This window comes from Nicrophorus vespilloides, unplaced genomic scaffold (genome assembly GCF_001412225.1).
Source record: "Nicrophorus vespilloides isolate i.1.1-1 unplaced genomic scaffold, Nicve_v1.0, whole genome shotgun sequence".
Classification (NCBI taxonomy): Eukaryota; Metazoa; Arthropoda; class Insecta; order Coleoptera; family Silphidae; genus Nicrophorus; species Nicrophorus vespilloides.
In genome coordinates, this window is record NW_017100085.1 from 17,451 (window position 1) to 263,255 (window position 245,805).

General features: G+C 30.8%; 21 protein-coding genes across 37 annotated transcripts; 13 read left to right on the forward strand and 8 right to left on the reverse strand.

Annotated features, from left to right (window-relative positions):
* Nucleotides 1-911: 911 nt before the first annotated feature.
* On the reverse strand, nucleotides 912-2,330 carry LOC108567118. Its single transcript, XM_017927390.1, has one exon. It carries the CDS (start codon nucleotides 2,181-2,183, stop codon nucleotides 957-959), a length of 1,227 nt encoding a protein of 408 aa, XP_017782879.1. The 5' UTR covers nucleotides 2,184-2,330; the 3' UTR covers nucleotides 912-956.
* Nucleotides 2,331-14,962: 12,632 nt separating this feature from the next.
* On the reverse strand, nucleotides 14,963-18,804 carry LOC108567157 (glucosamine-6-phosphate isomerase). Of its 4 annotated transcripts, none has more exons than XM_017927466.1 (6): nucleotides 18,711-18,804; nucleotides 17,958-18,222; nucleotides 16,143-16,612; nucleotides 15,918-16,091; nucleotides 15,570-15,643; nucleotides 14,963-15,236 (listed from the first exon to the last, which is right to left on the reverse strand). In XM_017927466.1, exons 2-5 carry the CDS (start codon nucleotides 18,079-18,081, stop codon nucleotides 15,572-15,574), a joined length of 840 nt encoding a protein of 279 aa, XP_017782955.1. In that variant the 5' UTR covers nucleotides 18,082-18,222; nucleotides 18,711-18,804; the 3' UTR covers nucleotides 14,963-15,236; nucleotides 15,570-15,571. The 4 variants fall into 4 exon arrangements, with proteins under 4 accessions (XP_017782955.1, XP_017782954.1, XP_017782953.1 ...); XM_017927465.1 differs by having other exon boundaries at nucleotides 18,498-18,804; XM_017927464.1 differs by having other exon boundaries at nucleotides 17,958-18,804.
* A 570-nt stretch (nucleotides 18,805-19,374) lies between these two features.
* On the forward strand, nucleotides 19,375-22,675 carry LOC108567156 (T-complex protein 11-like protein 1). The gene is made up of 7 exons (XM_017927461.1): nucleotides 19,375-19,763; nucleotides 19,905-20,098; nucleotides 20,163-20,427; nucleotides 21,012-21,399; nucleotides 21,457-21,623; nucleotides 21,753-21,937; nucleotides 21,998-22,675. The coding sequence occupies exons 2-7, from the start codon at nucleotides 19,986-19,988 to the stop codon at nucleotides 22,365-22,367; spliced, it is 1,488 nt and encodes a 495-aa protein (XP_017782950.1). The 5' UTR covers nucleotides 19,375-19,763; nucleotides 19,905-19,985; the 3' UTR covers nucleotides 22,368-22,675.
* Nucleotides 22,676-23,143: 468 nt separating this feature from the next.
* LOC108567173 (apoptosis-inducing factor 1, mitochondrial) lies at nucleotides 23,144-26,347 on the forward strand. 2 transcript variants are annotated; one of them, XM_017927494.1, is made up of 6 exons: nucleotides 23,144-23,240; nucleotides 23,418-23,725; nucleotides 24,044-24,180; nucleotides 24,239-24,714; nucleotides 24,773-25,742; nucleotides 25,801-26,347. In XM_017927494.1, exons 2-6 carry the CDS (start codon nucleotides 23,644-23,646, stop codon nucleotides 26,083-26,085), a joined length of 1,950 nt encoding a protein of 649 aa, XP_017782983.1. In that variant the 5' UTR covers nucleotides 23,144-23,240; nucleotides 23,418-23,643; the 3' UTR covers nucleotides 26,086-26,347. The 2 variants fall into 2 exon arrangements, with proteins under 2 accessions (XP_017782983.1, XP_017782981.1); XM_017927492.1 differs by having other exon boundaries at nucleotides 23,145-23,240; nucleotides 23,305-23,725.
* A 1,388-nt stretch (nucleotides 26,348-27,735) lies between these two features.
* LOC108567172 (caprin homolog) lies at nucleotides 27,736-32,420 on the forward strand. Its single transcript, XM_017927491.1, has 5 exons — nucleotides 27,736-28,185; nucleotides 29,817-30,035; nucleotides 30,102-30,217; nucleotides 30,277-30,808; nucleotides 30,900-32,420. The coding sequence occupies exons 1-5, from the start codon at nucleotides 27,961-27,963 to the stop codon at nucleotides 31,434-31,436; spliced, it is 1,629 nt and encodes a 542-aa protein (XP_017782980.1). The 5' UTR covers nucleotides 27,736-27,960; the 3' UTR covers nucleotides 31,437-32,420.
* Nucleotides 32,421-34,363: 1,943 nt separating this feature from the next.
* Nucleotides 34,364-35,443, forward strand: LOC108567124 (metal homeostasis factor ATX1). Its single transcript, XM_017927397.1, has 3 exons — nucleotides 34,364-34,534; nucleotides 34,774-34,855; nucleotides 35,201-35,443. Exons 1-3 carry the CDS (start codon nucleotides 34,526-34,528, stop codon nucleotides 35,332-35,334), a joined length of 225 nt encoding a protein of 74 aa, XP_017782886.1. The 5' UTR covers nucleotides 34,364-34,525; the 3' UTR covers nucleotides 35,335-35,443.
* Nucleotides 35,444-36,881: 1,438 nt separating this feature from the next.
* LOC108567109 (bestrophin-2-like) lies at nucleotides 36,882-39,708 on the reverse strand. The gene is made up of 10 exons (XM_017927380.1): nucleotides 39,635-39,708; nucleotides 39,441-39,551; nucleotides 38,549-38,720; nucleotides 38,291-38,493; nucleotides 38,071-38,239; nucleotides 37,793-38,005; nucleotides 37,547-37,744; nucleotides 37,373-37,406; nucleotides 37,222-37,307; nucleotides 36,882-37,163 (listed from the first exon to the last, which is right to left on the reverse strand). Exons 1-10 carry the CDS (start codon nucleotides 39,706-39,708, stop codon nucleotides 36,942-36,944), a joined length of 1,482 nt encoding a protein of 493 aa, XP_017782869.1. The 3' UTR covers nucleotides 36,882-36,941.
* Nucleotides 39,709-39,975: 267 nt separating this feature from the next.
* Nucleotides 39,976-52,665, reverse strand: LOC108567176 (bestrophin-4). Of its 4 annotated transcripts, none has more exons than XM_017927503.1 (10): nucleotides 52,231-52,665; nucleotides 44,522-44,632; nucleotides 44,290-44,461; nucleotides 43,849-44,051; nucleotides 43,054-43,222; nucleotides 42,740-42,961; nucleotides 42,386-42,680; nucleotides 41,724-42,012; nucleotides 41,485-41,661; nucleotides 39,976-40,642 (listed from the first exon to the last, which is right to left on the reverse strand). In XM_017927503.1, the coding sequence occupies exons 1-10, from the start codon at nucleotides 52,299-52,301 to the stop codon at nucleotides 40,414-40,416; spliced, it is 1,938 nt and encodes a 645-aa protein (XP_017782992.1). In that variant the 5' UTR covers nucleotides 52,302-52,665; the 3' UTR covers nucleotides 39,976-40,413. The 4 variants fall into 4 exon arrangements, with proteins under 4 accessions (XP_017782992.1, XP_017782991.1, XP_017782994.1 ...); XM_017927502.1 differs by having other exon boundaries at nucleotides 42,371-42,680; XM_017927504.1 differs by lacking the exon at nucleotides 39,976-40,642 and adding an exon at nucleotides 40,652-40,768 and having other exon boundaries at nucleotides 42,371-42,680.
* Nucleotides 52,666-56,017: 3,352 nt separating this feature from the next.
* On the forward strand, nucleotides 56,018-61,722 carry LOC108567175 (integrator complex subunit 6-A). 2 transcript variants are annotated; one of them, XM_017927500.1, is made up of 13 exons: nucleotides 56,018-56,262; nucleotides 56,440-56,588; nucleotides 58,185-58,400; nucleotides 58,455-58,574; nucleotides 58,645-58,790; nucleotides 58,924-59,164; nucleotides 59,350-59,555; nucleotides 59,620-59,766; nucleotides 59,821-60,093; nucleotides 60,176-60,607; nucleotides 60,671-60,894; nucleotides 60,960-61,290; nucleotides 61,350-61,722. In XM_017927500.1, exons 1-13 carry the CDS (start codon nucleotides 56,213-56,215, stop codon nucleotides 61,602-61,604), a joined length of 2,790 nt encoding a protein of 929 aa, XP_017782989.1. In that variant the 5' UTR covers nucleotides 56,018-56,212; the 3' UTR covers nucleotides 61,605-61,722. The 2 variants fall into 2 exon arrangements, with proteins under 2 accessions (XP_017782989.1, XP_017782990.1); XM_017927501.1 differs by having other exon boundaries at nucleotides 56,019-56,262; nucleotides 59,821-60,081.
* A 734-nt stretch (nucleotides 61,723-62,456) lies between these two features.
* Nucleotides 62,457-65,674, reverse strand: LOC108567155 (neuronal membrane glycoprotein M6-b). Of its 2 annotated transcripts, none has more exons than XM_017927460.1 (6): nucleotides 65,380-65,674; nucleotides 64,753-64,909; nucleotides 64,452-64,611; nucleotides 64,211-64,361; nucleotides 64,008-64,156; nucleotides 62,457-63,751 (listed from the first exon to the last, which is right to left on the reverse strand). In XM_017927460.1, exons 1-6 carry the CDS (start codon nucleotides 65,381-65,383, stop codon nucleotides 63,629-63,631), a joined length of 744 nt encoding a protein of 247 aa, XP_017782949.1. In that variant the 5' UTR covers nucleotides 65,384-65,674; the 3' UTR covers nucleotides 62,457-63,628. The 2 variants fall into 2 exon arrangements, with proteins under 2 accessions (XP_017782949.1, XP_017782948.1); XM_017927459.1 differs by lacking the exon at nucleotides 65,380-65,674 and adding an exon at nucleotides 65,049-65,241.
* Nucleotides 65,675-65,966: 292 nt separating this feature from the next.
* On the forward strand, nucleotides 65,967-69,733 carry LOC108567154 (ADP-ribosylation factor GTPase-activating protein 3). 4 transcript variants are annotated; one of them, XM_017927456.1, is made up of 11 exons: nucleotides 65,967-66,074; nucleotides 66,254-66,468; nucleotides 66,771-66,962; nucleotides 67,017-67,145; nucleotides 67,269-67,307; nucleotides 67,973-68,083; nucleotides 68,205-68,342; nucleotides 68,408-68,715; nucleotides 68,774-69,216; nucleotides 69,273-69,400; nucleotides 69,461-69,733. In XM_017927456.1, the coding sequence occupies exons 2-11, from the start codon at nucleotides 66,397-66,399 to the stop codon at nucleotides 69,476-69,478; spliced, it is 1,578 nt and encodes a 525-aa protein (XP_017782945.1). In that variant the 5' UTR covers nucleotides 65,967-66,074; nucleotides 66,254-66,396; the 3' UTR covers nucleotides 69,479-69,733. The 4 variants fall into 4 exon arrangements, with proteins under 4 accessions (XP_017782945.1, XP_017782944.1, XP_017782947.1 ...); XM_017927455.1 differs by having other exon boundaries at nucleotides 65,967-66,468; XM_017927458.1 differs by lacking the exon at nucleotides 67,973-68,083 and having other exon boundaries at nucleotides 65,968-66,468.
* Nucleotides 69,734-78,757: 9,024 nt separating this feature from the next.
* Nucleotides 78,758-84,959, reverse strand: LOC108567126 (cytochrome b5-like). Its single transcript, XM_017927399.1, has 4 exons — nucleotides 84,744-84,959; nucleotides 84,339-84,467; nucleotides 79,231-79,289; nucleotides 78,758-78,857 (listed from the first exon to the last, which is right to left on the reverse strand). Exons 1-4 carry the CDS (start codon nucleotides 84,864-84,866, stop codon nucleotides 78,815-78,817), a joined length of 354 nt encoding a protein of 117 aa, XP_017782888.1. The 5' UTR covers nucleotides 84,867-84,959; the 3' UTR covers nucleotides 78,758-78,814.
* Nucleotides 79,368-81,295, reverse strand: LOC108567128 (radial spoke head protein 4 homolog A). The gene is made up of 4 exons (XM_017927400.1): nucleotides 80,738-81,295; nucleotides 80,280-80,673; nucleotides 79,930-80,223; nucleotides 79,368-79,872 (listed from the first exon to the last, which is right to left on the reverse strand). The coding sequence occupies exons 1-4, from the start codon at nucleotides 81,206-81,208 to the stop codon at nucleotides 79,433-79,435; spliced, it is 1,599 nt and encodes a 532-aa protein (XP_017782889.1). The 5' UTR covers nucleotides 81,209-81,295; the 3' UTR covers nucleotides 79,368-79,432.
* A 15,295-nt stretch (nucleotides 84,960-100,254) lies between the features above and the next one.
* Nucleotides 100,255-144,678, forward strand: LOC108567149 (allatostatins MIP). Its single transcript, XM_017927449.1, has 5 exons — nucleotides 100,255-100,544; nucleotides 136,650-136,786; nucleotides 142,677-142,829; nucleotides 143,279-143,495; nucleotides 144,557-144,678. Exons 2-5 carry the CDS (start codon nucleotides 136,655-136,657, stop codon nucleotides 144,640-144,642), a joined length of 588 nt encoding a protein of 195 aa, XP_017782938.1. The 5' UTR covers nucleotides 100,255-100,544; nucleotides 136,650-136,654; the 3' UTR covers nucleotides 144,643-144,678.
* A 5,800-nt stretch (nucleotides 144,679-150,478) lies between these two features.
* On the forward strand, nucleotides 150,479-191,568 carry LOC108567148 (calpain-D). The gene is made up of 11 exons (XM_017927448.1): nucleotides 150,479-151,224; nucleotides 165,703-166,336; nucleotides 176,439-176,662; nucleotides 176,849-177,037; nucleotides 179,428-179,619; nucleotides 187,613-187,698; nucleotides 187,768-188,768; nucleotides 189,399-189,601; nucleotides 189,664-190,120; nucleotides 190,206-190,441; nucleotides 190,501-191,568. The coding sequence occupies exons 1-11, from the start codon at nucleotides 150,962-150,964 to the stop codon at nucleotides 190,976-190,978; spliced, it is 3,963 nt and encodes a 1,320-aa protein (XP_017782937.1). The 5' UTR covers nucleotides 150,479-150,961; the 3' UTR covers nucleotides 190,979-191,568.
* A 1,464-nt stretch (nucleotides 191,569-193,032) lies between these two features.
* LOC108567166 lies at nucleotides 193,033-203,593 on the reverse strand. Its single transcript, XM_017927480.1, has 22 exons — nucleotides 203,171-203,593; nucleotides 202,773-202,935; nucleotides 202,564-202,709; nucleotides 202,346-202,509; nucleotides 202,163-202,293; nucleotides 201,789-202,109; nucleotides 201,492-201,737; nucleotides 201,327-201,437; nucleotides 201,074-201,274; nucleotides 200,749-201,019; nucleotides 200,465-200,690; nucleotides 200,024-200,409; nucleotides 199,595-199,976; nucleotides 199,119-199,305; nucleotides 195,968-196,156; nucleotides 195,651-195,911; nucleotides 195,280-195,597; nucleotides 195,011-195,230; nucleotides 193,987-194,945; nucleotides 193,729-193,931; nucleotides 193,422-193,668; nucleotides 193,033-193,361 (listed from the first exon to the last, which is right to left on the reverse strand). The coding sequence occupies exons 1-22, from the start codon at nucleotides 203,365-203,367 to the stop codon at nucleotides 193,050-193,052; spliced, it is 5,841 nt and encodes a 1,946-aa protein (XP_017782969.1). The 5' UTR covers nucleotides 203,368-203,593; the 3' UTR covers nucleotides 193,033-193,049.
* Nucleotides 196,481-197,450, forward strand: LOC108567168 (proteasome inhibitor PI31 subunit-like). Its single transcript, XM_017927482.1, has one exon. The coding sequence runs from the start codon at nucleotides 196,794-196,796 to the stop codon at nucleotides 197,427-197,429; it is 636 nt and encodes a 211-aa protein (XP_017782971.1). The 5' UTR covers nucleotides 196,481-196,793; the 3' UTR covers nucleotides 197,430-197,450.
* On the forward strand, nucleotides 197,998-199,049 carry LOC108567167 (proteasome inhibitor PI31 subunit-like). The gene has a single exon (XM_017927481.1). It carries the CDS (start codon nucleotides 198,109-198,111, stop codon nucleotides 198,943-198,945), a length of 837 nt encoding a protein of 278 aa, XP_017782970.1. The 5' UTR covers nucleotides 197,998-198,108; the 3' UTR covers nucleotides 198,946-199,049.
* A 6,141-nt stretch (nucleotides 203,594-209,734) lies between the features above and the next one.
* Nucleotides 209,735-226,384, forward strand: LOC108567174 (G-protein coupled receptor moody-like). Of its 5 annotated transcripts, XM_017927497.1 has the most exons (5): nucleotides 216,012-216,524; nucleotides 216,589-216,741; nucleotides 221,630-221,770; nucleotides 223,064-223,180; nucleotides 225,171-226,384. In XM_017927497.1, exons 2-5 carry the CDS (start codon nucleotides 216,710-216,712, stop codon nucleotides 225,886-225,888), a joined length of 1,008 nt encoding a protein of 335 aa, XP_017782986.1. In that variant the 5' UTR covers nucleotides 216,012-216,524; nucleotides 216,589-216,709; the 3' UTR covers nucleotides 225,889-226,384. The 5 variants fall into 5 exon arrangements, with proteins under 5 accessions (XP_017782987.1, XP_017782984.1, XP_017782986.1 ...); XM_017927498.1 differs by lacking the exons at nucleotides 216,012-216,524; nucleotides 216,589-216,741 and adding an exon at nucleotides 209,735-209,838 and having other exon boundaries at nucleotides 225,171-226,383; XM_017927495.1 differs by lacking the exons at nucleotides 216,012-216,524; nucleotides 216,589-216,741 and adding an exon at nucleotides 209,886-210,567 and having other exon boundaries at nucleotides 225,171-226,382.
* A 3,487-nt stretch (nucleotides 226,385-229,871) lies between these two features.
* LOC108567171 (probable methylmalonate-semialdehyde dehydrogenase [acylating], mitochondrial) lies at nucleotides 229,872-234,772 on the forward strand. The gene is made up of 4 exons (XM_017927490.1): nucleotides 229,872-229,967; nucleotides 232,896-233,259; nucleotides 233,324-233,604; nucleotides 233,815-234,772. The coding sequence occupies exons 1-4, from the start codon at nucleotides 229,944-229,946 to the stop codon at nucleotides 234,706-234,708; spliced, it is 1,563 nt and encodes a 520-aa protein (XP_017782979.1). The 5' UTR covers nucleotides 229,872-229,943; the 3' UTR covers nucleotides 234,709-234,772.
* Nucleotides 234,773-237,443: 2,671 nt separating this feature from the next.
* Nucleotides 237,444-238,983, forward strand: LOC108567110. Its single transcript, XM_017927381.1, has 2 exons — nucleotides 237,444-238,377; nucleotides 238,498-238,983. Exons 1-2 carry the CDS (start codon nucleotides 237,444-237,446, stop codon nucleotides 238,917-238,919), a joined length of 1,356 nt encoding a protein of 451 aa, XP_017782870.1. The 3' UTR covers nucleotides 238,920-238,983.
* The last annotated feature ends 6,822 nt before the right edge of the window (nucleotides 238,984-245,805 follow it).

Consider the following 245,805-nt stretch of genomic DNA (forward strand, 5'->3'; position numbering starts at 1 on the left):
CAGGGACGGATTTTCAATATTCATAAACATAATAAATAAAATAATTCAAATCACAACGCCTCAATATTAACAACAATAAAAAATCTTAACTAAAAAAAATAACGATCTCATCACCATAATCTTTAGGCAAGATGCAAAAATATTTCGAAGGTGAATTACGTAAAGATGACAAAACCGATTCAATACAATTGTCTAATTTTATTCCAACAATATCATCATTATCCGATGAAAGCAACGACACATATTATCATTTTGTACAGGAAAAGAATGAATTTGCTTCGACGGAGAAGAACAAAGCGGTTTTCTTTTCCAATAGCCGTTTTCTGTTCTGCCGCTGACGATTCGTTGACCCCAATTGCGGAAAAGCTAGGATTCGTTCGAAGCCGTTGCTTTCATAAGCATAGACAAGTTTTTTTTTACCTACAAGAGAAAAACAGCTCAAACTGTTATAAATTACGGAGACACTAAAATTGCATTAATAATTTATTAATTATAAAATATTAGACCTTGATCGATAGCTTTTTTTTAGATAAACAAAAATGCATATTACGTAATAAATATGTTATTAATATTTAAAATATCGAATTATAAAGATTACTTTATTCAAATTGTTTAAAGCAACTGTTATAATTTTTATTTGGCAATGGATTTAATCTTTACATACAATTAATTTATATGTGTTTAATTAAGTATGAAATATTTTATATGTTAATCATTCGAATTATGTGTCTTTTATGTAAAAGAAAAATGTGAATTAATAAAATTTGAATATTGTGTTCTATGGATTTGTCTAATATCAAGGTTTAATGGTTGATTTATTTAATATAATTTATTTATTTTTTTCTTATAAGAGAATTACATAATGTACATATAATAATACTAAATTAAAACTAGCTAAAAATAAACATTTCAATAGATATAAATAGATTTTTTGTGTTTGTAAATAATTTAAAATTTTATATCCAGTTTCTCTTGGCGAAATCTAGGATTGTGCTCCACAGTTTCGGATAGTACATCTCGGAGATGTCGTCGGTGTTGGACATTTCGTTCTCGTTTATATCGCTCAGCTGTTTGACTTTCTTTTTGTCGGTGAAGATTGGTTTCAGCATGAACATAATGTGGTAGAATTGAAGTTCGGTGGCTGCGAACTCGATCTGCTTCAGGAAAACATCGTAACCGAACGGCGTGGTGTCGACCTTGAGATCTTCCAGCACTCGGATGAAGGTGTCGTAGTAGAGGTCGACGAGCCTCTGGTAGTTCTCGTCGATGATGTGGTTGTTCAAGCTGGAGTAGATGAAGAACAGTAAATCGTGCGCCGGATTACCGTAAACGATCAGCTGGAAGTCGACGATGGCGTTAGCGATCGGCCTGCCATTCTCGAACTTCAGCATCGTGTTGTTGACCCAATAATCGCTGTGGACGATCGTCGCGAATGGCTCCTGGACCGTGATCGTCTGATTGACGAAGTTCTCGGAGTTCCTCTTCATCGCAGCCAAAACGCGCGACTTGTATTTGGCGCATTCGTTGTTCTTTTCAGTGCCTTCGATGATGGACTTCATCATGCTCTGATTCATTTCCTCGCTGATGGTGTCCGCCTCCATGTGCTTACCTAGATACGGCAATACTTTCTTCGCAAAGACGTCCGGTTTGATCATCTTCAAAGCGATGGGAACCGCATGGAACGTTGCCAGATCTTTGATAATGTACTCGGCGCTTTGGATGTCGAAGCCCTGGAGCCTGTCCACAATATCGAATCCCTTGACTTTGATGTTCTCGAGGAGAAGGCAAGCGTCGTCGTCGACTTCGGAGAATCCGTTCAAATTGATCCTCGACCCAAAGTATTTCGGGAAGAAGTCGATCGGTTTCTTGATTCCCCTTTCGATTTGGAATTGCTGCAACGTAGGGATTACCGTGCTATAGAAGCCCACTTCCTTCTTGTACGTAATCGGAATGTTGAACATCTTCTTAATAAACTCCGTTGGTGGACAGAGTTTTGCTACCAAATTCACGGTTTCATCCTCGTTCTCATCTTGATTATCTTTCCTTATCTTAACGTCGACAGCCAACATGATGCTTCCATAATTCTCACCAGCGGCGATCAAATTCCTCGTGGTGTACGAGGATATTTTCTTGGAGCCCAGGCATGGCTTCAGCAGAACATCCAAATCTTTGATCTCTTGCATTTTAGCGTTTCGTGTTAATCAATAGTTTCGTACTGGGGCTCAAAACTTGATCTCTATGCACATAGTTAGTTCACAATTCAGAAACGCGTCCGAATCATTCGAAGCACTTTTGGTAAATGATGTTTCGGAATTTGCAGTGCACGACTACGAGGAGCGCAATAATAATCGCTGGTCGGGGGAAGTGGTGGAAGCTCTAACAAACCATATATCTGCTTATCCACCAAATAGATGCAGGCTGACCTCTCTCTCACTCATTCACTCACCATCTATTCCCTCTATTCTCCGCAGGACGCGGTATATATTTTTTTGTCGCTGCGCCTCTTTTTCACCCGGTCGTCCTTTGCCGGTAAAACTTCCAAAATTTTTGTTTAGATTCCGCTCCCAAAGGCCGACTCTATTTAAGATCAGGGTCAATCGGCGAATCAGCCATGAGATATCTGATATAACTCGGATGTATACATAAAATACAATCGGAACACGATCCAATGTCGCAGTGGAAAAATTTCACGACGCTTCTTCCGCTTCATCCAAATCAAATACATTCAAAAACTCGAATAGCAAGAAGAAAAAGCATTAAAGCAAACTGTTGTAATCCGTGAAATTATGCAATTCTTAAAGAAAACCGCAAATTGTGTTATTGCCGTCGAGCTATTTCGACGTTGTTTTCATATTATTTTTTTTTTGTAATGTTATTTTATGTTTTTTTCGGTGCGTCGTTACACAACGAAAGCGGAACAGCGAATTTCACTGCGAAACGAGAAAAGAAAATGTCATGGAAAATATATCTAATAGTTCTTAAAAATAGTTGTTATTAAACCGTGTTCAGAACGTATACGAATCGACCTTATCGAAATGGTCCATAATATTTAATTACCATTCGGAGGAAAGCCTTGGCCATTATGTAATTGAACTTGAGAGTTTTACGGCGAGAACGAGTCTCACTTGGGGCGAGCGAAATCGATTAGAAAATCATAAATAATTATAACGAGTTTCTTAATATATATATATGTGTGTGCATGTACACGCATTCATTCTGTTTTTTTTTTTTTACTTCTTTACTAGTATTCTTTCTTCTCGCGTTCATTTTCTCTTTTCTCTACTAATTGCGCTGATCCCAAGAAATCGCGATCTTGAAACGGCTCTTGAATGTCGAGACCGTTCGTCGGCAATTAACCTACGCTCTCGATTCAATTAAATACTGAAAGATAGAGAGAAAAAAATAAATAAATATAATACGAAATTTGATATGCGTTAAAAAAGTCATTATCATTTTGACCATGGATTTTGATAATACGAAGAAAAAAAAAGTAGTGTCAATGCCACAATGCAAAATATTAAAGAGTACACCGATCTCTTCGAGATCAATTTACAAAGAAGAAAAAAATCGTTCCGAGAACGCCTTGAAGTCTATTTCCAAAATGAACCGAATTACTTAAAAATCTTGTGTTCTACATTCAAATTATTTGTTATTTCTTCTGTTGATCCATATGGAGTCTCAAGGTTGGGAAATTTGAACTAAATCCAGTTGATTTTAAATAACTTTATTCTTAACTTGCCGATTATTCTTCCTTTAACTTTATAATTAATAATATGTGGTTGTTGTTCGTTTAAATGATGAGCATTCACTTAAGATTCTTACTGAGACTAACTTAAACTACATAATTTACATTTGAACTTATCTATTGTTAATGGAAGTTGTGATTTGGTTGTGCGATTATCATTTTCCGAGTCCGTTCGCTATTCTCAATAAGATTTGTCCACTCTGCTGATAACTTGTATTAATTCATATATACAAAGGTATTGCAAAAAGGTCATGTCTCCTGCCAGCATGTATTTCTAATGGCTGGACAGAACATATTATTGAATCATGTTTTATATGCAATTGAAAACATGCAAATATTTGAATAAAAATAATCTTCGTTCATGAAAATGCATTTGTATTTACGATAACCACAAGAACAAGTTGGATTTGCTCAAAAGAAAACGTACCAAGAACGTCTTGAAGTGTATTTCTAAAATGAACCAAATTACTTAAAGTCTTGTAGCAATGAATCATGTTTCTTATGCAATTGGAATTACGCATAATGGAACGTTATTACAATAACTGCACGAACAAGTTTAATTTGCTCGAAAACAAAAAAAAATTGAAACCTATTTCCAAAATGAACCAAATTACTTAAAGTCTTTTCTATATTCAAATTATCATTGAATCATGCTTCAATTGGAATCACGCAACAATTTGAATGAAAATAATCCTAGTTTATGGAAATTTGTTTAAAATTTATTTGTTTGCAAGAACAGTTTTTATTTGATAAAAAAAAAAGAAACGTTACAAGAACGCCTTAAAGTCTATTTCCAAAATTAACTAAATTACTAAAATTATTATGTATTACTTAAAGCTTATGGAAATTAATTTGTAATTACGATAACTGCAAGAACAAGTTGGATTTGCTCAAAAAAACGTTGAACGCCTTGAAGTCTATTTCTAAAATGAACCAAATTGCTTAAAATGTTGTGTTATTTATTCACATTATTATTGAACCATTTATATGGAAATATATATGGAAATCATTAAAGTATTTGAATAAAAATAATCCTCGTTTAAGGAAATGTATATGCAATAGGATAATAATTGACATCCGTAATCAAGTAATACAATGAATCGTGAAGACATTGCAATGTAAAACAATTTATACTTATTACATATTTGTAATTAAAAATGTGAATGATGAAAATTTATTAATAAATATAACAAAACTATTATGTCTCAAAGCAAATGAAGACAATTTATTTGTGTATGCAAAATGTTCAATGAAATATTTATGAATCGTCTGAAAAAAACTGAAGCAAAAGAAATAAACGTTGCTAACTTTTTCATCGCCTTTCAAAATTCGTTCACCGTGCGTTTCTAAAATTCACGTTCACTATATGTTGTGTTTGTAAATGACAAGTACAAGTTGGATTTGCTTGATAAAAAAAAAACGATTCAAGAACGATTGAAGTCTACTTCCTAAAATGAACCAAATTAGTTATAGTATTGTGTTCTATATTGAAATTATTATGAAATCATGGTTGTTATGCAACAATTTTAATAAAAACAATTCTACTTTATGGTAATTTTTGTATGAATATATAGTGTTATGTTTATTTTGAAGGACATCTGTCAATGTTATGATATTATCATTTTGTCACTTGAAACTAATTGTGCGTAATTTTGTGTAGTTTATAGTCAATTTTAACAGAAATAAAAAACCGAACATATTTTACTTTTATATTTCCATAGAAGCAAGAAAGCTGAGGCTCACAAAGAGATATGTTTAGTGTATGATGTTGATAGTTTAATAGAATGCAAGTGTCAGAATTAGACGAAAAGAAAAACTATTGAAGAAAGTCTTAAAATCTTGTGTTCTATATTGAAATTATTATGGAATCATGTTTAATATGCAATTGGAATCATGCAACTATTTGTATAAATAATTAATCCTAGTTTATGGAAATGTATTTGTAAATACGATAACTGCAAGAACAGGTTGCTTTTACTCGAATCCGATCGTACGGATTGGATTACCAAATGAGCTCTGCAATCATCCGCATGTGCGCAACGATCGTAACTTATATAATCGCTACCCAATATATAGATTGCATCAAGCATCCAAAGAGAAATGTGTTCAGGAGTGCGTAACGGTATCGAAAATTTAGCAAGAAGCTAGAAGTTTTAATGAGCGTTACCCATAAACAAAAAAAAAACATTGATATTATTGTAGGTTTTCGATACTTGCACAAGATCACGTATTTCAGCTTAATATTTTGTTTTTACTTCTTTTTGGAACGGCCTAGATCTGTGTTCTAAGAAAAATGTGTCGAATTCGAATGGGAAAGTTGGTAGGAAGTTTTTTTTTTGTAATGGCGAAAATTGCGCTCAATTATTTAAATTGATGCTGGGAAATGGCCTTCGTGATCAATTTGGTGGAGCGTTTATCTAATTGCGCGAAATTGCAATGCGTCGTCTAATTGATTCAGATTTGGGTAAGCAAGTAGGAAGTTTACGATCAAGCACTTGTACAGTTTCCTTTCAATTTTGATGCATTTACAAAACTATGTTATTCTCTCAATATTGCATGAACGTATTTGAAGTTTAGTTTATTAAAATCTATATCAAAATCTGAAATAATTAAAGTGATTGATCTATAAGATATTAATGTAGATATTTAGAGAGAAACAAATGTATGAAAATTAGCCTTACAAAATAAAAGGCAATACGTGCAATGTGACTTAAGTTTAGCGATTCGTTACATTCAACAAACTAAAAAAAAGTAATCTATTCATTTGCAAATTCCTCAGAAACAGAACAAGTTTATTGACTTTTTGTGAAAATTGTAGGTATTAATTTAGTTATTGGCCATGAAGATATTTTTCTTCTTCTATTATTAACTTTAATTTTAAACACGCATATTTTATCTGATTGTTATTCTAATTAAATTGAAATTGTTTAAAAACTTAATATTTTACATATTTAATACGAACTAATTTGGATTTTACAACTTTTCAAATAAATGTGGAAGGTGTACCAACATTGATTGAATACGATAATCAAAATTAGTAGCATTGATATTTATCATATTAAATGACAGCAGTAGCAGTTAAAACATTTGCGTTTGAATGTGTACCAACTCAAATGATATATGTCATTCATATTTTGATCATTGAGGTTTGTATTTGCAAATATCCAATGTTTGTAAATACAAATTTCCAACTATCACCTTACATAATGTTTGTTTACATAATTTATGAATTTCATAACAAAATTGTTACAACAAAAATTATTTAATTTAATTCACAACAATCTCATTTTTATGAATCAAATTTATATTGGTCTTATAGTTTCGTTTTATTATTAACACTTTGTTGAATACAAAAGAATACATGTTTAGGGAGTTGTTTTTAATCAGATTTATATATTTGTGTGCCTATTTAAATTGAGAAAAAATGTGTATACAAATGAAGTACAAATTAACTTTGGTCAATACCCTGCATAATAATGGAAAACTCGTGTTGTAGGTGAAACATGAGTTAAATTTTCTAATTAAGCAAATCGTTATGCTGAGTTAGAAATTGTATGAAGTGTTAAGTTATAACTTAACATAAATTTAAAAAAAGCATAATTCATCAGATTTTTATTGTTATGAAACTGAAATCATTTATATTTACTAGAAGAATTCTACGAAAGTTGACAAAAACTTATGGAAGGTGCACCAACATAAATATTATAAAATAATTATCTTTTGACATTAATCATGACATATGTCATTTTTTATTTTGTCTTTTGAGGTTAGTATAATTTAAAGCTAATTTATTGGGAATATCGATCATGTTTGGACACAAATGTACATCAAAAATTTTCTATAAGAAAATATTAAGTAAATTATCAATATTATTCATTCAAGTTGCAATTATTAAATTAAAATATAAGTATCTATTTCTTATTTATTTATAAGACTCAAATATTACATAACAAAAAAACAAACAATATTGCATAATTTATTCAATAGAAAGTTTAATTGAATGCTTAATTAAATATAATATAAATAATTGGACATGGAACATTGAACAATATACGTTTACAACAAAAAAAAAAAAAATTTAATAAAATATTTCAAAGATTTTGTTAATTTACTAAGAAATGTAATATGTAAATTATGCTTCATACAAATATTATTATTACATATTGTATAATAAGGTGTTTTGTTATAATCTACAAAAAAAAAACAACAGTAATAGTATTCAAGACTTCTGCTATTTCTATAACTGCGTGCATTGTATAATCTGAACGCAATTATTATTATCGTTTCGCTCTTAACAAATAGTTTACGACAATTACAACAAAACTGCGTTCAAAGTAAATATATTTTATAAAATATAGCTTGTATTTCTTATTTGCGTTCTTACAGGAGATTTAATCGAGAAGGGCGACTATCCACGATTTCCTGGACGCCGGTTCGTACCCTGGTCAAGCCAGGCCCTTTGTGGGAGAACTATTGGTGCTTGCAGCAGTAGGACCATCATTCATCACAGATGGACAGTCAAATGAATGAGGTTCAACATATGATCTTCTTCAGCCAAGTCGATGGACAATGACAGTGTTAAGGATAGCAGCAGATTCACAGTCAAAGGAAATAGTGGAATCGCAAAGCATTAATATACTAGTAAAGTTAATACAGCCAACTAATAAATTAAAAAATGAAATCATCAGTGATGTAAACTGATATCATCTTACATAATGTTAGCGGAAATCTTTGACTTTTTACTTAAATTCACAGCAATATTCATTTTATTAACTAAACTTTTAATAGTTACAGTTTTCTTATAATTACGATGTACCATTAAGATTTTGTTTAATTCAAAGAAATAAATGTTTGCTTTATGCAATGATATTAATGAATATGTTAAATAGATCATTTATCTGATGAATAATCAATTGCATAGTTAACCTTTCTTCAAGCATCTCGTGTTTACTAGAATCAGCATCATATTTTATCAGTTTTATTGTAAGTAGTAAATACACCATTAAAAACGTTCGTATTATTTCTTGGAATCTGCCGTCAACACTCCTATTACATTGACATTAATTGAGGAAGAGAAAATTGCAATAAAAAAATAATTGATAGAAACAGCTACGCATCAAAAACAAATTAGCAAAATTGTTGCACTAAAATCTTAGTAGCAAAAAGTCTTCCTCCTTACTATCCTTTATTATATAATACAATAATAACTTATTTCCTGAAAATACAAACGAAATAGAGATAAACGTCAGAAGAATTCATATAACTGTTTATATAATTCGTTCAAATTATTTACCTAGCGATGAATAATTAATAAATATAATTAATAATTTTTCAAATTATAATAAAATTTCCATTATTAATTGTTACATCATCAAATATTATTTAAAAGAAACTTGATTATATCAATGGATTAATAAATAATACTTAAAGTTTACTTTTAAATGTATTGCGAAATGAATTTGGTAAAAGCAAAGGAAGTATTCGAACTAGTTTTTAATTATTGCTCGTTTACATATGCACATGTGTAAAGAATTAACGCAATGTTCGTTATTGCATGCTTGTATTTTACTACTTTTTTATCTTCATTTTTTTTTGTATAATATGCTAATGCCTACATACATATCGTTCATTAAAAATCCTATATTTACGGCAAACTATCATTTGTTGTTTACTCTTATTTCATTAGAACGTGCAAAATTAATCAATGTTAACTGGTAAAATACACAATTTTGTTTTGATCGTATTCTACAACAAGTAGAAAACATGATGTTATAAAATACTGTAGCAGCGTTTCTCAACCTTTTTGCCGTACGGCTCAATGTATTTGTTTGTAGTTGTAATTGCGTTTAACATCATTTTTTTGACGTTTTAACACAAAGTGACAGCTGTCATTTCGTGATCCATAAGTTGAGAAACGCTGAATTCCTTCATTTAAATCTATTCTTCTTTCACTTTTAACTAAAACAGAACATATTCACATTTTCAGAAAAGTTACGTAATGTTTGAAATATTAAATTGAAATTATTAAATTAATAACTATTTTTCATATTCACTTAGTTACGAACTTATTTGTATTTTACATATTATTAAATACTTCTGGTGTAGCAAAGCATATATTATACAAAAAATATCAAAATTAAAACTATTGACATTTAAAGTATCAAGTGACAGTAGTAGTAGTTAAAGCAGATGCCTTTGAATGTGTATCAACATTTAGTTAGTTGTCGTGTCCCACTGTGGGATATCTTCTTCTGTTGTCGTTGGTTTTTCATAACTTCATTTGTAATTCTTATAAAACTATGTTCATTTTTAAAGGTTTTATTGAGACTATATCAGTCTTTGCAGGTTTTACTGAGACTCCACAACGACAACAGAAGAAGATATTCCACAGTGTCCAGAAAACCCTGGGACACGATATATTTTTGGTGGCAGCGGTTAAAATACGAAGAACGCTGCAAACGGTCATTGTCTTCCGTGAGATTTGTATATTCTGCATATTGATTCTGTTAATGACTTATAATAGTCCTCAGTGGTACCCAAACTTTAGTGATTGGACACAACATAGTTGACATATGTCATTTAAACATATGTCAAATAAAATTCTCTTCATCCGAGTCAAATAAATCAACAAATCGAATGAACAATTTACTTTTCTCGAAGTTCATTAAAATGTATTCCTCATTTCCCTTTAAAGCAGCGTTTTCCAAACTGTGAGGCGTGGACTAGTCTAATTTGAGACGCGATATTAGTCACAGTAAACAATTTTCCAAATGACTGCTAAAGTTTTATCTATTTTATGAAATGGAGGGGATAAAATATGAATAATATTATTAAGAGAGGCGTAATAACATTAAGTTTGGAAACCACTGCTTTAAAGTAACACAGAACATGTGTTTTCTGTTATGTTATTTAAATTAAACTGAAATCGTTTAATTAATAAATATGTTTCATGTTCAATTAAAAAATATACGCACAATATACGAACTAATTTACATTTTACAAAATGTCAAATCATTCTAGAAAGTGTACTAATATAAATATTTTACAATAATTATCAAAATTCTTAACAAAAAGATGCGTTTGACTGTGTACCAAATTAAATGACATATGTCATTTTTTTTTGTTCCTTGAGCTCACTTTTTAAAACTCGGTGGCAATCGCAATCCCGACAACCGAAATACAATCAATCGAAATTAATAACAATTTAAAAGTGATTACGCTCCGAAATAATTAAAAAATGTTATTGTAGAAATTTTCGATATAGTCGGGATTTTGATACAGTCGGGATTTTGATACTGTCGGGATTTTGATATAGTCGGGATTATGGTTGTCGAGATTCTGATATAGTCGGGATTATGGTTGTGGAGATTTTGATATAGTCGGGATTTTAGTAGACGGTCTTTCGGTTGTCGGGCTTGCTATATAGACCCTGTTGATACATGTTATTTGGAATATAGATCATTTAGAAATACAGAGTTACATCTAAATTTATCTAAAAGAAAATATTAACAAATTTATCAAATACTTCTGTAAGATGTACCGACATAAATTTATACGATATTTATAAAAATTAGTAGCATTGACAGTTATGAATTCAGATGATAATAGTGACAGTTAAAACAAATGCATAAGATTATGTACCAATTTAAATGACATACGTCATTTATATTTTGATAACTATTATTCAAAGTTATTTTATTGGGTATATTGATTGTTTGTGCACGAACATTTACATCTAAATTTGTCTAAAAGAAAATATTAACAAAATTATTTACATCCGAGTCAAATTATTCATTAAAAATGGGAAACAAGATGTTTTTTTTAAATTCAGATGGACATTTCACTTTTCCTCGAACTTCATTGAAATTTATTCCTCCTTTACTTTAAACAAGCACAAAACATATTCAAATTAGAAACTCGAGTTCCTGACTATTCGTACTATTTCCTACAATCGTTTATTTGTATTCATTGTAGTATTTGTATATGAATGTATTTTACCTTCAGGAATTTTAACGAGACTTGCCAACATTTCCTGATCGTCTCACGATGAATCTGCTTGTTTACCTGTGATTCTTCTTCGGGGCCACGCATCTTGACCCTGTATAGTTTACTTTTTCGGCTTCAACAATGAGCCACATGTCAAAATTTTACTATCTATTTATTTTAATCTTTTAAAAATACGCTTCAAAAAACGTACATCTATTACATAACAAATCAACAACAAATGTAATGTGACAGCTCGTACTTACAGAACTTTTAAAGAAAAAAAATAAACAAAATTAAAATGTTTAAAAACCATGATTTTCCAAAAAAATCATCAATTTCATATACAAATAATTAACAAACAATGGAATACAATTAAATATATTTGTTATTTTTGCTTGTGAAATGAAAGTTTGCAATTTTTCATTGAACATTTTTACCTTTTTTCGAATTTCTCGAATACTACAGAAAAAGTTAATTTTCTCATGTATAAAAGTCAATTCTATACATTTTATATTACGTGACTTCATCTGATTATGTAGGAATATAACCACAAATAAAATAAGGATTTAATGTCATACCATAAAATCATAAAAATCCATAAAAACAAATTACTTAAATAGACAGATTAATTGAAAATATATAGTCACAAATCCAAATATTTATTGTTGCTATTGTAAATAATTATCAAGTATTAACTTTATCTCGAAATAAATATGAAATATCAAAAAAAAACAATCATTTAGTATAGATTTTCACACATTTATATAATTGAAATTGTTCCAATTTGATATAAGTTTTTATGAAATTGAACCTGAAACAACAAATTACATTACAAATTAAATCTCAAATTACTAACACGAATGATGAAATTTGATTCTCAGTCATTACATAACTTTTTTTGTTGTCTTACTAATATCTAAATGTATTGAAAATTATATTTCTTTCTCAGTGTATGAAAATAAAAATTTATAAATATACAATTTCTTGGGATAATCACAATATATTATTATTATTTATATAATCATCAATTATTTCAAAAACATAGATTTAACTCTTTCCTATGGAAATTACATTGAATTTCAAAGTATTTATAATTGTTCAAGAGTGTTTGAAGTCCACATGCGGTTAATTAATGAATATTTAATATGTTGTTGCTAATGTGCATTATTAAATATCAAAATTGAGAGGTTTAGCAATTGCTTCTAATAATTTCATTTTAATAAATACATATTATTTTCTTCTTTTCTTCAATTTAGATGTGAAAACATGCAAATTGCGAATGCAATTTGCAACACGTGCATTACATTTCTAAACTTAACGACATGTTTGCTTCAAATGCATGTATTTAGCTCTAAATGATGAATAACGAGAACAACACAAAAGCACCCAAATTTCTAAGCAATTAAGTTAGTTTTCAATGTAAAACTCTGCTCCGGTTTTCTTTATTTCTATCGTTTCCCATTCGCGATTCTTTAAATATCTCTAATGCATCAAACTTTCCACTTTTTTTTTTCGGTTTCAGAAACCGCACACAGTTTCGTTTCTGATCGATGTTGCGGATTTGTAAGCGATTTACATATAACACAAAGATGATGCGGTTTCATTTGCTTTATGCGCTATTATTATATGATATCTGATTATGCGGATGAGAATCACCGCAAGAACGAGACCTTGGGACCTTGGGGAAGGACCAAACATTGAACATAATGGTAAAATAATTACTGAAAAAAATTAGAAGTAAGCGCGTTCATGCGAAGGACGCTAATCCCTAAAAGGCGCGAATAATTTCACGACTTTTCTACTTGAGACAATAATAACACATTAAAGAAATAAAACTTAAATATTAATTCCGTTGCATTTCGTTTTTGAAACGGAAGTAATAATTACAGCGATTTTCAAGGCGTTCGAAATTATAGTTTAAGGTATATTAACGTTGCAAATCCGGTTGTTTTATTACTTTCCGGAATTACTTTAACAAAACATCAAATAAATAAATTATTACGTTGATTCATGATTTAAGCGTAAAGAGAAACGCGTCATTTGTAAAGATTTCTCATAATTACAAAGTAAATATTTTCAAGTTGGAGGAAATTTACAATAAACTATAATTGTGTATCAAAGTATGTAATCCTTGAAATTTTTATTAAGTACATTTATAGTTTATATAAAAGTCTAAGTATTAGTGTCAAGTATACGAAAATTCAGGTTAATTGTGTTATATTTATGTAAGTTTACTTACAAGAAATTATGGAGAATTAATATGAATTAATAAACTAAATTTTTGTTTAAATTGATCATACTGTCCAAAAGCATCAAAAGTATCAAAATTCTTATTAACAGTTAAATTATAACGTGTTTAAATTTAACTTTTGTTAAAAACATACATAAAATTAAATTTTATACATTGTTAAACTATTTTTTTTATATAATATACGAGTGTTAAGATAAAGTAAAGTTTTCCTAAACAAATTTTGACAATACAGTGGAACCTCGCTTAACGAATCCGTTCCAAAATGTCCAGTTTTTCACTCGTATAGTGAAGCATATTCAAAATTGCACACAATATGTGTTCACAGGTTTTAAAAATAATGTAGCAGGCACGCAATCCGGGTCTTCTCTTCTCATCGTCACTCGTTATGCGAAACGTCGTTCGTTAAGCGAGTCATTTTGCGAGGTACTCGTTAAGCGAGGTTCCACTGTATTTGAAATAATTAAGATATCGAGTTAAATAGTAGTCACGTATTGTGTAAATAGCAACAACTTACCTATTAGTTAACTAGTGGTTCAACAAAGTATTTTTTTTTAAATAAATTTTAAGCATATTTTGTAGTATTATTCAAATTTTAATGTTAAGTAAAAAAATGATACATCATTCGAGAAGTGAACAATTCTCTGGATTTATTATAATCTTAATTTAAAAATATAATATATTTATATCACACCCTGCATAATTACATTTTTTATATAATTTAACAATTCAATATAAAAAAAAACATTATTTATAAAACTAAGAGCAAATTCCATCAATTGATTAAGCAAAATTATCCAATGAAGTATATAAAGTTGCCTACGTCGCAATTGTAAAATTTTAATATATTTAAACAATTTTTACATGAATAGCATAAAACAAAGAAATCCACGGAACTAGATGTTAAAACTAATCCCTGATGAATGAATTAATTAGAATAGTTTTTTTTTTAATTAATTATTATAAAATTTTGTCTGAACGATTGTTGAAAAGTGCAAGAGGATTCGATTACAGTATATAATACAAATATCTGAATCTATAAAAAATATAGCCTGTATACGTTTATTTATAATATCAATGTTGTATATAAAATAATTGCTGCGGTTACATATCAGTTATATTGGATAAATGGACAAGTATAAAAACGAAACCGATAGGAACCTTATTTTTTGTTTTGTTATTTTGTCTTGAAGCAAAGCAGTATAAAATAGAAATTGTTCACTCTCCGAGCAGATCGCAGTGTTCATCGTTGATGCTCTGAAAATAATTACGACTTTAGTAAGAACAGGTGAAGGGTTATTGTTTTGGAACAGGATTAGTAAAGAGAATATATTTGTAATTGGTGTTAGTAGAGATCGGCATCGACTACAATTGATCACTTCTCGTCTTCAAAAATAATTACTAACAGCATACATCAGTCCTTAAAAAAGAAGTAAACTTTAAAAAGAACTACATATAAAATATAGGATTTAGTAAACATGTTAAGACAAATGAACAGTTCAACAGATGTGCCGGCTTTAGACGACAGAAATATAATATAATTATTGCAATAAACCACAACCGAATAATAATAAGTGTGTATACAATTACCATTAATGTATTGTACGAAATTGTTCGAGACTTGTGTTTTCTTCAATCAATGTATGATGAACCGTACTGAGTGCCTGTTTATGGTTTAAATATGCATTAATAAATGGGAACTATGTGAGCATTCTCATAGCGCCGCGAGCAAAGTTTTCAAAATCAATTGGTTCTATTAATAAATAATTTAATTAATCGCGTATCGACTTCCAATTGTGCGAAAACGTCGCTCACATTTGCTGCGCAATGTTAATGCTACATTATACACAAACTTAGTTACAGAAAACGTCACACAAAAAAAACAACAAACAAAAAAAGAACACGCTGATTACTGTAAAGCAAAATGTATGTTCGTACCTTAAAGTATTTAACCGTCTTCACTCTCAGTTCAAGAGTGGCGTCTTCGTCGCAAATCATGAGCGTGTGCGGATGCTGTTGGAATGCAGAAACTGTCCACATGTGATTGACGCCTTCTTCGATGGCTTTGTATAAAGCGAAAGCCTTATGCGTTCCAGTTATCAAAACCATCACCTAAAATTATTATTATTTGATTAATTTTATAGCTGTTCGCTTGCTGCTCACCTCTTTCGCGTCCATAACAGTTCCAACTCCAACCGTCAGCGCTTGCTTGGGGACCTTCGCGATGTCGTTTCCGAAGAATCTGGCGTTGGCTTCCAGAGTGTCCTGCGCCAGAGTCTTGACCCTGGTCCTTGATACCAAAGACGAACCAGGTTCGTTGAAGGCTATGTGTCCATCGGGACCAATGCCGCCTATGAATAAATCTATGCCGCCGGCCGCGTTTATCTTCTTCTCGTAACTGTTGCACTCGGCCACCAAATCTTCCGCGTTTCCATCCAAAATGTGCACGTTCTCCGGCACGATGTCTATGTGCTTGAAGAATGTGTTCCACATGTAAAAGTGGTAGCTTTCCGGATGTTCCCTCGGCAAGTTCACATACTCGTCCATGTTGAACGTCTTCACATATTTGAAAGACACTTTTCCTGCCTTGTAGAATTCGATCAGTTTTACGTACATTCCATGAGGAGTGCTACCTATAAAAGTAAAAAAAATATACTCAATAATTATAAAACAAATATATCTAATAATAAAACTAGTAATTTAAAAAAAAACTTGATTAATAATGTAGCGTTGTTGATGATGCAAACAAATCTCATGACCAAAGTTGCTAGACAACAGCAAGATATAAAAACGGAAATAAACAAATCGCGTTGTTAAACACAACCGTCTGCGATTTGCGAGTATTTATTTTATTTTCAATCTGAATCACTAAAATAACTTGCAATTGCACAAATACATAAACTTATAAAAAAAAATATAATAATAATATATATTCTATGCAGTATTTACGCTCTAATATTATAATATTTTACAGTAAAAGTCAACGGCTTTTATATGGAACAATTTATCAAGAAAACAAACTGATGCATTATCATGCAAAGCATAAAAATGTTATTACATGTATATAAATAAACAAATTAAGCATTGTTATACAAGGACATAAAAAAGAGAATAAACGGCGTAATCAATTAGGTCAATATGTTAATGGTGGAAGGACATCATTATTGCACATGACCATACCTCAACGTACTTTTTGTTTAAATTATAAAAGTATATATTGTTTTATTGATATAATATTAATCTAATAAGAGTTTTAAACTCAAGGTTAGTTGATATAATAAAATAATATTTTCCAAATGACGTTGATAACAAAAAAAATAGACAAATTAATATTTCTCTGATAAGGCTGTACTGTTAATACGTTAAGGCGACTCTAATTGGATTATAATGGCATTAATAACATTTAGTGTGACATGGATTAAGTAGGTATCACGAAGCTAGATAAATAAGATTTATGGAATTGATTGTATCTAGAAACATCTATTTTCCATGATGATTCATCATTATTTCCTGCAGAAAATTAGTTGCTTGTACATTTATTTTAATTATAGAATATTTTATTTTCAGGTATATTAGCGGTAAACAGACAGACAAGATAGTTAAATACACAAAACAAGTTTCGGTTTGGCGATAAATAAACAGAGATTGGGTTGCACTTCAAATACTGGTTATTATTGATTTAATTGAAGCAAAGTTTACTTAATATTCGTGTCCTTCGTACGTTCCGAACTTATAATTTCCAAACAGATTATCAGAACTGCGGTTTTTGAGTGTGCATGTTTAGATTAGATCACAACAAAATCGGCAGGAACGAAAATAGAATGAGTACGTTAAATAGAAATAATATAGCGTTATATAAGTGGAAAGAAATAAAAAAAAAAATAGGATGCAAAACTTGAAAATCCGGCTTCGATGGAAAATGACTTTGCTGTTGTTCTCGCTGATGGATAATAATGATAATTTGTAATGAAAATGTACCTGTTGGTAGACCGAGGACGAAGTATCTGTCTGGACCAGGCTTGAAATCGTTGATCCTCTTGGCAACATATTTTGCGGCCCATTCCGTGACGACGGAGGAGGTTTCCAGGATCACCAGACGCATCTTCTGTTACGAATGCACGGACAGTGAGCCGATTGGTTAGGAATCGGTTGCACGAATGCACGGTAATGATGGAAACCAAGCGTATTAAACTGCTATCCTCCCCCAGATCGAGACTGCCAGTCTAGGTTTATTGACCTCCGTCTAAATAAATACAATGGATATGATAAGAGACACACACACCATGGGTCTGTAGAGGAACTTTCTGGTATCGTCGTCGTGTACTTAAGGGGGTAATAATCTATGGTCGCAGCGCAACAAACGAGGCCGAGAAATATAGTTAAACAAATAAATAAACGGACGGGCAAGGATCGTGATTGAAGTATCGAAGGTTACATTCGCTTTCACAATGAAAATAATTATTTATGGATGCCCTACCACCGTATTACGTGCATTACTTGTATACACTTGGTGCTTACAACTTAACTCGATGCCGACAACAATTTTCGGGATGCACAGCGGAGTTCCAAGTTCAGAACACGCTCAACAATTAAAAATTGAGCATGAAGTTGCATAGCTTATTTCGAACGGTTCGTTGAGTCTTTCCGAGTCTCATTTGCGAGGACTGCTCGATTAATAATCATCACCATTCGTGAACTCGTTTATATTAGTAAAATACATTATTCAGTTACATTTTGAGGTTGATTTATTGGTGACTGTCGCACTGGTCGCTCGCCAATTATTTGTAGAGACAGCAGGAGAATACTTTGCCAATTCTCATTGAACTTGCACTTTGTGACTCCTTATCCTAAAATGAAATAATTTGATTAAAATATGTAAACAAAACTAATTAATACTTGTTTATAATTTATTGTTGGCTTCAAGGATATCTTGTGTAAAGTTTAAGCAATTATTGAAATCGTCTAAAGGGTGAATTGATTGTTGATTGATTGGGAATTTGTGATTGAAATATTATACTGTCATGTCCATCCAAGTAGTATCCATGATAGGTGTTGTTTAACTTTAGAAAAGAATCCAACTGCTTCTACTGGATATAAATAACTGTTTTTAAGAACATTTCAATATGTTTTATTGCATATATTTATGAGAAAGTATTAAACTTTGTAATCATGAATAAAATGAAGATGCGTCTTGGATGATTTCACATATTTGGAATAAGAACAAGAAAACAAGTTGTTCTGAGTAAAGTTTTCAATTATGTTTACCTGGAATAAGAACAATTAAAGGTAGAAGAACTGTGGTTGATTAAATTTTAAAAAAATTGAAATTAAAAACCTACGCTCAAAGGAAAAATTGCTAATAAGTAGGCAGCAGTAGACAGATCAACATTCATAAACAAGAGTTCAATAATTGCTGATTCAAAGACGTAGAGGACAAAGCAATGTTTGCCAAAACATAAACAAGCCCCTCTTCAAATTAGTGTATCACAACAATGCATCATTTCCTGTTTGAGAGAAATTGCGACGAACAAAGACAAACAAAGTTAACAAAGTATCCTTTGTAAAGGACAGGATAATATAAAAAAAAATTAAATAAAGTGTGTACCAAATTTGGAAACTAGAATTCCCCCAGAAGCGACCACCGACTCGCCGGAATCAAGGTTATGTTGGTAAATAAAGGAATCAGCTGTTCGATTTGACATTCGGTTTTCATATGCGGACTGAACAAAAATCAAAGTGAAATTCTCGTTGCACAAAACATTTTCCAATCACTGAATCCGAAAGGTACGTACACTTGGGGCAAGCCGCAATTCGCGTGCCTCGTATCCAGCCAGTGTCACTGACGCAATTCCGCGCCGTGACTCATTGCACCACCATGAAGAGAGAGAGATCTTGCTTCCTGATTGCACAATGTTCTTATTATAGTTTCGACCTGTTTTCCATCCGAAATCCAGCACGCCGGACTCATTTCGCCACTGAACAGCAAAAGCAGTGCACAGTCTCAAGATGAGTGACAACATCCCAAACCGTATTTCTGATCCAAAGAATGTTGAGGGGGCCAGGATCCGGTCGCAGAGTGAATGCTCTGCTGCTAGTGATGATGAGAATTTTTCCAGAAGGTATGTGTGGTCACTGTCACTGCAATTGATTTAAGTAATTATTGGATGACTTATATGTTTGCAGGCAGAAGGCTACATTCATGGTGTCTTCTGGGTTGACCTCAGCATCACCACCTAAATTTGTCTCTCTGGAGGAGATTATGCAGGCAGCTAACAGCATGCAGGATATGGCACTGGTTCATCAAATTGTAGTTGACAAGGAGTTCAGATTGGAGAGGCATGAACCTGAACCAGATAGTGTTCACAAAGTGATTAAGGATACTATGCATAGAGCCTACTGGGATCTGCTAAGGAGAGACATCAGTCAGGATCCTCCAAATTATGATCATGTAATTATTGATTACTTTTAGTTACATTTTAATCTATGTTTAAAAAAAAATCTACTGAATCTAATAAGAATATCTAAACTAGATATTATCAAGTCCTAATGGAATTATGGAAAATTTCTAAATTGACAATACGGGGAGATTTTTATTAACAATATTAAAAATGGTTATTTGAGCTTTAACAAATTATATTATAAAAAATATATAATGTTTATTGTATACAGAAAAACGTATAGGATTATTGACCGCTCTGTATTGTGTTGTTGTTTTCGAGTACAGTGTGGGATTTATTGAAATGTTCGTAAACAATTGTATTATAGCAAATGTTCCCAGAGTAAAAAGACACGTCAGACTAGTGCATAATTTATTCAACCAAGACTAATCATTGTTCGTTAATTATTATTTCCGATGTTTCGTTCATTGTTAACAATAAATAATTGTCGATAATTATTGAAATCGTTGTATATAGTGAGGAATAAAAAAAAAATAAGATTAATAAATTAATATATCAATGAATTAGACTTTCGTGGATGCTCCAAAGTATCGTTCAAAGCATGTGAAAATTTGAACGTAGGCTGATGTTTCAGGCTCTGGTTCTGCTCAACGACATCAGACAGGGTTTGTTTGATCTGCTGTTGCCGCAGCACACGAAACTACGGCAACAGATTACCGAAGTTCTGGATCAGGATCTGATCAAGCAGCAAGCGGAGAAAGGCATACTGGATTTCCAGTATTTTGCCAATTACGTGGTAACCGTGATGGGTAAGCTTTGCGCTCCGGTGAGAGATGAGAAGATCGTTGAGCTGACCAAAATTGAGGACGTGGTGGAAACGTTCAAAGGAATATTGGAGACTCTGAACTTGATGGCCCTGGATATGGCGAACTTCGCTATAGAAATGGCCAAACCAGATATCATCGCGCACAGCGTGGAACTGGAAAGGAAGAAGTTTGCCGATTTTTTGGCAATACAACCTGGTATAATTACTTTGGATAGTTGAATTGTCGATTGTGGTTAACACATTTTCTGTTTAGATGGTCTTGAATTCACAAGGAAATGGATTTTGAAGCATTTAGATACTTCGATTCAGAAACCAAGTAGCATTGATCATACTACGTACGTGAGGAATTTGACTAAGGAGACGGTTATCAGGGCTGCAATAGATCTCATCGAGTGGGAGCTAAACGCGCCGTATCCGGAGGTAAATGTTTAACTAATTAATTAGTTTCAACATTAATGGCTTAATTTATTAATACTAATATATGTGTGTGGAGTCATTGAATGTTGTTTATTATTGGAATTTATTTATGATTTTTTATCATTTTTTTAGACGTTTATGCTGGATGTAACCAGATTGGAAGATTTGCGGCTTAGAACGGAGCGCTTGGTTATTACCGGCACCGTCTTGCTAGTCACCATGAGTTTAGTAGGTCAGAATCTGAACACCTTGGCATCGTTTAAGGAATCGCTAAAGGAGCATTGCTGCATCATAATGCAATCGTATGCTGAACCAGAGTAAGAGCTCAAAAACAGCGTTATATTTATAACTACGATTAACCGAGATATCGTTTTCAGTAATTTGAAGGAGCTTCTACCGAATATTGCAGTGCAGGCGATCAAAGACGCGAAGGAGAATATAGAGCAGCACAAGTTCTCGCCGATGAGCGAATCCGATGAGAAAACACTTACGGATTCCATCGCGGACATCGGGAACGACAGCAACAAGATCAAGCAGTTGGTCAGACAAAGAATCAAAGAGTTTTATGAACAAATAATTGCGTCCTCGACGGCGGCCCCTCAGAAGGTCCCGGCCGGTCTGAATGCCCTTCAGAAGGAACTGACCGCCATCGCCGGACAATTCCTGAGAATCATTTCTCACAACAGCAGCGTGTTTTGCATTTACTATTACGATATTGTAGAAGGTGCACTGCCTAAGCCAGCTTAAATATATTTTACACACATAATCCGCTAACGTGTATATTTATTTTAGAGAAATTTTGTTATGTACTATTATTTTTTTGTTTTGTTAATTCGATTTTGAAATTGTTTTAGCTGGATCTAAAATCGTTATATCTCTCGGTGTAGACTAATGATGTGATTATATTTTCTTATTAAGTGAACTTATTATATGCAAGTTTATATAACCCAGTAATAATCTAGGGTGTAATGTACTTTATCGCTGATTCCAACAACTTTTTAATATGTATTGTTTATGTTATTAATTATTAATAGTTCGTTGCATTTTTATGTTCAATTGCTACAATTTTTATATGTATTCTCAAGCTGTAATTTAATGGTTATTAATTATAACTGGTATATTGGATAAAAATACATATAATTGTGAACAAAACAAATACTTTTAATTGAAAATTTCATTGAAACTATTTTTAGTATAAAACCAGTAGACGAATTATGCAAATTATTACATTTATCTATTTTCTAATATAGAAAATTAACATTAAAGAACAGAGAAAAAATAAAAATTGTAATGTAATCTTATGTAAAACAAATGTTGAAACTTATCAAATTCTCTAAATTTAAATATTAATTGTTTTATAGAATTCAATTTCTTAATGACAATGTACAAATATGGTTTTTTTTAAGTATTTGTATTCAACCAAACTAATATAATACAAAATAAAATAGAAAGTTCTAAGAGTAAATGTTAGAGGTCTAAAGTTTAGACCCTAAACGGCAGATTAAAATTCTAGTTGATAAATGTGTTGTTTGGGAAGTATAGGTTAAGGAAGTACATAGTTTATGTTAAGATAATAGAGTGATAACGAAAATTTCAACGAACAGGAGTCCATGAGAAAAGGTAATATTATATCTAGGTTCGAATCGATTTTGACACAAATTTTGTGTTTTGGTTATAATTGAAGATACACTACTGATTATCATAGTTAACGTGTTTCGAGAAACAAAATTTATTGTTTACGATGACGGCATGAAAATAACAAAAAATATCAAAAATTAACATCAAAATTGACCATAGTTCGAGTGCCAGAAAACAAGAGAAACGACATCTGAGAGGATGATAGACCGACGGGCTTTCCAGCATTGGTCGCGTCAATAGATTTCGAGCTTTTATTCTTCCCCCTTTTTGCCCCCACAACCGAATCCGTTACGTAACCGAGGAACAGTCGCTGAGGAAAGGAGAAGTGCCACCGAAAAGACCGGACAGGAGAAATTATATATAAATAAAGCATTTGCCGCGCGACATGTACAGGATCAACCGAATCGTGGGTCTGGTCTCAAGGAATTTACGTCCGGCCGTTTATTTCCCACAATCGCAAATCCTTGGTAAGATAACTCTTAAATGTCTTTAACTGATCTCGTATATTTTTAATGACATAAACAATCTCCCTCGAGCATTTTACTATTCGTAATCCATACTGCTGTAACATAACCTACAATCACCCATCACATGCTCCATGCACATAGATATGCACTATCTGAAAGGCAATAGAATAACATTTTTTCAGACAAATTTCCATAATTCCTTAACTTTTGACAGGTGTCAAATATTTTCCAATTTATGACTTTATGACTCAATTCCGTTCTTTAATATTCACTTTAGCAAATACTATTCAAATGGATCTGATGTAATTTTCCTTGCAGTTTACAGACCCACAAATGACATTGTAAATTTACGTACATATTGCAATAAGAAAGGTGATGGTAAGAAGTATGTATGTACAGTGAAGCCACCAGAACCGTGCAAACCAACAAATAAATCAGACAAATGCAAGCAGAGGGTAAAATTTCCATGATTTTCTTTGTGAACTGGACATATTTAAATAATATTTTTTTCAGCCATTGCCATATCTGCAAGAATGTCAGAGACCAAACCTTATGAGCGAGTGCCCCAAACCCGACTGCCCATATGACCCTAACTGTAAGAAGAAAAGTCGGTCGCTCCTTATATTGGCGCTTTTAGTGGCTGCAGCGACAATGGGCGCACTGTATATGTACATCTTGCAGAAGAAGCAGAAGCATCCGCAAGTAGTGACAAAGAAAATTAAGAAGGAAAGGGTGTTCTTGAAAATCCCCAAGGATTCCAAGGACATTCCGGTGGATGTGCCATACCTCCTCATCGGAGGCGGTACCGCCGCTTTTGCTGCATTTAGGGCGATCAAATCCAACGATCCCACTGCCAAAGTACTTGTTATTACCAACGAGGAGTTCTACCCATACATGAGACCGCCCCTATCCAAAGAACTGTGGTTCTCTGATGACCAAGAAGCAGTCAAGAAATTAAACTTTAAACAATGGAATGGTACTGAGAGAAGGTAATTCTTTACATTTATTAGGAGTTATTTTGAATTTAATATTTTTTATTTATTTTAGTCTATTTTATGAACCTGACGATTTCTATATTAACTGTGAAGATCTAACTATTACGGAACATGGTGGTGTCGCTGTTGCAAGGGGTTGGGACGTTTCACATATTGACGTAATAAACAGAGTTGCCCATTTGGAAGGAGGACATCAAATCAAATACGGAAAATGTCTTATCGCCACCGGATCAAGTCCGAAAAATTTGGACATTTTCGAGAATGCCGATAAGAAAGTACTGGAAAGGACGGTCTTGTACAGAAATGTGTATGACTTCCAATGTCTTCACGAGAGATTGAAGGATGCCAAGACTGTTGCAGTTATTGGCGGAGGATTTCTTGGTAGCGAATTAGCCTGCGCTTTCGGCAGGAGAACTAAGGATGATCCTGGCTTCAAGGTATATCAGGTGTTTAAGGAGAGCGGACATATGGGGGCTATTCTACCAGAGTATTTAAGCTTCTGGACTACCGAGAAGGTTAAGAAGGAAGGCGTAACAGTCATTCCGAATGCTGAAATCACTGGAGTTTGTTCAACGAACGACATGGTCCATATGAACCTGAATAACGGTCACACGATTTCGGCAGATTTGGTAATTGTCGCCGTTGGCGCAGCGCCGAACACATCAATGGCAACTAAGTCTGATTTGGAAATCGACGAGGAATTTGGAGGATACCTGGTGAACACCGAACTGCAGGCCAGATCGCATTTGTTCGTGGCAGGTGACGCAGCCTGCTTCTACGATACCAAATTGGGCAGAAGGAGGATCGAACATCACGACAATGCCGTGATATCCGGTCGATTGGCAGGAGAGAATATGACTGGCGCCGGAAAACCGTACCTTCACCAAAGTATGTTCTGGTCCGATTTAGGTCCTGATATCGGTTACGAAGCCATCGGCATTGTGGATTCTTGTTTACCCACCGTTGGAGTTTTCGCAAAGGCCACCGACGAATCAGCAGCTACGAATAAGGATGAAGAAGACGTAATATATGCATATTTTTCGATTATTTCATTTATTCATAATTATGGTAAAATTTTAGGAATGTGCCGGCAAAGGACAAGGAGCTGAACCGACGACCAAGCATCAATCTGACTCCCAGATAAGGAAGATGGCCGAAAGGAGACGCCAGCAGGCCGCTTCTCGACCCGGCGAAGACTTCTCGAAGGGTGTCATCTTCTACTTACGCGATGATATCATTGTAGGTATTGTGTTGTGGAACGTTTTCAATCGCATGTCAACTGCCCGCCAAGTGCTTAAAGATCAGTGCAAGTATGAAGATCTAAACGAAGTCGCGAAGCTGTTCAACATTCACGAGGAAGAGTAAAATAAGAATTCACAAAAAATAAACAAAGGACATTCCGGTGCGCCGAACAATTTGCACTTGTAACAGAATAAACGAAAAAGAGACAAAGAAATCGCCGTTTTATATGTAATTCTATTAGCTTATGTCTTAATATCATTATTAATGTCATCGTCATTAGCGCAGATTCACTGAGATATCGATTGATTGCGTATTAAATAATTATATATCAGTTCATCTTGTTACTGTAATTTTTATAGCAGAGAATAAATAAACGAAAAACTTGCTACCTCCTTACATACCTATAAATAAGCTGCATGTACACCTGAAAACAGAGTGTGTATTCCCAAATCACAAATAATAATAATATTATAATTATATAATAAATAGAGTCAATAATAATCATGTGTGCGTCTGTGTTGTGTATATGTATATATGTATTTGTTTAATTTATGAAAGTTCCTTTATTTCCTTGCAAATCCATAAACACAATTGTGTTGAAGATTTTGTTTTACAGATAACGAAGTCAATAAAATTTATTATAATAAACACATGACTACCACATTATCATTATTTATATTTTAATGATTATGGTTAATCAAATATTATTGTAGGCAATACTAGTCGACATCAAAACAAGTGTTAATTATTCCTATATATTTAACTAATTTATTGGTCCAATAAAAATATTGAAATGTCAGTAATAATCGAGAGTAAGTGTACTAATAAAAGAAATATAAACAAACACAAAGAAATTTTTAATATTTTGAGATACAACGCACAAGAAATATGGTTTAACTGATTGGAATATACGAATATAAAAGCAAATTGGAAAATGTTAAAAAAAGAAGTGTAACCGTTCATGGAATTATAGAATACAATAAAACCCATGCAGATATGAAGATTGAAATGATCTAAGAGATTCAACTTTTGTCGAACCGTTTTTGTAAATTTTGTTTACCTACGGTTCGATCATTTTGCGAAATACACTTAATAATACGAAATGAATAACGTACAGTTATAATAAATAGAAATCAACATAGAAATACAAAAAATATAATATTTTAATCAGTATTAAACAAAATATATCGTACAAGTAGGTAACAAAATAGTATGATCAGTTATTTAGTTTTTAATAAAAATCGTAAGATGTAAGAAACTATATGAAGAATTGAAAAATAAAACTACGTTCATAAAATTCCCATATATAACAAACATTACCTGCTTACACTACCTGAGCTAAGGACGTTCAAAAGGGTCTGTAGTAGTAAAGAAGACATATTTTTTTCAAATATGATGTACTCTGTAGATTGATTGATGCAATTTATTATTAGGGACAGTAAATTTTATTAATTATAAATAAATTGTTATGATACAGATATCTGAATTTCATGAGTACGGTTGAAGTGTCTAAGGGTAGTTATTTTTATTTGTCTTAATTGAAAACGAGTTTGATAATGTTTATAGACTTCAAATTTAAAGAGTAATGTAAATAATTATTGATGTAATGTAATGATTAAATAAATGATGTTATACAATGGAAAAGAATATGTTTATATTTAACTGGAAGATAAGATTGGTAGAGGAATGTTGTAAAATACTATGATTCTATTGGTTGGATGTGATTCGAACGGTAGAGGTCTCTGGTATCGTCGATATTCCGCTAACGGTCGGCAATAGTTTGACGTTTCCGTGTGGTGTCGGCGTTTTTTCTCATTGCCAGAAGTGAGTGTGTGAGTGTGCGAACAGAGGCGAGAGGGGTAAATGAGTTTTGTACTCTTGTGCGGCGAATTTAATTCCAAGCACGATACCGCATTTCGCAATTGACTGGAAGCGATCCTAGCTCGAAGTGCAGGGTGTTTAGTGTCCGAGGAACCAAATACAGAGACTGCTATAACAATGCCATCAGCGGCAAACGTCAAAATTGAAAAGGCACCGGAGAACATGGGGGTGGCGGTGACGGCGACTCCCGTTGCCGATGGAAATACCGCCGCCGTCACCGTGGCCAACAACAACCCCCAGCAGCAACCGCCGGCGCAGGCCACCAACAACACGCCGATGCCGCCGATCCGGCAGGCGATCACCGTGATAGAGCACAAAATAAGGAACATGGAAAAGCGAAAGGTAAGCAGGGCAAACGGAAAAAGGGAAACGATGAATACGATGCGAAGGGGCAGAGAAAAAGTAATCTGGACGATTGCTTGCTTAGGTTAAAACAAACATGGCCGGTTTTTGTTGTATACAAGAGGCTGCAACGCATACACAGCCTTCCGCCATTTCCAGGAAGGAGCCGCTGGCATTTTTTTTTGCAACATCCTCCTTCGCCTCCTGTGATATAAAATCATGAATCCCGAAACATTATGTTTGTATTCCTGCAATCTTATCTGCACACCGAAAACAAACACATCTCGCACGCATATAAATTGCGGCTATGCGCGGATGTGCATCCACTAGCTTGATGCAAACATTAATCATCTTTCAGTTTTTGTATATATGTTTCAGGTGAGAAACTCATTACTTTGCAAATTAGTATATTTCCAATAAGATGAAATAAATCATATTCGTTAAAAACGCAAGAACAATCAACATTGGGAAACTTTTGCATAGTTGAAATGAATTCAGACATATACATTATAGAAAATTTGGCTGGTAGACATAATAAAAATGTTTGCTGTTATTAAGCAAATGTAATCGTATATCATATATTAGGGGTAGACGTTAAAATGCTGAAGAAAACAACGCCTCTGAGCAAATTATATTTCTTCGAACGCCAGGTGGCGTCCATCGGCTGCGAAAGTTAAGCAACGTATTAGAACTGCGATGAGATACCTATTTTTATCAACTCTGCATTGTAATCCGCAAAGACGTTTTGCAACTGTAATAAGTCTTACGCTATACACGTTCACATAATATACAAGGCTGAAGAATTTGTTAGGTAGATAAACAAATGTAGTTACACGCTGTCTTAATTTATTTTGCTTTTGTGTTTATGAATACTATTTCCTGTTAATTTCATTAATATTGGATGATTACATTTAAAATTCGTATTATGCGATTTTGTTTTAGTATTGTATTCTAATCTTGTTGAATATTATTCGTTTTGTAATTTAGTATTATACAATACATAAAGCATGTTTTTCCCATTCAGTGAAACTTAAGCTTGTCCTTCGTGGTGCACCAGGTTCAAATATATTAAATTTTAAATCTAATCTCATTCATCAAAATATTTGTGTTATGGTCGTTGTTGCAATTATAGGTAACTTGCATAGTAAAATGAAAAAATAACGTAGTTTGAATGAGAGTCCATGGTGCAAACTTTATTTTGAAAATACTTGTACAAGTACAATGTGTGATTAAAAGTTACTTTAAAAAAAAGTGAACACATCAAAACGTTAATTACTAATTAAATAATAATCAATTTGATAAGTATTAAGTTATTTTTGCTGTCAGATAATTATATTACGTGATTAAGAGCGGAGAATATGAGATTATTGACACAATGATGTATCGTGTAAAATGCAATCCCTTGTATACCGTTACTTTGTAAATTGCTTGATTATATTTGTTTCTCATGAGGAGACGTCCTTGGGCTACTTGTGCGGTTCTTTACGACCAAGTGGGATGCCATTGATGTCAATCAATTTGCAATGTAAATAAAAAAGTTCGTTAACCTTAGTGTGCTCTCTCGGGGAAATCGCACAGGGCTTGCTACTCGTGAACATCTTCTAATTTTTGTTATTTTCTTTTCTGTCCAGAGTAAATTGGAGTCGTATCGAGAGGTACAGCGATCCGGAAAAGATCTGAACGCGGATCAAAAGTCTGCGGTGGCCAAGTATGATGAGGTCGTCCAAACATTAGAATTCGCACGTGACTTATGTAAACAGTTCCTAGGTATTGCTGTGGTCTCCGACAAGGATGACAAGAAACGGCTTAGGAAAGAGGCCTTAGCGCGTAGTCAAGGAGAATTAACGAAGGTAATTTCTGATGCGAAGATGTCCGATTAAACGTTGTTATATAATGTTTTTTTTTTTTTTTTGTAGATTCGTGAAGTCTTACTGGTACAAGATGCACTGTCAAATATGGTGTCTGAAACGGCCCGAGAAGATTTTCTTCAGGGAAAGAATGGCGCTGCTTTGTTAACACAGACTGATCTCAAGTATGTCTTTTTTCTATTATACGTTAATTGGATTCGGTAATAATGATCAATGTTTATAGGTTATTGGACGATTTATATTCGGTGGCTACGCCCAAGCATGCGAGCGGGAATCCAAGCCAGTTCATGCCCCAAGTGCAGGCGGCAGCGGAGCATCTACAAGCTGTTGTCGATGGTAAACAGAAAGAAGCTTTTGGATCAACGTATAGTCAGATCAAGGAAGTTATCGGCAAGATTCATGAGAGCGGGTACTTCGATCAAGCCGTGGAAACGTTCACCGAGGAATGTGTTGTGTCCATTGAATGTCCCGAGATTGTTATGGTTTCAACGCAGATTGCACCCATCGAACCCATTCCGGTTCAGCAATTGGAAAACATGACGATGGAAGTCAGGCCGCCTCCGCCAATGCAGCAGCCGATCATGGAACAGCCTCCACCTCAGCAACAACCTCCGCAGATGGAGCAACAACAACCACCACCTGTGCAGATGCAACCTCCGGTACCGGAAGCCATGTATTACCAACAACCGCCGCCGCCACCAGCACCTAGACCAATCACCGAAGTCCTAGGCAACGGAAGCTTTTTCTTCTTGCAGGTATATTACTAAAAAAATTCATTTAGTCTTTTTATTATATTCCTATTTAATCATGTTTTTTTTAAAATAATACTACTTGTAATGTTTTTAGGATTCCGAATTGGATACTCCTCCAGAACAAATACCAACGCAAACGTTCACGAACCAGACGTACGTTTCTGCGTTACCACCTCCAATTCCGATGCCACCTCATTTCCACCAATACCCGAATGCTCCGCCTCAGCAACCACCACAAAACGTTGTTGCATCGCAACCAATGCAACAAGTTCCACCGCCGCAACAACTACAACAACAGCAGCAGCAGCAACAACAACAACCCCCGCAACCTCAGCAAGTGCCGCCTGTTCAACAACAACAGCAACAAATTCATCAACAACAGCAACAACCGCCGATGGTGATGCCGCAGCACGTTGTACCGCCAGCACAAACAAACAACGGCATCGGCGAACGCCATCCAGAGGTGCACGAAGATATGAACAGACAGCGCAGGCAGCAGCGCGGTCCGCCAACCAACAACCACCACCAACCGTTCTTCCCAAACAACAACGGCTACAACAATAGACCGAGGAATAACAATAGGAACAACGGGCCCAGACCAAATAATAACAGACATAACCAGCCACTTTAAAGTTGCATTTTTTTGGATATCTCCTGAATCGGACACTGTAAAACTGAACACGAGACATGCTTATAATTAATATTGATAAATGTAACTTATATTTGATAGCTACATCACGTTTGCGCGCTGGTCGCATTATTATTCTTTTCGGCAAAATTGATCATTTTTCATCGCATAAAACGTGCACATTCTGTTTCTTTTCCTTATGTAAGTTGTAACGTAAAAATGATGGTTTAGCTTGAACCTGATGTAGCTATCTGGTGATACAACATTTAATTAAAAAAAAAACATTGGAAACATAATATGATCAGCTTTTGTGAGCTGAAATAAGAAGCATTTCAAATATTCCAACATACACAAAAAAAACAATTATATAATAAACAAAATGTAAAGTCAATTTTAGTGTCGGATTTAAATTTTTTTACATTTGAGATTCTTTTGTTGTCGCCTTTTTGTCCGCCCTTAGAGATTTATTTTTCTTTTTACAATTTAGCACAAACAATTATATTACGAGACGAAGGGGAGGGAGGACCCGAAAGCGTATAAAAATAATAATAAAGTAATCTTGTATATAAGACTTAAATCTTAAATGAATAGCATTTGGTATTTTTATGAAATTTTCTAATATTATAACCCTGAGAAAAGTTGATGAAACGGTGAGAAGAAAATGACGAACGGAAAAATGGAAACACCTTGTCAGCGTACATTTTGTTTCCTTTGATAAGAATGTAGTCTTTTGTATTTTTTTGAATTTATTATTGTTATTTGTTTTGGAATTGTCACGTACATATACAACGGTGTCATGTAGCTCTCTTCCTCGATCATTTTTGTTTCTTTCGTTTTTATTTTTTCACTTTATTTGTAGAAGATTAGTTTTGTTTCAATTATTCTTTTATTACATATTATTATTATTTGTGTAAAATTTAGGGGCTACAGAAATAGTCATGAAAAAGATGATAGCAACAAGAATACAATAAAAAGAATATCCAATTATCCGATTTTTACTTATTTTTATTACAACGTTCAACATTGTACAAGCTCTTCCTTTTTTTTAATTTATTTAAAATAAAACAGTTTCCATTTATCTCTACCTTCATTTGTGCAGAAACGAATTGCTGAAGTAGTCAATGTTGGAATTGCTTACTGAAAACCCCATCACTGTATTCCATATGACTATACTGATGTATAAGAATGCCTTTGTATATCAATAGTTTGTTATATAATGATAAATCTAAAATTAACCATACAATAAAATGCATTTTATTGAAATTTCCTTTATCCTTGCAGTAGATGTGATTTAATAATGTATTATATTTTTTCTTCTTTAAAAGATTGCACATTCTCTGTCATCATACCAAATATAATTATTATTTACAGAATTAAGAGTGACAAAAGTCTAAACGCACTTCATTAAAACCAAATTTAAAACTCAATAGAAATGCAATTGTTAGATCAATTTTGCGAAATCTCAGTTATCGTTTCGTTTTTACTTTGTTTTCGATTGGATTCAGCGACAAATATCTTTACATTTTTGTTTAATGTACGCATATTTATATTTTTGTGCGAAGTCGAAACGGTGCATTTTAGACTTTGAAGTACGGTTGAAACAAGTGCGTAAACAGACATTTAAAAATATAGGAAGCCTAATGCACCTTTTATCGCACGATATCGTCTAGGATACACACGTCTATAAATAAATACAAGATTGTTGTTTCCAAGACAAAATCCGTATTTATTTATGCATTAAAATAAAATAAAAATCAATACAATGTAGATAAACAAAGCAAATAATATTATTTATTTACTCTTTTCTAAGTTTTTTTACAGATTGATTTATTGCAGTCAATAAAATATATTAATATAGTAATAATGTGTACATTTCTTTATTTACTTTTTGTTATTGATTGAAAGCAGTAAAACATAAATATTTTGATAGTTATATTTTCATAATAATATAATCTAAGATACATATTGATAATAAGTAAATATTATATAGGTTTTACATAATTCGTATCTATAATAATACAACTGATATATTACGTATAAATACGCAATTTTCATAAAATTAAACACATTTTTATGGTTTAAAATATTTATTGGTTTGTTATTAAGTTCTGGTTGAACACTTGAATAAATGAAACGATTATAGCAATAACTCGCATAAGTAATACATCTAATCGGTTCCGTCAGTATCCCGGACTAATTGAAGACTTTAAAACCGTATAAAATAAACCGCACAAAAAGAGACTTGCAAAAACTATATGTTAAATAATTTTACTCAATTAAAATTTAGTTTGTTTTAAAATATTCAAACAGGACTGTAGTGAATTTGGACTGATCGAAGCCGGACTATGCGAGGTCTATCAACGTTAGTTTTTATGTTGCTTTTAACTTAATTCTTAGTATTAAAGAGTAATACAGAAAGTAATAATAAAACTACTGAATATACATAATTAGAATATGTTTCAAATTGTTGAGAGCAGATAAACGCATTCCAAAAAAGTTGCGAAGGTGTTATCAGAATTGACCGAAAAATGAAGTAGTTTGTAGATATTTTCAAGCTCACTGCAAAATCGACCTGGAACTTTGATAAAACAACACGTCTCTATTTCTCACTATCTCCCTATGTGTTCATTATTTTGAAATTGTTTCGATAAAGTTACAATTTCTGCGTCACGTTGCATTGTTATCGTATATTTCTGTTGTTTAATTGCAGAATAAACAAGCCTTATTGACATATCGAAGACCAATTAACCGCACGAATTGAGTCACCACTGCATTGTGATGACGATGATGATGAAAAATATTAAAACAAAACAAAAAACTAGTACGAATAAATGGAAATGTTGTTGGAAGAGGTTCGAAAATGTGGTGGAGGAAGTAATAAAGGCAAGTGTGGGTCGAGCGTAGTCAGCGACCCGTTCGAAATCTTATCTGACAGTAGTCGTTGTAGAGTTGATCATCTGGTAGTAGGACGTTGTCTCACTGACTTCTACGTCAATCGCAGATCTGTGGTGCCAGCAGGTTCATCGTACTGCTACTTCCAACATCCGGCTTTTCTGAATTAAACCAGACCCAAATTCCAAGTGATCCCAGCCATGGCCGCTGTAAGTCCTCATTTAAAGATATCTCAGGTTAAGGTTATGTGAAGAGCACTTCTTCCAATTGGAATAATTGCATCGAAGAAAGAGCGTGGCCATTCTTGTCCATTTCTTCTTCAAACTGTCAATGTTTCTAACAACATTCCTCAAAAACTATTGTCCTCTACAGATATCTTTATTATTAAAAATTACCGAAAACTAAGATAAATCAATTTCCTGACTATATTCGATATTTCTATTCGCAGATTCAAACGCACGAATTCAAAGTGACGATGACCTGCGAAGGGTGTTCCGGCGCCGTCGAAAGGGTCCTCAGCAAATACAAAGGTATTATTACATAAAAAAAAAATAATTTTCTAATTCACCAAACAATATAATTGGAATGGCGTGGGTTTGCGTTAAAGGATAATTCGAGCGTGACAGGAAATAATTTTGAGCGCGATAAAGAGAGAAATAAATCGTTGCACGCTGAAAATTGAGAGCGACAGGAAAAGAATGGCACTTAAACAATGTTCCTGATAACGTTGATTTAAGTTGAGCTAATTGTATTTTACATTGAGTGCTCAAGATAATACCAGATTGTATCTTGCCGTGATAAATGTTATCAGAAGCAACTATTTTTTAATTATTGTAGAAGTTGTGCTATCTATCGTTATTCTTTGGGTTTAACAGGGAAAGGAGTCGAGGAAGTTCTGATTAGCATTCCCGAGCAGAAAGTCAACGTGAAGACTACGCTGACGGCCAACGAAATCCTGGAGGTTATCAAGAAGACCGGCAAGGAGTGCGAGTATCTCGCAACCAACTAACTAAATTTTTGAAAACCCGAATTCTCCGATTACTTTATTTATATTCTCATTTATCAACGGCAGCTGAACGAAATGCGACTGTGAAAATAAACAAGCATACAAAAAGAAAGGAAGAAAAGATGCAAAACATGATTTATATGCATCATGTTTCTTTTTTTTTAATTTTATTTATATGAGTATCCAAGTTTATATTATGTTTATGATTAATAAATTTTATAATTAATCTGTGTTTCGTAATTTGTTAAATAAACAACGGAATACATTTGCAAATATGTGTTCCAGCTTTTGAATTGGCGCGTCTATTTTGCGCACATCACAAATATACAGTAGTGTTTACTTAGCTTTACAGAGTTTAGAATTTCGACACTTATTTAGTAACAGTAATGAACACATTTTTAAGATTAAACTGAATTGAAAATGTTCAAATAAATTTTAGAGAAGAAATAATTAATTGCTTATCGACCCATATACAGTAGAACCTTGCTTAACAAGCACCTCGCATAACGAGCAAAATAAATTGTAACAAAAAATGACTCGATTAACGATGTTTCGTATAACGATTGACGAGAAGATAAGTCTCATATTTTGTTTGTGCAAGATTTAAAAACCGTTGCAAAAATATCTTCGAAGATATAGCCGCGATAGAGGAAAATATGAAGATGATTCAAGCTACTTAACAATGTACAGTGAAACCTCGCTTAACGAATAACGAGCAAAATGAAGTGTAAGAAAAATGACTCGCTTAACGAGCGACGTTTCGCATAACGGATTACGCGCCTACTACATCATTTTTAAAACTTGTGTACTAATATGTGTATTTTTGAATATTTTTCACTATACGAGTAAATATCCAGAAATTTTGGAATAAAAGTCGTTAAGCGAGGTTCCACTGTATATATAATTTTCTTTGTAAGACATAATTTGAGTTGAGTTTTTTTTTTCGTCATGGATAGAACTATTGTATTTTACATTAATTTATATGACAAAAAACGAGTGTTTTAAGCTATATTGACTTGCTTGTATCAACAAATGCTATTGAGAAAATACAATATTACATAGGCAACTTATATATCATGTTTTCATTCAAACAACTTTATTTGTGTATCAATTGAAATTGTTAGTCGCCTGTATCACGAAAATGCAATACGAAAGGTCGTTGGTTCAATTCCCAAAAACCAACTAAGTTTGTGGGGCAGAAATTGGGCCAAAGAGATTTATAAATTGAAATAAATCTCTTAAAAAAAATGTGTATAAGTGGACTAAAAATATAAGCTACGATAAACTAGAGCAGCGTTTCTCAACCTTTTTGCTGAGCGACCCAACATATTTGTTTGTAGTTGAACTACCAAAAAAATTAAGTAATAGCTGTCATTTCAAGACTCATTAAATATTTTAACTCATAGGTTGAGAAACGCTGAACCAGCGAAGACTAATTCGTTAGGCTTATCCTCATTTAAATTCTTAAAATGTTTTATAACGTTTTTCGATTGATCATTTTATGAATGGAGAATAATGTGTAATTAGTAAAAGTATAATGTTTGGCCAGAAATTAACTTATTGACAACTTAATACTTGTCATTTATTATTAATGTAACAGAAACTATTAATCAATTATTTATAATTTCTTCAATTAAAGAATCATCTTCATCCACTTTACCATCGCCCTGATATTTCATGAGGGTGACGTATTTCTTTATCTTCGAGCGCAATTGATTTTGCCTTATAGCTTTCAGACGTTCGAACGAATCATCATCACAAGAAGCGGAAGCATCTTGACCATCAATATTTTCAGGCGCTTTCGCTGAAGTTTCCTGTGCAATACCATCCATCTACAAGAAAAAAAATAGTGAATAAGAAATTAATTGGTGTAACTGATGTAATAATTACGTTTTGTATGATGTAATCTGATTGGTTAATTGGCCTGTGCTTCAATCTTTCAGATCGCTTCTTAAATAATCTACGTATCCATGACTCTGTTGTTAAATTACAATTTTATTACGTTAATTTTTTACTTATTTTTTTAAGTGATTGTACTTACTTTTCTTTTTCTTTCCATCATTATCTTGAAGATTCTATAAGAAATGTTATATTATAGTACAATTTTCTTTAGATGTTTATGTTCTAGAAGTAATGCTATAAATATTCTAGTAGTTTTAGCTTACAAACATTATAAATGAAACTGTTGTAAAATAAATAAAAAAAGTTTGATTACCTCCGTCGAATCAATGATGATCTCTTCTTCGGCTGATTTTAGTATGATTTTGTCGGTGGATGCGATAGGCATGTTGTCGCTATATTGTTCAGAGGCTACGGTATATGGAAGATGCTGCGGAACCATCGAGTCCCAATACAAATCCTTGCCGAGTGTCGGATGTTGATGATGCATTTTATCAACTAGAAGATAAGAAACCTACGCGAATAAAACGCCAACGCTCGTTTGCTCCGCGAAGAACCATACATTTACGTGTCTGTCTATAAGCCAGTTGACTTCGAAGTCATCGTCATCATCGCCGAATGGATTTATCAGAGCTTCGGCGACCTTCAACCAACCCATGTAAAAGAAAAACTCGAGAATGGTGATGTACGGAAAGTGCAGATCCGTATCCGCATCGACGAATTGATGCGCAACAATTGTCGTTAGAAAATACCAGTAAACAGCTAAAGTTACCACCTGAACATATTTTCAAACTTTATAGATAACTTTTTAAATGAAATTCCAATAAAACTCAAACGTACTTGAGTGTAAACAAGAGGTATTGATATCCAATCAAAATCCAACAATTCGCCGCATTTGTTGCGGATCTTCGCAATTTCTTCGGTCACAGTGCGAACGTGGATATCGGAAGTGATTAACCCTTCATCCCGAGACTTAATCACGAGATTTGCGGCCCAGGCGATCGGAATCCTGAGTAATATATCCTTAAATACGACGAGAACGTAATTTAAATCTACTTACAAATAACTATTGATTGAAGCCGATTGGGCTTCGAGTTCTTCGTAAATCTTCTTTTCATCTTGCAACATCAATCCGGCTTCCACGAAGTGATCGGTTTTCGGAAAACGCTTCTTAGCTTTTGGTGAAATCATGGACATCGTTATGGCAAAACTCAAGCAAATGTAGCGCATTATACTTCTTCTCGCTAAACGACTTCGTTCACTCTTTAATTCAACAATTGCTTATATACTTCTTTTAGAGAAATTCTTTAATGCTTACTTGCTGCTGCATACTAGCGCTCAATATGATAGCTAAAGTGTCTGGATATGGAATGGACTGGTACTGATCCCAAAACCTGTTCATCACCAAATCCACGTAAAATCCCAGTACAAATGATAAAGGAATCAACGAGTAATACTGGCGGCAATAAATCACAATCTTTTGAAACCATCTAAATTGAAGAATATAAATTTTGATAGACAGTAAGCAAATTAAAAGAACTTAACATATAGACACTATATAGAAATGTAGATATTTTAATACTTCATTCATAATTAATATTAGAAACACAAAAGATAAAGGGATCTACAAGTAATATTAGAGGCAATAAAATAAAATGCATCTAAAATGAAGAATGAAAATGTTGATAAGCAAACCTTAATTGCCCGAGAACCGAAGACAATACAAACAAATTTATATATTTAATATAATATTTCATAGAAACTAAATAGAAATGTTGATATTCGAATACCTCATTCGTAATTAATATTAGATAATCATAAAAGCAAACGTTTTTTTATTATATTATAATATAGAGTACATTTTTAAATCGTCAATAATATTATGCAACATTTGGAATCATCTAAAATTGCTCAATGTTCTTTTTTTATGGCTATATTTAGCAAGTGAAGCAATAAACTTTTAACAAATATATCGTAAATAAATTGAAAGGGTATGCAAAGAAATTTAGATTTAATTAGCATGTAAATGTAATTTTGGTTAACGTTAAAGTGAAAATTAAATAATCATTCGATAACCAAGATAATTTAAAATCAATGAAGATTACAAGTAAATAAATTAGAACAGTTTAAAAACAATATTCCTTTTTCCAAAAATAATTGAATGATATAGAATTTATGAATTAAGAAAAATATAGTATGATTAGACTTACTTTTTAGCGTCTTCGTTAAAGCCGTAAATGTGTAAAAAGTAAACCGCATAATACAAAGCTAAAAAAACAATTAAATCTCTCCATATTAACTTGTAAATGCTTGCTTTCCATCTGTAATAGAATTTTTTTTAAATAATGAAATTTGTCTAAAATTTTGAAATTGAAATAATTTAGTATTAGTATTTAGTACTTACCTGAATAGAAGTTTCACGAATATGCTGAACCTACTATTCGTGGAACTCACTTGACTTGTGTAAGTCACAGTCATCGTCGAGTACTATGAAATGCATGTTGTCTACACGCTTTTATTATCATTTATTTATCAATCTCGAAACACATCTCGTCAATTAAAACGATTGATATTGAATATTGGCCAATTTACACATATAGATAGTATTAAATGAATTAGTTTTCTCGAGAATTCCAAAATCTGAGCGATTTATTGTTTATAGCAAATTTGCAGAAGTAAAATTAAATAGATTTGTTTATGTATATATTTACAACGTTTTTCTTACTTAATTTTATACACATTGGCGTTACAACCAAATTTTACAAGTACAATTTAATAAATAATACTGAGTGAATTAATTGTATGTTTGATTCGCTGATATAAAGAAACAAGCATTAAAAATAATTATAATCGAAGGCACTTTCTATTAGCAATTCCAAGTAAATCCAATGAATGTAGTAAGTAAGATGCAGGACAGACGACGAATCTCCAACAACGATTAATATATGTATGTAACAGTTGTATAAATAGTTTCTTTACCTGATTAAAATCACAAAACTTTCATTAGTAGTATAATATATAGCACGTCCTAATTAATATCTAGTACAAAAAAGGAAAAAAACGAACAAAAAATAATTGACTTAAAAAAAACGTATCCTATTTAATAATTGCGCTGCGTTCACATCGTTGAATAGGTTCGGATCGAGAGGAGAACTTGCGTTCAGCTCAATGCAGTATTGTTTTTTATAGTTGATCATTTCTTGGTTCATCCGTCGAGTCCTGTGATTTCCTCCTCTCTTCATCCAGAAGAATGTCCATGTGGCATTGGCCACCGCTCAGCGATCGCGCCAATCTGCTGTCCATCCTCGAAATGATTGGCGGACTTTGTCCGGAAAGGGCTTTGCCCATCAGCAGTTCGCCTTCTCCTTCCCCTGGATTATTACTCATTGACCTAGCCAAGTTTAACACCAACCTGAATAGACATAAATGGTTTAATACAAGATGTTCGGAAGTGAACGAAGTGCAAGGATAAAGAACTAATAAACTGGCCTAAGAAGAAGTTCATATAGAGTTTGCTGGTAAGATGACCAATTTCTCTCTACAAAAAAGAAAAGAAGAAAAGATTGAATAGAATAGAGTTTTGATGCAGATTGTGTTATTTTACTTATTACAATCTAAATTATACAAACGTACTATACGGAAAAGGAAGAAATATACTACACAAAGAAAGCAACAATCAACAATCTTGTGGTGTAACCAATAGTTGTTTCCTAATTCACGATACATTTTCTTAGAGGATTTGAGCTTACTATAAGACAGACAATACGAGTCTCGTGCATAAAACACTTACGGTAAGCTCGAAGTTTTGTAGAGTCCTAAATCTTCATATTGTAATTTAATATGAAGATTTCTGTTCACATGTAAAATTAATTTGATTGTTATAAACGTCAGCCGAAAGAAAAACAAAATTATATAGAATTTACAAATTTTCAACTTCCGAAAAATATATAGTAATAAAACACGTTGAAATAGGATTTAGATGAATATATCTATCTGAAAATATTTAGTGGAAAATTCAATAATTTAAGTACACAGAAGTAAAATCATGCATTGGATAGATGGAATTTAGAAATCAATTCGAAAGTTAATGAAGATTTTAATTGGTTACGTTGAAAACGATTTTGAGTTTGAAAATATATTTGAAACATTTAGAATTTTAGCAGATACAATTGTATTAGAGTAATTTTAAACTTAGTCTTCAATTTGTCTCAATTATATTTTCAATTAAGTAAATTACGTAAATGCAATACAGACCTGCTCTTTCTCTCGTCCAATCTGCGTTTTTTCAATTTATTAAATTCATCGCAATCTTCAACGTCCGAACCATCTATAGTTTCCGAACCTATACTAATATTGTCCATTTCGCTCAGCGGAGCAGAGCCTTTCGAGTATGCAGAGGTATGAGATTCCTGGCGAGATGCGAATGCAGATCTGGAAAATAGAAAAAATGAAATATTTCAAAATCGGTGGATGGATTAATATAACAATAATACCTTGTCGGTACTTGGACTGGTTGAGACGGGGGTGGAGGTCCAAATATTCCGAAGACGCTCGGTTTCTGCTCCTGAGCCTCTCGCATTGATGTCAAGGTTTGCTGCTCGTCCAGCTCCTCGATGATCTGATCAGTGATCTTCATAGCGGTAGGAGTTTTTGGAGGCACCAGGTTGTTCAGCTCGACCGTCGATCCTCTTCGACTTCCAGTCCTTGAATCCATTCGACTATCTTCTCGATTGAAGAACTTCTTAATCATGCTTGTTACAGATGCAACTCGTTGTATGGAATCTAATTTGAAGATAATCAGTGGTTATTTGTTTGTTTTCGATTAATTTCGAGGATTAATTGGATTAGTTACATTAAGTTTTATGGTCAAGTATAATTATCCCAAATGCTGAATTTGAAATAGTGATTTAAAAAGGGCCTAGTTGTGAAATTATTAATAGAATTACAATAACATAGATTGAAATTATGGGAACACAGATTGAAAATAAGCTTGGACAATGTGACAAGTACAGAAGCAAACCACCAACAAATAAATAATATTTGCAAAAACTCTACCTTACAAATTGCAAAATCATAATAATGAAATAAGATCCAAATGTGGTTTTCAGGTTTGGGTTAATAATGAACAGATTTTCCTTACCAGGTACGCTGTTACCTAAGTTGCTGGCCTGCGAGTTGCCGCCGCGTTTCATGCCACCATCCGTCTTCACGCTGAACATGATTCCGCTCTGCATGTCGTCGTCGATCTTCACCGAAGTCGGTGGACCGCTGATCTCGTGTCCTGTTGGAGAACAAGCGATATTTGCCGTCGAAGGAAGAGGATGCTGCTCCTTGAACGGCTCAGAGGCCAAAGTGTGCGGAAGATCAGGAGGAAACACCTCGTCCCAATACTGATCCCTCACCAGCTCGGGATGCTCATGGTGCATATCATCAACAATAAGATAAGAAACCTACAAAAAAAAAATACAATCATCCACTGATAAATACTTATGCCATTTGTATGATTTACCTGCAGGTTTCGATCAATCATCCAATTGATTTCGAAATCATCGTCGTCATCCCCGAAGGGGTTTATCAGCGACTCCGCCACTTTTAGCCAGCCCATATAGAAAAAGAATTGGAGCAGAGTGAAGACTGGAAAATAGAGGTCAAATTTGTATTCACTATGTTCCACCCATTGATGACCCATTAGAGTCGTTAGAAAGTAACTGTACACGGCTAAAGTCACTGTCTAAAAACCCGGAAACAAAAAGAGAAAAACAAAAATGAAATTCCTAAATTGCAATCAACGATAAACTGGGCTACTTTGTATATACGACATACCTGAGTGTACACCAAAGGGATGCTGATCGTGTCGAAGTTCAGCAGAAGACCGCACTGACCACGGAACTTGTTCAGTTCGTCGATCATTGTCTTCACAGCGAAATCATCCCGGATTCTTCCTTCCTTTCGTGCTCTTGTTATTATACTTGATGCCCAAACTATCGGCAACCTAAAACAATAATTAATGCATATTAGAATTCGTCTGGATTAAAATCTAATATCAAAATCATATTAAGATTAGACACATATAGATTCTTATGAAGAAACTTCATTACGTCAAGAATTATTACTAAATCATGGACAAATATTGTTTTCTACTCGAATACGTAAATACCCGACGAGTACTAATTAATTACAGTCTACACATTCTAAAGTCCAAAAGAAATAATATGAAAATTGCAACAATATTTAAAAAAAAAATTATTTCGTAATTTAGAGAGGCAAAAATAGGATATGAATCTTGCTGAAAACGTAGTTTAGAGATTAAGCATTTTCTTTTATCAAGGTATTTGTACTGATAAATAACATTCCTTTACAGGTAAAAGGTAAGTAAACCTTATCATTCAACGTATAATGTAGTAAATATTCTGGAAGATTATAATCAATTTATCTAATAAAGTTAACTATGAATATCAGAAATTTATATTAAATAATTTTGAAGTAATATTGACTGCAAAAAAAAGTAGGTTACGATTTCGATGAAATAATACGTTTATACAAATGTGTTTTCGTATGTGCAGGCAATCAAAGCAAATATTGACTCGAATGACGCGATTCGTTTGCCGTTCAACTTACCAATGCTTCGAGTATTTCGGAAACTTTTGATTCAAATCCGCGATGATGTGTTTCTCGCTCTGCTGGAGAAGACCAGCCTCCACGAAATGATCTAACGTTGGGAAACGCTTCTTCACTCGCGGACTTATCATAGTGAACATCATCGTCACACAGAGGCACACATACCTCATTATTGTGCGTCGCATCACCCTTCCCCGTTCATCCTACAAACAAAAGGCTTTTAGTACATACTCGTTTCTTCTCACAATTTCACATACTAAAATAGTATTGATTTACACAGAAACAGCATTGATTTTAACGATATTTAATCCCATCAAACAGATATACTGTGCAAATACTCTTACTATAATCAAAAATCAATCATTGAGATTATAAGCTGATGGGAATTATCGCATTAAATCATATTTAAATATCGTTTTTTTTGTTGGTATATATACTCACATTACCATGAATTGTAGCGCTTACGAATACAGCCAGAGGGTCTGGAAATGGGATTGTCGTATATTGGTTCCACCATCTGGTCATCACTATTGAGACATAGAAGCCCAAAACGAATGAAAGCGGGATGAGATCACTGTAGTTTTTGCAATACTGAACGACGTTCTCAAAAATACTAAAATAATAATTTTACAAATTACGATCAAGAAACACCAATTGACAAAAGAAAACTTACACTTTTTGGTTTTCATTCAGTATAAATCTGTACATTAAATTTAAGCTGTAATAAAGTATTAGGAACAACAGCAGGTCCAGCCATACAAGTTTGTATATACTTCCTCTCCACCTGAAACAAATGAGATCATAGTTTATTTTTTATAAAAACGCTTCACAATGTAACTAGAACTTTAATTGATTATGTTATAATTGGAAAGGTCGTTGCGTTTCGCATTTACAAAGTGACCTTTTTCATTAGCAGTTTTAAAAAAAATATACATAATGTTTATAGCGTAGGATAGGAATTCAATTATAAATAAGTTATGTTGCTAAGAAACTATGTCAAGTATGGTTCCGATTGAAAAAGAGATTCTTTCATAAACTCGATAAATTATTTTTTTTTAATAGCATCATATAAATCATTGGTAGCATATCGTGTTCTAGTTAGTTGAAACTTGAGTTTTCCATGCCAAAGGAACGGTCGCTGACATTTAAGAAATATTTAGAGCTTCGGGATGCAATGCCAACGTGAAATGCAATTCGATTTTTGCTAATGATATTAGGATAAGATTCAAATTCGCATGTATATTATAAGGCAGAATATTAATATTATAATAAAGTTAAAAAAATATCTTGTAACATCAGTCAGTTTTTTTGGAAATCAATTATAAATAATGTTTAAATCTCCATAGAAACAATATACTTTAATAGTAGCCATTATGAAACAAAAACAAACAAAAAAAGAAAAATGTCAATTTGACAATTAATTCTTATTCAGATTCATGTCTACTTGTCTAATTTTACTTAGTTTAAAAACTAGTGTTAGAAACTACTAATTATAAACAAATATTTGGGGTAAGTATTATGTAATGCATACTATGTATACTATCTATTAAAATAGTCTAGTTATTTACTATTTCCTTAGTAACAAATAACAAAAATTGTCTTAAAAAGAGAGAATAATAATGCCACTGACCGAAAAGTTACACAACAATAACGTTTAGAATGAGCACGTGTTTTTTGTTTATATGTGTGATCTCTGTAGCGCATTAAAATTGTAAATTATTTAATACCAAAAAGGTCAATGGCAAATTTCTAATAATATCCTATTGCTATTATGTAAGATATTAACATATTTTTCTATACACATACAGCAGCAAACGGTGACATAATATAGTATAAGATTTACATAAATATAATGTGTCCACTCTTCTTTGTTTGTTTGTTGACGGATACACAACAATATCAGAAACAAAAATAAACTTTGGTACATTTTATACGTACACTTGATGTTTGATAATTTGGTTTAGAGTACATTTTTATCGATGCGTGTAAACGAGCGATGAGTAAATAAAAAAAATCCAATCTGTAAATCAAGCGGAAATCAACGCGTGGGCAATTTTGAGTGCTAACGTTTCGCAATAACCGAAAACCTGAGTTTCTGTGTGATAATGAAACATGTCGTTTCGTCATACTAATTGCCATAAAAATAGATTGTGAGACATCGCAGACAGAACTTGTTTTTTTTACACCAAACATATCGATTGCGTAGCAAACAAATATATGCATATGAAAGAGGATATAACAGTTTCGTGCAGGTGAATAGCCTGGATTACATCTGTAAACTTCATTCGGCGATAATTGCTCAATAAATGCGTGTTAAGTTATTCCCTGAAACGTGAATACTCTTGAGTAATTACATAATTTATTAGCAAATTCATTTCATTGTTTGTATCAAAATTCAGTTCAATTAGTTGTGTTTAGTCATACAAACAAGCAATTTAATTAGGATTACTAGTTTCACAGAACATATACATTATTCACTTTAATTAAACCAAAAGTACAAATTTGGCAGGTAAAAACGGTGGCATTACTCCACGACCTACAGATGTTCAGCCAACTGCAATTGACTTGTAGATCATTTCATTTCAAGTGCAATTACTTATATTATTTTTATCTTTGTAACTTCTTTCATTGTTATTTTGAATTTTATATATCTACTTATTAAAAGCAATAATTTAAATAAGACAATATATAATAACTATATTAGTTCATGTGAAATTACATTTTTTTCGCATTTTTTGTTTGGCATAAATGAATCATTATGTAAATTTGCATACTGGAAACGCTTAAAACATAATTTGCTTTAATTAGTGATTTTAAAGCTTATAATCAATTTCTCATCTTCATATTAAATCGGAATAGTAGTTACTACTGTTTTGTAGATGACAGAGCATCACCGATTTAAACCATGTGGAAAAGTGATTCAGGAAATGACGTACTACATGTATCGAAATCAAATCGCATGAGTACATTTACGATGAGGAAAAAAAGTGGACGACGATTACATAACAATGAATTAACAATATTTAAATAATGCAAATATTTGAATCGCAATCGAATATAATTTTACAAAAACAACTTCAGTCATATCCAACTAAAGATTTAAAAAAAATGATTTATTGCTATTACAGTTTAGAATACAAAATTTAATATTCATATTTATTAATACTTGTACCCAAAAGTGTATAGAAAGATGTTTCATATATCAGACAACAATTTCTATTAATCAATTTACTTTATGTCCTTTCAGTGATTGATATTAAATGGACTCAGATCAAATATTATAGGGTCAATATACTCAAACCATTTTTATGTTTCAATCTATTTATAGAATTACGTAATAATATAGTAAACAAGTTTTTGTGCTAAAGCAATAAAATAGCAAACTATCATTGCTAGTTTATAAACGTGCCAATTAATTCCTACTAATTAATGAAATCTGAAATATACAACTTGTTGCTTTTATCACTGCAGTTGATGTATTGAAAGATATAAGCAAATGTACAGGGTGCAACGCTGTATTTTTTTTTATTTGAAATTGAATTTTATTGAACCACAAGCAAAAAATGTTGGAAAACAATTAAATTTTTTGAATTCACTTCAAATTTTCCATATGGCTACCATAAACGCGAATAGTTCTGAGTTGGTCGACAAGCGAATTCTTCGTGATTGAAGGAAGATTCCGCAGGTTCACTCTTCCTTCAATCACGAAGAATTCTAATGGCAATTCAATGTCTAAATTTTCGATTAATCTCTCTTCTATGTAAATTCAATCATTTTGTTTGTTTACGAATTTCTCAATTGGGAAATTTTTCTCATCAGACAAGACGATATTTTGTAATCGGCTGTGTTCGTGCAAGCGCAACAGCTCCTTCGCTATATCGAGACTAGTTTTCTTTTTAACATCGGTGAGATCTTGTCCTTTTTGGAACTTGTAAGGCTTCACTTTGAGTTCGATTTTGAGTATTTGTTGCATGGTTATTATGGATATGTTCAGCTGAGTAGACATTTGTCTTCCACTGTGCCTTAAGTTTCCGAACCACTTCTACCACAGATGTAGTTTTTTCCGACCTCCAAAATAGCATTTTGTTGGATTACTAGCTTCGTTATAACGTGTTATGGTTAGAGACACGAAAGATTTATTCACATTGAGGTGTTCGAGTGCTCTAACAATAGCCACATTTGGTTTTTCGCTCAAATATTGGGCTATCTCACTATTAGCTATATCTCACTATTAGCTATAGACTATCTCACTATTACGTTTCAATTTCATCGCTGATAACTTTTGATGCAAATGCAAAATTGAGATGCAAATGCTTCCACAGGCTTGTAAATAATCAAATCAGCTATCATTAGGCGAAATATCCATTTAAATAAAATTATGCAAATATTTAATTTCCTTCCAAGATTATCTTTACAATAATATTTGATTATATGACAAGGCATTTTGATTAGAGCTAGGCTAGCCTTACATTCAGTACAACTTCATCAACAAATTGGCCTTTGAACCCTGCAAATCATATGTAATTTCCATTAATTTGTATTCCAACGTAAGTAACACTTTCTACATACGAAAATACAATTTCGAGATAAATCTAAAAATATTTACTTATTTCCATCATTCGTGTCATAAAACTAACAAAACATTTGAATGAAAGTCTCGATCCATTGAGAAATATAAATAAGTGTGCAGTTAAATGTTTCATAAATAATCTGACGAAGCTGTAAACACGCTTTCATTTCAATTCATAACATCTCGAAACATTTATTTGAAATGTAGTGTGTGTTTTTTACTACATTTCAAATAAATGTTCAAATTGTATTTACATATTTTTAATATGTATTTAAATTAGCTTTAGTAATGAAACAAAACTCACAATTATAAAACGAGTTCAGGTAATTTTATATTCGTCAGTTGCCAAACATCCTGTCTGGATGGACATTTGCCAGGTGTAACAAATGTAATTGAAAGTTCTCGATTTAATTCAATTAAAAGTGTTTTAAAATAGAGAAACGAACAGTTTTAATTACAATTACGTAAATTTCACACTTTTCGTCATGCGTCAGTTTTTACAGTAATATACACGGATTTAAAAACGTTATACCAAAAATCACAAAACATCTGTGGCTCTCAATCAAGGTTATTCTATTAACAATTTCTCTTCATCTTCTCTTCAATGAAAGAAAACATGTAATTTTTGTAATTTACGAATTGAACAGTAAATTAACAAGGTCATTTTCGTTCAGAATTGTTGCGAGTTAATGATTGTAGCATGCAAACGTTTTTTTGGAGAAAATCATAAACAACGAGCGAATCGATTCTGTTCTGTTTTCGTTCCAAACATTTTCCAACTAAAATTATATAAAAATATACTAGAAACATGAATTTCTATACATTGTTTTCATAGAAATGATTGTTGTTCTTGTTACAATTTCCATAGACCGGACAAGGATGAAAAAAAAACCAGACAGTCATGCGAGTTTGCAATTTGTAATCAGCTGATAATGAGCGTGTTTCCATCCAAACAATAAAACTTAATTGGAACATAAACATGAGTAAATATAAAAAAGCAACTAAAATAAATGGCTTGGTTATTTCTTGGAATACACTTGTTATTAATCAATTAGCATTAAACTATCTTTAGAAGAATAACTTTACAGTAAATCTACCTTACTAGTAGTTCTACGAAAAGTGACGTTAATATTGATGCTTGAAAGTCATATATTCATAAGACTTTTTTTTGCATATCTTTTTAGGAAACTATTATAGTCTGCGTCAAGTATATTAATAGAAATTGTAGGAAATGTGTTGTAAATAGACGCGTTTTGGTAAATATTACTTATTCACGTCAGAGTATACAATTTAATTAAGTAGTTCATTGCCATTTCGGTATATTTTCGAAGCAAATTAAACACGACTTATAGGATTTCACCAAGGATGAGATTTTATCCAAATGATATTCGACTTTAGAAATCTAGTACAAAAAAACATCACAAATGTTTGAAACTTACAAAAATGCAAATAATTACAACATTGATTACCAAAATCCAAAGCGTAATTCTTCATAAATTAATAGTTCCATAAATAAATAATGCAGTTTAATTAAAAATTGATATAAAACACGTTTTGTTTTACCTATTAATATATTCAGGTACTTGACATTGCATTGAGAAGTCTGAAGAAGCAAATCTATTTCTATAAATATACTTGCAACTATTTAAAGAAAACTCTGTTGGAAGTAAAGTTCATTGTTTAATTACGCTTTGTTTTCCTATAAAAGTTTTAATTTCCAATACTTATTAAATTATTAATACAAACTTTACAGCCACGACTTCCGAAAATAAACGAATGTTTTTGTTCGAATTCATAAAACGTCCTATAATTTATCGATTCTACACTGTAAAAACGTGTAAAGTGTTTCATTTTATAGTTATATTTCCTATTTATTTTACTGTTAGAGTCAATAATAATAAAGTTAAACACATATTTATTTAGTTCATAAAAAATGTACTTAAGAATCTCGGTACATTCTTTATGCAATAATGAAAGTTTTCAATTTACATAATTATTATTCATTCATTGCATGTAGAAATTACATCAGTTCCATGCGTTTTATAAATATAATCACATAATTCACTGAATAATTGTTTTGACTCTATAATAAAATGAGTTTAATCCAAAATTACGTTTTTTGTATCAAGTTATACAGTGAATTTCCATTATAACAATACATTTGTTCCATCGAAAATTCATTTGGCTCTTGTCCAATGTTGTGCCTACAGACAGACATACAATTATTTTCTAAAAATATTACATGATTGTTTGTTTTAAATGCTTAATTTGCGAGAATATTTATAAAACAAACTAATGTCATATCAATTACGATATTATTTCTTTCGTAGCGCGATGATTACTATGTTTACTTTACTAGAAAACGTTTCAATTTTTAAGTTGTTTTCCTTTTTTTTAATTACATTTTATCAGATTTAGGTAATACCTCCCTCATCTAATCAATTTTAAGGGCTTTCATTGTTCCATATCGTTATCGTCCCTATTATCTAAGAAAATAACTCGATAAGTTACTTTACAGAGAAAATCTTGATTTAAAGAATTTCAAGAAAAAAATCGTTTCTTTTGGTAGATTTCGAAATTTTATATTGATTCTAATTTACGAAAACATTACATAACAAAATTTGTTAAACGTAAAAAAATGCATTGATAAAAAAAATCTCAAGGTCTAAAATATACTTATAGAGTTAAGCATAATCTTTATAATTAGACAAAACTAAAGTAGATGATTCATGGATTTTAGCAAAGAAGAATGAACAAGCACAGATAGACGTTTACTTTAATTTAATCTCATTCTAATGAGTTTAAAATTACTAAAATCCAAACTAATTTTTGTATCTATAATGTTTTAAAGTATATAAAAATAAATTGTTTTTCAATCAACAAATTCTAGATTAATGTAATTAAAATGATGTTTTAGTTCAAACTGCACTTTTACTTAAGCAAGTGGTAATCTTATCTTAGTTGTGCGTACAAAGGAAGCATTGAAAATTCATTTTTTTATATAGATAATTGCAATATTTAATATTTTACATGTACGAACATTTCAGTAAGTGAAAGTGTATATTGGTAAGTTTGTTGGAGGTCGAAGACCCCAATTGGCTATCGACCAACAGTTTTAATTTGTTCCAAGTATAAAATTAAAGTCATTAGAAATTCCAACTCGTCGAAATAACAATGACTGAATCAAAGGTAATTTACAAAATTTGCAAATTTCCTGATACTATTATATTAGTTTAAATTAAACTTTGAAAAATTAAAATTTCTTAAATACAACAAATGTATAAACACTTAAGAACCAATTAGAGTTTAAATTAAACGAATCATCTAATGTACTACCAATGCAGGTAACAAACAGATGTATTCAATTTGTTGTAAATTAATGAGAAAGGTATCAATTTTAAGAACACTGAAGATGTAAGTTTGTAGAACTAACTTTTATCACTTTGATACGAAAACCCACTTAGTGGATGATGACTCATAGACTGTTATATTACTAGAACTAACAAGAGTGATTTCCCAGATTATGTCACATCTTTTTTTGTATTCGTCTGCAGACAAATTGTTACCTGAATAAGAACATGACAAATCTGAAGTAACTATATAAAAATCCACGTTAAATTTAGTCGTGACCACAGTTATCAAAGTGGTGTGTTATTTTTTATTTGGTCGAGCATGTTCTGTTACGCTATGCAATCAATTAAAGTCAAATTATACGGTTCAATGTAACGACCCACACTTTTCCTTTCTTCGAATCACGCTAACCTTCGGAATAATTTGCATGGTGATGGTTTGTTTGTGTTGTGACTTCTTACCTTCTGAGCAGCTTCAAGAAGCAGCCCAATCCACGGCATGTGGCTACTTCCGCGGTGTACGTGACAGTCATAGCTAGTGGATGTCTTCGGGATGATGCTGATGATGGTCAACGATGAAACCCTCAAAGGATCTCGACTATCTGGTACATCTAGGTACACTAAAATGCATGTAGGTACGAGCCCGAGTTTTTATATGTGCCTCGACTCTGTACTATCTATAGAAGAGAATTCGCTTTGAAGTCATTGTCGAATCTCTGCATCACTCGAACCGCCACTGTCAGGATGAATCACGGTGGTAATTTATAATGTCGATCAGAAATAAACGCGATCGGGAGAACTACTTGGAAGAGGCCGTCGTCTCTCGATGAGGTTAGGTTAGATTCGGAGAGGCAGTCGATGCGAATCGCACGCCTACATCCACCTGACTGCTGTTTGGATTAGAAGAACCTCGTGCGTTTCCGTATGACAAACTCCCACCAACGACACCTCCGTAACTGCCCCTCCTAAAAACATAGTTACCTCATGCAACAATTTCTATTTGTTTCCTTGGGAATAACAACAAATAAATGAATATCGCACAGTTCTTTATCTACAGTAGTATTGGTGAAACTCGAGGCGTTGCGACACACTTGATAAAAGCAATAACCATTAATTCCCATTAACTTAATTAACTAATCACTCCAAGAAATTTTGTTCACCTCTGGGAATCTCGAATCGTGTTCAATTAACTGCCACGAATTAAGAAAAAGCTTTAAAAAGTTTTCATCATCATATCAATTCACAATGTAAAACAACAATCATCTAACTAAAGAAGTTTTTAGATACATTGACTAGTGTCTCGTAACCTTTACCTTGAGCACGCAATTTCACAATTAATATTTAATTAGGAGATTTCATTAATAACATATAGTTGTTGTTTCAGCATTTCATAACTACTGCATTAAACAAGATTACGTCTGCGTCGATTACATAGTACACGTATTATTATGATAACATTCCTCTCGATCTGTCAACTTGATTTCGTTAAACGCTAAATCTAATTATCTTGTTTATGGAATTTATCTCGCAATTGTATAATCCACGTACTCATTTATTTCATTTCATTGACAATTCGTTATTTACTTATGTAGCTTCAATGAACTAAAGGAAATATTAATTAATTTTTTTAATTAGTTTTGATAGCAACTTGAAAATAACAAATTTATCGTAATTAAAGACACAAATAAACAACATGTACGAAAGAAGTTGAAATAAAGGTTTTTCAACTACATACCAAGATTAAATTTAAGAAATATTGTACTCTGGATTTTCCGATTCTATTGTTAACTTGAATTACAAGAATGATTGAATAAACTAGATGAGTTACTACTCAACAAAACCTTGGAAAATTATATAATAATAAAACGTTTTTATATATGAAGTATTAATACAACTTTTTGTATATATGAACTAGAAATTAGATGATTTTCAAAAGACTTAAAAAGATGATAATTGAAAGAATTACAATTTCATATTCTAACAATTGTTTAATCTCTAAACTTGAGAAATTTACTTTGCTTGAATATTCACTGTAGCAGCCTACGTCCAGAATTTTCTAGAACATAAGTATCCAGTGAAATAGGAGTAAACTTGAAATCAATAAATTGCTTTGCGAATTGGGAACATTCAAAAAGAACATCTACATAATATAATGCTCAATGCAGAAAATAATATAAAATCTTTCTTAAGTGCACATAATTATTGTCCATTCAATAATAGTTAATTATTTCTTTCTGTATAAAGTAGGAAATTATCTCATACATTTAATTATTTTTTTTATAAACACTAAATTTCGGACATGAAAAAGCAACACAAATAATTAATATTATCTTCAATCTATTGACTAACATTTATGCCTAATTAATATGTATCTTTAAGTTTTGTACCAGCATTTCCACTAATTTATTCATTTCTTATCAATTATTTTATGTATTGTATGTTTGAAGTAAAAACATTATATTGAAATTTTACACAAACACACAAAGTAATCGAATTAATTAAGAATATCTTAGTTACAACATAATTCATATGACTGAAGAAAACCCACGCTACGGTTTTGGTTCAATAATATATTAGTTAGTTATACAACAAAGAGAGTAAACTGGTAATTAACATTCAGCAATTCCATATTTAAACGTCGCTGCCTCGGGTGACGAATTATAAAGCTATTTTACATGTTTCTATGTTTTGTTAAAACACATTATATCGATTCCCGCAACAAATTATAACATATTAATTATTCAGGTAAATGATACGAATCGTCGATTTCTTTTAAATATTAATGAATGTTATTACTGGCACGATTGCAACAAACATTCGAAACGAATCTATTAACAATAGTAAATAGGATTTATTACATAGTATGTACTGCATACATACAGAATAACCTATTTATGCGTTAATTTAAATAAATTTAATACTAATGAAATAATTAAATTCAGTCAAATTTATCATTAAATAACTCAACTTAATTATTAACATAATTATTATATTACGTTTATCGAAAATTGACTTTATAAGTTTTTACTTTGAAGTTTTTTTTAATTATTAATATGTTAATATTAATAATAATATTTAGTAGCTGTTATTTTTAAACTTAACTTCATTAAATATTGTTTACGTCATTATATATACGTTGTAATGACGAAGTTTATAGTATTTGTGCATGATGAAGCAAATAGTATAATTTCGAAATTGATTAGTATGTCTTGTTGCATAATTACATTTCAGTGATTACCATTGTTTCATACATAAATATTAGGAAGCGGGTATACTACTAATGACAAACGCATGTACATATGATTGTATATGTGCAGTTATGCTCTAGCAATTATTACTAATACATATTGCGATAATTTTAACCCTAATTTCGAATGAAATGAAACAACTACAAAAATTGTTATTTAACAAACTTCCATATAATTGTGAAGAATATTTTTGAATATTTTTAATATATTATAGCGTTTTCTTATAGAATTTTGTTATTTAGATTTTATAATAATATTAATGAAGAATTAGATTTGTAATTATATTTAATTAAAAGGTTTAATTTTGTTCTTTTATAATTCAATGAATAATTAAATGCTTTATACGATTTCGTTTCATTTTATAAATTCTGCTATAAGTGGAACGTAACTTTGTTTATCTATGTTTATTTTTGATTAAGTGTGCATTGTAATGATTTTAACTGTACTTTACTAAAGCGTAATAGTATGTTAGTAGTAATATATGCATTTTTATTTGTGATTGCCATTGTAATTCCAATGATGACCAATATAATTATTTATTTTTGTATAAAGAAGTAATATTATACACACACAATCATGTTTGATTGCAATTTGATTAATAGTAGATTTATAATTATAAATGCACTTATAATTGAATTGTTTGTTTCCTTCTGTAGATTATATATTTTGTTGCAGGTGTGCTGTGAAAGAATGATAGTAGGTGAATCGTTGTGTTCGAATCGATTAAAGAGTAAATGAAATTGAAGTTTCCTGATATAATCTAAAGCAAGTTGTGTTTACATGTGAAGGTCATGAGACAGTCGTCGAAGGAGGCAGTGACCAGGGAGAGTAGTTCAAATGAACCTCAGATGTAGGGCTAAACCCAGTATCGTAGTAGAGGGACGGGAGGTAGCGAGCTTGTAAAACAAGCGATGACGAAGGTGGGGGGAGGGAAAAAGAAGGAGAGGAAACGATAGGAGAGTTAAGATGGCTGCCTAGCTTTTGCAGCATTTGCGCCGCTGCTGTCAATATCGGCTCGGCCGTCGTCGAATGCAGACATATACAGGCAGACACAGAGAGAAAAAGAAAGAGATAGAGATAGAGAGAGTAGCTCTACTGATCAGACCTCAAATGTTTACTGCCCTGCAGCCGACATTTATTTATACGCAGCTCCTATAAATAAATGAGCGTTCCTTCGCATGAATTTCCGATGAAAGATGACGATCATAGTGTTTTTAATTGATACGTCCGCGTCTATGTTCCAGAGGTTTGCAATTATTATATTTTTTTTTCTTTCCTTCTTCTATTATACATATTTTCTATCCCTCCATCATCATCATCATCCGCTCTTCCCCCGAGCTCGACAACCCCCCCACACGACAGATTCTGTTCGTATTGCGTAGAGGTTAGGTCACACATAATATGAGTGTTCGTTGTGTTCTAGGACGTACGTGGGCGGACGTACCTCGTTGCTAGATGTCGCCAAATCAGCTGTTGAGACTTTCGTGAAGATCCGTCAGCGGAGCCCCGAGAGTCGCATAGACAGGTACATGCTGCTGACCTTCGAGGAGCCCCCCAACAACATAAAAGCAGGTAAGTTCCTACTGCCAACCATTTAAAACCTTCGAGTAGGCAATGCCCAACGACGAGACGAAACAACGACTCTCTTTTGTAAACATCCGAATCAAAAACATTGAGTGTGTGTGTGAGAGAGAGAGAGAGAAGCAAAACAATAATAAGCGAAATGTAAACAAACTACATTCGGGATTCAAACAAAAATTCGAGGTAGTTTTAAAACTTTACCATTCTTCTTTTGTTTACACGCGTTCGCAACAAGTAAATGCACATCCGATTTTATCATTTAATTTCCCAAACATCTTATTTTTTTATGTTCCATTGCTTTTCTCATCTTATTTTAAGTGCATCCAAACGAGATCGCATAACAATTGAATGCAATTGTGGAAAACATTTATATTTTAACACATTATATTTTATGTTCTTATGAAATTCAAGCTGCAATTTGGTTTTTAATTATAATCAATTAATACTTATATTGATTTTGTTATCTTAATTACTCATAACAATTGAATGTAATTGAAATTGATTCACTTAGTAACTATTGTTATAATTAATTGTAGTTCATATAATTAACTGATTAATTTAATGAATTTCACTCTATAAACATTTCAATTTTTATCTAAATTTATATCTTAAGTATTTAAGTTTGTTAGAAGTTTTCAAATTTAGTTTTGTACAATTATCAATTTACTTGATTTTCAAAATAATATAAATATAATTAATAAATGAGATCAATTTTAATTACAATTCACTAATCGCTTTAAGAAAATTATTTTTTCATTCTTATCGTTTGTTACTACGTTCTTAATAATATACATTCTGTAGTAAATATAATCGTATTTTATTAATGTAAACATGATCACTGCTTATACCAATTCTTTTAATCACAAAACAATTTACCATTAATTTTTAAAATATTTCTTTTCAATTTTAGCTATTTTCTGTGTTTGTAGTATGAATCTGTGCCATGTTAAGACTTGGTTCTCTAATCTACGTTGAACTGTATTCTGTGTTGGCAAAACCGGTACACATTCAAATCTTATACGCGTCAAATATAGTGTAACTACTACTGTAAGCGTTCAAAAATGAAATTGGATTTATATAATATTATTTTTAACTGTGTTATTATTACTCGTAACATTTTGTACGCGTATTCATTAGCAAATAATGTTTGTGATTCATTTAAGTAATTTCACTGCACATGAATTAATTAATAACGGATATTTGGACCTAAAATGTTATCGTAATGTGAACAGGCCATTTCGCTGACTTAATTATTGATTTCAATTCCGTGAATCTTGCGTCACATTTTTTGTTTATAACATTTAATGTAAAAAGGTATACAAGATGTAGAATAAAAACGCAATATTTACGCTCGCTTTTGTTATCATTGCTTACTTATTGCGTATAGCGAATACCGGATTTATCTTTTAAAATGTCGCCTACTGTTTTAAAATTAGCAAACATAAGTTTTCTTTTGTTTTTGACAATTTACAATATACGTATATTAATTTAGATAATTAAAAAAAAAAATAAGAATTCAGAAAGATTTAAATAAATTTATAAATCGTGGTCCATAGGTTTTTATAACTTGTAATTTTTTTTTAACAGGATGGAAGGAGAATTTGGCAACGTTCATGAACGAACTGAAGAATTTACAATGTTATTCTATGACTACGATGGGTGTTGCTGTGAAACAAGCATTCGATATTTTAAATATGAACAGGATGACCTCTGGTATCGATACTTACGGTCAGGGCAGATGCCCTTTTTTCTTGGAGACCGCAGTCATAGTTCTAATCACGGACGGTGGAAAACTTTCAAGCGGTATGGACCAGCTTAATCAGCTATCAATAATCATTAAGTAATTATCTTCCGCAGTGAACGGTGTCCATGAAGATTTCAATTTACCCATGAATTCACCCATACCCGGTTCCGAGATGACCCGGGAACCTTTTCGCTGGGATCAAAGACTGTTCGCATTGGTTCTAAGACTGACTGGTAATTGAATTTATAAACAAACGATGTTAGTACAAAGTAAATATTTTTTTTTAATATTGTCTAAATGTAGGTACACCAGCTGTAGAGAGAGACACAGGTATTGTTCCAAGTGATAATAGCCCAATCGATGCGATGTGCGAAGTCACCGGTGGCAGGTCCTACTGTATAACATCGCATAGGATGTTAAACCAGTGCATAGACAGTTTAGTGCAGAAGGTAATTCACGGTTCATTAGATTTTTTGTTTCATATAAAGTGCGTTTAGTTTAAATACTATTATTAAGGACTTTATATAAGTGATTTTATTCATCCCCGTATTGATCTAATGGTAAAAAAAAATGTTCGTTCAGGTCCAAAACGGCGTTGTGATTAACTTCGAGAAGATCGGACCTGATCCGCCTTTGGCAATTGTGGATGAGAATACGGTGAAGGATGAGAACATCGGCGGCGATGTCAAAGATCCAGAGTACAATGAGATGAACAATGTTAACGAAGTGGCAGCGATGAATCAGGTTGCAAACACTTCATGGTACATCTGCAGGAAGATGATCTACGTTCCTAGAGCTTCTACACAGAAAGGATATCCTATCGGTAAATCATAAAAAATAATTTTAGTTTCAAATTTTCCTGTTTTAATTCAACCTACTTTCTTTTCGAATTGTGGTTTACAAGTTTGTGCGTTAACTCGTTCGTAAGAAATTCTAGGATAGATAACTGTACAAATCTTTATTATTTTATCGTTTCTTGAATTAAGACGTAACGTTTTTTTTTTTCAGGTTTTTGGCCGATTCCTGAATCTTTTTGGCCAGAGGTTACAGCTACGGTGCTTCCGCCACGATCGGCGCATCCCAATGTGAAATTCAGTTGCCTGAGCAAAGATCCAATGGTGATTGAGAATCTACCTTTCGATAAATACGAGTTGGAGCCATCGCCTTTAACACAATACATCTTAGCCAGAAAACAACCAACGATATGTTGGCAGGTAATACTTTCTTTCTATTTTAACGTAGCAAATATGTTTAACTTACGTTTCTTATGCTTAATAGGTGTTCGTTGCCAATAGTTACAAGAACTCTGAAGTTGGTCATCCCTTTGGGTACCTCAAGGCCAGCACCAATTTGAACTGCGTAAACTTATTCGTGATGCCGTACAATTATCCAGTGATACTTCCTCTTTTGGATGATTTATTTAAAGTAAGTATTTGTTATTTTCTGCGTGGCAATTGTATTAAACGAAATGTATTGAAGGTTCACAGGTGGAAACCTTCGCCTGAATGGAGAGCCCAATTTCAAAACTATATGCGCACACTTCCTGCATATTACGCGAATCCAATGCGAAGGGCTTTGACCCGTATGGGAACTCCTTTAGCTTTGGCCCAGACGCTGATACCGGAAAACGCCGAAAACTGTTTCAGTTACACGGTGATGAACTACCTGAAGAAACTGAAAAACGTTGCCAAGGTCGAGTACGACAGGCTGTGCAATGAAATTATCCAGCGGCAACAGGGGGTAAGGATTTTTGTATGTTCGTTCTTCATTTTGAAGAACCGCCACCAGTGACGAGCGTTCGATTGAACTGATTCGTGTTATTTTTTTGTTGCAGCTATCAGCATTGAAGAATCAATTCAACGCCCCGGAGCAAATTCGAGTAACGAACCGTGTTCTAATCAAAAAGGAATTAGTAAGTCACCCGTTACTGGTTGACATGTTCAATTCCCAAAAAGATATGATTATTGAAACGCAATCTTCGTATATAGGGACAATGGACAAAGAACGGAACACGGTCAGTTTCCGGAATTCGTTCGACATTCCGAGGCACCGCCTCATGCAGCAGGTCGCCAGAATGCGTAACAACTTCCTGCAATCCGACTGGGTCGCCCAGGATCAAGACAGTGCACACGCATTGCCCATCTCCCAGATGGGCAACTACCAGGAGTATCTGAAGAAGCAGACGCCGCAGTTGCGCGAAATCGAATCGCAGCCGGTGCGACAACACATGTTCGGAAATCCGTTTAAGATAGATAAGAGGATGATGGTAAGTGGTGCAAAGTTATAAATGATCAGATGTGTCGTGACGCTGTATTTGAAATGTATGTAGGTGGACGAAGCCGATATTGATATGATCGGTTCCGGGTCCGGTTCTGGGAATAATCGGAATAACAAGAGACCTAACGCTACTGCCACTGATGCCATGACCAAGATTCCTGCGAAGAGGAAACCGGGACCATTGCCCAGGGATTTGGTGATCCGAAGACCAAGTATGGACTACAACACACCGCCTGCCAGCCCGGTTCATTCGCCGCAACCCTCACCCATACCTTGGTAAATATCACGAAACATGACTTCAATCCATCCATCAATTATTGTTATATCTTTATTCCTAATAGGTTGAATTACGCCGATAAAGTATTCGAGGAAGCCACGCCTGTGAACAATCTAGCCGTCAACGGCATCGATACTTTGGTCATTGAACGATCGCGATCTCCATCTCCCACCCTCGAAATGGCATGCTACAACCCCACGGACTCGAATGTCGGCACCCACCAAAGGACATACTCAACATCAGAGAATTCCACCGAAAACTTCTACAACTATTCAACCGATGACAAGCAAATCTCTCAGATCCTCAAAGAGGCCAACAGCATGGGCAACAATAACTCTGTACAAATTAGTAATAATAACGGCATCATTCCACCGGACAACAAAAAGGACATAAAGGTAGTAATACATTCCGTGAATTCTAAATCGTCAAAGCTAATTGTTATTTTTTTTAACAGGTCGTGATGGAGAATCTGCAGGAGATAGAGAGCCAGAACTTGGAGATACGGAAGACGTTGAACAAGTTGGTCAGGAAGCCAGGAAAGAACTTCACCGAGCTCTTCAATCACCTGAAAACGCTTAAAGGGGCACCGGAAGTGCAAGTGAATGTAGTTCAGTTGATCATTAAGGAGTGTTTGCGTTTCAAGAGACAAACGCTCGCGCATTTGCTCGAGGAACACATACTGACAATCAAGAGCACGGAGAACAAGTGAATCGTTTCCAAAACCCTCCCTCCCCATTTACTTAGAAGAAAAAAACAACAATTTGTTTCATTCTGTTTTCGAATAATGTAATGTTAAATTTTGTCTTCATCGAGTTATTTTTGTTTCCTTTGTACAAAGCATTTAAGTATTTCTCATTACTTGTGTATATTTACTTATATGAAATAAGATAATTTAATTTTTTTTTCTATAAATAAAAAAGAAACTATTGTATTAATATTTTTAATCGAATTCCTTGATGCGCTCTTTTCGTGATATTATGCGAACGATTTTGTTCATTAAGAAAATTTTATTGCACCAAGTGCGAATATTGTAAATATATTTTATGCAACGAGGTGCACGTCAAGGATATCGTCTTATTATATATATTTAATTGTATCATGAAAGAACTGACGATTACAATTAATATTGCTAGGAAAGAAAGCAAATCATATCATTATATGTATTTTAAACGACCAATATTATTTTCCATACGACACTTTTATCTCCCTGCCGTTTGGTAGGCACGTACGTACGTCCCTTGCGTTCGCATCTTTATAAATGTAATGTAGGGATTGATGTAATGTGGAAATATTGTATGTAAATGTTATTGAATGTAAGTGAAAGAGAGGAAAGAAAATGTGTAAAGTCGACATTCACTTCACTGATGTAACAATACGAGATGCATCATAAAATAGTGAACGTCGACTAGATCATTATTAAATTATTTTAAATGTGGAAATTTTTTATGGAAAAGAAGACTTTTCTGAAATTTTATATAATTTTTGATAATGTTAAAATATATAAATAAAATGAATTTGTTACGAAAAAGTGAAAATATCTTTATTTTTAAATTATAGTCGATTCGATGTCCAGTTTTTTTTTGCTTGCGCACAATTTATAACAAAACCTGCATAGCTAACGTTGAGAACAGAATTTACAAATCCTTGTAACATTAACAATATTTCACTAAAGAAAACAGTAATAATAGTTGTTCGTAACGATAAAATAAGCTAAAGTTTTTAGTACGTATTTTTAGTTCTTTCCCAGATTAAATATAATATTAGCATGGGTGTCTTAAATTACTTATTGTCAATCAATTGTGTTGTCAGATGAGAACATTCAATGTTCTTCCAACAGTGAATTATACTAATTATTTACAAATATATATTAAATTCAATTTAAATATAGCCTAACGCATCCTAAACGAAATATAGAATATATATATAAATGTTAATTAAAACAATAATTAAACGAACCAATTAAATTGCGTAAATTTTGCTTATACGTAACTAATAAAAAAAATATATAAATGGAATGCAATTTCAAAAAGTGAAAACCGGAAGGAAACTCTTGGAGACTTCCGATTGTTAAAGGTATTTGGTAAATAAATAAGGACGGATGAAACGCAACGAATCGAATGTTTTAAAGCCTAACGAAAAAAAAAAATCTGCGTTTGTGCATTTTTCTGATCGATTGCATCTTGTGCAATTGAGCGAAAAGCGAGTCCAAGTCCCCAGGAAATACACGAATTAGATCAATGATCATTTTCCAATATCCGATAGTTAACATTTGCCAATCAGACAATGGATTTTCGAATGTTCGTAAGATTGAAAGAAGCGAACATTCGAAATTCCATTGATAATTTTTCAACAGAAAACATAAAAAAAATCTCTTACGTAAAAGGCAGGCACTTTTCTGGTTAAAGTTTCGTACAAAAATCTGTTTGTAAATAGTTTTTCTTTTCATCTTCTTCTACTTCTAAAAGTTGTTTACAAAAATCTCATCGAATGCGATGATGAGTTGTACTTCGTAGGTGTGAGCACATCAATTGAAGCGTGTTACGTTAAAAACTAAGGCCTCTAGTAATTGACACCAATTGACCCGGTTTGTTTGTCTTCTTCAGAATTGCCTATTTTTTTTTATGTTTCCATGTTCGAAGTCCGTCGAGAAAAATAGATTTTCATTTATATTTACTGGAAGCTCTCTCTCCATCTGGCAGACATTCGTGGCGTGTGTATTTCCTGGGCCGTATCCTAGAATCTATCCTTGTGACCCAAATCAGGGTCGGTCAGGTAATGAAGATCCTGCAATTCGAGCATCTTCTCGTGGTCTCTAATATGAGCATAGTTTGCAGCCAAACACATCAGGTAGTGAATCTAACAGAAAAATATTCGCAATTTAAAAAAAACGACGATTTTCATAAATATTTTCATATTTACGGGACACAAGAAAGGATTAATCTCTTCAAAAGAAGTATTTGTTCATGAGTTGAAATCAATCTACTTATTTTCTGCTGTATCAGGTATTGCAGATCAAAGTTGAAATATGAGGAATTAATAATTAAAGGAACATTCAGCTGGAATAGGTTTTGAGTTAGGTTGAAACTTTTTAGTTTAGATTTCTTTGACTTACCAAACTCATGATAATTAAAATGCATGAGACTGTAGCCAAGATGAACATGATTTCAGCCTTTTCCACGTAATCCTTGCAAAACAATTTGACATCCTGATCTCCGCACACTTTCATGTGTTCCTGATGATGTCCGCTTGGAAAGAAAAAGTCTGAAATTGATTTATATGTAAAGAATGTACGCAACTATTTCATAATAAACTCACTGAATTGTGTAAAGTCGATGCAATCCTGTTTACTGGCGACGCGAGGATTAGCGCACATCCACCAGAATGTCGTGAAGATAAACGTCACAATCACAAGGAAGATGAACATCAAGACCCACGCGATTTGCAGAATATAAGTGATTACCATGAACTGAAATAGCGATTAAGGAAATCCCAATTAAACGACAATTAAGTGTAATTGTTAAATGCATTTAAAATGGTATTAAAACGGGATCTTTACCACAGCGCAGCTTATTCGACCCCCGACTCTGGAGCCCCATTGTCTGTAGACTTTGTAACGAGTGGCACCGGTCGTCAGGAAACCCACAGTCAAAATCATGAAACCCAAAGCGCCCATACAGGCTCCAATAACAACGAAAGCCATTTGCACCGCTTCAATCCTGCAATAGAATGAGGAAAGAGATGCAACAAAATAATAATAACAAACGGAGTTTCACATTCTTAGAAATTAAACATTCTTGAATCAATTTGATGATGCTTCAATGATTTCCTTTGCATAACTTAGAAAGCAGAGTACTCACCAAAATAATCTCAGCTTGAAAACCTGCTCAAACATGAGTAAAGCCAGTGTTGAGCCCCTGTACATTGTGCCGCAGAACACAACCACCCCAAGCACACACATGATGGTGGCTATCAGGGTGGCATATGGGATTCGACTGATACATGAGTCGCAACCACCTGAAAAATAATTATAAAAATATAATAGTTTTCATTAAAGAAATCAAAAATGCGAATAAATTTGTGTTAATATGGGAATTCCAATTGGTGTCACAATTAACCTATGACTAAGATGATAATTATTTTCCTTAAATTTAACCTTTTTTGGTAACAACTTCTTCCTCCAAATCATCAAAGTAGTCTTCGGAATCAGCCAAACTGTACTGGGATCTGCTGCAGAAACGAGTCTCTAAGACTTGATTCCTAGTATCCATGTTATTAATAGTAAATCACCTCTGACTCACTGAATTCAATGAGCAAATAATAGAGGAGAAAAAAACACTCATACAGTATTGTTATTTATCAAGGCTTCCCATTCAAGCTATGTGTACTAACTAATCTTTAGTATAAAATATGCAAACCGTTATCTTATCTGACGCAGGTAATTTTCGTTTACTTTTTCGTATTATACACACAGATAACGAACTCACCCATGTTGGATAAAACGAATCCTTTTCTTTTCTCGAATTCCAATCAATCCTAGATCATCCAATTCGAACTACGTGATGTTGAAAACAAAAGGTGAATGACATAAAAAAAAACGTAGCTTCTTCCCATTCAACAACTGTTTGCTGTCTGCAAGGTGGTTGCATCCAATAACAACAGCGTATCGAGAATGTGGGGGAATTTAAACCTTCTAAGATTGGTGATCTTTAAGAAAGGTTACCAAGAATGCGAGGTGATTAACACTGAACGAGCCTCGTGCAAGTCGAAAGTGAAGCCTTTTTAATTATAAACTAAATGCTTTTAATTAAGGAAATTGAAGGGAAAAGAAGGCAATAAAAAAAAGATGTTTATAACAATTGTTGTTATGAATAAATTTCAAATATTGAGCGCCATCTGCGTTGATCTCATAGTAGGTTATCAAGAATGCGTCAATTAAAATAATTACTATTTTTGCAATGCTTCCATTTAACAGTAATTAACTTCTTAAGGTAAATGAAAAAAAAAACAAATTAAAGAAAGGTTATGTGAGATTAGCGCCCTCTTTTGTTTTAAACGCGAATTTAGTGACAATCGTTAATTGTGGTTTGTAGATATGGCTTTTGTAGTACACGTAATCCATTTATGTAGTGCTACTTTATTTGTTTTTGGTACATAGTTTTTTTTTGCTAAGATCAAATACGTAAGTCTGCTGTTGCGGTAGTTCAAATGGTTCTGCAACTTTGAACTACTTTGTTTCCATAATTCGGTATTGCAAGCGCACAGATAACAGGACCTTTTAAAGTGTCCAATTATTGTTTCAAATTAAAGTACGATAATAAGCGCCGTATCTAGGAAAAAAAGCGCTGTGTTTTATTGCAGTGACATCGTTTGAGGAAACCCAGTGACGTTGGACAACGTGTCGCTTTGCGTTGTTGGGAAGTTGTCGTTCTTCGTTGTAAATCTGTCAGGTAGGACGGGAAACGTCAAATCGGGGTGGAAAAAACAGGCAAAAAGGGCCGAAAATGGAATCGAAACCGTCGAAACCCGACATTGATGCTGTTTTCCATCGTCTGCGTTCAATTCCAGCGAACAAAGTAAGTGGGTCACTCCAATGGTTCCCTCAATAATTGGGTTATTTGGACAAATTTGATCTAACTAGATTTGCTTAAAACTTACTCCTCCTTAACACACAAATTCCTTTCAAAATCTCAATATTAGAAACCTCCAAATACAGTTAACAAGTTGTTAAAACATATATATTTAATTACTAATCCATATGTTATTTGTCCAGTTAATTGCTTTGCATGCAGCACATCTGATACATCAAATTATCTCCCAGATATTTTATTATTACTTGTGTCTTAAATTCTTTCTACTAATTTGTATTTTGTTTTAGACATGCTTTGATTGTAGTGCAAAATACCCAACATGGTCCTCAGTGACCTATGGTGTTTTCATCTGCATAGATTGCTCAGCTGTGCACAGGAATCTCGGAGTGCATCTGACCTTTGTCAGGTCCACCCAATTGGATACAAACTGGACTTGGGTGCAGTTAAGGCAGATGCAACTAGGAGGCAATTCCAATGCTGTAAGTTTTTGTTTTATTTTCTATACAAATTTATTTATATATATAAAATTGCAGCAACAATTCTTCTCACAACATAATTGTATAACAACAGATGCCCCAAAGAAGTACAATTCCAGGGCTGCCCAATTGTATAGGGAGAAGCTGAACAATTTGGCTTTGAATGCTGTGAGAAACAATTTGGAGGTGAGATTGGATCTTATTTAAACTATGTAAGATAAAAAAAAAAGAAACAATTTAATAGCCAATGGATTAATTAGTTTATTGTTTAATTTACTTATTGACTATTAGTTCATTTATTAATTCTAGTTGAGCTGTATTGATACTACTATACCTCACACGAATAAGGTAGGCTTGACGTTTGCCTGCGTTTTCACATCCATTTCTGTTTTCTTGTATTTTGATTGCTGCTTATCCATTTGTCCAGTATCGACGAATTGGTATATCAAATGAAAGAAATTGGCATTCATTAATTTGGTTCTAAATTTTAAAATATATGGGTTCTTGAAATTTTTGTTTTGTCTTTAAAATTTTAAAAAATTCTACGTAATTAGTTTGTTTTCTACTAAATTGGAAATTAATTCTATCAATTTTGCTTGATTGCCATTGAAAGCAAAGAGAAATCTTTGGAATTGGAGTGATCTTGCAACAACTTTCTGCTTACGGCGGTGCTTTAATTGATTGCATGTCTGTGAAATATGTTGCAATCAATTGGTGCGAAATTTTAATGATACTGTTGCATTTATTACATATGTATCATTTAAATTATGATTTTTCAGTAATAATATATTGGTTATCTTATGAAAGTTTTCAATATTATATATTACCAAGATTGTATAAGACTATAATTTATTTAATAGAAAACAAACTAATTTCGCAACCTTAATATAAAATCAAGAATTTATGATATACCTGAAAAAACAACTAAACATTTTTACTAATTGCTTTTTTTGTTTTCTACCCTTCTTTATTACCGTTTTATTTTGTTAATACCCCATTAACATTGTAAACAGCTTCACATAAATTCCCATGTTGAAGAAAAACAGGAAGAAAAGGAAGTTGACTTTTTCACAGAGCAAGAAAACTTTACTTGCCCCGACGTTGCGCCAGCAGTTGAAAGAAAAGTATGTTTTTTATTTTTATTTATTTTTTTGAAATTTTAGTTTTTTTTTTGATTGCATCTTCAGTAATTACGTAATAGTTTTAATTTTTGATTGTTTAATGTTCACTTTAAAATATTCTCAGCCGGTGAGTATACCGAAGCAAGATGTCCTTGACAAATCTGCGCAGTTGGAGGATGGACCAACCGTGGATTTCTCGGCACCGATCGAGGAAAGGAAGTCCACGATTGGAGTGAGAAAGATTCAGTCCAAGAGAACTGGCGTAATTATATTATTTATTGATTTGTGATTGTTTTTTTTTAATGTGAAATTTTGTATTTGCTTTAGTTGGGTGTAAAGAAATTGGGTGGTTTGGGAGCGACGAAGGTGAAAACGAACTTTGCCGATTTGGAGAGGGAGGCGGCCATGGCCGAAGAATCACGATTGAGGGCGCACGAGGAGACTGTAAAGCAGGCCAGGGCCGCCTGCTTTACAGACTCTGAACAGGAGCAGGTGGAGAAGGAAGCGGCGATGCGATTGGCTTACAAAGATCTAAGCGCGCAGCAGCATAAAAAGGAGGAGCAATTGAGGAAAATGGATCCTAAGAAGGCGGATCAAATGGAGCGTCTGGGAATGGGCGTCAACAACACCAAAACGTAAATTATACTGATTACATTCTTGAGGTTATTATAAGTAAATGATTATGAATTACAGCGGAATCAGTCACTCGATGTTCAGCGATATGCAAACCATCGAGCAAGAGAATTTGCAAACTACTCCAAGTGCACTCAGCGGTTTGGGCAAGCTGCGGATAACCGAAATCAATGATAACTTCTTGGACGATTTATCTTCGTTCTCCTCGTTCAGTATGAACAGGAACGTGAACAATTCCAAAGATCAATGGGTTGTAGTAGACGATCCTCCTAGCACCAGATCCAATAGCAGTGGCAGCAGCAAACACACCGAACGTAGCGCTCCGAAGAATTACGAGGTGTCCACGACCGACGTTGCCCAGAAGAAATTTGGAAACGCGAAAGGAATTTCGTCTGATCAGTATTTCGATGACGGTAAGAAGGACTACGAAACTCAGGCGGCTTTGAACCGATTCCAAGGATCATCCAGTATTTCTTCGTCAGATTTCTTCGGCACCGGCCAAAGTAAGTTTACTGATCTTACCTTCCATTATCTATGTATTAATTGTTATCTATTTCAGACAACCAACAAGCTAACTCTTTCCAAACACCCGATCTTGAGGATGTGAGAGAAAGCGTTCGCCAGGGAGTGACTAAAGTTGCCGGTAAACTGAGCTCGTTAGCCAATGGAGTCATGTCTTCGTTACAAGTACGTTTCACAACCTTTTATAATGCAATATAGAAATTCTTACATTTGTTTTTTTTTCAGGAGAAATATGGCTACTAGCATTTAGTGGAATTAGAGTTATTTTAAAATTATATTCATATTTAAAATTTGAGAATTCATGGGACAAAGTGTATGGATAGCGAATTTCGTTTTCGTGTGCAATGTATAAAAATGTAAAAATAATAACTGATGAACGTCGCTAAGTAAGTGCAAAAATGTGATATGTTGAACACGGAAAATAAGTTTGGAAATGAGATCGTAACAATCTCTGGATGCACTCTTTTTTTACAGCAAATGAACTTGTCCTTCCCCCCCCAAAAAAAAGCTACTTATATATACATATATACAATTAACAACAACAGCAACAACAACAACAAAAAATGAAAATAAATTAAACTACTTTGTGCCTAAATATTTTAAGATTTGCAAGGAACGTAGATTATAAATAATTAAACTGAACGTTTAAACTTTTTACAATGTATTTCCTATGTTCATCTTTTTTACACCAGGTGTTTCTTGTGTTTCTCTTTTATACATTAAAATATTTCGGTGCATTGAAGTTTATTATTTTATTTTTAGTTCCATTTTATTTACCGGTCATGTTTATTTTTTAACGATGTTTTACTTTGCTCTTTGTATAAAAAAACATATGATTAGTGGTCTATTTGAAATAAATTTACCGAATGAAAAAAGATCTTTGTTATTATTTACATATTGCATTTACTAATTACTTAATTGTCCATTTTTTAAACCATTATTATGGGTGATTTATAAGGGCATGATTATATATTTAATCGTCAGTTATAGGTTTCGTTATTGATGGAAATACCGACATGTACTAAATAATTGTTTCATAAAATTTTAACTAGATGGCCAGACATTGAAAATCTATACTGCGATAGAGCAGTAATTCTCAAACTTTTTGCTCTTTAATTTAATTTCTGTATAATTTAGATCAACATTCATGTTCAACATTCTTTTAGAAGCGAGTGCTTACAAAACTACCGGACATTTTCGAAAACGTTGATTCCAAATTGTATAATATAAAAGTTTGATAATTAATTGTGACTGAGCTATGGTAGCTAAAAGCCTGTATTTACACTCATTTTAATCTTTGTATATTTAAGATCAAGATTAATGTTCAACATTCTTATGAGAGTTAGTGTGAAATACCAAAGTTTGTTAATCAATTAGGAACACAACATTCCAGCTACAAACTAATCTTTACGCTAATTTTAATCTGTGTATATTCAAGATCAACATCCATGTATAACATTCTTCTGGGAGATTATGTTTACGAAAATACAAGCCATTATCTAAGACATTGTTTTCCTATTTGATCATCAAAGTGTATATGAATGTTTGGTTGCCTGCACTTTAAGCGCAAAATAAATATTCAAACATGAAAAACTAATGCTTGAACAAATGTAATGTTATTACTTTAGTCTAAAAATTAAAATACTAATTAGATTTCGAGTTATATGCATTTTCATTATGACAATTAGAGACATCTGTCGGAATTTGCACTAAATAGTCTGTAACAGGCATACGTATGTGTGGTTGCAGACTGTTTCTTTATTATTCCCAGAGATTTATTTGATTCGCGATAACCGTCAACTCATTAAAGCTTAATAACTTGCTTATTAATTGACCAAAACTAATATATTTTATAGCAAACGAAAGAATTATTATTAAAAACAGTAAATTCAAAGTTTAAAATATAAATGAATAAAACCATTTATTTAACTATTTTTTAAAATTTGTAATACATTCACGTTTTTTTAAATTAATCGATTTATAAATTTTAACAAGATATTTTCTAAGAATAACTTTAAAAATGAATTATTTTTACACTCATAATCTTCATATTTAATGACCAAATTTATATTTAATTAAGAATATTTGAAAAATTCTCGAGGGTCGAAATATCAATGGTACTAAAACTTACTAAATGTTATTTATAATTATTGTTTTATTTTGGTTGTATAATGAAATAAGAAAACCTTTAAACTTTCTATTTTAACTGAAAATATCAAACAAGCACAAAATAAAATAATGACAGTATAAAACTTTATGCTTTTTGTATTTTTATAATAAACTTCGAGGAAAATGATGACTTTACCACAAAATGAGTACGTTGTTTACTTTATCAAAAACGAGTCTAGTTCTGTTTAATCATATCATTGTACGATATGCAAAAGTTTTGTTTTACAACCCTGTTTTTCTGGAACTTAATTCTGTCGTAAAACGGGTTTTACCTGTAATCAATTGATTTCGCCTCTTTTAGTTTTCATATTTTCATAAATTTAACGTAGTCATATTATATATGTAATAATAAGAATGAATGTCTTGGCAATTTTGATGTTTTTTTAGATTAATTTCAGACAAATAAATAAAAATGAGGCATAAATAATATTTGGCTGTATTGTGAGAATTTTTTTTTCTTTTTTAATAAAATTTTTCGACATATTAATTAATTTCTAGAGTAAGTTTAGAAATGAGACACAAATAATTGTTGGTTTTAATTATTAGTTATTTATTTAAAGAACAGAAAAAGTGTACAAATAATTATTAATAGAGAATAAAAGTAGCATACATCAATAAATGTATGCAAAATGTTTAGTAAATTAGATGGCGAAATTAAAGAAAGAAATGCATTTCTCCAAAAACTGCAAAAGCTGTGCGAAAGATGGCGATCTTCCGGAACACGAATTCCACTCCTTTCTGCTATCAGTATCCATTTTGCAGCAAGCTAAATGTATCAAAACTGTATCCCAATCTGGCGTCCACTTTTCAGTTTTCCTCAATTCCTGCATCACCTCGCAAATTGCATCCACCAAAGCCTGAAGACCATCTTCAGAAGCTTCCTGCAATTTCTTCAAATCGATCACATTCTGAACTAAATTTCTCACTTGAATGCTTTTCGCCTGTGCCAAACTCTTCCTGATCAATGTAAAATCCATATATTTTCCGCAAAACAATCCATTTCCATTTGATGTTGATGGAGTCGATTTTAAAGTAATGGAATTTTCCAAAAACTGTAAAAGATGGAGAAACGTTGGTGTTTGACTGCAATTCCACTTTCTTCTGCTAGCGGTATCCATTTTACAGCAAGCTAAATGTATCAAAACTGTGTCCCAATCTGGCGTCCACTTTTCAGTTTTCCTCAACTCCTGCATCACCTCGCAAATTGCATCCACCAAAGCCTGAAGACCATCTTCAGAAGCTTCTTGCAATTTCTTCAAATCGATCACATTCTGAACTAAATTTCTTACTTGTACGCTTTTCGCCTGCGCCAAACACTTCTTGATCAATGTAAAATCCATATATTTTCCGGAAAATATTCCATTTTCACTAGATGTTGATGGAGTGTATAAATTCAAAGATTCCATCATGGAAATCGGTGTGTTGCTTTCGAAAGACATGTTGATTTCTTAGTTGTTTGCACGACTGTGTGTGAAATGTAACTGATTTGAGATTTGCCAAAGCATGGTATTTATAGGCCTCTTTAAGACCAAATTTCATAATTCCAAGATTTAGAGTAATAAAAGTTTTATGACTGTTTAGGGTTTTTTTTTACCTGATCTTTAATTTTTCGTAAAATTTTCATTTTAGTTTAAAAATGATAATTAAACTATCTACTACGCAAATTAAAGAGAAAACTATAACCTTTCCAATGAGCTAACTGCCGTCATTGTGGTTTCGTCAGCACATCTACTATAAGTAGATCAAAATTTTGCATTTTAATTTAATTCTCAATTCAATTTGGCGACATAATTACATCATCGACCATATAATTTAAAACTGAATACCTCACCTTTCCAACGAAACTATTTGCATCTTCGTGCTGTCGTGGAGTCGTCTGCTACGAGGTGCAGAAATTGGAAAAAAGTGAATGAGATTGTCTTAAAAATAGCAGTTTTGTTGAGATCCGACGAGTTTTCACGTTTATTACACGAAAATTACGTAACTTTTGTTGCATTTCATGATTGCATAAGATGAGCGCCCTTACGCATCTTTTTACGAAACGATTTTTTTCAGATTTTCATGAATTTTTCGACAACCCTTCAAGATAATCATCGACCATTCAATTATAGTAAGCTTTTGATTGTACATAATTGAAATGAAACAATAATTCTAGAAATTGCATAATTTACATGCATGACTTTTGTTCCTGAATTTAAAGTTACATAACGTCAAAATTTAAGTGCAGATCAACATGCATGCATAATCTGAAATGAGTTTACAGAAATAAATAAAATGCGGGGTTTTAATTAAATTAAAGCGTGGCCCAAACGTATTTATGTTTCTTTTAATCAAAAAATCAGATAAACCATACAAAAGCAGACAGTCTTCATAAATTGCCCGAACGTGTCTCAGATATTCGCATCAGATTTTTAAATTACAAAAATATTTTCTGCGACTCCAGACTTATCAGAAGAGTACACGTATTTATTTATTTTTTTGCACTGTTTATTTATTTTGCTGACCCTGAAACAACATATTTGCAAAATGTGTTCATTCACAAAATCGAGCAGATTAATTTAGAACCATTTGTTTCATACAGATTTATTGCACATCGAAGTACATACAATAAAGGACATTGGTGGGTCATTAATTTGGGATTTTATCGTCGGATGCAGCCAAAAACGATGCGCTATCAATTTGTAACGTATAAAGTTCGAACGTTGCGTCGCAAGTTGGAGAAGAGTACTACGCTTTTGTGGAATTGAAAAAAAAAATAAAAGGTTAAGGGTTTTCAGAATGGATGGATTCTCTTGAGTTGATGCACGCTGGATCCGTACAATACAACTCAATTTTCATTCAGACAATGCCAACCCGATCTATTTATTGAAAACGTTTAAACTGTACGGCAAACTGTTTACACGAATTTGTAGCCGACGGATTTTATTTGCAGGAAGGACTAAACTGTTTCTTCGTCGATTCGAGACACTGCAAATAGAATTAAGCAAAAAAGTTCAATAGTGTTGTTGGGTTTTATTTCTCTTTGCTTAATTTAATACTTACAATATATAATTATTTGAACAACATTTGTAAATATTCGTCTAAATGAGACAACTTATTGCAAAATGAACGCTCAATATATTTAAAAAAGCAAAGATTTTGATCTACTTTTAGATTAATTGTTATAAGTTCTGTGCAAAATTGATTAATACATTTATAGGTAAGTAGTAAAAGTATAAATAACGATTTAAATAACATGTATATTGAATAAAAATTATGCTTGGAGACGAAAAAAACAATTTCACTTGAAAATAAAACTTTTATTTAAATTACAAATTGTCATAAAAGAAGCGTTACTATTTTCATTTATTGTCATTTTATTTTGGGATTTGTTATATCCGATTTTATTTGACAGACATACAGTGAGATTCTTCCAATTATATTACTTTAACTTTGTTTCATTGTGATAAAAACATATTATGAATGTTTTTAAACTTGACTATCAGACGTACAATATTTGTTAAACATTTGGTCAATTGCAAAGAAATATATTTTAACACGATTACGATTTTCATTTGCATTACTAAAAAATTAATTAATTTAAATTAAAATTATTATAATTAATCATAATTAATTAATTATAAAATATAAAGCAACGAAATAAGTTTTTTTTACAATAGAAACACATAAGAATTGTAAATTGTTATTCAATTTTTGTTCAAAAACGATAACGATCAAATTATTGTAATTAAGAAATTTAACTTATTGCGTTTAGATAGCTTATAATTAATTATGAATATGGACATTAAATATGAAGACTTATGTATTTTGTGTGTGAAAATAATTAATTATTAAATTTATTCTTAGAAAAATCTTGCAACAATTTATTGTCTTATTAAAGTGATAATAATTTACAGAATTTTATATAATTAAAAAAATATTTTAGAAAATAAACAGTTTTTTTATTACATATAAAATTATAAGAAATGTATTAGAGGAAATATAAAGTTAAAACTATTTTCTTCATTATCTTTACAGGTAGAGGACACCTTTTTCCGTTTTTCTTTTGTTTCCGGGAAACTAGAAATTTAATATTAATAATTTCCAGAGAATTCGGGTATACTTAAAAAGTTAATAATGATCTTTAAACAAAAATTGCTGCACACCTAAAAACTTGCATTGAATAAAAATTGGTAATTTTTAATAAAAATACCCACAATTAATATGGAAACATTACGTTATAAATAAATAAAACTTCTACTGCATTAAATTTGTTTATTTTAAAAGGAAATAATTTGAACATTTCATAGAAAATTTACAGTTTCTGGCTATAACTGACATTTCTAAATACATAATTTATATAAGTAATTTTAAAAAGCTATATACACTAAATTTTTACTTTTATAACTTGATAATTTAAAAGTTGTATATTTTTAAACTAGAAACAAAATTTGACGAAAAATTAAAAATCAGGTAAAAAAAACCCTTACCTGTCATAAAACTTTTATTACTCTAAATCTTGGAATTATGAAATTTGGTCTTAAAGAGGCCTATAAATACCGTGCTTTGAACAACTAAGAAATCAACATGTCTTTCGAAAACAACACACCAATTTCCATGTTGGAGTCTTTGAATTTATATACTCCATCTACCTCTAGTGAAAATGGAATATTTTCCGGAAAATATATGGATTTTACATTGATCAAGAAGTGTTTGGCGCAGGCGAAAAGCGTACAAGTACGAAATTTAGTACAGAATGTGATCGATTTGAAGAAATTGCAGGAAGCTTCTGAAGATGGTCTTCAGGCTTTGGTGGATGCTATTTGCGAGGTGATGCAGGAATTGAGGAAAACTGAAAAGTGGACGCCAGATTGGGATACAGTTTTGATACATTTAGCTTGCTGCAAAATGGATACTGATAGCAGAAAGGAGTGGAATTTGTGTTCTGGAAAATCACCATCTTTTGCACAGCTTTTGCAGTTTTTGGAGAAATGATTATCTTTCTTTAATTTACTAAACATTTTGCATACATTTATTGATCTGTGCTACTTTTATACTCTACTAATAATAATTTGTATACTTTTTTCTGTTCTTTAAATAAATAACTAATAATTAAAACCAATAATTATGCGTGTCTCATTTATAATGAATTACCATAAATTAGTGTGGAAAATACATATATTTCCAAGACTTTCTTTAAAAGAAAATTAAAAATTTGGATTTTATATCAATTTTAAATAATTTGATATTATTACAACCAATTATTATTTATGCCTTATGAATTATTTATAAGAAAAAGACGTTAATTTTATTGGAATTGTATATCCAGTCGAACTTTCAACTTTATCAATTTTCATCAAGTGAAATCATATATATATATAAAATTAATTTCTTTTCAATATTTTTTTTAGAGAATAAAGCCAAAGATAAAAAATGCAAGAAACTATTTAATAGAAAGTTACTTAGTTTCTAAATGTATAATATATTAAAGGTAAATTCAATTGTTTGAAACGTTTCAGTACGTTGCTAACTAGATTTATTGCTTTATTTTCTAACATAAATTGAATTTGCTATTACTTCTGGTTTAATAGCTCTTGCAATGTTTCCAATTGGAATTTATCTTATATACTTTTTATTTCTCATTACCATAAATAAAAATATATTTTTAAATTAGAATCTTTAGATAATTTATAAATTACATGTGTTTAATTACAGTTATATTTGAACAGAAGTTTTGATTGTCAAATTTACAATTTTTTATTACATAGTTCATTTACTTTCTATATTGACTTTTTCGAGCAGAATAGCAACTTTTAGAAAGTAAGAAAATATTCAGTTCATCTTGTTTAAATATTATTAAAAAAATATATCATTTTTTAAATATGATTAAATGAAAACTTTAGATTTTAAATTTGATTGCCTATTATTATTATACATTTTTCTTGTTTCTATTCTTATCAAATTTGAAAGAGAAAAATCTGTCAGGAAAATTAATTGAAATAAATTATAAACATTTGAAATCAATTTCAATTAACGTTGTGACTTTCAAATGATTATTTACGTAGAAAACAAACCGAAATGTAATAAATACTGTAGCTGTAGGGTTTCTAAACTGTGCGCCGCGGCGCCCCGGGCGGGTACACAGGGGCGCCGCGAAAATTCTGATATATTAACATAAAGTTCGTCCTAAGATAGACCAACGTTTTGACTTCTGATACATTAAGAGCGTCGCAAACCGAAAAAGTTTGGGTACCCCTGCTGTAGCTAACTGCGACACCAAAAATAAAAGTTATCCTTGGGTTAAAGCAGTTTCGCAGCGGAAAAGCGATGAAAAGTTCAATGAATCCTTGCCAACGCACGGACCTTCATTTTTATATATTTATTTTTTTCGATCGTTGTGTCGTTGCCTGCATTATCCTTGGGATCTCAGCGGGCCGTCGACAAATGAAATAAATATGTGATGGGATTTTTGTGTAGCCGTTGGAACAATGCAAACGTCGCATTAGAAATTGTTAAATCGCATTTGTATCAAACTGCGGGACAGATATAATAATAATATTAAACGTCATCGCGTCAGACTTTTTCCGTCCGTCCTCGATCTGCGGATGAACGAGTGACGAGTTCATTCCATTTTTCTGGTTTCAATGATGTACCGTGTTCATCTGACAGGAGACATCATTGCAATAGTCATTACGTCTGCACAATGTGATCATTTCTCCCCTTTTTTTGTGTGTTTGTATATTTATTCATTTCGACGTGTCTGGTAAAGCGATTTAAAAACGCAACAACTGTGTAAATTACATTTCAACTGCAATTAGTTGCGATTCATGTTCGTCCGTTTATTTATTTCGCTTTAGCCTAAAGTTTGTTTTTCTTTTCCAATTTGCAAATCAAACGAAAATAACTGTTGTTATTATGAGATTATTAAGAGATAATCCAGGAGCCTAAATTGAGGAGTTATTTAATTATTCAAAACGGATGTTATGCTTTGTACATCATCAATCCAGACAATAATAAATTATTGAAAGCTTTAATAATTTTCTTCTCAAAATACATGTTTCTTTTACTAATTAACATACATAATTTAATAGTTTTTTTAACGACTTTTGATTAAGTGATTAATTGGAATTTTCTTGTATTTTGTGAGCTTATGAATTTTATTACTACTAAATTATGGTGTATCTTTTACTAAGTGAGATATGAAACATAAATGACGTAAGCATATGTCAATAAATTGACAAGTAGTGACATATTTGTATTTGCTCTAGAATTATGTAATACTACTCTATTATTGTTGCTATAAATGATTTGAGACATTCGAGGAAGAAATTTTATAAATTAAAAATAAACATTTTATTAAAACTATATACACAGTACAAATATATATACAATTAAATTATTTACATAATTAAAATGGTTTATCCGTTAGCATCATCTGCAGAAGCCGCATGTCAGTAATCTGATGAAGCAACATCTGGAAAAAAAATAAATCAGTAACTTATACAAAATACAAATAAACTTTAGTATACTATTTTTATTACGAAAAATGTCAAAAATGTGGCAACTTAATCAATATTTGCTTAATTATTAAAGTATACCAGTTAGTTTTGTTTTTTTTTCTCTATCATATCATCTTTTCTATCTTTATAACAAAAGACTAATAAATATTTGTTACTTGTCAATTATCTCCATGACATATTTGTTTAAATTCATCAAAAATATTTAAAGTTATGATAACATTCTAAAGATGAGACATAATTGTTGGTTTCATAATTAACCCAATCTTAATTATTTGTTTCAAAAATGAGAGTATTCAATATTAAAGTAATCAGTAAAATTGTACGTACGGTCCATTTGAAGATCCTGATTCCAACCCAACAGGTTCATCCTTTAATCCTCGTTCATTCTGTAAAAAAATAAAAAAAATCATTATTCAACTGCTTCTATATTATTATATAATGATTGTTAAATAACAGACATGAAGTGATAATTCTTCCTTTATTTATTTGTGCATGTATGAATGAAATGACATAACAGAGGAAATTAAGATTAATCATCGTCGTCATCATCATCATCATCGTCTTCATCATCCTCATCTTCCTCCTCTTCCTCTTCGGCCATTTCGTCAGCTGGCGGTTTCTCTTTGGGCAAATGCGCAATCCTCCAAGCCTCCTCTTCAGCTCCAGTAGGATCATCAATTTCCATGATCTCCGGTCCGATTGGATAGTCCTGCTGTACAGGCGGCAACGGTTTCGGCGAGAAAGTCTGCGCCAGTTGCTTCAAACCATCACCCAAGTAAATATTTTGAAAAATCTTCCCTTGATTCGAGAAGCAAAATGCGCCTGGCCAAATGTTCGAACGAACTATAGCAATCGCGTAATTCTGCATGATATTCGAAGAGGAACGCACGGACCAAGGCCTGATGGTCTCCAGTGCAGAATCTTCGGAGAGCGGAGTCAACAGCGGTGGTCCGGTTTCAGGTTCAGGACCTTTAATTTAGTGATGTAAATGGATTGATTGTTTGAATATTGATTTGAATTGCATACCAATTTTCCTTTCCTTCTCTTCCTCCTCCTCACCCATCTCTTCATCCATCTCCTGCGGATACGGATTCCACCAGGTGGTTCTTCCTTGTGGTAAAATATTAAGAGCGTGGTGCACCCAAAACGACATGCTACTATCAATCAAATCCCTAATCGCAACCCCTTCGAATCTCATGTTCTCGCGATACGTGGTCTTCGAACCACCACCACCTTCCTCTTCTTCAGCCTCTTCCTCCTCCTCTTCTTCTCCACCTTCACCACCAAAGGTGTAAAAGCCGAGAGGAGATATATGCGTACCTGAATGGTGGCCAAAAAAAAAATATGGTGGATTTGTTGCGACTAATTTCACTTACCTGCGGAAATGCGACCGATTTGAGCGCGAAGCAAATTCATTTCGTTTCCGGGAAATTCCGGGTACACGTCGACCTTTTGTTCTAGGCTTCCGGTGAAAGATTTCCGGATTAAACGAGAGACCCTAATCTGCTTTGCAGTGACCTCGGGCAATTGAATCCAGTCATCGCCCACCTCGTGACAGACGTAATAGACTTTCTTGTTAACGCCGACGCCGGCCGGTTCATCCGGAGCCTCCGGTTCTTCCTCGTACAGATTGACAGGTTCCGGAGGTAATGGTCGAGGAATACCGGTGGTATTCTCTTCGCCTTTAATCTCCTGCGTTGCCAACTCGAGCTTTGCCGCTTCTTCTAAAGCTTTAGCCTCTTCCTTCAGCTTCAATTCCTCTAAGAAATTGTTAGTTGTTTTGCTTTATGATATTGGTTTTGGAGAATTTACCTTCTTTGGCTTTCTCCACTATTTCGTTCTTTTTCATGTACTCTTCCTCCTTCAAATCCGTTTCTACCACTAAATAATTCCTGTACAAACCGTAGATTTTCCCCCAAAATCTTATAGAAACTACCGGCTCTTTCTTGATTAACCTCATCATCGATAAGAGGATTGCGAACATCTCGGTGCGCGGAAGCCCGAAAGCTGCCATCTCGAAGTAATACTGCAGCTGCAGCATATCGTTCCTAGTCATATCCGCAATTTCCTGATCCTCTGGGTCCATCGTCGAAGGTTCATCAACTGGTAACGGCCTGAGAAGAGGCTGCCACTTCCTGGCCAACTCGTAACGCAGCGGGGAAACGTAAATATCTTCCAAATGATCGGTCAGAGGTTTGAACCGTTTCTCCTTAACTTTCCTGCTGTACTCCTCGAAGAAGTCGATCACGTTCTCGGGTCTCTCAGCCAAGATCTTGTTGAGGACGTCGGTGAGGTGATCGTACATATTCTCCCCAGTCACCGTGCTTCCAGTTTGCAGGAAAGTCTTCGCCCGGACGAATTCGTTCTCGAAATCGGGAACTTCGACGATCCTCGCATCCGTTCCATCCTCCGCGTCCAGCGGAAGATTATCGAAATCCTGGATCATGATCTCGCACAATTTCACGCACTGACAGCAGCAGCAGCACGTAAATAATCGTTGCCACGATACAGATAATCTTCTGAGGTGTCGGTGAAAATCAATCAGGGCAAGAACATCGGAGGTGTAAAATTTAATTAGCTGTACACAACTATTCGGCAAAGTTGAAAAATTTAATTAACTATTTTCCGAGCTGCATAAATACCACCTCGAGGAATTAATTAAAATACTTAAAATTATAATTGCATTATTCGCGATCCGCGGACAAGTTTTCGATGTTAATGACTCGCCTACGCGATAATAATAATAATATTTAGACGAACGCAATTGGAAAAGAAGAATCCTTTAAGTAAGTCCTTCATTCTAGTACGTTCCAATTAGTGCAAATTAATTAAGCATTGAATATCGGATGGTTCAGTAAACTCGAAAAAAAAATCCTTTTACACGTACACTTTTTTATCCTTTTTTTTTGTTTTAAATACTCACATTAAGATCGAGCAATTTGAGACATGAAAAAAAAGAACATTTGACTTTTCTTTGAAAATATTTTCAATGTAAATCAAATGAAATTAATATATTTTACATAATATTGCTTTAGTGAACAAGCCGATATTTTGGCCATAATACAAATATATAAAGTAAAACTATTTTACTAATTAATTAAGATAATACACGCAAAAACTCGGCAAAATCCACAAAAGTTAGCAAAGTTGGAACATATACCAATGATAACAAATAAACAAACAAACAAAAGATTAAGTAAATAACTTGATGTTAAATAAGATGAATCTTATTTTAAATAGTTTATTTAGTTGCTTATAAATTAGTTTAAAATCAAATATTTTGCATGCATTTTCGTTTAGATAGACTCTTTTGTCTGGTTTTATATACAGTTTTTACACTTGCTAGAAGTAATTGTTCAAGTTATCAACTAAAAAAAACTTTATGTGTCAAACGTCATATGTTAATCATAATGTCAAAGTGTCACACATGATTGTAGAAATAGAAATTTTAATTGTTATTAATTATAGTAGAAAATGGTAATAAAAATCTGAAATAGAAATTTATTAGACAAAAAGAGTCAAAGAAAATAAAAGTTATGAAAATACATCATTAAAAATATAAAATTAACTGACTTACGCACATTTATAAAGTTATTCAAATACACTTGGTTCTCTTTCTATGCGGTAGATACGTTCCACAGGAAAACGCATAAAAATAAATCGCACAAAAAAGGACCAGACACACGTATAAAAATAAAGGATACGTTCCATAATTTTTTAAAACCGCATAAAACTAAATCAATGAGTATCAATATACCGTAAATCGCATTATTAAATTTCAGAAAAAATATTAGTCTTTCTGAAATGTTTATTCATAACAATCATAGACAAGTTTATTAAATTTCAGAAAAATATAATTTTAACATATTCCTTCTAATTTTATACGGAAAAATTTTACAAAAAAAAATACAGAAATTTTTTATGAAAGTTAATCTTTCTTCACATTTTTTTCATAAGCTTATTTAATAAGCTAAACAACAAAATTGTCTCTGCAAATCTGCCGTTTAGTTAATAATATTACAAGGAAAACAGGCAAAAAGTACAGATTATATTTTAAAATGATTAAAAATGTATTTTTGTCTATCAATACTTTATTCAAATATTCGTGAATTAACGTTCCCGAATTATCAAGGATAATCAACGTTTTATTAAATTGTTAATCATTTGAAAAATGCAATAATTACAAGAAGTATTTAAAAAAAATCATAATTAAAACTTATTTTGTGATTCTTATTATTACCATAAAACAAAAGGTTTTAGTACAAATGATACATTTTACAATTGATAAGAATCCACGGATTATCATCACACGTTTAGAATTAATAGTTTCAAAATGATAATCTAGTGTATACTTTATTTTTTTTTATTATTGGAGTGGATCGACGTCTGGCATATTCCACTCGAGAAATCCACTCGAAACGTATTGTAATTAATAAAACAATACAAAAGGTACGCTATCTATTCACGTAAATTTTATCTCGATCGCTGCGATTTCTCACATAATTGCATACAATGTTTCTAATTGATTTCGTTTCAAGAAATACCGTTTTACAATCGTGTCAAGGACAAAATCATTATAATATTCAGTTAACATACAAAATATTTTAGTTATAAATGTTAAGTTTACTATTTGCTTAAATTATAAGTTGACTTATAATTATATAATTCAGAAGAAAAATAATAATTTATTTGACAATTTAAGAAAGTTGAGTGATTAATAATAACTAGGATTTTCAATTTAGACGATTTGATTCTAATGTATTAATAATTAAGTAATACTAATTATCATTGTTCATTGTTCTAAAACCGGATTAATCGAGGACTTTAAAACCGCATAAAAATAGGCAGCTCGAAGTATAAAAAATGATTTTGTACACTATTTTTTTTTAGTATTTATTTTGTTGAATTAAGTTATATAATTTTCAAACCATATTATAGTAAATCCGTATTGATCGAAGCCGCACTATACGATGTATTACTGTATTAAGTTATTAATATCTTGCAGTTAATTTATCTATTAGTAAATCTTGTATCAATATACACCGTCTCTTGATTAAACTCTCTTAAATATTCAGTAATGTTTTTTTTTAATATTGGAATATAAAGATTGAGATCCATCATATTTCAATGAATATTGATGCAAGATAAAGTACATGAGATATCCCTCAGGAATACTTCAGAATCTAAAGTGTTCCTTAAGATTATTTATTGCCAAATTTTTTTTTACAAAAATCGTTAAAATGTTGTATAAAAGTAATTTCATAGTTTTAGTTTTTGATACAAATATACTTGTATTTGTAACAAGAATATAAACACTTTAAATTTCTTAAAAATCTATTTTTTATGAACTTTTCTATTGCAACTTTGAGCAATTAAAAATCACATAATTTATTATGTAAAACACACTTAAAAAGTATAATATTTAATGTACTTACTGGATGTAATTCGCCTATTTTGTATTTAACTAATATACTTTTCGCATATGAAGAATGTCCGCCTTCTTCGAAAGGTTTTGTGGCTTCTTTTCCACCCCAATCCGTTATTAATTCCGATCCACCTGGATGCTGCAACGACACGAAATTAGTACAAAAAAAATCTACACTAAAACATTCATCGAAATATTGAAATTCATCTAATGTTAATCGCAGTTTGATAATGAATGAAGACTTTGATCTATTACTCGTTTATATTTTTTATCAGAGCAAACTACATTATAATTGATTTAAAAACAAACATGTTTTGTACTAAAAAATTGATAAATCAATTATAAATTAATCAATAATTTTATTACTAATTAAACAAACAATGATATCACAGTTTATTAAAAAAAACTAATTTACCTCAAGTAAATATGGTGTCACATCATACACGATGTCTTTAACAACAATCCAAGTCTTATTCCCGTTTTTCCCGTTTCTTTTGGAGATCTCTTCGAACTTGAAATATTTAACGTTAATTTCCATTCTTATTTTGTGTTGTATTATTTCAGGTTATTTAAGTATACAAATTTTCTCGGTAATCACAGCCAGACTGCTTCCAAGCCATCACGATGTTCGCTATTTAAACGCTCATTTGAGATATGACGAATAATATCGCATTATCCATATCTGTTTACAGATATTATTACTCAAACTTCCTAATGTTGTTACACTGCGCTCAATTCTGTTTTTATTTGCTCTGTTTTCTCTAGTTAAATATATGAATGAATATGTAATTAATGATTAGTTATTAAATAAAATTAAACAAATTTAAATAAATGTTACTAATCTATTTATTGTTTTATTTTCTTAGTTAAATAAATGTTATTATAAGAATAAATTTAATCAGAGTGTGTTGACATCAGATGAATTTGTTTTTAACCAAATTGTAATTAATGTTCGGTTTTAGACATTTGAAAATTGAAATTACAATTATATCATTGTTTTATCTGATCTTTATTTTAATTAAATTTATTAATCAATTATGAGTATATGATTATTAAACGACATTAAATTAGAGTGTTTTGACGTACAATTAATTTGTTATAAGAAATTAGAAAATATATTTATAATAATGCAAAGAAAGAAATAAGTAAACTCTGCGTTAATTATCAATAATATTTTTTATTTTGTTTTAATTGTAACCAGTCCAGTTCATTGTCTCATGTGGGATAGATGGCCGGAAAATAAAGAAAAGAAAATGAATAATGCAACAAAAAATAATATATGAGAATTACAGGTTGAAAATAAACGAATTTTTGCGCTCAAATGCAGACTGGTAACTTTTGATTTTCCGAATCGATGTATTATTAATAAAATATAATGGGTTGTCAAGAAAGGAATGCTGGTTTTCACAAATACTGTTATGTTTGATTTGAAGGATTTCTATCAATGTTACGATTTTTTACATGTCTTAATACAACGTATCAATATTTGCAAACAAACGATCAATTTACATGTTTACTATCAACATCTAACGGAACTGGAGAAAGCAATCAAATAATTGGCAAATTCTGTTTCACCAAAATAATGCAAATCCTCACATATATTTTGTAACTCGTGGAAAATTATTGGAGTTTGTTTGGGAAGTAATGCCACATCGCCAAATAGCCATGATTTTCTCCATTAGATTACTATTTATTTCGAAGTTTTCATAACCACTTGAATGGTAAAACTTTCACTAATTATGATAACCTGAAATCGTACTTGGCTCAGTTTTTTTTTATTGATAAAAACCATAAGTTTTATGATCGCAAAATCATGAAGTTGAAAGAAAGATGGCAAAAGGTCATTGGACATTTTTTTATTGTCATTCTTATTCCTATTTATTCTATAATAAAATCATTCAGTAAAAGATCTAACGGCTGACAAGATTTTAATTGTACATCGCCCATTGGCGATTATCCTTTACTTATTGGTTATTTGTTGAATCTCAAGTAGTGTAGATCCAGTGGCTTGTGTTGCTTCAGTCGCTGTGTTGTTAGGCTATTGTCCAGAAGATTGACAGCTGGTACGTTTGGATGCATGTCTAGTCTATTTTGGTATTGGCTACTATTTTTTCTCATGAATTCTCCTGTTCGTAATATACCATAGAATACCAATGATCCTTCTTAGGCTCTTCGACTGGAATCTTTGGTTGCAATATTAAATCTGCTACTATCTCTCCATAGTATTATTGAACTTACTGGAAAATATATAATTGATTAAAATTCCTTCTTTGTATACAAAAAAGAATTTTATTTCACACTAAAAAATGGAGTTTTTTCTTACTTAAATATTATATTAAAATAATAATAAAATAATAATAATATAGAAGTATGTAATTATGCAATAAATTAAAACAAAACGTTTGAACATAATTTTTTTTTACAAAATTAAAACTGAAATTAATGATTTTAGAAATTTCAACAATTTGTTGCAATTTCAGCTTTTGTGGTTATTAAAACTTTGTAAAATATATAATTAATTACGATTGTTTAATGATTAAAATTGTAAGTAGATCGTGTTGTAAGATAACAAAAAGTCGTAGAATCGCACGTACAGATGTAATCAGGATAACGAATCGTTCATTCACGTATTTCGAATTGTCTAATTATTTTTACGATTTACGATCTAATAGTATAGAATTAGTCGTTATGTTTTTTTTTCAATAGTTACTTTACTCAATCTATTTAAAATTATTCTTTAAAATAATCTATTTTACACTATATGAATTTAGATGTAAATCCATATAGTTTATAAAAACTAAACTTTTTCTATTTTGTTATTTGTGTAGTCATGGAGATTATTATACTTATTTTGTCTACTCTGATTGAGGCATTTACCTATAATTTTCATTAGATTTTGTGGAAAATACTTTATTTCATTAATAAATTGTTGTAAATTACATAAAACATTTTCCATGACAACTTAAATAATAGTAAGCAAAATGGTTATTTCAAATACGAATTTTTTTTGTTAGTCTTGTCAAGTTGATTGTTTGATGATTGTTCATGGCTGTATACATTTTCATAATGTTAGCTTTCTTTTTTGATTCATTTTAAAACTGCTTTTATTAAATTAATGTAACTCTGATTGAGGCATTTATCTTTATTTTTTCTTAGATTTTGTGGAATATACATTTTCCATGACAACTTAAATAATAGTAAACAAAATGGTTCTTTCAAATACAATATTTTTGTTAGTGTTGTCAAGGAGATTATTTGATGATTGATCATATATAGTCATATCTAAAGCTTTATTTTTTTATTAAATCTGAAAGTCTGTGATACTGTTATAAGAAACTTGATATGTTACAATTTTATTAAGCAGTTATAAGTATGTGAGTTTTAATAAATTATTTGAATAAGTTTTGCATATATTTTGTAATAAATATTTTCTTTTTTGCTCTTTTCGCCTACATTCGCCAATACGAAATTGTAAATAAATAATGATTAATTAATTAATTATACGAAATAATCTCTACGACAACCAAAATAATAAAAACAAAATTTGATTCAATCAAACACATTTATTTTTATTATTTGTGTCTCTATGGAGATTGTTTGATAATCGACGATGACTACGTGCGAGACCGCTCAAAATACTCTTCGACTTGTCTGATATTACATTAATATTGCAACTTGCACGTTGATTGTAATTGATTTACTCGAGAAACGTTCGGATCCATTAAAATCTCGGTTTCAGATCATTGAGATTGTCGACTACAGATTATTACCAAAAAAAAATACAATCAATAACTACAACAAAGCACATATAGCAATGATACAATTATTTTTGTTTATATATCGATTCGTACTTATTTTGCATTTAATCTTATTAGGATAATTCCATGCTTTTCTCTTGAAAATTCACGACATAAGCTCTTTATTTTTTGAATGGAGATTTTCGTGTGGGAGATTTGACACATATACTGAATATGTGTACTATATAGATAGATATATATATATTCGTCAGATACAGAGAACGGTTCAAACACTTCGAGATTTGTTTGCCGAAGTGAGTATAAAAATACACTCTATTAATAAAATCCATCGATAAAACGTGTTTGTCGGCAAAAGAAAAAACCGTGCGGAAATATAAAATATTAAAACTGTCCGTCCCCTTTTGTCGATCCTCCGGATCTCTGATCCAATCATCATCACCAACATTTCTATATCAACATTCGTTTTTCGCATATTCAATTCCACTTACATCTTCTTTTTTAACGAATCGTTCGATGCGATAATAATTACCGATTGATGTGTGTTTAAGGTAATCCAAGAGATTTGGATTTTATACCAGTTCCGTGCAAAATGTGACAATGAATTAATTTGCAGATAGATGTAATTTTCGTCATGATGAAAAACATTCGGATTTTTATACAAATAAAGCTTTGAAATTTGCAGGTGTTCGTTTTCCATTGCAATGAAAACTCGTATCAAATCCAAATTGTGCACAAATAATCACGAATCGACCTTCGTGCATATTTGCATTCTTTCATGTTTTTACGTCGTTTCTATTAGAAATAGGAAGGAATGAATGATGTTTCTTGTCGTAATTCAATTTGAATTCATTAAAAGAAAACATAATTTTGTCCTTGAAATTTTGCATATTATAAAAATACTATGAATTGTACTTTAATAGATGAGTGACATTAGTTCTTTCATGCAATACATTTTAAAATTATTTATAAGTTATAAATTAATAGATTATAAGCAATTAATGTCATAATAATTTCATTCAAATTGTAGTGTTTTCACGTTCTTTCATATTACTCAACAACCACACATGGTAATTATAAGTGTAGGCATTCTCACTAAAGCCAAATGATCAAGATTCAATTTGGTGAGACTACCAGATGCAATGTCTTCACGTTTTATGGTATTACTCAACAACCTCTAATGGTAATTTAAAGTATTAGCACTCTTATTAAAAACAAATATACAAGATTTAATTAGGAAATACTACCAGATTTGCATCGGTTACCATTGTCTTGTAATAAGTTAACAACTGTGAAAACAATATTTTTTAGCGCTTGGAAAATGCAATGTCTTTACGTTTTATGGTATTACTCAACAACCACTAACGGTAATTTAAAGTATTAGCACTCTTATTAAAGACAAATATTTAAGATTTAATTAGGAAATACTACCAGATTTGCATCGGTTACCATTGTCTTGTAACAAGGTATCAACTTTGAAAACAATAATTTTTATCGCTTCGAAAATGGAATGTCTTCATGTTTTATGGTACATTACTAATAGTAATTTGAAGAATTAGCACTGTAATTAAACCCAAATATTCAAGATTTAATTAATCTACCAGATTTGCATTATTTTCTTGTAATAAACTTTCAACTATGATTTTTTTTTGTTTAAAGTTCAAAAATGTAGAGTTTTCACTTTTTTATGTTACTCAAAAACCACAAATGCACATTATAAGTGTAATTAAGCACTTTCGTAAGTCTAAATAACTTCGACGAAAAACGACAAATACATTATTATTATTACGATTTTTGGTCCATTTTTTTTATAAATATTTTTTTTGAAGTCTTTCGATTTAATTTATTATTTGTTATAAACGAATTGCGTAATGTGTATGAACAAGTAACTTGTCAGGTAATGCTCGGCGTTTTCAACTCGGCTGTTGCTTAAATTCAATCTGTTTTTGGTAAGTGTTTGTAACCGATATGTTACGAGTATTTCTACAAAGTAAATATACTTGACAAGTAAATAAATTATTGTTAGAAACTTTACATTACTTACCCTTTTTAAGGATTGGTTTAGCGTCTGCAATTGATTGATTTAACTCGCAATTATTTAGTATTAACTATTTGCTATATTTATTTTAAATTACTTTCATATTTATTGAAATAAACATTGTCGAAAAGTATCAAAGAATTATTAAATTATTTGACTATTTGAAATGTATGATTTCTTTCTTCCAATTGATACTAAGTCTTGTGCTTTGTGTATATCGATCCGTAACTGACCTAACACAACTTAATGTAACACAATCTAACCCAAAGCTAAACTAACTTAAATCTTAGAAATTCACAACTTCCTAACTTAGTAAATATGCTGGGTTCTTGTCATTGCAGAATAACATTGGGAGTTTTCATTCGTATTTCATACTTTAGTAAATATTTTAACGTTTTGAAATACCCATGACATTCTAATAACATTCTGTATTTCATTAATTTAATATTTATTAAACTTACAAAAATAAATCTCTATTTTTTTTAAAGTATAATAAACCAACCTTCTATTTCATAGTAATACAAAAATTCACCTGATTCGATTAGTCCGGATTCATAATAGATAGGTCAACTCTCTTGTTGTGCGTTTTTAAAGATGGACCCCCGCCCTATGCGAGGTATTATTGTGCATTTAATTTCAAATACTGTAAATAAAGAATGAATTTTGTAATTAGTAAATAATATATAATAATATTATGTATTTTAATTAAAAAGAAAATAAATAAAATTACAATTTTTAATGCCCTAAATTTAATTTTCTTTCACCTTGCTAACAGAGGAGGTAAAAATACACAAAAAGTTTTCCTCAAAGGAAAAAAAACTCATTTCAATCACATTTTTACATAATATTTATATATTTAATTAACGTTTCGAGTGTTATCTGCGGATGTAGAGTGTTGTTTTGTAAATTAAATAAAAAAAAATAAATTAAAAGTGAGCACATAGAATGCATGAAATTTTCGGAATAGTGCGAGTCCGGCAGAGTTGAAAACCCTCGAGTTGAATGCAAATGAAAATGTTGTACAATGAGAGCGTGAGGCGCGTGAAATTCGATTGTTTTAGACAAAAAGCCCAAAAGGGGACTTTCCTAATAAAAGAAAATAAGCACAATGAAAGTGATGAAGACCACACAAAACAACAATTAAAAAAAAATGCGTGCGTTTTCACGTTTTGCATATTTGAAAACACGATGAGTCTTTACGTAATTTGCCGTACTTTAAATTCAAAATGAGAAAAAAAAGAAATATGATCAAATAGTAATTAAATTCGTTGCAGGCGTTTAGTTCATTTTGAGCAATAATTTTAATAAATAAAGTGATTACGTTTTGTGCTCATTAGAAGGAGTGAAAAATCTCGCTTATGGTTGCTGCAACAGCTGCAAAGCTCTTTAAACATTTTCCAAAAGGTCTTATTCACTCGAACTCTTGATAATATCCAAGAGAACGTTACGAAACGAAACTTTACATTTTGTCCGCCATGCGGATTCCGTTTTTGTTTTATTTTTCTCTTTATATTCTTCCTGCGAAACGTAAATAAAGCGGAAATTGAAATTATGCGAAATATTTCTCAATCCGAGGAAAGGGATTTGCTAAATCTGACAGGCATCAAAGAATATTAGGCAAGACGACTAAAACATATTGCCACAACATCAAAAACAAAAAAAAAAACAAAATAAAAAAAAGTATCTAAAAACGAATGAATATAAAACAAGGAGAGAATAAAACTAAATTAGATATTCATCACGTTCTATCGCTCTGCATTAGCTTCGGATTTACTGTATGTGGGTGTTCGCTCTAATGAATGTGGATTTGAATTTAGCGCCAATATAAAGAACATTGGCAAACGTAAATGGAAATGACGATTGTCACTCGTTTGCGCAAATCTGTCGATCGCGATTTTCCATAATTCCCGTCCAAACCCTCTAATCGGAACGCAATTAAAACGCAATTTATTAATTACGCGACGCGCTTTTGCAATTTGGGATTTGAAAGGTCCCGCGCGCATCTAATTACCGATTCCAAAACTCATTTGCATATGGAGTTTATTAAGCTCTTTAGCAAATCCACGCGTAGAACGCAAAGTGTAATCATCGCAAAAATACGCAATACCTCTCAACCGATAAATCCTATAATTTTAGTAGATTATGATGTTCAAGATGCTTCTCATCATTACTTAGATATAGAGCATTACTTCATATAGTGCGGCTTCTATCAGTGCGGATTTATTGAGCAAAATCAAAATAAATTCTGAAAAAATATAATCCTTTTTTTACTCTCTTTTTATGCGTTATTGGAAAAACCGGACTATGCGAGGTATTATTGTAAAATGATACCTTGGTTCTCCTAAATGTTTGTAAAGTGAATTATTCGAAATTTTGAATCTAATAATTAATGTAAAATGGATATATAATAATTCGTTTTCACATATACCTTCTTATTTAAATCTTTGTCATAATAATTTTTGCATAAAACTGAAAGTAAAATAGAATCAAAATTTTAAAAGCAATGACAATAATTCGTTTGCTAGTAAACATACAATTGAATAAATTAAACAAAATATAGAAAACAGATAAAATATAGAAGTTTATGTAGTTTAAAATTTTATGTGTATGGAGGAATGTAATAAAACACGAAAATCTGGAAAATTTATTAATATTTATAAATTAATAAGTTGAATATTTTACATTTTATATTGAACCAAATATTTACTTGTACGTTAAGAAACTAATTGAAAATGTGAAAATGATAAAAAAAACAAAAAATCACAGTTGTTTCAAACGTTAAACTTATCTTTCTAAGGACACAAATAGAGTGCATTTTGCATAATTGATAAAAAAGGTTAGAAATGATTATTGAAAAATTCTTTTATTTCAAAAACGCGACTTGTTTACATCAGCATAAATCAGCTGCAGTTGAAAACGTTGAAATAATCCTTATAAGTACAAAAAAAATAAATAATAAGATCATATTATTATTTTATTTCAACATATTTCAGTCTAAAATCATATTATTTGAGAACAATTTAAAATAATTGAATTTTTTTAAATTACTTCATTTTATATAATAATAAATAAAATCACGTAACTTATGGTAAATAGACATTTTGTTATGGTGAAAATGTTTAATTTTGTTTTTGACTATTGCAAAAAAGATTTTTATTTAATTTCTAAAAAAAATAATTATTATTTTGAAACTTTTTTTTATAAATTTATATTATTCATTCAATATAAGATTCATGCAATATTATTTTTTGTTAACAATAATATTCGGAAATTTATATCAATAAGTAATATTTCAAATAATATATGTTATCACTAAAAATGTTATTTTTTTAAAAATTTAACAAGGAAACATAATTCATAATAAGAACCGAAACCATTTTCTCTGTGAATTATTGTAAAATGAAATTTTCTATTTTTAGTTTTTGATCAGAATCTGAGTTGTTTGAGAACAGAGACTAATTAAAAATATTTAGAATAATTGTGAACATAATTTGATGTATATAGAGCAAAAATTTGCACAGAGCGACTTCGATCAGTGCGGATTTACTTTAGTACGGTTTTTAGTTTAGTTGAATTTAAATGATCGTTTCTTTTCCCTTTACCATATGTAGTAAAGTTTCTTTTTGTGCTATTTGAAAGTCCTCGATGAGTCCGGTTTCAAACAGAAGCTGTAGTTCGTAACAGAAAAAGGAAAAAAAAGTCTAAAAATTGAAGAGAAAACTTGTTTTTTTTTTATATTTTTTCACATGAAGTTTTGTTTGAAGAAACAAATTATCATTAACAATAATTATTATATTGATTTTTTGTTAATAAATTTATCTTAAAACCGCAATAATTATAGTGTTAAAAGACATATTCTTTTAAATATCGATACAAATAGACTAATAATTGTAAAACTACTATTTGTAAATATGTGGCTGAACGTATAAAACACAAATATTTAAAAATGATGATACTAAAAATTTATGAAACTGAACTTAACAAATATGAATTGTAAACATTTGTAAATCAAACTGTAATTGAATAATTGTCAATATAGAATTAACCCTCAGTTCAGCAAATAACTATACAAAAAGGGCAAATATATGAGACTCCGATAAATCCTTCAACAATCGCAGCGAAGATGTAGGTTGTGTACGAAGGACCTATAATATTTGTATCGAATGGCATTGAATGTGCAAACAGGATGTGCACATTTCAGCGAATGCACGTATTTATATTTGCGTCCGGATCGATTCGTTGTATATTTCGTAATTAACTTATTTGTCGGAGAGGTGGCGGCGGATCGCATCGAAAATTTTCCGTCAATATTTACGCATTTACACATACACCGCACTGCGATGATGAACAATTTACACAGGCCTTTCTGTAATGAAGTTTTCAATATACAACAACCAAAAAATAAAAAAAAAATATGAATGTGTTCATGTGTTTGGGTTTTGGCGATAATAAAGTTTTCAAGTTCGAATGCACACATCAAAAGCAACTTCATTATGCCGTGTATTTCATTTTGTCATACGTGTATGTTTGTGTGTATTTGGCGGCATCGAAAAATCTAAATTGCATGTATATATTAGTACGTACACCTGGATGAGTTGGTATGAGATAATCGATCGATTTACCTGTGAGAAAGATTGAAGAGCGGAGAGAAAGATAATTAATCATTGCGGTTAGAGATCAGCTGTTGCTCATGTGTCAACTTTGCTTTCATTGTTGATAGGTGTCAAATATTTTTATTTTTGTTGCAAACAAACAATTGAATTTTACGAAAACAATATAATCCAATAACTTTGTTTTGTATATCAATACATTTCGTATAAACGTAAAAATATAATCAAAAATCGAAATTGATTTTGCGAATTAATTAGTGTCTTCACATTTTAGATATAATAGATAGAATCGACCCAAAAGATGCATATCAAACTTCGATATTTTGGGAATGTAAAGTGTATTCATTTTATTGTTTATGAACGTAAATAATTTGTTATTTTTTATTATTATATATATATATATACTTTTATTATATTATTGACTTAATTTATTTATCAATAATAAATTGTTGATTTTCTAATTGCTGTTAATACAAATTGGCTAAATTCATCTTAAAAAATACATAAAAATCAATTTATTGATGATAAATATAAATCAACATATTTTCGATCCTTTACTAAATGTTGTTTATTTGTAATATTTACTCTTTTTTTTACAATTTGCAATTACTTATTTACGTGACAACAATAAGATTTGTTTTGTTTTTCAATTGATATTTGATTTATACCGTCTTAATACCTTAATTGTTCAAGATATTATTACTAATTTATATTACTATTATATTATTATATTACTATTATATCAAGTGGTTAATTATCTAATAATTGGATGTAATAAGAAAAAAAAACTGTTTTTGTTCCATTTGAGTATGTAATGTATGAAATATTGTTATAAAATCATAAAAAAATCTTTCAAAACATAATAAAGAAAGCAAAACAGAAATGATTCATATTTAAGAAAATTTCCAAAACTAAATTATAATATTTGCTCTATCTATATTTTATTATTAATGGACTATTAATAATAATAATATCATTTGATTCTGATTTTATGTTAGAGTAGAGTTAAATTAGGTTAATCATTATTTGTAATTAAAAATAAACACATAAATTATTGAAGTTGGTACTAATTATACAAAAGCTGTTTTTTTTTTGAAGACAGAACAATTATTTGCATAAATCCATGTGTATTGTGACTAAAATATTTTCAATCACATAAATAGATAAAGTTGATTCAAAAGATGCATATGAAAGCTGAATGTTTGGGGAATGCAGCGAATATTCATACATTGCTGTGGTCTTATCCATTTCGGTGTCATTCGCGTTAAAAGTTGAAAAAATGAAAAAAACAACTCTTGGAAAAAAGCAGTGTTTTCACATTTTAGAGATTTTCTCAGAAACTATAATAGATATAATGGGTCTATATCGTAAACCCGACAACCGTCTATTGAAATCCTGACTGTATCGAAATCCCGACGTTCGAAACCCCGACTATAATAAAATCTCGACAACCATAATCCCGACAAACATAATCCCGACTATATCAAAATCCGATTTTGATACAGTCGGCATTTGACGGAATTTGATTGACTGTATTTCGGTAGTCGAGCTTGCGATTGCCACCGAGATATAATATATGCAGAAGATACATATGAATGTTCGATATTTGTGAAATGTAACGTATTTTCAATTATTTATGTGAATTCATCCATTTGGCTGTAGTTTGCGGTCAAAAATATAGCAATGAACAAATTAACGCTCAAAAAAAGCAGTAACTTCGCATTTTAGTGATTTTCTCAGAAACTGAATTAGATATAATATATGCAAAAGATGCATATGATAATTTGATATTTGGAAAATGTAACGAGTTTTCAATTATTGATGTGATTTTATCTATTTGGCTGTAATTCACGGTAAAAAATGTAGTAATGAAAAATTAACAGTGTCTTTACTTATTAATGATAGTGATTAGAGAATGGATATAAAAGATGCTTATGATAGTTTTATATTTGGGTAATGCAACTTTGAACTGCAATCTGTGTTCAAATAGAAAGCAACGAATAAACATTATCTTTATATCATCATTTATTTACTGATTTATGCAATTTGAATTCTTCAAAATTGAATTGCGCCTGTGAGTTCTCAAATACTAAATCCCCACTGTTTGTATAAATTCTAATGTTAAATTTCTTTAAGTTTTTGATTTGTTCATTTAATAAAAATAAATTAACAGTACTTAATGTATTTATTATGAATATACGTAGACGCAATAACATTATGAAATAATACATTGGATACTAGGAGTGTATAGATGTCGAGTGTATAGGTATAGAAAGAATACGATAAAAGCTGCAAAGTTTTCGGTTCTCGTTCGTTTACATTTATGCAAAGCGATAAAGCCGTTCCGGAATGTTGACAGAATAGAAATAAAAGCAGTGAGTGAGTGTGTGTGAATGTGTCTCTCTGCAAAAAAAAAGGATAAAAGGTGGCTCGAGAATTGACGTTCTGGTCATTCGGTGTACGAAACCAACGCCATCCACGAAATGAGATCAGGATCAGTTTTATCTGCCCCAAACACTATTCTCATTTCTTCCACCAAATATACCAATAGATCTTGATATATTGCGCAAGAGAGAACAAAAAAAACCCGACGAAGAGAAAATCCAGATTCAGGGAGTGAAAAAACGAAAATAATATCAACAAAGCCATAAAAGTTGTCCCCAAAATTTAAGGAATCGAATTTTTGAAGTGTAATCTATTTTGTTATAGATTTAGATTAGTCGCTTAGCATCGTTGGGTTGTAAATCTTCGCGTTAATCGCGCGCGGTGTTCGGCCGGGCAGAACAATCGCGATTTGCAGTGCATATGTCTGGGATTAAGTAATATACATATAAACGATGCTAAAGCTCGAAATAATTCGACGACAATAAAAAATGTTGTTTGTTGAATAACAACAATAAACAAAAAAAACGCTATAATTTTATTGCCCTTTATATCTGCAATTGATTCCACGGCATGCAAATACTCTTAATGTCTAAACAAATCCTCTAATTGACTGTAAACAAAAAAAAAACATAATTGAAGATAAACAGTTGTTTTGTTATTGTTACCTGTTTAATATTATAATTAGGACTGAATTAGGACTAAATATTGATTTTCTTTGTGAAATTTTGTGAAGTTTTGTACGAGTTGAAAATTCTTCTTAATGAAATTATTTATATTATATAAATACAGATTATTACAACAAATATGAATATATAATATGAAAAACTTAGAAAAAAAAGAACAATAATTTGGACGGAAAGTCGTATGAGATCTAAAATGAGTTTCATTTTATTTAACATTTATTTCTGTGTATAAATTTGTAAGATTGTTACAATGCTCGTAATTTGTCAGATGTTGAGTCAATTATCTTACTTATATGCTTGTACTTACTTATATGCTTAAAATGAGATAAGTTACAAATTGGAAAGTTACAAAGTCTGTCGAAAATTGAAGCTGATTTAGAAAAAATGTTCAATTTAAAATGATTATAATACTCAAAATATAAAATTATTAGTATTTTGTTTTCTTAAATTTATTTTAAATTAATGGAAACATAGCAATTTTCACTAATCAAATTACGAAAAAGTATAAAGCAATGCCTTGCATAGTGCGGCTTCGATCAGTCCGGTTTTGAAAACTTCAACAGAAACTTAAATGTTAATTAAGCAAAATAAAAAAATAAGTTCTAAAAAGATATAATCTTCCTCTTTTTGCGCGGTTTTAAAGTCCTCGATTAGTCCGGTTTCAAACAATCTGAGATAAAGAAGGAACCGAATACCTGAACTATAAGAGATATTGCTACAATTGAAATTACATAGGTACAAAACCGCACAAAAAGAAAATCGAGAAAAGAACGTGATAATTTTTAGAATTTATTTATATTTTGTTGAATTAAAACTAAATGTGTTTTGAAATTTTTTAACCGGATTGATCAAGGCCGCACTATACGAGTGTATTGGACACTTTTTGACTATTAAAGTTCGTTATCTGAAACTATAATGCTTTTTTTTAACATATCCATATTGCATTTCCTTTTTCGATAAAATAATAAGATTACGTTAGAATCTATGTAAAATTATGTTATAATGTTAATACTAATTTCATGATTTATAAGAATGTTTATTTTTTCTTAATATTGATCAAATTTTCACTGATTGTAATATAAAACTTTTGTTTTGTGTTGATTTAGAAAAAAATAAATAAATTAGAAAACATTTATTTACTACATTTTTAGTATAATGGTCACATGTATTGTATTCTGAATATTTATCATAAACAAATATTTATTAGAAGTTATTAATTAATGCTTGTTTCCTTTTTTATTACTTATTATTTGCATATTTTGAAAATCTCTTTTTATTCAATATTATAGATTTGCGTAAGAAGTTTAAAATTAGTATCCAAACTATACAAATTAATTAATGAGTTATTCGTATATAAATTCGAAGAAGTTTACAGTAATGCTTTGCATAGTCCGGCTTCTATCAGTCCGGTTTTGAAAACTTCAACAGAAACTAAATGTTAATTAAGCAAAATAAAAAATAAGTTCTAAAAAGATATAATTTTTCTCTTTTTGCGTGCTTTTAAAGTCCTCGATTAGTCCGGTTTCAAACAATCTGAGATAAAGATAGAACCGATTACCTTAACTATAAGAGATGTTGCTATAATTGAAATCACAAAACTGGTTACAATTAAAAATTAATTTCGTGTTATTTTTTTTTATTCTGAAATATGTTTTTACGATTTGTTTTATTATTTAAACATCAGTTTAGTTAAACTTTTAATTAAATTTCTACGACTGCCACCAAATGCACGCAACTAAATAATGAATTCACCTCAAAATTGCAATTTTATTTCAATTAATTTATCTTCATCGCAAAGTTTGAAACATCAAAATAAACATTAGTTTTAGGAAAACTTCAGTGAATTTCAACGAATATTAACTAATTATTAATTAATATATAATACAGTGAATTATTCAGTGTTTAAAATGAAATAAATTATTTATAATTTTTGATTATATAAAGTTTATTTATTATTTTTTTTTAATTTTTTGATGAAAATCTATTTATAAATAAAAATATTATTATTGTATTTGTTTTTAATATATTATGAAAATTGTTAATTAATTGATTATTAATTAGTTTAGTTTGGAAAGTAATGTTGTTACAGATTTATTTCTGATTTATTTGAAGTTAAACCATATTTATTACAATAATTTATAATTGTTAAATGTTAAATGTCAAATGGAAAATAAATAACGTTATGTGGAAAATGTTGAGCGGAAACTGTACGTTGTGTATGTGGAAGAGGAAAACCCTGAACTCACTCTATTTTTTTTTGCAGCATACATGTACATTTTTTTTTGTTTGGTTCAGATTTAGTAATTCCATTTCCATGTCGTCCGTTAAATGGTTAATAATCGGTGGGTGTCTTCTGGGCCCACGCAATATGTGTATGACGGTGGTGCAGATGGTCGGGGGTAGGTTAGATCCACCAAGTGGGAGGTCCAAAGTTTGGTATAAAACCCGTCCCTCGACGGTGCTGTGCGCACTCCACGTCCTCCTTCCTCTAGTCATACAGACTACCATAGTCAACCACACACATCCACTCGAATATATTCTCTCTCGCCCTGCGAAGAGGAGGGAAGTCTTCATCGGTTCCTGCGACTTCGTGTGATCCGCATACCCGGCGCCTCCGCCACCGCTGCTACTTCCACTCGAAGAGTTCAAGAGCCGATCAGACCACCGCTCTCGTCAGTCAGTACCACTCGACGCTCCAGAAGCAACAGATTACACAGATCAACAGAGAGCTGCAGAGAAACACCGGTAAGTCCAAATTTTACGTCTATTTTTCAAACATAAAATTCATTAACAAAATACAACTTCCATAAATTTACAAAACTGATCTTAATAATTCAACGTTTTACTATTTATTAACAAAAACAATCTGAAATAACTTGATAAAACTGCTTTTTATAATTTGAGTTTTCTTTCAAACAGTAAATTTTATTAAAAAATTCAGATTATTATTTGATATTTTGCATAGATTTAATACAATTTTTTAATATTTTAATTATAAGTCTTGATTTTCATATTTTTTATTCAACAATCATCAAAATTCTTAAAAACTATCGATTTTTCTTCAATATTCAATAAATTCATTTAATTTATAGAACATTTAAAACGTATTTTTGATAATACAAGTATTATTTAAAAGTGTAAATATAATTTATCAATTTGTTGTTTTTTATTAACTTGTTACTATTTATTAACAAAATCAATCTGAAATAACTTTATAAAACTGCTATTAATAATTTAAGTCTTGCTTCAACTAATAAATCTTATTAAAAAAAGAATTAACTTTATGTTCAGATTATTATTGATACATTTCCTAGATTTAATCCATTTTTTTAATGTTATTATATGTGTTCATTTTCATTTAATGTAGACAAAATTTTGAACGTATTTTTGACAATAGAAGAGTAAATCTTATATCAAAGAAAAAATAAGTTATTTTATTTCAATATTTTTTTTTTGCAATAATTGTTGATACAAATTTTCTAATATATATTTTTTTCAACTGTCTTCAAAATTATAAGTTTTTTTTTCAATTTTTAATAACTTCATTTAATTTGAACAAAAATTTAAATCTGTTTCTGATAATACAAGTATTATTTATAAGAGACAAATTTTATTTAAAAAAAATAAATTATTTTATTTACACATTATTATTTCATGTAAGAATTGATACATTTCCTAGATTTAATTTTATATTTAACAGTAAAAATTCGTAAAAAAAATGCAATTTTTTCTTCAATAATTTATAATTGCAAATGTAGAAATATTATTCTTAATTACATTTTACAGTATTTTTTAATGAATTTTCATAATTTCATTGTATTCATAGTAAAATATACATTTCATTTACCAAAAAATATATTTTTCTTCAGTTTGCAAGTGCAGTGAAATTTAATATTCAAACGTAATAACAGATCTAGTTTGTTATTTCGTCCAATTTTATTTCAATATCATTTCAACTGAAGTCAACTCCAAGTCATTTTATCAAAATTCTTGGACTATTTATACATATTTTTTCTTTATATAACTAAACTATTTATAAAAAAAACATATTATATGTTATCACTGAAGTAATTATAAATTATACGAATTTGATAAATTTCCACTTAGTAGAAAACCTAAAAATTATGATTTATTACTAAATATGAAAATAAACATTTGTTTGTTGATAATAATTGATGTATGTGATATTTGTTGTTAACAATTTACTAAATTATGAGAAATAGACTTCATCTTAAGAAAAATCTTAATTTTTTTCTACCAAATAATTTACGAATTTATAAATTTATTAATTTTTGGTAACAAAAAACGTATGTAGTTTATTCAGTAAGAATTTAGAATTTGTTCACGAATAAAATAATAAGATTATAATGATTAAATTATTTCAACAACATGAAAATTCTCTAAACAAACCGAAAGACATAACATTGTAAGCTGAAAAAAAAAATCTAATTTAATTAAATGTAATAACATTGTAATAACATTGAAAGTAATGAAATAATGTTATTAAGCTCGAATGTAGACAATTTCATTTGGTTTGATGCAAATAAAAGTGTATAAAAAATCGTAAAATAAGTAAAGGCAAGAATATTGTGATTGAATTAATTGTTGAGAAGTGAAAACACTAGATTAAACAGTAGATATAATAATAGAATATTCTGAGAGTTTATAAATTGAATTATTTACATAATAACACAAAAATAATCGATTTTAATGATACCTTTATAAAGAGTTTCATATCTGGTAACATGCAAATATATAAAATAATACTGGTAGAACATTAATAATTGTTTCGTATACGCAATGATAGTAATAGTTTTTTTTGATTGTATATATATATATAAAATAATTATTCCATGTAACATTGTGCATGATTTTGATTATGATTTCTTATCAAATTGCGGCCTTTATCGATGCTTCATTAATGCTCAGCACGATAATGCTCGGGCTTTTGATAACGGGAAAATAACAAGGAATTAATTGCATCGAAATCATTTGGTTCAATTGGAAAAACAGAAAATTGAGTTGATCCGCAAAAGAGAAAAAGAACAAAGAATACCTATCTATATTATTTCCACACTTCCAACAATGATAACTTCTCCCTAAGGGGTTTTGCAGAACAACCCTAAAGACCCTTAAGAAAGAGCAAACGTTGAATTATGCATTATCCTGTTTAAATATTGAAGATAACATTTTGATATTTTGACGTTGATTGATGTTTAATACAAATTTATCAAAAAAAATATAGCCCAATTTATGAATTTCAAAAAAATGATGACTGATTCTTGATTTTTTTTTTAAATATAAACTAAAATACATAACATAAGTGGTGTGCTTCAAGTCTAGTTAATGTAAACTTTGCGAGCAGAACAAATTCTTTAACAAGTTTGCTGTTTTTGATGGTCTTTCATGTAGTAAACTGCAGACATTCATAAATTCCGGTGATATTCGCTACGTGAATCGAAATACCTTACCTAATTCTACAACTGCACGAAATTTGTTAAAACTATAACAATGTTGTTTATTTTTTTGGAAATAACTAAAAAAAAAGTGAAATTTACCAACTTTTTCGTTATACCGAAATAGTACGTTTTCAACAATATCCCGGACTGTTTAAAACCGAACTAATGGAAGAATTAAATTAAATAAAAAGTGACTTGATTATATAAAAGGAAAAAAACGATCATGTATAAATAACATATTTTTTTGAAAATTTCGTTTGTTTTTTTAAACCGGACTATATTGAATCCGGACTGATAGAAGCGGCACTATTTGAAGTATTTCTATACATTGAAGTAACAGTTCAAAAGTTTCCAAGGAAGAACTAAACAACAGTAAAATTTTATTTTTTAGTTGTATTTTGTAGTAAAAAGTTAAAAATGTCTTCTTACCAAATTACTTACATTTGATGATGTTTAAATATAATGCGAAAATAATAAATTTTAAGATTATTTTTAATAAATTATTAATTGTATATTTGCTCTGGTAATGGAAAGAATGAGTAAAGTTGAAAATAAAGGGGGAGAGGAAAAAAAATGTACACGAACTGGAATCCGGTAAATGCGTGCTGCATACTAATACTTAAATTAAGCGGAAATTATTCTGCTGCGTGAACCTGGAAAACAATTTATCTTATGTGGATCAATTTGCGGATTTAACGAGAATCGGATTGAGAAACTGATTCGCATAATATTATCTCCCCAAAAAAAAATAAATTGTCTATTCAAAAAATTTCAATTCTCTTTTGATACTTTGTACAATAATAATATTTGACATAATCTTTGTTTATGGTTTAATAAAATTCCATTTAATAATTGGAAATATTACTGGCAACTGAACTGAAACCACACTAATCGATTACTACAAAACTTCAACAAAAATTTATAGTTCAAAAAGAGACTTGACTGTATTCATAAATGGTCATTTGTTCATTTTTTTTTAGAATTTATTTTCATTTTTTTTGTTTTGATGTTTTAAAACCGTACTATAGTAAATCCGCACTGATAAAAAACGCTCTATTCGAGGAATTACTGTACATAGAAAATATTATTATCGTTTTACAGAAATAATTTTGATTATAAAATATAACTGAAATTGTAAACTTAATTAAATTGTTTACTGATTCAGTAAGTAAATACATGCGGTTTATATTTGTTTAACATTGATTTAATAAGTTAGCTTTCTACGAGTTCTGTATTTGTAATAGAACCAATCAATCAAAGTAATCTCATTTTCGAGTAAACCTACTTCCTCGAAATGTAACATACGTCGAAGAAAACTGGATCAAATATTAGAAAAACTTAATTTTAAAAGTTTTTCTGTGCACAATTTCTTATTTGTTTCAATGTATAAGGAAGAAATAACAATATTACTTCAGTAAAATATAATCAATTATTATACTCAGAATATAATAATAATTGGGACAACAAAAAATTTGCTATCAAATCAATTCGTGTATAATTTTAATAACTTTATAATAGTCCAGTATATTAGTATCTCACATAGTGAGGCTTCGATTAGTTCGGATTCACTATAGCAATTAGCAAAATAAAAATAAATTCTCAAAAATAAGTCAACAAAATTATTTTTTTATATAGAAATTAACGTTTTATTTTCTTGTATTCAAGTCTCATTTTGTTCGGTTTATTTCTATTTTATTTAGTTCAGTTTCAAACAATCTGAGATTATTGTGATGTTTTTAAAATTAGGTTAAAATATTAAAAATTTTGATGTGATAAAACTACTTTTATAATATGACAGATATTTGACATTTGTGACATTCAGTTGGTTATCATGTTGACAGTTTATTTTACTGAGCTATAATGTGTGTAGAAAAGTTAGTACATCTGTCAATGTTGTGTTTGTCATTGACAAGTGACATCTATGTCAAACAGAATATTGCATCAAATTCAAATGGTGATATAGGATTTAGAGATTGATAAGAATAAATAGTTTAAACAAAAAATTGAAATTAATACCTTTTTTCCTGTATAATTCAGTCTCATTTTCTTCGGTTTATTTCTATTTTATTTAGTTTCAAACAATCTGAGATTATTGTTATATTTTGAAAATTACATTAAAATAATAAAATAAATGAAGTAATAAAACTACTTTTATAATATAACAGATATTTGACATTTATGGTTATCATGTTGACAGATGACAGTTTGTTGTACTGAGCTGTCATGTGTGTAGAAAATATGGTACATCTGTCAATGTTGTGTTTGACAAGTGACATCAATGTCAAACACAATATTGCATCAAATTAACAAGCTGATATAGTATTTAGGGATTGATAAGAACTATACATTTTGGTGAAATCATTTAAGATTAAATATTTTAAACTAAATGAAGTTATTATGTATTTAAAACATTATAATTGAAATGATAAATTTCTGAGAAAATACGTAAGCTTCATTAACTCTCCTTGATTGTTGTGCTGTGTTGTGTGAAAGTTAGGTCTTCCATCAAGTGCAACTGCATTCGGCTGCAAAGGGATTCCCCACCCCATAGATAATTGGTTAAATGAAATGCAAACCCATTGTATCTCTCAGATAAATATAATTTGTTGACGCCCGTCGAGTTCACGAGCGCGTAACAATTGTTTTGCACGTAATTCTCTCCTCTCTGGTGTTTGCTGGTTGTTGGTATCAAAGCCGCCGCCGCCGCCGTTGAAAGTTGTTGTTCGTTTGTTGATAATTGAATGCGGGCGGGCGAGATTCGCGTATCTCCAGGAAATAAATTCTGTTGATTTGTAAAAGCTAGGACTCGGATAGTCTCTTCCTCTTTATCCTTCAACACAAATTCACGTTCACGTTGCATTCCGGTCTTCGAATTAACTCGCCAGTTCATGCCACGACTCGGTGGAAATTCAACAGTTGTACAACAAACATGAATGGAAGTTAATAAACACGGAAGGAGTGCAAAATACAACGAAGAAAAGAAAACAAGTCCTCTTTGTTTCTTTTCATTTCGCCAAGCGAAAAATCCGCTCCGATATTTATCAAATAACTCCTGGAATATTTTTCAATTAAATTGTATTCTATATCATGGAAAATATTCAATAGTTTTATTTTTCAATAAGTTTATTGTAATCTCACATTTATCTCTTAAAAGTTTTTTCTCTCCTTACATTTATTATTTTATTAATTGAATTTTTATTAAAATTCCACTGCTTTACAATTTCTTAACAAATAATGAAATATTCAACTAAGAATTCTTCAATTGTTCTATTGTAGTTTCACACATGGAATTTCTATTGATATAATTACTTTAATATCTTCACATTTATCTTTAAACGAAATTTATTTCTATTTTATTTAGTTCCTCGTTTAGTCCGGTTTCAAACAGACAGTTTCAACCCGAAATTCTGTACTCAATTATTGATATATTTCTAAAATTTGATGAAAATATTAATATAATGACATATATGAGACATTTACGTTTTCAATTCAATTATTAGTGGTTGTCATATTGTCAGTTTTATTTGATACGTCTGTCATTTATGTCACCTGTGAATGTGAAATATATAGGATATAGGACTTATGAATCGATATGGTTTAAAATAAAATTATCTCTAATTTATTTGATTAAATTGATATGTCTTTAATTTTATTTATATAATTTTGTCTTATTTTCAACATATTGCGTGAAATGTTTAATGTTTGCGAAATGACAGCTGTCACCTTACGTCAAATTCAAATTTATCCATACATTATTATTATCATCATTTCTCAACATATTGCGTGAAATGTTTAATGTTTACAAAATGACAGCTGTCACCTTACGTCAAATTCAAGTGTATTCATACATTATTATTACCAACTTTTTTCAACATATTGCATGAAATGTTTAATGGATTGCATAATAACAGCTGTCACCTTACGTCAAATTCAAATTTATTCATACAATATTATTACCAGCGTTTCTCAACATATTGCGTGAAATGTTTAATGTTTACGAAATTACAGCTGTCATCTTACGTCAAATTCAATTTTTTTCATACACTAATGGCAGCTGTCACCTTACGTCAATGTGACAAAACAAAAATGTTAGGAATGGCAGCAAAAGGGCTGAAGTTATTTATTAACTATCATAGTTATGATTTTTTTTTTCAATTTTCAGTTTGCAGAATTTACATATTCCTTCTGTTTTTCATTAAAATGATTTTTTTTTGTATAATTAAAAACATGTATAAATATATAAGTAACTGAAACTCTAAGTTACATTAAAACTATTAGTATGATTAAAAAGTGTTGTAATCTCAATAAATAATAATAATATAAATCAGTCACGGATAAAGCTCATCCTCATGTCAAAGTGATATTTATTTGTGTCGTTTATGGAATGAGCAATAAAATCCGAATACGCGTGAAACATTTCCGTACTTTCGGAGTAATTATAATCCCACGATTATCCCGAAACCGGAGCCCGACACTAAATCATTCCGCACACAACTTTAATTAGGTCAGTTGTTAAGGTAATCAATGGCCTGAAAGTTTTGCATGCATTCATCCCACACATCCAGGCACTAAATGACTAATCCAGTTTAGGAATAATAAAACGGACCACGTAAATATGCATTATCGAGACTTGCATTTTGATTGGCGATTTATGGGATTTTGCTTATTCTGGAAACTGTTTAAGAAAATTTAGCGTTTCGGAATACAAACATAATATATGCATTTACCACAACCTTAATAAGTATGTTTACACCAAACTTGTGATAGTATCCGTGCTCATGCTTGCAGAAAACGGATCTAAACATAACATATTCCATATTGTTGTAACTAAATCATATAAAATACAACAACACCTCGCATAGTGCGGGATTGAAACCGCACTAATAAAAAACTTTAAAACCACATAAAAGTAAACTACGTTTATAGAATTTATTTTTATTTTGCTCAATTAAAATTTAATTTCTTTTGAAATTTTCAAACCGCACTATGCGAGGTATTGCTGTGTATTTCCAACGGTACTAATAATTTGTAGAAGTTTGCTATAAAATATCTAAATTTATAACAAAAAATAACATAATTATCATAATTTAGAATCAAATTGAAATTGGTAAACTTGATAGAACGTTAATTAGAAACAGTGTGGATGCAGTTATATAATATAAAAACATTATTCATACTCTTCAATTCTAAGTAATATATTAAAGAAAAGTCTATATAGTTTGTATATAGATATTTCTTATAAAACTTGGATATTTATGATGAAAATTGTATAGAACTAAGTAAAAATTGGGCTATGGAGTTGCGTTACGTAAAGATGCCATTGACAGTTCGTTATAAGAAGCTGCGCTTTCTTCGTCAACAATACGATATTTCGCGAACGTTTGCAATAGACGTGACAACAATGCAAATCCTCACTCATAACTAATGATTCTGTATAGGGATAATATTTCAGTTTCTTTCATTATGCATTATTTCATAATTAATTAATATTCAATATTTATAATTGAACTTTTAAATTATTTACATAAGCAAAATTAATTAACATTAATTATAGTAAATTACAGTTTTTAATGATCAAAAATACATTAAACACAGTTTATTAATTTTTAGATTTTTCATGAAAAATTGAATAAATTTAAATATGGATAATGAAAATGTAGCATTTTTTAAAGTGTTTACTTTTTAGAGACGAGAAAAAGAAAAATAATAATTTATTAAAATCTGTGTTTTCAACGAATCTAATCTATGACAGATGGCAAATGTCAAAAACAAAATGACAAGTATAATTATAGGTTGTGTTCGTACGTAATTGCACTCACTATGTTATTGATGTTTTGTTTGAATTACTCAAAATCTACTTCAACAAATTTTATAATTGATGCTCGGTAAATATCAAATTATAATTGAGTTAAATCGAAAGTATCAAATTGGAAAGTATAATTATAAGTTATGTGCGTAATAACTACATTATTGATGCTTTGTTAGAATTACTCAAAATATTCGAATTTAATAATTGAAGGACGGTAAATGTCAAAATAAAAAATGACATAAACCGAAAGTGTCAAAGTGACAAGTATAATTATAGGTTGTTTGAGTGCTGATAGGGCAATTACTGTGTTATTGATGATTTGTTTGAATTACTCAAAATCTAATTGCATCGATACCACTACTATTCAGCTTCGCCATAAATTAATCCGAGATGTCCGAAACGTTCTGTACGTGAATCATTAAAATCACTCAATAAATTACAACACGTGTTGTGTGACATCTAATTCAATATGACCAATACTAGGAATTTTCAAAATACTGATATCTCTCGGAAATACTTCAATTTAAATAAAATATTTTTTTTTAATTGTATTTGCGAAATAATCAATAATAATGTATATTTAAGTGAAATTTTATAGCAGAAAATTTATTAGAACAAAAATATTGTTTTTTTGCAATTTATTTTAGAAGCAATTGTATTAATTTTTAAATGATAAATTTGGTTTAAAAAATAATTTAACAGATTTTCTTTAATTAAAATTAAAACAGTTTTTTTAGTTATTAATAAATAGATAATAATGTAAATTTTATAGAAATGTAGATAGTTGAAATACAAATTATTTTATAAAAAGTAATATTAATTACTTAAAGATTATTATAATTGGAATAATACGTATAATATTGATAATTTGCAAGTAAATCTAATTAATCCTTTTTTTTTCTTTATAAAATAAATGTATTACATGTATAAATGTATTACATTACATAATTTAACATAATGAAATGTCAGTATTATAATTGATGAAGGAGTAATAAATTAACAATCCAATTAATTTCAACATAACGACAAACATAATAGCAATTACAGAATGTCATTGAATCAAAGAGCAAAACAGAAAAAAATATGTTTGTAAAATGATATAATGAAATTCACCTGATAAAAGCGTTTTAATTAAATTCATATTAAGCGTATTAATTAATTGACATTTTAGCTTCCCCCTTTGTTTTAATTTACATAATTATAAATATAATTAAAAATTAACATAATTTTAATTTTCTTAATTATTAAATTAATTTCGCTATTTTTGTTTTAAATATTTTGCAAAATCAAGATTTTTGAATTCAATTAAATTTAGAATTAATTAATTGTAATTACAAACTATAAAATTATTAAAATAATTTCAATATTTTGTTTGTAGAAAAAAAAATTAATTAGAATTTTGAATTAACTTTGAAGTGGAATTACGTGAATTAATAGGAAATTGGAAATTAATATTTAAACAAAATGTAAGTTTTAAAACTATAATTATAATATCGTAAAAATTTCAGTAAAATTTCATATCCACATTAGAAACTAATAATTAACTTTTCTTAAAGTTATTATTATAGTTTCAATCAATTTGTTCTTTTGAATATTCAATCAATCTCATCGTGTAATAAATTTGTATCTCCTTTGCCCCTTTTTTTTTTCTATAAAGATTTCTGCGGTAGAAACTAATTATGAAGACACAAAGGTAACTTCCTTTATATTAGTGGAAGTTTTCGTAATTGAGTTAAATCGAATGAAAAACTTTGCTTGAAAGAAATTTTTAATCATATTTTTTCTCGCTATGTATTATTGATTTCATCGTTCTTGCATACGTCTCAAATTTATATATTCTACTTTATTTTTGATAATTAATTAGTAATTTAATTATGAATAGAGAATGATATTGTCACAATAGAAATAATGAAAATTTAATTAATTTGTTGGTTTATAATTTGAATTTTCATTTTTAGCAAAAAATGTGTTTGCATAAATAAAAAAAACTAGCAAATTGCGGTTTCAATTAGTGCGGATTCACAATAATAAGGTTTGTTTTATTTTACTTTGAGCAGTTAAGTTTCTTTTTGTGTTGTTTATTTATTTATAAAGTTTTAAAATCGTCGATTAGTCCGGTTTCAACAGACATAGGAAAGCTATGTCACTGGAATATTGTTTATAATTTATATAATGATAGTAATAAATCGAAATCGTTCTTTCAATTACTTTATACATTAAGGCTATGTTTTCTTTCAATACTTCAAAATTAACAATACTTTGTTTCTGAAAGTATTTAAAGTACGTTTATTTTTATATATAAATAATTGATTGAAGTCAATAATGTTGTTAGTAGGCTTCGAAACATGCGTTTTGTTTCACAAAATTTACGATTCATTCGTTTTGCATGAGCTCTCTTTTGTTTCTCGTTTTTTCGCCTGTTTTCTTTTTGAAGGTAGTAAATTCAATTTGCTGCAAAACACGGCCGACACCACCGCTGCATGCACGGAATAAACGGATTTGCTTAAAACACGTATTGAATTCGACGAATTTGTTTTATGCATTGTCGGTTTTATCCAATTCAATATATAAATAAAATGTTGTTCGGAAACGACAATACTAAAATAATCTATTTTGGAATTTCAATTTCAAGTTGGCAATTTTGAATAATTTAAAAAAAATTTAAAACATTGATTATTTGAATGAGAATCTTGTTTCGATGATATTTAAGAAAGATAATATAAAAATAAATATGAAAATATTCTAAAAGGCATTGAAAATGTAAGATGATAAACTTCTTGACATTTTTTAAAAATATTTACGTATTAATTATTTCATATTCCATAGGTTTAGAAATTTGAGTCATAGTTGGTCGATTCTTAAGAGAACAAAATTTATAAATAAATATAAATTTGAGTGTATTGAAAAAATAGGCATTCCAAATGCAAGGTGGCAATCCTGCAGATATTTTGACAGTTTTAAAAAATATTAACATATTTTATAGATTTAAGTTTAGGAACGTGATCCTAAGAGAGAAATCTTCAAGTAAATAGAAAAAAAGTGTATTCAAAATAGTCAAAAACTAATGAGATAAATGATATAATTAACTATAAAATCGTATTATAGGCAACCCACTATTTGCCTTTTGTTATCATTTTCAACCTAAAATTGTATACTGTTTTCATATTGAATCTAAATTACATATGATATTATACTATTAGTTCGTCTTTTTCTTGCTTAACCATCACTTTCATCACTTAGCCAGTATTTTGTCAGTTTCTGTCGTGTGCTCAAAAGGAATTTATGGTATAATTAACACAGGGCTACAACAAAATATAAATAATATTTAAACCGGGACTCTTCTTCTTTTATATACCTCCACACCATTTACTTCGCTTGTGTCAAACACAATTTCACCAGCTACCGCCTAATGGTCATATGTAGATGTGTATGAAACATAGGGTTAAAACATAGAAAAGAATGTTGAAAAACTATAGAATTGAAAAAAGGGATTTTCTGGCTTAGTACAATTGGGATGGGGTGTGTCTCGGAAAAGATGTTGGTAGTCAAATGACAGTTGGTACAACTGACTGTCATTTATGTTTTATGTTTCAAATAGAAAATTGCTATAGTCGCCTGTATCAAGAAAATCTGATACGAAAGGACGTTGGTTCGATTCCCAAAAACCAACAAAAAAATTGTGGAGGCCGATAAACCCGAAAAGTGGTAAAAGTAGGGCCAAAGAGATTTATGTCAATAATAAATCGAATGAATAAAAATGAATAAAAAAAAATAGAAAATTGTTCATATTAAATTTTTGTTTTGTTTTGTTTTAAAGAAAATATATTTTCTAAGATGAGACAAGATAATAAAAGATGGGAACGTGAATCGGTTAATTGAAAATGATCATTAAAATTGTCCTTGGTTAAAAGGACGGCGTCGATCAAAGGAAGTCGAAACCCTTTAATGTGGCCGCCTCTATTAAGTCTACATCCATCGGTATTGTATCCGCCAGGAGTTTTAATAATTAATTAACCATTTATTTCCTAAAAGATACCAAAAAAAAAATCACCGAACAGAAGCTGCCTATGTACAGCGCAGAGAAAGGGCTTCGAACTAAATCCCCGCTCTTTATTACCCCTTTCAAGAATGAAAGAAGAAAAAAAAAAGAGTATGTACAACCATGTTATTAATTGCGACAATAATTTATCGGTCTAGCAATTGCGAAACAACGAGCGCCTAATTGACGCAATACTCATTATCGACGATTTATGACTAATTGGAACAACGCTTTTTCTTGTACTTTTCTTTTACTTTTTGGCAGAAAAACGAAACGAAAGACACAGAGAGAGAGAGAGGGAAAAAAAGATACGATTACTTAATTTGTAAATCCTCGAAGCAATTACGCGAAAATTGACGCCGGTGGAAGTTTCTTGGGATGCAAATTTAGATTACACCGTAATTTACGACGTAAGCAAATACATCTCGTTCGCGTTTCCGCATAATTGAAATCCACTCTTCTCGCCTCGTTACGCAAATTTTATAAGCACTTATTACATACATTATATATATTTTTCAACTGCCCAACTTCACCAACGTATAATTGACTAATAACCGTTTAATATTTAAATAATAAAAAAGAAATTATACAGCATAGTGCGTTAAAATCGAGGAACTAAATACAATATAAGTAAATCGCACTAAAAGAAACTTAATTGTATGATGAACTATAATTTATGTAAAAGAAAAATGTGCACTAATTTTATAGAATTTGTTTTCAATTTGAAATTTAGTTTCTTTGGAAATGAATCCGGGCTGATTGAAGCCGCACTATGTGAGGTATTTATTCCATTTTACTTGTGTTTTGTACTATTTACTTCAGTTTTAACTACTAAAACGGATATTTAAATATAACCACATAATTTGAAATTCAAATCATTTTTCATTTCATTTTTGATAACTAACAAATTTTATTTATTCCAAATTTATTGAACTTTGACCAAAGACTTTCTGCTTATTTATTCTATTTTATTTAAATTTTATTATGTAGTTCCAAATATTAATATGAATCTTTAGACTTTTTTCAAAACTTATTTTATTGTTCAATTTATTTCGGAGTTACATAATTTTAAGAATAAAACTATTTTCGAGTTAATTTTCTTTAATTTGTTAAGTTTACAATTATTTTTTTTCATTTTATGTGCATTTTGTGATTTATTTTTAAATGGAAATGTTATTTAACGTATTTACAGAATGAACAGATATAATTTATATTTTATTTACATTTTCTTCAATTTACATGTGCTTTCTTATTTAGTTCCAAATATCAATGATTCTTTAGAAGGAATTACATAATTTTAAGAATAAAACTATTTTGGAGTTAATTTTCTCTCATTTGTTAAGTTTTTGTCATATCAACAGTTCTGCAATCAATTATATTTTTCGTTTTATTTTGTGATTTATTTTAAAATGGAAATGTTATTATTTATCGTAATTACATAATGAACAGACATAATTTTCATTTTATTTACATTTTCTTCAATTTACATGTGCTTTCTTAGTTAGTTCCAAATATCAATAATTCATTAGACGGAATTGCATAATTTTAAGTTCAAAGCTTAATTCTCAATCTCAATTTTGATTAATTCAGGAATATTATTTAATTCATTTTTTACATATTTTATAATATTTACTTTATGTTAATGGAATTTTTAACTAATTAAATTTCGTGAATTAGTTTCATATGTCAATATGATTCTTAAGATGTAATAGAAGATTTTGTATTAAAAATTTATTTTAGAACAATTTATATTAAAATATGAAAAAAGGTATTTTTTTGTCACAGCAAAATTTTTGCAAACTATTGAATTATTCTTTTAATGATATTCCTATAAATTTTTTGTATAGAATTTATAAGATCTTAAAGGACAATTTAAAATCCTTGTATCAACTTTTTAGGAGTAAAATATTTCACTTCGCACTTATTGTTAATTTTTCATTACTAAATATAACCTAATTTCTAAGTGATCAAATTCTAGTTTAATTTATCTTTTTTTTTCATAAATAATATGAATTAATATCAAAATATATATTTACATTAATTCCTTTAATTTTATTAAAGTTATGAAAAAAATGTAATAATTATTAAAATGAAATAAGTAATGTATATTTAAATATGTTTACATCATTATTATGTTAGATTTGATACAATAACTGAAAAGAAATCGTAAACTTTTCTCCCTCATTCATTCAAAATTACTTTAGAGCAAAAATAAGTTTCGTGCTGCAAATAAGATGTATATGCACGTGGAAGATATATTTGCAGAGTTGGATGTTCGTTACTTTACTTTTTATTAAAATAGGTCCCGGATATATTCCCTATACTCACTCGGTCGAGACGTGGAAGGTCAACGCTACCAGCTCTCAAACTCGACATATTTTCTGCTCCATCCCAGCAAACATTTCAAACGAAATATAAAAGTAAATGGCATCAATGATATACTTTTTATATATATATATATAAATGTATTTGAAACTGCAAATTGAACGAGAAATTTTACGATTAATTTTTTTTATCCCAAAAATAATAGTTCTCTTAGCGCTAAAAGTAGAATGAACGTTGAACACGAAAACCGATTTTAAAATCAACTTACCGTAACATTGCTTTCAAGAAATACAACTTTATTTAACAATATTTATCTATGTTTATAGCAAATTTCATCATTCATAAAAAAACATATTTGCAAATAAAAGATTCAATCAAATTTGTTGAAATTTTTAACAATATTACAAGTCTATGAAATTTAATTACAAAAAACTGAACAAATTTGTTAAAAATTAAAAAAAAATCAACTTTATTTAACGATATTTATGTGTGCTTATAGCAAATTTCTTCATGTAAAAAAATCAAATTTCTCATTAATTACCGTAACATTGCTTTCAAAACATACAACTTTATTTAACGATATTTGTCTATGTTTATAGCAAATTTCTTCATTCATAAAAAAAACTATTTACAAATAAAATCTTTAATCAAATTTGTTGGAATTTTTAACAATATTACAAGTCTATGGAATCTAATAACAAAAATAAACTAAACAAATTTGAAAAAAAATTGAGAAAAATCAACTTTATTTAACGATATTTATGTGTGTTTATAGCATATTTCTTCATGTAAAAAAAATTATTTACTAAACAAATTTGTTGAACATTTTAATAATATTTTTCTTAAGATATACTTTTTTATGAGGTTTTTATATAAGTTTGTTTCTCATTAATTACCGTAACATTGCTTTAAAGAAATACAACTTTCTTTAACGCATTTGTAGATGTTTATACCAAATTTATTTCTTAATAAAAAAAACCTATTTACAAAAAGTAAAACTTTAAACTAATTTGTTGAAAATTTTAAATATATTTCAACTTTATTTAACGATATTTATTTATGTTTATAACAAATTTTTTCATTATAAAAAAAATCTATTTACAAAAAAAAAACTAAACAAATTTGTTAAATATTATAATAACATTTTTTTATGAGGTTCTAATATAAGTTTGTTTCTCATTAATTACCAATAATTTAATTTATTATTTCAAATATTCTAAAACCGCATTTAATAAATCAAAAAATAATTTTGTGTACTAATTTTTAGATTTTATTTTGCTCAATTAAAATTTAGTTTGTTTTTAAATTTTCAATAGTAAATCCGGACTGATGGAAGCCGCACTGTGCGAGTTATTCCAGTATTTAGTTTTCAGAATCCCATAATCCTAGATGTTTAGAAGAGAATGCAATTTTGTGGATATCGAATTTTTCGTACGTTTTATGGTAGATTTTCATAGAGAATTATTAAAATTTATTCGCCGAAGCTGATTGAACGCGTTACGATATATAAAGCAGCTTTCGAACTCAAACAGCATATTATAAACAGCAATAATGGTCGATAAAACCGAAGAATAAATATCCTCTACGTAAGTCAACCCTCCGCTCCTTCCTCATAGAACACACGAACCGTAAAATAAATATATTTCCCGCGACGATTTTTCCAATTTCGATGCGCATTATATGTGTCTTTTTGTGTGTGCGTATATATTTTAAACGCAAATGGATGCAATAAAACTGTAAATGCAACCAAATCAAATATGTTTCACGTTATTATTTTTCAGTCAACCCGCAATCAAACCTGTATTTAATACTTTTTTTTTTAGTTTTTCATTCAGAATTAAATTAACTATATTACTTATTAGCAATCCACATTTTGATTGTTTATTGATTCATAATTAAATTAATATTCATATTTTTTATATTCATACAGCAACGTCTCGCATAGTACGCCCGTACTGTTTGAATACTGACTAATCGCAAAATGGGAAAACCTATAATTTTTGTATAAAAATTAGTATTTTTGGTATAGATTTCTATTTTGTTTTGATGTTTTAAAGCCCTACAATAATGAATCCGCACTGTACGAAGTACTTATATTTTGTGTGAAAATACAGCAATATTGTTACTTTACTCTGGAAGTGGAAATTGATGATATTACAAATCGATTTAAATAAGTTTATTTCCCTCCCAAATATAATATGAAATAAATGCGACCAAAAGGGGAGATGAAACATGTCAGTTAAGGGAGAATTCATTGAATATTACATTAGTTATTTAGATATGTCAGTATTAAAGACAAACTTTTTGTATATGCCTAAATCTAATATCTCTTTTTACATGAAAAAGGATATTTGAAAACAATATATTTTATAAGACAGGCTATGAATATGACATTGACAAGTTGTAGGTAATTCCTTGTTCTTGAAGTCTTCATGGCGTTTAGTTATGCATTCTTATTTTAATGCATTAATTTATTATAATATAATGTATTTATATTAATTATGTTTATAAATATTCAAAGCAAATGAATTTTGAATATAAATAATCAACTGAAATTATCAATTATTTCTCTTTGCTCATTATATTATAAAATAACTCAAATACAGTAAATAAAATATTATTTGTGAAGTATAGTAATTTAAAGCTATATGTATGTAAATTTAATTAAATTTTCTTAATAAAAGATAAAATTTTATGCTTGTACTCAAATATATGTTTATGATATTTTATATAAAATATACGTACATATTTTTTGGTACTTGCCTGTAGCAGTCCCATTGGTATCGTTAAAGCTATCTCAAGAAGTTTTATTTTTATGCGTTGGCAAACATTTGATTTTAAACTTTTCTTTAGTGAATTCTTGTTTTTACTTCTTAAATGTAACTTTATTGTCTTCCAAAACACTTTTATTTCATTTTATTACAAAATTTGTATTGACCATAATTTGTAACAAAGGTGTTATTATTTTTTTAATAGAATTAACTTATTTCACAATTTATTCTTTTAATAAGTTGAATAATTTCAATTCAATTTTATATACAGAAAAATCGTAATCTCCATGACTACTGTAACTTGATTAACAATTATTTGTACAAGTTACTTGGCAATTATAAAGAAGTTAATAATAAATCGTAATGTAAATATTTATAATTAAAAGATTTAAATTGTTTGATATTAAAATACTTTTAATTTTTCTGCAACGGTGAATAATTTAACAAGACAAGTTTCCAAGTATATAGTCTAAATCTACGAGACTTTCAAATTCTATACAAAAAAATCGTAATCTCCATGACAACTGTAACTTGAATAACAATTATTTATAAGTTACTTGGCAATTATTATGTAAATAATAAATCTGCTTGTAATTTTCAATTTAGGTACATATTTACTTTTTATTTGAATTTATTGATTATTAATTATCTCGTCATTAATAATTATTGATGAAAATTTTACAACAATTTTGTATTTATTAAATTAATTAAAAACATTTGTTACAGTTTCAAATAACTTCTATACAAAACAATTGTAATATCCATGACAACTATAATTTGTTTAACAAATATTGTATACAAGTTACTTGGATATTTTTAAGTATTGGTTTATTTATTACTTTTTCAAATAGATTCTTCCACTGTTTCATTTAAAAAAAAAATTATAACGTATTTTTATACTTTTATTTCTTAGTTTTTACGTAAAAGTTTCAGAAATTGAATGAAAAGTTTAGAGTATTAAATAGAAATGAAATATAATAGAAACTGAAACTTTAAAATAAAAACGTATTAATCTTGAACTGTGATATGAAAATCGATAATTCGGTAATTGGAATTGCGGCAGTGTCCATCGGGGACGGAATTATCCGACTCGATGAAACTATGTCCAAACCATCCACTTTCTAAGCGAAACTATTCCAATTCCTCGGAGCCTTTTAAGCCTTTACACACAAAAAATATATTAATTTCGTACCGTTATCCTCAGGTTAAATGAACTTTGCCCTGAACTTAGCTGCGACATTTAATAATTGAATAAGAGGATTAAAAATAAGAAATAATTAACATTTTAATAAGAATATATATTTTTTATATATTTTTAAAGAAAATTTACAATTATTCGCATCTATTCAAAATTCACTCTTATTATCTTTATTAATTATTATAATAATTTTTATATTTTAATGAATAATTATAAAAAATTATAAGTTTTTAAATGATTAATTTGTATCCAAACTTCTTTTGAATCGAAACGATTTCATTCCCTCGTAGTCTTTAGACACAAAAAAAACATATATTAATATCGTAATTATTATGTCAAGTTTTTATATTTCAATGAATAATCACAAAAAATGATAAATTTTTAAACATAATCTTATAATGAGAAAATGTTAAATGATTCACTTCTATTCAAAATTCACATTTGAAGCAAAGCTATTTCCTTTCCTCGTAGTCTTTTATGTTTTTAGACACAAAACAATATGTATTCATTTTGTAATTATTATATGAAATTTTTATATTTCAATGAACATTCATCAAAAAATGATAAATTTTTAAACATAAACCTATATTAAGAAAATTTTAAATGATTCACTTCAATAGAAAATTCACATTCCAAGCAAAACTATTCCAATTCCTCGTAATCTTTTAAGCCTTTACACAAAAAACATATTAATTTCGTTAGTTATCTTCCGTTTAAATGAACTTCGCCTGTCCTTTCCCTTAACTTAACTTCATAGCTGCGATGTGAATAAGCTTCTTAAAAAAGGGGACAAATTGCTTTTGACGATGTCCTCAACATTATTTTTCAGTTCTATACAACATAAAAATAATAATTTCTTAATGTATCTGCTTCGTACAGACACGAGGTTCCACTCTCCGTTATTTTCATTATTGCCGTTGCGTAATCTCTCACCACTTTGGTAATCCCGTTAAGAGGATGCCTTATTTTTCTTGTGTAATTTAGTACTTGTCATTTCAGCCGTGCTCTTATTTAACCAATCCGGTATAACAAGCAATAAAAAAAAACAGTAATTTATTTGATTCCGTATCAAAATCAATTGATATTCGTGATTTTCACGCCTGTTCAAGTTGCTCGGGGACGGCAAACATAGAGTAAAAAAAATAAAGAGAAATGTGCGCTTGGGGATGCTGTGTTGATGCTGCTGATGCTGATGATGATGATGAAAAAAGGGGTGGATTTGAGCACGGAAGAGGATGAGTGTTTTGCAATTCCTGGATTTAGATGAATTCACATTTACATAGCGATTTTTTTTTGTCAGTTGCTTCCGGCTGTTTCCTGCTTTGCATTCGAATTTAGGAACAGTTTCGAAACTTTTTTAATTAAACGTATTCAACATATTTCAAATTATATGTTACATGCAGTGAAAAGAACTAATTATTTTAAGCATTAAATTTATAATATTACAGCAGTACCTCGCATAGTCCGGGTAATCGGTTTCGTCAATATCCGGGACTGTTTGAAACAGGACAGAAAGAGATTTGATTGTGTTATTAAAAATCCGGATTGATTGATACCGGACTATCTTATATTGATTATAGAAAAATTGACAAATTTTAAGGTGATTTACAAATTGGAAAATTATTTGTACTTTCACAAGTTAATTTGGTCAAATATGTAAAGGAAATTATTTGCATTATCGTGCTTGTCAAACTTAACAGATTACTTGTCAAGTAAAGCGTGTTATGGTTCATTACTTTTACCAACTTCATCATTTACTTACTTACGATTTTCTACTATTTTAAGTATTAATTAAAAATTTGTTGATAAATTAAAAAAAATCCTTATTGATAAAAAAATCATTAATGAGACAAGTATTTAGTAATTACTTTCATTAACTAACTAATTGTAATATAACCATTTTTTTATTTCATACAAAATTAGAGAATATGTGAATTTTAAAGTGTTTAAAAAATAATTATTTCTACTTAATTTTTTTTGTCGAATGAATTAATGTTTCCACAATCAATAAATGATTATCAACTTTCGATAAAGAACACAACAATACCCCGCATAGTGCGGTTTCTATAAATCTGAATTCGTTATAGTCCGGTTTTAGAATCTCAAAATTACAATTATATTTTAATAAAACAAAATTAAAATAAAATCTCAAATGTGCACAAAATTATTATGTTTTAGAAAGTTCTCGAGTAGTCAAGAATAGTTAAAAAAAATATTTACTTGTATCCAAAATTTTGTCTAATTATATTTGATAATTAAATGTGCAATCCAAACTTACGTTATTTTTTTTTCAAATATCAAAATTTCTAAATATTTCTAATTAAGTTGTGTATTTTAAACTAAAATTAATAATTTGCTTGCTAAAATAAGTTACTTTTCTATGCGCAATTGCTAGGATTAAACATAATTTCGTTGAAATGCAGATCATTCTGAATATAGTAATTTGTTCACTCTACAAACTAATAATTATGAGATAAAACTGCTGCAGATAGAGAAACGCATGGGCTTACAAAATTTTCCGACAAGTTAAATCTGCAAATATCGCAATCCAGAATTTTAAATGTCTCTTCGAAATAAATATTACACTCATCCCCAGTGGAAAAATAGCTTTATTCGGTCGATACACCTGAATTATTACCCGATTTGCGTGCATTATGTGTTCCATACTAATCTGAATTCAATTGGAAAACTTACATCCAGATGGCAATTTCACATGGACATGAGATAGTCAATAATCAAGCGAATCCAATAGAATTATTAAAACTTTCACAATTTCAGGACGTCTCTTGTGCATAATTTAATCGGCTATAAAAATATCAGAGTTTCATACGCATAATTTTTCTACTTGAACCCCAGATGTTTCTCATTTTCTGCAAATGTGTTCGTTGCCCGAACGCCGCATACTTCTGTATCTCTGCCGACGGTCATTTATACTGTACTTTACATTTCATTGCCCCCCTTTTTCGTCTGTTTTTCTCTCTCTCTGCACATTCCACTTTACAAGAAAAAAATGTGAAAAATACGAAATAAGGAAAACACTGACGTTTATTGTTGCAGTAAAAGCAGCGTTGTTTAAAGTGTACAAGCATAAATATTTAATACGTACATTTCGCATAAAAATGATATGTACAATCTGCAAACGTAATGTAGTACCACACTGAAAGATTTCAGTTAATGGAATTTTTGATAATCACCTATCTTTTACTTTCATTATTATAATTTTATAATTTTTCAGTAAAAATCTCTGAAATATTCAAATTATTATTCAGTATAAACTTAAAGCTTTTTTTAAAGTTAGTCCTTTTCCTTAAAAACTAATTAATTTAATTTTTTTTTTTATAACAAAGTCAATATTTTTTCTATTTTAATTGATGCTTATTTTTATTTATAAAAACAACTTCAATTAACACAATTATTTGTAATTTAACAATTTCTTGTTAATCGCTTAACATTTCTATCTAAATCAGGATAATTTTGACTCAAAAAAATTAAAACTGTTGAAAGTATTCTTTTAAATCTTTGATTTTTAACATTTTCTTAGCAGAAACTTCTTTAAATTTGTCTTCATTTTCTTTTTATTACTTAATAACAAATTTTCTAAATCTTCCACTAAAAAACCATCATCTTTTGTATTAAATAAATTTCTTCTTTGTCATGTTCGAAACCTATTGAATCAACTCGATAACTTCAATTCTAATTTCTAGAACAACTTGTGGTCTTAATTATAAATCTATAAGAATTAATTAAAAAATTCAATTCAATTTTCAGCATAAGAAATGAAATATAATTATATTATTTAAAAAAAAAATGATTGGTCGTCCATTATGATAAATATATTTTCTTTTATACTGCAAGGCTTCGATCAGTGCGGATTCGCTATAGTCCTATTTGATAATTTCTATTTTAGTAAATTTTAAAAAATACTACACTGTATAAAATTGTGTCAATTTTTTTCTCTATACAGTCGAGTTAATTGGCGAAAACGTTTACCCGTACTGTGCGAGGTACATCAATTTTTAAAATTAATCTACGAAAAAATTAAATTAATCTATTATTTTAATATAAATTAAATGGAATTATTCAAGCAGTTTTTTTATTATAAAACGTTTGAAAAAATTGCTGTGTTTTTATCACCTACACGCATACTGCACACTTTAGTTGAATAAATAATGGGTTACAAAAGCAAATTGCTCCTCTCAAGTAGAGAAGAATAACAACAGCGACAAATGCAACGAACAAAGTTGTATTTTTGTGTTCGTGTGCAAACGCGACACATGGCGGATGCGCCGCGTCGTATCCATATTACATAACATCAATCCTAGTTACAACATTCGTTTGTTTCTCCTCCTCGCACATAATGATACCTTTACTAATAAATAGTTAAATTACAAAGTTAAACCGAGAAATACTAGGAATTTGAATTCCAGAGAAAAAAACGACTGTTATAAATTCGACACGTATCGACGGACAGTAAAAAAAAAACATTTATATAATGCATTCACGTAATAGTTTATTCATACAACAAAAAAGCGATGGAAAAAAAAAACTAAAAATATATAGTGCAAAATATTACCTCGTGACATTTCGCTGCACACAAATTACAGTAAAATGGGCAATTTATACATAACTTTTTTTTTGGTATTGTTTTGTTTCGTTTCTCATATTCTACCTATGATATTTATTTGGCCCATTGGCATTCAGAATTGCAGATTTATGCCGCGCATTATTTAGTATTTTATACCCGTTCACGTTTTTTTTTTCGTTTCGTTTCGGTTTGTTTTACAGCGGTTAGTTTTGATGGAAAATTAATTACCACGTCAGGTTTATGAAAACGAGAGAGAGAGAGAAAAAAAAATGGACTATTTATTCGCTGTATTTGTTCTAAAATCGCCTTCGGACAAATTTAACGCATAATTATTTCAGGTGGAAGAAAAACTGTTTTACGGAATATTTAAATTATCTGAATGAATAATAGAATGGGATGAACGGAATTACCATTAATTAATAGTATAATAATAATCATTTATTCTTTGCGTATTATCAGATTTGCAAATCCTTAACAGTAGGGTTTGTTAATCCTCACTTTATGAACAGAAATGAAAATTGTTTTCGTACAAATTATATTCAGAACAATCTCACATAGTCCGGCTTCGATCAGTCCGGATTTATTGTAGACCGGTTTGAAAATTTCATAACAAAATTTTACAGAAATACATTTTATATATATAAAAGTTTAGTTTTTTTCTTTCAAATCAAATCTCAATTTGAGCGGTTATAAAGATCTCAATTAATCCGGTTTCAAACAGTCCAGGATATTGACGTAACCGCATATTACCAGTAATCGATTTTAATCCTGAAGACTACATTAATCACAATCTCTCTTAATTAGCAAACTAATAGTTTTTTTTTCAAATTTATAAATCGCAAATATTATTTAAGTATTAATTACTTTTACGGAAAATTAATTCTCACTCTTTGAAAAACAATACTTTATGTACAAATTATGCAAACAATTGTCACTATAATCATAATCTTCCTGAATTCTCAAGTTAAGAATCCTTGTTGTGACAGAAAAAATGTTATTAGTTGGGATTAATAAGAAAAAAAAACTTATCTTTGTAACAAAATATCTGTTTTCACGCACATCTTGACGTTTTTATTAATAATAATTACGTGATTATTATCTCTAGTTGCTAAGCATTGTTTCAATTGTTAAGGTAGTTTGTGTGTGAAAACTGACAAAATTGTCAATTTATGAAAAACAAAACTTTCTGTACAATTTTACAAACAATTGTCACTACAATCACAATCTCTCTGAATTCTCAAGTTAACAATCCTTGTTGCAACAGAAAAAACGTTATTAATTGGGATTACTTCCTGTTCATTTTAGATGCAATTAAATTTACGATCCAAATACTTATTACCCAGAGCGTCCGGATTAAGTCGCAACGATTTGCATAAAACAGATTAAACACGTTTTGGGTTGGAAATGCGTAAAACCAATTCTCAGTATTTATCTGCATACATATTCGTTCACAAATTTAACTACACATTCGAAATCACATCCTAACTAATGAATAATAATAATAGTTACTAATAACAAACAAAAACTTACCTTTCTAACAAAATGTCTAATTTTCACTCACATCTTGATGTTTAAGTCATTTTTTTTATAATAATCACGTGATTATTATCTCCCGTTGCTAAGCATTGTTTCAATTGTTGCGGTAGTTTGTGTGTGTGGCAAAAAAAAAATATGACAACGCTTGTCACGGTCTTGACAATCTTCAATATTGTAGTGTTTTACGCGAATATGATTATGGTTATTGAGCTCGTGCTGCAAATAAGTCACGACTTCTGCAAATCCGATGAACGAGTCTTTTTCGGATCGCTTTGATTCAAAGGTAGGAAAATTGCATTTGTACTGTATTGAAACCATCCGCAAACGGTGAGCATACAAAAGCAGTTTTACCAACGGATTTAACAGATTTAGAGGCTATTGAAATTGCGTAGTATGTAATGAAAGTTAAACCGGAACATTGAAAATTAATTAGTTTTTGTGAAATGTTCTAATATGTATGATAACTTCACAAAAGAATTTCATTATAATTTAAATTTTTTAATAATTTAATACTCTAGCAAATGGAAAGTTCAAATTATAGAATTTTGTATTAATTTAAATGAATATTAATTTCCTTTGTTTTTACATAGAAAGACATGTATTTCAATTTGATTTGTAATTTATTTAAAAATTTCAATGAAAAATAATCAGGAAATTTGTATTAAATATTTTTTTTTTCATTTTATATTCATTATATTATTATAGTCGTAATTACTCTCCTTTTATGATACATTTTGTAAAAGTTAAATATTTCACGAATTCACAGGCTATTGACCATTTCTATTTCCTCAACAGTTTGAAAACTAATGAGTAAATGAATTTTAGAATTTTGCTCTTATGATAAATTCTTTATGTATTTCATTGATTTTCCTGAATGTACAGATTAGTATTAAATTAAGATGTTTTAATTTATTTTATAATATCTTAATTAAGTTTTTATACATTTTCTTTAAGAGTGAATTTATTTTAGGAATTAAAATGTACAATAAATAAATTCATAATTAAATTATCAAATTATAAATTTAGTGTCTATTAATGTAACAAAACTAAGTTTTATTTTGTATGCTCAATACAGAACTTTAATTTAGTATATAAATTAATATTCATTTTAACAAATTGTTTAAGTTTATTAACTGTATAAAACAGCGGTTTCCAAATTGGGAATAATAACATATGGACAATTGTTGAAGATCATAAAATATGAAAAATATGTAAACAAAGGGATACACATAATGCTTAGAATCCACTGGTGTACAAGATAAAATTAACAATTTACTGTGCATTAATGCATGCAAACTAAGTTTTCATTATGTTGCCTCAATGGAAACTTCAATTCAACATTTGACTGACGATAGTGATGTGCATTCGCGCAATGGAATGGAAAAGGCCCTTTCGGTCATTGTAGTCGGCAGTTGCGTATCATCGTGATCATGGGCTATGTTCATGGTTGGGGGACGGACGGTTTCTAATCCTCGGGCATTTGTGTTGCATTAATTCCGCTCAAGGGTAAATTGTACTACGAAGCGGCAGATTATTTGCCGGAAACTTATCGTAGTTTCCGCAAAACCGATTACTGAACTTCCTTTACATGTCTACCTAATATACACGAAAATAATGTTTTATAAACATACAAAAATATCACATATTTAACATTTAATTACATTTTTTTTTTAATTACTTATGTATTCATTGATCAAGACAAAAGTCTTGCCATGAAGTTTTAGTGTATGTTTTAGTTAATATTGATTAGGCATTAATGAGTAATATAAACCATTATTATATAATTATTTAAATAATAATAAATTTGAAGTATTTATATGCAATTTTCTAACAAAAAATAATGATAAATTTCATTATATAACATCAAAATTAATTAAAATAATTAGTAAGTCTTGTTGCTTTTCAAATTATATAATCGTAATAATGCCATTAAGATTATTAAAATGCAAAATTATTAACGTTTAATGTAAATTTAAAGTGTTTAACGACGTAAATATATATGTACAATAAATTGCATTTGCATAACAATCGTGAAAGTCATTAAGGAGAGAAAAAATCATGTTTTTGTTTGGCGTTTAAACACATTTACGTCCATGCAGACAGGGTTATCTATCAACGGGGAGAAAACTGTTGATGGTGAAATGAAAAGCGAGTACGCTAATGACCAGCACCAACAGAGTGGATGCCATTTGCAACACTTTACACATTTTTAACCACCCGGAAAGCGGAAACCACGGGGTTTCCATTGATATATAAGAGCGAAATAATAAAAAAAATATATGAAACACAACAGGACTTTTACGTTTCACTCTGAATATATCAACATCGACCGCGGCGCGTACAACTGTTTTAAAGGACAATGAACTTGTGTCTGTATTTCAGTTAGTTATTGTTGGTTCTCTTAAATCCTTCGCATCATTGTTGTCTTGTCTTAGATTCCTTCACAGTTGTCTTTTCTTAACTATTGTCTGTTTTACTTTTGGATCTTTTTCCAAAATCATCAGACTTTTTCCGAGAAAGCGTCTCCTTCTGTAAATTGGCAACTGATTTCTTCCTACACATGGATGACTGATATTTTCATCCTTATTTTCATTTTCAAAATTAGTAACAACTTTTTTGAAGCTGTTATTAATTTTCTTCCTTTTATCAACGCTGAATTTTGGTACATTTTTCACTGATTTCCAATTTGAATATTTTTCACTTGTTGTTTTACTGATAGCTGCTGAAGAACTATATAAAATCTATTCAAGACTTTAATTATGATTGGTATTATAATGAAGTTAAAGAAAACCAAATTTTCGATCAACAGTTATAAGATTTTGCTAATTTATTAAATAATTTCATTTTAGCTATATAAAACAGCGGTTTACAAACTGACTAGTTCAAAGGGAAGCATAAAAAAGTTATTAGAAACATAGTTTTAAAAAAATATTGGATTTTATGCTAATCACATATGAAAAATTGTTGAAGCTCGTCACGTATAAAACACTTATAAATTGATACAAGGGAAACCATTGCATTAATTCATGCAAACTAACTTTTGATTATGATGGCTTAATAGAAACCTCAATTCAATATTTGATGGTCAAGTATTCTGCTACAATATATTAATTAATTGTTGTTTAATTTAAATATTTTTTTAGCTTAAAATATATTCAAATATTTAGATAAGTTTTTTCAAATTTTGATTTTTTTTTAATTCTTCTAAAAATCAGAATGTAGGTGTGGATTTGCTCTTATCTTGTGAACGGCAAACATTGGAAAATCGCTTCAGGATATACGTCGGATTTTGGCATTCAACAGGTGCGTTCCGCGTTGTAATTTTGCCTCGATGAGTGGAGGCCATTCCACATTACATCGCCGCGTCCCGCAATTGCGTTTCATTGTCTGGAATTTAATTGAATTGCGCTCACACTTTCATAATTGCACCATTACACCACAACCGTTACATAAATGCGGCTCCGATTCCCTGCCGGCCAATTTACGCATCCACCTTTCCATTTTCAATAAACTAATATTGTGTTTATCGTCGTTTTTCCCGTTTCCACCGTTCGTTTTCGTGTTGTGTAAATATTTGCACTCGAATTTCTTCGTGTAGAAAACCGTTTGTGTTTATGTTATTACAATAGATTAATATAAGAAAGTAAACTAACAAATTTTATATACAGGCTTCACTCACTGTACTTGAGTTACACTAAGTATTGAATAACACGATTAAAATTTGCAATAACCCTCGTATAACACGGTTTATTTAAAGTATATGTTTTCACAATTTATAATCCATTAATCAAAATATTTTATAGTCAACAAATCTGTTAATTCCGTTTATGTAATTACAATAGATTTGTCTAAGAAAGTAAACTATCAAATTTTATGGACACCCTACAAATGATAAGATACTTGAGTTACACGAAGTCTTAAATAACACGATTACAATTTGCGATAACCCTTGTATAACACGATTTCTTTAAAGCATATGTTTTCAACATTCTTAATCTTTTAGCCATTAAACAAAATCTTGTACAGTCAATAAATCAATCTTTGAATTACGTTTATGTAATTACAATAGATTTGTCTAAGAAAGTAAACTATCAAATTTTATGGACACTCTACAAATGACAAGATACTTGAGTTACACGGATTCCCGAATTACACGGTTAAAGTATATGTTTCCACAATTTCACAATTTTTAACAATGAAATTAACAAAATTAAACTATAAAAAGTTAATTAAGAAAGCATCTCTAACGAAAATCTGTTCTATAATAATGAAATTAGACACATTTTCCAGCATATAATCTTTTTATACTAGAATTTTTTTTAAAGAAATCAAAAATTGAAGTGTACTAACAGTTTTGATTTCTTTAAAAGTTATATAAGAAATAATATGCAAAGAATATTTCTTCATAGCACAAATATTACTATAATTCACATTTCATTCAATACAGCAATATCTCACATAGCGTGGCTTCAACCAGTCCGTATTCACTATATTCCATTTTTTTTAATAAATTATTCTTTTTTTCCTTTATTCAGTTAAATAGATAATCCTCGATTAATCCGGATTCAAAGAGTCCGATATGACCAATTACACAGACTATTATTACTGTAATCATTTTATTCAATAATTTTTATTCAAAATATCTGTATTATATAATAGAATATAGAGAGAGAAACCGGTTAAGATTCCGCAATCCGTTTTGCGTATTTTGCATATCCTCCCATGTAAATGTGATGTAAATTCTCTTCGATTTCAAATTTATAATTGAGAATTTTGTATTTCGTCGCTTCCCCACCTCAAAAAGTTTTATTAATTTCGCACATACACATCGCGCGCAAAATCCATCTGCACAAACCCACCCCAAAAAACAACGCAATTAACGCGGATTGAAATTAAATTGGATTTACCTCTCATAATCTAATACTACCTGTGTCATTCGATGTCACCTAGTTTTACAACATTTTTTGTTGTTTACGCTTGAAAATGTTCACTCGAAATTACATTAAAAATGGAATCACAATTTAAACTTTATTTCGAGTGGAATTAAATACTGCTGTTATATGCTTCGGTTTCCGATCGACAATTTAAATACCTCACATAGTCCGTTTAATCCTCAATATTCCGGACTAATCGAGGAGTTTTCAAAAGGAACTGTAGTAAATCCACAGTTTAAAATTTTATTGCGTGGAAATCATCATCTTTCTAAAATTGGGACAGACAAATGAGATTTTGTCAAAATTTTATTGTCTGTGAAAACATTACTGCTTCCATGGCTGTAAATCTTATAGTATCAAAGAGGCTCTGAAGAATTCTGGTTGGGTCATCATGATAATAATCAGAATTTGTATCTCTCGTAAACATGAGTAATTTAGCGTAACCTCAATTAACCCCAAAAGCCCAAATTGTGGGCCCCCGCAAACCCACATTTCTTTTCCATCCCTAAATCCCATCGACACTTGCGATTTCATCAGACCCCAGGGCTCACGTTTCGAGATCCACACACCCAACATTGATGAGGCATTGATTACATTTAAACCTTTCATTACACAAATCACATATATCTAGTCTTGCATCTAAATTGTTGTGTCAAACAGTAACATTCTCATGATTGAATGTAATATGTATTACAAAAAATGTATTTAAAATTTCTAGTTGCAATCATTTATATGGTTTCTTATTTCATATATTTTTGTCTGTTATTAAATTAAAACAAATTAACACAAAGTAAACATACTAAAAATGTTTTAGATTGTGATAATTTTAAGATTTTTTTTACCCTTAATAGAATGTATTTTATACTTAACTTAACAAAACTTATTTTATAGAATTTTATTTCAAACAAACTATAGAAAAATTAGTAAATGTAAGTGAATGAATATAATTTCACTATTTTACTGAAATTTTCTTATATATGAAATTTTGTATAGTAATTTATAAATATATATTCAGAGCTAAATATGGCTTTCAATAGTACGTAAATATTTAATTAATTGATAGATTTTTAATTGAAATGTGTACTTAAATTTATATTGAAAATTAGGTTAGAAACAAATACAAAATTTGATTAAACAATTATTGTATTTTAAATAAGTAAGAGATTAGAAAAAAAACTTTCAAACAAAGAAAACATTTGATAAAATAAGATATTTATTGTATTCTGAGCAGATTTTTTATTTGAATAATCTTTCAATAATCCTTTGGATCTTAATGAATAGAATTGAATATTTATAATATTACTATAATAAAGAGAATTTATTTAAATTCAAAAATAAACTTACAAAGACAAAATTTGATTAAATAAGATACGTAACTATTGTAGTACGTAACTAAGCAGATCATTTAATTTAACAATCCATTGTATCTATATTTTAAATTAGTAATTGTATACTAAATGAATGAAATAAAAAAGTTAAGAATTTTACTATAACAAATAAATGTATGATATTTAGACTAGTTTTACCAATGCAATAAACTTAGCAATTATTACGTATAATGTTCATAATTTTAATAAAATCTAATATTAGAAAGTCTCATTGTCTTAATTGTACTTTGAAGATAAGGTGAAAACATATTTTATTATAATATAATTAATAATGTATTTTTTCTTATATTAAATTACAATTTATTATTGTTAAAATACGTTAAAATGCCCGGCGCATTCACCACTTCTCATTATTCTTTGCGTTTTCCAACAGATTTTTTTCCAGCATGATTTACAGCTAAGATTGTTTTCTATTTAACAAGCAATAAAACGCAGGACGGTGCCCAATAAATAATAAGTGTTTGCGTCCGCAAATGAAGAGATTCACGTATATAAATATGAAGAGAAAGACGGAGATGAAAATATAGTCATTCTGCAGAGTGTAAAGACGAGCGGTCCTGCGTCGTCCTGTTATGATAAATGTGTTTCAGAGCGGCAATAAATATCGCCTCGCCAGGATGTACTCATCATCCCCAATATTCTCCACCGAATCCCCTTCATACTTACGCCGGATTTCTGACTCGTTGCAAAATCCTGACAACCCTTATATATATATATATATAAATTTTCACCCTTACGTCTTCCTCGGAAAACATATAGAAAGAAGAAAAAAGTAGTAGACACAGAAGGAAAAGTGTGCGTCCAAAATCATCTATAAATCCACTTAAATGTCATCCTAATCAAGCGAATAAGGCGGAATTGATAAGAAACACTTTTTTTTCATTTTTTTCCCTCTTCCTTATTCTACGGTCACGTTCCTTCTTTTGGTGGAGGAAGAAAAAGGATGGAAAGTTGTTCTGAAACTTGGCTACGAATGCGAAACTTTTAAATATTTACACAATCCTGTAGCAAATTGCATTCGGATTTACGTTAAAACTTGTCCGAAATCTAATTCTCTGTCTCTCCTGAACCCTCGATGCTCGGTCGCCTCCGCCCAATTACGGCCAATAAAGAAATTCTGTTTGCACATCTCGAAGACGAGATTTCGTTGCGCCCTTTCTAATTCCGTAATTGGCGTCGGCTCAATTGGATTAAATTTAATAGGTTTCGGTTTAGTCGAAATGGTAATACGCATTAATCGTCCTCGTATGATATTCTATTTTTTTTTTGCTCTTAGTATAAGATTCAAATCGTCCTTTCAGAAACGCACACAGTTATTATTCTTTGGATAAGATGATTCGGTATTGATCTGGAAGTTCCGGCGTTGAAGAGGTTTTCGATTCGAGTACAATCAATTAAGTTCTATAGGGGAGAAAGGCTTGTGATTAGGGCACAGTGTATTAGGGAATTGATGACTTCGAGATGTCGACGCGTGGCTTCGATGAGAGTCTCTCTCATCCTTTCCGCCGTACAAACAAAACCTTTATTGGATCCGGTAATTGCATCCGGTCTGTGGAACCCAATCACAACATCATAATTCCGCAAAACGAGAACATCTAAAGGTTTACACTAATAATCCTCTTCGAACCGTCACAGCTTCATGATAATACATCAATTTTTGTCTCTTAAAGCAATTCCATTTATAATAATTGCAAATAAGACTTTGTTCATTATATATTAAACAAATATTTGGAGAAAAATTACTTTATTTAATATGTATATGAACTAAATAGAAATTACATTTTTAATCTCAGCTGTAAATCATGCACAAAAATCGAAATTAATGAGACGTAGTGGATGCTACAATGTGAAGACGTTTTATACAATTATTTAATTACTGAATTGTTTTTTTATATATCAACATCTTTCTGTTTTTAGAAGAAGTCAATGAAATATTGATCATTAAATATTATAAAAGATTTAGTACGAAATTACATATTTTTATATGCACATCAACTATAAGAGATTTTTTTTTTAATTTAAGTACAAATATGTAAAAACAATCTTCTGGTGTCTTTTTTTTCTATTTCATTACAATAATTTTAACAACTTAACTAAATTTTTAAAATAATGAAACAAAAAATGTTGTAAAACTACTTTATTTGTTATAATAATTCTTTTTCTGTATTATGTTTTTATATTTTTACTATTTTTACTATATAACAAAATAAACAAATTGTAAGTTTACTTATATATCAAGTTGTTGGGAAATATATCGGAATTTTTAAAAACAATTGACTTGTTTATATGTATTTTAGACTTTGATACTTTTCTAAAGCAATAACTATGAAATATACTGTTTACATTTTAGTTAAAAGAAGTATATAAAAGTTTTGATTTTGAATTTTATGAATATATAAAGTAAATAAACATATGTTAAATAAAAATAAGAAAAAACAATGGAATTTAAAAATTCAATATATATTTGTATATAATCTTTAAAATACTCGTACTTAATTTGGATTATGATAAGATTCTTGGTATTCACTGTCTAAGGATTATTAAAATAAATCATTTTATCTAAGCACAAACAACTTTTCATTACTTTATTTTGTACAAGTATAAATTACAATAATAAACCAAAAAATTATATTGAAAACATTTCAACATTGTTGAATTTTGATAATTTGTGGATGTTGAAATTGTACATTCTTAGAATATTTATATTTTATTTCTAACTTTTATTTATAAGTATTCTCTAAACTAATTTCAAATAATAATACACATATTAGTAGACTCTTTTAAGACTAATATTAAAACTAAGACTCAGATAATTTTGTGGCGAACATTGAAGATTGAAGGATTTTTGATGAACCAAATTATATAGTATTAATATAAAGTTTTTTTTTTAATAATTATAATAATATTGATTGCAACAGTCATGTGATTACATATATAATTATAAACAAAGAAAAGTATGAAGCACACTAAATCATAAATCGTTATAAAGAATACATTGTTAATTGATTTTCATTGAAATAAGTTCAATATTAAAATATTAATAAATTAAAATGATTTAAGGTCAGGATATGGGCAAACATACTAAGAAATTGTGTTAGAAATAAAACATAAATAGTAACAAGTTTTAATAATTAATTAAACTAATACCAATCAATTGTTCTTAATCTGCATTAATTTACAAGAGGGACGTAGATTACACTGATTGGAGATTTCCATTATTGAGCGTGTAAATTAATTACTGTATTATTTTCTCATAGATGGAAATCTCTATTTCTCTTACACCTTTCTCTGTGAATGCTCGCAGATGGATGAGATTAGTTCAATTCAACCCGTCGTCGCTTGCCATTAGCAAACAGTTACATTAATGTTGCAAGATTGCGACGTGATTGCGAATTATCCCATTCGCAAAGAATGATATATTTGACGGGTCAATTAATCCCCGCATTAGTTTCTGGCTTCAAAGGTATTGCTAAGAGCTTTCCACCAATACAATAATTTATCGAAAAAAAAATTTTTATTTCTTATATACGATTAAATATAATTTAATTTTAATTTGTAATTTAATAGACAAATAGAAGAAACATTCAATCCTTTGATCCACATGAATCAAAATAATCTTTAATTTTTATATTATTAGAGAAAATATGTATATGCTAACAAATATACTGCTTATTTATGTATTTAGAAGATAATCAGTTTGCATTTTGAAATTGCAAATTAGTTTACAAACAATTCGGAAATATATCCATTTATAATCAAGTGTTCTATGTAGATACGTGAGTTCTAGACAATATTCAGATTAACGCTTACTAGATTATAGCAGAAAAAAAAACAAATTTGAATCATTTTATTAAAACTATTGCCCAATTAATAGAAACGCACTAATTAATTACAAGTTTTTAGTGCTTACGCATTTAGATCGAATTAAATGATATTTGTAAGCTTTTTTAGTTTTTTTTTTTCTGGTAATACAATTAAAATTGTTATGAACAATAGAAACTATTAAAAATGATGAATTGTATCGTGTTTACTGGCAATTACATCAAAATTGTTCTATAAAATTGAAAAAAATGAAACTGGTGAAAATTCGGAAATATTTATTAGTAATTCTCATTTTTATTATTATAATTCAAAGAAATTCCACAAAATAGATTGAAATAGGTGAAAATTTGGAAATATTTGAAATCATCTAATTTTTATTGGTAATTCTAAGAAATTCTATAAAATCGATAGAAACTGGTGAAAATACAATTGATAATTTATCAATTTTTCGAAATTGTTTATAACATAGGAAAATTAAACCTTGTGTTCTAGGAAATATAACACGTTGAAATACTTATATAAATGTAAATAATGATATATAATACAAGACTTTTTGAGGGATTAACTTTTATTTCTTAATAATCATTTTTTTATTATTTATTTACATTTTTTTTAACTAATTTTGAAACATTTTATTAAAACTATTGCCCAATTAATACAAACGCACTAATTAATTGCAAGTTTTTAGTACTTACGCATTTAGATTTAATTAGATGATATTTGTTAGCTTCTATTTTGAAATACAATTGATAATTTATCAATTTTTCGAAATTTATCATAGTAACACATTGAAATACTTATATAAATGATAATATTTAATACAAGACTTTTTGAAGGAGAAACTTTATTTCTTAATAATCAAATTTTTATTTTTATTTACACATTAGTTTGGACCTAATTTGGATTATAAATTACAAATTTACTATCAAAAGTTTAAAATTGTTATTTATTTATAATATGTGTTTTTTTTATGTTTGTTTGCAGGAAAGATGCGTTCTGCGGTGTTGGTCATTGTGGGAGCGATAGTCTGCATTTCTATGTTGCCATTTTCCATGCAGGCTGCTATAGACGTTGGTTCTGATCCGGACATCGGGATTCCTAAGGAATCTGACGAAATGCAGGTCAGTGCACTGAAACAAATTAAACATAAATTGAAAAGTAAAGAAAGTAAATTTACTTATAATTCAGTGATAAAACAAAACATTTACTTTTTTAAATTACAAAAATTGAGTGACAAAAATTTATTGTTTTTATTTATTAAGTATATAAAATTGTATCAATTGATTAAAAAATCTTACAAATAATTATTAATTACAGAAATGAGTAGATCTTACATAAAATTTAAAAAATACTTTTTTTTAATTTTCCATTATTTCTATACAAAACAATAAAATATGAATAAAAATTTAACAATTCGGTCAATATTAATATAGTTATTATTACTTAAACAAAAATTGTATTAAATAATAATTATTAATATTGAACTACAGAAATGTTAGTAAAAAAAATATCTTAAAATTTATATTATTAAAATTTAATTATAGAAATTACTAAGAAAGTCTGTTGTAAAATCACGTCAACAAACGCATAAGAATCGTATTTATATTCTATACTTATACATTGCATGTATAATATTTGTTGTGAATTGTCAAAGAGAACCCAAGGAATGGCTTAGGCAAAGTCCCAGAAATAATTTGCAAACTTGGAGAATTTCAACGGAATTCCTGCGGAATTATTTAACGCGCCCTTTTGAACATTAAATTGCACAGAATGCAACCGTTCGCAACGTTACACATCTTTCTCTCACTCTTTCATTCTCAGCCTTAAATTCATTTTAAGTTCAAGGCGAAATGTTCAAGAAAAAAAGAGTAGTTTCAATTTTTACTTATATATTTAAAAAAAAAACTATTATCATTACAATTTTTATTTTATTCAATATTTTAGTAAAAAATATGTGCACTTAATTAGTATAAGTTTTCTCACTTAATTTCTTGCAGATTTCATACATTTTTATAATAATATTGTTTGTTGTAGTATTGATACATTCAAATTTTATCTCTAATGAACATTGCTTAACTATTAAACCTCAGTTACTCACGTGGCGTCTGAGAAACTCCGTTAAATATAACGTCAGTAATCAATTTATTTATATACTCTGCTAAGAATTTTGTTAATCCTTCAACGCATTACTCTAAAATGCTAAAATGTGCATTTACAAATCGGAAGTCACTATGAGAAAGTACATAGATCGGGGGGTTGGTTTGTACCCACTGGTGTCCCACAGACGCCGCGTGTGTAACGATGGGTTAAATATGTGAAAATTATTGTATACATTTTCATAATTCTATACATATAATATGTATAATAATCAGTGCATTAATAAATGTAATTCGTTCATTAATTTCGGTTATTTCAGATATTAATTTTCAATCAATGTGTCAATGAGAATTAATGTATTTATTTTTTGTTATTGATTTTCGAACAATCGCATTAGACTAAATGGGAAATCAATTTGCGCGGTAAAACATTTTGTCGGTGCATTAAAATGTTAACGATAATCGTCCGTTGCGAAGGTTAACTAATATAATGATGCAAACTGTCGCAAATTAATCCGCGCGAAATTGCAATTACATCGCCGAATCCATTTCGATTTCATTTTAAAAGGATTCGCACGCACTTTTCCATCGCAATTGGATTTGCCAAATCGAGAAATAATGAATTTAAATGGTTTTGCTCCAGTTACATTTATTACAATATGTTTATCATTAAAATGAAATTAATTGCTTCCACATAATGGAAACAATTATTTTGTGTTTTTTTTTTTTTGTAAACACCGCAATTTGTTTATGTTGATTCAATTTGTATACAATTTAATTAAACTTAATTCTATTTTATTTGCTTTAAATAAGTTGAATTTATACGCATTTAAGCTTTTTTCCTGAACGTATAGGATAAGCCGATAATTTAGAAGTTTAAAAATATTGTTACCCGGCTCCTCTACCATTTTCGCAAAGCTTGCGATTTACAATAATTTCGTTTAATGTTATAGAATTTTCTTTTCTTCTATATTAATGTCATGAAAAAAAAAAGAAACCGAACTATATAGAATCCGCACTAATTGAAGCTGTACTATACGAGGTATCCTGTAAATTGCTTAACTATTAAATAAGCTTGCGATTTGCAATAATTCCTTTTAATGTTATAGAATTTTCTTTTCTTCTATATTACTGTAATGAAAAAAATTAAACCGAACTATATATAATCCGCACTAATAGAAGCCGTACTATGCGTGGTATTTCTGTGAATTGCTTAACTATTAAATAAGCCTGCGATTTGCAATCATTTCTTTTAATGTTACAGGATTTTCTTTTCTTATATATTAATGTCATGAAACAAATTAAACCGGACTATATAGAATCCGCACTAATTAAAGCCGTACTATGCGAGGTATTTCTGTAAATTGCTTAACTATTAAATAAGCCTGCGATTTGCAATAATTCCCTTTAATGTTGTAGGATTTTCTTTTCTTCTATATTAATATCATGAAAAAAATAATAAACCGGAATATATAGAATCCGCACTAATCAAAGCCGTACTCTCAGAGGTATTTCTGTAAATTGCTAAACTATTAAATAAGCTTGCGATTTGCAATAATTCTTTTAATGTTATAGGATTTTCTTTTCTTCTATATTAATGTCATGACAAAAAAGAAACGGAACTTTATAGAATCCGCACTAATTGAAGCTGTACTATGCGAGGTATTTCTGTAAATTGCATAATTATTAAATAAGTTTGCGATTTGCAATAATTCCTTTCATGTTATAGGATTTTCTTTTCTTCTATATTAATCTCATGAAAAATATAAACCGGACTATATAGAATCCGTACTAATCGAAGCCGTACTATGAGTGGTATTTCTGTCAATTGCTTAACTATTAAATAAGCTTGCGATTTGCATTAATTCCTTTTAATGTTATAGAATTTTCTTTACTTCTATATTAATTTAATGAAATGATAAAAAAAAATTCTCATAAGATAAAAATAAAATAAAAATTAATAAAATTTTTACATATATATTCAACAATTTTCCTTTTTTTTATAATGAATAATATTTTTACACCTATCCCCGGATTTACACGGTAAGTACATAAGAAAAACGTGTAAATCGAAATTGTATACGGTTTTAAATGTAAAACTTTCCACATTTATTTTTAATTAATTTATTATTAAAGGGAAAACGTGTATAGAAAGTACCGTAAATCGAAGCATAGATGTACCAAAATATAATTGAAAACTCAACGTATTTTACTAAATAAATATAAAAGTTTCATGTTTTCCATTGCTCCAATAATTAATTATTTGACTTCATATAAAGTATTATACAAAATCACATATATTTTTTTATAATATTTATTTATATTCTTTGAATTCTGTCTTTTTCATAATAATAATGTGCAAAATGTGATGTGAATATATTAATACATTTTTTTGTTTGTAATTAAGAAGATGACTTTGTTAATGATATAGAGAGAGACATTAAATGAGAAAAAAGTATTAGGTGAGACGAGGACGATAACAAAGAGATGTTTCGCAGTTTGCGGAGCGTTCGCGGAATTCTTTAGAAAAATTCCGTACGTTTTTTTTATACCTCTTCCTTTTGTCTGTGGGAAAACCTCTCCCCTGTTTTTTGCTCCTGCGAAAATTCTGTAATATTACTCAAAGAGATACGCCTTCTCCTCATAGATTCTTATCCGCCGCTTACATTTACATAATCAAAATGAATCGATATACCTTTAACAAAAAAAAACAATTTGGTTTACGAAGATGGACCAAATTTTGAGGATCAATCAAATTTGTAATTGTAATGACTATGGGATTACTATTTGAAATCGATATGAGTTTAAAATATATCAAAGAAGTTAATGTATTTTTTGTCTTCTTATAATTTAAATATTATTTCAGTATAGAAATACCTCACATTGTGCGGGTAATCAGTTATCAAAAGTAAACCGCAAAAGAAGAGTATTGACTGAATAAAGTGTAAAAAACGGTTTTGTATATTTAAAAAAAATAATTTTCTACACAATTTGTTTTGACATCTTCAAACCGGACTATATAGAATCCGTACTATGCGAGGTATTTCTGTATACAGCTTAAATATTAAGTAAGGCAATATAACAGTACTTTTACTTATTAATTCTTTACAAATAATTATGATAAAAATTATTAATAGTAATCTGCTTACAATAATATTCAAAGTTTTATAGGATACAAAATATGTGTATGTTTCTTTCGTTTAAAAAAAAATAGGTTTCTGTATATTTCCTACAAGAAAATCCTTAAAATTGTCACACTTTTAATAATTCACAGTTTTCTAATTAACAAAGTTATTATTATAACTATTAAAGCCAATCAAATATATCAAAACATGGTATAAAAAATAATAATTATTTATCCTAATAACACTAATGATTAGTGATAAATTTCTTATGATAATACCAAATAAACAATTTTTGCTTTATATTTATTTATATTTTCTTTTCAAAGGTTTTTATCAAATGAATCTCATTTTTGGTAAAATCCGTTTTTTCCCCCTTTTTCAGCTTCAATATTTATTATTATCTTTTTCTTTCACGTCAAGATTTTACATTCGGATTTTATGGCTCGTAAAATTCTACGGGAAATTTCTCACGGTTTCTAAACAGAAAGTTCCGGATGAGAAGCGCGACATCAAACATTACGTTCGTTGTGGTCCAGATTAAAGTTGTGTGCATAAAATGTACAGACAGCATAAGTTCATACTTTTTTTTTATATCAGCTACAAATATACTTTATATATGAATTTATACTTTATGTATGTAACACTTTACATTGAAATTATCATTCCAATGCTAAGTTAAGGAACTTTAAGAATATTATTTAATAATTATATTTCAAATATAATTACATCCATATTACATAAACCGCACGATGCTTGATATTAAGATTGCGAATATCGAAAACCTGGGAAAGTTATGTAACTAGTTTTCATTATAATATATAGTTGGATAGATGATTTTATTCTAAATATAAATGAATTCATATAAAACTGAAAAAAATTGCTAGATATTAAGTTTGAAAATGCGATTTTGTAAGCAATTTTTGAAAAATTTGTATATAATAAAGAAACGTGAAACAGAACTAAATAATTGTTGGTACTTTAATATAATCTTTATATTGTATTCAAAAAGTATTTTTTTTTTCGTAATTGGAATAACGAAAAGAAAATTGTATAGTAGAATACGATGAAATAAGTTTATAAAATAATATTGTTACTAAATATGAAAATTGATGCGTTTTTTTGTAATCTAAATCACTATAATTCACTTATACGCTTAAAATTACCAAAAAGTACCACATATTTTTTTTCATTGAATAAAAATATTGCTGAAATTTAATAAAAATTTAAATATAAGCAACTTAATTTTAATCTGTTTTAATAGAAATCCAAAGAAAAAGTTTAATTTCTTTATTTTAATTGTGGTCAGGTAATAAAGGGTTAACGTAAATAAATTGCATTAATTGATTAATTTGATTTACCAGATTTTGAAGGAAATGTAGGTGAAAAAAAGTTAATTAATATTTAACTTCAGACTAATGTGTATTATTGGATATTGAAATTTTCGGACGGTTTTAATTGGGAATCGTATTCGTGAAGTGGGTACTGTAATTGATCCATTTTGCAAAATATCCATTTACCAATTGAACTTTTGCACTTTGACCCTCGAAATTCTGAAAAATAAACTAGTACATACATATAGATAGATAAATGAATGTGGAATGGGAAGGACAAACGGGAAATGGAGCATTGGATGTGTAAATGCTCTTAATGCAAACCGAATTACGAGCGAATATGTTGATGGTTATTTGCAGCCGTGCGGATCGCAGGTTTAATTGGCCGTGTTCGTTGTGCAATTTGCATGCAAATGTCGTTGCAATTTCATTTGTGTTTCTTTGCTGTTGTCCGTGCAGATGGAGAAGAGGGACTGGAACAGGAACTTGCACAGCTGGGGAAAGCGCGCCTGGCAGAACCTGCAGGGCGGATGGGGAAAGAGAGACCTTTGGGGACCCAGCAGCAGCTTCCCGCTCTACGTTACCGAGAAACGAGCATGGCAAAATTTACAGGTGAGATTTACACTGTTTACGAGACAATTTACAATTTTTTTCTCTCTCCATCTTTATATGTCCCTTCATACTCTCATCCCGACCATTCAATCTTGTTTATTATGATCTTGGTGGAACTGCGACTGCGGAAAAATCGATCTATTTGCGGTGTAATTCGTTAAAAGATAAACAGTTTCGGTGGGCAAACAGAAATAAATTGTTTGCAAACAGTTCCGAGTGAAGAGCCGATATATGGAAATCACGATTAAAGCCACGACTCCTTTCAATTTGTTTATTCTGTTTTTTTTTTGTTAGAAGAGAAGCCGAATCATTTAAAATTCGATTCCCGGAAAATGTCTTTTGGGCTTGTTTGTATGTTGCGTGCGTTTTCACAAACAAAATATTTGCATAATTTTCTATATTTCTGCGGATTGAAACTCGTTTTTTTTTCTTCTCTCGGTTGATTTCAGGGAGGATGGGGCAAGCGCTTCGCTCCTGAAGATGAGTATGCTATGAAACAATTGGCTACTTTGTTGGAGCAGGAAGATCAAGGAATCCAAGGCGATGCTCCTTACGCCGATTACGCTCAGATCACCGAGATGGATGCCAACGATGACGAGAAGAGGGCTTGGAAGAACCTCAACAACGCCGGTTGGGGTAAAAGATCCGAATGGGGAAACTTCAGAGGTACGAAAACTAATTTCTATCACTCAGTATTTCCGCTTCAAGAACCGCGTTAAGATATTATATTTCGTGACTAAATCTTCTGACACGAATAATCGGTTATTTGATGTTACACAGTTTAAGAAACTTTAGCAATTTACTAACATGGTCAGATTAGTTAAACTTCCTTAGGAGATCAAAATTTAACACTATTCTTGTTAATTTTACTTTTATAGATTTTATATTTCATGCAAATACTACATGAATATAACTTGATAAGACTTTAAAAATATTGCAATCAATGTATTAACTAAATGTATATAACATCAAATGCAAAACAGCCGATGAAATACTTTACAAATTATTACAAATAGAAATATTATCCAACCCCAAATACATAGTACATTCATTTAACATTTTTTTAATACATATTTCATCAAAGTTATTAAAAATATTAGATTATTTGAATATTTTATTCAGACATATTTATATAAATAACATAATTAGATATTTTTTAATATTTCTACAATTGCATTACAAAAGCAATATCTCCTATAGTACGGATTCAATCAGTGCGGATTTAGTTTAAAAGAATAGTACGCAAAATTATATTCTCTATTCACAAATGAGCGTTTTTTCATCTATTAACTGTATAGACTCTATTTGTGCTGTTTATTTTATGCAGTTTCCGGTTTGCAATAGTTCGGCATATTACCCGCACTGTGCGAGGTATTATTGTATATTATTAAGAAAAAAATAAAGATTATGTTTGTTTTCAATAGATTCAATTATTTAATTCATTTGTTTAGTTTTCAGTAAATTTTCTTATAACGTGGTAACGCGTCTTCAAATGAGGATTTTCTTATAACGTATGGTAACGCGCCTTCAAATGAGTCCTAACTGTATATTATATATTATTTTATAGTTTAGTAAATAATATGTGAAATATAAAATCTGATAATTATTAAATTGATGTGCATTAGTTAAGATTTCTGACAATACATTTGACAAGAAGAAATTAGTTAGTTGCAATATTAATAGATGGAACTCCAGACTACTAAGAGTAATGTATTATATGTACTTAGGATCCTGGGGCAAACGCGACCCGGCCTGGACTAACCTCAAGGGAATCTGGGGAAAGAGGAGTCCCTCAGAACGACGATCTCAGTAGATGAAAATTTATGCCAAACCAGATTACAAGAAATAGGTAAGATTGCAAACGATAAACAGTCGACAAAACAAATTCAACCAATGAATTAACGTCTGTTTAACTTTAGTTTTTTGTTAGTAACTATTTAAGTTTACTTGTTATATAATTCATTTCAAACTTTATATTAGACAACAATGCACATTACAAAGATTTATTGCTACATAATCAACAAAAGAAATATCCAAAATTAATACGCATACAATTTATATGAATAGAACGGAAATAATTCTATCGAAATTGGAGATTAGATAAAGATTTACATGTGATTTAATCTAACTAATTCCAAAGTGATTAATAATAATTAAATGTTAATTAAGTTGTTTAACTGAAGATCATCTAAGAGTAATTGACAGTTATAGATTGATTTCGATGTGACATTGATTGATCTTTCAATTTAAATACTAATTTACGGAGATTCGCCTACTAACATGTTAATTTCATATGGAATTATGCAACAATAATTTGAGTATAGAAAAGTGAAATACAATAAAAAATCTTCATACATTTTATAAATTTTCTATGTAAGATTTTATTTTTTTTGATAATATTTCAATAATATGTGACCAAATTAGTAATTACGTGTAGCAAATTTATGAGATTTATTTCCAAAATCAACATAATTTTTAATGAAAATAAAACTACAAGTAAAAAAATCATTCAGGAATAAAATTTATATTAATTCACTTCAATTTTGTGTTCATAAAATAAGTAATAATTTTCAAAAAAAAATCAGTTTTCTATGAATGAATGTATTTCTTATATATTGTTTGTAAAGACTTTTCTAATTTTTATAAGCTTATAATTACGAAAATAATTAGAATCACTTATTAAGGTGGGTGCACACTACGCACTAATATCCAAGTAATTTGAAAAGTATTACGTAGTGTGTACGAATGTGTATAAAAATGACGCTATAAAACTTTAGTTCGATTTTCACCTAGTCATCACCTATTGATTTTCGTATGTTGATTTCGTTTGAAGTGAGTGTATTTGTTGATTTGAGCGTATATCCAGGAAATGGAATTGAATTGATATAAGATAAAAAGATGATCGTGGTGGAAAGGATGGTACCGGAAATGGTACAAATAAAAAAAACGAGAGGAATGCGAATGGGAATTGCGTCGCTGTGCAAACGAGACGTCATCTAAAAACCCATCTATTACGATTGGCAAATATTGAAGCTGTCCGTCCGGATAAAAATAATAATATACGGCCGCTTCGGAATTAAATTAAACCCGTCCGAATCTGAATTCGTCGCGTTCTATTTTCACGTGCAGAAATGCATGCATGCATTTAAGTACGTTTCGATGTTAAGCGTTTTTCATGTGGGTGAAATTTCCAATTTAGTGGACGACCGGTGTCGCTGCTGCTTCAAAAGCCATACTTTAATAAAGTTAACCATTGTTAACTTGATGTTATTAAAATGCGGACCGGAGCGGCGATAGTTGTTTGCGTTAGATGGATCCCATTGATGCACATGGCCCAGGATTAACATTAATGAAACATCCTGATTAAGCCGAGCGTTGAATGAACGTCGCCTAAAAACAAAAGGTGGCGCGCGGAGTTCCGTTCCATAAGCCATGTTGATCGCACTGGATATGGCTTTTGAATAAACGCATCCAAACTGTTTTTTATTTTTGTATTATTGTACAATTCATTCTCTCTTCAATCGGCGCAAGTCCATTACATTCATCTATCTACGCTTTTCTGTTTCGCTTTTCAATGATTGAATTAACACACTAATTTGAATTGGACACTTTGCGAATTGGATTTTCCGAAAATTAACCGAAGAATTAATAAATTCCAATTCATTCTGTCAACTACAGAATTTTAACAATATTGTAATACAATTTAACATATTAAAGCTAAATAATGTGTAAACTAAAGCATTTAAATTGTTAATAAACTTCAACAATTTGTTCAGTTAAATTTATATTAAATTAGTTTTTTTTATTTATTTTTAAAATGGAAGGATAATTAATTGATCAAATTGTACAGATTTTATAATAATTTGTTCATTCAAATAAATTAAGAAAAGTTTGTTTAATTGATGACAGCAATGATAATAAAACATTGTACTGTTTTTATATCAATTTGTTTATATAAATTAAATTGGAAAGGTGTCTCCAACTTGCGACATGAACATTTTTATGACATTTGACAGCAGTTGCAAGAAATATGACATTTGGCGACAAGATGATGTAACGATTATATAATAATTTATTTATTCAAATAAAATAAGAAAAGATTTTCTAAAATTTTTTTTTGATATTTGACAGGAGAATCAATCAATATGACAGTTAGTGACAATTGATGACAGTAATGATAATAAAACATTGTACTGTTTTTATATCAATTTGTTTATATAAATTAAATTGGAAAGGTGTCTCCAACATGCGACATGAACATTTTATGACAGCAGTTGCAAGAAATATGACATTTGATGACAAGATGATGTAACGATTATATAATAATTTATTTATTCAAATAAAATAAGAAAAGGTTTTCTAAAATTTTTTTTTGATATTTGACAGGAGAATCAATCAATATGACAGTTAGTGACAATTGATGACAGCAATGATAATAAAACATTGTACTGTTGTTTATATAAATTAAATTGGAAAGGTGTCTCCAACATGCGACATGAACATTTTTATGACATTTGACAGCAGTTGCAAGAAATATGACATTTGGTGACAAGATGATGTACTGATTATATAATAATTTATTTATTCAAATAAAATAAGAAAAGTTTGTCTAAAAGTTTTTTTGACATTTGACAGGATAATCAATCAATCTGACAGTTGGTGACATCAATTGTCACTGCAATGATAATAAAATTATACTGATTTTATATCAATTTGTTTATATAAAAAAAATAGAAAGATGCCTCCAAGATGCAACATACAAAGTTTTATGACATTTTAAATCAATTGGTAACAAGTAATGACAACAAATATAATAAAATTGTACTGCTTTCAGATGCGACTTGCGAATATTTTTGACAGAAGTTGCAATAAATGTGACAGTTGGTGACAATTGGTACCAGCAGTGATAATAAAAATGATATTGAATTTATGGGTCTATATCACAAACCCGACAACCGAAAGACCGTCTATTGAAATCCCGACGTTCGAAATCCCGGCTGTATTAAAATCCCGACAATCAAAATCCCGAGTATATCGAAATTCCGACAACCATAAAAATGTTATTGTAGAAATTTATAATAAAAGACACTGTAGGGATTTCGATATAGTCGGGATTTTGATTGTCGGGATTTTGGTAGACAGGATTTTGACATAGTTGGGATTTCAAGCGTCGGGATTTTAATACAGCCGGGATTTCGATACACTCGGGATTTCGGTTGTCGGGCTTGCGATTGCCACCGGCATTTATGTATTTTAATATAAAACTGGAATATCATAAAGAAAATTGACTTAAAAATATTATAAAACTTGAATTATTTCATGTGTAAATTTAGTATAAATATTTGTGTTTTATCATATTCATATTAAATTATGTATACTAACATATGTATTTTTTTTTGTTCTTTCTGTTTCAGATAGTTTGTAGAATATATAAAACGATATATATTTCAAGATAAATCTATATATATATATATACAACACATATACATAATATATTTTTATTTCGACTATTCTATTAATTATTTATAGTAACGATAGTATTTAAATAAAGTATGTATTTTTGTGTGGAGAATCCGAGAGAGGGAAAAAAAAATCTAAGCGAATGGAGGAAGACGACTTGCTGGAAAATCTCCATGGAGGGTCGAGGCAGATGTATTTCTTATTTCGTGTCGAATTAATAGACTGTATTTAATGTTATGTTCCTTATTTCTTCTGTAAGTTCAATAATATTATAATGTATTAATAAATATATATATATACGAGCTATTGATTTATGGCAAATTAATATCGGACTTATCATTTTTTACCTCAACTTTTCCTTCCAATATCACACACGTAAATCCTCTATTAATTACCTTTTATTGCTAAATTAATCAATTTATATTTAATGAGTGATTAAATTTAATGAAGCAATAAACAGTTTTATTGCTTATTACGTGATAAAAATATAATACAATTTATTTGATTAAATTTTCTAAATAATCCTGTAATTAAAACATTTTTTTATTAAAATTAACTATTTTTCGTATGATGAAGGTGTTGAAAATGAAATAAAGGTAAGTTTTTCTTACAATTGAATTTTAATCTGACAGTTAACTGAATGATCTTTTGTGGGGAAGGCTTGATAACGGTTGAACGAGTTTCATCTAAAGAAGCGGTATTAAACGGTTTCTTGGATCGTATAAAAGCTGAAGAACTATGAGATGAAGTTATCTGTAGGGCGAATGAAATTCTATGGATTTCTCAACCGGATAAATAAACGAATAGAGCAGCGACAAGCAGTGTTAATAATGATATTTTTTAGAATTTAATACAAATTAATTGATTAAATATTGCGTTTTTCTTAATTGTAAATTAGTGTAATTCTATTGTTTTTTAAATGAATACATTGCAAGAGTTATTGATTATACATATTAAAATTACTTATACATTAAACAAATTTAGGTATTAGGTAATATTATTGTTTTCTTTTAAGATTCTTCTCATCATTGTTAATCACTTATAATTAGATTGTTTTTAATAAATAAAGGATTACATGATTACTTTACTTAATGTTAATTATTTAGTACTATATATTTTTTTGATTGGTAAACAAATCAATGTTGAAATTAACTTTAATGCATTCTAGTCTAGACCAGTGGTTGTCAACCTATGGTTAAATGTTTAAAGAGTTGCGAAATGACAGCTGTCACATTGCGTCAAAAGTAAACAATTGGATTACTGTACGACTTTGTTTATTTCGGTCTCATAGCAACAAAGTTGTTGTATTTATTATATTCATATCTAAAGCATGGTTTAACAATGTAAAAATTATTCCAAATACAATCAACACCAACAAATCGGGTCTATATCGCAAGCTCGACAACCGAAAGACCGTCTATTGAAATCCCGACGTTCGAAATCCCGACTATATCAAAATCTCGACAATCATAATCCCGACTGTATCAGAATCTCGACAAACATAATCCCGACTATATCAAAATAGGGATTGCCACCGCAACAAATCCCATATTGAGATTTTTAATAATAGAAGATGTTTAGAGATAATTATAATATGTACATATTCATAGAAGATTATTATTAAATAATGTTATGTAATTCTAAAAAATAAAAATTGAAAATACCCATTAAGAATGTTGATGTGCATTTTGATCTTTACACCTGAATAATGTATCTAATTGTTTCGTTTTTAATATTGTAACAATTCTTTTTCTAACAACATTTTTTTCGTTTGAATTTCAAACTAATTACTTTTGTATCAGATTTTTACAGGTAACCATAAAAAATAAATATTAGTAAATTATAATTAATATGATATAAACGAAATATACTGTCTTAAATGTATGCAAATTAATATTTTAAAATAAAGTGATTTGTAAAGTTATTATATTTCATTTAAATCTATATCTTAGTATTCAACTATATTAAATAAAAACAATTGTAATAAAGTGATTAGTTTTCAAAGAAGTTTGTGACTTAGGTGTATCAGGAAACAAAAATAAAGATTGAAGAACACTGTTTTATACAAATATAAAACTTTTATTGGTGTTTTACAAATGGTTATAGTTTTGTTGCTTTATGTGCATTGAAGAGATTAACAGTCTTCTATTGTATATATTGTTGCCTAACATTGATTGTTAACATTTCCTTCATGTTGAGGGTGTTGCATAGGGTGCGCTTGTCTTCGTAGTTCCGACAGTTGCCTAGAATGGAACGCTTGAATCTCTGGTTGCAGGGGGTAGTTTCCATGGTGTTGCATAACGCTAGGGGTGTTTTTTTTTTGTTCGTTCGCGCCGTGGAGGAATGGAATTTTGGTTCGATGACACTCGGACGTCCAGACAGGCGCCGTGGGTCGCGTCAATATGGCGAGGAGATGTTTTGAAAAATTCGAGTGGCGGCAGGAGAAAGAGAGGAAGCGTCAGCTGATTAGCGTTGACTGTTGATTGGGTCGTCCGAGGGGGGTGCCGGAAGTACCGGAAGATCGTGGCGGGCCGTGGGTACGTGCGTGCGTGCTTTGTTTTGATTGTTTTCTTTTACTTCCATGAACCGACGACCATCATCAACATCATCATCAACCACCACCCGTCCATCCAGGATAACAGAAAGCCGTTAAATATGTGTACGGCATTGCCATGGGTTCCATCGCTTCGGTACTCCAGTGGCAGTGTAAGGAGTGTAACATAATCAACCCGACAGAATCAATCAATTGCATCAGATGTGGCGGCCGCCGTTCATCGCAGCAGGTAAACAAAAATCTGCTGCCATCCTTCGCCGCCGCCACCAACAACGAAGGAGACGACACCTCTGCTGATGCTAGGACTCCGGATTATATTGGTGCCAGTGACAACTGTACGGTCATCAGGAGGATAAGATCTAATCTTCAGACAACTAACAGGTAAGAAACATTCAATTGTTTGTTTCCTTTCAACTTTTGTTTTCATTCTTGGATTGTCTTCTGTTCTGTTTGGGAAACCCATACCTCTAAGATCGATACAACATTCGCAAAACTTTCGTATAGCAACAAATTCGGACTCAGCTTCGAACAAATCCATTCATTAATCCCGCTTTCGTCGTATTGATTTTCCCCCTTTTTTCTTCATGTTCGCACCGTTACATAAATCCCAATGTTTACAAACAAATAATGTTGACATCCGCAAAATTTAACATCTCTGATTGTTACTTACATTCAACATAGAAAATTATATTGATTTTGTGAACATTAATGGCAAAGACCAAAGTTTTAGACATTTGCAATTCGCAACATAAATAAATTAAACACTGAGGAAAAGTATTGATCTTTAATTCGGAATGAGGTAAGAATAATTCATAATTGCTTATTTTCTTTATATTAGATTTCCAAATAAGTTTGTCCAAGAACAATATTTACTCTTAAATAATATTACCTAGTTGGGGTAATTACTTATGTATACACGTAATTAGGTTTAAGCATACATACAAAATTATGTTTCTATAGAAACATCATTTTTATTAAAACAATATTTATCATAACAAATATTATAATTTATTTTGCAATAATTATCAATAATTTAATCGTTACTTTTGAAAAATCACGACCTAATTTGTGTAGTCAATAGTAATAATATTAATCACGATCTATTTCTATTTTTGTCCAAAAACGAAAACTGAAACTAACATTTAAACTGCTTGCAATTTCTTTTCCTTATTTAATGAATCAATTGATTATTATATAAATATTAGTATAAAACTGTTTTTTTTACTTGATTTTAAATGGATTTGAAAATAGGAAAGCAATTTCAGAAATTAAAATTGTTGTTCTTACAAGTTCTTACGTGGGTGAAAATTGATGTTTCTTTTATTGCGTGTTAAATTAGCTCTTCCCGTTAAAGAGGACATAGGGATCGGTCACGAAAAAGAGGAAATATGGACACTTAAGCTATTAAAATAAACGATAGTTGAGATCGTAAAAAGTACAGAAAGCTGATGACATGCTTCTGCGATGTTTCACTACAAGATGAAGTTAAGAAACTATTCGTAGCAGGTAGTTTTAAAACTATATATAAATTTTATACGTTCAATATATCTTTTTATTGCCATGGCTTCTATATACGGATTTTTCATTTACAAATTGGATAAAATTTATAATATTCGAAAATTATATATTTATTAATTTTAATGCGTATTGATTATATATATATTCCAGGTTACTACAGGTTCATTAATTTTGCTTTAATAGTTTAAACTATGATCAATGGCCCTTTGTAATAGTTAATCTTTTGTTTTACTATTATTATTGTTGTGAATGAAAATGTATAATTTTGTTTTTGACTGTTACAGTAAAAATTATTATTAGTTTAAACTATTTAAAATTATTCAAGTTTTCATTTCCACGTTATGAAATTCGAAGACAAAAGAAAATCCAATAGCTGTAAAAATAATTTAAAAATATATTATTTATGTCATCAGTCCTTCTTTCTAAGGTACAATTGCCATGACTAATGACTAATTGTGAGAACATCTTAACAAAAGCTATTTTATATAGTATACAAATTACACGAATATTAGTCATCAATTTTCTTGTACGGAAAATTCTTTGAATTTACAGTTATTGAAATAGTAGTTGAAGTTAATGTCTATTCTTTCTCTGGTTCAACGAATTCGTTCCTTTCATTATAGATCGTTGATAATTTGATTGCCTTCTTAATTTAGAATTCCTTTGTTCCACTCCTTTTATATTCTTCGAAGATGAAATAGCACCCTTTGATAATTGTGCTCTGAATAATTGAAGTGACGCATAATTAATTTACCTTTATTCTTCGCATTCAACTTTACAATACGGATTTCTTTAAAAAATATATTTACTACAAAGAGTATAAGTATTTTCCATCGGAATTAACTAATGACCAAAGTCATTCAGTCGTCTTTATTGTAAATGCATCGTTTGTTTCGAGTTCGAAAAAGATCACCAATTCTTAACTAAGACTATTTTAAGAATTACTATAATATATTTGAAAAACTTTCAAATAATTTAGATAATTTAAATTAAGTTGTTTGCAATTATAAGTGCGTCACGTATGATTGTTAAAGAATGTCTTAACGTGTTTACATCTACATATGACCCTGACTAGGACCGAGCAACCTCTCAGCTCTTCACCAATTGGTATAATCAATTCAGTAGTATTAATGCTGACGCTTGTCTTCAATTGGTATCATTAATTCAATACTACTGTCTCCACTTGCGAAATGGCTTCAATTAACCTAAACGGATATTTTAATTTGCGCTAATGGAAAAACTAAATACAGTCGCCAACTTTAGCAATTTGATTCCATCCAATTTACATAGTTCGTAGTAAAAATAAAGAATTACAACAATACCTCCTATAGTGCGGCTTCGGATTCACTATAGTCCGGTTTTGACAATTTCAAAATAAAGTAAATTTTAAGTGAGCAAAATAAAAAATTAAATTCTAAAAAAATAGTTTCTCGATTAGTCCAGTTTCAAACAGTCCGTGCCTATATTGTTTATTACAAAACGCAACTGCTTCAAAATACATTTATTATATTAGGTTAAACTTTATTTTCATTTATAAGATTGTGACTTTTTTTTTTCATATGGGACAACATCAAAATCCGGGTTAATTTGTAATTCATGTATGTAATCTCCATTACTGCCTTCTAGGCTCGTTTCGCATACGCTTATTTTATTCAGTTGGCAAAATAAATAACTCTAAATAAATAAACAACACGAAAATAAACAACAAAAAAAGTAGAAGTGTGCCATACAAAATGTAATCTATTGATGGAAAAGTAAATTTAGTAGTCAAATCCTAAAATATTCTGCGCCCCTTTGGGGAACGAACTCCATATATCACGGCTAATAGGAAAGACCCTCATAGAACTTTCCATTCCTTATAGCTTATTTATTTTAAGTACGAAAACATCCTATTCTCTTTTTATATTTTGCTGTTATTTTTTTAAAATTACATAAATATTGGCAAAATTTTCCTGTTTTCAAAAACTTATATTACAAGAAAAGTGTAATTGGTTCATATTTCCTTAAGATTTTTTACTATTACGTTCATCTTCCTTCATTGCATCTTATTAGTGTCTACTGTTTCATTCTGCTATTACTATTTCCTTATGTTGTTTTCTTCTTATTTTCTTTAGTGTATTACTAGAAATATATTAACATAAATTGTATTATAAAAGGTGAACGAATATCTTTATGTTTTCATAATACAATTCATATTTGGATTGATGGATATTTCAGGTACGGTTGTTCGTGAAATTAGGACATGTAATGATTGCATTTTCGACGTGTTTTCCACGGAGGGGGGGAAAACCTGATCGAACATAATATAAATATAAAATCGAGCGCACATCGTTCGGTGCGAAATATTGCCATCACTTTAATGCAGTATTCGATTTCAATGTTTGCGAAGCGACTACCAAACATTAAATTGGATTCCATTCGATCGATGTAAAATAGTATCAGATTTCAACTAGATTTTCCTTAAAGACCATAAAAATAACCACCACCATCATCTGATATCGTCAGTACACGTTCTGTCATTAATCTCAGCCAATTTTCAAGTAAAATACTTATTTCTCATTGATTATGTATATCTTCGAAACTCTTCCAAATTGAGTATCCAGTTCAGACAGAAGCTTTATTGACATCATCAATCAAGAATCCTGAATAAAGTGCTCAATTGCCTGTATTAGATGCTTATTAAGACACATTTATGTTTATTTGTAAATAATTAAGATCAATTAGTTTTTTTTGTAGGCATTTTCTATTTGGTGATAACCTGATTATTGAAGCACCGATTGTTTCAATGTTAAATAAGTTGTTTGTTTTATTCCAACTCGAGTTTCTATACAAACATTGACAGCCTTTCATGGATTATATTCCACGGTTCGATTGAGTCTACTATTTAATACAAGTTAATAGGATTTGCACTATCTCATTTCCCCTTTGATAATGTCTAAATAAATATGGTGGTCATGTTAGATAAATGAATGACTTTTTGATATGTATTTAAACTACATTTTTTTTATTATGTCACAGTATATTTAATTTACAATCTTATTCATGCGAACATTACTTAAATGTAATGGCTGTAGACATTTTTGTTTTTTGGTAAACTTCCCAATGGAAGTTTTTATCATTATATTCTTCTGTAATTTGTTGATTGACTGGCGTCTTGTAGGTTAACTTCAGTATATTGATTCCCTTTGTCTGTGTATCTGCTGCTATCCTTAACACTGTCATTGTCCATCGACTTGGCTGAAAGTCCATATGCTGAACCTCTTTCATTTCACTGTCCATTCATGATGAACGATGGGCCCTATTGCTGCAAGCACTGACAGGGTTCATAAAGGGCCTAGCTTAACCATTCGGTTATTAGTTGTCCTCAAACTACATTTAAATACAATTTGTAATCATCCAATATTTATATGCAAGGAATTTTTATTGTAAATTTTTGGACAAGTAACTTGCAAATATGGACATTTCAAAGGCTTTTCCTGAAATATAATGAGACCCTGTGGGATACCTTATGAAATTTTCTCAATATATTATTTTTCTAGTTTTAATAAAAAGTTATAATTTTGATATAATTAGGCAGATCAAAATCAGACTAAGAAAATATTTTAACTAGTAGGGAATTACTTCTATATTCTATATAATTCTTGATTTTTAACAATATAATAATATTTTAACAATATAAATGAAAATCGACCTAAAACTAATTCGAAAGCAATAAAGTGTTCTTTCACAATAAATTATTTTGTATACTACCATTACAGCACGTTATGAAATTGGAAGAATTTTTTTATAAAATTTATATCATAAAGAAGGATTTTTCTACAATTGACATGACTAATTGTGAGAATATCTTAACAAAAGCAATTGTATCAAGTAAATATATAATATACATTAAGAAAAATAAGTTACAGCAAATTACATATACAATTCTTGATATTTTTATTTTAACAATATAAACGAAAATCGACCTAAAACTATTCTAATATATAAATAATTCGAAAGAAATAAAGTGTACGTTTCCAATAAATTATTATTGAATGTATAAAACCATTACAGCTTTTTATTATTAAAGTACGTATCAATATTATATTCTCTTCCAACTAGTTTTTGTATTCTTCTTCTCTTCCTCCAAATAATGTCTGTTAATAAATAAACGTTTAGTAATGTCTTGGTCTCTTAGTCATTACATATTTACGCCAATTAATTTTGGATGGTTCTAAGTGAGTGGACGACTTGAAGTTGTATTTTAAATAATTAAGTTGATAACTTTACAAAGGGTTCCTAAAATATATACGCTCATTGCTCTTTCTTTGTTTCATTCAAATGAAGCAAAAATATTTCAGTTTATTTGTTTCATTGTTTTTTTAAATTTTATTTTGTTGTTGTTCATTTTGCGGAATGATAAATAAATACGTAATTAGCAGGTATTTATTTACATTTTATGATAACGAAACGAACCCACATATTTACAAGTATATTTATTATGTTATCATCAAAACACAAATCGACTACATGCGTTTACTTATCAAGACCCTTATGTGACTTGTTATTAGTGCTTATCGAAACCGGTGAATCCTAAATGATTCACTTTATAAATTTTAAATTTAGTTGTAGCAAAAACAAAATTAATATTGATATTTTATAGATTTCATTTTGATTTTATACAATTTGTTTATATAATATAAGTAAATTTGAAAATTATATCGTTTTTGTTATTTGATTAGATTATAAAGCAAACCTTTCTTCCAAGGGACTGCCCTTTTTCTTTTTTGTTATATATTAAGTCAATTTAGTTCTATCAAAAAAAAATCTATAAAACAACAAGCAAATTTGTCCATTTAAATATTAGTGTAATTTGTAAATTTTCCATAAATCACCATCAATGAACCTAACGAAATTAGAAGATATAAAAAATCGGTGCTTCTTCAAAGCTAGAATTAACAAAGATGTTAAAAGATGTAAAGAATATTACAGATTTACTATATTTCTATGTTAAAGTTTGTTAAATTTTGAATTTCGAATTATAAACGCAACAATTGAATATTCCATTTAGTGGTAAAACTTTATGGAATCAAATAGATATCATTAGAGATTTGCAGTATTGTATAATTAGAAACATCATAAATTTTATGCAAGTTACAATTACCACCAAGAAAAATTAAATACTCGAATTACAGCTAAAACTTTCTGGAATATTTGTAGTTTTTACGTAATTCACTATCAAAGTTGAACTAATGAAATTTTAAACATTGATAAGGTAGTGTCTTCACATTTTGTTTAGTTTCTGTCAAACTGAAAATACCACAGAGATAATTGAGTATTCCAATTATAGCCTAAACTTTATGTAATATCTAAATCTAATTAAAGATATGTGGTATTTATAGTTTTTTACGTAATTTACTATCAAAGTTCTACGAAAGAAATTTAAAAAATTAAGAAGTAACAGTGTCTTTACATTTCATTTTGTTTCTTGTAAACAGGAAAAACCATAAAATAACATTGAATTAAAGCAAATTAAAGCTAAAACTGTAGTTAGTATTATTAGAGATATGTGTTTTGGGTAGATTTCTCGTAATTCATGATTAAATTTGAACAAATGATTGTTTTCTTCAAATTTGATGTATTTCTTACAAACTGGAAATACCACAAAGAAGATTGAATATGCAAATTGAAGCTAAAACTGTAGGGAATGAAATAAATATAATTAGAGATATGTGGTTTTTGTATATTTTGTGATTTATGATTACAGTTTCACTAATGAAATTGAAAACCACGAAAAAGCAATAACTTCATATTATACTTTGTTTTTCGTAATTTCGAATTATTCAAGTTAATTATTTATTTCGTTTTGAAGTAAAAATATCTAAATTTAACAGCTCTAAATAAGTAGAAACATTTTAAATGAGAATAAAGCAATATCGAATTATATCCAATACAATGTACGATGTGCACCAACAATGTATATAATCTATTTATAGCTGAAAAAAGCTGTACAATTTCATGTTTCGTCAACGTATATATATTTTTTTTATATTGGAACAAACGCCGCTGTCCCACATTATTGCATGTGAATTAATTTCAGTTTAACGAGTTTCAAGAAACGCAACCCGTCCATAAACCGAATTAGGTGCATAACAAACTCGCAGCAATTTGCTAAGGCCAAAAAAGAGGAAAGCAGAAACAAAGAAAATCCAAGTGAATATTTCATGTCGGAGACCGCAAGTAATTGAGCTGTTGTTTTTGCACCAAAGAAAATCCATCCGTAAATATATACAGACTAAATTGCAGTGTAACAACCATCCAGTTTAATCAAAAAAAAAAACTTGCAAAGTGAACTCAAAAGCTCTGATTAAAACGTATTATACCAAAAATAAATAATGTCGCTGGGATCAGCTAATTCCGGTGATATCGTCGAAAACAGCGAGTGAATATTTGATATGGTAAACTTTTCGAAAATTTAATATTCCATGTGTGCGCTTTTGTGTCCGGAGCCTCGGAAAACTGCCGTTTTATACTGTAAATATTTTAAGCCTCGTCAGTCTGGGTAAGGGCATAAACAATGTTATTAATCCCGAATACATTATGTGTACGCTCTTTCTCTCTCATTGTTTTTATTTTCCATTTGCCTCTACCGACAAATCACATTGCGAGTCGCATCAATTATACAATTAAAATTGAAGCGAAAAGAACGTGATATTTAAACATAAACAGAAAAAAAGAACCCCTCGCTCGCGCGAATAAAAGCGAAATTCTGTTTTGCGTTGAAGTATTCATGGACTTCTTGTTTAGGTGGAGAGGGAGTGATATTATTCGAACTATTTGCGGATGGTAATTCAAAATATTTATTTTGGCCGACGAATTCTACACGCATTTCCAAGTGGAACGAAACACTTTTTTTTATTCTCTTCGTTTATTACCGTTTATAAATAGAGTTTACTCGTTTATTCGGTCATGTAATTGTCGTCGTCCGCATCGATTTCTTCCTGATATCAATCATCACTTAACATATTTTCAATTAGAAAAAATAAAATGTTTATGAAACGCTCCCTGATCGACGGACAGACACGACATTGACATTCCATGTGATATGAATATTATATTTTTCGCTTTCGTTCGATCAATAGACTTCTGCAAGAAGAGGATAAAAAGTGTGTGTAAATATCGTATGCGTAGACGTCAGATATTCTGATTAATGGAGCGAATCCGTTGCGTCATCAGCAATTTTTTTTGCTTCAATTTATTTAATGGATCTTTCAGTATGTCACAATCAATATTGACATTTTTATAAATTTGGTGTCGATGTTGACGAAAAGAGCATCAGAAAATCTGTTAGGAAATGGCCAAATACATTACTTTCATAATTTAAAAGAAAAATCATTAATAATAATTGGGACGTTAATTCAGTGATTGATTAAGGAAATTCATTAAAAATATTGACATATACAGGACTTTTTTGTTTTACGAATTCTACGTTGACGTTGACGTTTTACGCATTGCTATTTCATAGATCTGCTTATGTAACAATAATTGTTAGTATTTTTATAAATTTGATATGATGAATGAAAATAGTCACAAAATACGTTCAAATTATTACATACATTATAAAATAATGTAATTGATTAAAAATATGATTAAGATAATGTAAATTAATTTACTAATATAGACGATGGTTGAAATTATTATTATATAAATTGCGTTGAAATTCTCTCTTTTAAATATGATTTTAAGTTTTTATATTTAATGTATCTTTTGTTTAGATGACAATATTTATTAATATTTTTTATAATTTCGATAATGTTGGTAAAAAACTTATCAAAAATATACACAAAATCATTAATTTTATATTGAGATTTTTTAAATTCGTTTATTACAATTATAAAGTTAATTTAGTTACTGATTTAGTATTGATTAAGCTTCATAAATTTGATCACAAATTCTTCTGTCATTACTTTTTTTTATCAATTTATTCAAAATTATTGGATATTCTGAGTAGAAATCAATAATATCATAAAATTCATGCATTACAATTATATAGTTCATCTAGTGACTGATTTTGTATCGACTAAGCATAATAAATATACGTGAAATAAAGTTAACGTATTAAAATTGTTCATAAATTTGATCACGAGTTCTGTCATTACTTTCTTACTAATTCATTCAAAATTATTGACAATTAATCATTTTTCTATACTTTTAGCGAGAATAGTAGAAATAAAAACTTTAATTGCTTTTACAGAGTTAATCTAATACTTGATTAAGAAATGTTACGTAAAAATAAAGATTTAGACTTTGTTTTTATTGATAATAAATTCCCATTTAACAAATTTATTCGTAAAGACTGTTTGTCTTTGTTGATTTAAAATGCAATCATTCTTGTTTATGAAGCGGATTTTGTAAATTCCCCAAAAAAACAGTTTTAAGTATTCTGACTGTTACTTGCAGGAATCCAGAGTCCAGACTGATTCATTCATTGTACAAATACACAAATTCCTGGACGAACCATAAACAAACATATTACAAACGTCTCTCGACTGTATGTGGTAACATTCCTAAGCACACGAATAAATCCTGTTAATAAGAATTAAAAATAATCCAATTAATCATCATTTTAGCAACTGTTTTGCCCTGAAGTGGTTTGTTGAGTAGGCCAGGTGGTGTAGCGTAACATATATCGTATTTTCAACTTTCTCAAAATACAGTGGAACCTCGCATAACGAGCATTGTTAAGCAAAATAAATTGTAAGAAAAATTACTCCAATATAGAAGGCATTGTTGTATAATACATTAATTTATATGTGGAAAATTGTTTCAATTTACGAGTAAAAATCCGTACATTAAAAAAAAAATTAATACAGATTAAATCAATCAAAAATTTATATGATTATCAATTTCGAGATATTTAATACATTTTGTAATACTTATTAAGTTATCTTTAAGAGATGCTATCTAATATTGTATATTCTATTTGTAGGTATTTGTAAAAATCGAGTAATAAATTAAAGAAATAATTACTTTAAAGAAATCAATTTAAGTATAATTAATTAATAAAATTAGGTCAAATTTTGAAAATGAAAACTTGGAAGACTCGTGCTTCACATAGTGCGGACATTCCACTATAGTACGTTTTTAAGATATGAAAATAAACTAAATTTTACAAAATAAGTACACAATTATTTTTTTGTATACATAAATGATCCTTTTGTTTCTCTTTACAGTTTAGTATCTCGATTAGTCCGGTTTCAAACAGTCCTATGAAAGTCATCAAATTTGTCCTATGGAAACTATCAAAAAATTACATGAAAAATAAGACTATGCAGATTTCGTAAAAGAATCTATTGAAGTTTATATAAATTTACTTCTCAACTATTTGACAATTCAATAAATAAATCTTTTCAAGCTGAAATATTTCTCTTTAAACATCAGTAAATATTAATGTTTTAATAATTTTTAAAGGAAAATCCCGCACTATCATTAAGTAATGAATTGGCGTTTTTCCACAATTATCAAACGTGAGATAATTTACTAATTTTTCTTTAACAATCTATTATAACTATATTTAAAAGAATCAAAATGATAGTACAATTCTTTACTAAAATTAAATTCATTGTATTTCGGTCGATAGCCTTTTGTTCGTTATCCAACAATTAATATTTCCTCTCTCTCTCTCTTTCACACTCTCTATCCAGAAATGATAAACTTTGCGATAAAAGTGATGTGTATTATCCTTAAAACACTGATTTTCGTCGAAACAATGAAGTGGTTAATAGATAAAAAATAAATTGAAAATTCTGATTAGAAAAATTAAAATACAAAGATAACGAATCCGAGAAACGTTCGAGTTTTATGTTTTCTTCAAAAAATTCATAAAATTGATAAAAAAAAATATTGCAATAATTGAGTAATAATTATAGAATTAGATAATCGCGTTGTTTTTATTAATAAATCGTAGTAAATTGTTATCAAGTATAATTATAATTTTTTGATTGTCAACGTTTAAAAATACGTGGAAAAATTGTTTATAAATAGTAAAATTTCGATTCATTAAAAAAATATGTTGAGTAGCTCATATTTATATGGTATTGTGGTCTAAATATACCAATTCGAGTAATATCCGCATAATACTAGTATTTTGAACTTTGAATTACACAATGTGTGTTTGTCAAAATAAAAAAATTTTTGTTTTAGATATTTTTAACAAATATATTTATTCTATCTAAACCAGCGTGTCTCAACCTATGGGACACTAATCTAATGGTTGACAGCTGTCATTTATTTATTCATTAAAATTAATTGAAACGCATTGAATATTGTTTTTAAATGATTTTTACTCGTTTCATTGATTAATTTATATATTAACGTTATCGTTGTTCTTTCTATATCATTTTCAGTATAAAGAAAAGCGTTTTGTTGAAAAAAAACTTATGTTTTAGCTGCAGCCCTTATTAAATCAGGATTAATGAAACAATTTGTCAAAACATTACAGGAGCTCGAGGAAAGTTTATAGTGTCTTCGTACGAAAGTTCTAAATTTATCGCAGGTTAAACTGTATGTTAAGCAAGAGCATTAATAAAACATAAAGAGTTTGATACCAAATGTGGCGCGGAATATGTATAATAACCGAGTTAAAATGAAGGATGAAAAAAACATTTTTCATCGATATTTGCTTTACTGAATTGCGGATGGATTTCGTAACAAAAGGAAAATATTTTAGGTAGAACGGACAATGGAGAAATCATCGACGGGAACAAAAGTCTCGAAATAGTGGAACAAAGCGTTTTTGTTTGTTGCCGGCAATTAAAAGTGTCTAGACTTCGGATGAAGGGTGAAATATTGGACGTAATAAAGCGGCAGGACAATCGGACTTCAAACATACAGTGAGCATATTTAAATATGAAATGCGTGTGAATATATGTGATAGGGAAGAACTGCGATAATCAGATGCAATAAAAGAAAGAATTGGAACGACAGTGTTTACTAAAGTTAGGGACTTCCCATCCAACGGGAAACAGTTTTATGGGAAGCGAAAGTGTTGAATTTACGGTTTAGACTTCCTCCACTTTTTTTTGTTGTTGTTGTCTTTGACGATCTTCACACACCATTAGCTTCAGTCGTTTTATAACAATCGATTCGCGCTGTATCGTTGTGGACGAATCTGCTTCGTTCCTTTATTTTTGTCCACAAATATTTGAAGTTGTTCCTAATGCGGTTTAGATTAGCGTATGAAGTAATCACCTAATGACACTAGATTTTTGTTTTGTTTTTAAGTGTATTTAGTGCGTCAGACTCGAAGACCTATAAATACTGTAATGGAATTAGAGGCAACATCAATCATATTCGTAATAACGGAATCGTCCTTCGTTAAGTTAGTCTTCGTGAGGCCTCAATCGATAGTTACACTTGTAGTTCCCGTCGTCGTGGATCCGTTTGTTTAGTCCGCTTCGAATTGGTGAACGGAAACGAGTCCGTCCATCCGTCCCTCAAACTCCTCCACTTATTTTGCAAGGGAGAGCGCGTTTTAAATTTTAATAAACCTTAAAAACGTTCGCGTGTCCTGATTCCCATTGTCTGGCAACAGCGACTCTCGCTACAAACATCCATTATTTGCCATTAAACCACACTATATACCGGGTGCACACACTCACCACTTCTTCACAAAGAACCATATGCTGTTGGTATTGTCAGTTTTTTCTTCTTCCTCTTCTTATTGCTCTTTCAGCAGCTCCTTCCTTTTTTTTATATATATACAATAATAGTTTTCGTATAAGAATGCTTCCAGGATCATAAAGTCTGGAAGAGCGCGCGAATATTTCGTTTTCCGTGGCTTTTCGGAAGCCTCAAAAATGTAGGTTAACACGATTTCGTTTTTGTTTTTCTCTCTTCCTCTCCTTCTTCTTTGTTGGTTGTTTATTACCGGAAGTGTGTCTAACTTTGCTGGGGGATGCGAGCGAAATTCGCAGCGAGGCCCGAAGGAGATTGAGTAAGTGGAAAAACGAAGTGCGGATCTTTCATAATGCAAGGAATACGAACAATCGACCCACATCCTCGAAATTGTATTGTTATTAATTCGATCAAATAACGTACGTTTATTTATATCTTCCAATTCGCCAAGGCAATATTTAATATTAGAGAAGTTTAGTGCTTCTATTTTTAGGATCGTTCCAGTTCATACCGATATTATCAATTTAATGAAAACCTTTTTTTTTTATTTTGTAAATAGAATCAGCCGAAAAGATTAAATATAAAAACTTTTAATAATATTATTGATTTACGAACTATTATGTAAATAATTAAAGTTTTTCGTGATGATAAAGCCGAGAATAGATTCTTGGAGAACTCCCGATTTGGTAAAATATCAATTGTTGTCGAGTTTCAATAACGAAAAGATTTATGAAAATATATTATATTTAATTTGTAACGATTTTAATCTTTGACTATACTTAATACTTATATAAGACTAGCTATGACTGTTACGAACCACCGTGCAGACTAATGAAGACTTTTAAGGAGGTAATGCAAATAACAATTAGTTAAAGAGTACATATAATTCAGCCACATATGACAATAACACCGATTAAATGAAACTATTAAGTGAAAAGATGTGTATACAATTTTTGAATATACAGTAAAACTCCGATTATCCGGGTTTCAATTTACCATTGACGCGGCCGACTTACTGTTTACTTATTATATAAACAATCAACAATTTTAGATTATCTATTAAAATGATTAAAAAATGTGTTTTTATATACAAATACATAGATATTATATAGCAAACAAATATGATTAACAGTGTTTTTCAATTGTCTCTAATTGCCTTTCTCTAATTACCACGGATAAATGGCGTTTTACTGTACATATATCAATGAAAAATAGTTTATTTTTATCTCTCAAAAAGTGTAACTCATTATAGTCGATAACAGCCAAGTTTTTTTTTCTCTCAGCTACAGTTTCTCTCACTTGTATTACGATTTGTCCCAATATAAATAGAAACAAATTTAAGTATGTTTATTTTAAGTCAAACTACAATAACATGTACATAATTAATATTAATTAATGAACGGTAATGGTTTTAAGTAACTTGTAGCTTTAATTGAGCTGTGAAAAAATGTAATAGAAAATAAGCAATTATTCGCACCTGGAATTACACGATTTAAAGCATGTATTTATTTCGTTTCTTTTAAAGTAAATTCGTGTATTTAGTGAGTTTATTGTATATATGTGAATAGACAAGATGACGTTTGTTGTGATCACACTGTATATGTGGGCCTCGTGTACAATGTTCCTTTGGCAGACGAAACGCGTTCTATTTCCATGTCCCTCATTTTATTTATTTTTGTGTTACAGTGTGCATTCCTGTTCGATTCTGATAAAGAACTCGATATACAGTTCACTTTTACTGCTGGATCCTTCGGAAGGTTTCATCTCCAGGTGCAGAAAGTCGGCGTTGCGAAGATCGTGTAGTGAACCGACGTTGAACGCGCTCAGGAACTGCCCCAGGTGCGAGATCGTTCTGAGGACGGCGTCGATAAGATGCGCCGCATGTGACGGCCTCACGAGGACCATGAACACGGTGTGCAAGCTGTGCGCATCCCTGACCCTGACCCCAGTCGAGCAGCCACTCTTCAACAAGTACTTCAACTGCGAGGAGCAGAGGAGGATCTGCAGCTGCCAAACCACTGGCAAGGAGAAGTTCATCTCGCTGTCGAACATCAAGAGTTATAGCTGTTCGGTGGCGCAGAAAGGCGGCGGCATGCTGGACGTTCCCGGAAGCAATGTGAGGACGACGGCCAGCGGGATCAACCATCATCCGCGGGTCGGTAATGGTCTGTGGAAGGTGAAACCGAGCGTTCCGACCACCACCTGGACATGCCGTCGGTGCACCCTCCTCAATAATCCCGATTCGGTGATTTGCGAGGCTTGCGAGACTCCGTTTTCCCCGGACTACAACAGCAACATCAGCCGGAGCGTTATTATCAAGGTAAGAGATTTACCGCTCTCCTTACCTACCTTGGAAAACTCATAACTTAGTTTCTAATGTCTTCCATCCACGCACCTTCGGTGGATTACATTTTGATCAATATATTGAGCTAGTACGACCATAAACATATTTTTCTTTCATGATATACATCTAATCAAATATAACGAATAAATCCGAAATAGACTTATTCCATTAAAATGCAATAAATACACATCATTATAATAGATGCGTTAAATATTTATACTTTACGTCCAAATAAATCATTTCTAACACTCAGTTACCAGCGTTGCATATTCCTCGAAATTATTGACTTACTTTCGCTACTTAATCTGTGTTATTCAATCATATATCAACACATATACTCCACATATACATTTAATATGTTAAATATATACATTTTGTGATCTTAACAAAATACTATACAATTACAAATTTTATTAATGATTTAGTAATAAATAGTGATTTATTAAATATTTCCTTCAATCAGACTAATGCTATTCAAATTTCAATATTGGGTTAATATTAAGGAATATATTAATAACAAGCAAATACTAAATTACGAATTAAGAACGATTTTCTAAAAAATTACTTATATTTTTTTAGTAAAAAGACAATAAGAATATATCTACTATAAGCATTTCTTCTAAACTTTATAATATCCTGCTTCTACGTTTCAGTATTTACTATATCACAATATTCATTATATACAGCGAAAAGTATAAATATCTTAATAATTGCTTTGTTATGATTAAGAAAATAAGCATAAATATATAGTTCATATTATTACTTAACACTACATTTACTTCGAAGGTCTTAGGAAACGATATTTAACAAATTCCCATTTCCACTAACTGTCACCAAACTCAAGTTTCCGCGAAATTATCCTGCCATTACTTCCCTTCTGTTTTGCCTCTCCTTTTTTTTCAACTCCTCCTTTTTCCGCCCCCCACCGTTCGAATCTTTTATTTCTCGCTTCCCGCCAATTTCGTTCCGCAAATGAGAAAGTTTTCCGCGCGATATTAAAATGATGGAAAGTTCTGTTTTCTTGCGAGTCGCCCGAAGACGTTTCAAACTACACAATTAAAATTTGCAATCCAAGTGTTTGCTTTTTTTAGGTTTCATCCGGTCTAAATTAATCGAAACGCCGCTGTATTTTGATGCGAATATTGCGATGTAGTTTCTTCCTTGAATAAGATTTTACTACTAGATTTTTTTTACCGTTTTCTTTGTGACATAAAAAAAAAACTGGTATATATTTCTCACGAACAAAGCCCTTGGATTTTAGAAGTAGATTACGCAAAAATAAAATGGGAACCACCCAAGTGAAATATACGTTAATGTTTAAAAGTCCTCGCTGACCTTAATTACGGACTTCTGTCGTCTTAAATACTGCTTTTTTTAATAGAACGTTTTAATGAACTATAAATTGAGTTTATTTATTTAGTTTAATAGTATGAAATTTAAAACACACAGTTAATTAATTGATTGATTGATATAATCATTAATATTACATAAAGAAAACAAACTATAGTGGATTACAATATTTATTAATTATAAAGAATAGAAATTTGTTTGTTTGTATATAAACTTTATAAATGTATGATTTACAAAGTATTCGTCTTGTTGTTGTTATGCGCCGGATCGTGTGTTATTTTTCTGCAAAGTTTTGCGCGTGGAAATTGTCCGGCGGCCCCAAATATTTAGATTCGGACGGAAGTGAGGCTCAATTTTGAGCAGGAAGTGAAAACGCGCAGGAAAATTACAGAAATAGACAGCCCCGAGCGGCGGCGAGCTAAATTTAGTTTTCCCCTCGAAATTAGGCTATTATTCACGGCGGATTTTTCTTATTGTGATATCACCAATTTTCCGGACGACAAATATTTCCTATTGCCCCAGTTCCTACTTCCAATTATCCGTCCACGGCCAACATGTTTTGTGTCGGACCGAATGCTCATACGTAACGAACATCCATTAACATGCCCATTTTTTCATCCATTAATCCACCTACCAATGTAAAAAACAAAAGAAACAAATATTGTTATATTAATCATTCCAGTTATCGACTTTCATATGAAGGTTGGAAAATCCAATCCAAATTTTCCTAAATTTATCTTTACTAAAGAGTGCTCAACATAATTATATTTGTTTGTAGTATATCGCCAGTTCCTTGCTTTGACACAAGGTGACAGCTTGACATTTCACGACTAATTAAAAATTTAACGCGATCCATAGAATTCGTAGTAGAAAACAAGTTATGTTTTTACAATTTAAAAACTTAAGAATATAAATTCAAATGGTGAATTGGGAATTATTTTAATAATTCAATAATAGTAATATTTTATTAGTTCATTATTCTACAATTCAAATATAATTTAGTTGTAAACATGAGGATTAAGAAGTATTGAATTTTATTGACAATTAAAAATAATAATAATAAATAAAGTTATGTTGATGTTATAGGCAAATATATACCAATAATGTGGATGTCAAAATCCCAGTCATCCCCAAAGCACGTCATTAACGTGACATTCTTGTCCTCGAAGAGTTTACAACCTCTTCGGAATAATTAGAAACTTCTAATGGATTCTAAAAGTTTATGCATAATTTTTCAACTCTCCCCGAACTTACACTAGTTAGTTTGATATTTTACATTTACCGTCTACTCAGGTGCTGCTGCTGCTGCTTTCGCTACACAGCTTCTTCATATTTTCCTTAAACCTTCGCGCATTGCATTACGTAATTCCATCGAAACATCGTCGAACGGTTATCGCGATTATCATCCGCATTCAAATAACAATAATGTGTGCGGAGTTTCTGCACCGCAATGTTCTGTCTCGTACCATCCGACCCACTTTGCTTCGAACAAGCCCCCCAGCATCTGGGATGGAATAGTAAATACTCGAGACCGCATCGAATTGCTCAATTCAATATACGTAACACGTTGCCATGGAGCCTAACGACTTAACAAGTGAATGCCATCGCGCCAAGAATTTAACAAATACAAAATGGGTGGGTTTTTTTCCCTCTCTTACAACACGTAACTGATTTTTCTACCCTCGCATAAAAAAGGGAGTGGGAAATCAATAGATATTTATATAGAGAGACACAGCAAAAAAATAAATAGAATGTATAAGCTTATTTATTATTTACAAAAGAGTATTATAAAATAGTTGAATCAAATCATTAGTTTTTGTGGCACTCTTATAAGAAACGCGAAGAAATACGTGTAAAGAAAATCAATTTCGTTCTTACGTTTTTTTTATTAGAATTTCAATAAGTTTAAAAAAAAATTGATTATGTATTAATTTATTTAAAAAAAACATCTTATTTTTATTCTATGTTTACATAGTAACTCATTAACATTAATGAAATAGTTAGAATTGTTATGGATTTGTTAATGTTTTTCCTGCCATCTCTTGATTATTATGAAAAATCATTAATTGCACCAACTATTTCAAGTTGGTTGAACTGATATAAATGATAGCTCCATCTATACTATTTATTATAAACAACTATTTATTATGTCTAACGTTATGTAATACGCATATATAAAGTTCCAATTAATTTATTAACTAATAAAGTAAAATTGGTAGCATTTCTCTCGCTCCGCATTTTTTTATATTATAAAAAAAGTATATAAAAGAGCAGTGTTTTTACGAGATACTAGCACAAGACTACAGCTTGCAGCAAGGATATAAAAATAGATACACCAATAAAAAAAGTAGCGCATTTTGTTTCTGGTGATTTCGTGAAATCGTTTCAAACAAGATTTATTCTTTAATTTACTACATTTTTTTTAATTAACGCCCTTCAATTCTCTCAAGTTTATTCTCATGTCGTTTACCGTTTTATTTATCCTCTGGTTAATTTATGATTGATTTCGTCTAGGGTCAAGGTGTTATAATTTCTTTCCTCGGGAGTTCTTTATGTAAAGTCCACATGCTACAGCAATTAATTAGATATGAATTGTTAAAATATTAAAAAAAAATCATTTCTATTGCTTTGTTTTGGAAATTCATGCAACAATAGATATGGACAAAAGTATTCCACTCGAGCAATTCTAGTGAATATTTGAATCATGCACTTCATTATCTTTTTCATGTTTGATGTACATAAATATTGATATAAAAAGGTTAAAAAAATGACTGTTCAAATGCACGCAGATGCGAATGCAAAAATAGTAAAGTTAAATATTTATTCGCTAACTGATATAAATATATTTTTTTAACTTTACATCCGTCTGGCAATTAATCAAGTCTGAAGGAAGTTCTAATTTGTTTGCTGACTGAGCAGGAGAGACTTGTTGAAATTATTAATTAACTGTGCGTTGCATTTGCATCTTTGATATTCATTCCTGACTGTCAATTACATTTGAAGTTTATCTATTCCGTTTGTCTTTTGCGTCTTACGTGTGTTTGCGAAACGTTCGTTAGTGGAAGGTAAATTAATTTTACAAATATTTTATTATAAAAAAAAACTTGTAGAATGTGAGATTTTTGTGACAGTTTATAAGCAATTAAAAAATGTCGTTTCATTTGGATTGGTAAACCTGCAACAATACTTGTCAACTACTTGTCAAGTAGTGTGTAAGCATGTCTGATATAGTGCACATAATTTGTTTTCTTGTCAAAAACTTTCCTTATAAATAAACTTTTCTAATAAAAGTTTGGATTAGTAGGTTGAATTTTAGATACAAATAGTTGTGCATATTGTGTCCCAATTTTATAGTATTTTTGTAGCAAGAAGCAAAACTTTGTTACCTTACTTATTAATTATTATTTAATGAATATTAATTGTTGATACTTTCAATTCAAGTTCTATGAACAGATTGAAATCATTGGTAAAAACCTGTAAATATGAATCAAATGGTTTTACTGAGAATTTTTTTAACATTTTATAACGAACATTATGAATAATCAAACGTTCATGTTTAGTTTGATATACACTAGCTATGAGTAATGATAGTCTGTCCACAATCTTTTCCAAGAAAGTTATCGAATCACAAGAACCTTAATTTTTTCATGAATTGCAAATAAATGGAAACGCACAAATCAATAACCACCCTTAATATAAGCATTTTTTTTTCAAGAAAATGATTGATGTAAAATTAACTGAATCAATTTGGAATGTAATCAATATATTTATAAGATGTGCGCCCTCTATCCACCATTCACACCACCTTGGGGACCCAGGTTCCTGAAAAATTGATCAACAATTTCCTGAAGCCCTCGGATATGTAGACCGAGAAACCCCCAGACTCTTCAAATATTTAACAGATCACCGGAAACTTTCACAGGTGGTTCAATTCATTTTTCTCGAAACGATTGTCCGAGTGAAATTACATTTATATATAATATCACGAACAAAAATGAAACAAGAAACTTATGACAGGTGAAGGATGAGTTCAGTTTTTATCGTCTTGCTTCGTTTATTATTGGTGTTTTTATCAAGTGGAATGAATAAATAATCAATACATATTGGAATAACAATTTTTGGTAGAAACAATTGCTCGAGATAGAATGAAATTTGTGACATGTGACAGATGATTTCAATTTTGACATCTGTTTTAGTATTTATTGGTGCGTTTATCAAATCGAAAAAATAAAAATATTACGTGAATTGAATTGAATTTATTGAAATTATTTCTAAGATTTTAGTAACACTTTCCTTAATTTACAAAATACACAGAACGTTTTAACAAAAACGTCTAGTGTATTTCTTCCGCTATTTAAAAAAAAAAACGAGATCTTTAAGTGGACAATTATTATCAAGATTATATCCAAATTATTAAATTGAACATGACTGCGATTATGAAAACAGCGGTGAAGAAGAAAATTAAGCCATAGCTTCTTGCTTTGAAAAAATCAATTTATAATTTTCTTCAAGAACCTGAGTAGTACACAGGAAAGAAGAAATAATTTAGATTCATTATTTGGCAGCAAGTTTTTTTATTTCTGGAAATTTCGTATAAACAATAGATCTGTAGACATTATTTTTAATTATATAAAGAAAATAAGGTTTTAAAAATTTTTTTTTCTATTTTTTTTTGTGAAAATTCTGAAACCGGTTTTGTAGAAAAGTGGAGATTCGAAAACCGGTTTACTAAAAGTCGGTTTTTGTATAGGCTCTAGAAAATACATAATAAATATACAGAAACTAATAAAATGTGACAGTTAATTGCAGTTTTGACATCTAACTTCGTTTGTTTGTTATTCTTAAACGATTATCCAAGTTAAATTCCTATAACAAGAAAGAAAGAAATTTGTGACATGTGTCAGATTTTGATTCATATTGGAATAACAATATTTTGTAGAAACAATAATCTGATAGAAAATACAGAAACTTATGGAATATTTATTTCATATTCATATTCGAATAACATTTTTTTTTCATGAAACGATTGTTCAATATAAATTGTAGGACAATATAAAAAAAAACTTGTGGCAGGTGTCGAATAATTTCAATTCTGACGTTATTATTATTATTGATGTGTGTATAGCAACGAATCGAATGAATAAAAATCAATTCATATTCGAATAACAATTGAAACTGAAAACAAAACTTTGTTGTTGTATTTCCATGTTTCAATGATCGCGATTTGTGCCAATTAAAAAAAAAATAACGCTAACATACAGTTGTATGGAAAATATCGGTTAGGCTTTGTTTTTAATATCAATTAAAAGGTTCGGCCTCCGCCGTTACGAGAATTTATAAAAAACAAATCAGAACTTTTTTTTTTCCACCCACCTATTTTTTTCCCTCTGTGTTTATCACACAACAATATAATAATGTATTTACGTGCGTTGCGACAATGAACATTACATGGAAACACACGGGAGGGTTGGTGGCTATTTATAACGGAACGCGCATACTAATTTCCACTATGTAAGTTATTAACTAACAAACGCGCTCAGGAACGCAATTATTAGCTTAGCGCTTATAGATTAATAAAATTGCTCGATCGATGATACTGTTCATCATTAGTGGTAGATAATGCGATAAGGCATTTGCCGAAGACAAATATTAAACCGACGACTAAAACCATCATCATCTATACTAAACCATAGCTGATTGCATCTGAGAAAAAGGTAATCAATATAAAATGACATGCATTTAATGCATCTTATCTTAGATAATTAAATTAATGAAACATTACTAATCGCTATAATCTTAAGTATCTTAAAATATAATAAAATAGGGAGAAACTTTAAATCATTTTTATTATTTCTTTATCGTTAAAACAATGCCTAGTAGATGAGAATCAGGAAAGATCTATAGATCGAGATTTTCACTGCATTTTTAATTGAGCTAATCTTTTTATACGTATTTTTTTTTTTCAATTTTCTCTACACGGTCGACCTTGATTTAATCGTTAGCGGGAAGCCAAGATTTAGGTCAGACGATTAAATTAGCCTAAATAATTATACTCGGGTTCAGAGGTTCTCAACTTTTTTTTTTAAACTTCTTTATACACATTCGAAATTTACGATTAGCCCTAAAAATGTGTGATCAAATTTTGATAAAATTACATTGAATTTATTTTATTTCATAAAAAAATATGTGCGTCTAGAGATAATGCAAGCATTTTACACTATTGATAACATCTACAACTTGAATTTGTTGTATTTATAATATATCTTGATCTATCCTATACTTATCTGTTATATAAACTATATATGATTCACGATCGAAAGTACAAAAAAAAAAATGTTTAAATTGGAAAAACTAAATTCAATCATTTTTTTTTGATATTTCTTCCGTTAAATTTTATTGAAATTATTATTATTTTCGAATATATTATAATAAACTAAAACCAATAATTACTCAAATGCTTTTCAAAATGTAAATTCTGTTGAAAATCTATTTAGTCACAGTTTGCATCTTTTTAATAATTTAAATACAAATTTAATTTTTGTATAGGAATACCTCGCATAGTGCGGGTAATGGCTTCTGCCAGTCATAACACGTTTTAGAATTTGCTTTGAAATTTTTAAGCCGTACTATAGTGAGCTATTATCAATCTTAGATTGAAACTGCAATGAATCTTAAAGAAATTGTATCCAAGATATTCGTCTAAATTTATCATCTTTACAAAGATTTTTTTTTTAAATTATTTTTTCAAAAAGTATAGAATAATTAATAACTCGGAAAATTTAAAGACATTTTTATAATATTTCTATAATTAAAATTACTTATAATTATACTTCAAACATATTTGTTGTAAGTTTCTAGATGTTCGAATTATTCATTAGTTATATGGTATTGATTATGGCTCATTGAAGACTATCATTAGTTGCTTTGTCAATGAGAACGTAATCGATATGCATGCAGTATTATCATATGTAATTTTATGTAATTGATATTATTAATTAAATAATTAATTTACTTTATTACATTTTATATCTGTTGAATAAACAAAGATAAATATTATTAATTATGATAAGTGATGATGTAAATGTGGCTAGAATTAGAATGATTTAAATATATTAAGAAATACGTGGATGAGTACTTCACAATTTAGGGCGAAAGAGTGTTGTTTTTCGTTTGATAAAAATAACTAAGTAATTGAATCGTTAACTGATAAAAACGTGACCCTGTCATGAGCCGCCAATTACATAGTTAATAAGGTCGTGATTATTAATGGAATATTAATATGCTAAACACGAGATAGTTTAACTTGTATAATATTTATGGTCGGCTTATTGTTTCCATAGAAGCCAGCACAGTGTTAAAGCGTACAACAATACACGAGTATGACAGTGATAGATATCTTGTCCAATCCATTATTCATGCCATTTTTCTGGAGCGTTTGAGTTTGCTTTTATCTCAAGCTAAACATGTGAGTGAATGCTGCTATTGCTGGAAGAGATTAGTGAGAATTGTTAAATTGTGAATTTTTGTTTTTTATAAGTACGTTTAAGTGAGTAATTTCGGTGTTTCTTCAAAAATATATTGAAAATATGAAGTTTAAGTTGTGGTGATTTGTTTATCTTTCGAGATATACATGTAAGTAAGTGATAATGTTACGATTACAACAATTGATTCATGTTAAAGTTTGCTTACAATATTTCGACTTACTAATTTCTTCAATAGATTTTTGAAAATATGAAGATAAATTTATTGATATTTCTTTAAAATATTACGAGTTACATATGTAAGCAATTACATAGTTAATAAGGTCGTGATTATTAATGGAATATTAATATGCTAAACACGAGATAGTTTAACTTGTATAATATTTATGGTCGGCTTATTGTTTCCATAGGAGCCAGCACAGTGTTAAAGCGTACAACAATACACGAGTATGACAGTGATAGATATCTTGTCCAATCCATTATTCATGCCATTTTTCTGGAGCGTTTGAGTTTGCTTTTATCTCAAGCTAAACATGTGAGTGAATGATGCTATTACTGGAAGAGATTAGTGAGAATTGTTAAATTGTGAATTTTTGTTTTTAATAAGTACGTTTAAGTAAGTAATTTCGGTGTTTCTTCAAAAATATATTGAAAATATGAAGTTTAAGTTATAGTGATTTGTTTATCTTTCGAGATATACATGTAAGTAAGTGATAATGTTACGATTACAACAATTGATTAATGTTGAAGTTTGCTTACAATATTTCGACTTACTAATTTCTTCAATAGATTGTTGAAAATATGAAGATAAATTTATTGATATTTCTTTAAAATATTACGAGTTACACAAGTAAGCGATTAACGAAGATGTTAAGTTAAAGTTTTGGCGATTTGAATATACTATTATTATTATTAGGTTGGTAGAAACATCAACACAAAATGTGATATGTTTACGTTTAACAGGTATTATTGTTATGTGTATGTTAAATTGGAGTTAACCCAACAATGAGAATAAATGGCCTTAGTATATTAAAAGATTCTTCGGGGAATCGTGGAAAGTGAATGGGTTCGTACTTGGAATAAGGCCAGTTAGATAAAACGCGCGGTATCATCATCCAGCGAAGTATTTCGGGCCTATTGTTTAGACAAACTTTATGTGGTTGGTTTCCTTTTTTTCTCTCCCTGTTGGTGTTTCATGTGTAAATAAATAAGTTTAACAGTTTTTAAACGTTTTGGTTTCTTTTCAGGTGGATAATTGGTCGGATAATGAAGCGCTGAGACACCCTTCGCAGGCTTTCGGCCAGCAGAAGCCGATGTACCGGAGATCGTTTTCAGAGCTTCCGCAGACCCAGAATCTGAACACTCCGAACCTGAACAGAAGATCTTTGGGTGCAGAGATCCTGCACGCATTTCCGAAATCCAGTACTTCTATGACAGACATCCAAGCACAAAACTCAATACGTGATAACCGGTAAACAGAAACACAATACGTTTATTTATAACTCGCGCAGATAAGAAAAAAATATCAGCCATATTTAGACGCATCAATACGTTTTATTTCGATTATTATATAATTCGTAGCAGCACTTGTATTTGGTTTGTGGTCGAGGTTGGTGGTTTTTTTTTTGTAGCATGTTTTCCTGTTTCTGTTTTGCAGTTTCGGTAGTTTGAATAGATCGGTGAGTGATATTAGTGGTTGTGAGGGTGGTGCGATGGCTGATACCGTCTACACGTACATCGGCATAACGGAACCGGATATCGACAAAGGCCACGTCTACGAGAACCAGAGCATCGTCGACGCGCAAAAGAACAAATACCAGTTCGATCCTAAAAAACATCAGGCCATGTACGTACTCATTACACACATCGTAAATATTTTAAGATTAAAATATAAAATATGAATTATTCTGTACTTTTTGAAAAAATAATTCAAAAAAAAACCTTTGTAAAGATGATAAATTTAGACGAATATCTTGGATACAGTTTCTTTAAGATTCATTATTGTAGTTTCAATCTAAGATTTCTAAACAATAATAGCTCACTATAGTACGGCTTAAAAATTTCAAAGCAAATTCTAAAACGTGTTATACCTGGCAGAAGCCATTACCCGCACTATGCGAGGTATTCCTATACAAAAATTAAATTTGTATTTAAATTATTAAAAAGATGCAAACTGTGAGTAGATAGATTTTCAACAGAATTTACATTTTGAAAAGCATTTGAGTAATTTTTGGTTTTAGTTTATTACAATATATTAGAAAATAAAATCATCTTTTTGAAAATACAGATTTATAATTTAAATCTATTCAAAATAACCAGTTTAACCTTTTGTCGTCTGACACTTTTATGTCACTATTTAAATTATAAAGAGACGTGAAACATACCCAAATACTTGTTGGTACTTTATATTGTATATAAAAATGATTTATCTTACAATTGGAAATACCAAGTGAGTATAAACTTACATTCAAGTAATACTTGTCACTTCTGTAAAGTTTTTTTTTATATTGTAACGAAAAGGAAAGTTGTATAACAAAATATATTCTCAAACATTTTTGCATTTAAAAAAAAATCTGCGAAGAATGGATATGAAAAACATCCCGGATTGATCTGTCATCAATTTATTTTCGAACCCCCAATATTTTTCGCGACCCCCACTTTGAGAAACATTGAAATAGAGGGATATTTTTGACCTTTGTTTAATACAAAATTCACTGAAAGGGAAAACATTATTTCACTTGATTATAAATAATAAATCTAAATATTTTGTATTTATTGCCGAAAAATTCGTCTTTCGATAACTTTGGATCTGTTATTATTTCTTACGTTCTGTTACAATTTCAAGTTAAAATGTTAACGTAACATTAATGTCATTTTAGTACACAAAACCATTTTTTTTTAAATTTTAAATACCGGTTTTCTTATTTTTTTTTTTTTTTTTTTATTTTACTAAATTATCCAAAAATACCGGTTTCTTACTACAGATTTAAAAAAAATCGACAATGCTTCTGTTTTGCCTCGCATTTACCTAAATTTACTTCGAGTGCGATTAATTTTAATTTGCGAGTGCGAAAGGCGATGATGATGGCTCTTTTTTTTTTCGTTTATGATGCTGAACACAATACAACTGGCCGAGCTGGAATTGTGTTTTCTCCTCCCTTTCGAGTGGACTGGCCTGTGTAATGTTATGAGGATAAAAACATATAAAATAAGGGCCCCGCGCGGTTTATGACCGTCGGCTATGTTTTCCGCTGAAAGTGGGCGGTTCTCTAATTAAATGCCTTTTGTTTTGCGAAGAAAAAGCGGAGGCGTGGCAACCGACCAACCGACCGCCGCTCTCGCCTATGCCGCGATTTATGACCGAAACCGCTCAAAGTTTATTAAGATCAAACAATTCACTTCGACCTTTCCACCCATTCATCATCCATTATTCATCAATTGCGTTACAGATAAAATAAATAAATAGATCTATAGATAAATAAATATGTGCCTTTCGCTTCCGCAACTGCTCCGGATTATCGTTTCCTTCGGAAAACCGCGAAGTTTGCTATAAATCTTCAACCACGAACAACACAGTAATTAACGATCCAATTTTATCTACTCGCACTTACAGACCACCACGACTACTCGTACATCCACAACAAAACCCAACTTTTCAAATATACCGTTGTTTTTATTTATACTAAAAAATATAAAAATTCGTATATCAATAACTAATAAAATTTAAAAATCTTCATTTAACATTGTTAATTAACATTTCAGTAGTCAAAGAAACAAATTTTATTTATCGTCCTTTAAAATTTACAATATATTTGTTATAAACATTCAATAGTTCTGAGAATTTCACAAGCTAGTTATCTATTTAAAAAATCAAGTAACGCGAGTAATTCCACAAGTAACTATAGTTACATGTTTGTCAACAAGTAACGTAAGAAAAAGTAAATCTTTTTTTCTAAATATTATCGTAAGTAAATAGAGTTAAATTACGAACAAGTACTTGTCCAAGTTGTACTATTTACCTAGTCAATATATAGCTGCAGAGATTTAATATATTGTGGGTGGATTTAAGTAAACTGAATTAGAAAAGCAGATTCCGGATTTAGCGTGGAAATTGCTTTATGGAAATCTCTTGCTTCTTTATTATTGTTCGATATTCAAATCCATAGCATGGAAAGTTATATGCCGGGATGCGCGAAAGATACGCGAATAATCTTATCTTTATGTTTATGCATACAGTTTGGAGGCCCTGAAGAACAGCCCGCCGAACAGCTGGAGCTTCAAGGAGCGACGATGGACGTGTCCTCAATGTTCTTTCGCTTACAACTCTCTGGTGGGTGACCACTGCGAGGTCTGCAGTTGCATACGATCACAGCCATGCACCATCACCGTCACCGAAGACAGGAACACGGCGAGCTCGTCGCTGTCAATGTGAGTACAAAATCTTATCGAGATTCCTCCAAAATTCCATACTTTTGATACTACAATCTCACACATTTTATATATACTTACAATTTTTCCTCAGACAAATGAACAATCCAGTTAAATCACCACTTGAGAATTATTAAAAAAATCAGTAATAATCGTTGGAATACTAGAAACTACTCTAAAATTGAATACAATGCGTGTCCAAATGTTGCACTTCGAACTATGCATTCGTAACTAGTTACTCGCACTTATCAGCCGCTCGATTCATCTCATCGCTAGATAAAATTCGCGTTTACTTAATGATACCACGTATGCACTTTTATTTCCTTATATCGTAGTTTGCAAAAAAAAAAAACATGTTACAAATGTTGCGTACTTTTACGCATTTGATGAATTCCATTGTACTCTTAATACGCATCAAATACAATTACTATTATCTCCAATGTTTTCATTAATTTTATTGAAAACGTGACTTACAATTTCATATTTTATTAGTGTAAATCCGACATTTTATTACTTACACGCGTTTTAATTGTACTTATAGTTGTTGCAATGTTATCATTCGTAATTAACCGAGTTTAATGCATTCTTAAAGCAAAATTACCCACTGAAAAGACATTTCAGATCATATTAAGAGTATTAAGTTTGTACCCAGGTTAATAATTGCACGTTGAAGCTATTAGCAAGAAACTGCTGTATTATTTTCTCACATACAATTTATATCGCAGTTTGCAAAAAAAAATGTTGCGTACTTTTACGCATTTGATGAATTCCATTGTACTCTTAATACGCATCAAATACAATTTCTATTATCTCCAATGTTTTCATTAATTTTATTGAAAACGTGACTTACAATTTCATATTTTATTAGTGTAAATCCGACATTTTATTACTTACACGCGTTTTAATTGTACTTATAGATTTTGCAATGTTATCATTCGTAATTAACCGAGTTTAATGCATTCTTGAAGCAAAATTATCCACTGAAAAGACATTTCAGATCATATTAAGAGTATTAAGTTTGTTCCCAGGTTAATAATTGCACGTTTAAGCCATTAGCAAGAAAGTGCTGTATTATTTTCTCACATACAATTTATATCGCAGTTTGCAAAAAAAATTTGCGTACTTTTTCGCATTTGATGAATTCAATTGTACTCTTAATACGCATCAAATACAATTGCTATTATCTCCAATGTTTTTATTAATTTTGTAGAAAACGTGTCTTACGATTTCATAATTTATTAATGTAAATCCGACATTTTATTACCTACACGCGTTTTAATTGTACTTATAGATTTTGCAATGTTATCATTCGTAATTAACTGAGTTTAATGCATTCTTGAAGCAAAATTATCCCCTGAAAAGACATTTCAGATCATATTAAGAGTATTAAGTTTGTATCCAGGTTAATAATTGCACGTTTAAGCCATTAGCAAGAAACTGCTGTATTATTTTCTCGCATACAATTAATATCGCAGTTTGCAATAAAAATGTTGCGTACTTTTACGCATTTGATGAATTCAATTGTACTCTTAATACGCATCAAATACAATTGCTATTATCTCCAATGTTTTCATTAATTTTGTAGAAAACGTGTCTTGCGATTTCATAATTTATTAATGTAAATCCGACATTTTATTACCTACACGCGTTTTAATTGTACTTATAGATGTTGCAATGTTATCATTCGTAATTAACCGAGTTTAATGAATTCTTGAAGCAAAACTATCCACCGAAAAGACATTTCAGATCATATTCAGAGTATTAAGTTTGGATTTAGATTCAGGTTAATAATTTTACGTTTAAGCCATTAACAAGAAATTGTTGTATTATTTTCTCACATACAATTTATGTATTTGCGTACTTTTACGCATTTGATGAATTCTATTGTACTCTTAATACGCATCAAATACAATTACTATTATCTCCAATGTTTTCATTAATTTTGTAGAAAACGTGTTTTACGATTTCATAATTTATTACTGTAAATCCGATATTTTATTACCTACACGCATTTCAATTGTACTTATAGATGTTTCAATGTTATCATTCGTAATTAACCGAGTTTAATGCATTCTTGAAGCGAAATTATCCATTTTGATCATTAAGTTTGAGATTGGTGGATTTGAATCCAGGTTAATAATTTTACGTTTAAGCAGGAAACTGTTGTTCTGCATATTATATTTTTTTTTTGATGTGTTTGTGTTTAAGTAAATCCACAGTGAGCATAAACGCGACCTACATACTAGTTCTGTAGAATACGCAAATAGTACAACAATCGTATTCCTGTCCCAAGGTTATTTATGAATACAATAAACAGAAACAGCCTCTGTATAAACTGTAGTACTCCGGGTATTATTACAACCATGCTGTTTCAGAACAACCAACATTACATTGCTTTAATATACGAACCCTTTATTGACATCAATATTAATAAAACATTGAAATCTCCACAGAAGTTAATATAAATTTTACCTTTTCTTTATTAAAAAAAAAACATAGAACATCATAAACTATACCAAGTATATTCAAGTTTTTGATATAATTTACCAAATCTATGTACAGTATTCTTAATATATTATAAAATAATTTAATCTCTATTTTATTGATATTGATTCAATATTTCCCCAAGTAAAATACAAACAAATTTTTAAATATTTATTAGTATTTTTTTCAACAATATTAAGATTATTTTTGTTTTAAATGTAAGATTTGTATATGGAAATGTAGCAGATATTAATTAACCTTGAGAATCGGTAATTGATATTGGGCGAAAGGAAACACCGAACTGGCGCTGCACGAACAATAAGGGTCGCAACACGCACCGTTTGGAATGCAACACGCACTCATGAAAATTCCAATATGAATTAACATTTTTTTCTATAAAATGTTGAAATGAAACATATTTTTCAAATTTGTTATAAATTCTAGAAACTTACACATCTTAAGTCTAATAAGTGAAAACAATTTTTTGAAAGTACACATTTCTTAGAATTACATTTTTTGGAAGTATTTCAATGATGCAGTTTCATTTTTTTTAAATTAACATTGAATTATACTTTAGAAAGTGCATACATCAATTCTTTAAAAATCAATCATTTTACAACTAATGATTCAATATTATACAATTACTAAATTAGGAATTTTATATAGAATTTTGAGAATGTCGGTAAATCCGGTAAGTTCAAATATTTATACAAAATAAATACACGTTTGTTGACATTAGTTTATCTTTATTTGTATATGAATTCTCGGTAATTCTCTAAATAAAAATCGTTCACTGTTCCATGTTTTCACAGTACATTCGCATTAAGTTTATGAAGATTTACAACTGGAGTAAAGAGTGTATTTCAAATGTTTATATGAAATACATATTGGAGATGGTAACGCTTCGAGAAATATGTATTTCCAGTTAATATTCAACGCACATACACAATATGTAACATGCAATATGCTTTGCAACTCGAGAATGCAACTCAGCGCAGCGTTTTAATATTGGGCATGACTTAACTGCATCGAGGATCCCACTGAATGCGCCCATCCCGTTTCTCTCTCTTTCTTGAAGATCTCTCCCGAGAAAACCGCACTCGTAATATTAAAATACTCGAGTTGTATGATGGTGGAAATGCATGTAATTTGTTTACTGTAAAATGATCAATATCGGTTCCACCAATATCCCGGACTGTTTGAAACCGAACTAAAAATAAACCGCATACAAAGAGACAGAAAACTATCATTTATGTAAAAAAACAATAATTTTATATACTAATTTTTGAAAATTTATTTTTCCCAATTAAAATTTAAAGCTCTTTTTTTTCTTTTACTTTTCTAATATATAATTTATGATTGTTTCCTATAATTGCTTTCTATAAGTTTTAGAATAATTTTATACTTTAATAGTTTGTACGCTTTCGATTGTCACGAGTTTCCATGTAATAATAGTCAATTGAGTTTCACGAGCATAATTTAAAGTTGCTTCGTTTTCCAAGTTAATATTCTATCCAAATATAGTTCCACAAATAATTGATTAGTTTAGCACTTTGTTGTTGAGTGTAACCGGAGCAACGATTTGGTTTCGTTTATATTTTTTTTTAACGAATCAACTTTTTTTCCCCCGCATACTTAGTTTTGTTTTATCGAAGAAATGGAAAATTATTTCGTTTACCTCAAAAATAACTCGAGCTATACTTTATTTACAGAATTAGTTCATTAAACTATCTTATTTAAAATTAGGTGTTGAATTCTTTGATTTGCCTAATATCATGTTAAAAAACTATAGATATTTTAGAATAATCTAATTTAACGCCAGACGAAGCAAAAATTAAAAAATTGTATTTGTAACAATAATAATTAATATGCATAAAAAATCTGAGCATAGTTTTAATGAATTTGCTGATTAGAAGGTGGTAATTCCTCTTTCCTGGACATTTTCTAGATAATTAAGATACAATTAAAAAGGTGATGTAAGAACTTGTTGCAGTACATAAAATAAATTATAAAATATCGATTATTTTTTATTGAAATATACTATAAATCGAGGAATATTTGAATGTTTATGGTCCACTCTAAACCACTTACTTTCGATCGGAAAATGGGATTTAATATTAATGCTTGAAATTACGTAGCATAAAAATTTTTTGATGGCCGAAATTTTACATGTCATAAAGATAAACGCGCTCGAGGCAAAATTTTTGTGCAATTCGCGAATTAAACTCACTTTTATCATTGTTTGCGTTTTTATTGCCTGGAAATTCTATTAGCGATTAAAACCGCTGAACAACAAAAAAAAAATGAATTAATATAATATTATATTATAAAAAAGGAGTAGTGGAGAAGCCGCGGCACGCAGAAAACAATATTTATAGCGTTTTAAATGTAATTAAAACGTGACGTCTTTCGTAAAAGTAAATTGTCGTCGTGGGATTTTCAACCGCGGCGCGCTGTAATTGCATCAATTTTAAATGGGGGTGTAATGAACTTGTTTTTTTTTCTTCACCCCCTCTAGTTTACTTATTAATGAAGCATTTATGCAGTTAATTAAAGGGGGGAAGGGATGGGATTGCGACGTGTACTGGAGAAATCCAGTCCAGTTTCTTGTAGAAACAAGTGAGAACGGTGTATTTCATTTGACGCGGAGAAGAAGGTACAGAGAGAATACTGTATATAAGTTTGCTCGAAAACGTAGTTCTTTAATGCTAATTCCGTTTTTGGAGAGGGCACGTTATTACGTTAAGAAGTTCCATATTCCGTTTGTCAGTCAGACAGCCAGGATGCTCTCAACAATGAGCCGTCCTTTTCCTTTTCCCCTCGCGCCACTTTATGTGTGCATTCCCTTAATTTCATTTGCGCTGAAACACACCAGTCATCATGTAAATACCGCATCCTACCGCTGCAGTCTGCTTTCAGTTTAATTTTTGACAGAGCGACTTCCTCAACCAACCACTTTGATCAATGACGATCCCCCGACGTTTGTTGTTATACCATGTGTTTTGTACTTTAACTACTAAGAGTACAAACGAGACGTGTATTACAATAATAATGCAAGTAGAGAGACGAGACACGAGAATCGTTGCAGATGTTTCATTCATTCAATCCATTTTTGTTGGCTTCTTTTTTTTATTGTTTTCTTTTCGAACGATTCGAGGATGGTGCTATATCGGCTCCGCAGCATTCTTTGTTTCCATCGAGAAAGCCTGCTATTATGCAGTCGGTACACGAAGAAAAGTGGTATTTTATTATCCATTATTTGTTTCCCTTACCGATAAAAACCGCAAGTGCTGCAAACGGTTTCAATGGGAACGGCTGATATCCGATTTCTTCCAACTCGTAATATTTTTCTTATGTTATTTTAACATCAAAAAATTAAATGCACTTGCATTCTCAATACTAATACTAAAATCTTTACCAAATCTTCTTTGCAAATTATATACATACTTTGCTTAACAACCGTGATCGCCAACGCCAACTAGACCTGTATTCAAAAAATACATAAAAAGTACTTACAAAAGAAGTTTGAGTCATTACTTGGCAAGTATCATGTAATATATGGTTTTATTCTATATACTTGTTGAACTCAGCATTATATTTTCTTTGAGGGTCGACGCATTGTTCCACCTTTTTATTTGTATACTAATGTTCTAGAAAATGTCCAAGAAAGAGAAATTTCCACCTTCTAATCAGCAAATTCTTTATTTATGCATATCAATTTTTATTGTTATAAATACATTTTACAAATTATTTTTTTATGTATAGAAATTAGGAATTTCTGAAAGAATTAAATCATGCAACACAGAAATATTAATTAAACGTTACCTGTTACGAAAGTGACCACTATATATTTTAAAAATGTAGTCACGAATTTGAATATTGAATATTTTTCTTTCTATGAATTTGTAGAATTCATCTAATCTAATTATGCAACACGAAAGTAAATATTGTTTATCTGCATTTCATGAACACGTCTATATGTTAACTATTTCTCGATGATTCTTGAAAAGTCGATTGCGTGAATACCATTTATACGAACTTTTTTGTTTGGAATAAAACGTTCGGGGAATGTCCATTCCTTTTATAGATTTTTTTTTTCATTTCATATATATTAAAGCAGCGCATTTCTAGTGCATGCAACGACTTATATTTTATAATTCCATGCATATATTGGTTTTCATAGTGAACTTGAGAAAATTTCAATTTATCATTACAAATCATATGAGTTTACTTTATTTAAATAAATAAATAATCTAAATCTAGTGTTTCTCAACCTGTAGCTAAATGAAAAATGACTAGTGAACAACTGTTAACAATATTTATAGGTTGCGCGACAAAAGGGTTGAGAAACGCTGATATAGACCATGAATCTGTTTTATGTGAATATTTTTAGAGATATATTTCAGTTTCAAATTATTGTAATGTAGTGTATAAAATAATAGGATGATCCGTGACCCGAGACTTTTCTATTTCACAGCTGTCTCAGCACAGACTACGAATTTCGTAGTCTTCGCTCCCAAAGGGCGTAAGGTGATACAAGAATCACTGACTTTGACAAAAAGAAAACTATACTAAATCCACGTTAGTTTATATAGAGAAACAGAGCTTTAACGAAATTTAATAATATTATAAGTATCAGCGTTTAAATTTATAAAATATACAAACCTATTTCATAATAACTTTTTCCAGTTTTGTAATATAGAAACACTTTTACAATTCCAATTTGTAGGGCGGTTAAAACATATATTTGGTCCAAGTATAGTTCCTTAAGGTACACACATTTAATAAAACTATAGTTTATTAAATGAAATAAAATTTAAGTTTATTCTTAAAAACTTGAAGTTATTTGAAAGAAAATATCATTTATTAATTTATAAATAAATATTTCTTAAATTCGTATTTAAAACACAGTGCTTCAAAATTAACTTAGTTAAACACAAGTCACTACTCGCACATCAAGAACAATCGAAACTGCACTAAATAAATCGGACAATTGTATAAATTAGATTTTTATTAAATTATTACGTTTCGCACTGATAAGCGATTAGAACCAAATAAAAAGTGCATCGATGATTGATTCCATTGTTGCGATTATCTCACGGTTTGGGCCATCTCCTTGTTCACTCAGGAATTCCTATTTTAGTCGTTATCGGTTAGTTACAGCAGAGTTTGAACCCTCTACAATAATGCTCGCATATTTTATTTGCATACATTTTTCCAAACTCTGTCCCTTATCTCGCAACGATTCCGAACTATATTAACCCCGCATTTGAATCGTTCCGAATCATTATCGAATCAGCAGTCAACGCGACACTTTCCATATTCAAATAACTCAACTATACAAATTAAATATATAAGATGATGCTAGTCTGCAGGTTAGCAATCTTTATGTTTATAAAATTGTTTTTATTAATTTCATCTCAATAATTTTTATCCTAATTGTTGAAGTTTTCTTCGTAAAATTCTTTCTAAAATTAGTTATTTATATTGTTTTTTTTTATGTTTTTAGGCCTCCAAAATGGGGCGAACCCATATCTCATGTGCCTATTGCAACCCTCGACCAAGGGCTGGAAGACGATTTTCAAATATTACCAGGTACTTTGATTGCTAGCTAATAAAGTCTAGTTTCTTTTATTAAATATCTATTGTTGTTGTTGTTGATAGGTGATGACTCGACATTGGAAGATCAGAGATGGACGTGCAAGAAATGTACTCTTGTGAACAGCGGCAAGGCCATGTCGTGCGTAGCCTGTTACGGATCGAAATTGAAGTCGCTGACGATCGCAAACGATATGACGTTACGGAAGGGCGAGTTCTGGTCGTGCGTGAAATGCACCTTGAAGAATCCTCTGGGTCTGAACAGTTGTAAAGCGTGCAAATCGGAGAAGACGTCCTGCTTGGTCGTGCCGCCTCCTGCACCGGGCTCGAGGAGTCCATCACCCAGACATCAAGGAAACAAGAGGAACAACGGCTCGAGAGTTCTTTACGCGAAGATCAATTACGCGCAGAAGGCGAAGAATAAGACGAAAGTGAGTCTGGTGAGCGACAGAGATCAGAGCCCGTCCAGTTCGGTTCAACTTCAACAGCATATCCAGATGGTGAAGCCGTGGCAATGCATAACGTGCACCTTCGAAAATAGCAGATCTCAGGTGGTGTGCGATATGTGCATGAATATAAGACACGACGTGCTGGAGACGCCCGAGCAGCCGAAGCTGACATCCGATGAAATCGCCAACAAACATTGGCACTATATAGTGAAATACTGCAAACTGAAGAAACAGATCTACGTGGATGACACCTTCCCGCCGGCTCCTACCAGTCTTTACTACAATCCTGCCGAAAACAAAGACGCGCACGTCGTCAAGTGGCGGCGCCTACGCGACATCAATTTTGACGATGATCCAGACAAAGATCTGCCGTGGGCCGTATTCCGCAGACCCCTACCATCGGACATATCGCAGGGTGTCTTGGGGAATTGCTGGCTGCTGAGTGCCTTAGCCGTCCTGGCTGAACGGGAGGACTTGGTGCGCGCCGTTCTCGTCACCAGAGAGCTCTGCGCCCAAGGAGTCTATCAAGTGCGCCTCTGCAAGGACGGTCACTGGACGACCGTTCTCGTCGACGACTTCTTCCCATGTGATAAAAGAGGACATCTGTTCTACTCTCAGGTGAGCAAAATATTTCCCATCCGTTCATTTTTAAACATAGAGAAGATTATCGATTTGAATCTACTAGAATCATCGTAAATATTTTTCTAATCCATTGACGCAAATGATAATTTTAATCCTCCGATGATGATACTCCATTAACCAACAAACGAAATTATTCACAAACAAAAATAAACATAGAACACTAATTTCAAAAAATAGAAATAGGAAAATTAATAATTTTATATATGTTATTTTAAATTCTTCCTGATTATAGAGGTGCGTATAAAAACAACGCTTTTGTTGTTTTTCACGACATTTTTAGCAAATCTAATCTTATGCATCTTGAAAAACAATATGATTAAAAACTAATTTTTAGATATTATTATTTCTATACTATATATTTTTGTTGTATATACGTTATCATTACTGAAATGCAAATATTACTGCATTGGTTTCATATTTCAAAGTTTATAGTTCACTTTACAAAGATGTTGGCTAATACAGTATTCATGAATTTATTAAATTGCGTGCCATTTTTATATATATGGAGTATACGGTATTTGGAATATCAAAAAATATATGGATGAAATTTTAATAAGTTTCTAAGTTAGTATTTGCTCAATATTAATATACTGATGTTTTTTGCAGGCAAAAAGGAAACAGCTGTGGGTGCCTCTGATCGAAAAAGCCGTGGCGAAGATTCACGGATGCTACGAGGCTTTGGTATCTGGAAGGGCGATCGAAGGTCTTGCCACTCTAACCGGAGCTCCGTGTGAGAGTATCCCGCTTCAAGCTTCCTCAATTCCGGCTCCGGCTGAAGAGGAACTGGATACCGATCTCATTTGGGCGCAGTAAGTATTCAAATCAAATTGTGAAATGAACGTTATCTAATATATTTTTTAACTGTTAACAGACTTCTGTCGTCCCGACAAGCAATGTTCCTGATGGGTGCCTCTTGCGGTGGTGGTAACATGAAGGTGGACGAAGCCGAGTACCAGAGATGCGGACTGAGACCGAGGCACGCGTACTCTTTGCTGGACGTGAGGGACATCAACGAGCACAGACTACTACAGCTGAGGAATCCATGGGGACATTACGTGTGGACCGGAGATTGGTCCGATGATTCAGAGCTATGGACCGGTGAGCTGAGGAATCAGCTGATGCCTGATGGGCCACAGGACGGCACCTTCTGGATCTCCTTCAACGATGTCCTCAAGTATTTCGATTGCATCGACATTTGCAAGGCCCGGAACGGCTGGAATGATGTTCGAATGTCTGGTATTTTACCGCCTCTGGCATCCCAGCAGCATCTCTCCTGCATTCTGTTGACCGTTCTCGAACCGACCGAAGTCGATTTCACACTCTTCCAGGTAAATAATAATAAATAATAAAATAAAATCAATTTATTTTTAATCGTAAAATTCATTTACTAATATATTTTTATGTATATTTTAGGAAGGACAGAGGAAGTCTGAGAAGAGTCAGAGATCGCAATTGGATCTGTGCGTTGTCTTGTTCAAGGCTCGCAACGGCTCTCCTCCGAACATCGGAGCTTTAGTTGAGCACAGCAAAAGACAGGTTCGAGGATTTGTAGGGTGCAACAAGATGTTGGAACCCGGTGAATACATCGTCGTGCCGTTAGCTTTCAATCATTGGCACACAGGTCTCGAAGAATCCTCCGTGTATCCAAGGTATTTACTTATATTATTCGAATGCGTAGAAAGGATTTAACAGTTTTTCTTTTGCATAGATATGTGTTGGCCATCCATTCATCTAAGAGGGTGATGACGGAGCAGATGGCGCCTCCGCAACATATCCTCGCGGACTCGATAATCTCCCTGACTTTGGCGCGCGGCCAAAGGCACGAGGGCAGAGAAGGAATGACCGCATACTATTTGACCAAAGGATGGGCCGGTTTGGTTGTGATGGTAGAGAACAGGCACGAGAACAAATGGATCCATGTGAAGTGCGACTGTCAAGAAAGTTACAATGTGGTGTCGACCCGCGGTACTTTAAAGACTGTGGATTCGGTGCCGCCGTTGCATCGGCAAGTGATAATCGTTTTAACTCAGTTGGAGGGAAGCGGTGGCTTCTCCATAGCGCATCGTCTGACACACAGATTAGCCAACTCACAAGGCCTTTACGATTGGGGCGCACCTGGAACATCACACAATCCTGAGCTAGACTACCAGACGAGCGGTCTTCACACGCCTAGGCTCATCACATGAGCCCCAACTCCCATCCAGTGATATTAATTATACAGTTAACAAATACAATGAACAACAAGCAACACTATGCGAAAAGAAGCATAGCGTGCAATGTTTCTGCAATTTTAATTAATTATTTTTTTCGAATCTCTGTTCATTTCTTTATTGCGATATATGCATTTACGTTTTCGTCTGCACCGCATCGACTCTGCATTTATTTTATTTTAATTTAATTTATTATTTTTGTTTAACGAAAAAGACTGATTTATGTTTTTTTCTTCAATGTTATTTTTTGTTTACAGTAGTAATTATTTATTTCTGTGCACGTTCATTTCGCAGCCGATCAGTCTGGTTAGCTAAGTGCGAAAAGCGGCGAGGATTTCCGAAATTTTCCCATCACTTAGGCAAAGTCTAAGTGGCTCGCATTAGTACAATGGTTTGATTGCAGATGCAATCATTTTGTTTAGAATTTTTCTTCGATTAGTAAAAACCTCGTCGCCTTTCGCGCACTTTCTTCTATTATTTATTAATTGTAATCTCATCTTGTACCGTGAGAGACTGCATGAGAGTCCGTTTACTTTTTAATTATTTAATATATTTTTTTATAGTTACATTTATTTTTTGCACCCCCTTTTTACATATGATTTTAGTTTATCTTCTGGTCTTCCGAGAGTTTAGTTCTGTAAATTGTAATCACCAGAATAAGTTCAATTCGTACTGAGTGATTCATTCGTAAATCTGTCACTGATTACGTCTATCTCGAGTGGAGTGTATTATTAAAAAAATAGATTTTCTTTTTGGTTTGCTTGGCCCGACCTTGATTCATGTTTTATTTGTTGATATTGGGATGAATATTACTATGTATATAAAATATATACAAAGGAAGGGACATGGGTCTCGAGATTTTTAACCATGGCAGAATCTCAATCAAGGATTTAAGAAATAGGAACTACATTAAGTGCCGATTAAAGGTCAGACGATGATCGTCTTAAAACTTCAACAAAAAAAAACTCATTCTGAAAGTGAATATATATATATATAAGTAAGGATGTTATTATTTTATCAGATATACATATTAATTACATTCGGGAAATATGAAATATTTGTTTTGTGTAATTTACGACCAATATCGATAATTGTGTTATTATTATTAGAATTCTTCTTACTATTATCTTAATTACGTTTGCAAAGAGTTGTGTTCCATGAAAAAAAAAATGTCACACTTTGACACGTGTTCAATCGAATGTATGAGGAAAAGATGAAGTAAAAAAAAAACATTATGTATAAGGATGAAAAGAAATCGTTTAGGCATAGGCGTATAATAAATATATTTAATGAAAAAAAAATTATGAGAAGGTGAAACAAGAAATAAACAATATTTTAGGAGAACACCTAATTTATAAGCACATAGAAATTCAAAAAAATATATATATATATTGAAAGGACGATGAACATGAGGTGATTTTGATTCTACTTTCTTAACGGTTTGCGTTCTTTTGACTTGTTTTGTGTAAATACGAAAAGACGCGGAATCAGGGTAGGTCCTAAGTTTTTACATGCGAGTGATGATTTATAGTTTGAGTACATTCCTAATAGCACCGATCGTTTCGCTGTATTCGACTTCATTGAGCCAACAATGGAAGACAAGGTGTTTTGAAGTCCCATCTTGAAATCCATCATTCCAATTTTATTTGTTTTTTCTTCTTCAAGTAATTGAGACAATAAAACGAAACCGAAACATCTTGTTTTCTCCTTCAACAGTTACTTGAGTTATCCAACGGCTGATATAAACAAAGTCTACCTTAAAGAAATACAAACAAAACAAAATAATGGTGAGGATGTTGTGTTCTTATCAGTTTTATTTAGACTTTAAGATATGCAATGTATTTTCTATATATTAACAATCAAATCAATCGTGAAGGATTATGAGTTGTTTATATTAGCATATTATTAAACGCTTCTTATAGAAAGAGGAAACCTGTATGAAGAATTGTGTGTATTGTTCAATAAAAATGACATTAAGCTTTCAATTATTTAAAAGGAAAAGTGTATAATATTTAGAAAAAAAAGTGTAATAATAATTATTATATAATCATTTGCGCAAATCGGTTATTTTGAATACGATCTCGGAGAAGAGTGTTCTGGATTCCCAGGAGAGGACGTCCGTCATGCTGCCCATTTCGTTTATCGCTTCTTCATTTAAAACCATCCTCGACCTCTGGATCGTATCGACGATGCAAGACATGTTTTCCTCTGCCATGATCACATCCAGCGGTAAATTTTCGGTGAGTGTGTTCACCAAATTCCCGAAACGCTCGACCGAATTCAAGCCAACGTTATTCAAGATATCGTTCAGGATCTCCATTAGGATCTCCTTGGACTGCATCACGATCTCTTCATCAAACTGAAATTAAACTCGAGTTAAAATACAATTCTACAACACTCTTCCTACGTTCGCAATTACTTCGTTATCTTCGATCGAGTACAGCTTCTCCGCCGTTAATTCTATTAAGCTCTGCTGATCGTCGGTGTGCGGAGGCGGAATTGCAGCCAGGATGTCCGAGATTATTTGCTCCACGTCGCATTTGTTCATCACGTCTGATATCACCGACTTCAGCAGCTTAATTACCGAGTTCTTGTCGATTTCCCGATCGATGTTATCGAAGAGCTCTTCGATTATATTAATCAGCACATCTTGTCGCAATTTAAATCTGCAAAATCATAATAAAGTAATGGTGAAACAGAAATAGAAAAATCAACGAAACACGCACGCTTCTTTATCCTTCAAATCTTTCCAATACTCTTTAGCATACGCTTCCGTAAACTTGTATTCCTCCATATACTCCCAATCGGGAATCACACTCTCCTCCTCTTCCTCTTCTTCATCGACTTCTTCAATTTGAATTGTCGGAGGATGCTCCGGTTTGATTGTGTATCCCTTAGTCCGATACAACTTAATCTCAAGTTTCAACGTCTAAACGTAAAATTGAAATTTAATAAATTCTAAGTATTTGTATTGAAAATCAAACCTCGATATCTCTTTCCTGGTCCTTGGCCACTTCCTTAAGTTTATTGATATCGCTTTTCAATTTATTCGCCATTTGCACGACGTCCTCGAAATTATTCCTCAGATCCGTCTGATGTTCGATGATCTTCTCCAAATCAAACTTTTCTTTAGTAATCATCGTCAATAGATCAAACTTTATCGTATTCTCTTTGAAGACTTGCATCAGATGCTTCTGCTTAACTTTGTGAATATCATACCAATACTCTAGCTCCTTGATGAACATTGATTTGATATCAATCATCGACAGTTTCAAATTGAATATAAGCTTCTTGAGCAGAAACTCTTGCAATTCGTCGATATTAACGGGACCTCCGAACTGAATGGTCATCTCATCTGCGATTTCCCTGCGAATGCTCTTCATCGTACTCTGCATATGCGAGAAATCCACTTTCATCTTCATCAGATGCTTCACGCTAAGCTTATGCTTGGAGCGCTGCTGCACCGTTTCCATATACAATTCTCCAACCCTCTTATAGAGATTGCTCAAAGTGTGTTTAGAAAACACCAGGGAATCTTTGATTAAATTCATGTTTCCGCGCTCGGAAATATTCTGAATTTGGTCCAATCTCAGTATAACCGTGCACATGATCTTATTCAACTTGTGCTGCTTCTCCCTTTGAAACGTGTCCAACTCATCCTGGCTTCGCTTCAAACTACTTTGAAGTATCTTCGCCTGTTTCGTATAAGTCTCAAACTCTTTCTTGTGTACATCAATTTTACGAGTCAACTCTCTCACTTCCAATTCAACACCATGTCTTTGGTTGCGTAGTTGGAACGTTAAATCGTAGATGTTCGGATCGCAACCCTTCGGACAAACATTTTCGTCTAATCGGATTATACCGAAATCCTTCGAATCCAAACTCTCCGCATCCGCATCTTCAGACTCCTCGGAACTCGAAGATGACGAATCCGAGTCCGAATCTAAATCAACATTAAATTAAGTTGTTTTTTTTTTGTTTCTATAAAATTATAATTTGAGATTATACCGGAATCCGTCTGAACCTTTGGAGGCTTATACTTCTTCTTGAATATGCGCCTCAAAAAGTCAAAGAACTTATTTTCAGAAGTGGCGCTCATAAAGTTTCTCTGGATTTCCTTCTCCTTCTCTTCCAGCTTCGAAATATCTTTCTTTGCCACCTCGATCTCAGAGTTCACCCCTTCGATTAAATCTTGTATGTCCATTAATTCGATCATATTCGCATGGACCTGAAAGTATAAATAAGCAATCGTTTTGTAATTATAATCAATCCCTAACCAAATCAGAAAGCGTGTCTTCTTTAGCCTCGCAGTCCTTCAGGATTAGAAGCTCTTGATTCAACGTGAGCAAATGCAAGGTGACCAGATTAGAATCCACCGAGATTTCCATTCGTCTCAATCTTTCGTTCTGAACCTTCATATCGAACTCCTCAATCGCTAATTCCATGTACTTGATATTCTCGGCCTGGTAAAATATCATTTTCCTATAACGTATCCTCTTCAAGCGAGTTTCCCAATCAGTTTCAACCTCCTTTTCCTCATCGTTAACATGAGGCATTGTTTGCAAAACTTCTCGCTCCAACCGATCAGGTATCGGCTATCAAAATAATAAATTTACTGAGAACAAATATGAATCATTCAAGAACCTACCATTCTTGGAATTAAAGTTTTCTCCTCCGGAACATTTACGGATAGAATAGTTTCCACGTTGACCTCGAACTCTCTATCCGGAAAATCTTCCTCGAGGGTCATGTGAAATAGATCAGGACCGAAGCACCAATCCTTCTCGTCGATTTCCTCGTGAATTTTGAGCAAAGCCTTCGTTTGCCTTTCGAGGAAATTTAGCAGTTCCTTTTTATCATCTCTCAAACGATAAACCGTCTCATTGAAATCATGCGATAAATTGTAATGCTACAACAATATTCATCTTAATAGGTTTTCCTTTTTGTAGAAATATTCTTAATTACTCTTTCTCGGACGAGTAAAAGTTCTTTATATTTTTTGAATGTCGACTCGCGGAGATGTCTTGGTACTCTGTAATCCGGCGCTGATTTTAACTTGAAATCACCGATGGTGTCTTCGGCTTGTTTCAATGTAGCTACATCGTCAGCATCTGATGAAGCCACTGTTGGTTTGGTCGCGTTAAATGCTTCCCACTGAAAGCATGTATTAAACATCTTAAGTATCAGTAAAGAACAAATTATTAACAAATGGCCTGAAATAGAGCAAAATTTCCGCGTTAACAACTTAATTGACAAAGAATTCGAAATTTCTGATGATAATACATTTCAGTTAGATGAAAACTATGAAAATATATTTGATTTGTTATATATGAATAAAATTGAAATTGTATTTGAAGAAGAAGTTTTTCATGATTAAAACTTATTAAGAATTATCTCCAATCTACAGTAAGCCAAGAACGTTTCACATCATCAAAATTCTTTAAATTTTAATGATATTATTTTAGATTTTGCGTTGAAAAATGGCGCTTTTGCCATGCGCAGCACTTTTTGAATACGACTCCACAAAAGTTTACGCAGGCCCTGATTGGCCCTGATTATGTGCTTCCCTTTGCCTTCAGTTCGGTAAAATAAAGCCGATGCGTGCCCATTTTACTGTTGGTGTTGGTTGGTATTACATTTCTCCATTGTGTTATTGGGTTTTCATCAATTTTCATCAGTTTCCATTGAAGTCCAGTGAAGTTGTATTTGTATCTGGTCCCTGATTTCATCTTGAGTATAATAATACTAAATAAAATCAAATTGCTATTGATTTGCAATAAATATAATAAAAATGTCTCATAAAACCCTGTATTATACTTGGGATTTGTTTTATAGAACTGAGAAACATGTTGTCAAAAGCAAAGAAGAAGTGCTTATCTGCTTTGTGCATTTTATATTAATTACCAATGGGTTCCGGTGTATTGGCTTGGGGGACTCCAAATCATTTGAAGGCAATGAACCAAAGAGCAGAAAACTCCCAATCGGATGGAATGATGTGTTGCAAATGCGCTATGAGCATGAGGGAAAGCTGTACCTGTTTCTAGTAACAAAATTGGATGAAAAAAGGATCTTGATAAACTTGATTAGACCGCATGATAAGAGTGTGAGTTTGATTGAATTGAAAACATGCTCTGTAAGAAACATGTCTGGAATATTGGATAGACTTATACCAAGTTATAAAGAGCTCAATGAATATGTGGTGGAACAGTTCATTGACAAAATGAAGAGCAGCAAAAAAACTAAAGATGCAACATGCCAGACTGATGTATCACTAATGGGTCCTGTTGGGAGGTGCCAATTAAATTTTATGTGCACAAGGCCCGGTGGTTGGCAGTATACTGCAGAGGATGTTGAAAGGTTCAACATTCGTCGACTTATCACTAGAGTCCCTAGAGCCCGTCCTCTCAGGAATCTAAACGTGGACTAGATCCTGTTTAATTTTTGTATTGCCTAGAAATGATTCAAATGAAAAAAATTATAATTTTCGTCATCTTATTTATTTAAAGGTGGGGGACTACACTGATCACTGATCTTTTCTACATTTTCAAAAGTAGACAAAAATTTCACTGAATTTTCAAATAAACATGAAATAGGAAAGGCAAAAAAAATTCTTCTATTTAATATATAGTTTATAAGTATCTTGTGTTCTTTTATAACTTAATTTCTTAATTGTGGTTGTTCAAATCCTACTGTGTGTTTTGTATCTTTTTAAAAAAAAAATTATTAAAAATTTTAGAATTTCATTTGGTTCCTTAAAGCTTTATATCTTATATAATATTAATGAAAATAGGAATTAATGACTTCTCTGCTTCAAAGAGTTAAAGAACATTTATTTATTAATATAACTTGGATATTAATAAAAGACATTGCTTAATTCAGGTTAATTGAAGGTTTCCTAAAGATTTATATAGAAAATGTTCAAAATTTGGCGCTTGTACTTGTGGCGCCGTTGATGTACTAAGGATTCGATGACTGCGCCATCGCAGTGGCAATACAACAAATTTTTCATAAGACTTGGTTAAACGGATAGCAATGACATTTCATCTTTGAGTATAATAAAAAAAATAAAAGTAAATTCAAGTGTTTTGCAACAAATGTCATAAAACATGTCTGATAGAAACGCAATTTTTGGTTGGGATTTGCTTTACAGAAGCGAGCAACATAATATCAGGGGCACTGAAGATGTGCTTATCTGCTTTGTGCATTTGGTATTAATTGCTAATAGGTTTCAGTGCATTGGCTTGGGGGACTCCAAAACATTCGAAGGCAATGAACCAAGGAGTGAAGCCCTTCCTAATGGTTGGAATGAAGTGCTCCAGCTACGCTATGTGTTTGAGGGAAAGCTTTACCTGCTCTTAGTAACAAAAATGGATGATGGGGTCATGATGAATTTGGTTAGACCGCACGATAGGACTGTGGGTTTGATTGAATTGAAAGCAAGCTCTGTAAAAACGAGGAATGGATCATTGGATGAAATGATACCAAATAATAAACAGCTTATCGCATATGTGGTAGATCAGTTCATTGACAAAATGAAGAGCAGCAAAAGTAAAGATGCAACAAGCCAGACAACTAGTCATCAACAGAGGAGGATTTTGTTGCAGCATTCAGATATGAATATACCAGTTGGAAATCCCCACCCCATTCCATTACGTATTGATCCTGTTGGGGTTGGCCGTGCGGATTTGGACCCGCTTGCAGGAATGGGAGGGCCAAGGTTCGGCGGTTTGCAGTTTCCCCCACCTGTAGGAGGTGGTGGAATGCTATTTCAACCCCCAAGAAGACCGGATTTTGAGAGGCATAATTTACCGCCGGGTGCCATTCCGCCCGGCGCTAGATTCGACCCTTTCAGGCCTCCAGATGCAGACAGGCCTTTCAATCCACGCCGTTACCCAGACAACGATGAGATGCCTCCACCGGGTTTCGACGATATGTACATGTAGTTTTTACGGTTGTTTATTATGATGGATGCACTATTTATATGATTAGTAATAAGCACCATATATTGGTCTCTCATTCCGATATTAAGGAAATTAAAGTATTTATATATTGAATTTTATAATACCGGGAGCAATGGCATTTCATTATTGAGTATATAATAATAAAAAAGACTTACTTCTCTGGCTCGATCCTCCCGAATCTTCCGTCTCTTTCTGTATTTTCCGAGAACCCTAGTTATCTTTGGTCCCAGTCGATATTTGATTATCTCCGGCGACAATCCAACCAAGAAGTACTCCAGGTGTTGAACATCTGCAGCTGCTGATACCGCTTTGGTAATTGTAGCTGGAGGTCTCTCTGGTGCCCTAAGATCACATACACATCATATACATATGCGTTAAACAACACTAATTAAATTAAAACTAGAGTTTACAATACATAAAGATAGTCCTTCCTTAAAAACTACAATATTACTAATTTAATAAAGTTACGTAAAATTAAAACAATGATAAGTTCACAGTCGGATCTACAACTTACGGTTTCTTTTTGAACTTAGGTTCCCTAGATTTGGCTGCATTTAAGTACACGAAAATACTTTATATTATAGAGCAAGAAAAGTAATTTCAAAGTCTAACTAACTTTGGATTTGTTTACCTGCCTTTTAATTCCGCTTCTGCAATTTTCAAGTCTACCTCAGCAAGCAGATTATCAAAGTCGTAGCCAAGGGAACGCATTGGTAAACACTGCACCATCGTCTTCGATTTAACGGACTTCACTGTGATCGGATACATGTCCAGACTGAGCAAAAAGTGCTCCCTCATCTTTGTCAATAGTATATTTGATTTCTCCACATCGAAAGCCAATTTTCTCTCCACCAAATACTCGTCGGCCTTCAGTTTTTCATCTAGATTGTCTGTAACCCTTGAATCCAACTCGAGTTCCTCAAGAGGAATACGCTGTGACTCGGGAAGCGCGTCATTTCGAGCCAAAACGTCTTCATACTCTTCACGTAACCTTTCCAATATCTCCAAATAAACTGAAAAGATTCATTAACGTTGTGAATAATAATAATGGAATACGTACTGTCCTTGTTGCAATTGGCTACATCGTTAATTCTATCTTCTTCGGCTTTGACGATGGTTTCTTCCAAACTCAGCATTTCCTCACAGTCTATGTCCTCCACGGCTTTGATCACATGCTCCTCGGGGATGTGTCTTTGCATGTGTATCTCGGAATCGTCAGAGCTCTCATCCGAGTAGAAGCGAAACGTAAAGATGTTACCATCGTGCCCGCATGTTATGAAATACGAATCGTCGTAGCTGAACTGCATTCCGGCTATAAATCCGTTAAAATTGTCGTGCATATTCAGCTGCCAATAATTGGATAAATTGCGCCAGTTCTTGTGGTTGTTGCGATTCACGCGAATTGAACCATCCTCCATCGCAAAAATTAAGTATTCTCCATTTTTACTAAATTTAAAGAAAATAATTAGATCTATCTATTATAAATAAGGATTATTAATACCTATATGCATAGTTGTTAATTTCTATATCATCTCCGTGGTGTATTAAGGTGAATTTGTAAGGAACCTCTTCGGTCTGGCCAATTTTGTATTCGTAGATGTAACCAGCATCGTAACCACCCACCGACAACCAAAGAGTATCATCAGCCGTATGTTGAATCCACAAAATCTTATTGGGTATTTTAGGAATGTACAATGGCTCTAGAATTTCTTCGCTTTCCGAATCAACTGTAGAAATACATTTGAAAAATAAAGGTAACATTTAAAGTGTAATATAGTAACACACTAAGAAACACCTCTTCTTCGATATCAAGACCAGGATTTTCTTTTCTAAACTTTTCGAGAGCTTCCAACTTGACCAATCTCTTGGCCGCTTTCTTTGCTGCTATCTCCTTCAGCTTAATATTTCTTCGGATCTGCGCCTTGTAACTGGTGAACTTCTGAATTATTGGTTCAACGTGGAGTATGTATGTTATGGTAGTGTAGTATTGCGGTCTCAATGGAACCTCCACTGTCATAATCTCACCGTGGATGCAACCTAATATGATGGTATTATCCTTGAAAATGACAAATAACAGTAGAATACATATCGCAGAATAAGAAATGTTTACCAAATCTTTATGCCAAGTCATGCACACTACAATGTCAGGTGTAGGAATGAAACCAATTGGTATCAATTCCATGTATCTGTAACCGTTTCCTTTTATCACTTGATAGACAAACATGGTCGAATCTTCGGCTGCTGTAACGAAGATGTTACCAGGACGATTTAATTTCATCATCGTAATGCGAGAGGTGTGGGGTTTAGTTAACTAAAAACTTAAAGTTAAAGTAGATGATTTTACTAGAGCGTGATTAAATCACCTGAATTACTGACAGTTTACTTTCATTGATTTCTTCGGATATCTTCAAGATAACTACACGCACCGCTCCGTCAGTTAGTGAAACTATTAACACTTCCCCAGAAGGATCAATCTATAAAATAAGTGTTTTATTGTTATAAGAGGACTTGAAAATATTCATGCTTACATCCAGTGGAACCCAAATCACGCAGCATCCCATCGTGGGGAAAGGATGGATCAGGAGAAGAGTTCGAGTAACGTAATTATATAAATGCAATCTACCGCCGTTTCCCAAAGTGCAAAAGTAATTACCCCAAGGGCACACCGACAAGGACTCCGCTATACCTGCGTGACATTTCAAGAGTCTTTCGGATTCGGCTATGTTCTCAGAATCCGTGGACAAATCGATTCTCCAGATGCCACCTTTGCCATCCTAAAAAATCAACAAATCACTTCGGAAATAATCAACAGAAATAAATGTAACCTGTGCAAAGTAAAACGTGTTTTCCGGATCTTCGTACTGCTTGCAGATGCACATAAACTCCGCGTTGGGAGTGTAAAAATCGTAGGTGGGTTCCATCTCAACTACGCGATCCTCGTCTGGAGGATCGGCTTGGTCGATGGTATCGTAATACCAGATCCTCACCCTTCCATCCATTCCGACCGTCCACAGTTCACCATCTTTGTAATCGATTTGCACTATTGGCCCTTCATGGCACTTCTTGCGACCTCTTCTAGTCACCTCCAGCTTAATCAAACCTTCGTCCCAAACCAGTATATTTCCCCAATAGCAACCAGAGATCACCTTAAAGAAATAATTTCATTAAATTTTCAAATTTGCAATAGGATTATTCATACTTTTTCATCTGGCATGGGATAGATACCGACGATATCCGAGTACTCTGTTTTTCCAAATCGGCCCAATTCGCCTTGCAACTTAAGCCCGGTAAAAGTCTTGGCCATTTTCCAGAACTTTATATGAGCAATCCCTGAAAGTAATTGTTAAAGCATCGAAAAGTACCAGATACATTTAAAAAATACCGCAAGACGTGATCTGTCCTGGAACTTCCGGAGCGAACATAACACTCTGCACATCGTTCACATAGGATTTGGTGCGTAGCAGGATCATCGATTTCGGCCAATTCCAAACGGTGATCATGTAATCCGGATCTCCCCCTTGCGACACCAGAAGCTTACCGTTCGGACTATATGAAGAAGCAATTAATAAAGTACATAAATTTAGTATTCGAATAAATCACCTGTAATCCAAATGCGTGTAACGTCTGGTCGTGCCTTCTTTCAGGACGCACATGATATCCATTGATGGCCACTCGTATATAATTATAGGAGGATTGATTCCATTCTCGGCAATAGCGATGTGCGGATAATCCGGATGGTAATTTTTCTACAGAAAAAAAAAAGAAACGAATTATTCAAAAGTGCGTAGATTAATTATATAAAACTCAACGGCGATGTGACCAATTCCTCCTCCATAGGCGCTCCTCCTGAACCAGACCTCCCTTGTTTCCGCATCGAAGAAGTGAATTAAATTGCCAGATGCAAATATGATAGTCCTCTCGTCGACGTTTAACAGGTTATATGGTTTCTTGCAATCGTAACCATAAGAATAACTATGATATAATTAAGGAAAGTTATACAAAAATAAAAAAATAACTATTCATATTCAAAATGTACATTTGTTTCTAGGACTAAATATACTGAATTTCTTTTTCATTCTATTATAATATATACATGTAAAATTGTATTTGATATTTCATCCCTTAACGAATTAATTATTTTATTTTACTGTTGTTTTATAACAACTTCTTTGTTTTTTTAAATAAACTTATCATCGCAAAAGGATACTCAAATTCTAAAATGTTCTCCTCGATGTCGCAGTTCTCGCTGAACCACGGTCTCGAGATGAAGTTCTCAGTGAGATATCGAAAGGGCAACTGCTGTTCGTAGTCGATGAAGTCACCCTCGAACTCCTCGTCGGCTGTCTGCAAAGTGTACCCAGTATCCGCTGTGATATCGTCGAAATCGCTCTCTGTTCTCGACATTGCGAAGAACTTGTTTATTATAATCGAAAGGAAACGACACTGTCTTCTTGACAGCGCTTCTAATATTATCGTGTAAACAGCCTACGGCTCTCCGTTTGATCCATGCAATTGCTTGGCAACGAACAGCTAGGTTTTGTATATTGCTCATGGAAACTCATTTCCGGACATCGCGGTCTTCCACTTTCGTTGGACGCGATATATTTCAGGAATTTCAATGCGATAATCGTTTCATCGAAATTGCATTCAAAGTAAGCTGAAAGTAAAGGAGGAAATTCAGTTGGGAATTCCGGCGCTATTCATGCATAACTGGAATTGTATAGACTTTTGATCCCGTTACAACATTGCTCCAATTAGCACTAATTCCTTTGTAAAATGATCAAAGGTTGGACAATTCAATTCAATTTCATTTATTTTTTTTAATATGTATTAGTATTAATAGAAACAAAATTAAATATACATACTGGCTACGGTTCTACTGAAAATTGCAAGACTACTGAATATTAAAAGATAGTCTTGGTCTACGGTGCTTTGAAAAAAAATGCAAGTCTCTCGTGGTCTACGGTATTGCCAAATATTGCAAGTCTACGGTGATAACTGAAATTTCAAAAGAGATAGACTAAGCCATGGTCTACCGCAGTGTTTCCCAAACTATGTTATCAGGTGTTAGATAAAAACCTGGATTCAAATTTCAGGATTTACGAAGTCTTTCGTTGCAGGGATAGTTTGGGAAACCTGGTCTACGGAGTCATAAAAAAATTGAAAGACTAAGTATTTTTAATAAGTACATTAACTAATATCAAATTTACGAAAAATAAGTTATTTATTCACAGAGCCAATATACAGTAATGTTTCATATTCAATTATGGAACAATAATCAAAAGGCTATTGACCGTAACGCGTTTGCCTACTCATTTACATTGAATTATAATTAGTTATTTCTAAATATTATTTGTTTCACATCCACAGCAAAGAATATTCATGACAGTGGGATGAAAGTTCTTTACCATTGAACACATCCATACCAAAGAGAATCAGCGCAACATTATTAAAACAGAGATAATTGTTAATATATTATCGTAATGCAATTATATAAATTGCAAGTACTTGTTAAGGTTGTCATGGAGCCTGCAAAATTCACAAGTACTTTGTAAGTGACGAATTTAGAATAATCGCAAATGCATTGAAATATTGTTTCCTTGGAAACAGTGTCAACTGTAAAAAAAACAAAGATGATCGATAGAAGAATTTGGATAACAATGTTCGTAATGGTATGATAGCGATACGGAATGGGAAAACTATTAAATCAATTCCCCGGATAGGTGCCGCACGTGACAAGTTTTGGGTCTATCCGATATTCGTCGATTACATAACGACATCGCTTCTGAATATTAATACTGTATGTTGAAGAAGTCATCTTCGTGATGACAACTGCTTGCTTTGCCAGACAGAAACTGTCCACTTATTGGGATTAATTGAGAAGCAAGAAATGCGGTGTGCTATTATTATGTGTGTAGGATTCGGATGTTGCATGCGTCTCGTTTGTTTCATTTCTTCAATATGTTGGACGTGACCGACAATACCACTGTTTCACAAATTACGATCGAGAAGTAAATAAATAAATATTTATTGTCCGGTGTTTGTTCAAACGCTTTGCGCAATTCGAAAACACTTGCACTTTATTAAAGCAACGATGATGGATTCGAGTAGGCATCAATTTCGTCATCACGGAAATCAATTGTTTTATATAAAATTTAGATTTTGTTTTTTTTTTTAATAAAAATCTTAAGTCACAATATTTGCTCAACCTAATCCAACTTTTTCAATTGTTATCATTGTGTACAATTTTAGTAAACAAGTATTTTTTTATACATTTTCTTAACAAAAATATTACTTGAATGCATATGTAATAAAATGTTTCTTTAAATATGCACCTAAAATACATTTGGACATCTTCAAAGGTAATTTTTCATTATTTACTTTACTGGATTATTAAATTTTATTACCGGTAGATGTTCTACATTTCTGCGAGACTATCTAACCTCTAGTTTATAATAAAGCTAAGATCATGTAAACATGCATAATGTAGCTATTGTTGATTGTGTAAACAGATTAGCGGCGTCGCGGCAAATCATTGTCCTTTAGTATAAACAGGGCCCCGATGTCATCAAACTTTGCTTCTGATTGCTGCAATCGTTTGCAAATCGCGATATCAGTATTAATAATGATCGAAGAGTCTTTCTGCAAACTCCATTCAGTTTAATACGATACATATTATCAAATGAAACGGACGTTTTCCAAGTTCAAAAGTTGTTGATTGTCCCTGCAGCAATTTGGAACGTTGTTAATTGACATTGTATTATCATCACGAAACCACAATTTCTTCTGTCCGGTAAATAACTTCTTTATTTATTTTATAACTATAATTGATAATATAAATATTCTTAAAAATCTAATAATAATTAAAGTTTCTTTAAACAATTCATGATTTTTAAAGCTTAAATGTTAGTTGCTTAGTTAAAAATTGTGTATTTATTGACGCCTGTCAAAACTTATTGTAACATTTTTTCAACGCCATTTAGTTTTTTTTAAATTTAAATATTTGTTTATAGTATTAATTAAAAATTAAAATGTCAACATGACAGATAAGAGATTGCGTGACTGCTTACAATAGTTAAGCAACGTGTATTATCATCACGAAACCACAATTTATTCTGTTCGGTAAATAACTTCTTTTTATATTATAACTATAATTGATAATTTAAATATTCTTGAAAATCTAATAATAATTAAAGTTTCTTTAAACAATTATATAACTATAATTGACAATATAAATATTCTTGAAAATCTAATAATAACTAAAGTTTCTTTAAACAATTCATGATTTTTCAAAGCTTAAATGTTAGTTAGTTGAAAATTTTGTATTTATTGACGCCTGTCAAAACTTATTGTAACATTTTTTCAACGCCATCTACTTTCTTTTTAAATTTAAATATTTGTTTATAGTATTACTTAAAAATGAAAATGTCAACAAGACAGATAAGAGATTGCGTGACTGCTTACAATAGTTAAGCAACGTGTTTCGCTGCCTCTTTTTTAAAAACAAATATAATAAATTATTTGGAACAGTAATAAATCTCAATTTCACTTCTATAAATTATTAAATCTATGAGTTTCTATAAGAAATATTTCTTTTTATCGTTCAAATTGTACTGGTTTATAATTAATGTATACAATAAAAGGATTTATAATAATAAAGTTAAATAATGTTTAAACTATTTTGACATTTCATCATTACAAATGAATGAAATATGTAAACCATTCTTGCTCTTCCGAAAACACTTTCATTTTTTTTTGTTGTTGACCGTCCGTTGCTACGGTTGAACGTAAACACGAAATAATGAATGAATGAATGTGTGTTATTAGTAATACGCAGGTGAATCATTCAACTTCTGAGTATTTCTCTTCTGCAGAATCGTAGCACAATCAGCGTCGCAGAGGAATCCGGTAGCAATCTCGCAAGATTTGATTCACACAAGAATGTATATGAATCAATATGTTTCTAGTGACGCAGAACAAATTAATAATTAATTAATGTGTTAATTAATTTTCTTTCATTCTTTTAAAGTGCAGACAAGAAATACTGTTATAAATGTGTGGAAACGAATTGAAATTGTTAAATAACATATAGTTTCCGTATCTTGAAACAATATAGGATTTAAAATATCTTATCATTAATTTAATATTTATATAAGCAAGTCAAGTGCACAACGAGAATTTCCAGACGTAATAAGAATGTTTCGTCTTTATGAAGAACTGGGTTTTAAATAGTTTGTTTTTTTGATTATTTCTTTTAATTTATGCTAAGAATTTCAGAAATACGAATTAATCTTGGTAAATAGAAGCGTTTTTCACTATTTCTTCATTGGATGCATTTTGTCAATATAACTTTTATTTTATATATTTATAATATCAATAAATATTGTTACTAATAAAATAAATAGTTCTATAAAACATTAAAAAATGTTGAGAAACTCTGCTTTATACTTGTATGATGATTGTCTTATGTATTTAATATATTTGGGGAATAAATTCAAAAAACTGTGGACTTTGATTTCTTTTGATATTCGATTAATACAGTTTAGCAATAATTTGCGAAAACTGTTGTTGTTGTTTTTTTGTATTGAATTTATTAAATATTGTATTGTAATAGAAAAGTTACATATCGATGAGTTAATGACCTTGCTAAAGTGTAAGTCAAATATTTTTGAAATCGATTCGTTTTAATAAATAGATTATAATTGGTTTCGCATACGAGTTAATTGTTGATTGTGATGCACGCGTTCCGTGTATTTGTGATTCATTTCCATAAAAGAAAAAAAAACAAGTTTATAATAGATTGTTGATTATAACTGATTTGTTAAAAAGTATTTTTAATTTTCAAGTTTTATTATATTTATTTATAAGTCAGAATTTACTTTAAAGTCTTTCTACAATAAGGGTAAATTTAGTTATATTATAGTAAAACATAATATATGTAGTCTAAAAGTTAAACAAGTGGTTCAAATGAAGGTACTTGGATAAGTGACGAAAGGTCGAGACGATTTTATATGTATATGTATGTTATGTATCATACTTTTTACTGTACAAATACTTTTCTATAATAATGAAAAGTTAATTATTAATTAATTTGAATTTAATTACCTAAAATCAGTAATGTGTATAAAATGATTTAAAAATAATTTACTTAACTAATTATTAGTTAAAATGTTAACAACGTTTATTTAAGTATTAATTACATTATGTGTTTTATGACTTAATTCATTAAACTTTTATGTAACCGGGCATTAGTTATCCAAACTTTTGTTAACGCTACTTGACGTTAAATTAAGATATGCATGTGACCTTTCATTATGTTTTATTGCCTGATTATTTAGTTAACTCAAATTTCATACAAAATTTTATAGAATTTATATGTGATTAAGGTATTAAAGACAATAGGGTTTACCAAATATTTGTTAAATGACAATTTTGTTTTGGTTATGTTACATAATATTATATTTACCTAGGTAACCTAATTGTTATGAAACATAAAATTTGATATTACATTTTAAAGAAGTAAAACATTAACAAAGTATTCAAACCATTAAACCATAAACTTCTATAAAAGCGTTTTTCAACCTTTTTTACCGCGCAACCCAACATATTTGCTTTTAGTACTGAGATCCAATCGAATTTCACCTGTTTATCACTTTGACACAAGGTGACAGCTGTCATTTCGCGACTTATTACGACCAAATTTTGGGTTGCGACCCACAGATAATGAGTCACCTAGGTAACCGAACTGTTAATTCTAATGGTAATTTTCTAAAAAGTTTACACTATGAAAATATTTAATACGTTAGTTAACTAATGATAAGTTAGTGTTGTCCAATGATGTTAAATTGAATTTTTATTCATCTAGTTATTTTATCTTTGATTTAACCTGAAATTCTCAAAAACATAAATGATAATGGCATTTAAACAAAAAATGAAAAATTTAAAAAATCATTATTGTTATATTAAGAATATAATAATTTAACTACAATTGTTGATTGATCTATTTCTTAACAAAACATTAGCTAATATTGCGGTAGATATTAAATGGTTGTGTAACCAAAAATGATATATTGTGACCTAATTAATTGACTTAATAAACTTGGCCGTTACATTTCTAGAATTCACGCACAATAAAGGTATTTAACGATTCGGTTAACTAAACATCCGTTAATGTTAATTTTCTCATAAAAATATAGGAATATTACCAAAAAAAAATGACTCATTCTATATCATTTTTTATAAAACGATATTTCATGATCAATTCTTAAAATTCATACATGATTTATGCAATTACATAAAAAAATAATATATTTAAATTAATAATAATTATTTTTAAATTAGTTTAATCATTAGAAAATATTATGATTCGTACATATTTCTTGATAAATTTGATTTATATACGTATTTCACCATATTGCCATTTCACAATCGATGAATGAACAATGTTATTGTTGATAATAATAACATTTATTGCAACAGTTACGAAGAATAGAAAAATAAAATAAACAAAACCCAAGGATAATTCTAATTAATAATAACTATTCGTCTGTCTTTTTGCCTGTTGTTAATATTTCTGCAGCAATTTTTATTTCGTCATCATCATTGCGTTGGGTAATAGATGATATCCGCGACGGCGACAAATGATGCATCGGTCCACAAAACGCAAACAATTCCATTGCATATAGAACTATCAAAAATAGAAACATTGTTCCTGGTACGATAAAAATTCTAGTCGCGTGAAGAGATAAGTGTGATTTTTTTTAGTATGTGTGTGTATGTTAGAAAGTCGTTTTAAATTTGATTAAGGAAAGAACAAAAGCAGCGTTCGTTTGTTCTTGGAGGAATCGGCGCCAATCGCTTCGTATTGATGGAATGGTAATTTCCTTGGAATATGCTATGATTAAAGAGTATGAGTAATGCGAGACGGTGAGAAGGAGATGTAGTAAATAGTAGTAAGTAGTAGTAAAAGCATGCGGGTTTCCATGGCGAACCAACAAAACCCATTGGCATTGCGCGTTCGTTCATCAAACGGCACGAACCCTGCTGCTCGCTCCTCCGCCTCTCTGCTCTTCGAGCGTGTGTGCGATTGAAACACTTCCATCAGCAGCAACATCATCATCATCGTTACCCTCATGATAATCATCATCATCTGGATGCGGTGCTCCGACAACTGTGTGACATTTAGTTATTGTGTTTGACGTGCATCTGAAAAAACAAAAAACAAAATAGGAAGAAGAATAAGAGCAGCACTCTATTCATCATTGCCGGACCCCAATTAAAACTAATTTTTAACCATCCTGTTTATATATGTGTGTGTGTGTGGATCTCGCATCTCGCCAATCATCATTGTCATCGTCGTCATGTGGGGAGCGTCCCCCGTTTTAATTTGAAAGTATTTAGTGCAATTGCGGACCCCCCCGAATGTCCCAATCCGGTGCACTACATTTTTAAATCCTCGAAACGAAGGGAGTGAAACTGTTCACTGATTTCCACTTCGCATCATTTTTTTTTAAATTTAAATTTTTGCGGACGCGCTTTTTCGAAAAAAAAAAGTTTCAACATGGATGATGATGTCCAGAGGTCGCAGTTTAGCGAATTAGTACGGTAAGTCGTTTACTTCACTTCAGTTAATGCTAATTGATGTAGTTTTTTGTTTGTTTTAATTTTACAATTTCTTTTTTGTCTGGCTTCCTTCGACCTTTCCCATGCTACTATCTATTGTTTCACGACATGTTTTACATAACCACTTGTGTATGAATACTTTAGGAACAAAATTGTTGCTTAAATTCACATTAAAACAATTTACTATGAACGAATTTTAACTATAAGTGGGCAGAAAGTCTTCTTTAGCAAAATTAAGGCCAATGAAGATTCGTAAAAAGAAATTTCTAATAAGAATTTAAACTTAAATTTAAAAAAAATATATTCAAAAACTATAAACTAATGTTAAATATACCATACAATAACCAGGAAGTAGAAATTATATTAATAATTATTATTTATTTCATATACGTACGTAATTATTTGTATAATTATTAGATTAGAATTTCAATCAATGTAATTAATTTTAAATTGAATCAGTTTGATTTAATTAAATCTTTATTTTTTTTTAATTATAAACTTATAATTACATTTTTAAACTTTTTGTCTGTGCAAATAAACATAACTCAATGTAAATATAATTGACAAATAATATATTTATATATTCGCTGTATAATCAAGTGCTAACAGAATCAATTCACGTAACGCTATGGTAAAATATCGTTAGCAAATCAAAAATATAAACTTTTACTACAATTTTTTATTAGTAAAAAGAAATTTGAATACTTGTTTTGCCTTATTTTCTAAAACGTATTTCAGATTTTGTGCCTGAAACTTGAATTAAAATTTTTGAAAATAAACTGAGAAATTATATTTACTCAAACGTATGAAGTTGAATTGATATTCTAAGAAGGCTAATGTGAAAACAAAATCAATTCTTATGAATCACTTGTTGTAACTGTTAAGTAATGACGAGTGATCACAGATTCGTGTCAATTGATTTTGTTTTCATATTAACTTTGATAATTTGTTTTAGCTTACTTGTGTGTGAACGAAAATAACTTTCTTATCATCTTGTTGTCTCAAATAAAATTTTAAACTAGTTTTTTTTTTCATTAATTTGGAAAGATATTCATAAGAATTGGATTTCCTATCACAATTTTTAAGATTAAATTTTATAATTTTATATATAGGAATTAAGTCTGAAAACAAAATTAAATGAAACTGAATAAGTCTATTGGACTGCAACTACTTCGAATTGTGACACACATGAACATAAATTATTTGGATAATCTTCAAAGTGTATTGCGCAGCTAATAAACAAGCAAAGATAATTAGTTTACGTTTCAAATGGAGCGTTTGCTTCCATCATTAGCAAATCAAACGAAATCATTCATATTCATCGTAACAATTAGCTCACATGCATAGTCAATCTTTGCCCACCTATTCAATTCACTACATCCTGAGAATATTAATAAATTATGATTATAAACTATAATATTTGCAACACGTTAATGTTTTTATTCACAAAAAAATATATGAGATTTGTGTCAATTTCTAAAACAATATAATTTATAAATTACTTAAAATGGTTTTGAATTAATTGAAATATTTTAATTAGATTAAGCAAAGGCGCATTAAATTATGTTAAACGTTGTTTGGATAGTTATGTGCCCCACATAATTGTCGTTAAAAGTACATTTAAGTAAAGCAAATTCGTAATTTATTCCTCTCATTACGTGCATTAAAAATTCCACCAAAAAAAATTGCATTGGTTTGCTGCTCCAATTAATTTCCATTAAAACCGCACTTTGAATAATCCCGGATTTGGGGAACCTTTCACCAATTGTACGCTTTTCTTATACGTCTGTCCTGTTTCCGTTTATCAGTTCTTCCGAATTACGAGGTTAGTGGTTTACATTTTATGGTTTCTTGATAGCAAATGTTTCGTTTTATATTACATTTTTCATTGTTTTTTTTCTTTCTCTTATGATTTTATTTCAATAACGAAATTGTTGTTTTCTACATTACTAATGTATATTTTTACCGGGAATAACTTTCTTTCTTTGTTTGTCAAAATATTTTTTTTCAGAAAAATCTATGATATTTAAACGTGAGTTAATTTTCAATTAAATAAATATTACCAAAAGTATTTAATGATTATTATTGAAATTTTACGTTTTTGTATGCTTAATCTTAGCCTAATATTTTGGTGTACTTTATTAAGAATTCCTAGAATTTTTGTGATATGATTAGTTCGAAATTAATGGACGTGGTTTTCACTGTTTTCGGTCCTTCTCCCTCTTTTTTTTTCTCGGTTATCGTTTGCCCTCAACGTGTAACTTAATACCCACACTTGATTCGTCGCCAAAATGAAAACCTTACCAGAAAAAACACTGCTTTTCGGATCAGTTTCCTTAATTGTTCGACATATCTGAGAACTTGATGAACAAGGACTAGTCTGTTTTTTTTTAAATTATAATACTGGCGCTTGTATTGTAATTTGATTACTCTCACATTGGTGAAAGTAACTTTATGTAGTAATTGAAATAATTAAATATTATTGTTAATAATCTAACATGAATCATTCAATTCCTACATTATTGTTATTCTTTAATTGTGACGAATCATTATTATCTATATTAAAATAATGATGACTTAATTGAAGTTTTGTGGTTTCATGTTTTCCCATTTGTTAAAAATAATGAATTTTAGTAAACTATACGAATTTGTAAGTTTACATATAATAGATTTCTTAATAACATTCTGAATTTGGTGAAATTTGATCAGACAAAATTGAAACACGTGGGTGACCTTCACATTAGCATTGTTTAAATGAAATGTTTTGTTTTTTTTATGTAATAAACAAATACTATTTTCAAGGATATTTGAACTAATCGCGCTTCGGATGTTTTGAACAGGTAACAAAAAAAACACTTCCTTATGACCCAATTTTCAAAATATTTTATTTCCATGTTGTTTTTTTGTATTTGTATTATTTATAGTATTTATTTATGTTTGATAACTTTTATCAGCGTTTCTCAACCTTTTTCTGAGCGTAGTTATACCCATTGCTAAGAGGTCCTTGTGTCAAGGTGACAGCTGTCAATTTGCCAGTTATTAAACATTTATTACTTTTTTTAATCTAAATTCTAAAAGAATCAAATAACAATTATGTTTTCAATTAAATTAAATAATTGGAAATCTACGATATTGATTTTGTATGACGATTAATGATCAATTTGGGTTGCATAAACATGATATTATTTTTCTTAATTGCTTTTTTTTGTTGAGACTGTAGATTTCTTTAATGAATTAAGTATTATGCAAGGTCACAAAATCAATTTACATCTGCTATTATTTTGGTTTGTCCTATAAACTTCCCGATTTATTCTCTTTGTAATACAATGAAACTGAAGCCAGGAAGCGGATTAACATATCAACAGAATGAATAAAAAATAATAATAAAAAGAAATAGGGTGCATAAATTTAATTTAAAAATCGGATTTGTTTAACTAAAGAAATTATAAAATTTGTAATTAAGAATATTTTTCTGAGATTTTTTTTTAATATTTTGTTAATACTTTGTGATTAAGTTTACATGTATACACTAATAGAAGTATTAAATGGTTCAAAAGAAAATTAATTAATTAATTACTTTTCTATTGTATTTCACAGATTAAATGACTTCTTCTAATTTAAGTTGGAAGACTGTAATTTGTTATGTGCCAATTAAATTTACTCGAAAGACATTAATTAGTTGCAATTATCTTATATATAATTAAAATAGTAGTATTTGTAGTTGTTATGCAAAATATTTATATTATATTCTTAGAAACTATAAATTTGGGGGGAAATTGGTATGAGACACGAAAAACTAAGGTCTGATTCTGTCTTAGAAAAACCATTAGATGACAAGGAAATAGTAGTTGAGAGAAAATCACTTTCAGGGAATAATAACAGTTTTAAAACTAATTTACTTGAAGTAAAAACAGTTTCAAAATTGATAATTGGAATTACTTCTTATTTATTAAGTGCCGTATTGGATAGCATTATTCATTAGAAATATACAAAATAAGGGCCCTAATGGATAAGATCAAAGTGTAATTGGAAAGATAAGTTAATTTATGCTGTATTCACAATATATTTGACATGCGACATGAACCAACCTCTATGAGTAATGACAGCTTTCGATTCAGTTTAAGTGTCAATCATTGCTGTTAAATTTGACAGATAATTATGTCTCGTATAATGCATAGTGTGGATGCAGCATTACATGAAGAAATTATAGGGAAATACATGAATTGTTCATATTTTTTTTTATATATTAATGATTAATCTATAATTATTAATCTAAAAATTAAATTAATATAAAAGTTTATAGACACGATTATTTTTTTTTTAAAGATAAAGATGTGTAAATCGAAACATATGCAAAAAAACGCACAAGATAGGACTTTCAACATTTATTATGTAATTCAATTTTTTGTAAACCGCGTAAAAGCGAAAACGTGATAAGAAAGTATCGTGTAAAACGAGGGATATTTTCAAGATTTACTGTTTAATTTGTTTTTGTCCTAAACAATATAGAATTGTACATTTCAACATTGAAAATTCAATGTATATATACAAGTTTATAACTTGTTTAACATTGCGACATTAACCAACCTCTATGAGTAATGACAGCTTTCGATTCAGTTTAAGTGTCAATCATTGCTGTTAAATTTGACAGATAATTATGTCTCGTATAATGCATAGTGTGGATGCAGCATTACATGAAGAAATTATAGGGAAATACATGAATTGTTCATATTTTTTTTTATATATTAATGATCTATAATTATTAATCTAAAAATTAAATTAATATAAAAGTTTATAGACACGATTATTTTTTTTTAAAGATTACATTTAGAATCAGTTAATTTGAGTAATGTACACATACTTCAAACTGTTAGTCACTTATCTTTGAATAATGAGATGGTAGAGCAAATAAATTAGTGTCGAATGTTGTGGCGATGTATTAAATGCGGCGTGTAGCTGCTGAGAACTAATACTTAAATTAATCATGTAGTTAATTATGTTGAAATTGAGGAGGACGTTGTCCCGAGATTAAGTCGCACCGTCTTCATACACACACACAACATCTTGGACCATCCATATGACAGAGCGATGGTTGGTGGTAACAAACAAACACCGAATTGGTTCATGTATTTATAGTTGAATTATAGTATATATGGAACGGTGTCGAATGGATCATTAGCCTTTCCCTAAACAATAAACAAAACAGTTCCAGTTTTATTGCGCGAAAGTTCCCATCGTACAACAACGTGCACACGAAAAAGCGTTGAGCATATCTTCTGGATGTCATCCAGTCTGCATTTTTCAGCTGCTGAGCATGTGGCGCGCCGCTGGTGACGATTTTTATATTGAAAATATACGCGTATCGAGTTTCATGCACATTGCAAGTATTACAATCCTCACATATATAACTACCAGCATTACTTCACACAATTTCAGTTTGTTTGTAGCATGTTTCGGGTAAAAGAACAATACAAAACCGCAGCAAGAAGCGAACGAGCAGAGGTCGTACGCGCGCGCTCCCCGTTTATTAAGACTCTTAATAAGTGCAGTGTCTCTCGCTCAATTAGCTTTATCGTCCGGATAATTCGGATTAATTGAGGTCCCACAGTTTATAATTATTTCGTTTTTTTTCTCTCTTTCCAACAAAATTGGACCCGCTCCGAACGCATTCCATCATTTAACACATTTAAAACTCTCCTCTCTCCTTTCCATTTCGTTTCCTTTACGCACCGTATTTTTCGTCATTCGGGTTTGGTGCTTCGAACAAACCATTTTTGGGTGCATTTCTTCTCTTTTTTCGGGGGGTTTGTAAGTGCTTAAAAATTAGCAGGTCGTAAAAAGGACGCACAGTTATGTTTGTTATGTAGAAAGGGCGAAAACCGGATATTTTTGTGGTTTCGTTTGGTTTACGATAAGATTACGAGAAAAACTTCGATGCGGTAGGATTTTTTCTTTCTTTCTTTACTCGGGGTACGTAACCTCAGCAATTGTTGTAATTCTCAGTAGGGTTTGGGACACAATCGTAGACCGGGTCTCCGAGAGAAAGCCAATGAAGAAAATCAACAGATTTTTTTACTGAATTTTTTTGCATCTTTTGAAACAAAGTTCGAAGCATTGTAGTGACATGGATTTAAGTTTGAATTTCAATAATCCCGGGTAAGTTTCAAGTTTTTTGTTTGTTCGTTTATAAAATCTTAATTTTAATTACATGACAACTTTATTACTTTATCACAAATCTAACTAAAATTTATTTACAAAAATATGACTTACATTCTCATCTCATAACAATTTTCTAAAGAAATACATCGAATCTTGTGTTGATTGTAAACTAAATACGACATAATTAAACATTGAAGCTCTATTACACATATTGTTCTCAATATCCATTCTTAAACAAAGATATTGTGAGAAGCATGACTCATCTCCTTTATTGAAACAATAGACATGAAGTTTCATAATTTCAAAATGCACACTTAATATTTATATCAATAAAAATAATATTTAATAAATTGCATGATTAATGCGGTTTTCATTTCAAACTTCTGTTTGTTTGTATTATTAATAATTATTTAAGTTAATTAAATTAATTAATATTTAAACAATATACAACATAGTGCGGCTTTGATCAGTGCGGATTCACTACAGTCCGGTTTCCCTTCCCAAAATTTCAAGTTTAGCAGTTATTTTAGTTACGATCGTTAAATGTAGTAAAACTGGTGCGAGTATAGTAAATTTGTTTATAAACCCATAATTAACGTATTTGTAATACGCTAATTACGTAATAATTCAATTTGAAAGATTGGAATTCTAGATTTGTTAATGAAATCATAACTATGATTGAAAGTGTTGAAAATTAATGATCAGTAAAGACGGAAACCTCGAAAATGTTATCGTTTACAATCCCATAAATTATTAGATACAAGAAATGGAAAACACTATTCTACAAAAAAACCGTAATTAATGTTGCAATGAATGCAATAATTATCAAGAAAATTATTAGATTTTTTTTTTGAAAATTGTTATAAAGTTGTATCCTTCAATGTTATTTATTAATAACATGAATAATACAGCACAGCAATTATAAATGTGATAAAGTGTTGAAGTAATTGAAGTTGCACGTGAGTCATCATTATTTCCTTCACTTTTTCCTTGGTTTATACAAAATAACGCACAGCAGTTAAAACCAAATGATTAATTAAAAAAAAATATAATAATTAACAAGCAATCAATTAATTTCTAAATGGAAAATGAAGGAAAAAGATTGTCTGCAAATATAAACCGAGAAAAAAATACATTCTTTTTAGTAATTACGATATTTGCACCGTACAACAAAAAAATACAAGGTGCGATGAAAATAACACCGTATTATTTTCACTGAGGTGTATAAAGTCGCGTAATTTGATCAACTTGATCAACCCACTTGTTGCAACTACGAAAGAAAATGATAATAATAAACAAAAAAAAAACTTTACTGTCATCAGCGAAACATGCATTCCTTTTTTTTTATTCTTCGTCTTCTTTGTGCGATCAGTTCTTTCGGAGCGTTTAGTCTTTTTTTTAACAGTTTCGAAGACGTTATTTTCTTTTGCTCCGCTGCGACTATCGAATAATCCAAGATTAGAGTTTAAGAAGTCCGTTTCTCTGTTGTTTGTAAAAGCTTACGTCTTGGAAGATTGTGTATTTAATGTAAAAAAAAGAAGTGAAATAACAAAAAAACGGTTTCGAAGGATGTGGTGTAAGTGAGACATATATGTATTATCTGTGTTTGTCGTCTAGATATGTGAGTTGTAGATACACAGCTCGAGTGCATTTTGTGTGCGCGTTCGTTTCGACTTTCTCGTGTTTACATTCCGGCATATTCAAATTCGCGCGCGCTGCAAATCCGCCAGTTTTCGCGTTTCGTTTAACCCTATTTTATTTTGTTCTGTAAATAATCTATGTTTGTATTTGCAGATAAGTTACGCAAACGTGGGAACTATCTATATTTGTATTTTGATTTTCTTTTTCGAACATTTTGAAGGAAAAATAAACTTGCCAGGTTCCTGTGACAGAGATTAATAAGATTAATAGACTAATCTAATGTTTGCTTCAATATGAAATGTATGATAACTATTTATAAGAAGTTACAAGTATCCTCACAACATAACATTCATATATGTCAACCAATTTTAATCAAAGTTATTTCTATAAACTTTTTTTTGTTTGCTACTAACTTTGATTATTAATGATATATTATTAAAGAAAGAAATTTATTAATTTCAGATAGATTTTCCACTAAAAAAAAGGTCTTTTCTATTGAATATATTTCTACATTATCTTGTAAATTCATATTAATTTCTTTAATTGTTTCAAGAGAAAAAAAAATGTAAATCGAAATTGTAACTGTTTGAATGTAAAACCGTGTAAAACGAAAAGTATGCAAAGAAACGCACAGGAAAGGATTTTCAACATAAAAACAATATAGAATTGTACATTTCAACATTGAAAATTCAATGTATATATACAAGTTTATAACTTGTTTAAACAAAGATTTGATTATAAAATAATATACAAATTTAATTTTATCGTTTAAATCGTCAATTTCTATGGGTCTGACGATCAAATACAGGAAAAAAACATAAATTGTGTAATAATCGCCAATGATTCATTCACATTCATATTCATTGAAATAAAAAATGAGTAATACATAGATTCCAGTAAAACATTAGAATCGTGTTGACGAATAAGCTATAGAAATCATGACTACACAAAGAATTATAGTATTTTTTCTTTAGAATTATTGCAAGTTGATTGAAAAAAAAGTAAAGTTATGCGTTTAGTGCGGACACTATTTAGAACGGTTTTTGAATCTCAACTTTGTTACAAAACCGGTTAAATCCTTAAATTCATAGTTTTGCAAATTTGCACATATATTTATTTTTCAACATCGAAACTGCTTAACAAATTCTTACATATTAGCAATAGTGTGTTTTAAGTGTATAGTATGCATAATTTTTGTAAATTAGATTTTTTTTTACTATTTTCCATTTTCATTAGATTATTTATAACGGTTAAACCGGTTTTCAAATTTTGGCAAAAACAAAAAGAAAAAACAAAAGAAAACTTAAAATATTCTATATAAACTATAACAATTAAAATTTATTTCATAGAAAAGTATATAAACAAATGAATAACAATAAATGACTATAATTTTTTTTTTCTCTTGAAAAAATATGACAACATGAGTTAGATTAAAAGTTTTACAAATAATAATTATACAAATAATATTATATTAGTTTCTATTTCTGTACTAAAATGTATAAAAATGTTAAAGAACGTTACATGATCTACAAGTACATTATTTGGCAATTACCTAACTAATTGGATTAATGTTTGTATAAATACTTAAATCATTAATTTGAACGCACTGAATTTTGTGCTCATTTTCGATTGGTTTAGATTTGGATGAAACAAGCATTTTAAAAGATTTTATCTGTTAACAAAAAATATTTAGTGATGAGCCACCAATGGTTTGTGAGGGCCGACCCGGCCATTAGAACCAATAGAATTGGTAAGAACGAAAAGAACCGGGGATAACCGATCCCTCGTTTAGTTTATAGCGATGTGATTTGCAGCTGCAACTGCTGATTTTTATCAACACGCAAAAACGTTTTCCTATCGAAATCTTCCAAATTTTTGTTACTTTATTATCTCTTATTTCTTTCTTTTCGTGGCCCAATAAGAATTATTTAAACCTTCATAGCAGTCTTTGTGACACAAAACCATACTTGTCAATTTTTTGATAATTACTTCATTTGTATCGAATATGTAAATGTCTTAACAGTGTTAAATATATCAAATATTAAAAACAACACAAACCATTGAAAAATTTATAAAAAAATGCTTCCAGGTCAATTGTTATTTTTATTTCTTAATTGAAATAAAAATTAATTCAAAAATTTAATTCACAAATATATACAATTTTATTATTTCATCGAGTATTTTCTAGAAATGATGCTACTCGATATACGTCTAATATTTGTATATTACTTGGCAAGTTACGAGTATTAAATACACGAAATTATTTATAATGGTTATTAAGTGCAGTAGAACCTCGCTTAACGAGTTTAATCCGTTCCAAAATTTCCGGATTTTTACTCGTCTAGTGAAACATATTCAAAAATACACATACACATGTGTACACAAGTACGCAATCCAGGAAATCTCTTCTCATCGTTACTCGTTATGCGAAACGTCGCTCGTTAAGCGAGTCATTTTTCTTACAATTCAATATGCTCGTTAACCGAGGTTCCACTGTATTTAATAATTAGATTAATTATTAAAGTTTACCAATTTCGTTTATTTATAAAAGATAATCATAATATTTATGTTTCTAATCAAATCATTAAATGCTCAAAAACCGTTTTTTAATCAAATTATCGAATTGTATAAATTTATTTAAAAAAAAACGGTTTTCGAAAATCGGATTTAAAAAACCGACAAACCCTAACTGATGTAGTTATAATATAATGAAACTTTAAGAAAAAGGAAATTATTTAGTAGGTATTACATTTTTTACATCTGCCTTTTGTTGGCAATAAATAAGTAGTTTTGACAATATAACAAAATATAACAATGAGAGGAATAGTTTTAAGTAACAACATTATTTTGCATTGTTAATAATGAAAATTGAAATAGAAAAAAAACTAATACTAATGTTTTCTTTGGATGAACTTTGTATTTTCTCTGACGTAATTTATTATTGTTGTATAAATTGAATAAAGTAAAATTAAAATTCAAAATATTGATGATTCAACAGTTATTGTTGTGAATCAATTTGCGGCTGAAGTTTTTCTCTAACTTCGTTGCAATTCAAATTGATGCAATTAAACAAACAACATAATCTCTATTTATAGGAACAATGTAAAATGCGTACTTCAAATTGCGTTTACCGCGGAATGCAAATTTGTTGTGTCTGGTGTTGCATGCAAAATCGCGGCTAAGAAATGCCATTTGCTAACCCGAAAACATTTAACACTCTCATGTTCTTTCTTTTATGTTCCAGGTACTCCAAACCGATGTTGACAGCAGCCGGAGTGATCACGCTGATCATCATGGTCATCGGCGTCATAGGCAACCTACTGACCGTCGTGGCTTTGGTCAGGCATTCCAAGATTCGAACGGTGGCAGCCGCCTTCATAGCCAGGTAACATCATCATAATCAACTTTATCAAAGATTTATTGAAATATTTAAAAGCCTTGAATTGATATCGGATGCAAAAGAAATGATGTAAATGCATCATCATCGGTGGTGGTGGTGGTGGTCTGGCCTTGTTCGTAACACGTCTACGTAATCCCATTATGGTTTTGAGTCACCGTTTAAGCGTAAAAACAACGCATAAAAATGAAAAGGAAAAGTTTAACAAAACCGAGCTGCAGCCGACAGACGTAGGAAACGCAATCGCGGACGGAAATGGACTTTTTCTACACAGTTCTTGAAAAGAGTTTGAAAACCGTCGGTGCGTGACGCAAACGGTGGTGGAAAGAACCGAAAAACGAAAGTTATTTTCGTTTGAAATTGAATCATTCCAGTTTATTGATTCAACAATTTAATGGCAATACAGAGCATACTTTGTTTATGAATTAATGACACATCTTTGATTTTGTTTTTAAGTTCTTTTATAATTAATTTAAAAAAAACTTTCATCATATATGTGTTTGATATAGCAGAAACTGTTAATAATTCTCCGTTTCCGACAAAAATAGTTGTCAAGTTTTATCAACAGAAAATCAAGCAACTGTATGAAGATCTATACCCAAAATCAGCAACAAACAGCGCTAAACCGTTTGTGCTAGATTTCAAAATCTTCGTGGATACCGAATAATATATCCCTCAATAAGTTTTCAATTGTTTCAAAGTAATTTTCGTTATAAATTGAATCAATACAGTTTATTGACTCAACAATTTAATAGCAATGAAGAACATACGTTTTTTATGAATTAATGACACATCTTTGATTCAGTTTTTAAGTTCTTTTATAATTAATTGAAAAAAAAAACTTTCATTGTTCATTGAATCTGGGAAAATTCCCAAATATTGATGTAGCAGAAACTGTTAATAATTCTCCGTTTTGCAGTATATTTGTATAACAATAGTTGTAAAGATTTATCAACAGAAAATCGAATAATTTTCACTATGTGTAAAATCTATTACATTTATTAAAAAAATCAATAATTTAACATAATTGATATACCCGTATAATCAACCTTGTTTCAATTATTCAAAATATTAGTCATCTTTTAATTGGGTCAACACATGTTTTGATTCCTTATCAAATTACTAATTAATGTAATTGAAGACGACTGCCTTAAATAGCAAATGTAAAAAAAGTAATTACTTTTTTATGTAACAATGATAGGAATGAATCTATTTAAATACGCGACGAATATTTAAACTGTATTTTTTTTATAATCAACATATAATTTTTGTGTGTTTCAGCCTTTGTATTTCTGATTTACTCTTCTGCTTTCTGGTGCTTCCGTTTGCTGCGAGTCAATTCTTCCACGGGACATGGATTCATGGAGATATCCTCTGCACTTTGGTCCCGATGATGAGGTAAATATTAAATGATATACAATCGTTAATCAAATATTACCACGAAAACTATTTTATTTTCATTCAATTAAATAAAATAATGTTACTTAAGAAATATAAAATATTCAAATAATTACATTGCAATTACATAATTTCCGTAGTCAATGGCAGATTATGCACAAATCCTTCATGGTTAAAAGTATTTATAGATGAAATTATTTATATGTGACTCAGATAATCTTCTATTGACCAGGGCGCTTTAACTTTTGTTTAATAGCACGTTACGAGTTTTTACAGTATTTTTTTTAAGTAACTATGCCTCGTAAAAAGTGCAGTGATGATAATAAACCGAAAAGAAAATCGATGAGAAAAACTATTGAATTCAAAAAGAAATTACCGAGAATTACAGTTAATTTTCAAAAAATAGAAGATGATATTCAATCAGCTGAGTTCGTAATAGGAATAACTTCGCCTCTGCATGATATAATGAGTTTTTATTCGAGTGGATAACTAAAAAACAAAGGGCTGGTTATAGCGTTTCTAAAGCTGTATTATACGAAAAGCCAAGCAACTGTATGAAGATCTATACCCAAATTCAGCAAAAAGCAGCGCTAAACAGTTTGTGCTATATTTCAAAAACTTCGTGGACACCGAAGAATATTTCCTTCAACAAGTTTTCAATTGCGACAAAACTGGTTTATTTTAGAAAAAAATGCATCACAAACGAGGAAAGATCATTGCCTGGTCATAAATCAATGAAAGATAGATTGACACTTATGCTCTGTGGAAATTAAACCATTGCTTGTGTAACTACCGAAAATCCGAGAGTGTTTAAGACAAACAATATCATAAAAATTAGATTGAATGTCATGTGGCGATCAAATAGTAATGCTTGTGTAACTAGGCAATTTTTCTTGGAGTGGATTCATGAAGTGTTTGCTCCAAGTGCGAAAGCATATCTAGAACATGTTAATTTACCTGTGAAAGTTCTGCTAGCTTTGGACAATGCTCCCGCTCATTCTCCTGGCTTAGAAGACTTTCTAGCCAACTACAACTTCATTCGCGTTAAATATCTACCCCTAAACACAACCCCACTAATTCAACTCATAGATCAATAGGTGATTTCTAACTTTAAAGAAATATATACGAGAGCACTGTTTCAAAAATGTTTGTTTGTTAGATTGTTTGAGGCTTATTGATAAATCATGGAACGAAGTCACTACCAGAACAATGAATTCAGCATGGAAGAAACTATGGCCAGAGTGTGTGCTAGAAACAGATTTCAATGGTTTTCAAGAACAGCATATTATTGATGACATTGTGAATCTGGTCATATCCATGGGATTGAACATTAATAGTGCAGATGTAAGAGAATTGGTGGAAGATCATAGCATGAACTCATAAAAGAAGAGCTACTCGAGCATCATGAAGTACAGAAAGTTGAAGCAATAAGTTAAATTTCATCAAATGAGGGACAAGCAGATGATGGGCTAGTTCCAAGTGTTGAAATTAAGGAATGGCTGTCCACTTGTACAAAAATGCAGAATTTCATCGACAAATACCACCCAAATATCGCTCTAGTTAATGAGCGTATCCATTCATTCGGATACTTTCGGAAAATTTTACACAACAGAGAAAAACAAACAACATTGGATTACTTATTTGAAATTATGAGTAGAAATGGATGTTGACTCCCCTTGATGTTTTTGCAATGATTTTCGAGTTTTATTTGTTAAATTCGTGGGATGGAAACGTACTAAATTATATTTTAATTCTTATGGGAAAAAAACGTTTGATATTCGTCCTCGCCTCAGGAACGGATTAATGACGAATATTAAAGTTCCAATGAATATTCTATGGAAACTGTTATATTCAATGTATTTGAATATAAATTTGTTGTGATGGTGCTATTCCCGTTGGACAACTTTGAAGTAAGAGTTGGTACATGCAGATTTAAGTTCAAAAAGTTGTGTTCTTTCTAAATTAATTATTGTATTTTTATTGTTTTCAGATATGGAAGTGTGGGAGTTTCATTGCTGAGCGTCGCGACGATATCGATAAACCGATACATACTGATAGCGTTTCCTGGTCTGTACCCGAGGATCTACACTAAGCTGAAGGTGGCCATCTACATAGGAATCATCTGGATCTTCAGCTACGGTCTGCAGATACCGACTCTGTTCAAGATCTGGGGTGTATTCGGATTCGACAACAAGCTGGGCACGTGTTCGATCAATCCGGACGAGAATGGACACAGCCCGAAGACGGCGCTCTTCGTCCTCGGTTTTGCTCTTCCCTGCATAATAATCATCATCTGCTACGCGAAGATCTACTGGGTTGTGAGGAAGTCGCACGAACGTCTTGCGCAGCACACGACGAGCGTGAACACGAAACGCAGCGAGATGCATATCACCAAAATGGTCATCGTCATCTTCGCCTGCTTCGTCGTCTGCTACCTTCCTCTGACCATCGTCAAGGTCTTCGATCCGGACGTCCATAACGCCCCGATTCACGTCATGGGTTACATTCTTTTATACCTTGCATGTTGCGTCAACCCGGTCATTTACGTAACAATGAACAAGCAATATCGAGAAGCATACTTGGACACTTTGAGATGTCGCTTGGTCAGCAACTTCGACTCGAACACCCCGAACGTCCAGAACAGCAAGACCCACATGTCTGTATCCTATTTGCGAAACGTCGTTTTCAATTCTAACCCGAAGGTCTGATTTCTTGATTTCCAGCGTGCGTCTCCACCATCTCTTCAGCAAATTGTGCTATCTTGCCCAGTCAATTATAGTTACCAAAACTACGCAATAATCGTATATTTTATAGCATTTCTTTGTCTCCATTGTGATCCTCTTGTATATATGTATAAGTAATTCATGTGTTCAAAACATGGTTTTCATTAGGGCTTTACCCTCATTGTGATATTCCACACACCCTTCCAAAGCAAGTGCCATATACTCAATGCGGGACCCTGTATTGCTGCAAACAGCGAATTTAATATCCTTTAATTTAGGTTAGTATACTTGTACCGAAGAAACCGAATGTAACATATCGTTAAGCAATAAACAGGCTCACTATTTAAAAAAAGCAATAAAACATACAAGCAAACGCCATTCATCCTTATATTAAGGACATATTTTTACGTGCAAATAATTATAGATATATTCAAATATATATATTTATTGTAAATAGTATAAGAACCAATTAGTTTTTTTTTTGTTGTATAGTCTATTTATGTTAGTCACTAAGTTATTTTGTTGATCGCAATTTTTCATCAATTAAATATATTTTAAAATAAAATTTATTATTTTCTTCAATATCCTTTTAATCCGAAATGCAATTCACCCAAAACTTAAATATGCTTTCAAAAAAATCCATTTATCAAAAATAAAATTACATTTGTAAATTTATTTTATAACAAATTTTTTGATTTTCTTTTTCATACAAAAAATCAAGTAATTAGTTAATATAAAACATAGATTTCTACAGCATATCTAAATTGATTTTTTTTTAAGAACTTGTGCTATATTTTTCTTTATTCTTAAAGTACTATTATTACTAAATTTAGTTTATTTTGAAAATACGTATCTGCATTATAGGCAACCAAATTAACACATAAAATTAAATTATTTTACTGTAACTTTGATATATTTTAAATTATACAAACTTTACAGATTCCATTTAGAAATTGATGGAATGTTTTTTTTGTCATAATCTGTGATTGATCCCATCTCTTCCATTCTATCATAATACCTGAATTTACATAATTTACATAATTTTATAAGAAAATTTCTTATAAGCAATTTCAATTTCTACAGGTCCTTCCATAATTCCTGCGTCAGATACTCCCTCTGCTAAATTATCCATTCTTTCATTTCCTTTATTTATTTCCTATATGTTCCTTAATCCAATGTAGTGAACGTCGAATATTATTGTTCACATGTTTTAGCCAGTTTAGCATATTTTCAATTGTAACTCAGTTGGTTCTTTCATAAATATTAATGCATCTATTATTTTACATTTGTTTTTATCAAATATCTCAAAGACTGAATATAATTCATAATACAAATGTATTTGAATCATACGGCCATTTAATTGTAAGTAAATTATCCATCTATTGGCCAAATTGAGCAGCAACTTGAAAGATTCCTATAACTTACATAACTTTACAATTTACTCACTTAATTTAACTACGATTTATTTACAATTCGGACGTAACAATCACGCAAAGTTTATCAGCCAATGACATCATAAGATATTACCAAATAAACGTTACGACGCCGATTTTCTTTTTAAATAATCTTTACGTAACACATAATATAAAAGAGTACACGATGATCAATAAGACTCTTGTACGCATGAATTGTAGAAACCTCAAAAGGCCGTTCAACTGCACCATTTGACTATTTATTAAAAAAAAAGCACTTAAATATATAACAAAAAAAATATGCACTTCATTAAGGTAGTTGTACTTTTATTTATATACTTAATTTGTAAGTAGATTAAGTTATTTATTTAGAGAAACGTTTCGTCTTATCTCATTGTTTTCTACAACATAAGCATAAAAAAACGTATGTTTATTTATCATTTGTTATAGAAGCTGTAATGTAACATGATTTTTTTTTTGAGTTATGAGATAAATGTACAATTCAGTTTTACGGTTAGGAAATAAAATACTTTTGGTACATGATAATCGTATTATCGTAATGTGTATTTAAAACGAGATTTGTTAAATGTATGGTTTGAAGAAGAAATTTGAGTTATGATATTCGAATCAAATGTATTATCATACAATGTATGATTTCTCATTATCTCATTTCTGATTATTTCATCTACAATTACTAAGGGTAGTTTCTTGATATTTTCTATATTGATAATATGAATGCTATACGAATAGAATAGTATTACAATTACTAGTAAATCTGTAATAGACTAGTTGTCTTCTCCCAAAAAAAAAAATTGAGCAAAATAAAAATACATTCTAAAAAAATAGTACACAAAATTATGATTTGAATGATTTTCCCTCTTCTACAGTCAAGTCTCTTTATTTGTATGCGGTTTCCTAGTCATCGATTTGTCTTGTTTCAAACAGTGCGGTATATTGTCGGAACTGATATTTCATTTTAAATGTATTATTTTCTGTTCCAGAAAAGCGAAACCACATAAATCTCTTATTAATATCATAGAGAGAGATAATAGTAAAAAAATCTATATACTTAATTTCAGTTTACAATAAAAGTATTGTTTTTATCAGTGATGCAACTATACAATTCTATATTTTAATTGTAATTTAAAAATTTGGAATCGTGTAAAAATAACCTTCGAAAAATCTAATTCACAAAAGTCTGTATTTACCATATCAAAGACGTAAAAAATTCTATATTATTATTTTTTCATTTTGAATGTTTTCATATTAAAAATAAGCAATGATTCTTGGTTACTTGGGTACTATGATTTAAAAATTTATTTCGTAAAATCAAACACATAACAATCTCTACGTAATAGCACACATAGTACAAAGACAAATAGCAAATGACTAGTAAAATGAAATCAACGAAAGTTTCTGTTGATAAATATAAAGACAACCGTAAATAATTCTATATTTTTAATTGAAAGTTACAATAAGAAAAATACTGAAATAAGTAGTGAATTTTGGTTTATGACATTGTGTAGAAATGTAATACGCAAATTGCAATAAACAAAAATCTTTAATTTATATAGTACAAAAACAAAAATACATAATTTTATAGATTTTGTTGTTTGTTGTAAGAAAAGAACTGTTTTAATTTGTGAAATAAGTAGTATTTTTGGTATGTTAGCATGGTGTGAAAATATACTTTGCAAAATCTAATACACAAAAATCTTTAACTATTGAGTTGTCCAGAAAGTAATTACTGATTTTTCACAAAAATTAAAAATCAAAACTTATATTTTGATCCATAAACCTTTTTTCATTTTTCAGAATTTATAAGGTTTTTCAGTAAACTTTTCAAGGCAGTTTTCTGTCGACTAAAAATTAAACAATCTTGCAGTTAATGGAATTTTTGAAATCACCAGTTCTAAACGTAGCAAATTGCTTTCCTACAGTTCTTTTAGCAAAAACAACTTTTTTACTTTCCAGTACAAGAAAAGTATCAAAGTCTAAAATGCACTTTGTTTTCTTCCATCTTCAAGAGGATGTAGAACTGACACAAATCAATTGATCAGAATCAATCTTTTTTTCTAAAATATACTTCATAAAATCAAATCAACCTTAGAAAATTTTATATAGTTTTTTTTTTGCAGTTTGCAATAAAAAATAAACCTGTTTTCATTATCAAAAAAAAGCTGTGATTTTATTAGCGACGTATGTAAATATACCTAAGCAAATCGACGAAAGTAAGTAATGAATATACTAAACAAGACTGCGTACTAGTAGTTGACTTATTGACTCGAAGGTTTTTCTTCATCCCGAAGAAAGAATGATAATTGGTAAAAAGAACTGGTTATGACGTGGTGGGCGCAGTTCGAATGCGTTCCATGGTGAAACATGAAATGCGTAAAACTGTAATTGCATAACGTCGTCAGCGTAATCTCTCGAGAAAACAAGCAGAGAGATAACGGGATGAGAATCCAAAAATCACAAATTCGGGATAAACGAAAGCAAAAAAAAAAAGTGAACATGATGTATGTGTTCGAAAGCGCGGTTGTTACGAATTTGCGCGTCGACGTGACGCGTTAAAACGCGCGCTTCGTACAGTTTTTTAGTTAGTCCTCGAGTGTGGTTCAAGTCAAGATGTTGTCCGTACCAAGGAATAAGGTATTAACCATTAAATCAAACATACAAAATCTATTCAATCTACAAAAACCAAATGAAATACATCTAATTAATGTAATAACAACAGTTAAACATTTGTCGAACTTGATTTAACAATATGGTTATATTTGTTGTTTATAAGTATTGGTGGATTTTGAAAAGATTTTGAATCAACTAAAAATAAATCCTCGATAATCTAATATTAGGAATTTAAACGTGTTGCGTCCAATTATTTTTTACATTCGAATAACGTAGAATTGAAGAGCATGTTAAAAATGAGCCACGTGTTTTCACACGCACGACGCGTTTTTAATCTACATAGTGAGTGAGAGTCCAGATATTTTTACGTTGACCTTGGTTAAAAGGCTGCTAAACTTCCTGGTAGATTTATTTAAATAATGCCGCGCTCTCGCACATCACGCCATTTAACATTCGATTCAATCACTCACAATCAAACCAAACTGGTTATTCAATCATTGAACAATCGAAACTTCAATGAAATTATTCCTAACCATATGATGAATATATATATAAATAACTTAATGTTAGCATCACAAAAACTTATTTTCATATTTTGATTTGTATACATTTTATGTTTAAATTATGAACAACAATAGTAATTCTATTAGGAACACAAAATATTCTTACAGTTATTCTCAAATTTAGAAACTTTTATCTTTTCATTCATAATTAAAAAGAAATTTCATCAGACAAACTTTTTTGATTAATTCTTATTAATTTTTCCGTTTTTGCAACAAACAAGAATTTTACATTTTCTAAATTCAAACATGTTATATAAAATCATTTAATGATATTAATATTAACTAAAATTTTAAAACCTGTTTTATCTAAATTTACTTTGAAAAAGTCATTTTTATTACTATACAATTTCTCTTTTAACAATCTACAGATTTTATGCAAAGAAGTGTTGAAAATAATCTATTGAATAAACTATCTTTTGTGCACGTTAAATTCAATTATTACTTGCTATATTATAATCAGTTTAGTTGATATAAGCAATTGGCAGAAGTATTAAGGTCATTTCAATTCATCCAATGAAGATGTGCGTATTCATAGAAACGCCTTGGACGTTCTCAAAAAAAAAAACAGAATATCGCAAATAATTTTATTTTAAAAATATAATTTCTCCCACATATCTTTTTTTTCTCTACTATTATATAAGTATAAAAGATCAATACTTATGTTACTTCAAATTTGGTACAAGTTTCGTTTTTGAATCATTAAGTGATCTAGATTTAAAAAATATCTATTTTTGACTTAGATACAAATAGACAAAATGTGCATTTATAACAAAACCTTTATAATATTAAAAGTTTTACTAAAGTATTTTTTAAGATAAAATAATTGAATTTAAAGATTAAAATATCCTTGTGTAAGATAATTCAATTTCTTTAATTCTATAATAATAGAAATATTGAAAATATATAAAAAAAAACTAAATCACTTTCATATTTGAATCAAATTTAGATAGGTGTGTTCAAACAATATTCGGTAGAATCCAAATTCAAAATCACTTATGAGATTAGAAACTAATAGAAAGCGATTTTTAGAAAACCTAACCTAAATTTACTGGGAGACTCTTAACATACAGATAATTATTAACATTTATTTTTAAAGTTTAAATTTAAATAACTATATAAAACTAAATCTGTGAACTCATTCATCATTTTGGATTCATTTTGAATTTATTATAAGATAAATCTTATATAACGTTGATTCTTATATAAATGATTCAAGTCTGGTTACACCATAATACACATACGAAAAGATCACGACATCTACGAGAAATTGACCGTGACATTGACATTAAACGGTCAAATTTGGAATCGGACAATCACTTTGAGTTTTACATATCGCACGTTATCGGACACCCAGAGATATTGCAACTAAATCATCATCCTCATTTCGCAACGAGCGATTATGATTATGCAACGAGATCCGTCCTTGTTTTTCCACGCACCACGCGAAGCAATCTCTCTGGTTGGTAATAGTAAAATCAGCAAAACAAAACAACAATAAACAATTTCAGTTCAATTGACGACACTAAATTAGATTAGAAGCGCAGTTGCATAGTTGCACAGTTTATATTGAATAACAAGTTTTTATTGATTTTAATCATTATATTTTAAATAATTAAGTAATAACCAAAATATACTAGAAATATAAAACACATTTGTTGCTTCTGTTATGTATGAAATAATAAGTTTTATAGTTTACAATAAAAAAAAGATAATATTTTCAACAAAGTTTTGAATATTTTGGCTATTAATAGAATAGAAAAGTTTCAAAAAAAACTAATACCAAATTTATAAAAAAAAATATTAATAAATTAATTAGAAGAAAGGTTAGAAACAATTGAATATTTGAGAGTTCTTGGCAAATACAAAATGTAGTGAATATTGACGTTTTGTAGACGTGTTAATTAAGAACAAATTTGATTTTGGTGTCAATAGCTGGAAAGTTTTGTAAGCCGATAACTGTGAAAAAGAGATTACACGTTACATAAGTTCGGTATCATTAGATAAGCATAAAAAGAACATGATCTCTTTTTATGTAATATTTTCGTTGGCGCTAAATGATAAGAGCGACGCGGGGAAAATTACACTACGATTACGCTTTCTTATATATTTTCTCTTACCAAATCGCTATGATAAATCAGGAGATTCCTTTGACCTTCGCCGAAATCCTACAACATTTGCTCGGAAACTCAGCTGATGCGGCACGTTATCAACAACAAACAATTAAAAAAAAAACGTACTCGCGTAACCTTGCCAACGAATGACTTGATAAACGGAATTTAAATTCGATTTGTGTTCGGGTTAATTAACATTCGGTCGCGAAACGAACAATAAAGGTCAGGATTTAATAAGAAAAAAATTATTAATAATTTCCTGTTTTCGATTCCTTCAGGCTCTCCCAATCGTAAATGCTTTACGCAGATATTCCTCGAACGTAGCGCCGACTACGAAACTCTTCATCAACGGAGAATTCAAAGACTCAAAGGCCACACAATGGGTGGATCTGCACAACCCGGCCACCAACGAGGTCGTAACCAAGGTGCCGGTGTCCACTCAGGCTGAGATGGAATCCGCGGTGGAGTCCTGCAAGGAAGCTTACAAGACCTGGAAGCAGACCTCCGTCCTCACCAGGCAGCAGCTTATGCTCAAGTTGCAAGCCGTGATCAGGAGGGACATCAAGAAGATCGCTGCTAACATCACCACCGAGCAAGGCAAAACCTTGGCCGATGCCGAAGGAGACGTCATGAGGGGATTGCGTGAGTGATTTAAAGTTTGGATGACTTTGGCAGATTATTAATGTATTCTATTTCATGTTTTCAGAGGTGGTCGAACACGCTTGCTCTGCCGGTACCTTGCTCCAAGGTGAATCTCTGCAGAACATCGCCAGGGACATGGACATCGTCTCGTACAAGCTTCCTCTTGGTGTCACCGCTGGTATCTGCCCATTCAACTTCCCAGCTATGATCCCACTTTGGATGTTCCCAATGGCTTTGATTGCCGGTAACACGATGGTCGTCAAACCTTCCGAACGTGATCCAGGTGCGACCATGATGCTCATGGAACTCATGCAAGAAGTTGGATGCCCACCAGGCGTTGTCAATGTAAGATATACATAAATAATTGAATACATATTCCTCAGAATATTAATTTTGTAATTAAGTTATTACTTGCTTTCCACATGACATAATTAAATAATGAATACTAGGAGAAATACTTTTGAAAGATATTTTGTATTCTAAAAGTAATTGCAACGTTTCAAACGATAATAGGAATATTTTGTATGCAGTTAGTAATATTTATATATGTTTTAGGTAATTCACGGTACCCACGATTCCGTAAACTTCATCTGCGACAACAAAGACATCAAGGCTATCAGTTTCGTCGGCTCTGATAGGGCTGGACAACACATCTACGAAAGGGGAGCTGCCAACGGAAAGCGTATCCAATCCAACTTGGGAGCTAAGAACCACGCAGTCGTTCTTCCCGATGCCAACAAGGAAGCCACCATTGAGCAATTGGCCGGTGCCGCCTTCGGAGCTGCCGGACAAAGATGCATGGCTTTGAGCGTGGCCATCCTCGTCGGAGAGGCCAGGGACTGGATCCCAGACATCGCCGCCAGGGCCAAGCAATTGAAGGTCAACGCCGGTCACGAGCCAGGAACGGATGTAGGCCCAGTGATCTCCCCGCAAGCCAAGCAGAGGATCCACGACCTCATCGAAGCCGGCATCAAGCAGGGAGCTAAGTGCGTCCTCGACGGCCGTAACGTCAAGGTCGACAAATACCCGAACGGCAACTTCGTCGGACCAACCCTCATCACCGAAGTCCAAACCCACCACGAATGCTACAAGGAGGAGATCTTCGGCCCGGTCCTCTGCGTCATGACCGCCGACACCCTCGAGCAAGCCATGGAAATCGTCAACGCTAATCCCTATGGCAACGGTACTGCCATCTTCACCAGCAACGGATCCCACGCCCGTCAATTCGTCAACGAGATCGACGTCGGTCAAGTTGGCGTGAACGTGCCCATCCCCGTGCCACTCCCGATGTTCAGCTTCACCGGATCCAGGGGAAGCTTCTTGGGCGACCAACACTTCTACGGCAAGCAAGGCCTCAACTTCTACACTCAAACCAAGACCATCACATCGTTGTGGCGCAAGGGCAAGGCGGAAGCTAAGCCATCCGTGTCCATGCCTGTGCACAACTAAATTATGATCAAAATGAATAAAACAAAACCAATTACCAATTCTTTAAGCGCGATAGCAGTTCCTTTGTTTTCTAAGGGACCGGACGCATCGCATATGTCTGTGTTACAAAAGTATTTTCTGTCTGATGGAGGATATTATTGATATTTTTTTTTTAATTATTAAAAATGTGTATGTTACATGTTATGTATTAAAATATGTAAATCTCAAGATTACTTTTTATTCTTTCTCTGATTTCCCGACAAACTCATTAACAATAACGTTTTTACCGTTATCAATATTAATTACGGATATCCTATTATGTATGTGCTACAATTACAAGCGTTCAATATCGCGTTACTTGACAAGAACGATGAACTTACAAAATCTAGATCATAAAAAATACATTTATACAAATCACATTTCAATTGAAATAACTATAAATAAATAAAATGTAAGGTTTAATACTTAGAAAAAAAACTAAAATTATTAAAAAAAAATTGTTATATCATAAATGACATTATAAAAGGAATTGAAATTTATCGACTAATATGAAGCTTGAGATTGAAACGAAATAGTATAAATTATAGAAATAGCAGAAAGTGGTAGAAAGAGCAAAAATTCTCGAAAGTAGTACAAATAACAGAAATAGTATAAATAGCAGGATGTATTGGAATTAGCAGAATTCCGTTGATTACAGTATTAGATCAGTGAATTTCAACTGGTGTGCCGTGAGAGAATCTTAAGTGTACCGCCAAATTTCTTAAAGATCATTAATTAAAATATTATCATAATTGTGTCTTAAAATAATAAAAATTTAAAAACTATATATAAGATTCAGATTTTTTAATAATAATGATACATCTAAAGAAAAATATAAAATAAGAATGAAATTTAAGAAACGTTTTATGATAGTAATAACTTAATCATTAAAATTTCTTATTTAAATAAGATTTAAAACGCGCAGAAAGGGGAACGGCATTGGCGACGACGACAAGAAGAGAAATAAAAAGCAGCAATAATAACAACAACAACAAAGAGAAGATTTCATTTCATTTCGAGAATGCCATTGCGCCACTTAAACACCGTGAAATTGGTCATTCGATGTGCACAAAACACTTTTTACTTTTATATAAATGCTATTTCTCGTTTTTCTTCTTTTTTGGTTTTGGCGTTTTTTTACGTTTGTCGCTAATATTGTTCCATTGCACGCGAACGCAACTTCCGTGATTTCTCTTATTATTGTTCTACCGCACTTTAAATGTCGAACCGAAATGCTTCGACGTTAAATTGGGATGAGCAATTATCTTTCTAGGTCACACTTCGGTCTTTCTTGTCCATCGAGAGAAATATTGTTCGTTTGCTGTTTGAATTTCTTGCTGGTCTTCGCCACTTCGTTATTAGTTTTCTAAGGCATACGAATCGCAGTTTACTTACTTTCGTTCTGTTCTAACCCACATTTATTTAAGTCTTTGGATAATTCTTATAAAAGGAAATAACTTGTACAACTATTTCGGATTTCTATAAATATTGCATACTATCATTACATTACAAGTCTAATTTTGATTAAATATTGATTAATATCTTATAACTTAATAATCAATAAGATGATTTGGTTAGCAAAATGTACTTTTTTACTTTGCTGATTAGGGCATTTACAAAAATGACAATAAAATATCTTAGTAAATATTTCATTTTCCAAATCAATTTAACCCTTTCCAGCCGAAATTTATTTAAAAAAAAAAATGTTTTATTCAAATCTGTATAAAAGTACTTACTTAATCATAAAAAAAATTCTTACCTGTTTTTTTTCAATATTCAATAAAAATTAACAATTAACATTAGTTGCATCCAGCAGTTTTAATCGTCGAAAGACATTAAAATTGTATTTAAGAATTAATGATTCCAATTGGAATCACTGTGCTGGAAAGGGTTAATAAGTATAAAGAAAGACTTTAACTTAAGTAATGTAAAAACAATATTGATTCATTTTTTCCAAATATTATATATATTTTTATGTTTTTTCCTATAGAAAAAGATCAATTCTAGTTGTATTTTTTATTGTGTGCATGTGTTTGATGTAAAGTTATTTGTTTAAATGAGAATGCGCTCGTTTTGAAGCTGCAAATGAAATATGGTAACAGTAAACAGTAAACAATATCTGAAATTTCGCATCTAACAATAATTACGATTTATCTGGAGGAAACCGTTACGGATACAGCAATATCGTGAACCATTTAAGGAAGAATGAGAAATAAGGTGTTCGCGGCGACGCACTTATCTGATGCATTTCCACCACGAAGCAGCTCTTCCTAGTTGTAAATCAAAAGCACGCCCGAGTCCGAGGCAAATGTGCATCGCGTTATTTTCTTCCTCTTCATCTTTCTGTGCAACATTCGTACACAGAGAGAGAGAGAATCGTGATCGTGAACCCAGAGAGATGATGGATTTCGTGGATCGAACTCGATCCTCTGGGCTACTTGTCCAGGCACGCGCCGCCTCTCAACTCGACCGTGAAAAACACGTGCACTGACACGGGGTTATTTGGATATTCCGCGCGGAGCGACAATGGAAATGGACGAGAAATTAAAACAAAACAAACAACAAAAAACGTGGAAAACGAAAATAAATGAAGACAAAGGAGAGAAGAAAACGCGGAGAAAGGCTTTCTACGCGGTTCGTGCGGAATCCGAGCGTGGAGGAGAGAAGATGAGTTTGCTGAGAGAGGTGCAAGGAGGAGTGTTCCACGGGAGTGGGGCATGGAACCTGTACACTACATTAAGAGCATGGCATCAATTCACAAATCATTCCAAGTTCCATCCTCGGTTGTACAAGTGCCCAGGATGTTGATGGTAATTGCAACTATGATGATCGTCGGCGGAGCGGCGGCGTTCACCAGGTCTTACGATCTGGAGGTACCGGGATCGCATCCCATTCGGATTATCGAAGCGGATCCGATGTGGGATGAGCCCAAGAATACGGAGGTCAGGGGTGATAGAGTCTTCAGGACGGAGGTGGAGCACAGGACGTTGCAACCGAATACTAAAAAGAAATTGGACCGCATGGATAAGGATGAAGCGCAGGACGAAGAGGATAATTCGCATAGACTGAAGGATTTCCTTAATAGTTATGCGGAGAAGTTCAAGAAGCAGCAGCATCATCAGCAGGACGAAGTTCATATGAAGGATGTCGAGGAGGGAAAGGACAAGTCGAAAGCGTGGAATATGCTGAATTATGAGAAACACAACCATCCCTACGATGATAAGAGAGGTTGGGTGAGCATGGACGCAGTCCCCTGGTCTGTCAGCAAAATCTCCAAGTGGCATCAAAACGATAAACCGACGCAAGACAACGATAGGTTCTACAGCAACGATTACCCCGACTACCCCAAACGTCCGAAACCCCAGTACTTCCAAGACCAAGAAGACGTCGAAGTCGAAAGTCCTAAACCCTTGTTCGCCAGACCATCAGCCATCTACAACCAAAAAGTTCACGTTCATCCCATAATCAATATCCCGAACAGGAATCCCCAGCAACAACAGCAACATCATCACGATTGCAACAAACATACGGACATCATCACCGACGGCGAAGCTCCGCATTTCCCGGACCACGCCAGCCATCAGGAATACGCGAACAGACGTCGCGGCACCAACGCGGAATTCCTACCGACGCATCCGTTCAACGAAGACGGTGAGTGGGTTTTATTATCGACGACCAAGGGTTACAAGTACTCGAAGAACAGGCAACGATCCATGCAGTTCGGACCCAACGACAATCACATTGACGCTCATAAATCTGTCAAACTTACAGTGCTGCCGCCGCTTAAGAATGGCAAGGTGAACATGACCACTTCGCACGGCGGTCTTCTGCAGGTCGAGTCGACGTTCCAAACGGTGGAGGAGGCGCAAAAGGCGCACGCCAAACGACAGCGCATCAAGACCAGAAATCCGATTAGGACCAAGTACCAGATGAAACCTCTGCCGTTGAAAATCAAGCCGACAGTCGCGACACCAGCTCACTACCAGCTCCCTTACCAGCTGCAGCAAGGCGTCAAAGACAACAATCCGGATACGGCTTCCGTTTTGGCTGCGGTCGGAGCAGGAATGATTCCTGCTGGTATGGCCTTGTTGGTTCCCATGGCGATGAGCGGAAGAAAGCGCAGGGATCTGAGATTCGTCACTTCCAGCCCGTACGTCGATCAAATCGAGATCACTCTTCCGAGAAGCTTCTAACAGCATCATCATTCGCATGCAAACATCTTTCCGATCTCCCTCATCGTTCATCTGTACTCCTCCGTACATTACATTTAATTTATTGCTGAAACGTTTATTTAAGTGCTTATTTTACTTATAATAAGTTATTATACTTTGTTAACTTTTGCCTCGAATAGTATTACAAGAACTTGTATAAACTGTTCAAATAAAATGTATTACATTAATTTCATTTTTTTAATGTTTTAATTACAGTTATTAATCAATGTGTTTAAAAAAAACTGACTAAAAACTAAGTCTAAGAAATTTTATGAAAAAAAAATCTGGAACCGTGAAAACCTAGAAAATCCTGCAAAATAATAAATGCACATATTTTTCTAAAGATCAAAGTTGCATTGTTAATATAGGTTCAATTACTTTTGTTACAACAAAAAAATGACATTTCAGAAAAGTCTTACAACGAAGATTTTTTTAAGTGAGTTTTAACATCCCCTAGATTATAATTTGCTATTTAAGGTAAGTAAATATTAGATTATTTGAATGCGTTGCAAATGTAAATTGTGGATATTAACGACATACATTTATTATACTCTAATCCAGAGAATTAAAAAAAATAGTTTTTAACAGATATAGTTACTGATTTCAATATTTAATGATATCTTAATTATATACTAAATTTGGATCGACTCTTTAAAGTTCCAAATTTCTTAAGAAATGCTTCAATTTTTAATTAAACATTTATTAGACTTTAATCGTTTATGCAACCAAAGTTGATTGCATTTGTTATTATATTAGTTTTTTTTTATTAACGTAGGTTATCCGCCATAATAATACAACAATATGAAAGTATGTTTCATTAATTCTAATTTAGTTTATTTAATTAATTTGCTTACAAATATATATTTTTTTTTCTCTAAGTTAATTTGATTTTCACTAATTTCAAATAAATGAAACTAAAAGTTACTAATTTTCAGAATTCTTTAAAAATATTTGAAAGCATTTTTTTTATTTATTTAATGAAATACATAAAACGTTATCAAATTTAAAAATAATAGTTTATAAAGAAAACAATTAAAACTAATCTAGTTCATCTACTTAATTTTATACGTTACAAATGTATGTTTATTGTTAATTAAAACATTTAGATAAAAACACAATTCGAATTTCCCAAAGAAAACATATGAACGATATTAATATACCACAAAAGTAGATGAATATAGTAGATTTTAGATGTTCAAAGCGTAATGCAATATGATCATCAGGTTTATTTTGTCTTTCAATTTTCTTATATGTATCATCCCACTTGAACTGAAGACCATTCTCGTACAAACGAATTGTAGCTTCGTCGATTCTCTCTTTGTATGGCGATCCTTTATCCAAATACAATGTTAGGAACGCAGTTATAATCGTTGGTAACCTGAAAGCCTTCTTTTGATTCTTCATATTGTATAGCACTTTCCTACTATCTTTCAGCATTGCAAAATCCTGTAATTCCACAACCCTATCCAAACAGAAATCCAATTTTGAGCACGTGATATAATTATTAAACAGTTTCATATTGTTGCCTGTATCGTTTCCTTCAAAATAGAACTTAAGGAAATATGAGCCACCAAAGCGAATCTGTGAGTCGAGCATTTCGTCGACGTTGGAGATTTGAGTCTCGTAACTTGGTTTGCTCAGGATCGAGACCATAAAACTTTCGAACGTTCTGATCACCAGGAAGCTGAATAACGTCCAAGTCATGAATATTGTTCTTAATTTGATACCAGTTGGTTGTTTCACTACAGTTTGGAAAAATATTCCGTACAAGTAGATATACCTTCTCAGAAAAACTTTACTATCGTCCAAAGCTACCCAAAGGGCAGATAGCAGCAAGAAAAGGAAAAGCAAGCAGACCCAAATGCGCCAGTTGAAAATGTAAAAGATATTCCTCCAAAGTTCGAGAGGTTTCGCCAATGGCACAAAGAACGCCATATGTGTGACGCAATGAGGAGTAGTGCAATCGAAATCCTGACAAAACCTCTTGAAGCTGCTAATATATCCGAAAACGACGTCGCATTTCTTATCGAATAAATCTCCTAGCATATACAGGTAAGTGCCATTATCGTAGTCTAAACCTGGCCCAGGATAATCGTACGGTAAATAGTTGATTTTCATCTTCAACTGATTCATGATACCTTCAAACATCATCTTCTCTATACCCTTCTCATCAGTATAAGCTGAATGATGAAACATGTACGTTCTCATCTCACAATTAGGATAATACTTAACTTTGCCTTCTTCAAATAAAATAAAATTATCCATTTCAAAATCAACGCAGTGACTCAACAAAATCATATTTGATCCAGAACAATTACCTTGTGATAAAGGGTAATAAGTGTACACGTTCAAATCACCATCAATCAGCAAAACGTTGATTGCGTAATACTTCCAGAGTACTCTGAAAACGCTTTCTTTACCTGCAATTCCTTTATAGACGATGAGAACTCTTGCATTTGCGTTGTAATTAACAGTGCGATAAATTAGCTCAAAAAATATCTCCAAATCAATTATTCCTCTGACCATTATTAAGTATACGAAGAATCTTTGGATCGGCTGTATTTCACGTAAGTCACTTTCCAAATCGATTAATTGCGTTGGTACCGAAAATTGGAAGACAGTCTCATCCGCATATGCATGCAGGATGGATTGGTCATCGGTTATCATTTTGTTGATGCATTCGTGAATAGAACTATTATTGAAATCCAAATCAAAATTAAACAACATAGTTGTTTTTACTGTGAAGTAGGAAACGCGTTTTTACAGAGTTTTGATTATTGAATGAGGTATTTATGCGGAAACGACGTTTATAACTTTTATAATGTCGTTACACTTTTATAGCTTTTTCAATTACCCAATGATTTATTCATTTATGAGACAATCAATTACAGCAATTTGTTTCCATTACGCGGTGAAACCTTTGTGGTCTCGGAAATAAATTATCAATTTGCAAACTTTTGATTTATAAATCTTTATACGAGAGAATGAGATGCATATGCATTGACACAGTTCTGATTTAAGCTGAAACTTGTTTGTTTTAGTGAAAACTTTAGAACTTTGAAAACAGTGTAAATGAGCAGCGTTAATTGCATTAGTTCGAGAAAGCAAAGTAATGAATCTATTTACTTGTAGTTTTTTTAAATTCTTCTCAAGCCTTTTAATAAATAGAATATAATAAATTCTACCTATTTATAATTTACATAATTTTTTTTTTACAAAAAATATAATTGAAATTAGTTTATTTTAGAAAAAAAATCATTAATGTGATATTATCATAAATTGACAAAATATTGAACAAAATAATTTGTCATGCTTTGCATATTTTCTAGTTAAAAAATATTGAAATTACGAGATTTTCGGACTTAAGTAAATAGCAAGTATATTTAGTAACTGAAGATATTTTATTAAATACACGCATTAGATATTACAACAGATTTATTTTGAATTTTAGTGCAAATAATACATTTAATATTATTTATTTCTACGAATCATCATAAATTTTATCTCCCAGAAAAAGCACAAGATGGACATGAAAATTCCAAGTGCGTAAATTCCGATGGTAGATTTCAAGTGTTCCAAGCCTAATGCTATAGCCTCGTTATGTTCCTCTTCCACGTTTGCGTGAGTGTTCTTGTCCCATTTTAATTGCAAGCCGTTCTCGTACAAACGAATGATAGCCTCATTGATCCTATCTTTATACGGTGATCCTTTGTCCAAGATGAGGCTTGGAAATACCGTTATCGTCGTCGGTAATTCATAAGCTTTCTGTTTTTTGCTGTCCATAACGTGATGCACCATCCTAGTATCTTCGAGCAGAGCGAAATCTCTATCATCCACAACTTTATCGAAACACGTATATGTTTTATTGCACTGTACAAAATTATCGTACAACTGCACGTTCTGCTCGGAGTCTGTTAAGGAGAAGTAGAACTTGAGGAAGACGAAACCGCCGAAATTCAAATCGGACATCAACAGTTCGTCCACGTTGGTAATTTGCGTATCGTACCTAGATTTGTTCAGGAAAGAAGTCATGACGCTTTCAAAGCCCTTGATGATTAAGAAACAGAAAAACGTCCAAGTCAGGAATAGGATTCTTAATTTAAAGTTGGTAGGTTGTCTGGGAACGGAATGAAAAAATATCCCGAACAAATACAAGCATCTGTTGATAAATGATTCACTTCTATCGAAACCCATCCAAATTACGGACATCAACGCAAAAGCGAAGAAAATATATAGCCAAACGTGCCAACTGAATATGCTGAAGATGTTCCTCCAAATCTCCGAGGGCAGAGCGATCGGAACGAAGAAGGCAATATGCGAGACGCTATCCGGAATAGAGCAATCGAAATCCATGCAGAATCTTTTATAACTTGAGATGAACCCAAAGACCAAATCGCATTTCTTCTTGAACAAATCACCTAGCATGTATTGGTACGTACCATTGTTCTGATCATCTAGACCCGCATCAGGGTAATCCGAATGTAAAAAGTTAATCTTCATTTTTAACTGTTCCATTGCTCCATGGAACATAGAAACTTCGATACCGTTGCGTGTTGTGTAATGCGTCACGATACTCATGTGAGTGTTCATCGTGCAGTTGGGAAAATACTTAACGTTACCTTCTTTGAATAGCTCGAATTGACCCATATGGAAATCTTCGCATTTAGACAAAAACTCAATCTGCGATACGGAACAGTTTCCTCTTGACAAAGGATAGTAGGTGTATACATTCAAATACTCGTCGATCAACAAAACGTTGATTGCGTAATACTTCCAAAGCACTTCGAAAACGTCTTCCAGCCTCGCGCTTCCTTTGTAAACTAGAAGAACTTTAGATTGAGAATTGTAGTTGACGGTGCGATAAATCAACCCAAAGAACATTTCCAAATCGATGATAGTTTTAATAACAATAAGATAAACGAAGAATCTCTGCATTGGTTGTATGCTCTTCAAATCCTTCTGCAAATCTATGAATTGCATTGGTATGGATAGTCCAAGAAAAGCGTCTGTTGAATACGCATGCAGAATTGTATCGTTTTCGTAAAGCATCTTTCGGATGCATTCTTCAAACTTCTGGTTGCTTCTGGTATCCTCCATATCCGGCAACATCTTGTTGCACGTGCTTTAACTTCGTCCACGAATTGCTTTGTAGACGTGTAGGGTGGAAGTGTCGTTTAGAAAATAATTAGGAAAGTTTTGCTTCCGACTGCGATTGTTATTATTACACTTTTATCGCTTTTTCAATTAGTGCATTATTTATTCAAAACTTTTGTAAACGATCAATTAGCGCTTTGCGAACAATCCATTAGTATCAATTAATGAAAATAATATATCGGTTTACTTCTTTAATCTCTATTCGAATCCTTAAATTATGTACATTTAGTAAAATAGTTTGAAAAAGTACAGTTATAAGAACTTCATCTTAACGAATTTTATTATAATAAATGAAGACAGTAACCACTTACCTCCAATTCTAATAATTGCACGAAGCTAAAAAAGAAACGTGAAAACTGTATAAAATATTCAATTAAGATATTAACACTAGATAGAATACCGAGAAACGTAGCCAATATTGAATAACATTAACTAGAATAGATGTGACTGAAATATGTATCAGATTTATACGTTGCATATAAATTGATCGTCAACGTGCAAAGATTTTGGATGAAGTTAGGTATTGCTTGTAATGGAAATAATAAGGCGAACAATTTGTGGATTAAAATATATTTCGTACACAGAAATAAAAAATAAATAATATGTATAATATATAAAATAAGATTATAAAATGTAAGAATTATTAGCTAAAGCACAGAGAAAATAAACACAGTAATAATTATATTAATATATATATATGTATGTATATCTTTAGCGTCCTAGGATAATCCACTAAAAAAAATATCTCTTGTGTTTAACATTTATATATATATATAAATAATAGAAACGAAAAGTTAACATTTCTCCTCATTTGCAAATTTGTGTGTGTCCAAGTAAACGACTACAACTAATCCGGCTAAATGTTACGTAATATATTTATATTTATTTATTTTTCTGCAATATGTTATGTTCTCTCTTTCTCCTGCGACAGCTGCTTCGCGTTTTTCGCCTCTCGTCTCGCACTCATCATCCTCTCTTTTGTTCCTTTCTTTGTTTATTTACAATGTTGCTGCTGCTGTTGCTCGTTTCAGTTTACTCGTTTTCGTTTTTCTTTTATACAGATAAATATATCTATCATAAACGTTATAGTACACAACTTATAGACATCAAAATTCTAGATCCTAGTTAAATATTTTACTCATTTCTTCATTTTTTTTTTGTTCATTTTTCATTTATTACGGTCCGTCCAATTCTCCCCAAAAATCAATCGAATATCGAAAAATATTATCAATTGTACAAAAAATATATATTTTCGCAAAGAACTCTTTATTCAATACATCCAAATATCTCCACTTCTCACTCACTCTCTCTCTCTCTTAATATTTTCTCTTTTTTTTTCTTTCACTAAATTGGTTCAAGTTACAGCCTACTCAGAACAACCCCGTGTTTCCTCTTCATCGTCCACTCGTTATGCTCAGATGTTGAGAAAAAATGGCCGCACCGCATTATATAACAGCCTCTAATAAACATTTAGATTGCAGGGCCGCCAGGTACGAAAGGAAAAAACGAGTGTAATCAATGCATTATTATCAGTTTCTGGCAGCTATACAGTTTTTTTTTTCTTTATTTTTAGAATCTTCGCTTCGAAGGGTGAAAACGAAACAATCATCAATAGGATGTTGGAAATTAGTAGCCAATAATAAACAGTAATAAGAATCTATCGGTGGCCCTGCATAAATATGATTTTTTTTTTTTGGTTTTATTTATATCGTTT

Excerpts from the sequence above, each read along its gene's own strand:
- LOC108567126 (XM_017927399.1), bottom strand. The coding sequence starts at position 84,866 with ATGGAAATTAACGTTAAATATTTCAAGTTCGAAGAGATCTCCAAAAGA. Across the intron at positions 84,468-84,743 it reads TGACACCATATTTACTTGAG|CATCCAGGTGGATCGGAATT; the intron begins GTAAATTAGTTT and ends GTGTCGTTGCAG. Across the intron at positions 79,290-84,338 it reads AAATAGGCGAATTACATCCA|AATGAACGAGGATTAAAGGA; the intron begins GTAAGTACATTA and ends ATTTTTTTACAG.
- LOC108567168 (XM_017927482.1), top strand. The coding sequence starts at position 196,794 with ATGTCTCATAAAACCCTGTATTATACTTGGGATTTGTTTTATAGAACT.
- LOC108567154 (XM_017927455.1), top strand. The coding sequence starts at position 66,397 with ATGGAATCGAAACCGTCGAAACCCGACATTGATGCTGTTTTCCATCGT. Across the intron at positions 66,963-67,016 it reads TAGGAGGCAATTCCAATGCT|CAACAATTCTTCTCACAACA; the intron begins GTAAGTTTTTGT and ends ATAAAATTGCAG. Across the intron at positions 68,716-68,773 it reads GGCGTCAACAACACCAAAAC|CGGAATCAGTCACTCGATGT; the intron begins GTAAATTATACT and ends TATGAATTACAG.
- LOC108567172 (XM_017927491.1), top strand. The coding sequence starts at position 27,961 with ATGCCATCAGCGGCAAACGTCAAAATTGAAAAGGCACCGGAGAACATG. Across the intron at positions 28,186-29,816 it reads GGAACATGGAAAAGCGAAAG|AGTAAATTGGAGTCGTATCG; the intron begins GTAAGCAGGGCA and ends TTTTCTGTCCAG. Across the intron at positions 30,809-30,899 it reads GAAGCTTTTTCTTCTTGCAG|GATTCCGAATTGGATACTCC; the intron begins GTATATTACTAA and ends TAATGTTTTTAG.
- LOC108567173 (XM_017927494.1), top strand. The coding sequence starts at position 23,644 with ATGTACAGGATCAACCGAATCGTGGGTCTGGTCTCAAGGAATTTACGT. Across the intron at positions 23,726-24,043 it reads CCCACAATCGCAAATCCTTG|TTTACAGACCCACAAATGAC; the intron begins GTAAGATAACTC and ends TTTTCCTTGCAG. Across the intron at positions 25,743-25,800 it reads CGAATAAGGATGAAGAAGAC|GAATGTGCCGGCAAAGGACA; the intron begins GTAATATATGCA and ends GTAAAATTTTAG.
- LOC108567148 (XM_017927448.1), top strand. The coding sequence starts at position 150,962 with ATGGGTTCCATCGCTTCGGTACTCCAGTGGCAGTGTAAGGAGTGTAAC. Across the intron at positions 176,663-176,848 it reads AACTCAATACGTGATAACCG|TTTCGGTAGTTTGAATAGAT; the intron begins GTAAACAGAAAC and ends TCTGTTTTGCAG. Across the intron at positions 190,121-190,205 it reads TCGATTTCACACTCTTCCAG|GAAGGACAGAGGAAGTCTGA; the intron begins GTAAATAATAAT and ends TGTATATTTTAG.
- LOC108567124 (XM_017927397.1), top strand. Across the intron at positions 34,856-35,200 it reads GGTCCTCAGCAAATACAAAG|GGAAAGGAGTCGAGGAAGTT; the intron begins GTATTATTACAT and ends TGGGTTTAACAG.
- LOC108567156 (XM_017927461.1), top strand. The coding sequence starts at position 19,986 with ATGAGTGACAACATCCCAAACCGTATTTCTGATCCAAAGAATGTTGAG. Across the intron at positions 20,428-21,011 it reads ATCCTCCAAATTATGATCAT|GCTCTGGTTCTGCTCAACGA; the intron begins GTAATTATTGAT and ends CTGATGTTTCAG. Across the intron at positions 21,400-21,456 it reads TTTTTTGGCAATACAACCTG|ATGGTCTTGAATTCACAAGG; the intron begins GTATAATTACTT and ends TTTTCTGTTTAG.
- LOC108567175 (XM_017927500.1), top strand. The coding sequence starts at position 56,213 with ATGACGATCATAGTGTTTTTAATTGATACGTCCGCGTCTATGTTCCAG. Across the intron at positions 56,589-58,184 it reads CCCCAACAACATAAAAGCAG|GATGGAAGGAGAATTTGGCA; the intron begins GTAAGTTCCTAC and ends TTTTTTTAACAG. Across the intron at positions 59,165-59,349 it reads ACAGAAAGGATATCCTATCG|GTTTTTGGCCGATTCCTGAA; the intron begins GTAAATCATAAA and ends TTTTTTTTTCAG.
- LOC108567171 (XM_017927490.1), top strand. The coding sequence starts at position 229,944 with ATGTTGTCCGTACCAAGGAATAAG. Across the intron at positions 229,968-232,895 it reads TGTCCGTACCAAGGAATAAG|GCTCTCCCAATCGTAAATGC; the intron begins GTATTAACCATT and ends CGATTCCTTCAG. Across the intron at positions 233,260-233,323 it reads AGACGTCATGAGGGGATTGC|AGGTGGTCGAACACGCTTGC; the intron begins GTGAGTGATTTA and ends TCATGTTTTCAG.
- LOC108567149 (XM_017927449.1), top strand. The coding sequence starts at position 136,655 with ATGCGTTCTGCGGTGTTGGTCATTGTGGGAGCGATAGTCTGCATTTCT. Across the intron at positions 142,830-143,278 it reads GAGCATGGCAAAATTTACAG|GGAGGATGGGGCAAGCGCTT; the intron begins GTGAGATTTACA and ends GGTTGATTTCAG. Across the intron at positions 143,496-144,556 it reads CGAATGGGGAAACTTCAGAG|GATCCTGGGGCAAACGCGAC; the intron begins GTACGAAAACTA and ends ATATGTACTTAG.
- LOC108567109 (XM_017927380.1), bottom strand. The coding sequence starts at position 39,708 with ATGACTGTGACTTACACAAGTCAAGTGAGTTCCACGAATAGTAGGTTC. Across the intron at positions 38,721-39,440 it reads TTTAACGAAGACGCTAAAAA|ATGGTTTCAAAAGATTGTGA; the intron begins GTAAGTCTAATC and ends TCTTCAATTTAG. Across the intron at positions 37,164-37,221 it reads CAGATTACATCATACAAAAC|ATGGATGGTATTGCACAGGA; the intron begins GTAATTATTACA and ends TTTTTCTTGTAG.
- LOC108567118 (XM_017927390.1), bottom strand. The coding sequence starts at position 2,183 with ATGCAAGAGATCAAAGATTTGGATGTTCTGCTGAAGCCATGCCTGGGC.
- LOC108567166 (XM_017927480.1), bottom strand. The coding sequence starts at position 203,367 with ATGTCGAGAACAGAGAGCGATTTCGACGATATCACAGCGGATACTGGG. Across the intron at positions 202,294-202,345 it reads AGGACAGATCACGTCTTGCG|GGATTGCTCATATAAAGTTC; the intron begins GTATTTTTTAAA and ends AATTACTTTCAG. Across the intron at positions 193,669-193,728 it reads GATTTGAAGGATAAAGAAGC|ATTTAAATTGCGACAAGATG; the intron begins GTGCGTGTTTCG and ends ATGATTTTGCAG.
- LOC108567128 (XM_017927400.1), bottom strand. The coding sequence starts at position 81,208 with ATGTACGATCACCTCACCGACGTCCTCAACAAGATCTTGGCTGAGAGA. Across the intron at positions 80,224-80,279 it reads AATCGGTCGCATTTCCGCAG|GTACGCATATATCTCCTCTC; the intron begins GTAAGTGAAATT and ends GCCACCATTCAG. Across the intron at positions 79,873-79,929 it reads AGAGAAGGAAAGGAAAATTG|GTCCTGAACCTGAAACCGGA; the intron begins GTATGCAATTCA and ends ACTAAATTAAAG.
- LOC108567155 (XM_017927459.1), bottom strand. The coding sequence starts at position 65,163 with ATGGATACTAGGAATCAAGTCTTAGAGACTCGTTTCTGCAGCAGATCC. Across the intron at positions 64,910-65,048 it reads AGAAGTTGTTACCAAAAAAG|GTGGTTGCGACTCATGTATC; the intron begins GTTAAATTTAAG and ends ATTATTTTTCAG. Across the intron at positions 64,612-64,752 it reads TTCAAGCTGAGATTATTTTG|GATTGAAGCGGTGCAAATGG; the intron begins GTGAGTACTCTG and ends ATTCTATTGCAG.
- LOC108567157 (XM_017927466.1), bottom strand. The coding sequence starts at position 18,081 with ATGCGTCTGGTGATCCTGGAAACCTCCTCCGTCGTCACGGAATGGGCC. Across the intron at positions 16,613-17,957 it reads CGTCCTCGGTCTACCAACAG|GTAGCACTCCTCATGGAATG; the intron begins GTACATTTTCAT and ends TTACTTTTATAG. Across the intron at positions 15,644-15,917 it reads AGACGGTTAAATACTTTAAG|GCACTCAGTACGGTTCATCA; the intron begins GTACGAACATAC and ends AACCATAAACAG.
- LOC108567174 (XM_017927495.1), top strand. The coding sequence starts at position 210,524 with ATGGATGATGATGTCCAGAGGTCGCAGTTTAGCGAATTAGTACG. Across the intron at positions 210,568-221,629 it reads CAGTTTAGCGAATTAGTACG|GTACTCCAAACCGATGTTGA; the intron begins GTAAGTCGTTTA and ends TTTATGTTCCAG. Across the intron at positions 221,771-223,063 it reads GCAGCCGCCTTCATAGCCAG|CCTTTGTATTTCTGATTTAC; the intron begins GTAACATCATCA and ends TGTGTGTTTCAG.
- LOC108567176 (XM_017927502.1), bottom strand. The coding sequence starts at position 52,301 with ATGACTGTCACGTACACCGCGGAAGTAGCCACATGCCGTGGATTGGGC. Across the intron at positions 44,633-52,230 it reads TTCTTGAAGCTGCTCAGAAG|GTGGAGAGGAAGTATATACA; the intron begins GTAAGAAGTCAC and ends CATTTGTTTCAG. Across the intron at positions 44,052-44,289 it reads GCGCTACAATTCATGGTAAT|GATGAACGGGGAAGGGTGAT; the intron begins GTGAGTATATAT and ends TTTTGTTTGTAG.
- LOC108567167 (XM_017927481.1), top strand. The coding sequence starts at position 198,109 with ATGTCTGATAGAAACGCAATTTTTGGTTGGGATTTGCTTTACAGAAGC.
- LOC108567110 (XM_017927381.1), top strand. The coding sequence starts at position 237,444 with ATGGAACCTGTACACTACATTAAGAGCATGGCATCAATTCACAAATCA. Across the intron at positions 238,378-238,497 it reads GCATCCGTTCAACGAAGACG|TGCTGCCGCCGCTTAAGAAT; the intron begins GTGAGTGGGTTT and ends TCAAACTTACAG.